Source organism: Elgaria multicarinata, chromosome 1, assembly GCF_023053635.1.
Source record: "Elgaria multicarinata webbii isolate HBS135686 ecotype San Diego chromosome 1, rElgMul1.1.pri, whole genome shotgun sequence".
In the NCBI taxonomy this organism is placed as follows: domain Eukaryota; kingdom Metazoa; phylum Chordata; class Lepidosauria; order Squamata; family Anguidae; genus Elgaria; species Elgaria multicarinata.
In genome coordinates, this window is record NC_086171.1 from 209146563 (window position 1) to 209388657 (window position 242095).

General features: G+C 45.5%; 3 protein-coding genes across 3 annotated transcripts; 1 reads left to right on the plus strand and 2 right to left on the minus strand.

Annotated features, from left to right (window-relative positions):
* Positions 1-36477: 36477 nt before the first annotated feature.
* Positions 36478-55267, minus strand: YTHDF1 (YTH N6-methyladenosine RNA binding protein F1). The gene is made up of 5 exons (XM_063147026.1): positions 55203-55267; positions 51741-51765; positions 49226-49305; positions 41129-42652; positions 36478-38239 (listed from the first exon to the last, which is right to left on the minus strand). Exons 1-5 carry the CDS (start codon positions 55227-55229, stop codon positions 38213-38215), a joined length of 1683 nt encoding a protein of 560 aa, XP_063003096.1. The 5' UTR covers positions 55230-55267; the 3' UTR covers positions 36478-38212.
* A 12900-nt stretch (positions 55268-68167) lies between these two features.
* Positions 68168-81700, plus strand: BIRC7 (baculoviral IAP repeat containing 7). Its single transcript, XM_063142757.1, has 6 exons — positions 68168-68717; positions 71226-71325; positions 74767-74848; positions 74946-74991; positions 78322-78393; positions 81501-81700. The coding sequence occupies exons 1-6, from the start codon at positions 68168-68170 to the stop codon at positions 81698-81700; spliced, it is 1050 nt and encodes a 349-aa protein (XP_062998827.1).
* An 18006-nt stretch (positions 81701-99706) lies between these two features.
* NKAIN4 (sodium/potassium transporting ATPase interacting 4) lies at positions 99707-229695 on the minus strand. Its single transcript, XM_063147036.1, has 7 exons — positions 229467-229695; positions 172140-172277; positions 165839-165919; positions 147534-147731; positions 116837-116897; positions 109758-109842; positions 99707-102393 (listed from the first exon to the last, which is right to left on the minus strand). The coding sequence occupies exons 1-7, from the start codon at positions 229518-229520 to the stop codon at positions 102384-102386; spliced, it is 627 nt and encodes a 208-aa protein (XP_063003106.1). The 5' UTR covers positions 229521-229695; the 3' UTR covers positions 99707-102383.
* Positions 229696-242095: the final 12400 nt, after the last annotated feature.

Here is a 242095-nt window from a genome sequence, read left to right on the forward strand (position 1 = left end):
TCACATATGGTCACCCTAGACAAGGGATAAGTGACAGTGCTCCCCACATGCTTTCACAGCCCCATTCAGACTGTAAAATTAAGGGAGGGATTTCAACTGACTTTTAAGGTGATTGGGCCGGAGGGTGAAACTCATGGCCACTGCCCAGAATTCCTCTGGCTTCTACCTTTTTCCTTCCCCCAAAGTTCTGTGTGCAAGGCTACAAGGCTATCATCTGGCAGAGTGAGGGGATCTTCTTGTGGGGAGGAGAGGCAATGAGCAGGGTGACCCTATGAAAAGGAGGACAGGGCTCCTGTATCTTTAACAGTTGCATAGAAAAGGGAATTTCAGCAGGTGTCATTTGTATATATGGGGAACCTGGTGAAATTCCCTCTTCATCACAACAGTTAAAGGTGCAGGAGCTATACTAGAGTGAACAGATTTAAAAGAGGGCAAGGCACCTGCAGCTTTAACTCTTGTGATGAAGAGGAAATTTCACCAGGTTCTTCATATATACAAATGACACTTGCTTGAATTCCCTTTTCAATACAACTGTTAAAGATACAGGAGCCCTGTCCTTCTTTTCATATGGTCACCCTACAATGAGGTGTAGGAGAACAAGGTTCAGTAGAGCAGTGGTGGACAGAAGGGAGATTTCCAGATATTTTGACCAACTCCCAGCATTTCTGGTCATGCCATGCTGACAGGGGCTTCTGGGAGTTGAAGTCCAAACCATCTGGAGATGTGAGTTCTGCCCATCCCCTGCAGTAAGGAACACTGTAGACACCAGGTGAGGCTTTCTGGGGTGGGAATTCCACAACCAGGGTGCCACCACTGCAAAGGCCATCTACTTGGCCACATACCTCACCTCATTTGGTGGGGGTACCCAGAGAAGGGCCTCTGAAGATGATCTTCAATCACCTAGTCCTGCCTCCCCCAACCTGGTAACCTCCAGATGTTTTGGACTTCAGCTCCCATCCAACCCCAGCCAGCAAGGCCTATGGTCAGGAATGTTGGGAGTTGTCATCCAGAATGGCTGGATGGCACCAGTTTGGGGGAGGCTGATCTACTCCAACCCCTGGCTCGTTGAATAGATGCACCAGCTACTTAAGTGCCTAGTCCTTAAGAGCTTGCAAGCCTACGTTGATGAAACCCAAGAGAAGTCCAGTTGGTAAGTCTGGCTGGTGACTTGTCCATTACATGTTCCATGGCAACTAAGACAAACCCAGAGGAAATTCAATAAAAGATATGCCGCCTCTGCAGATGATCTTCTGCTTGCTTCATAGGTCATTGAATATTTTCTACAGATTTGGTTTTATAAGAAAGAAATACTTCACTCTGGCGACAGATGCAGTGCTGTTGGTAATGAGGTGGATGGGCAGTGGAACACATCTGCAGGACATCCTTCCCCAACCTTGGGTCCTCCAGATGTGTTGGACTGCAACTCCCAGCATCCCCAGCCAACATGACCAATGCTGGCTGGGAGTTGTAGTCCAAGGACACAGTGTGTATCCACGGAAGGCACCGACAAGCTTTCCTCCTTGTACCAGAACCTTATAAAGAACAGTTTCCACCAATTGATTTTCAGCTATTATGTGCATCACCATGAGCACTGGCAACTTGATACCAGATTCAATGTGCACTTCCTTTTGAGCAGAATTGAAGAAGGCAAATACGGGTGGGTATGGCCAATGTGTGCATTAAAAAACACTTCCTTAGCTTCACTTAATTCTGTGCCACTCTCAAAAACTCATACTTTTGAGTCAGATATTTTATATTTGCTTTTGAGCATTGATTTCCCGCAATTTCACTCCAGAATTCTTTCTCATACAATGTGGAGATAGCTGGCATTTACCACAAGATCGTAAAAAGTTTGGGAGCGGCCTAATGAGTCCTCTGTGAAAGGAATACCAGTGAAAGGAATACCAACCATCACCAAATGGAGGCATCCTCCTGGTAAATATCCACAGCATGAAACTGACAGGGAAAATGAACTCATACAGATAGCTGTATTATGGGGAACCATGCCAACCCGATCCAATAAGCAATCTTTTTCCTTTTCTCTCTCCCAGTCTGGTATAAGAACCACTCTTCTCTTTGGATATACAACTCCACACCATGTAATTATTATTGATATTAATATTACCAACACTTATAAAATGGCTATAAAAATTTAAGTGCTGTACGAATATTGAAAGATAACACGGCCCACAGGCTCACATTCTAAAAGAGACATTACAGAAGGTAAAGGGAAGAGGAAAGGAAGAAGAAATCAAGCACTGGAGCGGTTGTGCCTACAATGGTCCATGGGTGAGGAACCTGGCCTCCCCCTTGCCCTGGCATTCATTCGGGGAAGCATGCAAGAGCTGATGAGAACCAGGCAAGGTGATGAGGCTGGCGAAATTATGAGATGGCCTTTGACTCACAATCATTGATGAAACATCAGCCCTTTGGGCCAAGGTCTTCCAGGTCCAAGCGCAACTGTTTGCCCACTACCATTCAACAACTATACACAGTTCATTTCGTAACAGGAATGGCTCAATGAAAGGCTGTGAAATACATCTTGTTCCATGCAAATGAAACAAAATTGTTACGATTTTTCAGCCCAACCAGATTGAATGGACTCAAGTTACTGGGGATATCAATGCACAATTTAGGGTGCAATGCTATGCATGTTTAGACAGAAAAAAGGTCCTATAATTCCCAGCGTGCCCCAGCCATGATAATTGATCAGCACCTTACATGTATATATCTAAAACTTACACACGCCATACATAACTATACAGAAACCCAAAGAGAAGTTTAACATGACTCCAGAGAATCAGGCTGGCAGAATAATACTATTTTACTAAAAATTTTGCTGCAAGCACTAGCAGCTACATAAAACCAGGCCACTTTATTTATAGCCTGAGAATTATGATCTGAAAGAAGAACAGAAAGACAAAATGCATTTGATCTGGCTGGCATTTTTTATTTACTTATTGCAAAAGAGGTGTAATAAAAACATATCGAATTTCTCAATAAAAAGAACAATATATTAAAGCATGCCCAACAGTTTCGAAATTTAGGAAGACTGCAGGGGCAAAAACATCTGGTTAGGGACTGGAGGACACCCTTATCCTAGGCATTCTTCGTGGAGGGGGGGTTCCTCCCCCCACCAGGGGCTTTTGTGGGTGCAGCTGTCAAAGGCAGCCTGAGCTTGTGACAGGATTAATGGCCTTTGATAGGACAAAGGGGGTGGTGAAAAACTGTCTGTAGCATCCACCTATTCGGGGAACTGCACCAAAATAACCCACAGCTTTGGGTTTCAGTTCAGGCGGCAGCCCAGGATCATTAGATTGTACACTTGTCATTTATTTATTTATTTAAAATGCTAAAGACGTGTTAGCCGCCATTGAGGAAAAAATACAATGACTGATGGTGGCAATCTCCCTTTTGATAAAGCGGGCTGTGCTAGGAATATAGGAAAAGATGCTCATGGCCATCGCCCACGTTGTTATAGCAACAGCTCCCCCATGTGGTGGAAAGATGTTCTAAACCAGAAACGATGGACAGGAATTTTCCTCCCTCACCGTTAATCGCAGCCAGCTTGCGTTGAATTTCGTTACCACAGTTCTTACATCTTTTTATACACAACTCCGCGCCCTAGTACTTTTGAAACCGCTCTACGGCTTGCATGGAAGATGTATTTCTGGCGGTTCCCCCCCATGATTTCATTTGTTAGCGGGATCGTAATGGTTGACCGTTTCAAGAGGCAACACATAGAAAGGGTTTTCTCAGAGAGGACTATCCCACATCTTGGGTAGCTGCTTTAGAGTTCTGACTGAAACCCAGAGAGGATTCACCGCCCCAGTGACATCGGAGTCACCCACCTCCACTGCTGTGGACCTCTCCCAGGCCTCCTTGGGCAGCTGTGGGAACATGGGAAGCTGACTTAGACTGAGTCATGGCTATTGGTCCATCTAGTCCAGTACTGTTGACACTGACTGGCAGCAGCTCTTCAGGCAGGATTCTTTCCTAGTCCCAGTTGGAGAAGCTGGCGATTGAACCTGGGACCTTCTGCATGCAAAGCACATGGTCCACCACACTGAGCCACGGTCCTCCCACAGTCCAACAACCACCCTCACAGGATCCACCACCACTCCCGACCCATAACAGCCCCATTGCTGTGAGGAAGGGGAGGCTGTGACGGAAGCAGCAGCAGCACTGGGGAGGCCCGAGTGATAACGGATGGTGGTGGGGCAGGAAACACATAGGGGACCCAGGCAGTATTTGCAGGCCTTGGGAAATGCCCCAGCATGTCTGGTGTTGGAGCTGGGCCTTCAGGAGAGACCTTCTTATGTTCTTAAGCTGAAGATGTTACATCTCTAAGTTGCCTCCTGGCTGAAAGGAAAGAAGCCCACAGCAGTAAATTTAGAGAGCATCAGGTGCTGGCACAAGTCCTCCAAGGTGGGAGGTCGCACCACTGCCCTCTCTTCTTCCACCTCTCCCCAGCTACAACGGTGGTGGCAGCCACCTGCCCCTCCTCCCTTCCTCATGACGATGGTGCTGGCAGCAACGGTCACTACCCACCCTCCTTTTCCTATCTCCCCACCACCACTGCTGCCCTCTCTTCAACTCCCATGATGGAGTTGGTGGCAGCCACCCACCCACCCACCCACCCACCCACAGCCTCCTCCTCCTCACCCCATCCTCTCTCCCCTCACCACTTGTGATGGCAATGGTGACAGCCCGTTCCTCCACCACCACTCCTCCTCCTCCTCCTCCTCCTCCTCCTCCTCCTTCAGTCTCCCTACTCTCCTGGGTAACCTCCTCTTCCTTCTGAAGGTGGTAGCGGTAGCACCAGGCCTTTTTCCTCCCTTGTTCCTCATTGTGAAGGGTCTCCAACCCTATGCTCTCCTCTGAGGAGTCTTCAAACGGATGTGGTGCTCCAGAGAGCTGTGCCAGCCCCTCTTGCTGCAGCAGGAAACCAGCAGACATGGCGTTCTGGAGCTCTGGGTAGGACACACAGAATCTATTGCCCTTTGGGATGTTCCACCTGAGGTGGCGGATTCGCCCCACCTCATGGAAAGGCTGACTAGCCCTAGCCATCCTCCTCCTCTGGGGGCCGTTGATTTGGGCTCACTGGAGGCCTTCATCATTGCATGGATTTATTTCTCGTGACACCTGAACACCATGTAGAAAGGGGTTGTTAAGGGGACTGCTGTGACCCAGCAAACTCTCCGTAACATCAACTGCCCTTCCTTTGCTCAGGAACAAATGTATTTTCCATCTTGCATCCATCTTCTGGCTTCTCATAAGAGTTGGTCCAAGAAGCTCTCATGCTGAGCCAGTTCAGTGACACATAATAGTGTCTGTTGACTAGGGTGACCATATGAAAAGGAGGACAGGGCTCCTGTATCTTTAACTGTAATGTAGAAAAGGGAATTTCAGCAGGTGTCAATTGAAGAGGGTGAAATTCTCTCTTCATCAACACAGTTAAAGCTGCAGAAGCCCTGCCCTCTTTTGTATCTGGCCACTCTACTATAGCTAGAGTAGCTTTAACTGTTGTGATGAAGAGGGAATTTCACCCACTTCAATTGACACCTGCTGCAATTCCCTTTTCTACATTACTGTTAAAGATGCAGGAGCCCTGTCCTCCTTTTCATATGGTCACCCTACTGTTGACACACGGTCTCTGCAGGTTTGGATACAGCATGACAAAAGAGCAGCAGTGACAGCAAAAGATCCCTAAAGACAAGAGTACTTTCCCCTCTCCAGATGTGTTTTTTTTTCAGGTGAGATGTTAAAATCTTAAATGAGAATGTCAATACTTGCAAATAATAATAATAATAATAATAATAATAATAATAATAATAATAATAATAATAATAATAATAATTCTGTAAGATTAGATTGTAAGCCTATGCGGCAGGGTCTTGCTATTTACTGTTTTACTCTGTACAGCACCATGTACATTGATGGTGCTATATAAATAAATAAATAATAATAATAATAATAATAATAATAATAATAATAATAAAAGACAACATGACTTGGCAATGCCCATCACGTCCATCTAAAAACCCCACCATGAGCGAGAAAGTGATGATGATGATGATGATGATGATGATGATGATAATAATAATAATAATAGTAGTAGTAATAATAATAAATCTGTAAAAGACAACATGACTTGGCAATGCCCATCATGTCCATCTAAAAACCCCACCATGAGCGAGAAAGTGATGATGATGATGATGATGATGATGATAATAATAATAATAATAATAATAATAATACACACTGAACTATAAACAGACTCAGTTGCACCAAACTCACAAAACACCGCATGCTCCATCCCAACTCATGCATTCAAAGAATAACAATCAGCAGGAAAGGAGGAGGAAGAAGTCTGCTGGATATCACCACAATCCATGCTACACAGATAAAATCTCTCAGAGAACTCTTCCACACTAAAAACACCCCCATCCATAAAGCCATAGTAAAAGCAGATAAAAACTACACCAACGTAGCACTACAAAACAAAGACCAAACACGACCACTCTCATTCACAGAGAAAAAAGAAAAATGGGCACAAAAAGCACTCCACGGGAAACACTACAACATAATACAGAACCCACAAATAAACAAAGAACAATCATATGAATGGCTCAGGAAAGGTGAACTATTTCCAGAAACAGAAGGATTCCTAATAGCTATACAGGATCAAGCTATAGGAACCAAGAACTACTAAAATTACAACATAACAGATAACAATGTAACAACAGACCTATGCAGGGTGACCATATGAAAAGGAGGACAGGACTCCAGTATCTTTAACAGTTGTATAGAAAAAGGAATTTCATAGAATCATAGAATCATAGAATAGCAGAGTTGGAAGGGGCCTACAAGGCCATCGAGTCCAACCCCCTGCTCATTGCAGGAATCCACCCTACAGCATCCCTGACAGATGGTTTCCAGCTGCCTCTTGAAGGCCTCTAGTGTGGGAGAGCCCACAACCTCACCAGGCAACTGATTCCACCGTTGCACTGCTCTAACAGTCAGGAAGTTTTTCCTGATGTCCAGCTGGAATCTGGCTTCCTTTAACTTGAGCCCGTTATTCTGTGTCCTGCACTCTGGGAGGATCGAGAAGAGATCCTGGCCCTCCTCTGTGTGACAACCTTTCAAGTATTTGAAGAGTGCTATCATGTCTCCCCTCAATCTTCTCTTCTCCAGGCTAAACATGCCCAGTTCTTTCAGTCTCTCTTCATAGGGCTTTGTTTCTAGACCTCTGATCATCCTGGTTGCCCTCTTCTGAACGTGCTCCAGCTTGTCTGCATCCTTCTTGAATTGTGGAGCCCAGAACCAGACACAATACTCTAGATGAGGCCTAACCAGGGCCGAATAGAGAGGAACCAGTACCTCACGTGATTTGGAAGCTATACTTCTATTAATGCAGCCCAAAATAGCATTTGCCTTTCTTTCAGCCATATTGCACTGTTGGCTCATATTCAGCTTGCAATCTACAACAATTCCAAGATCTTTCTCGTTTGTAGTATTGCTGAGCCAAGTGTCCCTCATCTTGTAACTGTGCCTTTGGTTTCTATTTCCTAAATGTAGAACTTGGCATTTATCCCTATTAAATTTCATTCTGTTGTTTTCAGCCCAGCACTCCAGCCTATCAAGATCACTTTGAAGTTTGTTTCTGTCTTCCAGGGTATTAGCTATCCCACCCAATTTGGTGTCATCTGCAAATTTGATCAGCGTTCCCTGCACCTCCTCGTCCAAATCATTAATAAAAATGTTGAAGAGCACTGGGCCCAGGACTGAGCCCTGCGGCACCCCACTCGTTGTCTCTCCCCAGTTTGAGAAGGTTCCATTGATAAGTACTCTTTGAGTCCGATTCTGTAGCCGACTATGAATCCACCTAATAGTTGTTCCATCTAGCCCACTTTTAGCTAGTTTGTTAATCAGAATGTCATGTGGTACTTTGTCAAAAGCTTTGCTGAAGTCAAGATATATGACGTCTACAGCATTCCCACAGTCCACAAGGGAGGTTATCCTATCAAAAAATGAGATCAAATTAGTCTGACAGGATTTGTTCCTGACAAATCCATGTTGGCTTCTAGTAATCACTGCATTGATTTCAAGGTGTTTACAGATTGACTTCTTTATAATCTGCTCCAGAATTTTCCCAGGGATGGATGTCAGACTGACTGGTCTGTAGTTCCCAGGTTCCTCCTTTTTGCCCTTTTTGAAGATAGGGACAACGTTAGCCCTCCTCCAGTCATCCGGCACCTCCCCCGTCTTCCATGATTTTGCAAAGATAATAGACAAAGGTTCTGAGAGTTCTTCCGCTAGCTCTAGGGGTGTGCACGGACCCCCCACTCCGCTTCACTTGCAGATCCGCCATTTTCCGGATCGGGCCGCTCCGCCCCGCCCCCGCTCCGCCCACTTCCGCTCCGCTCCGCTCGGAGCTCCGGATCCGGATCGGAGCTCCGTTTCCCCCCCCCCCATAGGCTTGCATTGAAAGCTAAAATATTATACAACTTTTTTTCTAGGGGTGTGATCCGCTCCGATTAGGAGCGTAGAAGCAGTAGCGGATTGGCCTGCTCCGCCTTACCCAGTGGCGGAGTAGGAGCGGACCGCGGACCCCTAGAAGCAAGGCGAAGAGAAGCGACCATTTTTCGGAGCTCCTAGTTCAGGCGGAGCGCTCCGGTCGCCATCTTGAAAACATTTCGCCATAGGATTGCATTGCGGCAAATAATCGCGGATAACTACGTTCTTTTTGAAGCTATCGTTCTGGAAATTCTTGTGCTCAGAGAGTCGTGGATGGGGGTCATTTTGAGACCACTCTCACCTCTCTGCGTCGTGCGGGTCGCGTGCTATATTTTTTTGAAAATCGGGTCAATGATGGGATTGCTTTGAAACTTGGCGTGCATGTGTATACCCCCATGAGGTGTCATGGTGCCAAACGTGAGGTTTCTAACTTGAACAGAAAAAAAGTTGTATAATTTTTTAGCTTTCAATGCAAGCCTATGGGGGGGGGGGGAACGGAGCTCCGATCCGGATCCGGAGCTCCGAGTGGAGCGGAGCGGAAGTGGGTGGAGCGGGGGCGGGGCGGAGCAGCCCGATCTGGAAAATGGCGGATCTGCAAGTGAAGCGGAGCGGGGGGGTCCGTGCACACCCCTATTTTTTTCTGTTAAAGTTAGAAACCTCACGTTTGGCACCATGACACCTCATGGGGGTATACACATGCACGCCAAGTTTCAAAGCAATCCCATCATCCCCTGATTTTTGGGGAATTTTTGAAAATCGGGCACCCCATTCACACCCCTTTCCATAGTTCCATCAATTTGCACGTTAGAAACCTCAAACACGCCACCATGAAAGCTTATCCAGGGATACATACGCACGCCGAGACTCAAGGCAGTCCCATCATCCCCTGATTTTTGGGGAATTTATGAAAATCCAACACCCCTTTCCATAGCTCCGTCAATTTTGCACGTTAAAAAAAAAACTCAAACTCACCACCATGACAGCTTATCCAGGGATACATACACACGCCAAGACTCAAGGCAGTCCCATCATCCCCTGTTTTTTGGCGGGGCTTAAACCTGCAAAATTTGGAACTTCCAAAACTCCAAGTGAGCGCAGGAAGGACTTCTCCCCTGAGTCAAAGCCACACACACACAACATCCCTGCGAGGTGGGCAGGGGAGGAGGGAGGGAAGGCAGGCAGGCAGGCATGCAGCTGGCATTTCTGGGGGCATAAGGAAGTGAGCCAAGGATAAGCCAGTAATGCATATAAAATGGAATAAATCAATAAATAAACAAAGGAGGGGTGGAATTAAAAGCAGCAGTGTTGCTCAATAAACAGCAAGAAGAATTTTTTTAAAAAGGCTATATCTGTCTTTTACCAGCAATAGGGGGACGTACCCGGGGGAGGGGGAAGCAGCTGCCAGTTCAACTCAAGACAGCCACCAACAGCTCTGAGATTAAGAAGTAAACGCTCACTTCAACTCATAACAGGCATCGTTCCACCACTAAGAAGTAAACGCTCACTTCGACTCATAATAGGCATTGCTCCACCGTTTTACTCTCTTTGGAAGGCTCTAATGGCCTTCCAGTGCAGGAGAGAGTGGGGGCACGTCCACGATGCGATGCCCTAGGGGAGCTCATCCCCTTGCACCACATCTTTTCAGTTGTTCCCCAAAGTTAGGGTGGGTAGCAGTGCTGTGTTTCTATCTCTTATTCTTGGCTTAGTATATGATTTCAGGTTGTGTTTGTGCATTTGGTGGGGCTACTGTTTTAAAAAAAACACTGGGAAAAGTCCGTTCAGATGAAGAAAGAGAAGTTTCCCAGAATCCCAAGTTACCCATTTTGCCTATGCCCTCCTCTAACTTTGGGATCATGTGATCATGACCGGGAGCTGACTCTGCCCCTCAGCCCTTTGAAAAAGGTATTTTTCCCGCCGATTTTTAAAAAACTTCTAGCGCGCGACCCGCACGACGCAGAAAGTTGAGAGTAGTCTCAAAATGACCCCCATCCACGACTCTCTGTGCACAAGAATTTTCAGAACGATAGCTTAAAAACCAACCCAGTTATCCCCGATTCTTTTCCGCAATGCAATCCTATGGGCGAAAAGCCGAAAACGCCGTTTGAGCCGCGGGGTTGACCCGATTTTCAAAAAAATATAGCACGCGACCCGCATGACGCAGAGAGGTGAGAGTGGTCTCAAAATGACCCCCATCCACGACTCTCTGAGCACAAGAATTTCCAGAACGATAGCTTCAAAAAGAACGTAGTTATCCGCGATTATTTGCCGCAATGCAATCCTATGGCGAAATGTTTTCAAGATGGCGACCGGAGCGCTCCGCCTGAACTAGGAGCTCTGAAAAATGGTCGCTTCTCTTCGCCTTGCTTCTAGGGGTCCGCGGTCCGCTCCTACTCCGCCACTGGGTAAGGCGGAGCAGGCCAATCCGCTACTGCTTCTACGCTCCTAATCAGAGCGGATCACACCCCTAGCTAGCTCCTTCATTACTCTAGGATGCAGTTCATCGGGCCCTGGAGATTTAAACTCATTCAAGGAAATTAGGTGTTCTTTGACCATTTGTTTATCAATCTCAAACTGCAATCCTGCCCCCTCAACTTCTGCTTCACTTTTTCCAGGGGGGTCATAGACCCGCTTTTGGGAGAAGACCGAGGCAAAGTAGGAATTGAGCACTTCGGCCTTTTCTTTGTCGTCTGTTATCAATTTGCCATCCTCATTAAGCAGTTGAACCACCATTTCTTTCCTCTGTCTTTTACTACTCACGTATCTGAAGCAAGCCTTTTTATTGCTTTTAGCATCCCTCGCTAATCTCAGCTCATTCACAGCTTTAGCCTTCCTGACGCCATTTCAGCACTTCTGCGCCACTTGTCTGTACTCTTCTTTTGTAGCCTGGCTTTCCTTCCACTTCCTATATGTATCCCTTTTTGTTTTCAGGTCATCTCTAAGCTTTTTGTGGAGCCACATTGGTTTCCTCTGTTGTCTTCTATCTTTTCTCCTTGTTGGAATTGTTTGTAACTGTGCCTTTAAAATTTCCTTTTTTAAATACTCCCACCCATCCTGCACTCCTTTTCTCATTAAGCTCCCTTGCCACGGGACCTTACTTATTATAGTTCTGAGTTTATTAAAATCAGCTTTCCTAAAATCCAGAGTACGTGTATGGCTACGCTCGACTTTTGTCTCCTTCATAATCAAGAATTCAAGTATGACATGGTCACTTTCCCCCAGAGTTCCCGTAACTGCCACTTTATCCACTAAGTCATCCCTATTGGTCAATAACAAGTCAAGGATTGCCGATCCTCTAGTTCCTTCCACCACTTTCTGTAGGAGAAAGTTATACATGTCAGGAATTTCTTGGAAGGGCCGCTTTTGGCAGTAATGGTCTCCCAACAGATATCAGGGTAATTGAAGACCCCCATCACTACTACATCACACTTCCTCAGTTTCCTCAATTTCAGAAGGTGTCATCTGTATGCACGCAGCACCTGCTGAAATTTCCTCTTCATCATAATAGTTTAAAGCTTCAGGAGCTATACTAGAATGACCAGATACAAAAGAGGGCAGGGCACCTGCAGCTTTCACTGTGGTGATGAAGAGGGAATTTCACCAGGTGCTGCATGCATACAAAATGACACCTGCTGAAATTCCCTTTTTTGTGCAACTGTTAAAGATACAGGAGCCCTGTCCTCCTTTCCATGTGGTCACCCTAGTGGTGACGAAGCAAGAAAGCGATCTTGGGGTTGTGGTGGACAGCTCAATGAAACACCAGTGTGGGTGCTGTTAAAAAGGCAGACCCCATGTTAGGCATAATTAGAAAAGAAATTGAGAATAAAACTTCCAGTATCACACTGCCTTTATTCAAACCTATGGTGCGAGAATACTTGGAATGCTGTGTACAGTTCTGGTCATCATATTTTTAAAAATATATTGTAGAGGTGGAAAAGATGCAGAAAAGGGCAAAATGATCAAGGGGCTGGAGCATCTCTCCATGAATGAAGGTCACAATTTATTTATTTATTTATTTATTACATTTTTATACCACCCAATAGCCGAAGCTCTCTGTTCCCAATAACTGAAACTGTATAGCTTGGAAAAAGGAGGCTAAGGAGAGACGTGATAGAGGTGTACAAAAATATCCATGGAGTGTAGAATGTGGATAGGGAGACATTTTTCTCCCTCTTTCAAAATAATAGACCCAATGGGGTCATCCCATGAAGGTGATTGGTGGGAGATTCAGGACAGATGAAAGGAAGGACTTCTTCACACAGCAAATAGGTAAATATGGAATTCACTACCATAAGATGTAGTGATGGCCATCAATTTGGATGGCTTTAAAAGGCGGTAGATAAATTCCTAGAGGAGAAGGCAATTCAGGGCTACTAGTCCTATGTGCTACTTCCAGGATCCAAGAAAGGAGCACTAGAGCAGTCAAGCATAAAAGGTAAGTGTTGTTGTTGTGTGTGTGTGTGTGTGTGTGTGTGTGTGTTTAAAAAACCTCCCGCTCCCTGCACTCCACTCCTGAGGAGCTCTGCGCCCGTGCACGGGTCCCGGCTGCTCGCGGTTACTCGCAAGGAGCCGGGACGAAACCACAACACCAGGCCACACATCCTGTGGTCTTGGGATCATCCCGAGACCACAGGAAAAAGCAGGCTAAAAGGGCCTGCTGATATCCCAGGACAAGGGAGGGATCTTCCCTCCCTGCCCCGAGGATCCCCTGTGCGTCATGTGGATGCACAGGGATGATCCCGGGGCGATCCCTGGGATATCAGCAGGTCTAACCTAGAAGAAAGAAAAAATCAGAGCTGTTGGGGAGCTGACTGAGAGGGCTGGACCAATGATAGTAAGATATTGCTTGGATAAGGAAGCTGAATAAAATAGGAACAGATTTATCCCTGATTGTTTTATTACCCTATTGCTGATATCGCTTGGGGTGTGTGTGTGTGTGTGTGTGTGTGTAGTGTAGTGTAGTGTCTGTGTGTGTATGTATGCATTCAACTTTTTCTTCAGTAAAATGTTTAAATTTGTTATTTTAGATTTTATCGCTTCTTTTTTATTATCCACCTCATGTCTAATAGCCAACCCCAACACCAGCTAAAAGAGATACTTGAGACCCAGAGAGTTTTCAGGCTGGTTTGCTGGACGTAGCCAGAGAAATAAAAATTTCCACCTGGCAGCAGCGCAAAAAGCCACAGAAAGCAAAGAGCAAAAGGGAGTGGAGCAACGTTATTTCGCATTTTCCCTTTCATACGTGGATCAGGGCACTGCTGATCCGTGACAGATACAAAATGGAAGGATTGCAAATCCTTTAGAACAGAGGTGGGCAGAAGATGGATCAGAGTGTTTTAGAAGACCACTGGATGGTTTGCAGTAAATTGAGAAGGCTTTCCCACTTCTAACTGTTCAGGGTGACCCTATGGAAAGGAGGACCGGGCTCCCATATCTTTAACAGTTGTACAGAAAAGGGAATTTCAGCAGGTGTCCATTGTATGCATGCAGCACTTGTTGAAATTCAACAGTGATGAAGATGAGCCCTTCCCTCTTTTGTATCTGGTCAAGAGTGCAAAGCTCCTGAAGTGGTGTGATGAAGAAGGAATACTACAAACGAGAAGGATCTTGGAATTGTTGTAGATTGCAAGCTGAATATGAGCCAACAATGCGATATGGCTGCAAGAAAGGCCAATGCTATTTTGGGCTGCATTAATAGAAGTATAGCTTCCAAATCACATGAGGTACTGGTTCCTCTCTATTCGGCGCTGGTTAGGCCTCATCTGGAGTATTGCGTCCAGTTCTGGGCTCCACAATTCAAGAAGGACGCAGACAAGCTGGAGCGTGTTCAGAGGAGGGCAACAAGGATGATCAGGGGTCTGGAAACAAAGCCCTATGAAGAGAGACTGAAAGAACTGGGCATAGAATCATAGAATAGCAGAGTTGGAAGGGGCCTACGAGGCAATCGAGTCCAACCCCCTGCTCAATGCAGGAATCCACCCTAAAGCATCCCCGACAGATGCTTCTCCAGCTGCCTCTTGAAGGCCTCTAGTGTGGGCTATAGTGAAGGCCTCTAGTTTAGCCCGGAGAAGAGAAGATGGAGGGGAGACATGATAGCACTCTTCAAAAACTTAAAAGGTTGTCACACAGAGGAAGGCCAAGATCTCTTCTCGATCCTCCCAGAGTGCAGGACACGGAATAACGGGCTCAAGTTAAAGGAAGCCAGATTCCAGCTGGACATCAGGAAAAACTTCCTGACTGTTAGAGCAATACAACAATGGAATCAGTTGCCTGGTGAGGTTGTGGGCTCTCCCACACTAGAGGCTTTCAAGAGGCAGCTGGACAACCATCTGTCAGGGATGCTTTAGGGTGGATTCCTGCATTGAGCAGGGGGTTGGACTCGATGACTTAGGAAACTCGATGACCCGTTCCAACTCTGCTATTCTATGATTCTGTGAATTTCACCTGGTGCTGCATGCATACAAATGACACCTGCTGAAATTCCCTTTTCTATACAACTGCTAAAGATACAGGAGCCCTGTCCTCCTTTTCATGTGGTCACCCTATAACTGTTTAGCACTAGCTACAACAACGGCTCCCTGCCCCTGTAAATTAGGCTGTTAGAATCCCTGATCTGTACAAAATCTTACAGGCGTAGATTTGTATCTGAATAAGCAAATCATCCCATTTGGCACAATTTACATACTTAGGTTTAATGAGCAAATTCTGAGAAAAGAGCAATCTTCTCAAAGGTATGATTTGGGCAGGATCTTATCTAGCTCAAAAGCTTTTTCTGTTTGTTTTAATTTTTTAAGGAAGAGTTAGTAACAATGAGATGCTTAAGACTCTGAGCCCTAATTATGCGGGACTGTAGCTCATATTAGCTATGAAATAATCTCTAGGGGTGTGCACGGACCCCCCGATCTGCTTCTCTTCCAGATCTGCAACTTCTGGATCGGGTCTGCTCCGCCTATAGTCCGCTCCGGTTCGCTGCGAAGCTCCGGATCCGGATTCAAGCTCCGCTTTTCCCCCCCCATAGGCTTGCATTGAGATCCAAAAAACCCTACAACTTTTTTTCTGTTAAAGTTAGAAACCTCAAATTGAGCACCATGACACCTCATGCACGTATACACATGCATGCCAAGACTCAAGCCAATCCAAGCCTCCCCTGATTTTGGGGGATTTTTTGAAAATCGGACACCCCATTTTCAGACATGGACTGTTCTCCGACATTTTGACAGATAAAAACTTGGAAGCAGGCACATCCACATTCATGGCAAGTTTCAAGCAGATTCCATCATCCCCTGATTTTTTGGGGGGGTTAACCTCCAACGCAGCACCCCTAACCCCAATTCAAACACCCCTTTCTATATCTCCGTCAATTTTCACGTTAGAAACCTCAAGTTAGACCCCATGACATCTCATGCGCATATACACATGCATGCCAAGACTCAAGCCAATCCAAGCCTCCCCTGATTTTTGGGGAATTTTTGAAAATTGGACACCCCAGTATCTCAGGGATTTAAAGCTGCAGACAGCTCAATGGGGCCATTTCAAAGGAAATTCCAACATGCCATGAATTGGGGAGTAGATAAACCTAAATATGAATCTTCAACCACACTTGAAAAATTTGTTTGGAACTTCAAAATGTCTAAGTGAGCGCAGGAAGGACTTATCCCCTGAGTCAAAGCAAGACACACACAAACCATCCCTGCGAGGCGGACAGGGGAGGAGGGAGGGAAGGCAGGCAGGCAGCAGACATTTCTGGGGGCACAAGGAAGTGCGGCAAGGATGGCTTGTTTCTTTCTAATCCAGCAGTAACACATTGCAAACCAACCCTGCGAGGCGGGCGCAAGGAGTGAGCAAAGGATGGCTTGTTTCTTTCTAAGCCAGCAGTAACACATTGCAAACCAACCCTGTGAGGCGGGCGCAAGGAGTGAGCAAAGGATGGCTTGTTTCTTTCTAAGCCAGCAGTAACGCATTGCAAACCAACCCTGTGAGGCGGGCGCAAGGAGTGAGCAAAGGATGGCTTGTTTCTTTCTAAGCCAGCAGTAACGCATTACAAACCATCTCTGCGAGGCGGTCACAGAGGAGGAGGACAGGCGGGCAGAGAGCCAGGCAGAGATATGCCATAGATCTAGTATGGGGGAGTCAGTCCCAGCAGATGCCCCACCACAGCAGCACCCCGGGGGGAAGGCAGGCAGGCAGCAGACATTTCTGGGGGCACAAGGGAGTGAGCCAAGGATAGTTTCAAAGCCAGTAATGCAAACCATCCCTGTGAGGCGGGAGCAGCACAGAGAGATGCCTTTTCTTTTGCATCCCATAACTAGGAGGCTAGGAGGATAAGAGTAAAGCTTTGTGATCCTTGCTTCAGAGTTGATTGACTGCACTGTGATCACAGCCATTATTAAACAACAACAACAACAACAATAGTAACGTTAATAATAACAGTACTAATTAATATTAATAGCAACAATAATAACAACAACAACAACAACAACAACAATAAGGAGTTGAACCACAATGAAAGCCTGCCTGACTTCACTGAAGAGGAAAAGCCAGGAGAGCTTGGGCTATGGGGTGTAAATATAAAATGGAATAAATAAATAAACAAAGGAGGGGTGGAATTAAAAGCAGCAGTGTTGCTGAATAAACAACAAGAAAATTTTTTTTAAAAAAGGCTATATCTGTCTTTTACCAGTAAGAGGAAAGTGGACGTGCCCATGGGGAGGGGGATATGCCAATTTTTTACTGGCCCTAAGTAAGTACCAGTCTTAAGAAGCTACCTGTCACTTCAACTCATGACAGGCATTAGCTTCAGTCTCTCCATTGGGTTACTCTTTGGAGGGCTCTGATGACCCTTCAGGGTGGGAGAGTGTGTGCTCCGCGAAAAGAGAAGCGCTTCTCCTATGGCCGCTTCTCTTCGCCATGCTTCTAAGGGTCCCTGGTTCGCTTCTACTCCACCTCTGGGCAAGGCGGAGCAGGCCAATTCGCTTCTGATTCTCCGATTCTAAGCGGAGCAGAGCACATCCCTAATAATCTCTACACGAAAACTGTAGAAGTATGCTCTGATTTTGGAAGCGCTGCTCTGCTTAGAAGCATATTCTGATTCTTACCAACTAGAAGCTCAGCACACCTGTGAACCTGACAGCTGAACAGGCTATTTAGAACTGGATAGGAAACACGTTACTTAGGTAAGAGATAGGAAATATATTTTTTTCCTGTTTAGCTCTTCAGATCTTAATACCTTTATTATATATAACATTGTGTGTAGTATATTTTGATGTGATGTTCTACGAAGTATTTTTTTTTTAAATGATCTAAAGGACAGAATACAATGGGACACTTATGCCGCTGCCAATTTTATTACACCCCATCATTTTCATTGTACAAGTAGCACACACTGCTTACGCAGTGTTGAATTGGTGCTTCCAGGGTAATGCAAAATTAGCAGAAACACGTTTCTGGAAAGAGTTCCCATAAGGGAGCTCTACCAGCTTGCCTCCTTCTAGAAATGAGCATTTTTGCTTAGGGCTATGCTCCACTCCATTTTGGATCCTCGAATCCGGAACAACCTGATCCGGACCCACTAAATTCAGATCCGGATCAGGTCTAGGGACTTCCAGATTGAAGCAAAGTGGTTTGCTTCAATATGGATCACTTCACCTCGATCCTGCGATCCAGACGCCATTTTGGACTTTTTTTGTATTGGGTGAAAAAACATCTATAACTTCTTTATTTTTAAAGATAGAGCCCTGAAAATTAATGAGCTAAGAGATTGCTCATTGGGGGTCATTTGTGTAGATTTTTAGAAATATTCGTTCAGCAGTTGGGTTGCAATGAATTTTTATTCAATGGGTAAAAGTGGGAGGGGAAAATAAACTTTTTTTGACGTTGATAGACAGCTTCATCTCCCAATCATGCTGATAAGTGATCACCCCATGTGAAGCATCCTCCAATCCCAATGTTGGAGGGGGAGACTAAGCCAGAGGCATACAGAGAAACTTTTCTTTCTCTGTCTTTGTGGGGTAGGACTTCGGTCAGTGAGGTGTGGATTTTTCTGGAGCTGTGTTTGGAGGAGTTAGTTGGAAATATTTTTTTTAAATTCCCCCAAAACCAGGGCATGATCTGATTTCCTTCAAAATGGCCATGCCTAAGGTCCTATGTGGATGCTATCATGGTGCCCAGTTACATGTGTGTAGCTTACAAAATTACAGAGATAACTGCATTTCTGTAAATGGGGGGGGGGAGAGAAATCTTCCAAGGAGGTAGAATCTAGACTGATCACGCCTTATCCCATGCTATTATCCAGCCCATATTGATGAGTGGTGGCTTAGTAGCTCTCCAAAAAAACTGTCCCATGCTAGGGCTGTACCAAATTCTCTGTTCTGTTTTGATAACAAGGGAGAGGGCCTTTTCAGTAGTGGCCCCCCAATTATGGAACAATCTCCCCGATGAGGCTCGCCTGGTCGGAAACATTGCTATCTTTTTGGCGCCTGGTCAAGCCTTTTCTTCCAGGCATTTAACAGCAGATGTTGAGTTTTCAACTAACATGGAATAGTTGTTTTAAATGAAATCGTATGTAATCTGTTTTCATTTTTTATCGTTTTAAATTTTGTATATCTGTTTTTAATGTTCAGTGTTTTAATCTTTGTAAACTGCCCAGAGAGCTTCAGCTATGGGGCAGTATATAAATGTAATAAATAGTAATAATAATAATAATAATAATAATAATAATTCAGGGATGAAGCAAAATTCTTTGGGGGGCAGAGAAAGAGAACCATGGCAGCCATTTTGTTTTTCCCAGATGTTTTTATATATCTGGAAAATTCAAAATGGCAGCTACCATTAAAAAAAAAAGTCGGCCTCCTTTGCCACTCATTGGGGCCTGCCATTGCAATGGACAGTGGGTGAATATATACTAGGGATGTGCACGAACCCCCCCCCCGATCCTCTTCGCACCTGATCCGCAAATTGCAGATCGGGCCCGCTCCGCCCGCCTCAATCCGCTAGGGTCCGCTCCACTGCGGAGCTCCGGCTCTGAATTGGAACTCCGCAGCGGCGGGGAGTGGCACCAGGTAAGGCCCCCCTCCCTCCTCCCCCTTACCTGTGTCCATCCTGGCCCATCCCAGCTTCACTAGAGCCCGCAGCTCAACCAGGAACTGTAGGCGCCGATTGCGGCCTACACTTCCTGGTTGAGCCGCAGGCTCTAGTGAAGGTGGTGACAGGCCATGACGGATGCAGGTAAGACCTCCCTCCCCCTTACCTGGCTCTGCCACCATTGCCACACGGGCGGCGGCTGCAGGGCTAGGTAAATCCCCCCTCCCTCCTCCCTCTTACCTGCACCTGTCCGCGGACCCGTGGCTGCTTCAACTGAGCCCGAGGACTCAAACAGGAAGACCAGGCCGCAGTTGCGGCAGGGCCAAGTAAACCCCCCTTACCTTTTTTGCGGAGCTCCGGATCGAGGCAAAGGATCCGCCTTCACCTCGATCTGCTCCACAACGCTCCGCTCCTCCCCTGATCCTCTTCGCCTCCGCCTTAAGGGGAGGCGAAGCCCCCTATCCGCTTCTGATTCTCCGGTCCGAGGAGAAGCGGAGCACATCCCTAACAGAAAAACACATACTTTTACAGAGTGGGCAGATGGTTCCACCAGTATCTCATTTTATTCAGGAGGTGCAGTGTTAAATACCCCTCCAAAGAATATGCTGTAGTGGCAAGGTTGTAAAAATATATAAAGCCATCATATAACATTCCATGCAACTTGATTTTTAAACCTGAAGTCCTAGGAAACACTTTTTTTAACATTTGGAATTGTTCTTTAAAAAAGAAAGAAAAGAAAATGCATTGCAAAAGACATTTTGCAGGGTGGAAATCAGAGATGCAGTGTAGTCCTGTGCACAGCTAGCCAGAAATAAACTGTTTATCCTTGCATTACTGGGTGAATTTCTCAAATATTTGGTTGAACCACAGTTTCTTTTCAGCCCTACCTGGCGTAATCTACCTTTCGCTGCCTCAGAATGCTGAGGAAGAATCTGGAGAAACAGTGTCCCCCAATTGTGAATGATCATATTTCAATTACTTACTCTGGATTTGACATTCATCACTCATCGTAATCTTTCCATATCACAGCTAGACTAAATTTCCCTTAGGATCTCATTAGGCACCACTCCTCAAATTTAACGCCATGAAATACTTGCAAGCTGCATTTCAAATCCGCCCGGTATATTCTACTTCTCGTCTTTTATTTTCCCTTCCCACGTGTTTTCTCCACCATTAATTTTGAAGCAGTTTTGCAAGGGATGGTGAGCACAGGAGCGATCCAAAAATAGTCTGAATAAATACATTAAATGAATTAAAATCGGCTAAAACACTTTAAACCCATTTCGGCACAAAGCAAAATCAAACCAGCACCAAGTTGCTTTTCAAGAGAAAGAAACTTGGAATAAATGGTTCTTTTGAACCCACAAACGTGGCTCTTGCGGGCACCCACATTTTTTATTTTATTTTAATTTTTCCTCATTTTTAAAAAAATATACTGTATTTTCTGGGGTATAAGACTACTTTTTAACCCAGGAAAATCTTCTCAAAAGTTGGGGGTCGTCTTATACGCCCAGTCGTCTTATATGCTGGAAAATACGGTACATATATGGATTTAAATTTCTTGATGTCCTAAATGACTGTGCCCTAGAACAGTTGGTCATGGAACTGTTCCATGACCCTAGATTTAATCCTAAATGGCATTGCTCAGGACCTAGTACAAGATGTAAATATTGCTGAACCAGCTGATAACAGTGATCACAGTGTTATCAGATTTAATTTATATTTAAGTGGGAAACTGCCCAGGAAGTCCAACACAATCACATTTGACTTCAAAAGAGGAACTTTCCTTAAAATGAGGGAACTGGTTAAAGGGAAATTGAAAGGGGGGAGTCAAGAGTGGAGGTTATTTAAAACTAGGGGTGTGCACGGACCCCCCGCTCCGCTTCACTTGCAGATCCGCCATTTTCCAGATCGGGCCGCTCCGCCCCACCCCCGCTCCGCCCACTTCCGCTCCGCTCCGCTCGGAGCTCCGGATCCGGATCCGGAGCTCCGTTTTCCCCCCCCATAGGCTTGCATTGAAAGCTAAAAAATTATACAACTTTTTTTGTGTTTAAGTTAGAAACCTCACATTTGGCACTATGACACCTCATGGGGGTATACACACGCACGCCAAGTTTCAAAGCAATCCCATCATCCCCTGATTTTTGGGGAATTTTTGAAAATCGGGCATCCCATTCACACCCCTTTCCATAGCTCCGTCAATTTGCACGTTAGAAACCTCAAACACGCCACCATGAAAGCTTATCCAGGGATACATACGCATGCCAAGACTCAAGGCAGTCCCATCATCCCCTGATTTTTGGGGAATTTATGAAAATCCAACACCCCTTTCCATAGCTCCGTCAATTTTGCATGTTAAAAAAACCCCTCAAACTCACCACCATGACAGCTTATCCAGGGATACATACGCCGCACGCCGAGACTCAAGGCAGTCCCATCATCCTCTGTTTTTTGGCGGGGCTTAAACCTGCAAAATTTGGAACTTCCAAAACTCCAAGTGAGCGCAGGAAGGACTTCTCCCCTGAGTCAAAGCCACACACACACAACATCCCTGCGAGGTGGGCAGGGGAGGAGGGAGGGAAGGCAGGCAGGCAGGCATGCAGCTGGCATTTCTGGGGGCATAAGGAAGTGAGCCAAGGATAAGCCAGTAATGCATATAAAATGGAATAAATCAATAAATAAACAAAGGAGGGGTGGAATTAAAAGCAGCAGTGTTGCTCAATAAACAGCAAGAAGATTTTTTTTAAAAAGGCTATATCTGTCTTTTGCCAGCAATAGGGGGACGTGCCCGGGGGAGGGGGAAGCAGCTGCCAGTTCAACTCAAGACAGCCACCAACAGCTCTGAGATTAAGAAGTAAACGCTCACTTCAACTCATAACAGGCATTGCTCCACCACTAAGAAGTAAACGCTCACTTCGACTCATAATAGGCATTGCTCCACCGTTTTACTCTCTTTGAAAGGCTCTAATGGCCTTCCAGTGCAGGAGAGAGTGGGGGCACGTCCACGATGAGATGCCCTAGGGGAGCTCATCCCCTTGCACCACATCTTTTCAGTTGTTCCCCAAAGTTAGGGTGGGGAGCAGTGCTGTGTTTCTATCTCTTATTCTTGGCTTAGTATATGATTTCAGGTTGTGTTTGTGCATTTGGTGGGGCTACTGTTTTAAAAAACACGGGGAAAAGCCCGTTCAGATGAAGAAAGAGAAGTTTCCCAGAATCCCAAGTTACCCGTTTTGCCTATGCCCTCCTCTAACTTTGGGATCATGTGATCATGACCGGGAGCTGACTCTGCCCCTCAGCCCTTTGAAAAAGGTATTTTTCCCGCTGATTTTTAAAAAACTTCTAGTGCGCGACCCGCACGACGCAGAAAGTTGAGAGTAGTCTCAAAATGACCCCCATCCACGACTCTCTGTGCACAAGAATTTTCAGAATGATAGCTTAAAAACCAACCCAGTTATGCCCGAGTCTTTCCCTCAATGCAATCCTATGGGCGAAAAGCCGAAAACGCCGTTTGAGCCGCGCGGTTGACCCGATTTTCAAAAAAATATAGCACTCGACCCGCACAACGCAGAGAGGTGAGAGTGGTCTCAAAATGACCCCCATCCACGACTCTCTGAGCATAAGAATTTCCAGAACGATAGCTTCAAAAAGAACGTAGTTATCCGCGATTATTTGCCGCAATGCAATCCTATGGTGAAATGTTTTCAAGATGGTGACCGGAGCGCTCCGCCTGAACTAGGAGCTCCGAAAAATGGTCGCTTCTCTTCGCCTTGCTTCTAGGGGTCCGCGGTCCGCTCCTACTCCGCCTCTGGGTAAGGCGGAGCAGGCCAATCCGCTACTGCTTCTACGCTCCTAATCGGAGCGGATCACACCCCTATTTAAAACCACAATTACAGAATCTCAGCTAAAATGTATACCACAGGTTGGGAACGGTAGCACCAAGTCCAAGAAGTCACTAACATGGAAGCTACTGTCAAGGAAGCAGTGTCAAGGCAGCTATTATAGAACAGAGGGCTTCCTTCAGAAAATGGAAGTCTTGCCCAAGTGAGGAAAATAAAAGGGAGCACAGGCTTGCACAAAGGCAATACAAGCAAACAATAAGAGATGCAAAAAAGCAAGAATACAGAATTCTTTAAATATATCCAAAGCAAGAAACCAGCTAGGGAAGCAGTTGGACCACTGGATGACAATGGAGTTAAGGGAGTACTAAAGGAGGACAGAGAGATTGCAGAGAAGCAGAATGAATTCTTTGCATTGGTATTCACTGCAGAGGACACAGGACAGATGCCTGTGCCTGAACTGATGTTTTCAGGAAGGGAGTCTGAGGAACTGAGGCAAATAGTGGCGACAAAAGATGACATTCTCAACCTTACTGACAAACAGAAAATTAATAGGTCACCAGGCCCAAATGGTATCCATCCTAGAATTCTCAAAGAACTCAATTATGAAATTGCTGATCTTTTAACTAAAATATGCAACATGGCCCTAAGCTTAGCCTCTGTACATTTAAAGACCTAAATGCCTTGGGGCCAGGCTAGCTGAAGGAATGCTTCCTCCCATATGTACCTGCCCAGACCCTAAGGTCATCCTCAGGGGTCCTTCTCCGTGAGCCCCTGCCAAAGGAAGTGAGGCAGGTGGATACCAGGATGAGGGCCTTTTCTGCTGTGGCACCCCGGATGTGGAATGAGCTCCCTAAGGAGTTTCACTTGGCACCTACATTATATGCTTTTAGACGCCAGGTGAAGACATTTTTATTCTCCCAGTATTTTAACAGTCTATAATAGGGGTGTGCACGGACCCCCTGATCCGCTTCTCTTCCAGATTCGCAACTTCTGGATTGGGACCGCTCCACCTATAGTCCGCTCCGGTTCGCTGCGAAGCTCCAGATCTGGATCGGAGCTCCGTTTTTCCCCCATAGACTTGCATTGAAATCCAAAGAAGCCTACAACTTTTTTCTGTTAATGTTAGAAACCTCAAACTTGGCACCATGATAGCTTATCCATGTATACACATGCATGCCAAACCTCAAGCAAATCCAAGCATCCCCTGATTTTCGGGGAATTTTTGAAAATCGGACACCCCATTTTCAGACATGGGATTTACTCCAACATTTTGACAGATAAAAACTTGGAAGCAGGCACCCTCACAGATGCCATCTAGATCCACATTCATGGCAAGTTTCAAGCAAATCCCATCATCCCTTGATTTTTGGCAGGGCTTTAACCTGTAAAGCATCACCCCTAACGCCAATTCACACCCCTTTCGATATCTCCGTCAATTTTCATGTTAGAAATGTCAAATTAGGCACCATGACACCTGATGCATGTATACACATGCATGCCAAGCCTCAAGCAAATCCAAGCCTCCCCTGATTTGGGGGGGGGGATTTTTGAAAATCGAACACCCCAGTATCACAGGGAAGCTGCAGACAGCTCAATGGGCTTTATTCATGGCCGTTTCAAAGGAAATCCCAACATGCCATGAATTGGGGAGTAGATAAACCTAAATATGAATCTTCTTCCACACTTGAAAAATTTATTTGGAACTTCAAAAAGTCTAAGTGAGCGCAGGAAGGACTTATCCCCTGAGTCAAAGCAAGACACACACAAACCAACCCTGCGAGGCGGGCACAGAGGAGGACAGGCTGCACTGGGAGCAAGCATGCCAGAGGCTTGTGGGGTTGAACCACAAAGCCCATCATGTAGTACAGCTCCCAGGCACCAGACGGGCAGAGAGGCAGGCAGAGATATGCCATAGATCTATGGGGAAGTCAGTCCCAGCAGATGCCCCACCACAACAGCACCCAGGCGGAGGCAGGAAGGCAGGCATGGAGCAGACATTTCTCGGGGCACAACGAAGTGAGCCAAGGATTGTTTCAAAGCCAGTAATGCAAACCATCCCTGTGAGGCGGGAGCAGCACAGAGAGATGACTTTTCTTTTGCATCCCATAACTAGGAGGCTAGGAGGATAAGAGTAAAGCTTTGTGATCCTTGCTTCAGAGTTGATTGACTGCATTGTGATCACAGCCATTATTAAACAACAACAAAATAATAATAACGTTAATAATAGCAGAACTAATTAATATTAATAGCAATAATAATAACAACAACAACAACAATAAGGAGTTGAACCACAATGAAAGCCTGCCTGACTTCACTGAAGAGGAAAAGCCAGGAGAGCTTGGGCTATGGGGTGTATTAATATAAAATGTAATAAATAAATAAATAAACAAACAAAGGAGGGGTGGAATTAAAAGCAGCAGTTTTGCTGAATAAACAACAACAAGAATTTTTTTTTAAAAAGGCTATGTCTGTCTTTTACCAGTAAGAGGAAAGTGGATGTGCCCAGGGGGAGGGGGAACTATGCCAATTTGACTGGCCCTAAGTAAGTACCAGTCTTTAAGAACTACCTGACACTTCAACTCATGACAGGCATAGCTTCTACACTGTTTAATCTTTGGAGGGTTCGGATGACAGTGTGTGTGCACTGGGCACGTTCATATGCCCTAGGGGACCTCATGCCCTTGCACCACATCTATTCAGTTGTTCACCAAGGTTAGGGTGGGTAGCAGTGCTGTGTTTCCTACCTGTTATTTATTTGCTTAGTGTATGATTTCAGGTTGTGTTTGTGCATTTGGTGGGGCTACTGTTTTAAAAAACACTGGGAAAAGTCCGTTCAGAGACTAAGAAAGAAAAGTTTCCCAGTATCCCAAGTTACTAAGTATCCCGTTTTGCTTACCCCCCTCCAACTTTGGGATTGGAGGATGCTTCATCAGGTGATCATGACTGGGAGTTGAATCTGCCTCTCAGCACTTCAAAAAGGTACCTCTCCCGCTTTTTTTACCCTATTTAAAAAAAAATTATAGCAAGCGAACTGCAGCACGCAAAGTGCTGAAAATAGGCTCAAAATTATCCCCACCCACGACTCTCTAAGCACAGTGAGTTTCAAATAGTTAGCTTGAAAAACAAAAAAAGTTATCCACTAATCTTTTCTGCAATGCAATCCTATGGGCGAAAGAATCCAAAATGGCAGGCGGAGCGCTCCGCGAAAAGAGGAGCGCTCCGCTTGCAGTCGCCTCTCTTCGCCATGCTTCTTCAGCCCCCCCGATCCGCTTCTCCTCCGCCTGTAGAGGAGGCGGATCACCCCGGTTCGCTGTTGCTTCTCCGATTCTAAGCGAAGTGGATCACACCCCTACTTATTTTGTTATATCTCTATAACATATACCATTTTCATAGCAATTGCCCCAAAACCAGAGGGGAGGAAGTGAATCGAACCCTCCCAAACGTTAAAGATTTTCTTTGCACGTACAGACATACACTGTCTGAAATTTGGTATGATTCATGTGCTCAAAAGTGGCCTGGAAATCTTCTCCAATTATGCCAAGAAATTATATAGGCATCTCATTTATAAAAGCTTCAAAAATTAAAAGCTGCTAGCATAGAAACCCCTGCACCTATTTATCTGAAATTTGGCAGGATACTGTATCCGTTTTGAGAAAAAGCAAAAATGTTACACCTGTTTGTTCATTTTCCCATATATGTCAATGGGGAGATATATGAAACAATCAAATTTTCTAAAGTGAGGCTTGTCTTTGGACTCAAGGCAAAGCAGGATGTGCCCAAAGCTAGCTCGTCAAATCAGACTGCTTTCTAAAGCACCAAGGCAAGGTCCAAACCAAGGCTTGTCTTTGATGCACCACCTTAATAGCCTATTCTGAGTTCCACAAAGTGGGACCACCCCTAAAAAGACCCTGTCTCTCATGCCACCAACATAATTGGTCTTATCTCCAGGCCTATGAGCAGGGCTTGCAAAGCTGATTTTAGAGCACATGCAGGTGTGTATAATTATTATCACCACATTACAATATTATTTCATTAGTAAGCAAATATTGAATGTGCTATTTAAACGCTGTTACCATGTTGTGATGTCAATCATTACTGAAGCGTTTTGAAATGCTGGTGTGTTTTGCTAATTGTGTCTCTTTTTCCCATTCTTGTTTGAACATTTCTGTGCTAGGAGTTGTTTGAAATACAATCTTTGGTAGAAAAGCCCCATATGGTGGTGAAGATACATTGATGGCATACGGTTTGGATCGGTTGGAATCTTAGAAGCCAAACGGAATTGCTGAATAAGAATTCCAGCAGTTGGTAGGTTCTGCCCCTCTCTCAGAACCAGAGGGAATGACGCAAAACAGTTGAAACCCAAACCCAAAAAAATCAAGGTGGACCTGCAACAAAATGTTGCAGCGTGGAGTGCTGTTGTCTCAGCCAGCCATGCCCACTTAACAAGGTATTCCATTCCATTCCATTCACTTGGTTTTCAGTTTCTCTTTCTTTCTCTCTCCCCTGCCTCTGGTGGCTCCAATGTCAGCAGGGCGGTGAATCTGCTTCATGTTTAAATCAGAACTAGTCTGAACTCTAAAGGAGCTCTCCAATGCCACCAGCCTCCACTGCAGACAGCATTTCATTGCTATGCTTATCCCAAAATCCCTCATTGGGCTATAACAGGGATTTTCTCCACCCACTTTTAGATTCCCCGCCCCCCAATGCTTTTTTTGTTCTTCCGCAAATCTTAGGATTCCTCTGCGTTCGCTGATGCATCCCTCATGTACGTGGATGGTGCCACATCAGCTACGTAAGCAATTGCACTCTCAGCCTGCCCACTGGAAATAGAGGACGTGAATGATTGCAGACTAAATTATGCAAAATATGGGAAATCATGCAAAACCCATCATTTGCATCAAGATTGCAAAAATCAGCATTTTTGATGCAGAATTCGTACTTTCTTGTGGTATGTGTGTTTTTAAAACATGAAGCACATAATACACGGAGCCGTGCCTCTCTACCCATGATCTGGAGGGAGAAATAGAAAACTTGCCAAATAAATATTCAAACATTTCATCCTCCTCTTTCATTTGTTTGCATCCTTCTTGCAGTTTTGCTGCATGCATCCCCCCCCCCTTCCCTTTAATATCTAAATTGAGCTGCTCCAGTTCTGCCCAGAACATTCATCCCAGGTGCAAAACAAACTAGGACTGTAAGAGGCCTTGGAGAGATGGAGAGGGAGAACAGATCTGGAAAAGCAAATATTTGCACCCCAAAGAAGCTGGCTACTGTATCCTAAGCAGCATGAAACATTATCGACCTGTATTGATTTAGCAGTTGCTGCATGATAATTGGGCATCATTGTGACAAACACTTTTAGCGGCAATCTGTTGTCATGGGAACATGCCAGGTAAAGAGTCCTTCTGACAGGTTGGAAAACAAGTCATCTTAAAACTGCATGCATTTCTCAACCCCATCTGCCACCCCATCCCCTGCTGCCGCCCAAGCCTCGGAGGGAAACAATGGCAAAGCCCCAGTTTAGCCCCACTGACGCACAGCCAGTAGATTGGCGGCGCATGTGTGTACGGCAAGGCCAAGAATGAATGACACAAAATCAAAATGAAATACTTAAAAACAAATGAAAACCGTTCTTCCCCCAGAAGGGTGCATTTGAAACAGGTGAGCTGAAGCTCTTTCATTTTGGAGAAGCTTTTGGGAGGGCTGCATCGAAGGGGAGAGCGGGGCTGAAGACAAGAGGGGCGGAGCCAAAAAGACCAACTTATTTTAGTTTAAAGCTGCTTCTTCACATGAGCAAAATAAAGCTCACTTGTGGCTGGCTGCTCCTGGAAGTTCGTGTGTCCTTTCGATGACGTCGGCATCATCCAGAACGTCTCCTATGGCTTCTCCCTACTCCATTATAAGATAAGCTGGAATAGACCCTAATGGCATGAAATCGGCAGTGTGTAAAGCCGGGGTTGTGTTGCACTATGGATTTGCCGACAAAGGACTTTCCCATGTCTGCGATCAAGGGAGAAGAGGGGAAAATGCCCCCCTTCAGCAAAGGGAGGCAGATCTGATTCCCCCAACCCACCAAGAGCACCCCTTTAAGTTCAGCGGGGCCTACTCCCAAATAAGTGTGCTGTCATATGTCTACTCAGAAGTAAGTCCCATCATTTTCAGTGGGGCTTGCTCCCAAGTAAGTGTGTTAAGGGTCTTACACAGCAGTAAGTCCAATTGTGTTCAATGGGGCTTACTCCCAAGTAAGTGTGCCGAGGGTCTTACATCTACTCAGCAGTAAGTCCAACTGTGTTCAATGGGGCTTACTCCCAAGTGTGCTGAGGGTATTATGTCTACTCAGAAGTAAGTCCTGGCTTCCCTGGGTGATGTGAGGAAACAGTACAGCAGACTTAACCTCCTTTGTCAGGGAGGGACGTGCTCCCTCGATTCCAGCCTCAGGACCTTCCTCCATGTCACCCCCCCCCCTTTTCTGGTGTTATCAGCTCATATCAATCACGCCAAGAACCAGGAAGCACAACAGTCCCAGGTAAACAATGTGATTTCCCTTAGCGTTGAGACGCCCTCACTGCTCATAAGGAAGCCTCAGGAAGCATTTCAATCATTTTACAAGGGGGGCAAGTTGAGGGAGGGGACCTGCACAAAACCCATAAAACCACCAAACGATCCGGTGGGCAGGAAAATGGAGTGTGTCGAACCTCGGAAGGTTGGCTTTCGTTCGCAGACCTGCTGTTTTGCAACTTTCCCCTCCCTTTTTAAATAAAATTTCCCCAGGATGATGTGGAACCAATACATTAAGAGTTCTTCAAGGGCCAACACCTGGTTTTGTGGGACCTGGGTAAATTCTTCCTAGTTGGTGGGCAGGATGCCCGTTTAACCCACATGGGGGTGAAGCTAACCGCATTTCCAGGCAGAGTCACCATTACCATTTTTGTCTGTCTCTTCTGCCAAGACTCTCGTTCACGCACTGGTTATCTCTCGGTTGGACTACTGCAACCTCCTTCTCTCTGGCCTCCCCTCATCTCACATCAGTCCGCTGGTCTCTGTCCACCACTCTGCCGCTAAGATCATCTTCCTGGCCCGCTGCTCTGACCATGTCACTCCGCTTCTGAAATCTCTTCATTGGCTTCCAATTCACTCCAGAATCCAATATAAACTTCTCCTGTTGACCTTCAAAGCTTTTCACGGTCTAGCTCCTGCCTATCTCTCCTCTCTCATCTCACACTATTGCCCCGCTCGTGCTCTTCGCTCCTCTGATGGCATGCTTCTCGCCTGCCCAAGGACCTCCACTTCCCTTACTCGGCTTCGTCCTTTTTCCTCTGCTGCCCCTCATGCCTGGAACGCTCTTCCAGAACACTTGAGAACTACCAACTCAATCACAGCTTTTAAAACTCAGCTAAAAACTTTTCTTTTCCCTATAGCTTTTAAACTTTGAGTTTGTTCTGACTCTATACTGTTAGCTTCACCCTACCCGGTGCCTGTTTACACTTCCCTGTGCCTGTTTGCATTCTCTTTCCCTCCTTATTGTTTACTACAACTTTATTAGATTGTAAGCCTATGCGGCAGGGTCTTGCTATTTACTGTGTGGTCTGTGCAGCACCATGTACATCGATGGTGCTATATAAATAAATAAATAAATAAATAAATAAATAATAATAATAATAATAATAATAATAATAATATCTTAAACGGGCCCCATGTGCATGCATCCGAGGCAAGGGCAGCAACCCACACCCATAGGACTGACATTTGGTTCGATATCACTGCCACGCAATTTGTCTACAGCCACACTGAGTGGAGTTCCACGCTCAAGTGCTTGAACTCATTTGCATCACTGACATAACTTCAGATTAACTCTGCCATCCAGTCTACGCTGTTTGGGACAGTGCCAGAGTTGAGATGCATGGTGCTAGAGTCTTCTCAGAACTAGGGATCTAGGCAAAGATGGTAATTAAAACAGATCTTCATAAATTTGCATTGTTTTTACAGAGTCCCTCCAAACTTACCATTGAATTAAAGCTTACATTGGTATCTCTAGGAAACTGCCTTATACTGAGTCAGACCATTGGACCTTCTAGTATTGTCAACACTGACTGGCAGCAGCTCTCCGGGGTTGCAGGCCGTTCTTTCCAGCCCTACCCAGAAATTGAACCCGTGACTTTCCGTGTGCAAATCATGCACTCTGCTGAGCTACGGCCCCTCCTAATTGCACAGTACAAAATCACAAGACCCAGCATTTTCCATTTGTCACCAGGGCGCATAAGTGCAACGTTGGGGACACCAAGATTATTTCTGTGTAATCTATTTCCTTAAAGTTGTTAGCTGTATAAATGATTTTATAAATGAATAAACGTATTTGTTTTTTTTTAAAAAAAAAAAACACCACACATCTGGGTGATTATACACAAAGTTGTATCTCTTGGAGGCATTTCACCAAAACTCATGCACATGTGAAAGAAATGAGAATAAAGCATTGATAAATTTAAATATGGAGTATCTTTATAGCATTTTGAACAGATAACAGATGTGGAGGTCAAGAGATAAACAGAAAAATAGGAAAAGCAACTCCCCTGCCCTCTGCGGAAGACCCGAAATGGAAAAAAACAAAAACAAAAAACCCCTAGACATTTTGGAAAATGTGGCCGGGGGTGGGGTTACTTCTTAAAAACAAATTGTTTCAGAACGAGTGGCATTCACTTTATAGTAGTGTTTTAAAGCAGCTGTTCCAGCCAGTTCATACTCCTGCAAATCTTACATTCAGAATCCAAAGGTAATCATGCTTTTGTGGACTGCACTGCTCTGGTGTACATCAACACTAGCAACACCCTTACCATGCAATCCTATTCATGTTAAGAAATACATTCTATGGGTTGTAAATTCCAAATACATAATGGGTTGCAGAGTCTTTTTGTGGGGGAGGTCTTATTAAAAGAACATTTCTAGCCCTTATGGCTGCAAATTCAAGTTTGAAAGTGGGGGGAAAAGGTATTTGATGAAATATTCGAAGTTAAGAGAGACTCAGTAGGACTTTCATAGATATGGTTTTGGAGAGCCCCTTTTAAAACGATCAATGCCGAGTCCCTCTGATCTTGCTGTCTGTAGCGACGAAGCAACCCAGGAGAATGAAATTCCAGGGCAGGTGCCCTGTTCATGGGCTGGCACTGAGGGTGGAGGACTGGGTGCAGTGGTCCCCAACACTATTCTAGCCCCGTCTACTAGGGATGTGCTCCGCTTCTCTTCGGTTCAGAGAAGCAGGAGCGAGGCGGCCTAATTCACCTCCGGAAAAGGCGGAGGCGAAGAGAGTCAGGGGCGAGGCGAAGAGGATCGCCTCAATCCGGAGCTTCGCCTGCAGGCAAGTGGGGGGGGGACTAATCTGGCGCTGCCGGTGCTGCCATCCATGCGGCGGCAACGCAAGGTAAGGGAGCAGGGACACTTACCTTAGTCCATCGCGGGCTTCAATTGAGGCCCTGGTTGAAGCTGGAATTGAAGGCCGAGGCCTCTTCCGGCTTCAAGCCTGCGACGGAGGAAGGTAAGGGGGCGGGGGCCTGGCCTACCTGGCGCCGCCATCCATGCGGCACCAGTGCCAGGTAAGGGACCAGGGAGGAGGGACGCTTACCTTCCTCCGTCACGGGCTTCAATTGAGGCCCCGTTTGAAGCCGGAAGTGAAGGCCAAGGCCTCTTCCGGCTTCAAGCGGGACCTCAATTGAAGCCCGCGACGGAGGAAGGTAAGGGGGTGGGGTGGGTGGCTTATCTTGTGCTGCCGCTGCTGTCCATATAGTGACGGCGGCGAAGCCAGATCTCGCTCCATGGAGTGGGAGACGGGCGGAGAGGATCGGGCTCGATCCGGATTTTCTGGATCGGGCCACGAAGCGGATTGGGGGGGGTCCGTGCCATTGGGGGGGTCCCTACCATCTACAGGATGGGAAATCTTCTCTTGTACTGATGCAGCGTGGAAACCCAGAACTGTGCAAAGGGAGGAATCTCAAGGCCTTTTCCGCCAGCATGCCTGATCCACTCACACGGAGATCACCCCTTCTCAAGAGTCCAGCAACCAGGCACAGCACAGAGAGAAGCAAACACCTTCAGTTGGTCTCCTGACACCTACTCATCGAGGCTCACCCCATTTAATTTTTTCTCCATGATCCTGCCCCTTTCTAATGTGGTTGTGGCTGCAAATTGGAAGCATGAGGACAGGGGCTGTATCATTTCCAGAGCTTTTATAGCGGCTAGTAATTTTCATCTGACATGTCTGGTATTAACTGGGGAGGGGGGACCCTTAGGAACCAAGGACCAAGCAGCCCAATACAATCTGGGCCAGACTTACCAGGCTGCAAGCTAGAACCAAAGTACTTCACATTTTGTAATTTTCAGATTTTGTGAGCTAGATTTGGATCTTAGAATTTTACTGCCCAAGTTAAACATTCAGCTGTTTTGATTGGGTAAATGAATGAAGGAAAATTTGTCTTCTACAAGTCATAATCTATACTGCAATATTGCCAAGCACAGACTACAACCACGAAAGTAGCAGATGTCAAATGCTGCTGCTGAACATCAAGTTTTTACAGATCATTTTTGTGTGTTGGAGGATTGATTTTGGTTTACTTTTGACTATGCTAAAAATTGTCAAAGCTGGTGTACATGTAGGACTAGGCTCCTAGCAAAACAACTCAAAAGGCTTTACAAAAGGAAATAAATTTTATACAGAAATGCGAAGGGGGGGTAGGGTGGAGGAGTTTTAGCAACAACAGCATGAAAACAGTGCTATCAGCATGTAGCAATTTCTCCCAAACTATTATAACGATTAGGAACATGCCTCCCCCCCCCAACTCCACATTTAAAGTTTGGATATCAGGACTACAGAATGTGAACCAGAGGTGAGACCAACACAGCTTTATTTATATAGTGTGTCAAAACCTAATTACACAAATCTGTTTCCATGCATTAATTTATGCCTGAAGCAAGTTCTTTTTAATTATTTCACAAGACAGAAATGCTTGACCTTTAGGGATATAGTGCTGCACTCAAGATTCTTGGAAAGGGTGTGGGAAATTAGTCCTGCCTTCTACTGCTATTGTGTGGGTACGGAGATTAACTGCATTTCTTTAGCCTGTGGAATGCTTTTCTGCCAGAACACAGCTTAGAAACAGGTCAGAGTTCAGCCATACCTGAGGCAGTAAACCAGTGTCTAGGCTATACTCCCTTCAGGTTGTGGGTGGAGACTTAGGAATTCATGCTTCTCCACACACACGCACCCAAAAAAAATCACACAGACAGTAACATTGCAGAGAGCCTAGGCCAGAAACTGTCTGACATTACTTCAGGAATACTTGACCAAAAGGAAGGAAAGGAACCTCTCGTGCAAGCACTGAGTCATTACTGACTCTTGGAGGGACGCCAGCTTTCGCTGACGTTTTCTTGGCAGGCCTTATAGCAGGGTGGTTTGCCGTTGCCTTCCCCGGCCGTGATTACCTTTCCCCCAGCTAACTGGGTACTCATTTTACCGACCTCGGGAGGATGGAACGCTGAGTCGACCCAAGCCAGCTGCCTGAAACCAGCTTCCGCTGGGATCGAACTCAGGCCGTGGGGAGAGTTTCAGCTGCAGAAACTGCTGCTTTACCGCTCTGCGCCACACGAGACCAAAGCATGCGAATAAATTTCCAAAAAGCAAAGACGGCACGTAGTGGTAGGCTTTTAACACCTAGGGATAACCAATTTGTTTTGAAATTATATCTTAGAGTTACGGACTGAAAAGTAGAGTTGCAACCCTTGAACAGAATTGAAGGATTAAGTAACTAAAGGTGCAGCCCTATAGCGCCTCAGAGGGCATCTCATTGGCCATATTGCGTGGGTGGAGGAGGCTCGCTGCTGGAGTCTGCTGCACTGAACTGGCAGAAACCTCCTCCACCTCATCACTGATGCCCCAAGGTCAGCAGAGGGAGCAGGGAAGGGCTGTTAGGCCAGCTGAAGGGAAGCCTTAGACCTACACAGCCCTCCCGCTCCCCAGACCTCTCCCCAACTTAAACTGCACCAGTCTTGGAACTGGCATGGTTTGTTTCCTCCCACTGATTTCAATAGAAGTTTTTTAAAAACCCAAACATTGGCTCAAAAACTAGCAAAGACTGCAGCTCAGTGGTAGAGCATCTGCTTTGCATGCAGAAGGCCCCAGGTTAGATTCCCCAGCATCTCCAGGTAGGCAGAAAACTCCTGCCTGAAACCCTGGGGAGCTGCTGCCAGTCAGTGTCAACAATACTGGGCTAGATGGGCCAATGGTTTGACTCAAGTATAAGACAGCTTCCTATGTTCCCAAGCCTCCCACCTGTAGCTGCTATAAGCCAGCAGGGTTTTGAGAGGCGCTCTGCTAGGGATCTCACCTTCCCAGCTAAGCAGGCTACTGGTCAGAATAAAAACATAGTAAACAAAACTAATAGTTCAATTGACAGTGAAACGTACAGCTTTTTAAAGGACTATTTACATCGCAGTGTATGGCTTTAATAAGGAATTAAACACATTAAAGACAGCATTGTGTTCCAATGAAGAATGATGGCTTTTGTTCTGAAAAATCTAAAAAAAGAGAGCTCTAGCCAAATGATGTACCCAGTTTCAAAGCAGGCACAATCCCAGTGTTATTTTCCAATGCGCTCCCTGCCTCCCCAGTCTTTTCACGTTACACATACACCTTGCACGTATATACCCCTATTCAACCAGCGGCAGCACAATGAAACAGAGGGGGTAAGGCTGTTCCTTGCTCCAGCTAGGCAACAACAGCAAAGGAAGTAGGAAGAACCTCCTATTCTCAACGTCACTCACATTCATTGCCGCTTTCTCCTTGGAGCACCAAGGAAAGCGCTCACTAGCCACTACAGTGGGCTTTGATCCACCAATATGGCAAAGCTAGTAGCCGCCAAGCCCTCAAAGCAGCCTGCACATCAAGGCCGCTCCCATCATCATGTTCTTTCCCCAGCGTTTGCTCGATGGAGAAGGGGCGGGAGTGCAAACTGGCCATGGGCCCGAATGCTAAGGGGAAAAAAATGAGATGACATCACACTTGCTAAGTAGGTATTATTTATTAAGGCTTGTATTCTCCTAGAGGAAAAAGTTAATTTGATGCTGTCCCGTTACTCCTTACATCAGAAGCAACAGTCCAGAGACAAAGCTATATGTTCTAAATACAAGTCTAAATGATACAGCTTAAACTTTCATTTAAATTGGAGGTCCTCTTGAGTAAATAGTTTTCAGAAGATATTTGCTTTCTAATATAAGTAAAAGATCCTCTACAATAAACACGTGCAGATTCGGTGTGCTAGAGCAACAGGCATGAGCACCAAGAATTCATGCTAAATTTGGAAACTCCGGTTGGTGGCCAGTTCTTCGACAGCTCCCTCATTCCACAAAAACATGACAGCAAATTCCGTTTCGTAAAACAGTTGTCTTTACTCATCCAACAGAAAAAAATAATAGACACACAGAGTCAATTTTAAACATCTGAAGCATAATCCATCATATGAGTCTGTACTAAGATTCTATATTAAAGCTCACCATTATCAGTATAAATTTTTAAGTGGCATTTTTGAGGGGGGGGGGATGAAGAAAGAAAAAAGGGGACATATTAAAAACAATGTGTTTAATGGCATATTAGACAGCTGGGGAAAAAAATCTGTTAAAAGCCACATTGCCCCAAGCCCCTGCAATGCTGAAAACATTATTTAAACCATTAAAAGCTACAAACAGAACAAAGATGACGGTAGAGAGAAAACGCCTCACCTTTTTGTTGCAAGGTATGATATATTGCAGATCCCCACTAAAAAGCAATGGTTCACCAAATATGAAAGTTATTTTTAGACTGTGTACGTTACAATCCATGAGGAACATTTCTCATGCAAGCTCCACCAAAAATGACTGCAAAACCACAATTGCGTTTATGCAGTTCCCATCTATGCCGCTTGCATGTGAAATTAGCCTTGTGAATTTTGCCCTTTTAATTTTCTACGAGACAGAACCATGTACTTTGCTTTTCAAAAATAATTAAAACAGATAAAAAAATGAATTCTACAAAGTGGTCTGAACTTGGCTGTATTGATGTCAACGCTTTTGATGTAGGTAATTTCTCCAAACAAGCTTAAAATGACAACAACAACAAAAATCAATACATGTTTCTTTTTATGCTTGCCATGAAGAATCAAGACAATTGTGAGGATGTCGAGACAAGAGGATCTGTACTACGTAAATATAAAATTATGGTGACTTTTTCAGGTTAGAAACATAATTTGTGCTGAAGTCTTAAGAAGTCTTTGGGAAATACTAATATTTTCAGAATATTCAGTTAAAGATTAAGGGTGCAATCCCGTGCCTGTTTAGACAGAAAAACGTCCTACAACTTCAAGCATTCCCCAGACAGCAAGCTGCAGGACTTTTTTCTGTCCAAACAGGCATAGGATAGTGCTTTAACTTGTTTAACCAACTTTTTTAAAAAATTAAAAAACAAAAAAACAGAACACACCTTTATTTATGGATTCTACACCATTTTACATAGAAAAGGTACAAATTAACGCATATTCACCTTGGCAAAACCAAAATAATAAAAACACACTACAGTGTACTTAAAAGATGCAAGAATTTAATTTCCCCTGCACAAAAAGATACTGGAGCTGAAAGCTTTACAGTCTCCTGATGCCAGAATATAGCACCAGAGTACTTTTTAAAAAGATTCAATTTTTCATAATCAAATTTAATATCAGTTCTAGTATATATATATTTATAGCAAACCATATATATGTTTATTCTTATTGTTTATTTCGATTCTGACGTTCCTGTAAAGAGAAAAACATGAAATTAGAAATAAAAAATACTTACAAAACTCTTTAGTTGTGCCAGTTTTAAGATGCATGCCATGACAACGTTTAGTGTAACAGGACATGTAATTCTCTCCATATCTCAGGAGTTTTGTTATATAAACACATTATACAGTGGCCTCCCTGTGTGGCAACCAACTTTTCTCAATAAGGGTTACAACCAATGGTGTTATTCCAGTAGCACAAAACTTCCACTCCATGCAGAAGCTGTTTTTATCCTTGCGCGAGTGTCAAATTCAATATTTTTGAGCTTGTGCAACCCATTGTGCTGTTGCACACAACACACTGCAAGATCCACACAACGCGATGCACAAGACTTTGCACTTGGTGTTCTGCATATTGCTGCATAACTCATGACAACTTCATTAGATTAGATATTGTGCTAATTCTCAGTTATATCCCATATTATACTAGCAGAAAAGTTACAAGAGTTGACATTGTTCTGCTAGTGGTTAAGCTTCAACAGTAGCCCCCCCATCCCCGTCCCACCCGAAAGATACTGCATCATGGCAAACTCTTTTTGAAACTCAAGAGAATCTCTAAAGCAGTTGGGAGTTACGGGAACATGGCAAGCCCTAGGCTGGCCAAAAGCAGCTTTGGGGAGCCCAGCCTGTTGATAATTTTATAGAAAAGTGGCTACAGTAGTTTTCTATAAAATTATACAGGCCTGCACTCAAAGGAACTGAATGTGCACTTGTATATTACAAGGGAACAACTCCAAACCATGACCCAAAGTCGTATTTTAACTTGACAGTGGCTTGTTACTTCTGGAGTAGGAGATGCTGCAGAAAAAGATCTTCAAAGTCTGCAAGCATCAGTAATGTCACTCACCTAAATTATTTCTCTGGATTGTGGCCCAAGCATCTTGATTTTGCTACAAGTATGCCTTAATTTAAGCACTAGCCTAAGTCCATATTGCAGGACTTTGTTTGAAAATTTGTCTAATTTATTTAAGTGGACCATAAAACAGATGTACCTTTTAAAGCGCTAGTGATAAACCAAATCCCATATTTCCTTACTATTAAGGTAAATTTTTATGTCCCTATTATAGCACTGGACAAAATTTTGTTTTACACATCAGAGTGAAAACAATTAAAGAAGAGCTGGTGACAATGCAATAAGCTTCCACAAACAAAAGCTTCATTTAGGGAAATAGTACATTATCCGCTACTCCTCAAGGAACTGTAAAATGGAGGCATTTCAGGTAACTGAATTAATCCTAGGGTAAAGGGTAGAAGCTTCCAGTCTTGTTCTTCCTGGGAAGCACCCATCACAATCCCAGATTTATCTGCAACTTAAGGACTAGAAGCTTGAAGAAATGAATAATAAACTTGACACCAGAGTTAACCAGCAGCTGACGCCTCCACCTAGTCAAGTGGGAGAAAGTAGAATCATAGAATAGTAGAGTTGGAAGGTCTTATAAGGCCATCGAGTCCAACCCCCTGCTCAATGCAGGAATCCACCCTAAAGCATCCCTGACAGATGGTTGTCCAGCTGCCTCTTGAAGGCCTCTAGTGTGGGAGAGCCCACAACCTCCCTAGGTAACTGGTTCCACTGTCGTACTGCTCTAACAGTCAGGAAGTTCCTGCAACTTGAGCCCATTATTCCGTGTCCTGCACTCTGGGATGATCAAGAATAGATCCTGGCCCTCCTCTGTGTGACAACCTTTCAAGTATTTGAAGAGTGCTATCATGTCTCCCCTCAATCTCCTCTTCTCCAGGCTAAACAAGTAGAGCAGCTGAAAAGAGGGTATTTGACTTGAAGGATCAACAGGTGATCTTGCTCCCTGGATGTGCTGTTCATGTACAGGTTCATTCTCCAGAGTGAAGCTGAGAGCACCACCTCTAGTGCCCGAATAGCACAAAATTAGCCCATAGCTGATGGACTTAGCAAGACCCTCTTATTCTCTTTGCTTTCACCTCACCCTCCAATTCTCCTACTTCATTCCCGATGCCTGAAAATCCATGCTCACCACTGACATTATATGTCTCTTCTTGCTAATAAATTGCATTTTGAAATATTTTAAAGGCAGTTATTTTAGCAGATGCTACTTTTCTATGTATTGCTGGATTGTGAATGCACTTAAGGGGTGCATCTTACACCAGTAAAGAATTGTTTACTTCAAGGTAAACACCATTTACTGTTCAGTCTCACGCTTCTGGTTGTTGCCTTATAGTATTTTCCTGAAAATTGTGCAGATGTTTGTGCTTTTTTCAAAGTTATTAATGCCTGAATTTCTAGTCTACCTATACTCTGTAGTATTTTGTAACAAATAATCCAGTTCTAATGAATATTAAAATAGTTGGTATAGTTGATCAGTGTGCCAATGAAGAAGTCAACTTTGCTAAATGTAGGTCAAGATCCAAGCAAATGTGAGTGGTTGCTTCACTTGCACATGGAATACTGTTAAGTTCCTGCTTAAAATAGTAGCTCCCTATAGACCTCCAACATCAGAATTTCCCTAGAGTGATGCTGCAAAAGACTGCAACCAGAATGAATTTATGCCCCTTCCCATGTGTAAGCAGAAGCACTTCCTGTTCATACATGGGAAGCAGTGGGTATGAATTTCACCCTTAGTTCTTCCAGGACCTACAACACAAGGCCTATACCTATTACAACATACCTACAAATCTAAGCCAAGCATCAGACCCATCCTAACTTTTTAACCTACAAAACAGTCGCATGTATGTTGAAAGTCTCTGCGTTAAATCTGAAAACCAAAGAACAACTCAAGCGTAAATATGTACTTCTAAAAAATAATCCGGAAACCGTTTTCAAACCCTTAGACTCCCCTCCTCCCTAGTATTTCCTTCCAATGTTTAATAAAATATTCTAAAGCCAGTTTACCTTCCGCACCACCTCTTCCTCCTCCTGACGTTTTTCGTAATGAGAAAAGTCATCGAAGATGGAGGTGGTGTGCTTGTACGTAGCAATAATTTTAAGCACTTGTTTTGCTTTTTCTAAGGGCACCTCCTGAGTGTCACGGGAGTTTGTAACCGGTTTGTTGTCATTGTTCTCCAGCCTGATATGTCGGAGCTGATTGTTGGGCACATCTTTCACGAAGATCCACTTGACGTCGAACTTCCCCTTCCATTTGTCCTGAGACCAGACGCCAGCACTGGTGCCATAGTCCACTGAAGACTTCATTTCTGCCACTCCACAGAAATGTCCACTGCCGTTGACGCTGAAGAGTAAGTAGACTGGGCCCTTACTATTCATAGAGCGGAAAGCACTGTCCAAACGCTTGTTGCCATGTTCTGTGCTACACCAAATGGAATATTTGATGGAACGATGAATATCGTCCTCAGAATAGCTCTTAATTATGAACACACGTCCATTTTTAAGGTTCCATTCAAAATCCTTAGGGTTGTAACTGTGGGCAGCTTTCAGCTTTTCAAGAACAGGATGGGATTCACCGCCTGGGATGGAGTTAGCTGGAGTACTGCCAGGTGAATTGCTCTCATTGCCAGTTCCTGCAGTTTGGCCAAAAGCTGCGTTTCGGTTACGAGGCGCCACCCACCGGTTTTGAGGTGGCAGCGGCTGAGGGTTCTGATATGGCAGCTGGCTCAGCGGAGGTGGCTGGGCAGGAATAGGCTGAATAATCTGTGGTTGTGGGACTGATTGAGGAGAAGGGATCTGCTGGGGAGTAGGAACTTTGGCCACAGGACCTTTATTGTCCCACGTACCGATGTCCATGTTATGTTTAATAGGTGGCGGAGGCAAAGCCCCGCCTATTACAGGCCCACTTTTTGCTTTCATCTTGGGCTGAGGTTTTGCAGGTTTGCTAGCAATAGCAGCCCAAGAGGTTGGCTTAGAAACTGGCAAGTTTATACTTGATCCACCATTGCCAGACAAAGCGCCCGTCATCCCAGCACTGTTCACCACGGAACCCACCGTTTTCACGGCAGATGTTGCGACGTCCCCACCTATCTTCAGTCCAACCATTCCTTGTTCAATGCTATTCATCCCAGGAGCTTTATTTAAAGTATCGTTATGAAATCCGGTCTGCCCATCCACAATAGTACCACCCAGAGAGCTGGGTGGATAGCTGTAGCTGCTTCCATAAGCTGAGTTTTGAGTCTGCTGTCCTTGAGACCCACTCGTTCCCCATGCTGAGAAAGGTGGGTTTTCAGGGAAAAAATTAAACCTGTGTGGGTAAATGTTGTTCCCCAGGCCACCAGGCTGTCCAAAAACAGCATCATGCATGAAATGGTGATCACCATTACTGAGCTGTCCATAGGTAGTGAGGTATGGAATAGGAGGGTCTCCTCCAGTGGACCATGGTGCTTCACTGAGAGAGTAGGGAAAGCTAATAGACGGCGGATAATAACTGGATAAGTAGGGATCTGTCATTGATGGATAGCTGTTGTTCTGTTAAAGACAAGAAAAGTGAGATATTCACGAAGTTATTTAAACTAGAAGAGATGCTTTTTAAAAGTTCAAATCTCCTGCACTACCATAGCTTAAAGAGCTACCAAATGCCTCACATTCTAAAAACGTCTCTTAGCTTCTCAACTGTTTCAGCCACTCAAATTAAAACAGGTCTCTTCGATCACAAACTTTCCCACAAAACTATTCCATGGGTTAATCCTCATGAGAGCCATATTTTGTTTTAAATCTTCTCTAGCTTTTGGTAACTGGAGAATTATGTTTAAACTAGTCTGAAGATGCCAATGTTATGATACCAGAATTGCTTATCCCGCACAGTTTTTAAAATGTTCTCAAACATTACACCAACATTGTGCAGACATTTTGCAAAGTATCAATAACATTAAATGTTTACAGATTCTTAAACTGTGTTGCTTTGAAGCAAGATTACCTCCACTGTGCAAACCATCAAAAATGCTTGAGACACATTTTCATGTTGCCAAGGCACATCACATAAGAGTCCAAGGGTCTCTACTTCCCTTGCTCGGCTTCGTCCATTTTCTTCCGCTGCCCCTTACGCCTGGAACGCTCTTCCAGAACATTTGCGAACTACAAGTTCAATCGCAGTTTTTAAAGCTCAGCTAAAAACTTTTCTTTTTTCTAAAGCTTTTAAAACTTGATTTTGATCTGACTTTTATACTGTTAGTTTTACTCTACCCTGTGCCTGTTTGGTGCATTCTCTTCCCCTTCTTATTGTTTTATTATGATTCTATTAGAATGTAAGCCTATGCAGCAGAGTTTTGCTGTTTTATTGTTTTACTCTGTACAGCACCATGTACACTGATGGTGCTATATAAATAAATAAATAAATAAATATGTTCAACAAGCGACTCTCCGCTCTTTCACCTCAGTTTCAGTTACCAAAACATGTCACTTCCCCCTACATAATCTTGCAAATTCTGACCCTTTTTACTCATTCTCTCTGCTCTTTGGTCCATACATTGGATATACCCATTAGCATTCTTCACCCATATTGATTCAACTTATCTGCCCAGAATTCTGTTCCCATAATTATCCATCCCACCAGTTATTTTGATCAAATTCTACAACTCAGCAGTTCCTCATCTTTGTTCTGATCCAACAAGGCCTTCTGTAAATTCTTACTCCTCAAGGTTTCATGCCTTCTTACCAATCTTCTCCAATTTATTGGCTCATCTTCTTTCAAACTCACTTAACATACTTGTCTCTGCCCCAAACTATGGTAATTTTCCATATCATATCTGTAATATCACCTTTTCTTTATCTCTGTTCTCAAAGCCTAGCTTTTTGTTCAGACTTTCCACAGTTTCTTTCCTCCCAGGACAGCCCCACCCTACTGGGGCTACTTTGTTTATAATATTTTAACACGTTAGCTTTTCTTGAGAAAAAGTGCATGTCATGAGATCCCCATACTCAAAATTAAACAATATTAACTAGTCCTTGCACTAGTTCCAGCAAACACAAAAGGCAAGCATCAATATGTCACAGGAAAATAATAATAATTCCTACCTACTAAGAGGTTTTGCACTATGAAGTCTTATCTCTGGGCTAAATTTACCATGTAGCAAGTTTAGAACCTATGGCATTCCAGTTAGAAGGGATCACAATTAGAAGTGATTTACAGTAGCAGGTAGCATTTCTGATCTAAATATTCCAGAATAATTTATGTCTTGTAACTCCAAAGTGTCCATGTAGAGCCTTAGCAGGATAAAGCAGGTTTACCACTCAGTTTTGGTAAGCTATCTAACTATTTTGCTTGGGTTATATTAGGAAAGAACATAAGAACAGCCATGCTGGATCAGACCAAGGGTCCATCTAGTCCAGCACTCTGTTCACACAGTGGCCAACCAGCCATCGGCCAGGGACCAACAAGGCAGGACAGAGCAAAGAGTATGTGGGAAGAAGCCTTAGTATTAAGCTTCATTTCAGAGGAAACCACAAAATGCAATTTATCCCAACAACCAAAAGAATAAAACACTGGCGAAGTGGGATATGTCACGTAATAAAAATAGAATCTCTGAGCTATATTTACGTACACAAAACACATGAAACCACTTTAGAAATTCACATTTTAAAAAAAAACAACTTTTATCATCACTGGAAAATTCTCTAAATCCCTTATTACTGCATTTTTAACACATTAGCTTTTCTTGAGATACAGTACACCTCACGAGAGTGTATACAGTCCAGAAAATAATCATTTGCAAAAAACACAAATTGGCTTCTGTGTTTTGTATATCTACATTCAGTTTGTTTGTTTTTATAACATTTCATATTCCAACGTGTTAAGCTTCATTTCAACCTATTTCTCCTTCACTTTTACGGAACTCTGTTTTGTTTCTTTAAATCACACTCAACAATACTGAGGTTTTTGGAATCACAATTCTAAACTAGCAATTTACCTTTTTAATCTAGTTATCTGTCCGCTCTGGTAACACGGTTTACCCACATGAATGCAATGCAATATGGACAGGGTTTTCTGCTGAAAATGTGGCCAGATTCTTATCGGCAGCCATTGCCTCATCAACGTCTGGTAGAAATCTAATATACATTACACGGAAAGACTGTGTCACACATTACTGAGTGCAGAGCTATAGAAATGAGTGCCAGCTCTTACTGAACTTCTTCCAAGCCACCGTTCCCCGAAGGAGTGGCTTGGGTCAATTTACAATGAAAAATGGAGGGAGACACAGCACACAAATGATTCAAACCATGGCATTATTGATACATGAAAACCTACACTGAGAAGCACTAAAAGTCACGCTCCAAGATGACTACGGAGTCACATGAATTGGAAAAAAGCAGCCATTTAAATGATGTGCATTTGGGAGATCTACTAAAGTGAGGACATGTCATACGTTCAGCATAATGCCGATACTCTTGAAGGAGAAGAGTTACTAGTTATGTTAGCTATGTATTACTGCCAGTAATGCAGGCATATGCCCCTGAATACCAATTGCTGCAGACCGTGAGTGGCAGGGTGCTGCTGAACTCATGCCCTGCTTGTGAGTTTCCAATGAGCATCTGCTTGGTCAGTGTTCAAACAAAAGGCTGGATTAGACAGGCTTTTGGTCTGCTCTGGCATGGCTCTTATGTGCTCTAATAACCATTTGTAGTTAAATTGAGTTTCTACAGGCCATCAATAGTTTAAACAAGCCTAATCTGGTGCTCTCTCTCCAGATGTTTTAGACGTCAACACTTATAAGCCCCAACTAGCCTGACCAAAGACCAGTGATGATGGGCATTGTAGTCCAAAACATCTGGAGAGCATATGTTGGGGAAGGCTTGTTTAAACCATCTGCTAGTGTTACTATCACTATTGTTACTATAATAACAATTTACTATCACAGCAATGGTCAGAATACTGAAAGTGCAAAGCAGCAGAAGACCTGAAGGTCTTCTACATCCAACTACCCCCAAGAGTTCTCCAGTATCACGTACCTGCTACTCTGACACTAGCAGAGAGCAGGAAGAATCAAACCAGGATATGGCCAAGTTGTCTGAAAGCAGAAGTCTCCATCGTCTCCTCCTCCTATACTTGCCCCAAATCTACTCTTGAGGATCCCTATCCCAATCCTCCAGAGCAGAATTCGGGGATGCAGGGGTGATGGGAAATGCCTTCCACCAGTTCTTACTTCTCCACTGCTAGAAGGACACCATTCAATTCAACCCAAGGAATAATTTCATCTTACAAGCAAGCTGCGTCATGCACGTTAGTTTACTGGGCAAGACACCATTTCCCTAAATCACTATCAGACCTGACTAAGAAGGAAAGACACGCTCAGTTACTAATCCTATAGAAAGGAATAATTTAGATAAAAGGATGCACAACTGCTCAGCATAGTGTCACATAACTAATGTGTCAAAAACCACACCAATTTCCTTATTTTAGGTGTAGGAGCCAGTATGCTATACTGAAAATAGGCAGGTGGCCCTGGAATGTATGGAATTCAGGTTAAAATCTCATCTTGTCTATGAAGCTCACTGGATAGCCTTTGGAGAGGCACTACTCTCACACAGACTTAACTCACAGGGCTGTCATGAGTTTAATTTAGTTAAAAAGCATAAACCGTTTGGTAAGCTGAAAAGTGCGGAAAAGGTAGATAGCATATATCAAGTTCAATGACAACAAGTAAACTTGGCTTCAGCCACTTATTCAGCCTACAGCAGGTTTAATCCCAAGCGTATGAAGGTGCTCACCCCCATAAATGGTGGAGGCCAACTGCAAAATGCAGCAGCTAGACTGCTGGCGGGTACATCTTACAGAGACCACATAACACCGGTCTTAAAGGAATTGCACTGGCTGCCTATATGCTTCCGGTCGGAATTCAAGGTGTTGGTAACGATGTTTAAAGCCCTAAACGGCTTGGGACCTCGATACTTGAGGGAGTGCCTCTCCTTATATATGCCTGCCCGAGACTTGAGATCTGTTGGAGGAGCCCTTCTCTGCATCCCATCAGCACAACACATTCACTATGATGGGACAAGGGAGAGGGCTTTCTCTGCTGTGGCACCCCAGCTGTGGAATGCCCTCCCCTTGGAGGCCCGACTGGCGCCAACGCTGATTTTATTCTGGCGCCAAGTGAAAACATGGCTTTTTAACAAAGCTTTTAATGGTTGAATTCACTAAGTTGGCACATTGTTTTAACTGTTTTAATAGTTTTACTGCTTTTATATATTGTTTTAACTTGGTTTATGGTTTAATTTGTTTTTAGCTGTGTATATTTACTGTTTTATACTGTATGCTTTTATCTGTACACCGCCCTGAGATTTTATTGATATAGGGCGGGATATAAATGTTTTAAATAAATAAATAAATATTTATACTTAGTGTATACAGTTCTTGATCTAGGCGACTGAGGGTCAAATTACACGTCGGAGGATAGCCTTTTATTTTGCAAAAGGTTCGCGGCTGTGGGGATGGCTCAGCCTTTTCCCTCATATGAATCACATTCCTGAAGTTGCTATTAATGCGGGGTGGGAGGGGGGATCACATGCTTAAGCTTTCCTCTCTGCAGCTAATAGTGCTCTGAGGATAATTTAAATTGGTGAGTAGATGCTGGGGAAAAGGGGAAGAAAAGCTAAAAATTTATACTTTTGTCTAATTCCTACTGGTCAATTAAGTGTCATTGACAGTGTGTCAAGCAGTAAGCTTCTCATATAAAAGATAGTTGACCTTATTTCAAAGATCCAATAGGGCATCAAGCAAATGATTTTAGTAGAACAGCAGAACTACTGCCTGGTGTGGGGAAGAAAAAAGAGTTGCTGAGGGACTAAATATTTATTTATAATTTGCCAGCACCTTAGAGAAGCCGCAGAGGAGAAGATCTTGTCCACAGAGGAAAATACTATATGGCAAAAATTATGTGCGGAGTCAGGGGTTTTATACACAAGCACTGCAGCTAACCTAGGCTGAGCGTAAGAAAAGGAGGACAGGGCTCCTGTATCTTTAACAGTTGCATAGAAAAGGGAATTTCAGCAGGTGTCATTTGTATATATGGAGAAGCTGGTGAAATTCCCTCTTCATCACAACAGTTAAAGCTGCAGGAGCTATACCAGAGTGACCATATTTAAGAGAGGGCAGGGCACCTGCAGCTTTAACTGTTGTGATGAAGAGGGAATTTCACCAGGTTCCCCTATATACAAATGACACCTACTGAAATTTCCTTTTCAATACAACTGTTAAAGATACAGGAGCCCTGTCCTCCTTTCCATATGGTCAGCCTAGCTAACCAAAACAGCTGCTTGCTTGGAATTACAGGACACTCTTCAAAACAGCATTACTTGAAATCATGGACACGATACGAATACACATAAAGCAGAATGTAGCCACCTGAAACAGAGCTTGCAGCAGCTACTTTACATAAAATATTTTCATTTATTGCTTTCACATAAGAGTGATCTGTTCGGTGAGGAATGTGCCCAAGAAGCTAATACACAGGCCTTCCCCACTGTGGTGCCCTGCAGAGATGTTTGGACTACAACTGCAGTCAGCACTGACCACTAGTCATGCTGACTAGGGCTAATGGGAGTTGTAGTTCAGAACTTCTGGAAGCCAACTCATTGGTGAAGATACAGGCTTTCCCCCATGTCCTCTTTTCTCCCCCAGGTAACTAAAAAATGAGCATGTCAGATAGATTTTTCTTTCGGCTGATGTGTAACTCAAGAGATTCTACTAAGAATGAAGCTGTTTACTTCTCAGCAATTTCAGACCCATAAGTTTTACAAACATTTTAGGATATTAACATTCTCAGCACTAACTGAAAGGAACAACAGCTTGATCTTTACTTCAGAAGCAGACACAAAGAAACCACAACATTCTGAGGTGACCTGTAAGTGACACTGTCAATTTAAGCCAGTGGTTGTTTGTTTATCTGAAATTAGATGGAATGCTACACCACCATAAGAGGCCTTCGACTCTCTCCATCATACACAAGATTTCTTAAAAATCTTTTTTTAAAAAACACAGACAGCTTTCTGGTGCCTTACACTCCCCAAAAGCCATTTTTAAAAACATTTTCGGCCGTGTTGACTAACCTGATTTGACTGTCCAGAAAGGTAAGGCTCAAAATCGTTGTCATGAACTGTATCCTTTTGATGAAGAGAACCATTTTGTACTGAAACAAAAGAGCTGCAATTATAACAATGTACATTCAGAAGTTTCAATAAAGAACCATTTCCTAAAGCACAGCAACAGTATATGTAAATAAAGCAGTCTTTATTCTATGGCCATGTCAATCTAGACAAGGCAAAGGGATCAGATTTCAGCAAGATGGGAGGGGGGAACCTTCCACAGGCACTCAAGATGTTAGTGTTGCTTATAAAACTAGCTTGAATGACTGTTATCGAGCAGCTTGCAAGCAGGTTTTTCAACAAGCTGCAACGCAGCTTTGACAAGAACAGGAGTAATACTCATACAATACACTAACATACACTCCTCTTGTGAAGAAAAACTGGAGAGGTTAGTGAGCAAGAACAGAAATCTGAGAGGCCTACAAGTCAGCAAGGCATGCCAGGAAGAGGTCAATAAAATGCTAGCTGAGTGGTCTTTAAAGTTCAAGCTTTGGTATCCTCGTATGTAAACTGGAGATTATACACTTCTCTACTAGGCTAGATAACTCCCGTTAAAATATTTCTTTATTTTAGACTGTATATTACTCTCAATTAATACTTAATTTCTTTATTTTAGACTGTATATTACTCTCAATTAATACTTAATATATAGCAACAACATCTGCACCACTCAACTTTTCAGACTGTGTTTTGGATACCCTGGGATTCCTTGAAAGCTTATAACAAGTTCCACAATAAGATTGCCACTAATACAGAGAAGCTTCCTTGAAAGATAGGTTGCCAATCATTACAGATTTTCCTTCATAACATGCAATGCAGGGGAGTGCTGGGTGTGTGCTAAGGTGTGTTCTCAATTCACAGAGACAGACATTGAGGCCTGATAGGCCTGGCCGGCACTCTATGTGAATTGAGTGGGCATCCTAGAACATTCCTTCCTGTCCAGAACCCTAGATTGCAAGCAGGGCTTCCATGGCAGAGCAAATGATATGAAAACGTTCCTTGAAGGTACAAAAGCCACTAGTAATACAGACAAGTTAACAAACCTACCAGAACAGAGTTTTATAAATAAAATATATTAAACGCTTAAGCCATCATAGAAAAATATCAAAACCTGATCTGATATGTATTCAGAATCAGAAAGTCGTATCGCTGAGTTACACCAAATACAAATCATGCTTTTATGAAACTACAAATTCTGAATCAAGTAGGATGCATTAGTCTAGGGCACTTATAGAGCTTTAATAGCTTATTGTAACCATATAACAGGAAAGGTTCCCACTTTTGTGGGGGGTTTCAGACACAAACTGTTAAAGCCATTCAAAGTGCTTTGCTGCAGATCACAGATGAAATTAGCTTTAATAGGAAATGCTAGAAGTACAATAAGATTTAAAGCACAATAAAAGGGCATTTTCCGAACACTACCAATGCCAGCATACCGTAAAGCAAAAAGTCAAGAGTCTCATGCCAAGTTAGGAATGCTGAAGTCCACTTAAGACACACAATGGGCAACATAAAATTGACTGTGTGGTACTGTATGGCTGAGTTAGGGTTATTTCTGGCAATGTTTTATACATTGTCCACTATGCTCTCTTCTTTAAAGTGCTTAAAAAGCCTTTAACTTGCTCCAGAAACAGGGGTTGAGTATCCCTGCAAAATTAAAATTCCTGGCATTATAGTGTGAAGGAGAAATATGCCAGATGACGGTAAGGTATTGTATAATTGCTTGAGGGGATACATGAACGTATACATTTTATTTTACTTTTTCTTGTTGCCTATTCTGACATATCAGGCTTGGGTGGACTATATTACAGATTATTATATGCAACATTATGATCCAGATACACAATATAAATTGTAAGCAAGACTGTTTGCTTTCCAAAACTCAGTTTCTCAGGTGCTATTTTATATATAATCTCTACATCTTGCACTCATAGACGAATTTGAACTTTGGGATACGTGCTACAAGAATAGTTTCAGTGGAAAAAGAGCAGTGATGTATCAACTCCCATGACCTATAATCCCATAACTATCAATAATACTCTGGTGACAGAAAAGGAAGTTGCTAACTGCAATACAGAATTCACATTATCTTGGAATTTTACTATTTTGGGGGCATTCCTTTATAACAACACTGCTTGCATCATTGCTGTTTAACACAAGTGGGAGAGTTTATTGTTTTGTATTTTAAAGTATGCTGTAATACACTTTTCAAGGGTAGAAATCTATTAAGTAAAGAAATACGTAAGACATTTAAGCAAACCCACCCAAAGAGGGCATGGACTGCAGAGCAATACCCACTGATTTCTGAGTAGACACATAGGACTCCAACACCTAAGTTAGTATAAAAGGCTTGCTTCTACATAAAGATAGGACCTTGTTGCATTAAAAAAAGCTGTATTTCATCAGTGAGAGATGTTAGTATGCATTTAGCATACATCTGCTTTCAGAATAATCCATTTTAGGTCAGAATTTTCCTTACCTTTATTATCCTGTGCTTTTGGTCTCTGTCATATTACATGGAAAGATAAAGAAAACAGATAATACTTGTCACTTGCTGAGCCCTCGGAATAAAGCAAACAACCATTCTAATTTATATATTGCAATTCAGAAAAGACAATGCATACACAATATTGTGAATCCATTTCAAAGTTTATAATTACAATTCCCAACCACAACACTTTTTTCTGGTCTCAAAATTCCCTGCATCTGTTACCATTTGATGTCTAATGAATTATCTCAAGATTATTTGTGACTAATTCCAGCAAGAAATGGTCAAGGGCATGGTATGTACAGTATCAGGGACTTTCAAGGAATTAGTACAGAGAGTATCCTCAATAGAGGAATGTAATAAATGTCAGGGATTCAGCCCAAGAGAAAGGGTTGGGGACTGAATGTCAGGAAAGAGACTCAAGAAAAGCACGATGTCTCAGAACAAAGGTTAGAAAGCCAGAGAAGAAAGGAAGGAGAAAAAAAACCTAGTTTCTTTAAAAAAACAAAACTCACAATGTGTAGTAAATGTAAGATTAAAAACAAGGGATGAACTGCCAGACAATGGCAACCAAAAAAAGAGGCACTGACTTTTACAGAGCCCTACAGAACCAAAGAGAAACCCCAAACTGACCCAACATGGGAAATGTTAGCCTTAATACAGATATATGAAGAGAGATACAAACTTTTTAGTTCTCTAAGGGCACAATCCTATGCATGTTTAGACAGAGAAAAAAAGTCCTACGATTCCCATGGCTGGCTGAGGAATGTTGGGAATTGCAGGACCTTTTCTATCTAAACAAGCATAGGATTGTGTCCAAAGTACCCTAAACAGGGAATGGAGAAAGAGAAGAACTGAGTCAACAACAAAACAAGGCAAAGATTCAGTCCAGGAGGAGCCAACAAACACATACAGAAATCAAGAAGTATCATGACAGTGAATAACTTATGCCATTTTATCCTTGTTGTGCTTTTATATTGTATTTTATATTATGGTTTTATACTGTTGTTTTATACTTTGAATGGTTTTAATTTTTGTGAACTGCCCAGAGAGCTTTGGCTATTGGGCAGTATAGAAATGCAATAAATAAATACAGAGAGTAAAGAAGCAAGAGGTGGCTAAGAAAGAAAATTGTCTAATACAATAAAAGACATCCATAGTAAGAATAAATGTCCGACTGATGTAGCTTGGCAACTAAGGCCGTGAGGTCCCTGGTCTAAATTCCATTTCAGCCGTGAATTCACCAGGTAGCCTCAGGAAAGCCACTGGTTTGTTCAGACAACATGCTAACCCATCATGGTTTGCTCAAAATCGTGATCCGCGGTGGGTTAAGCATGTCATGTGGCGGGAGAAACCCATCCCCACAGTAGGTCACCTGCCCATGCCCACTAACCATCTCATGCAAGATGGTTTATGGACACCCATGGTGGTTCCCATGTCATCTGGTGGGAACCGCCCAGAGAGCTTCAGCTATAGGGCGGTACAAAAATGTAATAAATAAAAAAATAAACCCTGTGGGTATTTCAGCCCATTTTGGTGAAAAAACAACAAAACTGCGGTGCCCATATAGTCTGCCGACAGGAGCAACCACCACTTCCAGTGACGCTCTTGCTACCATGGAATTTCTCAGTGGTGGGTTCCAAAAAAATTTCTTTCTTTTTTTCTGTTAGAGTTGCTGCCGGGCACCTGTTTGGGACATGAAGGACACCAGGATGCATGGGTTAACTGCACGGAAGTACAGGATTTATCCAAGGAGGGGGAGGGAGGGGAACCACACGGCGCCAAGTGTTCCCCATTCATGCGGTGAGGGCCCTTGTAGGTTAGTGTCCCTCATCACATGGTTTCCCTACCCACCCTTCCTCCATGCATATCTAAACAGGCCCACCACCTCTTATCTGCAGACACTTGCAATATGAGATAACACTACTTGCTGTAAGGCCATCCAAACACTCCATGTAACACTTGATGTAAGACCATCCAAACACTCCAAAGCACTATATAAATGCCAAGCATTATTATTAATAAAGGAGGAAGGAAGCTCATTTGCATGCACTCAGAGGCAGAGCTTTCTAAAAGTCAAGGCACAAAAAAGAAATACCAAGTTCCTCCAGTGAAAGGGGACTGTGGTGCATGTGTTCCAAAAAAAAAAGAAGTTAACGTTCAAAGAAAGAAAAAGGATATGAGAGAATCAGTGACACACTAGATAAACCTAAAAAGGGAATGAACACCAAGGGCAAAGCAAAAAATGCAAAGTCCTACAGAGAGACTGACACCCAAAGCTGAATGTTGGAGTGCAGTATATCCTGAATTTATAGTTAAGAGCACCTAATTTTGTAGTTAAGAGGGAAAGATGACAGAGTAACTACCAAGTACCTATCCAGGAACAGATGCTCAAGTAGGAAGCAAAGAAGAAACCATGGAGACTATACAAGGTATGGTGGTTAGGAAAGAGGGGTGGTGGTAGAGGAGGGCTGGAAAATAAACATGGACCTAAATACAGGCCCTACAGTATATAGCTTGGGGTATGGAAGTTGTGAAGAAATGAAAAGTATTTGGCACATGAATGAATACAGAACCATAACATCCGATGCTGTGTCCTTCACAAGGGACCTATACAGTGGCTTCAGATGGCTGGTTTACATAGGAAACAAATGCAAACCCAGATTTGCCCCCAAAGGCACACTCAGTGCCACAGCCAATCACAGCTTGCTGATGAGCTTGGAAACAGGAGTATCAGACATACTCATGCGTCTATCATACCCTCACATTAAGCGCATACTTAAAACATCTCAAGTGCACAGCTCTCAGTTCGAGAAGCCTGCATGTATCGCTGTGTGCATGTGTGTGAGAGATAGAAAAAGGTCAAACACATGCACAGCCAAACTTCAAGGGGGCAAAACAAAGACCTGAAAGTGGGTGGGGGGGAGAGGAGGGAGAAAGGCAAGATGAAGCCCTATGCAATAATTTATTTATTTTATTAATTTATTACATTTTTATCCCGCCCAATAGCAGAAGCTCCCTGGGCGGTGCTCAAAAATTGAAGGAGCAGGGAAGGCTCTACTTAGCCTACCCCCCCCCCCCTCACCTTGGCACTGCCCAGATGAGCTGGCTACAACTCCCATCATCATGGGGATGATGGGAGCTGTAGTCCAACACAAATGGAGGGTGGTCTATATTAAAACGGAGCTGGGGGGGGGGAGGCAGAGAGAGGAGAGAGAGAAAGAAGAGAGCTGAGTCCCTGTGGAACAGGCAGCCATAAAGACGCGCGTGTGGCCGAGGTAGGGAGGTTTGTTGAGGTCCAGGAAGAAAGGAAGGGGACGGGAAGAGAGCTGAAGAACCGGGTGGGGGGTTAAACGGCAAGCAGAGGAGGGGGAGGGGGGAGAGGATGAGGAGCAGAGAAAGGGAGGCGCTGCCTGCTCTCCCCCGACCCCCCCACCCTAGTGATCCACTTACCTGGGGGTCAACGCTGGTGGCAGACATCTCTCATGCGCCCTGAAGTGGGGGTGGGGGGTGGGGAGGAGGAGGAGGGGGGCGAGGGGAGGAGGCGAGGCCAGACACGAGAGCGCGGGGGGGGGAGGCGGAGGGGAAGAGCGCGTCTGTGTGGAAGCGGGTGAAGAAGGCGGAGGGGAACGTGGGCGGGCGGGCAGGCGCGCTCCCCCCTCCCGTCGCTCGCTTTTCCCGGGAGGAGGGAGTGTGGCTGGCTGGCGAGGGGGGGAAGGGAGGGAGAGAGAGAGAGGGAAGAGATACCGAGTACGCACGCGCGTACTGGGTGAGCGGGTGGGGGGGGTCTTAGGTCAAGGGAAGGAGGGGGAGGGGAGAGGGCCGCGCGCACGCGCGCTGGATCCTTGGTGCGCGCGCGGGATCCTTCCCTCACATCGCTCGCCTCCACACACAGAGACCCGCCGCCGCCGCCGCGCTCGCCTTTCCCTCCCTTTTTTTTTATCTCTCTCTCCCGCTTCTTTCTTTTCCTCGCTCCCGGCCCGAAGGGTGCCGGATCGACTCCCCCTCCTCTCCTTTCCTTGAAGCGGGGCCCGAGTGGGAAGAAAGACGGGCACTTATTCGCCAGCCGGAGGAGCCTTCTAAGTCCAATGGCGGCGGGGACCGGGCTGCGGTGACGTCAACGCCTCTGCCGCGTGGGGCATGTCGGGAGAAGAGGGGGGGAACATTCATACGCGAAGGAGGAAGAGAAGGAAAAGGGGGGGGGGAAGAGAGAGAGAAAAAGGCATCACCTGCCGCGCACGCGCGATGGGATGTGAGCGACGGCGGCCGTTACGCGGAGCAGACGACGTGTAGCCCCTCCTCCTTTTGGTCTGTCGGTTTCTAAGTTCCCGCCCAAACCGCCTTCGTTCGCATGGGGCGAGGAGGGATGATTGGCAGGCAAGAGGAGGAGGGGTGGGTGGGCATTATTACTGAGTCGGAGCCAATAAGAAGGAGGCAAAAGCTGAGGCAGAAGGATGGCGGAGCTATTTTACCTCATGAAGAGGGCGGCTCGGGTACAAATGGGAGCGGGTCTCGCCCTCCTAAACCACAGTGCGAATTTAATCAATAAATAGCGGGTGTCCTCTGTTTCTTTCACATCCCCGCCCCTCCGACGTGGCTCCTGGGCTTTTTCACAGCGGCGTGGCAGGCAGAAATTCAACAGGTGCAGAACAGCGGATCCAGCTGGGAGACGGATCTTCACCTGTTGAATTTCGACGCATGCCAGTCACTCCAAGAGCCCTGCTGCCTGGGGAGGAAAAGGTGGCAGCCCTTCCCTGCCTTGTTTAAAATGGCAGCGGGCTGCAGGGTCGGATTCGTACATATATTCCTGCTTCAGGTGCAACACTGGCGCCCTTCTGCACACGTCGTGTTAGGTTTCCAGCAGAGAATCGGGATGATGCCGAAATACATTTCATTCGGAGAGTGTAGATCCTGAAAGTAATTTCATAACTGCAATTAGTGCAGGAGTAATAATTTGTAAAAAACAACAACACGAAAGACAACAATATCAAGGGCACAATTCTACCTATGTTTAGACAGGAAAATAAAAGACCTACAACTCCCAGCATGCCCCAGCAAGCATGGTTAGCTTGGAATACTGGGAGCTGTAAGGCTTTTATTTTTCTGTCTAAACATGTTTAGGATTCTGCCTTTAAGAAATTAAAGACCCACGCAGTAGTAATAACCTTACTATGGGTGCAATTATATGCACGTTTAAACAGAAAATAGTCCTACAACTCCCAGCATCCCTTTTTTTTCTGTCAAAACATGCACAGGAAAATATTTATTGCATTGGTTTATGAACCTAAATAAAATGTAGTGTAGTGCAATTCTAAGCAATGTTTCCTCAGATCTACCTCTCCGTAAACATGGATAGGATTGCACTACACCCCCACAGGTCTCTAGGAATCAAGGGGTGTTGCATCAAACCTCCAAAGAATCCATTTTCAACAGTGCATTATAGGTTGGAAAGATTCCCAAAACACACAGAGGAGACCCAGAAATAACTCCTGGTTTCAAAGCAGCCAAACCCCTCAAGAGTCCATGGTCAAATGCTTAAAGCCCTCTTGCCTGTCAGATACGAATCAGGTTTTAATGGCCAGTGGGACCAGTGACAGTAAAATGGGGGAGTGCTTGATATCTGTGACTGAAGAGTGAGTTGCAGTAAGATAGGATGCTAAGCCACGGGGAGATGCACGCTTTGCTTTGGCCAAAGCCACGGGTGGCCTTTCTCTTCGCCCGTCACCAGTCAATTCACAGCAGGCCTTGTTACATTTCTCTGGGTGGGAAGAGGCTTTGCTGCCCCCAGAGATCTCCTTGCATCACAGCCTGGGCTTTCCTGTCAAAGTGCGATGTGCTGCATTTGGCAGCCTCAGAAAGGAACGATGCTTCTTCAACCAAGATTTTACAGAGCTCCTAATATTTATTTTATTATTTATTTACTTATTTATTTAGAATATTTATATACCGCTCCCCATTGAAAAATTTCGGAGCGGTGTACAAGGTAAAATGAAAATAAAAACAGAATGAAAACAGTTAAAACAAAATTTAAAAGAAGCAATAACAGTAATCCAAGGCTGCATGTGAAAGAAAGGCTTCTTGGAATAAAGATGTTTTCAGGAGGCGCTGAAAGGAGTACAAGGTCGGAGCCTGCCTGACCTCCAGAGGCAGGGAGTTCCACAGGAGGGGCGCCACCACGCTGAAGGCTCTTCCCCTGGTGAATTCCATTCGGAGGATGGATGGATGTGGAACCACCAGGAGCAGGCCCTCGGATGACCTCAGTGACCGGGCAGGTTGGTAAGGGAGAAGGCGCTCTCTCTCCTCTAATAGAGGATTGCATCTAAGCATTGCACCCGCCCTGAAGGACCAGGTGTGCAGTTCTGGAGTACACCTGGATTCGGTGCAGGGTCGGTCGGTGACAGATTATTTTGCACCCTAGGCAAGGTGAGCTACTTTCACACACACACACAAAATGCCAACTGGTTTTTAAGAACATGTGTTTCCTGGAAAAAATAAGAAGCACAAAACTTGAAACTGCTAAATTTATTTTAAAGTGCAAGAAATATGTCATGCCAATTATAGCAAACAAATTGGAAATGAACGTCTATGGGTGTAAAATGCATTATTTAATAGGAATATCACCTCCAAATCCTTCCCAACTCACACGCGCGCACGTGCACACACACTCAGCATCACTCACTCCAAACAAACACACGCATGAACACATGCATTCACTCAAAGACCCCATGCACCCCATTCACCCATACATTCTCTCTCTCTTTTCTGGGCACGTTCCGGAAGTCCGAATGTGGAGCCTCCCCACCCCAGCTTTTCTGGCTTCGCTTCAGCTGGGCAGGCGCGGGACGTCATCTCGCCCACCCAGACCCAGCTGAATTCTCGGGCCGGGCCGGCTCACAGCCAACGCGTGTGAGTGCTACGCTGTGCCTGGCGCCTGATTCGGTGCTAACTGAGGAAGCTCGGATGGTGGTGGTCAGGCGTGCTTTTTACCAACTTGTGTCCCAAAGTCTGGTTTAAAACTGCTTGCAGCTTTAACTTGCTGATCAGAAACACAAACTAGTTGATTGCTTGGGTGGAGTTAGGAAGTTAAAGGTGCCCCAAAAAGCCATCTTGTGAACTTGTTTTCCATTTTGTGATTGAGAAATAGAGGCTTTTCTGGTGTTTTAGTTCTGGCTAGGTAAGTAAGGAAGCAATAATGTGATATATTCAGCTATAACCATAGTAATGCAGTTGAGTACTGATGGCTTTGAATAGCGAGTTTTGACTCAAAGGCCTGTGGTTCAGTTTGTTTGCTTGAGTCATTCAAAGCTGTTTATCTTGTAGATGTATTTGGGCTCTGGTTGTAGATTACTGTATCTTTACCATCTTATAGGAGAAAGGAGGCAGCGTAGGGACACGTCTTTAAGAAGCTATTGAGTCTGAAGGTGTTACTCATTCTATGTGGGTTGCTAAACCTCAAATGCTTTCTTTTTATGTTCATGGGGAAATGGTATGTTGAAATATTCTCCTTCTGTTAGTGAGGATAATAAATCAAAATCTTTATTTTATATTTATTTATATATATTTTTATCTTGTCTTTTAGCCAAAAAGGCTTCAAGGCAACTTACAAAGATATTTTGTAAGATTGTCTCTCTCTTCAGCCTTACAGTCTGTACAAAAACATCCGCATAAAAGAAAGGAGGATTGAGAGGGAAAAGGAAAAAAAGCAGATTTGGGCTCTTCAGTTGCAAAATCCAGCAGGTCAAGGAAATAACGGCAAGACTGCTGCTTCCTTTCCCTCTGCTGGGCTCAGTAGCCACAACTCATGGCAGGAGTTGCCCCTTTTGTGTATTTAGTTTCTGTGCTGATACAAGAAAGGCAGTGAGGATCTTTTGCTGGATTAAATATTAGACCTAGGAGATCGGCTCTGGGCTTGTTGAATGGCCTTAAGTTGCTTTGGCCTTTCCCCCTGCTGTTCAGAAAATGGGCTTGATAATAGCAAATGGCTTGCTTTCTGTATTTCTTTGATTATTAGTGTAGTGTTGGACAGTGAGCTGTGAAGCTGTAAGTTTTATAGGAACTACTCCTGCAGGGCTGCTCAAAGTCCTAGTATCCTGTTTCCAACAGAGGCTTGTGAACTTGTTTTCCATTTTGTGATTGAGGAATAGAGGCTCTTCTGGTGCTTTAGTTCTGGCTAGGTAAGTACGGAAGTACGGTAAGTACGGATGCCTTGCACCCTGCCTATAAACTTCCTGGATGTGATAGCTCTCCCCTTAGCATGTGGTACTCATAAATATACTGCCTCTGACCATTTAGCGATTGATGGTAGCTTTTAGTGATTCATGATTTATCCTTCCTAAGACCAAATGTGATTCAGCAACCCCCTCCTCTATTCTAATGGAAACAATTAAAAGTGGTCCCACACAGCATGTAATACAGTGTAACATCTCTCGATTACAGTTACCTAAATGTCTACCCCCCACATGTAAAATCATATGTATGTTTGGGTTTGAAGCCATCAATCTGCGAAGTTGTTTAGTGTAAGATAAAGCAGTTTCTGGTTCTCCTGGCATTATTCAAACTGTCCCTTTAATAAGCAGTTTCCTGTGTCCTCCTGGCCCTTTAATTGTTAATTCCCTCTTTACAATCAGAGTGATACTGCTGTTATGGGGCAGAATCCAACGGGGAGCTTACACCCCTGCCAATTCTGCTGTACAAGTACCCCCTGTTTGCGCAACTTCAATTTAGTGCTTCTGGGGCAACACAAAATAAACAGCATTGCTCATTTCTGGAAGGAGGCATGTCAGGGGAGCTCACCTAAGGGAGTTCTGCTGACTTGCCTCCTTCACGAAAGAGCAATTCCGCTCATTTCAGGGCTTCCTGTAGAAAGTGCTAAATCTCCCTTGTGTAAGTGGTGGGTCCTGCTTGGGCAACGAAATCAGGACTAACCGTTTGCAGAAGGCAATTGGCAGGGAGTGGAAGTGCCCGTTGGATTCTGCCCCAGGCATGTTAATAACACACCCAGATTTTAAAAATGGTGGCTGTTGGTTTGCTTGCAGTTTAATAAAACGGGATTAAAAGAAACTTCAGCAATAAGGTAAAGACTGCATGGTATGTAATGGCAGTACAAGGAAATAGCGGACATGCAGTGCAGACCATCTGCCTTGCAGACCATTCTTCCTGCCAGGTAGGCCAGCCCATACTGGAAAGAGTGGCTCTAAAATTGCATTCACAGGCGTACGAGCCTTTAAAACCCTAGGGCAGTGATAGAATGCAGTGGTTTGGCATGGATATCATTTGTTCGCTCTTGTGATGGCCAAGCCAGATAACAGCTGGTTTCTCTCAAATAGTTATGGAGGCAGCTGTGCTTCCACCCCCAGCTTGAAACCACTAAAATACTGGTTGGCTTTCAGCCCTATCTTCCCGCCTACTGCAAAATCCACACTTTCTGACCAGGTGATCCATCTCCTTGATCTGTGGTGGTGGGTTGTAATTCCTCAGGTGCTGCACCGGCCAACTTCTTACTGTCTCCTGCTCCTGTGTCTTTAAAGAGCAGCTTAATGTGCAGATGATGGCCACTGATTTCTCCGTCATGAAAAGCTTCACCTGCTGATTTTTTTATTTTTTATTTTGCATAGCCTGGAGCAGCTCTTAAAGGCGCTGGGCACTTTTTTCTTTCATGCTGAGGTGCTGATCCTTGCTTTTGTTCAAAGCTCTCTTCGAGATTCAACGATGCTGCTGATAAGTTGGCTTTCCACCCAAGTTTCTTTAAATCTAGAATGGGAAATGTGTTGTAACACATAATCCAGATGTTGTAACTCCCATCTGCTCTCACACTAGGTTATGCTGGCTCATTTGAATGGCCCTATGTTCCCCATCCCTGCGTTGTTGTTATTATTATAATATTATTAGCATAATACCCATTGAAAAATCAATGGCTTTATTTATGGCCATTTAAGGTGTCTCATTGCCATTTGTTGGACGATGATAGAAAAGGCGATCATTTTCGCACCTGGCTATGGGAGCGGTATATAAGTGCAATAAATAAATGTTCTGACTCTGTACCGTATATACAGCGTGAGAGGGCTCTGAACAGACAGTTCCCATCGCCAGTCACAGAGACGATACGATGGAACACAACTCCCCTTTCCATGAGTAGACTCTCCATAGTAAGGGTCGAACCGAATCAAAATCCAGAATTAAATAGAAATGGCCAGTCAGTAACCAAATGAAACCTCTTAATTAAGGGATCAGCAACAGTGAAACAAAGAAGCACTCTCGATGCGTTCGCCTTTCCTTGAATGAAAAGGTTTACATTTTCTTGGAACTTTGTTCTGGTGAGCGCAACATATAGCTGTCCGTGGGGAAATACCAGCTCTCTGAGGGAAACACCCATGTTGTTGAAGGATTGTCCTTGCGCTTTATTGATGGTAATAACAAAAGCCGGGATGATGGGGAACTGTAGTCTTTTGAGTGTGAAAGGTAAGTCAGTGTCAGTAGGATCAACCTTGAGTTGCAGTGGTGTAGTAGGGGCTACCATCCCTCCACACCTCAAATACAAATGGGAAGATATTGGCAGCCGCAATCACCTCACATAGCGTGCCAGAGGTACCCGAAAGACCCATCTCTGCCCTATAGCACTCGGGTAGTTGTCCTCACCGGGAGTGCAACTCAGGATGTGGAATACGTCCCAGCTGGAGCAGCCGTGGTCTACAATGAGCCCCCACACCATCTCATGTTCTGACTGTGTACCACATATACAGAGTGAGAGGGCTCTGAACAGACAGTTCCCATCGCCAGTCACAGGGTGATACGATGGAGCACAACTCCCGTTTCCATGAGTAGACTCTCCATAGTAAGGGTGTAACCAAATCAAAATCCAGAATCAAGATTTAAATAGAAATGCCCAGTCAGTAACCAAATAAAAGCCAAGTGAAAGCTCTTAATTACGGGATCAACAACAGTGAAACAATGAAGCACTCTCGATGCGTTTGCCTTGCGAGAGGACGTCAAATAGAGCTCACTGGCGGGCTGATGAAATCAGGTGCGTTATACAACTTGAGCAGTAGCAAGTATGCGCATTGTCGGTGAGGCGCCATGTGCGTTGAGCCAGCACCCCCCAGCTGAGCCTGGCATTACTTCCTCATACAAAGTATGAACTCTTTACAACAATGGAAAGGACTTCTTTTGCAATTTCAGATTTTTTCGGAAATCCCCCTTTATTGGGACCCCAGTGGGAATTTTCGGACACCAAGTATTCCTGCACCCATGTGTGTCAGGGGCTACCTGCATGCAAACTTGCAGCTTCATAGGCCTTCTGGTCTTTGAGAATTTTTTGTTCATTTTTTTTGGAACACCCCCCCCCCCATTCCGCCCCCCTAGTGAATTCTTGATTCCAAATTGCCCAGGTAGGTTTTCTTAACAGGGAGTCAATGAATACAAAGTATGAACTCTTTACGACCATGGAAAAGACTCCTTTTGCCATTTCAGATTTTTTTGGAACCCGCCCCCTTTTTGGGGACCCCCGTGGGAATTTTCAGTCACCAAGTATTCCTGCACTCTTGCGGGTCAGGGGCTACCTGCATGCAATCTTTCAGCCTTCTAGTCTTTGAGATATTTTTGTCTGGACAGAGGAACTGGCTATTATTAGATAGGATATCATTATTTATTACATTTATATACCGTCCCATAGCCGAAGCTCTCTGGGCGGTTATATGCCTTCTTCTATACACACACGGAAAAGAGTTGTCCCTGTGGATAACGAAAAGTGACTGAGAAAGACGCCCTACTAGCGGGTAACAAATAGCATCAAGGATAGGTCTGGCCGGGCTTCTGCCGAGAGCCATTGATAAGAACCCCCCTGGCATTGCTCCTCTTCACCACTGCAACCTGCTTGTTCATCTGCCTCTTGTTCCCTGGCGCTCTGCCTAACAAGCAGGCGATCACAATGATGGGGAAGAGAATAACAGCTGTTGGCAATGGCGGTGAGAAAGCAGAGGGATGAGGCCCTGGGAGTGTGTCTTGCCCAAGGGGTGTCAGAAATTTTGACTCAGCACTGGTAACTGGCATCAGCTGTGATGTTTAATCAGGCTCTCAATTGATTTGAAAGACTTTAGATGTGCGAAAGGTCCCAGGCACAGATTCTTGCAGACATTTGTTTTTATGTATTGCACAAGTATGTATAAAAACTAGAAAGGCGGCACACAATATATTAGAAGAGGCCTCACTCTGTCTTGAGCCCCGTTCAGACAACACACTAAACCATGCTGCTTAAACCACAAAATGGTTAATGGAATGCATTGCATTCCATTAACCATTTTGTGGTTAAGCAGCATGGTTTAGCGTGTTGTCTGAACGGGGCCTCTCTCTCTCTCTGAGGGCCTGTTCAGAAGACACCTTAAACCACGGCTTTAACCATGGTGGTTAAGCCAGAAAGCCAGGCTGTGTTCAGAAGACACCTTAAACCATGGGTTTAACCATGGTGAATAAGGCTTTCTGGCTTAACCACTGTGGTTAAAGCCATGGTTTAAGGTGTCTTCTGAACACAGCCTGGCTTTCTGGTGTAACCACCATGGTAAAAGCCGTGGTTTAAGGTGTCTTCTGAATGGGGCCAGTAAGCCATGGTTAGTCCGCTAACCCTTTTGCAGCAAATGAGTGTGTTTAAACTGTGGTTATGTAGCCACTATAGTTAGGAATGGTTCACACGACACACTAAGTCAGAGCTTCCCAAACTGTGTGTCGCGACATATTAGTGTGTCAGCTGCAGTGTGTAGGTGTGTCACGCGAATGTAACGAGAAACCTCTGAGTCTGTGTGAAATAAGCGATACCAACTTGCATGCATTTTTACACAGCAAAGGTGCCGATTAGTATGGTGCACTAGTATATTCCCCTTCCGTCGTATCCGTGTATGCTAGGGGTGTGCACGGACCCCCCGATCCGCTTCTCTTCCAGATCCGCGATTTGCGGATCGGCCCGTTTCACTCCGCCCCCGCTCCGCCTGTGTCCGCTCCGCTCCATTGCGGAGCTCCGGATCCGAATCGGACCTCCGTTTCCCCCCCCCATAGGGTTGCATTGAAAGCTAAAAAAGTATACAACTTTTTTTCTGTGAAAGTTAGAAACCTCAAGTTTGGCACCATGACACCTCATGGACGTATACACAGGCACGCCAAGTTTCAAGCCAATCCCATCATCCCCTGATGTTAGGGGAAGTTTTAAAAATCGGACACTACAGTATGTCAGGGATTTAAAGTTGCAATGCAGACAGCTCAATGGGGCCAGTTGAAAGGAAATCCCAACATGCCATGAGATAACCCTAAATCTTCTTCCACACTTGAAAAATGGATTTTTGAACTTGATAAAGTCTAAGTGAGCACAGGAAGGACTTATCCCCTGAGTCAAAGCAAGACACCATCCCTGCGAGGCAGGAAGGGGAGAAGGGAGGGCAGGCGGGCAGGCAGGCAGGCTGCGGGCATTTCTGGGGGCACAAGGAAGTGATGGCTGGTTTCTAAGCCAGCACTGCAGTTAGTCACACATTGCAAACGCAAACCATCCCAGCGAGTTGGTCACCGAGGAGGAGGACAGGTCCAGCGGCAGGCTCGTGGGCTCAAACGATAATGAAGGACTTGGGGATACTCCTCCTCCTCCTCTAATGCCACCTGCCTCTTGTAAAGGGGCACTTTTCCCATTCCCACCCTCAAAAAGAGAACGCCGGGCACAAGTTGCAGAAGAGACTGCCTCTGCCTGCTCCTTTTCCTGCTTCTGTTGTGGAGCAGCCAGCCAAGGAGTTGCCCATTTGATTTTCACAGCAGGAGAGGCAGCCTGCTTACTGGTGCCAGACTGAGCCTGCCCTTGACCACTGCTTTCAGCACGCCCTGCCACAGACATGCGCCTGCTCCCTCTTCTCATGATGATATTATACTAATATTAATAATAATATGTATAAGTATCTACTAATACTACTAATAATATGTATAAGAATATAATATTAATATTAATAATAAGATGTATAAGAATCTACTAATACTACTAATAATATGTATAAGAATATAATATTAATATTAATAATAATATGTATAAGAAGAATATACTATATGTAGGGAAATGGGACAAGAAGTGTGTGTATCCTTTGCCCAAACAGGATTTGAAATGCTCAATCTGTGGCTGTTGCACTTCACAAACAGTGCACAGCACACTCACACAATAACACAGTCACACACACAATAGAGAGAAGAAATAGAGAATAAATTTCTTTTGGTATTTTTTTTTTTTTGGTATTTTTTTGTATATAGAAGGAAGAAGGAAGATGAAACACAGTCAGCCTTTAAGAGAGGGAAAGGGGGGGGGGGACAACCAACCAACCAAACACACACTCCAAAATTTAAAAATAAAGTTTATATTAAATCAAAGTAAGGGAAAAACACAGAGCAAACTAAGCAAAAAGTCAAAAAGAAGCAAAAAAACAACAACACACACGCCAAGCTAAATCCTAAATCTATCTCTCCAAACACAGCAGCAGCACCGAACTAAACTAGCTCCTCTCCCCTCGAACACCAAACCCACAAGACTCAGCTCAAAGCTCTGCCTCTGAGGGTGCCTCTGCCTTAGTCCCCCCCTCGAACGCTGGGATTGGAGGATGCGTGATGAGTGATCAGGATTGGGAGTTGAATGTGCCTGTCATCGCTTCAAAAAAAAAAAAAAGCTGTTTGACCCGCGCTGTCCCTGTTTGTAATGTTTGTTTACCCGATTTTTTAAAAAATATAGCACGCGACCCGCACGACGCAGAGAGGTGAGAGTAGGCTCAAAATGACCCCCATCCAGGACTGTCTAAGCACAAGAATTTTCAGAACGATAGCTTCAAAAACAACCCAGTTATCCGCGATTCTTTTCCGCAATGCAATCCTATGGGCGAAATGTTTCAAGATGGCGATTGGAGCGGTCCGCCTGAAAGAGGAGCTCCGAAAAATGGGCGCTTCTCTTCGCCTTGCTTCTAGGGGTCCGCGGTCCGCTTCTACTCCGCCTCTGGGCAAGGCGGAGCAGGCCAATTCGCTCCTGCTTCTGCGCTTCTAATCGGAGCGGAGCACATGCCTAGTGTATGCACACCACGGTCGAGGGATCAAACAGGTACTGTGCATGCGCAGTATGCATAATCGGGTCAAAACAGCTGATTCCGCGTCACTTCTGGTGACGTGGCCGCACCTAAAGTGACGCATTCGAGAAATTCCATGGGTCCAGTTTTTTGATAGAACACCGTCTCAACCGCCGTTCGATCGCAACTCGACAAAATTGGTTCATTGTGAAAAGTCTTGGAAATGTATGTTATGATCTTGCAAATCATATATTTTAAAAAATATAAATGAAAGTTTTTCATGAGATACGTTGTGTCCCCATACATTTCGTTATTACAATTTATGTATGCGTCCATATCTCTTAAAAGGGGTTAGTTTAACCTCCAGTTTGCTAGTAAAACTGAATTACTGTGTCGCGAAATGATGCATGTCTAAAAAGTGTGTCACCAACATGAAAAGTTTGGAAAGCTCTGCAGTAAGTCATGGTTCACATGACATGCTGAGCCTTAATGTTTCGTTCAAAATGCTTAACCCCTATGGCTTAGTGTGTTGTCTGAACAGGATCTGCATGTTTCTTCCAATGCGGCTGCTGCTGCAGTACACACACCTTTTAGAGTAGCCTTCCCCAACCTGCCCCCCCCGATGTGTCGGACCACAATTCCCATCACTCCCAGCCATGGCAGCTGGGGTGATGGGAGTTGTAGTGCAACACATCAGGAGGGGGCCAGGTTGGAAAAGGCTACTCTGGAAAAATACCTAGCGCTGTTGTTTTAACTTATATGCAGACTTACGCAAACTGAATTGGCTTATTTAAACAAAACCTGTGCAATGTATCAGCTAAGATGTTGTGTGTGTGTGTGTGTGTGTGTGTGTGGCCCCTTACAAAGTGCAGCTGCCTACAAAGTGCGTTGTCTTCCTTGCATCCTAAATGACTGACTCCCCTCCTTTCTGCAAAGCATTAACAGTTTAAAAGGTGTTCCGTTTTAGCTGTTGCTGGATTTCATTCTTCTTTTTTCCCCTTTGCCCCCAACCGCACACACCTCTGCTCATCTGTGCTCCCCTGACTTGGCGTACAAAGTTTACCTTTCCCTTCCTTCCCTGTCCAGGCACAAGAAGAATTGAGCCGTTGTCCAATTACTACAATAACAACATCAGCAGGCTGTCGAAAAGCCAGAACTCTGTTTGTGTCTGCTGTTCAGGAACCTGTTTGGCTTTCTTTCTTTTTTTGTTCAGCGCTTTCCAGAACGCACGGTAGGCAGAGCCAAACAGGGCCAAAAGGGATGCAGGAGAATTCTGATGTGAGGGACCTTTTCATTGCAACAGGAGCCCAGCTTGTTGCAGATGTGTTGAACAATCTCTTCTCCTGGAGGCGGGGAATGGAGGACCGCTTCCCTCCTGAGCAAGCCCTGAACAGGGGGCAGAGGTCCCCTCCGGAGGAAACTAGAAGCAGGAGGTTCTGTCTGCGACGGACCAGCATGAGGTCTGAAGAGAAGCGTCTCGAGACATTCCTGCGCTGGCGGGACACCGCTCCGGTTTCTTCGGCCGCTCTTGCTGCAGCTGGTTTCTTCTTCGTTGGCCCCGAGGACCGAGTGAAGTGTTTCTGCTGTGGTGGGGAGTTGTATGGCTGGTTTGCCGGGGACGACCCCACGGTGGAGCATCTGAAATTCTTCCCATCGTGTCCTTTCATCCAGGGCAAGGAGGTAGGAAACCAACCGATGCCTCGTGCTGAGGACATCCAGGACTGCGTGGATGGACAGTTCCTTGGCATGTTGCAAACTTTAAGTGTGGAAGAGGCCACTGTAGACAGCCAACCGGAATGCCCAGATATGGAGACGGAAGGTGACCGACTGACGACGTTCGAGGACTGGCCGAACTTTGCTCGGGTGTCTCCGGGGCCATTGGCCAGAGCAGGGTTCTTCTACACAGGTATGAAAGAACATGAGAACTCACTTGCTGGGTCAGACTAGAGGTCCATCTAGGTCAGTCTTCCTCAACTTGGTGCCCTTTTGGGCTATACCACTACCAGCATCCCCTGACCTGTATGGTTCTCAGTTATTGTCACATCTGGCCTTAAGAGGTAGTGCCTCTAAATGTGGAGGTTCCATTTTAGCCACTGCACTGACCACTGTTGATCTATCCTCTCTAAATTTATTTTTATTATTTATTTATTTATTTATTTATTTATTACATTTTTATACCACCCAATAGCTGAAGCTCTCTGGGCGGTTCACAAAAATTAAAACCATGAAGAGCATAAAAAACAACCAACAATCTAAAAACACAAATGCAAAATACAAAATAAAAAGCACAACCAGGAGAAAACCACACATCAAAAATTGATGTAGGTTAAAATACGGAATTAAAATGAAGTTTAAATTTCAGTTAAATTAGGTGTTAATTTTTTATGTATTTTATTTTAAAAATATATAATTTTTTTATTTATTTTATTTTTAAAATATATACCGCTCCCCATCTAAAAATTTCAGAGCAGAGAGAAACAAATAGAATAAAAGAATAAATACACAGTGTTAAAAATATATATTTTTAAAAGAAAGAAGTTCTGATAAAACTGTGGCCGGTCATTCAGGGAAAGCTTCCTGAAACAAGGTTTCCAGGAGGCCCAGGAAGCAACACAACTTTGGCGCTTGCCTGACCTGCAAAGGCAGGGAATTCCATTGGAAGGGGGCCATCACACTGACGGCTCTTCTCCTGGTGGACTCCAATCGGACCATAAGTCCATGTGGAACCACCAGGAACATGCCCTCAGATGACTTCAGTGACCGGGCAGGTTGGTAAGAGAAGAGGTGCTCTCTCAGTCTAACCTTTCTTTACACTTAAGTTATAGCCAGGAAACTCTTAAGGCAGGAACGGGCAACTTTTGGCCCTTCAAGTGTTTTGGCCTACGACTCCCATCATCCCTCACCATTGACTATGCTGGCTTGGGATGATAGGAGTTGTAGGCCAAACCATCTGTAGAGCCACAGATTGCCCAGCCCTACTCTAGGGGCTGCTGTGGATGGTCAAATTTCTCCTTATACTTGTACATGACCCCAAAGAAGTCAGGAGGTCATGGCTCTATTCAGCTGCACTTAATGTTCAAGGCCCCAGCCCCAAAGATGGCCATCACATTTTCTGCTACTTCCACTACCTCACCCCATATACCTTAAACTTGCTTTACTATTATTATTTTCCACTGGGGGCAAATTGTTCCTTCTGGGAGCATTATATCCTCATCACATATTCATGATATTGTGCCCATCTCTGCTAACTGCCCTACAAAAAGTGAGAAGTTTAGTCTAATGTCTTGCCTGACCACTCAAAATGCATGGGTATTTCTATAGGGGTGCAGAAAAACCAATGTGATACTGGGTGCAGAGTTCAATTCCCAGAGTATCCGTACTCCCGTGCTTTTTCCCTCCTTAATCTCCACGGATTTCCAGCCATTATCTATGCAACAGTGCTCTCTCTGTGTGTGTGTTTTTAAAGCCTACTGAGATCTCAAAAACCGAAGTGGTGGCCGAATTAGACTGTGATCATTGAGGGAAGGGAGGTTTAGTTCTATCCTTCCTTTCCCCTCATGATGAACAAAACCAGAGTTAACTTGTGCAGATAAGCCAAGTTGCATCTTAAAACTTTGTGTAACTTTATACAGGTCACAGAGTGTAGTGAACCCAGCTGTATGCAGAGAAGATTGAGGGGAGACATGATAGCACTCTTCAAATACTTAAAAGGTTGTCACACAGAGGAGGGCCAGGATCTCTTCCCGGTCCTCCCAGAGTGCAGGACACAGAATGACGGGCTCAAGTTAAAGGAAGCCAGATTCCAGCTGGACATCAGGAAAAACTTCCTGACTGTTAGAGCAGTACTACAATGGAATCAGTTACCTAGGGAGGTTGTGGGCTCTCCCACACTAGAGGCCTTCAAGAGGCAGCTGGACAACCATCTGTCAGGGATGCTTTAGGGTGGATTCCTGCATTGAGCAGGGGGTTGGACTCGATGGCCTTGTAGGCCCCTTCCAACTCTGCTATTCTATGATTCTATGATCAGTGTGACATTTATTACTGTAAGGTGGCGTTGGCTTGAATCTTTGACTTGTGCATTGGCTTTAGAACTTGGTTCTCTTTGCTTTTGTCTTTATGCCAAGTGATAGTGGTCTTAACTGCTGCAGCCATCAACGCTATCTTATCTGACCTATCTAAAATTATTTTTAGATCATCTTTAAGGGTGGAACAACTACTCTCACCTCTTGACAAAAGCTGCAGCAATGATATTCTCTCTTGATCGTGGGCCATAACCTTTTTAATCCTGAGAGATGTTGTTCACAGTGTCGTGAACTGACATGCATCTACAGACGGACCATATCCTCTGTAGCAACAACGCATGGTTTCAGTTGCTATCGCCTAACATGAGACCTTTTGTTACGGATGTTTTCAGGCGAGGGAGATTATGTGCGGTGTTTCTACTGTGATGGCGCTCTGAGGAACTGGGAACGTGGTGATGATCCGTGGGTGGAGCATGCCAAGTGGTTTCCAAGGTAACACATCCCTCCATACGTATGCCGCCCCCTCCCTTGCAAAAACAAGGAACAATTGACCCTTTTGATGCAGAGGTTCGAAATACCTCTTGGACTAGGGTGATCATATGGAAAGGAGGACAAGGCTCCTGTATCTTTAACGGTTGTATGGAAAAAGGAATTTCAGCAGGTGTCCTTTGTATTTATGCAGAACATGGTTAAATGCTTTCTTCATCTCAACAGTGAAAGCTGCAGGAGTGATCAGATACAAAAGAGGGCAGGGCTCCTACAGCTTTAACTTTTGTGATGGAGGGGGAATTTCACCAGGTGCTGCATGCATACGAAGGACAACTGTTAAGAGAGACAAGAACCCTGTCCTCCTTTTCATATGGTCACCCTATCTTCAATTTATTATGTATTTATTTATTTAATAATAATTTCATTTATATACAGCCCAGTAGCTGAAGCTCACTGGTCTATTTACAACAATTCATAAGATAATAAAATACAGCATAAAAATATAGCACGTGGGTACTGTTTTGCTTTTATTTATTTTTTATTTATTTATTACATTTTTATACCGCCCAATAGCCGAAGCTCTCTGGGCGGTTCACAAAAATTAAAATCATCATAAAACAACCAACAAGTTAAAAATACAAATACAAAATACAATATAAAAAGCACAACCAGGATAAAACCACGCAGCAAAATTGATATAAGGTTAAAATACAGAGTTAAAACAGTATAATTTAAATTTAAGTTAAAATTAAGTGTTAAAATACTGAGTGAATAAAAAGGTCTTCAGCTGGCGACGAAAGGAGTACAGTGTAGGCGCCAGGCGGACCTCTCTGGGGAGCTCATTCCACAACCGGGGTGCCACAGCGGAGAAAGCCCTCCTCCTAGTAGCCACCTGCCTCACTTCCTTTGGCAGGGGCTCACGGAGAAGGGCCCCTGTAGATGATCTTAAGGTCCGGGTAGGTACATATGGGAGGAGGCGTTCCTTCAAATAACCTGGCCCCAAACCGTTTAGGGCTTTAAATGTCAATACCAGCACTTTGAATCGGGCCCGGACCTGGACTGGCAGCCAATGAAGTTGTAAAAGGACTGGCGTAATGTGATCTCGCCAGCCAGTCCCTGTTAGTAAGCGGGCTGCCCTGTTTTGTACCAGCTGAAGCTTCCGGACCGTTTTCAAAGGCAGCCCCACGTATAACGCATTGCAGTAATCCAAACGAGAGGTTATCAGAGCATGGATAACTGTAGCTAGGCTATCACTGTCCAGATAAGGGCGCAGTTGGTATATCAGCCTAAGCTGATAAAAGGTGCTCTTTGCCACTGAGTTCACCTGTGCCTCAAGTGACAGTTCTGGATCGAAGAGCACCCCCAAACTACGGACCCAATCCTTTAGGGAGAGTGCAACCCCGTCCAGGACAGGGCAAACATCACCTCGCCGGACAAATGAACCACCCGCTAACAGTACCTCCGTCTTGTCTGGATTGAGTCTCAGTTTGTTAGCCCTCATCCAGTCCATTACCGTGCCCAGGCAATTTGCTGCTCCACCCTCAAATAGCTTGGGCCGTCGAGTTACAATTCCTTCCAAGGACGCTTACAAATAACACAAAGAGTCAGTAATAAAATGTAATAAACAGTGTTAACATATACAAATTCATACGTTGGGGTCAGGGAGGGGCAGTCCAGCCGGAACAGGCACTGACTGCATTGCTGAACAGCGGCAGTGAATGTTCAGGACACCTGAACACAGAAGTGGATCTGCAGTTTTCAGGCGGGTAGGGTTTTCCAGTTGTTTGCCTTATTCCACTGAATACTCAACCGGCCTGCTTTTGTGCTGCCTTCCGCATGATGTGCGCGCTGGCTTAGCCATGCAGGAAATCATTGCTGGCGTGGTTTCTTAATTGCTGATCTGTAACAACGAGTTTCTCTGAATGGTTACTCTGTTTCACGTTTTCTCTGCAGCTGCAAATATGTGCATTTTTGCTTCTGGAAATGACAACGAGGAATACTTGTAGTATTTCCTACTAGCTGCAGCTTGAACACTGACCGGACCGAGGTCCACAGGAGTGCACTGGAGGCTTTCTCATTTAAGCCCTTTCAGTGGCAAACCATTTTGAGGCTCCCAATTTGTTCTTCAGCCAAGGCTGCTACTATTGCAAGAGAGCTATTCAGGATGGGTGGCTTGCTTGTACAAGGATCTTTTGAACAAGTTGCCTGCCCTGCAGTCCCATTGGATGTCTGTTTACGTTATATGAGCCTCATCAGGGTTGCTCGTGGGTTAGTAGAGTTGGATGGGAGTTAGGAGGTCATCTGATCCGTGTTTCTGCTTAATGCAGGCTCTGCAACGAGGGAATGAATGAAAACAAGGAAGGAAACAGGTAGAAAAATGCAATTTTATATACTAAAATATAATGTTGAAAATAACAGACACAGAGCATTCCAAACAGCTGGAATACCTTCCATGGGCTTCCTTTGAATATTTGGACTCATACTGTATATTGTGGGGAGTGACATCTGATTTCATTTAATCTTTGGAACTTTTAAGTCAGCCCTGGGAGAAAATAGCCCACGGTACTAATCAGCTTGGCAAACTGGCCATTGAGGAAGACCAAGGGTTGAAACGCGTCTGGGCAAATGGATCAAGTTTACTGAGCTTTTTCTGACTAGCATTCTGATTGTCTTGTATTATCGTACTTGTGAAATGCTCTGTGTATGTTAATTTTTAACATATTTTAGTATATAAAATCGCATTTTTTTTAACCTGTTTCCTTAACTTCCTTGTTTTCATTTACACTGTATTAGGTTAAGGTTATCACCTCTTTGTTGCAGGTCTGCAACGAGGGATGCAGCTGCCGCATCCCTGACAGGTGACCATCTAGCCTCTGCTTCAATGCCTCCAGTAAAGAAGAACTTCTCAGCTTTCCGAGGAAGTCTGTGCCACCTGGTGAAAGCCGGTGGCTCTGATGGCGGCAGAGCAGTGAGAACCAGTCAGCATTCTAAAGATCTATCCAAGGTGCACTTTGGACAGCCCTTTTAGACTTCTGACTGAATCCTAGAGCGGATTCACTGCCCCACTGACATCAGAGACACCAGCCTCCACTGGTTCTAGACTAAACAGCCCTCACTGTTGTGAAATTTGTTTTCCAAATGTTTTTCCATCATCTACATTACAGCAACTTCCAACCATTGGTTCCAGGCCTACCCTCATTGCTAGGCCTGGTCCCAATGGAGGAGATAAATCTGTGTCTAGGCTGAAATTCCCCCATCCTATCCTATCCCCCATTGGATCTGATCCAGAAGGTCCCCAGATAGCTTTGGATCTTGATCTTTGATGTTTCAATGACATTTGGGTTTTCAAGCAAACTGGTTGGCCCTCAACAGTTCTTGTGACTAGCTTGATTTCTGTCCTCCTCCTCACCCCCTCCTCACCCCACCTCCCTCTGCCTTCTCTAGGTGTAAATTCCTGCTGCAGTCCAGAGGGAGAGACTTCATAAACACTATTCAGGAATCGTACTTCAGTTCTCCTGCATCTCCGGTGAGTGTGTACGCGTGTGTACGCATGTGTAAGATGGAAGGCTTAAAATAAAACTGGACGTTTCTAGTTGATGACACATACTTCATGTCGATTTCAGGAAGCCAGCTTGTATCGCTCAGAACAACATCCTACGAGCCCTCGAGGTAGGTATTTCTATAGCTTTGAGCTCTTACCCTATCTCCTGCTGCTGTTAATGCTGCTCTTATTCTGGCATCTTTGGTCTTCTTCATCACAACAGTTAAAGCTGCAGGGCCTATGCTAGAGTAACCAGATACAAAAGAAGGCTCCTGCAGCTTTAACTGTTGTGACAAAGAGGGAATTTCACCAGGTGCTGCATGCATACAATTGACACCTGCTGAAATTCCCTTTTCTATGCAACTGTTAAAGATACAGGAGCCCTGTCCTCCTTTCCATAGGGTCACCCTAATGTCCAGGTAAGTGTATATAGGGTGTGTATATACAGTTTTCAAACCTTTTTCAAAGTGTCATATCCTGCTTGGTGTAGATGTGGCCTTAGTCATGTAGAAGAGACACTGGCTGAAGAGCCTGTGACCTGGTACAAGAAGAATATAAGGTGTAGGTGAAAAATTAGGGGTTGAAAGTGAACAGCTGATAACAGAGTAACAGCACCAAGATGAATGAGAATAAGATAGGTGTACCAAGGGATGAGTTCTCTAAGAACCTGGGGTGCGATCTAGTGGTGTACTAATGCTAATGAGCGCCTTCTCCCTTACCAACCTGCCCGGTCACTGAGGTCATCCGAGGGCCTGCTCCTGGTGGTTCCACCTAGATCCATCCTCCAATTGGAATCCACCAGGGGAAGAGCCTTCAGCGTGGTGGCACCCCTCCTGTGGAATTCCCTGCCTCTGGAGGTCAGACAGGCTCCAACCTTGTACTCCTTTCGGCGCCTCCTGAAAACATCTTTATTCCAAGAAGCCTTTCTTTAACATGCAGCCTTGGATTTCTGTGTTGTTGTTGTTTTGCTTCTTTTTAAATTTTGTTTTAACTGTTTTATTCTGTTTTTATTTTCATTTTACCTTGTACACCGCTCCGAAATTTTTTCAATGATGAGTGGTATATAAATATTCTAAATAAATAATAAATAAATAAATGACATTGTACTAGTTAGGGCTGTGCATGGAGCCCTGATTCGCTTCGGAGGCCGATTTGGGGGTTCCAAATCGGCCCTGATTCGACTTGGGGTGCTTCGGGCCCGGGCCCGACCCACTTCAGATCAGGATCCAAAGTGAGATCTGGACGCCCAAATTGAGTTGGCTGTTGTGGGTTCCCAGGCCCCAAAGTTGGATACAATTTTCTTGTTAACTCCTATTGTCTGAATGTGTTTATGGAATAATTAAATTAAGGCCTATCTGACAATGATGTAGGTGTTCTGGATAGGCATTGGAGGATTTATTTATTTGTTTTTTGTAATGCCCAGAATAGGTTGGGATTTGATTTTAATTTCATTTCATTTATTACCTTCCAGTATCGACCATTAACCAAAGCTCCGTGGGCGGTTTGCAAAGATTAAAAACCTTTAAAAATACATTATACTTAATGTAAATCTATTTACATACAAACATATAAACAGACGTACATATATCTAAACAAATTTAAACAAGCAGCAGTAAGAAAAAAACCCAGGACTTGATTATAACGTGATTTGTCATATTTGCTTGATTTGTATGTAGTAAACAAAATTACTCCAGCAAAGGAGATCGTTACCTTGTCGTGGTGCTGGAGCTTGAGCACCTCAAGGATGCCATGAGCTAAACCGTGAAGGGACACCCAAGACGGGAAGCTCATGGTAGAGAGGTCAGACTAAATACGATCCCTGGGGAAGGTAACGGCAACCCACCCCAGTATTCTTGCCGTGATGAAGTCACGAAGAGTCGGAAGGGACTGAACGAATAAACAACAAAAACAAAATTAACATACACCATGATAATTCTTTATATGGTCCTGTCCCCCCCCCTTTTGAATTGAAATATTTGATTTAGAGGCAGAAAAATTCAATAAAGCACACTTAATATGGTTTAAATGTTATGTTCAAATAAGTTCAACGCTTTACTTGGAAAGTATTTTTGTTGAAATATTGGTAGGGCTGAAAACGTTAATAACTCCAGGGCACACACTTTTCTTAAGTAGTTTTGAATTTAAAGATTTTTTTTTTAGGATCTGGGAACTCTTAGCATGCTAATTGAGTATACCCAAATTGCAGTGCTTATTAAGGAGTGTGTGCATCTATTTTATAAGGCGAGTCATCTGAAAGTTAATTACACCTTTGAGCAGTTTCAGTATGTCCAGAACGGTATCCATTTTATGAAACAATGAATTTTTAGAAATTTTCTAAAGAAAAATTCAGCAGATGAGAATTTATTTATTTATTTATTTATTTATTACATTTTTATACCGCCCAATAGCCGAAGCTCTCACAAAAATTAAAACCACAGTAAAACACCCAACAGGTTAAAACACAATTACGAAACACAGTATAAAAAGCGCAACCAGGATAAAACCACACAGCAAAGTTGATATAAGATTAAAATACAGAGTTAAAACAGTAAAATTTAAATTTAAGTTAAAATTAAGTGTTAAAATACTGAGTGAATAAAAAGGTCTTCAGCTGGCGACGAAAGCAGTACAGTGTAGGCACCAGGCGGCTATAATTTTTATTATATTTCCCATAATTTTTCCATTACGGGAAATATTACACTTGTGTGTAACAACTCCCTGCCAGTGCTTCTTTTAAAATTGAAATGCAGTGGTTTGAAGCAAGACCCAAATGTTCTCTGGTGTTTGCTGCAAAATGAGTCCTTCACATATGCACATCGCCACTTGGTGGTTGTGATGAACACACATGTCTGAACAGCCCCACATATTTTGCGTGGTAAAGGAAATGGGTGCAGCTACCACTGGTCAGGGCATTTGCACTTGTGAAGAGCAATCCTATGTACATTCACTGAGAAATGTAATAAATAAATAAATAAATAAATAAATAAATAAATAAATAAATAAAATAAAATCACATTGAGTTCAGTGGGGGTTCATAGGGTGACGCTATGAAAAGCAGGATAGGGGTCCTGTATTTTTAACAGTTGCATAGAAAAGGGAATTTCAGCAGGTGTCATTAGTATGCATGCAGCACCTGGTGGTATTTCTTCTTCATAACAACAGTGAAAGCTGCAGGGCCTATACTAGAGTAACCAGATATAAAAGCGGGCAGCTTAAACTGTTGTAACAAAGAGGGAATTTCACCAGGTTCTGCATGCATACAAATGACACCTGCTGAATTGTCCTTTTCTATACAACTGTTAAAGGAAAGGAGCCCTTTCCATATGGTCACCCTAATGTCCAGGTAAGTGTATATAGGGTTGCAGCCTGAAATGACTTTGGGGCCAAGGGAACTCCAAATAGAACTTCTTAATTGATGTTTGTTCTCTCTGTGTGTGTGTGTGTACACGTGTGTGCAGAACCTGCTCAAAGAGAACAGGATCCCTGGAGTATAAGAAGAGAAACAGAAACAGAACGTCCAAATGAGCCAGGTAAGGTCTGTGGAAGAGATCCACAGAGGAGAACACCTGGGTAGGGACTCCAATCATTGGCTTATCAAAACAGAAAATACAAATTATTGTGTGGGACTTAAACTTACTTGGAGTAGACCTATTGAAATTAGTGGGACTCGTTAGTCATGACTAAGGCCACATCTACACCAAGCAGGATATGACACTTTGAGAAATGATGCAACAGCAGCCTCCCACCCATGTTCCCCAGCAACTGGTGCACACAGGCTTACTGCCTCAGATCCTGGAGGTAGCACATAGCCATCAGGGCTAGTAGCCATTGATAGCCTTCTCCTCCAGGAATTTATTCACCCTTCTTTGAAAGCTATCCAAATTGGTGGCCATCGCTACATCTTGTGGCAGTGAATTCCAATGCTTCAAGGTGGATTCCTGCATTGAGCACAGGGTTGGACTCGATGACCTTATAGGCCCCTTCCAAGTCTACTATTCCATGATGCTATGATTATATAGTTTCGAGTGTATTCTGAATCTTCTCAGAAATGCGCTTGGCTGTACAGCATGGGAGTTCTCTTTAGGGCTGTGCACGCCCTGCCCCCCCGATCCGCCTCGGAGGCTGGCTCGGAGCTCCCGAAGCAGCCCCAATTCAGCTCAGGGTGCTTCAGGGATTGCTCAACCTGCCTCGGCGCTGAAGCCGAGATGAAATTCGGGCCCTCCGAGGCAACTTGGACTTTTCTGTGTAGCCGGCACCCAGAAAAATCTCCCGTTCCCCACTTAACTGCCGCCGCCGCCCTTGTGTCTGGCAGCTTCTGCTGCCGCTGTGCGGCCTACTTCCAGTCATATGCGTCAGCAGCAGTGGAAGCCGCCAGACACAAGGACGGCGGAGGCAACAGGTAAGGGACCGCTGAAGCCCGCTCCGAAGTGCCAAGCTGCCCTGAAGCTTTGGAGCCAATTTGCTTCAGCTTCGGGGTGCTTCAGGCTTTGCCCGAACCAACTCGGAACTTAGGCAGGGCAAGCCAAATCAGCCCGCTTCGCCTCAGATTCGGGGCCTTGGCCTGAGGCGCTGCACAGCCCTAGTTCTCATACTCCTTGAGGTAGCCTCTGCTGATGTAAATAAGAGATTCCGTAGAGTTTGGGTAACAATGGCTGTAAACGTGATGCAACTTGACTTACATCCGTCTGAGCCTAGGGTAGTTCGGCACCAATAGCCCCATCATTGTTAGCATAGGATCAGTATAACCCTTCCCTTCTTAGCTGCCCCCCCCCCAGTGAAATCCCCCTCTTTGTTCCAATTTGGTTTGCAATTTTCATTGGTGCTGCAATGTAACAGACCTTTACACTAGGCCCGTCGCATAAGCCCTTCTCGGGCCAAGCACCACCACTTGAAAACCGGAGGAAGGGTTAAATAAAACCTTACCCCTAGCTATGTGGGAAATAGGTTTAATACAGGATCTGCTCTAAATATACTGTGGGTATAATCTGCTGTGGGTGTTTAATAACTGTAAAGCAGGTAAATAATGCCAAGTTGACACGTGGTATTTGGTAGCTAACAAAATAAAAATAAGTTTAAATAAAAATATAATACTGTATTTCTTCAATTCTGAGACACACTTTTCCCCCCATATAAACATCTCTAAAAACGGGGTGCGGCTTAGAATCGCAGGTGCGATTATTATTCTTAGAATCAAGGCTTTTTTTTTTCTGTTGGTGGTACTGAAATTAGTGTGCATCTTACAATTGATGGCGTCTTACAATCGAAGAAATTGTACTTTCAATCCTGCCTAATCTAAACTCTCCACACACCAACCACTCTCTTTACACCAATCCTAAATCCCTAGAATCTAAACTCTTCTTACTTTACAAAAAAACCCACAAGACCCCAAAACTAAAAACTAAACTAAAACTCCCAACACACCCTTTATATACTCCTTCCCCCTCCCAACCCTATTACATCATAAACCACAGGGTCTTGCTATTTACTGTGTAATCTGTACAGCACCATGTACATTGATGGTGCTATATAAATAAATAAATAAATAATAATAATAATAATAATAATAATAATTCCCTACTTACCAGACATACTAATCCAGACATTTACAATATAATCAATTGTGGGGTAATGCCACATAGACATTGTAAACTTTCCCACCCCCCAAGTCTAAATGCTAGAAGGGGTGATGGGGGACACTGCAGGCCAGAGGGGGAGGCCCTTATGGGCCGCATCCTGCCCATGCAATGGAGTTTCCCCACCCTGGTTTAATCATTTACATAGAATCATAGAATAGCAGAGTTGGAAGGGGCCTACAAGGCCATCGAGTCCAACCCCCTACTCAATGCAGGGATCCACCCTAAAGCATCCCGCCTCTTCCAACCCAGTCAGGCACTTGGAGTAGACTTGATACAAACACGGAAACTTTTAACACAAGAAAATACCCCTCTCTCTACTTATACAGCAGTGTGACTCAAAAACTATACAGCATGCAAAGAAAAGAAAAATTCTCTATAAATCTAAGGCTCAGCTGGGATTTTAACCAGACTTTCCAGGTTCTAGTCCAGGGCTTCATTTTATTTATTTATTTATTGGTAACATTTCTATACCGTTGATTATAATAGAACCTCTCAGTGGCTCACAAAACAAGAGTACAATATTAAAACCCAACTTTAAAACATAGCATAAAAAACACAGTATTAAAACATTTCGAACAGCAATAAAAGAGCAGTCAAATGGGACAGCAGTATGGAATGGCATAGTTAATTTATTCAAGAACCAGGGAAGGCCTTGGTGAACAAATGTGACTTTGGCAGGTGTTTGAATGAAGCCACGTTTTGTATTATTTAGTGCATTTGTATACCGCCCCATAGCCGAAGCTCTCTGGGTGGTTCACATAAGATAAAATCACTTCAAAACTACCCCAGGGAGGGTTTTCCAAATGGTGGGTGCCGCTACAGAGAAGGCCCCGCCGTCTGCGTACTTCATGACGACGTTCCGTCCATTTTGGAACGACAAGCCAGACCTCCTCTGCTGATCTTAAAGGTCGCCTGGGTATGTATAAGGTCACCAGATGTGTAGAAAGCTGGGCTGCTGGGGCTTCTTAAGGCCTGGCTCCTGGACTTTTTTCTCTTCCTAGAATCTTCCTTGAGCATGGAGGCGAAGTTGCGCCGGCTTCAGGAGGAGCGCATGTGCAAAGTGTGTATGGACAAAGACGTATCTATTGTGCTGGTCCCTTGTGGCCACTTAGTGGTGTGTGCCGAATGCGCCCCGAATCTAAGGCGCTGCCCTATCTGCAGAGGGGTCATTCGGGACACTATGAAGGCGTTCCTATCCTGAACTGGAAGGTGAGTAAGTAGAGCGACAAAGGAAACGTAACTGAAGGGTGATGGTAGTGTCAGGACAGCCAGTGGGGTGTAGGAGCCAGTGGGGTGTAGTAGCTAGAGTGTTGGACTGGGATGTGGGAGATCCGGGTTCTAGTCCCCACTCAGCCATGAACCTCACGGGATGACTGTGGGCCAGGCACAGACTCTCAGCCCAGCCTACCTCACAGGGTTGTTGTTAGGATAAAATTGAGAGGAGGATTATGTATGCCGCCTTGGGTTCCTTGGAGGAAAAAAGGTGGGATATAAATGCAATAAACCTGCCTCACTGGATTGTTGTGAGGATAAAATGGAGAGGAGGAGGATTAACGGGCTGAAGTTACAGGAAGTCAGATTCCGGCTGGACATCAGGAAAAACTTCCTGATTGTTAGAGCAGTACGACAATGGAACTAGTTACCTGGGGAGGTTGTGGGCTCTCCCACACTAGAGGCCTTCAAGAGGCAGCTGGACAGCCATCTGTCAGGGATGCTTTAGGGTGGATTCCTGCATTGAGCAGGGGGTTGGACTCGATGGCCTTGTAGGACCCTTCCAACTCTACTATTCTATGATAATGATTAAAACTGGGTAGAGTTCTGCAGCTACAAGTTGATGTGATTGCTCTATGGCTTAGTGTCATCTAGGGTGACCATATGGAAAGGAGGACAGGGCTCCTGTATCTTTAACAGTTGTACGTAAAAGGACATTTCAGCAGGTGTCATTTTTATATATGGGGAGTCTGGGGAAATTTCCTCTTCATCACAGCAATTAAAGCTGCAGGTGCCCTGACCTCTTTCAAATCTGTGATATGGCTGCAAGAAAGGCAAATGCTATTTTGGGCTGCATTAATAGAAGTATAGCTTCCAAATCACGTGAGGTACTGGTTCCTCTCTATTCGGCCCTGGTTAGGCCTCATCTAGAGTATTGTGTCCAGTTCTGGGCTCCACAATTCAAGAAGGATGCAGACAAGCTGGAGCGTGTTCAGAGGAGGGCAACCAGGATGATCAGGGGTCTGGAAACAAAGCCCTATGAAAAGAGACTGAAAGAATTGGGCATGTTTAGCCTGGAGAAGAGAAGATTGAGGGGAGGCATGATAGCACTCTTCAAATACTTAAAAGGTTGTCCCACAGAAGAGGGCCAGGATCTCTTCTCGATCATCCCAGAGTGCAGGACACAGAATAACGAGCTCAAGTTAAAGGAAGCCAGATTCCGGCTGGACATCAGGAAAAACTTCCTGATTGTTAGAGCAGTACGACAATGGAACCAGTTACCTAGGGAGGTTGTGGGCTCTCCCACACTAGAGGCCTTCAAGAGGCAGCTGGACAACTATCTGTCAGGGATGTGTTAAGGTGGATTCCTGCACTGAGCAGGGGGTTGGACTCTATGGCCTTGTAGGCCCTTTCCAACTCTACTATTCTATAGTTCTATGATTATGTAAGCTCCCCTGGGTTCCGTGCAAGAGGGAAAAAGACAAGTAACAAAAGTAATAATAAGGGTGGTGCAAAGGTGGAGGGGAGAACAGCAGCAAATGTACATAGCTCCATAACAAGTGGGGCAGCTTTGAACTTGAACGAGGGGTTGGATAGCTCCTTTTGAGTTCGGACTGGTTCGGACTGCCACGATAGCAGCTGCATGCTTGGACAGTTAAAGTGTTTTGGTTGGAATGCTGCCATTCCACCATGCTGGGTGCAAGACGGAAGTGGCAATCCAAGCGGAAAGCGTTTGTGCAGCCTTCCTCAACCTGGGGCGCTCCAGATGTGTTAGACCGCATCTCCCAGAATGCCCCAGCCGCTGGCTGGGGCATTCTGGGAGTTGTAGTCCAACACATCTGGAGCGCCCCAGGTTGAGGAAGGCTGCGTTTGTGGTACAACGAAGGATGCATCTTGTTCTTCCAGTGTCTTCGGAGGCAGAGCCTTCTTCCTCTTCGTGAACATAAAGATCCTGCCTGAGAATGGGACCTCCACTGAAGAAGTTTTTGAATGGGTGTTAGCAATCTGGGGGACACCCTCCCCCCACCCCACTCGACCCCCCAAATCACCTTACAGGACGTCTCCACGCACGTTCTTTGCATCCGTTTTGCAGCGGTCGAAATAATTCTGATAGTCTTCCTGCTTTGTTGACTGACAGGCAGCTTTTTCTGGAGGATTATTCAAATTCAAGGTGTAGTTCGAAAAGCCTGTGTGGTTCCTTACTTGTGTGTAAGGTCTTGGAGCAGATTTTTTTTTTCCTAATATATTTAGTGGTGTGGTGTATTTGTTTTTTGTTTTTGTTTTTAAGAAGAAGAAAAACCTATTTTTTGACTTGAACGCTTATGTCTTCTCTTTTGGAATAAAAATATCTATTTTACCTTTTTGGACTAACATGTAATAAATTCTTGAAAATCTTTCTTGTCTTGCTCTTTTCCACATCTGCATCAGGCGGTGGACAGACTCTTTTGGCTGCTTCACTCGCTACTTTCCTGATACAGGAAGTAAACGCATAATGCGGAGTTGACCAAGGGCACGTCTACACAAAGCGTTTGCCCCGGGGTGGCTTCGCAGTAGCGGCACATCATCTACATGACGCAGCCGCCATTGTGAAGCCATCCGGGGGCAAACCCTGGAAACTCCACTCCAAAAAGTGGGGTACTTACCCCAACTTTTTGGACAGCAGAGCCCATGGCGCCCCCTGATTGATCGCTGTGGGCTGGACAAGGAAGGGGGCGGCCCCATGTCTATGTAAAAGTAAAAAAAAATTAAAATGGGAGAGGAGAGGAACAGTGCCGTTCCTCCCCCCTTTTAAATTTTTTTAAATGATCTCTATATGTGGAGCTCCGCAGAAACTAATAATAAAAATAAATGTGGGTGGGTGGAGAGGAACGGACAGCCTGAGGAAGGAGACGCTGCTCGGTTCCTCTCGCATCCTCCTCTGCTACCTCTTTCCTCCCCCCCCCATTTTTTCTCTTATATGAATCTGCATGGTCTTGGAGCAGATTTTTTTTTTCCTAATATATTTAGTGGTGTGGTGTATTTGTTTTTTGTTTTTGTTTTTAAGAAGAAGAAAAACCTATTTTTTGACTTGAACGCTTATGTCTTCTCTTTTGGAATAAAAATATCTATTTTACCTTTTTGGACTAACATGTAATAAATTCTTGAAAATCTTTCTTGTCTTGCTCTTTTCCACATCTGCATCAGGCGGTGGACAGACTCTTTTGGCTGCTTCACTCGCTACTTTCCTGATACAGGAAGTAAACGCATAATGCGGAGTTGACCAAGGGCACGTCTACACAAAGCGTTTGCCCCGGGGTGGCTTCGCAGTAGCGGCACATCATCTACATGACGCAGCCGCCATTGTGAAGCCATCCGGGGGCAAACCCTGGAAACTCCACTCCAAAAAGTGGGGTACTTACCCCAACTTTTTGGACAGCAGAGCCCATGGCGCCCCCTGATTGATCGCTGTGGGCTGGACAAGGAAGGGGGCGGCCCCATGTCTATGTAAAAGTAAAAAAAAATTAAAATGGGAGAGGAGAGGAACAGTGCCGTTCCTCCCCCCTTTTAAATTTTTTTAAATGATCTCTATATGTGGAGCTCCGCAGAAACTAATAATAAAAATAAATGTGGGTGGGTGGAGAGGAACGGACAGCCTGAGGAAGGAGACGCTGCTCGGTTCCTCTCGCATCCTCCTCTGCTACCTCTTTCCTCCCCCCCCCATTTTTTCTCTTATATGAATCTGTGGAGCTCCGCAGATAGAGCTTATAAAATTAAAGCTAAGGGGGGGGATCGGGCAGCCAGAGGGAGGAGACGTGTTCAGTAGCTCTCACGTCCTTCTCTGCTGCCTCGTTCCTCCCCCCTTTTGTCTCTTATATGAATCTGCGGAGCTCCGCAGATGGAGCTTATAAAATTAAAGCTAAGGGGGGGGATCGGGCAGCCAGAGTGAGGAGACGTGTTCAGTAGCTCTCACGTCCTTCTCTGCTGCCTCGTTCCTCCCCCCTTTTGTCTCTTATATGAATCTGCGGAGCTCCGCAGATGGAGCTTATAAAATTAAAGCTAAGGGGGGGGGGATCGGGCAGCCAGAGGGAGGAGACGTGTTCAGTAGCTCTCACGTCCTTCTCTGCTGCCTCGTTCCTCCCCCCTTTTGTCTCTTATATGAATCTGCGGAGCTCCGCAGATGGAGCTTATAAAATTAAAGCTAAGGGGGGGGGGATCGGGCAGCCAGAGGGAGGAGACGTGTTCAGTAGCTCTCACGTCCTTCTCTGCTGCCTCGTTCCTCCCCCCTTTTGTCTCTTATATGAATCTGCGGAGCTCCGCAGATAGAGCTTATAAAATTAAAGCTAAGGGGGGGGGATCGGGCAGCCAGACGGAGGAGACGTGTTCAGTAGCTCTCACGTCCTTCTCTGCTGCCTCGTTCCTCCCCCCTTTTGTCTCTTATATGAATCTGCAGAGCTCCGCAGATAGAGCTTATAAAATTAAAGCTAAGGGGGGGGGATCGGGCAGCCAGAGGGAGGAGACGTGTTCAGTAGCTCTCACGTCCTTCTCTGCTGCCTCGTTCCTCCCCCCTTTTGTCTCTTATATGAATCTGCAGAGCTCCGCAGATAGAGCTTATAAAATTAAAGCTAAGGGGGGGGGGATCGGGCAGCCAGAGGGAGGAGACGTGTTCAGTAGCTCTCACGTCCTTCTCTGCTGCCTCGTTCCTCCCCCTTTTGTCTCTTATATGAATCTGCGGAGCTCCGCAGATAGAGCTTATAAAATTAAAGCTAAGGTGGGGGGGATCGGGCAGCCAGAGGGAGGAGACGTGTTCAGTAGCTCTCACGTCCTTCTCTGCTGCCTCGTTCCTCCCCCCTTTTGTCTCTTATATGAATCTGCAGAGCTCCGCAGATAGAGCTTATAAAATTAAAGCTAAGGGGGGGGGGATCGGGCAGCCAGAGGGAGGAGACGTGTTCAGTAGCTCTCACGTCCTTCTCTGCTGCCTCGTTCCTCCCCCCTTTTGTCTCTTATATGAATCTGCAGAGCTCCGCAGATAGAGCTTATAAAATTAAAGCTAAGGGGGGGGGATCGGGCAGCCAGAGGGAGGAGACGTGTTCAGTAGCTCTCACGTCCTTCTCTGCTGCCTCGTTCCTCCCCCCTTTTGTCTCTTATATGAATCTGCGGAGCTCCGCAGATGGAGCTTATAAAATTAAAGCTAAGGGGGGGGGATCGGGCAGCCAGAGGGAGGAGACGTGTTCAGTAGCTCTCACGTCCTTCTCTGCTGCCTCGTTCCTCCCCCCTTTTGTCTCTTATATGAATCTGCGGAGCTCCGCAGATGGAGCTTATAAAATTAAAGCTAAGGGGGGGGGGATCGGGCAGCCAGAGGGAGGAGACGTGTTCAGTAGCTCTCACGTCCTTCTCTGCTGCCTCGTTCCTCCCCCCTTTTGTCTCTTATATGAATCTGCGGAGCTCCGCAGATAGAGCTTATAAAATTAAAGCTAAGGGGGGGGGGATCAGGCAGCCAGACGGAGGAGACGTGTTCAGTAGCTCTCACGTCCTTCTCTGCTGCCTCGTTCCTCCCCCCTTTTGTCTCTTATATGAATCTGCAGAGCTCCGCAGATAGAGCTTATAAAATTAAAGCTAAGGGGGGGGGATCGGGCAGCCAGAGGGAGGAGACGTGTTCAGTAGCTCTCACATCCTTCTCGGCTGCCTCGTTCCTCCCCCCTTTTGTCTCTTATATGAATCTGCAGAGCTCCGCAGATAGAGCTTATAAAATTAAAGCTAAGGGGGGGGGGATCAGGCAGCCAGACGGAGGAGACGTGTTCAGTAGCTCTCACGTCCTTCTCTGCTGCCTCGTTCCTCCCCCCTTTTGTCTCTTATATGAATCTGCGGAGCTCCGCAGATAGAGCTTATAAAATTAAAGCTAAGGGGGGGGGATCGGGCAGCCAGAGGGAGGAGACGTGTTCAGTAGCTCTCACATCCTTCTCTGCTGCCTCGTTCCTCCCCCCTTTTGTCTCTTATATGAATCTGCAGAGCTCCGCAGATAGAGCTTATAAAATTAAAGCTAAGGGGGGGGGATCGGGCAGCCAGAGGGAGGAGACGTGTTCAGTAGCTCTCACATCCTTCTCGGCTGCCTCGTTCCTCCCCCCTTTTGTCTCTTATATGAATCTGCAGAGCTCCGCAGATAGAGCTTATAAAATTAAAGCTAAGGGGGGGGGATCTGGCAGCCAGACGGAGGAGACGTGTTCAGTAGCTCTCACGTCCTTCTCTGCTGCCTCGTTCCTCCCCCCTTTTGTCTCTTATATGAATCTGCGGAGCTCCGCAGATAGAGCTTATAAAATTAAAGCTAAGGGGGGGGGATCGGGCAGCCAGACGGAGGAGATGTGTTCAGTAGCTCTCACATCCTTCTCTGCTGCCTCGTTCCTCCCCCCTTTTGTCTCTTATATGAATCTGCAGAGCTCCGCAGATAGAGCTTATAAAATTAAAGCTAAGGGGGGGGATCGGGCAGCTAGAGGGAGGAGACGTGTTCAGTAGCTCTCACATCCTTCTCTGCTGCCTCGTTCTTCCCCCCTTTTGTCTCTTATATGAATCTGCAGAGCTCCGCAGATAGAGCTTATAAAATTAAAGCTAAGGGGGGGGGATCGGGCAGCCAGAGGGAGGAGACGTGTTCAGTAGCTCTCACGTCCTTCTCTGCTGCCTCGTTCCTCCCCCCTTTTGTCTCTTATATGAATCTGCGGAGCTCCGCAGATAGAGCTTATAAAATTAAAGCTAAGGGGGGGGGGATCGGGCAGCCAGAGGGAGGAGACGTGTTCAGTAGCTCTCACGTCCTTCTCTGCTGCCTCGTTCCTCCCCCCTTTTGTCTCTTATATGAATCTGCGGAGCTCCGCAGATAGAGCTTATAAAATTAAAGCTAAGGGGGGGGGATCAGGCAGCCAGACGGAGGAGACGTGTTCAGTAGCTCTCACGTCCTTCTCTGCTGCCTCGTTCCTCCCCCCTTTTGTCTCTTATATGAATCTGCAGAGCTCCGCAGATAGAGCTTATAAAATTAAAGCTAAGGGGGGGGGATCGGGCAGCCAGAGGGAGGAGACCTGTTCAGTAGCTCTCACGTCCTTCTCGGCTGCCTCGTTCCTCCCCCCTTTTGTCTCTTATATGAATCTGCAGAGCTCCGCAGATAGAGCTTATAAAATTAAAGCTAAGGGGGGGGGATCGGGCAGCCAGAGGGAGGAGACGTGTTCAGTAGCTCTCACGTCCTTCTCTGCTGCCTCGTTCCTCCCCCCTTTTGTCTCTTATATGAATCTGCAGAGCTCCGCAGATAGAGCTTATAAAATTAAAGCTAAGGGGGGGGGATCGGGCAGCCAGAGGGAGGAGACGTGTTCAGTAGCTCTCACATCCTTCTCGGCTGCCTCGTTCCTCCCCCCTTTTGTCTCTTATATGAATCTGCAGAGCTCCGCAGATAGAGCTTATAAAATTAAAGCTAAGGGGGGGGGGATCGGGCAGCCAGAGGGAGGAGACGTGTTCAGTAGCTCTCACATCCTTCTCTGCTGCCTCGTTCCTCCCCCCTTTTGTCTCTTATATGAATCTGCAGAGCTCCGCAGATAGAGCTTATAAAATTAAAGCTAAGGGGGGGGATCGGGCAGCCAGAGGGAGGAGACGTGTTCAGTAGCTCTCACATCCTTCTCTGCTGCCTCGTTCCTCCCCCCTTTTGTCTCTTATATGAATCTGCAGAGCTCCGCAGATAGAGCTTATAAAATTAAAGCTAAGGGGGGGGATCGGGCAGCCAGAGGGAGGAGACGTGTTCAGTAGCTCTAACGTCCTTCTCTGCTGCCTCGTTCCTCCCCCCTTTTGTCTCTTATATGAATCTGCGGAGCTCCGCAGATAGAGCTTATAAAATTAAAGCTAAGGGGGGGGGGATCGGGCAGCCAGAGGGAGGAGATGTGTTCAGTAGCTCTCACATCCTTCTCTGCTGCCTCGTTCCTCCCCCCTTTTGTCTCTTATATGAATCTGCAGAGCTCCGCAGATAGAGCTTATAAAATTAAAGCTAAGGGGGGGGGGATCGGGCAGCCAGAGGGAGGAGACCTGTTCAGTAGCTCTCACATCCTTCTCGGCTGCCTCGTTCCTCCCCCCTTTTGTCTCTTATATGAATCTGCAGAGCTCCGCAGATAGAGCTTATAAAATTAAAGCTAAGGGGGGGGGATCGGGCAGCCAGAGGGAGGAGACGTGTTCAGTAGCTCTCACGTCCTTCTCTGCTGCCTCGTTCCTCCCCCCTTTTGTCTCTTATATGAATCTGCAGAGCTCCGCAGATAGAGCTTATAAAATTAAAGCTAAGGGGGGGGGATCGGGCAGCCAGAGGGAGGAGACGTGTTCAGTAGCTCTCACATCCTTCTCGGCTGCCTCGTTCCTCCCCCCTTTTGTCTCTTATATGAATCTGCAGAGCTCCGCAGATAGAGCTTATAAAATTAAAGCTAAGCGGGGGGGGATCGGGCAGCCAGAGGGAGGAGACGTGTTCAGTAGCTCTCACATCCTTCTCTGCTGCCTCGTTCCTCCCCCCTTTTGTCTCTTATATGAATCTGCAGAGCTCCGCAGATAGAGCTTATAAAATTAAAGCTAAGGGGGGGGATCGGGCAGCCAGAGGGAGGAGACGTGTTCAGTAGCTCTCACATCCTTCTCTGCTGCCTCGTTCCTCCCCCCTTTTGTCTCTTATATGAATCTGCAGAGCTCCGCAGATAGAGCTTATAAAATTAAAGCTAAGGGGGGGGATCGGGCAGCCAGAGGGAGGAGACGTGTTCAGTAGCTCTAACGTCCTTCTCTGCTGCCTCGTTCCTCCCCCCTTTTGTCTCTTATATGAATCTGCGGAGCTCCGCAGATAGAGCTTATAAAATTAAAGCTAAGGGGGGGGGGATCGGGCAGCCAGAGGGAGGAGATGTGTTCAGTAGCTCTCACATCCTTCTCTGCTGCCTCGTTCCTCCCCCCTTTTGTCTCTTATATGAATCTGCAGAGCTCCGCAGATAGAGCTTATAAAATTAAAGCTAAGGGGGGGGATCGGGCAGCTAGAGGGAGGAGACGTGTTCAGTAGCTCTCACATCCTTCTCTGCTGCCTCGTTCCTCCCCCCTTTTGTCTCTTATATGAATCTGCAGAGCTCCGCAGATAGAGCTTATAAAATTAAAGCTAAGGGGGGGGATCGGGCAGCCAGACGGAGGAGACGTGTTCAGTAGCTCTCACGTCCTTCTCTGCTGCCTCGTTCCTCCCCCCTTTTGTCTCTTATATGAATCTGCCGAGCTCCGCAGATAGAGCTTATAAAATTAAAGCTAAGGGGGGGGATCGGGCGGCCAGAGGGAGGAGACGTGTTCAGTAGCTCTCACGTCCTTCTCTGCTGCCTCGTTCCTCCCCCCTTTTGTCTCTTATATGAATCTGCAGAGCTCCGCAGATAGAGCTTATAAAATTAAAGCTAAGGGGGGGGGATCGGGCAGCCAGAGGGAGGAGACGTGTTCAGTAGCTCTCACGTCCTTCTCTGCTGCCTCGTTCCTCCCCCCTTTTGTCTCTTATATGAATCTGCGGAGCTCTGCAGATAGGGCTCATTAAATAATAAAAAAGCTGTATGATGGAGAGATGATTGTGCAGTGAAAAACAGGACACTTCTGCATGCTTCCTGGGCTCTTCCTAAGTAAGCTAAGTACAAGAAACCATTCTTCTTTGGGTGCCTTCTTCTATCGGAAGAGAGCCAGTGTGGCGTAGTGGCTAAAGTGTTGGGCTGGGAGTCAGGAGATCCAGGTTCTAGTCCCCACTTGGCCATGCTAACCCTCTGGGTGACTTTGGGCCAGTCACAAACTCTCAGCACAACTTACCTCGCAGGGTTGTTGTTGTGAATATAACATGGAGAGGGGGAGGATTATGTACGTTGCCTTGGGCTCCTTAGAGGAAAAATGGTGGGATATAAATGTGATAATACATACATATGTCATTACAACTCATTTTGTTTTTGACGCTGCTGCTCTAAATAACTGTATAGAAGTACAGCTATACCGTTCCCTCATGTTCTGTATTCATGATGTTCATCTTCTTCCAACTTTCCCCCCCCCCTTCAATTTCCTCTTGTATAATAAGTTGTAGTAGGGTGTATTTTTCTCCTCGAATAATATGAGAAGAAACCCAACCCATGAGAATTTCTTTGACACTTTTTTCACCATTGATTCCACACATCCTCCAAAAAAGCAATTTCTTTCCCATGAAATTCAATGCGAATCGTTGGAAAAACATGCGCAATAAATTCGCAGCACAGCACTAGACTAGAGTAATATTGGATCGCTTTGTATCGCGCATGGGGGAGAGGGATGGTAGATGGGTTGGTAGATCTACTTCCTCTGAATTTGTTCCCTTCGATAGGACCCAGACCAGGGGCCTGTCTTTAGGGTGGCAGGTTGCTGGAGCGATGATCCAAACCCCTGTGTTTTCGCTGCTGCGGAGGGTGTGTGTGTGTGGCTAATCTTTACACCGCAGGGAAAGCGTGGTGCCAGTCATGTCCCCTGTCCTCGGCCCAGGCAAATAGTGACCAATCGGGTCAGCATCTGCCCGGCCACGCCTCCGCTGCAACACCAGAGCGAGGCTTAATGGTTGTCTTGATGTAGTCTTGCATATCCTCGCCTTGCTTGGGAGAAAAAAGTCAGGATAAGTCCCCGACTTCTTTTCTCAGCAGCTTTGGCAGAAAGCCCTGGGGTGGGCGGGTGATTGCTGCTGTGTTGTATAATCAGTGCTGCGTCGTATAATCAGTGCTACGCCCCCATGCACCCACCTTGGGGCTTTTCAAGTGTTAAGACAGCCACCAGGAACCAGCTTTTCAAAGGAACCGTATGGAAAGCAGGACAGTGTGGCGTTACACCCCACAAGTCAATTCCAAATATATGTCTGCAGTTTGTAAGTCTGTGGTTTTTAGAATGTTGGCCTGAGTGGGCGGAGTTAGAATGTCTTGGGAGGGGGAGGAGTGATATATAAGGGAAGGACTGAGGGGATTGAGAAAACTTTTCGGGGAGACTTGTTAGGGACTCTTAGAGTCTTTAGTGCTCTCTGTATTTATGGTACTTAAGTTCTGGGAAATTTGAGAGTCAGTGTAGTGAGTGGTGTCTTTAGGGTGTGGTGTGCACGTAGAGGAAGTATATTAATCAATACTGATAATAAAGAAAGTTCAAGAGTGATTGTGTGAGAAAAAGGAAAGCGTGTATGTGAATGAGTGACAGGATTGTATGAAAGGTTTCAAAAAGGTTTTTAAATGTTGTTATTTGAAACAAAGCTTATGAACTTTTAAAAATAAATTTTGATTGTTTTGTTTTTAAACTACCCCAAAAAGCCCACGTGTCTGTTTGGCATTTATCATCTTAAGTTTACACATATAACACCCACTCTGACAATCATTCACCTAAGCAGATATAACTCACAGCACATTATTATATATATTAAAATCCATTCTCCATTTTAAACCCCTTTCTCCACATAGTTTGGAGGAAGGTGGTTTTTATCCCTTGCCTCAGGCGTATCAAGCGGTGGTGCTTGGCTTGAGCAGGGAGTAGTCTCGGCCGGGTCTGGTGTTCAGAGCCTGTGTCGCCCCATAAGAAGTGGTGGCAGCCGTGAGGTCTGGTGTTCAGAGCCTGTGTCGTGGCAGACAGGGCTCCTGTATCTTTAACAGTTGTACGGAAAAGGAAATTTCAGCAGGTGTCATTTTTATATATGGGGAGTCTGGGGAAATTTCCTCTTCATCACAGCAGTTAAAGCTGCAGGTGCCCTGCCCTCTTTCAAATCTGGCCACTCTAGTATAGCTCCTGCAGCTTCAACTGTTGTGATGAAGAGGGAATTTCACCAGGTTCTCCATATATACAAATGACACCTGCTGAAATTCCCTTTTCTATGCAACTGTTAAAGACACAGGAGCCCTGTCCTCCTTTCCATATGGTCACCCTAGTGTCACCTGGAGTGAGTTTTAGCATCCACCTCCATAGCCCCACAACCTTCTTTTACCTCCCTCCACCCCCAATATAAGTGAAGTCTGAGCTGCCAGTCACTCATACAGGTGAAGCAAAACTTAAGGAAACCACTTTGGACCACACTGAGAGGGATCCTGCAAAGGACTGTACGCTGTGTGTTGGTGCATGCAGGCTGCATAAAGTAGGGTGACCCTATGAAAAGGAGGACAGTGCTCCTGCATCTTTAACAGTTGTATTAAAAAGGGAATTTCAGCAGGTGTCATTTGTATATATGAAGAACCTGGTGAAATTTCCGCTTCATCACAAGAGTAAAGCTGCAGGTGACCTGCCCTCTTTTAAATCTGGTCACAGTATAGCTGCAGTATAACTCCTGCAGCTTTAACTGTTGTGATGAAGAGGGAATTTCACCAGGCGCTGCATGCATACAAATGACGCCTGCTGAAATTCCCTTTTCTATGCAACTGTTAAAGATACAGGAGCCCTGTCCTCCTTTTCATGTGGTCACCCTACATAAAGGTACCCTCTAGCTTTCCCACCCACTGCCCTCTTTGCAGCATAGGGCTCCTACCTCTACATCCATCCAGCCTGCTGTAATGACAGGTATTATGTTGTATGTGTTGGTGGTGCAAAAAATAGAGACTCGTGTGGCAGTCCTCTTTTTGCAGTAGAGGGCAGCAACAGCCTACTAATAGCATCAGCCTACTAATAGGGGTGTTTGTAAAAAGGAAAGGGGGGGGCGGGAGTCCTCCCAACGTTGTTATCTTTTCATAGCCAGGTCAAGACTTTTCTCTTCTCCCAGGCATTTAACAGCATATGCTGAGTTTTTAAACTGAAATTCCCAGAATGCTTGTTTTTAAATGGATATTGTCTGTTTCTGTTTGTATTTTATGCTTTTTATGGTTTTAGATTTTATATATTTCTTTTTAATGTTCACTGTTTTTAACTTTTGTGAACTGCCCAGAGCGCTTCGGCTATGGGGCGGTATATAAATGTAATAAATAAATAAATAAATTAAAAAATGGAATTACTATGGATTTCCACCAGCATTTTGTGATGGTTTGGTGAAATACAGTCTTTTCGAAGCTGTAAACTGCCTCCAACGCTACATAGAGAAGGCCTTGCATCCCAAGAAGCCTGAGGAGATACAAGTCTGTAGGTGAGGGTATATATATGTATTTTTGTTTTGCCATGTGCCTCTCTTTGGAGTTCTATGAAAGGGATTCTCTCTGCACCAACAGGTGAGCTATTGGGATGGTTGTGCCAGTGTTTTGCCCTTGGTGTTTCATGTAGCTGGTTGCAGGTTGTGCTAAATCCCAAATCAAACATTGCATTCCCGAATCCAAAAGACTTTTTCTTTCTTTCCTCCATCACGGAAGTGAATAGCCGAGGTTAACCGTGGAGATAAGATGAACAAGGTATATGATAGCTGTTGATGCGTTAACAAAACTTGTATTATATAGGACGATAGCTAAGTTTAGGGTTGCACCTGAGCTGTTTTTGGAACATATGGAACATGAAAAGCTGCCTTACGCTAGGTCAGACCACTAGTCCATCTGGCCTGGTATTGTCTTCTCTGAATGGCAGCAGAGGCCACTGTTAACTATGCCCTGATAACAGCCAAGTTAGACTACTACAAAGCATTACAGATGGGGCTACCCTTGAAGACGATTCAAGCAACAAATCGTGCAAAATGCAGCAGCAGGATTATGAAAGAAGTGGGCAGTTGAAAGACCACTTTCCTGTTTTAAAAGAGAGCTTTACTGGCTTCCTCTTTGTTTCCAGGCACAATTCAAAATGCTGCTTTTAACCCATGTATGGCTTGGGATGAAGGACCACCACCTCCCGAATGACTGCCCGTGTATTCTTGGAAAACTTTTCTGCAACTGCCCCCATATCAAAGGTTAGGCAGGTAAAGGGCCTTTTCAGCAGTGGGGTTCTGATTCTTGCACACTCTCCTAGGGTTGCTCACCTGATGCCTAGTCTGATAGGTTTCAGGTGCTCCAGGCCAAACTGCATGCTGCATTAATCACATTCCCACCAGGCCACACACACACGCGAAATAAATGGGCGTTTAATCCTGCCACCAGTGGAGGCTGGTGTCTCCAACGTCGGAGGGGCAGTGATCCGCTCTGGGTTTCAGTCAGAATCACTCAGAACTGGAAAGGAGCTATCCTAGGTGTGAATCACCTTGGGTAGTTCCTTTAGAGTTCTGATGACTGAAACTCAGAGCAGATTTACTTCCCCACTGACATCAGAGTCACCAGCTTCCACTGGTTGCCACTTCTATTTTGAAGAAAGAACAGGGGCAAGCCCTCAGTCCTGCACTGTTCTCAGAATCTGCATTAGGGACCCTGTATCAAATCCAACTGTCCCAGCCCATTATTTTTTCTGGAAGTATCTCTGAACAAAGAAGACGGCCAGGCACCTGTGCTCACCATATTTACACATTCCAGGTTGATCTTCCTGCTCTTCTCATGACTCAGCTGTATGTTAAATATGGACTGTAGAAATCACATGGAGGATGCATGACCCCATCCTCCCAGACTATTGATTGGTCAATTTGAATTTCCCTCCTGGGGAGCTTCGCAGCCAGCCACCCCCCCCAAATACCTATGGTTGTGAAAACTTTGTCTTTGGGTGTCTGGCAAACCCTGTGCTGGACCTTGAAAGCTGTTTTTGTGAGTTCCACTTAGGTTCCTGGTAAGTTTTAGTTCACCAAGCATATGTTCACTTTATTTTTAAAAGCAGCTGAATATTTCTGAACTCTTCTCTGCTTGATTCTTTAATAAATGTATTGAGCTGGATCTGATGTTGATTTACTTCTTTACGTGATCTGCAAGGTGGCCTTATTCACCTGCTGGATTGCTTGGTAAATAAATAGGCTGACCAGATTTTAAGGTATTCCAGAGGAAGCTCTGGAAAAAGAGCCTGTTGTTCTGCATATATAAAGAAGCCCAAAGCCTGGATTTCCATGTGTTCAAGTTCTCAGTTATTAAATATTAAATAATAGTTTTTATTAATACATGGGTGATGGCAGCCTGCTTTGGAGGGATGTAAGTAAAGGGTGTTTTGCAGCCTGTCCTACCTCACAGGGTTGGAGTTGCAGGCATACCAGTTTGTCCCAACCCCACATCAGTGTCCTGCCAAAAATCTCTCTTTCTACACTCTCTAGTTTGAAAGTCCCAAAGCTGTCTCCCTTTCCACAAGTGATGCTCCTCTCGTGCCGTGTAATTCCCTGGTTCAGAATACGAATTTGCCTAGCTCTCGCCACTTAATTCAAGCATTAAGTGGAGATAGCTAGGTGTCACTTCCCCCAAGAAGTTCTTCTCTGGCTCAGAATATCAAGTGGGATGCTATACAGGCATAGTCAGCCAGCGCTGGGACTAACTAGTCCTTTTTGTGGGTGCATGGAGGATTGATGAAACTTCTGTGAAATGGCATGACCAGACCACCTAAGAACACAAGAAGAGCCCTGCTGGATCAGACCAAGGGTCCATCTAGTCCAACATTCAGTTGATACAATGGCCAACCAGTTGCCCAAGAGAAATCCACAAGCAGGACATGGATGCAACAGTACCCTCCCGCCCATGTTCCCCAGCAACTGGTGTACGTAGACATACTGCCTTTGATACTTGAGGTAGCACATAGCCATCAGGGCTAGGAGATGCTGATAGCCTTATCGTCCATGAATTCGTTTAATCCCTTTAAAAGTCGTCCAAACTGATGGCCATCTCTACATCTTCTGGTCGTGAATTCCATAGCTTAATGATGTACTGTGTGAACAAGTACTTCCTTTTCGGTCCTGAATCTCCCACCAGCTTCAAGAATTATACAAGAAGGACAAAAACGTCTCCCCATCCTTCGGCACTGGCTATGATGGGAATTGTAGTCCTCCAAATGTCTTACCTACAAGTTGCCCACTCCTGCATCATGCAGAGAACAGGATATCAGTCTGTTGTAACAGACCAGGGCTTCCACGAGAAGATAGCATTTAGCATGTTGTCCCAAAACATTTGATGTAATGATGGTCCAAATAACAATTAGTGTATTTAAAGCATTAATTTATTAGAACAGTAACAAAGAACAGAATCATGCTAATTACAAAAACAAAAACTGTCTTCTAGAGGATTCTGGTGTGGCGTCCTTCTGTAGAAGCTTAATAGGACACCTTAGCAGATTATATAGAAGCCTGCTCTTCCCCACAACCCATGCAATGGGCTTAAGGATAGTCCTTATTCTGGGCCACTTGGCACCTGTGTTGCTATGACGATTGGCATGTGTACGTCTCTATTGGGCTTCTTCCTTGGACCCCACACTCCTGTTGAGAGAACTATTGACCACCGCCATAGCAGGTGGTCAATAGCAGATGCCTTTAGGTCATGTGGCTCTATGGGGAGAGGGGAGGGGGAAGACAGAACCTCTCTGGAGAGGATGGGGGGCTGCCTGTTTGTGAATGAAGGGTGGGTGCTGGGGGTGAACCCCTTGACATCTGGTCTGGGCAGGGTATGCTGGGGAGAAACCTGGGCCACTTGGAGCCTCACAGATTTCCCTGGAGCCCTACTGAGTCCACTGGAATTTGCAGAGCGGCTCTCTGGCTTCCTAAAAGATGCAATCTGCTAATGGCTGCCATGGGAAGATTACAGCCGTAATTGGCGTATTTCACACCATTTATGGCTGTCAAGCCAAGTAAGTGCTTTATGGCCGCACATGGTGTGAAATACATCATTTCTGGCTGTACTTTTCTCTTGATAGGCCATTGGCCTGTCGTGTCTTTTCAAAAGCTGGAGAACCACCCTGCGGGAACTCTTGTGAACGTGGAGGTGAGTGCAGCTGGTCTGCCGTGAACTCCAGAGGTCAGATTATTTGAGGCCTCAGTGGATTTCTCCAGCAACCCTAGCACGGGGGTGGAAGAGCACAGGGCCTTTACAACTGTCATTGCTCTCAGATGAGACACGATACAACTTACTCAAGAGCATTGTTGACTAGTCACTTGCCCAGTGTCCCAACCCCAGAGCAGAATACTAAGAAGAAAAGTTTTTCTTTTTCTTTTTACCATCTGGAAAGTCTCTGATATGACCATTGGATGTGTACTGTAAGAAAAGGCACATATGGGCTGCCTGTGACAGACAGAGAACCTTAGCATGATGGCTGATAGATGCTTGCTGGAGACATATCTGTGAGCTGAAAAGTCTCACCATCTTTGCTACGAGTCGGGAATGGGCGATAGCAGTATTCTCAAAGGCCACCAAATTCTACAGACTGTGGTCCAGGGGTTCAAAATGCATATTGCTGGTGCACAAGCTGATTCCCCTCCTCAGTGGTCAAGTTATATAATCGAGACCCATGTACCACAAATAGCTTTGGGTGTATGAAAAAACAACACAAGAGCACTAATGTTCACTTAAGATAGGGGTGTTGAACTTCTTCCAGCCCAGTGCCCAAATTCCGTCTTGGAGAAGCACTCAGGGGCTGCATTCCAGTGGTGGGTGTGGCCAAAGGCAGAGGAGGTGGAGTCAGATGAAAGGGGTGGGGCCATATACCAGCCTGTTTTAGCTTAGTGCCCTGACTGTCAGCAACTAAGCCTTAGAGGAGGTATTTCAACTTCTTAGAAAGTGGTCGGGGTAAGGCAAAGGTGGCCATTTGGGAATCCTGGTGGGCCAGATTTACCCCCCAGCTTGTGATTCAACAACCCTGACATAGGAAAACGTGTTTGCGGGTTTTAACCAAAACCTTTTCAGCTCAATCGTAACACTGATGGGATCCAATTGGGAAATATAATCCAAAAAGGAAGCCCAGGAGGTGGTTGTGGCTGCTGGAGGAGATTAGAGGGCAACTGCACAAATAGGGTGACCCTATGGAAAAGAGGACAGGGCTCCTGTATCTTTAACAGTTGTATTGAAAGGGGAATTTCAGCAGGTGTCATTTGTATATATGGGGAACTTGGTGAAATCCCCTCTTCATCACAACAGTGAAAGCTGCAGGAGCCCTGCCCTCTTGACCAGATACAAAAGAGGGCAGGGCTCCTGCAACTTTCACTGTTGTGATGAAGAGGGAATTTCACCAGGTGCTGCATGCATACAAATGACACCTGCTGAAATTCCCTTTTCAATACAACCGTTAAAAGATACAGGAGCCCTGTCCTCCTTTCCATAGGGTCACCCTATGCACCAGGAAATTACAGGCTGGGATAAGGCCAGAGGGCAGCAGCCAGGAATGAGCTAGAACATCCTGGACGTGAGTTTGGGGAAGGAGATGGAAGTGTGGCGGAGGGTGTATGCCTGCCGGAAACAAGAAAAGAGAGCGTCAGCTCTAGGGTGGTATAGAACTATAATAAACGAATCAATGAACGAAAGTGTGCAAGCAACATGCACGCGCTTGACTACTTTCAGTAATCAATGTGTGCTGGGATAAGTACATCGACTCACATGGGATTTGTTTTGAAGCAAACCCGGACTTGCGGGAAACCCACGAAATCATGCTATAGTTGCCAAAGGGGGACAAATCACTGAGCGACGTAGGGCCAGCCAATGTACTGGGCATGATTTGACAGGCTTAAGAACAGAAGAAGAGCTCTGCTGAATCAGACCAAGCAATGGCAAGCCAGATACTCCCGGACATCCACCATCAGGGCACGAAAGCCATCACGTTCGCCCAGTGTTGCTCCCCAGAAACAGGAATTCTATGACAGAGCAAAGAGCACCACCAGCGTGACTATACGTCACCGGTTTACCTAACCTCCAGGGCTTCGTCTAATCCCTTTATAAGGAGAAAATCACACAAAGAACCACCCTGGATACTATCTAGCAACCAAGGCTTTTGAGATCTGCCCTGGCAAACAAAACCCAAAAGGTATCTAATATTTGTGGAGAACTAAGAAGTGTGGAACATCTCATTTCATCACACCCGGATACCTCCCCCTTTAAGGGTGATACCATAGGGTTGCTTTCCTTTCTGCAATTAGGATGTGTTAGCCCCACTGAGAGCCAGGTAACATCGCTTTGGGGGGGCCGAGTCCAGCACAGGGGCTGCCAGATGACCATCCATCCATGCTTCTAGTCCTTAGCGGAAGAGGATACGGAGAGCTGACTTAGCAACGCAGACAAAGACCCAAGACTCCAGCACAAATGGTCACTGCTCTCACCCAACTCATGTGAGAGGTAGAGATGTTAAGAGCATGTGGGTATCATCATCCCCTCTATTTCCAACGTTCAGGGTGTGAGTGCCATTGGTTATGTCACTAAGACAGCACCACCAATGTGCAAGAAGGATGAATCAGTGGGCTTAGTGGAACTCCAACATTTACAATCTTGCTAATCCCACAACCCACCCTATAGGGGGAACTTATAGGGGGCAGGACCCTAAGCAGCTTGATAAGAACTAAGCATGCTCAATGGCCACAGAATGTAGTGACTTGGGGGAGTCGGAATGGAAAACCAGGGGTGGGAATGTAATGGAGTGGCTGGAATCCTAAACAAGAGCATTCCAAACTACAACTTGTGCGTCAGGCCCCACTTGGCAGTTGCCAGTGTACATGGTCAGTACATGTAAGCACGTGCGCTGCACTACCAAATGCTGTGAGCCACTACTCTGGTTCCTCCCCGTCATCTCCATCCTTAGAGGCTTGTTGCAACGCATAATGAGCGACTCCACACTTTTGTAATAACATGCTGATGTGTGCGATTGGTCTGGGACGCAACTCAGTAACAGAACATGAAGAAGGCCCTGGGTTCAGATCATGCATCTCCGCCTGAAAGTTCCCAGATGACAGAGCTGGAGCGTGGCCGTCACTCCGCATTGACGCAGCTGTGCCTTTGGTTTGTTTCGGTACAAGGCGGCTGTTCATTAGCATGGCTGCTGGTCATTTCCCCCGTGTGTTACCTTAATTTCTCCCATGTGTGACCACAACGAAGCACTTTGGTTTTGACGGGCTGAACGAAAGCAACTTCTCTTTCGTTTTGACTTACAAGCCTAGGACTTTTCCTCGCGGGATCAGAGATGAATCTAGCATCCAGCACAGGGCTGACGCACCACTGTCTTGGGGGCCTCTGAAATCCAGGGATGTTTCCAACCAGTATTAATTTTCCTGCAATGGGGAGATTGACTGGTGGGCCTGAAGGTGGAAAGGGAGTGGGTAGACGGGGCCTTGAGAATTGGGTTCTTCTAAATAAGTATGCAATGACACCTAGAAAAATACCAAGGAACTTGTAAGTTCAAGGAGCACCTTGTCTATTACAGGCAACTGTAAGGTGAGATTCTTCGGGGTGGGTTTGGAGTTTGGGATGGGGGAAAAGGGTTGGCCCTTTTACAATAACAAAGTATATGCCATGAAATTTCCAAAGCCAGAGGATTCAAGGATGGGTTCCGCAAAAGAGAATGTAACAGAATCAAGCGGATATTTCCCAGCTGCTCTCTTCTGGATTCTCAAAGGAGCAGGTGGAGAAGGAAGGAGGAAGTCATATTTCCGTTCGTTCGTTCATAGCAAAACCTACAAGTCCACTAATGAGCCGGCATATTGATGAGGCACTGGCATAAGTGCCTGGCCAGGAAAATGGTCGTTTGGCTTGAATGCCTACTTGTCAAGGTACAGTCATTATATGCGTGTGTGTCTCTGTGTGTGTGTGTGTGTGTGTGTCCTTTTAAGTGGAATGTGTTTTCCGCCTCTTTGCTGCCGCCGCCGCAAAGCTGGGACATTTGGCATTCAAATTCTGGATGCATAACTTCAGCCTGTCCGGTCTCTGGGTCCTCGTCACTTACGCAGGCCTGTGAAAAGCAGAGGGCAGAGAGGCATCAGAGAGGATGGAGATAGCACATGTTCAAAGGCAAATAACGGTGTGGATGCCTTTTCTCGAATACCAACCTCCAGTAAGAGATTCTTAATTGTGAAGGGTTTGAATGCCGCTTTGTATACTGTGCACTACAAAAGTATAATCATTCCTTGCCAATAAACACACACACACACACACACACCATTTCCGTGTAGTTAACAGAATGCATAAATTAAGCAAATCAGCACACGGGCATACCCATTCTTGCGCTTTTGGCTCTGCCTCTGCCATCATCGGGTGGGCTGAGGTCAAGGAGTAATTTGATGCCTTTTCACAAGCAACACAAGTCTAGATTACCACGATGCTGAAGTCTGTGCTGTGCAAAATCGTTTTTGTATGATTATGGATTCAGTCCCGCGTACTTCTGAGTAGACCTACTGAGGCCTGGCCTGCTTATTTGTGAGTAGACGTGCTTGGTGGTCATGCTTACTTCTGAATAGACATGCATCCTGCTGCACTTTGGTAACAATGGGCTGCACTCCTATGCACAACTTCCTGGGAGATGCAGTACTGTACACAAGGGAGCATCTTTCTGCATAGACACACAGGCTTGTGCTGTAAATTTATGCTACCTTTTCTTTTCAAAATCACAAGAACGTTTCTCCCCCCTCTGGCTTAGTAAATGAAGTTGCTGCTCAGGGTCCTTCAGAGGGCCTGCATATCCCCTCTCCACTACGCAGGAAATCAATATGCAATCTCCTGCCCCATCCATCTTAATTGGGGAGGAATTCAATTCTTGACCTAAAAATGCAACTCCCTCTTTCTCCTAAGTGCATAAACATTGACCTCACAGAGCTTTGGCAAAGTGTCGGCGCTCTCTACAAAATGAGATCCGGGACCAAGCGAAGGAAGTTCTTCTGCACCCAGCACGTGCTTAGAACTATGGAATTTGCTGCTACGTGACATGACGGTGGCCAAAATCTCTGGCGGCTTTAAAAGGGAATCTGACAAATTTGTGACGGGGGGAGGCTCTCAATGGCTGTGTTCTTCCTCCAGGATCAGAGGCAGCATGGCTTTGAATAGCAGTTACGGGGCAAGAAAAGGCAGAGAGGGCACCATTGTCCTCCTGTCCTGTTCATGGGCTTCTCAGAGGCATCCGGTGGGCCGCTGTGGGGAATCAAGGACCTTTGAGCTGATCCAGCAGGGCTCTTCTCACCTTCTTATGTAAGAGTGTGAAATGCCGCTAGAAAGAAGCATTCCCCATTTCGTAGGATTACAAATCTTTCAGATGGCAGCGGAGTCGTTGCAGCACGGAGGCTGGCTAGCCCTCTCCAGCCCATAGGCCAGACTTCCCCGCCGGATGCCCTCCAGAAAGTTGCGGAAAACAATTTCCACCAGCCCCAACTCACATGTTCAATGGTCACGAAAGCTGGGAGTTGTAGCTGGGAGAGCCAGTGTGGTGTAGTGGCTAAAGTGTTGGACTGGGAGTCGGGAGATCCGGGTTCTAGTCCCCGCTCGGCCACAGAAGCTCACTGGGGGCCTTGCTAGACCTACCTAAAAATCGGTGCTTCAGGCACGGCAAGGCTGCGCTACAATTAGAATGGGCCGTCGCGCCTATCTACATGTCAGACGCGACGAAGCCCTGTCGCGTCTGCAATTTTGTTGTTGTTGTTGTTAAAGGGGCCAGTCTGCGCAAGAGCACACCACCAGAAAGGTAAGAGGGTTTTTTGGTGTTTTTTTAAAAAAAATAGGATTCCCCCCCGTCCCCATCCCCCGATTTCCCCCCCACGACCTCCCCTAGCCTGCGATCCCCCCCCTGTCCCCACCTCCTGTGTCCTGCCACCGCCACGCTGCCGATGTCCCCAGCCGGCGTTTCCTGTTGTCGCCATGTCCGGCCTATGATGCCTGCTGTCGCCATGTCCTGCAGGCCGGACATGGCGACAACAGGAAACGCCGGCTGGGGACAGTGGCGGCGGCAGAACACAGGAGTTGGGGATGGGGGGCGGTGAGACATGGACGTGGGGACAGCGGGGGATCGGAGGCCAGGGGAGGTTGTGGGAGGGGGGAATCGGGGGAAGGAGGCGTGAGCGCTGTGGCCCGTCCGCCGCTTTTCCCAGGTACTCGCACGTAGGTGCGGTAGCCAGGGAAAGCGGCAGAACGGGCCACATGCCCGCGGTCCCGGCCTCAGCCCGACCTGAGGCCAGGACTGCGGGAAAAACCGGGCTAAATGGGGTTTCATTTACCCCACGCCCAGGGAGGTTTCCCCCCTGCCTGACCCCGGGATCCTCTGTGCGTCATCTGGACACACAGGGGTGAGCCCAGGGCGAGCACCAGGCTAAACCTCTGTCTAGCAAGGCCCTGGGTGGCTTTGGGCCAGTCACAGACTCTCAGCCCAACCTACCTCACAGGGTTGTTGTTGTGAAGGTAAAACGTAGAGGAGGAGGATTATGTATGCCACCTTGGGTTCCTTGGAGGAAAAAAGGCGGGATATAAATGCAATAAATAAATAAACAAATAGTCCAAAACTTCAAGAGGGTACCAGATTGGGGAAGGCTGGGTTAAACTGAGACATTTGTCACTGTGGGTGGCGGGGCTGGCCTGGTGAATGAGAAAACCCGTCCTGGAGATTTTCCCTTCCGCTTTTCCTACTGGCAAGCCTGGTTCAACTCTCTCATCCGCACTCAATTCCAGGCTCCTGCTTTTCACTTCTTTCAGCCCCTCTGCCTTTGAGACATGCAAGCAGCCGGCGGACCAATCATCAACCCTTCCGCGGAGTCCTTTTCCGGTAGGGCTCCACAGTGAAAGTGAGCTTCCTTCAGTGTCTAGCGCCACTTAACGCAAATCATTCTGGCCTTTGGTTCCAGGAGCTAATTAAACGGCAGCTCTCCAGTGGCGGCCCAAAAAGGCCTCCTCTTTGCTGAACAAGGAAAGGCAGTTTAAAAGGAGGGGAGAAATGTGTGTGTGTGTGAAGCATCTCTTTCCATTTTTCTCAACCCTCTCTGCATTCGTTAAATCCCACACTGATCACGAACGCCAAATTAACTCGCTCCGCCTACGCCCTTTCCGCATCAGCCATGGGATCTCCAGGATACAGCAGGAATGCAATTAAGAATTAAAAGGGGGGAAGGGCTGTAGCTCAGGGGTAGAGCGCATGGACTACATGCCGAAGGTCTCAAGTTCAATCCCTGGCATCTCTAGGTAGGTTTCGGTAAGACTCCTATCTGAAACCCCGGAGAGATGCTGCCAGTCAGTGCTGACAATACTGGGCTAGGTGGATCAAGGGTCTAACTCAGCTTCCTATGTTCAAAGATGCCAGGAAGGGGAGAAGGTGACGGTTCCATCCAGCTTGTCGGGAATGCAGTTGCTTGTGTATTGACAGGAGCCAGGCAACCCACTGAAATTCTCCCCCCCCCCCCACACCCCTACACACAAACATTTTGCCCCTCCATGTTTGCAGGCTGTAAAGGCAATTTTCAGGGGAGTGCCAGAGACAAACGACCATTTGTTCAGCTTGATAACTCATTGCGTATGTTTCTGACCAGGTAGCATTTTTAGGATGCAGTTTTTCCTTGAGCATGACTTTGGTCATCTATGCGGATGTGGAGGGAGTAGGACATGCAGGTTTCCTTTCCCCATTTAAGAACATTTAAGCCCACCCTGGACCCGATGGTATTAGGCAACTACCGCCCAGTTGCTAGCACCCCTTTTTTAGGGAAGGTACTTGAGAGGGTTGTGGCGGAGCAATTGCAGGCACTCTTGGAGGATACTGATTATCTCGATCCATTCCAGTCTGGGTTCCGATCTGGTTACGGGACTGAATCAGCCTTGGTCACCCTGATGTATGACCTTTATCGAGAGAGGGACAGGGGGAATGCAACCCTGTTAATCCTGCTCGATCTCTCAGCGGCTTTTGATACCATCGACCATGGTATCCTCCTGGATCGACTCCGTGGGATGGGCATTGGAGGCACTGTGTTACAGTGGTTCCGGTCCTACCTACGGGGTCATTTTCAGAGGGTAGCATTGGGTGACCAGTCCTCGGCCTCTTGGCAATTGAGCTATGGAGTGCCGCAGGGCACCACCTTGTCCCCAATGTTATTTAACATCTATATGAAGCCATTGGGAGCGGTCATTAGGGGATTTGGAGCTAAATGCCATCAATACGCTGATGACATGCAGCTCTATCTCCCTGTGACAACTGAATCAGGTGAGGCTGTGCAGGTCCTGGACCAGTGCCTAGACTCAGTAATGGGCTGGATAAGGGCCAATAAACTGAGACTGAATCCTGGCAAGACAGAAGCCCTGTGGGTGAGTGGTTCCCGAGTCCAGGAGACAGGCTCATTACCTGTTCTAGATGGGGTTGCTCTGCCTCTGAAAGAACAGGTTCGTAGTTTGGGGGTACTCTTAGACCCATTTCTGTTGTTGGAGGCTCAAGTAGCCGCCACGGCTCGGAGTGCCTTTTACCATCTTCGGTTGGTTTGTCAACTACGGCCTCTCCTGGACAGGGATAGCTTGACCACAGTGGTACAGGCATTGGTAACCTCAAGGTTGGATTACTGCAATGCGCTCTATGTGGGGCTGCCCTTGAAGCTGCTCCGGAAGCTGGAGCTAGTGCAGAATGCTGCAGCTCGGCTGTTGTCTGGAGCTGCCCCTTTCCAGCATGTAACTCCTCTGCAGAGGGAACTGCACTGGCTGCCTATTCGCTACCGGGCCAGGTTGAAGGTTCTTGTACTTGTGTACAAAGCCCTAAACAACTTGGGACCAGGATACCTGAGAGAGCTCTGCCTTCTCCCTTACCAACCTGCCCGGTCACTGAGGTCATCCGAGGGCCTGCTCCTGGTGGTTCCACCTAGATCCATCCTCCGATTGGAATCCACCAGGGGAAGAGCCTTCAGCGTGGTGGCCCCCCTCCTGTGGAATTCCCTGCCTCTGGAGGTCAGGCAGGCTCCGACCTTGTACTCCTTTCGGCGCCTCCTGAAAACATCTTTATTCCAAGAAGCCTTTCTTTAACACGCAGCCTTGGATTTCTGTTTTTGCTTCTTTTACATTTTGTTTTAACTGTTTTATTCTGTTTTTATTTTCATTTTACCTTGTACACCGCTCCGAAATTTTTCAGTGGGGAGCGGTATATAAATATTCTAAATAAATAATAAATAACATATGAAGAGCCCTGTTGGATCAGACCATGGGTCCATCTAGTCCAGCACTCTGTTCACACAGTGGCCAACCAGCTGACGGCCACAGAACAAGCAGGATGCAACAGCATCCTCCCCCCCATGTTCCCCAGCAACTGGTGTATATAGGCTTACTTATTAAGCCTATGTAAGCCTATGTGGCAGGGTTTTGCTATTTTATTGTTTTACTCTGTACAGCACCATGTACACTGATGGTGCTATATAAATAAATAAATAAATAAATAAATAAATAAATAAATAAAAATACTGCCTCAAATACTGAAGATAGCACACAACCATCAGAGCTAGTGGCCATTGATAGCCATTGATAGCCTTTGCCTCCAGGAATTTATCCAAGCCCCTTTTAAAGCCATCTAAATTGGTGGCCATCACTACATCTTGTGGTAGTGAGTTCCATAGTTTTACTATGCACTGTGTATGGAAGTACTTCCTCTTATTTGTCCTGGATCTCCCACCAATCAGCTTCATGGGATGACCCCAGGTTCTAATATTTTGGAAGAGGGCCTATATAGCTTTCAAAATAATATCACCCGTTTTTTCCCCCCAGTAGGGAGATGCACACAAGTTGTCCACACACTGGGAGCTTTCGTCTCTCCGACAGCAGGGGTGGGGAACCTCAGCCACGGGGGCCAAATGTGCCCCTCCAGAGTTCCCCAGTTAGCCACACACCCTTCCACGACCACTATCTTTGGTGGTTTCCTGACTTTTGTGCAATGTTTTCCCCATTCTGAAAGGCTGAAATGCTTCTCCGAAGTCTTCGTTAGTGGCAGCAAGAGCTTGAAGTTAAAACTTTGCTGTTTTGTTTTGTATTTCTGGCCACACCCCCTTTGCCTTCAGCACCACTCGCCACTGGAATATGGCACAGAAGAACGTCAGAGCTGGATCACACCAAGGGTCCATCTAGTCCAGCATTCTGTCCATGCAGTGGCCAGCCAGCTGTTGACCACAGACCCACAAGCAGGACATGTTGCAACAGCACCCACCTGCCCATGTTCCCCTGCAACAGCCTCTCATAGTGGTACCCAAGAACGTCTCTGAAATTGAATTCGGCTTTCTAGCTGAAAAAGGCTGCCTACTTCTGTTCTACAAAGAATTACAAAAGAACATGCGGGGGCCATGGCTCAGGTTTCAGGTTCGATCCCCGGCTTCTGCAGGTAGGGCAAGGAAAGGATCCTTCCTGAAACCCTGGAGAGCCCTTGCTGCCAGTCAGTGTCAACAACATAAGGTTAGATGGACCCATGGTCTGACTCAGCATAAGGCAGCTTACTATGCTCCTATGTACTTTAGATCAAGGATCCCAAACCCCCGGGCCACGGACCGGTACCAGTCTGTGGCCTGTTAGGAACCAGGCTGTGCAGGTGAGCTGCTTTCACCCCCACCCCAGCATACCTGGATGAGGGACGCCATCTTGCCTGCCCAGCCGAAGCGAAACCAGGATGCTGGAGTGGGGTGGGGCAGCTTCGGAACAGCGCACCTGGCTGGAAGCCGCTCTGGGAGAGCAACTTCCGGGCGTGCCGTTCCGAAGCCGCCCGCCCCAGTGTCCTGGCTTCACTTCGGCTGTGCGCCCACCCAGCCGAAGCGAAGCCAGGATGCTGGAGTGGGGTGGGGCAGCTTCAGAACGGCGCACCTGGCTGGAAGCCACTCTGGGAGAGCAACTTCCGGGCGTGCCGTTTCAAAGCCGCCCGCCCCAGTGTCCTGGCTTCGCTTCGGCTGGGTGCCCACCCAGCCGAAGCGAAGCCAGGACGCTGGAGTGGGGGAGGGCAGGGGGGGGGCTTCCCAAAACCATTCCCTTAACCTCCCCCCCCGTGGAAAAATTGTCTTCCACGAAACCGGTCCCTGGTGCCAAAAAGGATGGGGACCACTGCTTTAGATAATACAGATATGTGGGAGAACAGGAAGGATGAGGCACTGGTGCCTCCTTATCAGCACCATGTATAAAGCCGCTCCGTGTCCAAAATGGCCCATGTAAAATGGCCCACGTAAGCCAACTATCATTGAAATTTCCTGTAAAGCTAAATTCCAAGTGATTTGGGGGGTTCTGTCGGTTGAATCTCAAAGTAAGCCAAAAGAGTTTGGTGAGACCAGTAAAATTCCTTGGAGGACCAGGACCCAGACTGAGATAATGAGGTTCCTTGATTGGGTTCTAGGGCTAAGGCATACTTACAGGTATGTCTGCTTGAACAAAAGGTTGGAGGGCTTTTCATTGACATGGTAGAGAGGGAATGGATCAAATCCACCAATGAAATCAACTGAAAGAAAGAAAATCCAAAACTCAAGCAATAACAATGGAGTAATTAAAAGGAAACAAAAGCATGGTGAGGAGGGTAAAGAATAAATCAAAGCAGGAGACAATGCAAAAGGGAGTGAAAAGGACCAACGAATAAAAGTAAAAGGTGTTCTCCATCGGAAATTGAGGGCAGAATCTTGCCAAGTCTAAGCGCACTGAAGTCTTTTCGATTCCAGGGGAGACTTAAGCACATGCTTAACTTTTCTTCCACTGAAATAATTTGGTGTCACCCATCCACCCACCCGCTTCAAGTTACTTCCAAACACTAAACATTTGCTACCTTAAAATGAAACTCTGGCAATACGGATGTCTCGGATGGCAGAAGAGTCTACAATTTCTCTTGGTCTGGCACCATTGAAATGAATGGGAGAGATGGCCCCTTCTGTCTCCCATTATCCATCATCCCAGATTGCAGGACACGGAACAATGGGCTCAAGCCAGATTCTGTCTGGACATCAGGAAAAACATCCTGACTGTTAGAGCAGTACGACAATGGAACCAATTCCCTAGGGAGGTTGTGGGCTCTCCCACACTAGAGACCTTCAAGAGGCAGCTGGACAACCATCTGTCAGGGATGCTTTAAGGTGGATTCCTGCATTGAGCAGGGGGTTGGACTCAATGGTCTTATTCTATGATCCGAAGTGATAGAGCAGCTCAAGAACTGGGATCCCAAGCCAGCTCCTGGAAGGTCTGTGGTTTGGAGTCCACTGGTAGCTGATGCATCTGAAGTCCTCACCGTTGTGCCCCTCCATATGCCTGGCCAAAGAACTATGAACTACTCATTAGACTGAGAGTCCTTTGGGGAGCGAGGCCCCATCTTTCTGTTAATTGACAAGCAGCCTTACCTGACCTGAAACGTTTGGCCACAAAGGACTGCACACTTCTCCGAATTTTGTGATGCAGTTCTTGGCTAATGCACATTTTAGGGGAAACAAGTTCAAGTCACGTGCACATTTTTGTGCATCTTCAAAAACAAAAATTGCAGACTAATGCAGAAATAGGATAGAATGGACTTATAACTGCACATATGTAAAACTGTCATGGGCCAAGCCAGACTATTTCCAGAAGTAGCCTCCATAGCTTCCTTGATGTTGCCCTTTTGTGGACAGGATTAATATTTTCACTACATCGTCATACAGTATATGTTAAGACCAAATTCAATTCTCTGAGTGACGTAACCTAGAGGGAGATATCAACCTATCCCAGGTTTGCAGAATACAACAAAACCTTAAGCCGAAAAAAAAAACCACGGATAAAATCATCATCATCATTATCATCATCATCAAATACTCTTCAAATACTTAAAAGGTTGTCACACAGAGGAGGGCCAGGATCTCTTCTCGATCCTTCCAGAGTGCAGGACACGGAATAACGGGCTCAAGTTAAAGGAAGCCAGATTCCGGCTGGACATCAGGAAAAACTTCCTGACTGTTAGAGCAGTACGACAATGGAACCAGTTACCTAGGGAGGTTGTGGCCTCTCCCACACTAGAGGCCTTCAAGAGGCAGCTGGACAAGCATCTGTCAGGGATGCTTTAGGGTGGATTCCTGCATTGAGCAGGGGGTTGGACTCGATGGCCTTGTAGGCCCCTTCCAACTCTGCTATTCTATGATTCTATGATTCATCATCATCAAAAACAGCCCAAAGGAGACTGAGGATGCTCTGTGGCCATGAAAAACTGATTGACTATTGAGGAGGGAGAAAAGCAGGGCGAATTGGAGGAGAATGGAATGGAGTATCCTGGGGAAAGGCCTTGAACAGGAGCACTTTGACTGGCAACATTTTTTTTTACAGGTCTCACTTGTGTACGCTAATGGGGAACTCAAGTGTTGCGTTACGACGGCCATGTAGCCAAAACAGGGCTACTGAGAAACCGGGGATGTGGGGAGGAGGTTTTTAGCTGTGTATATTTACTGTTTTATACTGTATGCTTTTATCTGTACACCATCCTGAGATCTTATTGATATAGGGCGGGATATAAATGTTTTAAATAAATAAATATCAGTATACCAGGGGAAAGCCCAAGGTGTGCACAAGTACAAGCAATCTTCACGGAGGGGGGGAAACCCACCCCTAAAACAGTCCAATGAGGACTGAGCATGCTCAGTGAATACAGAATGCTGACTGGTGGGGAGGGAGGGGCATAAAATCTGGAGGGAGGGGGAATGAAATGGAGTATTACATTAAAGGGCACAACTGACTGGCTGGCTGGCTGGCCAGCCACCTGAACAGAAACACTTCGGACCATAAAATTTTGCCACAGGAACCACTTGTTGAAACCATATTTCTCTCCCCCAAAATTCTGCCCTCACCCTGGCATGGAAATCACGTTATCGCCTGGCAACACTCCTCTGTGCTCGCGATTTTCTACTCCATATCAAAGGAACATTTTCAAAGAAAGCAACAAATGGGAGAGAAAATTAAAAGGCAGCTCAAATTGGTTCAGGTCACTGGGAGGCACTCGTTGCTGAGAGCGTGAAATATTGATGGTTTGTCAGTGTTAATTATTGAGGCTGGCATTTCAGGCTTGGAATCCCGGAAGAGCGGTGGGTGGTGGGTGGGAGGGGAGAAATTTGGAGGGGGTGGGGGAAAGAGGCCTGGAATTAGCTGCTGTGGATTTCTAGATAAATCACTCCCACTCCAGGGACAACATACCTTTCTGTCTAGTTTTATTGGCTTTTCTCTTGAGGTGCACAAACATTACCATCACTGCCACTGCTGCCCTTACACATATCTTCCTGTCTTACCCAACCTGATCCCTGTACCCATGTCAAAGTTTGCTCTTCCATTGCAAAAAACTTATGGAACAAACAAATAAACACTTAACCCAACCAGGTGCCCTCCAGTTGAGTTGGACTGCAACTCCCAGCATGCTCCAGCCAAAATTCGGCTGTTGAATCATAGAATCATAGAATTGTTGAGTTGGAAGGGATCACAAGGACGATCTAGTCCAACCCTCTGCAATGGGCAGGAAAGCCAATTAAACCATCCATGAGAGGTGGCTGTCCAAGTCTAAATGCTTCTCTTTAGGTAGGGATGTCACGGGCATCTGGCTGAGTATGGGAATTTGGTGGGCAGCCCCCCACTCCCCATCCGGATCCCCAGACCCAGCTCACTGAACCATGGGCTGCTGATGCTCATCAAAAGCCACATGGCCTGTGAGCACCCACAGTCACCCACTTGTCCCTGCAAGCTGGCATTTTCCATAAAAAACTCCCCCCCCCAAAGTGCGCAGATCAGTTCTTGCGCACAATGGCGGCTGTAAATGGCCATTTCCCTTGGATTAGAGGTGTAAAAGGGGTGAGGCCATGAGCGCCTGCTGCTCCGGACCCAGGTGAGCCCGTCCATTCCTATCCTCAGGCTTAGTAAGCGGCCGTGAGAGATTGAAACTAAAATATGCTGGCATTTTTGGCCCAGCCTCTTTCTCCCCTCAGTGCCACCCGGAAATGCTGGGAGTTGTAGGACTTTTTTTCTAGTCTAAACATGCACAGGGCATGTTTAGCCTGGAGAAGAGAAGATTGAGGGGAGACATGAGAGCACTCTTCAAATACTTAAAAGGTTGTCACACAGAGGAGGGCCAGGATCTCTTCTCGATCCTCCCAGAGTGCAGGACACGGAATAACGGGCTCAAGTTAAAGGAAGCCAGATTCCAGCTGGACATCAGGAAAAACTTCCTGACTGTTAGAGCAGTACGACAATGGAATCAGTTACCTAGGGAGGTTGTGGGCTCTCCCACACTAGAGGCCTTCAAGAGGCAGCTGGACAACCATCTGTCAGGGATGCTTTAGGGTGGATTCCTGCATTGAGCAGGGGGTTGGACTCGATGGCCTTATAAGCCCCTTCTAACTCTACTATTCTACGATTCTAGGATTAAGTACGCTTTTCTTAGCTTGGGTGGGGAAAAGACAATGGAAAGGGTGCAAGTTGTTCATTACAAGCATTTTAGGGTGCTGTAAATCTAAAAGTCAGCTCCAACACAACTTGGATCAATAAAACCTATGTGTAGAACTCAGCGTTTAGACAGTTCCAAAGAGTGATTGCTGGAATACGAGCAACTCCCAGTTTAGTAGAGTACTTGCTCTAATCCTCTCGAAATAAATACGGCCACTTATAGCACTTTAACTTAATGTATTGTTCAACAGGAGATTAGCGATCTGATCCGAGCCGACCAATAAACAGTTAGGTCATGATTCAGCTAGAGCTAAAGCACTTCTCACAGCACAACCGTAAAGCATGTTTGCTAAGAAATACATTCCGTTCCATTCCATGAAACTTACACTTAGTAAACAGGCTGGTTGTATAGGCTCTCTTTCTGCAGGAGCGCAGCAAACTTGCACAATATGGAATCCATCGTCTTGATGAATGCAGAATTTCAAATTTATTGATTTATTTACTTATTCATTTTACATGCACAGCCCTCCTATTACATTTTGGTTGTAGCTAGGGGAATCTGACACTTTTTTTGGGGGGTGGGGGGGTCATTTTCTCGTATTCCTGATGGTAAGTTCATTTTGTCCCATTTCTACATCCCTTTGTGAATTTGGCAAAAAATAAAAATAGAAGTGTGCATGAAAATTCATATACATTTTTATGCAGGTTTCTCCAAATATATGCATTTATGTATATACTTTTTCTAGTATGCAAACTATTTCTGAATACAATGCATTTTTCTATGTACTTTCCCCCAATATATGCATTTTTGAGTTGCGTTTTTTTTTTTGAACTGTGAACTGCAGCACAACATTCTGAAAAGTGTGGGTTTCTGCGTACGAGTGCATTCCAGTTCACTTAAAGGTTAGGGAGGTACAAATTCGATAAACCCATATAAAACCAAAGTTCTCCTCAATCCCTAGTTGCAATACTCGGGTTCTGCTCAGAGAGGCCCACTTGGTCTTGAGTCTCATGTCTTTTTGGTGACAAGTGAACACCTTTTTTATTTATTTTTTGTTAATTTCTCAGTTCTTTTCATCCAGATGTTGCCTGCTACGCTGGTAAATTGCATTGTCATCATTTATTGTTTCAATACTTTTTTTGTTGTTTATGGTTTTATTTTTATTTTATTTCATTTATTTATTTATTATTTTTGCAACATGCTGAGTATCCAGTTGAAGGTCAGAGTATCAGAAACTTGGGAGAAAATAAACTTTTTGGGTGCCAGGTGAAGACCATTATTATTATTATTATTATTATTATTATTATTATTATTAGTTAATTTCTCAGTTCTTTTCATCCAGATATTGCCTGCTATGCATAGAATTTTACAGTTGCAGCATAAAACCAATGTGGCGTAGTGGCTAGAGTGTTGTACTGGGAGTCTGGAGATCCAGGTTCCTGTCCCTACTTGGCCACGGAGGCTCACTGGGTGACTGTTACAGACTCTCAGCCCAACCTACCTCACAGGGTTGTTGTGAGGATAAAAATGGAGAGATTATGTACACAATACATAATTGGGTTCCTTGGAGGAAAAAAGGTGGGACACACATGTAATAACCCCCCCCACACACACACACCTCTTATGGATTTGAATACCAAGTCAAGTACACGGGAGCCCCCTCACACTTTTTTTCTGCTTGCCACGGTCATCTGAGATGAGGTAGGTGGAGACAGAGCATTCTCTGTGGTGATTCCCTCACTGTGGAACTCCCTGCTTCAGGATGCTCATCTGAGCAGCTCATGGAGGTGGGGGGCTTTAGGAAAACAGTTCAAGCCTGTTAACTGAGAAAGGCCATTGGTCTGACAGGTGTGATCTTGTGGAGCTGTTGCTGAGGATCAACTGGCAGATGGAGCCGATGTGTATTTCTGCTCATTGATATGCCATAGACTTTAAGAGATGTCATTGCTGCTTGGGGCATGCACTACGGCTATGGGAGATCCCCTTGGGCAATGCTTGAATTCAACTGACGAAGCCACCTTCGTGACCAAATGATGTATATCACCACATTGGAACATTAGCTGTTAAAACTGTCTACCAACTGAAGTCCAGTCAGCTGATTAATCGGGTGCCTTTTAATCAATTATATTAAAACATTTTTTGCATCTAAGCAAAACCTCAGCGTCAATGACCTTTGATTTGCAGTACTGGAAGACGTGGAAGATAACACATTGGGTGCAACCCAGGTGGTGCTGCACCACCACGGATGCCTTCCGCACCCACCAAATCTACTCCAGAGAGATTGGGAGCAGGTCTTTGGGGGGGGGGGGATGCAGTGGGATGCAGGGGGCAGGGGTGAGGATGGAACCCGTAGTTTTATCAGCAAAACTACCTCTCATTGTTGGAGGAAAACGACACCTTTTAAAATATTTTCTTATTTTTCATTTCCTTTCACAGGAATGCACCAACATGACACCAACGTAAGCATATGGGACCACACGGGGCACCATTTAGGAGCATCTTCCCTCATAAGCACCCCATACTTTGGACCCCATGAAATTATTCTTCAGGAGTATAATCCTGTGCAGTTCTGAACTAGGTATAATTTTTTAGATGCTTTGTTTAAAGAAGAAAGAAAGAAAGAAAGAAAGAAAGAAAGAAAGAAAGGGAGGAAGGAATGGTTGTAACAGGCTAAGTATCAGGCAGGTCAAGTCCAACATGGCTGCTAATCCTTATCCTTGAGAGCCAGTGAGGTGTAGGGCAGTGCGGAGTAGTGGTTAGCGTATCAGACCTAGGTTCAAATCTGTGCTCAGCCATAACATTGGACCATTCTCTCTCTCGCTCTCACCCTAATGTACCTTACAGGCTTGTTATGAGGATAAAGAGGGAAGGGAGAAGGTGGTTAAGGAATGCATTTAGAAATATGTTATAACCTTCAGAACAGAGCTTGAAGATGAGTGTTTGCATGCTGTTCTCTGAAAAAGAAGGGGTTTCAGACCAGAACTAGACATTACGAGAGACGCTCTTAAAGGACAGACTTTCGATGGAGCCTCACTGCCCAGTATTTGCATTGGTGAATACTTACAGCTGTCTTCTTCTTCTGTAAAAACACTGACGACGTAACAGGCATAGACGAAGCCCACCAGCTGGGAAAAGAAAAGAGCAAAGAAATTGGTTAATATAATGAATATTTCTCCAAAGACCACAATTTACGCACAGTCCATGTAAGACTTGTTTATATCGTTCTTGTGGTTGTTGATGGACCAATGTATTTTTATTGCACTTTGATGGTGACTTTATTTTATTTTACTACTCTGTTCATCATTTCGAGGGCTCTTTGAGCTGAGAAATGGTATAAACAATGATATTTCAAGTAGTAATTTTAGTATTTGTGTCATTATTTAATACATTTATAGCCCACTTTTCTTCCAACATGGCATTTCCCCATTCAGGCACTGCCCAGACCCAGATCTGCTCAGCTCAACAAAGCAACTGCCTCATGTACCCTTAGACTAGGGTTGGGGAAGTTCTAGCCTGTGGCCCAGATACAACTTTCAGGGGTTCCCCATGAGGCCTGACAGCTTCTTTGTCAAGACTCACCCCCTCTTCCTCCAGGAAAAGTTCTTTTTTGTATCAGCTGCTGATCAGAGATAAGAGTTTTTCCCCACAGGGGAAAGGGGAGGAAACTGCTGGGTGATTCCGTCCTCCTTACTTCTGAGACTTGTCCTGCTTACTTGTGAGTATAGTCCAGCAGTTTGTTTTGAGTACCAAAACTGAATGGATCTCACAGTCCCGTCACACCAAAATCCATTCCTGATTACCCCAAGCTTTCTGCATCCCAGCAGTATGCTTTAGGGTAGGAGGAAGATTCTTTTAGCTGCTGTCATTGCTAAACAATTATAAATCAGAAATCCTTGCCAATCTACTACAAATCACTCAGACATCTACCAGGAGAGTCTGATCTCCCTTCCGCCCACCCCTACCCTACACAGACTCTAGAATTTTTTACAGAAGTTACACAAACACACAAAACCAAGTCCTTGTGGGAAAGGTTCCCTGAAGGTGTGTGTTTATTTGTTCAGTCGCTTCCGACTCTTCGTGACTTCATGGAGGTAGGATGTTTTATTATTATTATTATTATTATTATTATTATTATTATTATTATTTATTTATTTATTTATTTATTTATATAGCACCATCAATGTACATGGTGCTGTACAGAGTAAAACAGTAAATAGCAAGACTCTGCCGCATAGGCTTACAATCTAATAAAATCATAGTAAAACAATAAGGAGGGGAAGAGAATGCAAACAGGCACAGGGTAGGGTAAGCAGGCACTGGGTAGGGTAAAACTAACAGTATAAAGTCAGAACAAAATCAAGTTTTAAAAGCTTTAGGAAAAAGAAAAGTTTTTAGTTGAGCTTTAAAAGCTGCGATTGAACTTGTAGTTCTCAAATGTTCTGGAAGAGCGTTCCAGGCGTAAGGGGCAGCAGAAGAAAATGGATGGAGCCGAGCAAGGGAAGTAGAGGCCCTTGGGCAGGCGAGAAACATGGCATCAGAGGAGCGGAGAGCACGAGCGGGGCAATAGTGTGAGATGAGAGAGGAGAGAAAGGTAGGAGCTAGACCGTGAAAAGCTTTGAAGGTTAACAGGAGAAGTTTATATTGGATTCTGAAGTGAATTGGAAGCCAATGAAGAGATTTCAGAAGCGGAGTAACATGGTCAGAGCAGCGAGCCAAGAAGATGATCTTTGCGGTAGAGTGGTGAACAGAAACCAACGGACTGATGTGAGAAGAAGGAAGGCCAGAGAGAAGAAGGTTGCAGTAGTCCAACCGTGAAATAACCAGTGCATGAACAAGCGTCTTGGCGGAAGAGACAGACAAAAATGATCGAATCCTGGCGATATTATACAGGAAAAATCGACAAGATTTAGCTACTGCCTCAATATGAGGAATAAAGGAGAGCGAGGAGTCGAAGATAAAACCAAGGCTACGAGCTTCCTTGACCGGAGTAAGCGTAACATCATTGACAGTAAGAGAGAATGAGAGATGAAGAGAAGGTTTAGGAGGAAAAACGAGCAATTCAGTCTTTGCCATGTTAAGTTTCAAGCGACGATGAAGCAGCCAAGCTGAGATATCTGAAAGACATGCCGAGATACGATCGTGAACATCAGGAGAAAGTTCCGGAGATGACAGATATAGTTGTGTATCATTGGCGTACAGATGATATTGGAGGCCATGAGATTGAATAAGCTTGCCCAAGGGCAACATGTATAAGGAAAACAACAACGGGCAAAACCACTGACCTAATCCACAGTGCACACTCTGTTCTTTAAAAAGAAAAGCTGCCTGTGTCAAAGCAATCACAATTCTGAATTCTGCAACCCAAATTATTAAGCTCATCTGCAGACGTACACTTATTTTGCATCACTTCTTCTGCATTTGATAGGCTGCCCCAGGATGGCAGCTTCCTCTTTATCCAACCAACTCAGAATTGTTGACTTTGGCTGGCAGGATTATTTATTTATTTATTTATTTATTTATTTATTTATTTATTTATTGCACTTATATACCGTTCCCATAGCCAGGGCTCTCTGGGCGGTTTACAGAAATTCTAAAATTAAGATAAGAACGAGTATACACAGAAGATACACACATAAAGCATTAAAAACTGTTAAAAAAAACTAAACATGTGGGTGATTAAGATGTGCCGCCATATGCCTGGGCAAAGAGGAAAGTCTTAACCTGGTGCCGGAAAGATAGCAGCATTGGTGCCAGGCGAGCCTCGTCAGGGAGATTGTTCCATAGTCTGGGGGCCACCACTGAAAAGGCCCTGCCCCTCGTTGCCACACTCCGAGCCTCTCTCAGAGTAGGCACCCGGAGGAGGACCTTAGATGTTGAACGTAGTGACCGGGTATATTCACGTCGGGAGAGGCGTTCCGTCAGGTATTGTGGTCCCAAGCCGTGTAAGGCTTTATAGGTCAAAACCAGCACCTTGAATTGGGCTCGGAAACATACAGGCAGCCAGTGCAAGTGGACCAGAGCAGGTGTTATAAGGTTGAACCTTCTGGTTCCCGAAATCAATCTGGCCGCTGCATTTTGCACGAGCTGCAGCTTCCGAACTGTCTTCAAAGGCAGCCCTACGTAGAGTGCATTGCAGTAATCTTACTTGGAGGTTACCAGAGCATGGACAACTGAAGCCAGGTTATCCCTGTCTAGATAGGGGCGTAGCTGGGCCACCAACCAGAGTTTGTAGAAGGCACTCCGTGCCACTGAGGTCACCTGAGTCTCAAGTGACAATGATGGATCTAAAAGAACCCCCAAGCTATGAACCTGCTCCTTCAGGGTGAGTGCAATCCCATCCAGAACCGGTAGAATACCCCCCATCCTATCAGCGGAATCACCTACTAACAGCATCATGGTGCTATATAAATTATTATTATTATTATTATAATAATAATAATAATAATAATAATAATAATAATAATAATAATAATCTCAGTCTTGTCTGGATTGAGTTTCAGTTTATTAGCCCTCATCCAGTCCTAGTGCCTGGGCCAAATCCTGCCCCCTATTTTGAGGAACTTTCTCTCACCCTGCGAGAGAGGCATTGTTTTTTCTGCCTTTCACGGTGGGTGGGTGGGGAATTCAGAGAATTTTCTCCTTGGGGAGAGGGACAGGGTTTCCACATACCTTTTTTAAGTGTAGCTGGTTGCTGAGGGGGCTTCTTCCTATTTTTTTAGCTTTTCAAAAAAACACTCCCCTTCCTTCGGCATTTGGAGAAGCCCAGCAGTTCTTAGTGAATGCCTATTGGAGACCATGTGACTTCACCCTCCCCAGTAAGCCTTCAGGAAGAACTCTTGGGCTTCTGAAAATGCTGGAGGTGTTTTGAAAAAAGAAAAAGAAAGAAAACCCCTGAATAACTGGCTACATTTAAAAAGGAAACCCTGTCCTCTCCCCGTAGGAGAAAATTCTTTGAAATTCTCACCTCTCCCAGGCTCTTTCGCCTGAGTTTACGTCCCCCCCCCCCCCATGAAATGCTGAAAATGGAATGGTCCAAAGATTCAGCTCAACATTAGTCAAGACTTTCCAGGGCTTCAGGCAGGGAAGGTTCCCCCTCCCCGAGCACCGGCTACTTGAAATCCTTTGACTTTGAGATGCTGGAAGTGTTGTTACTGTTGTTGTTATTGGTGGTGGCGGTGCGGACTTTTTGCATACAAAGCATGTGCTCTACCACTGAGCTGTGGTGCCTTCCAAATTTGTTCTGGTTTGCTAGTCCTCATGAAGGGCAATGAACAATGCAAGCCTGCTCCAGTATCCAGCTTCCAGCAAAGTGTGGCCCATTCATACTTCCCAGGCTACTTTAGAACAGGGGAGATGCATCTCTTTCAGCCGAGGTCCAAACCCCATTCTGGAAGAGCTCTCAGGGGTCGCATTCCAGTGATGGGCGGGGCTGAAGACAAAAGGGGCGTGGCCAATGGCAAAAAGCACAGGACCACAAAATGCAAAAAATACCAGCTTCAGGGCATAGCTAGACCAGCCAATATCCCAGGGCTCACACAGGGCATCCCGAGAGCAGGGAGGGATGATTCCTCCCTTGCCCAGGGATATCGGCAGGCCCTTTTCCCCTGCTTTTTCCATGGTCTCGGGATGATCCCAAGACCGCAGAATGTGTGGCTGGGCGTCACAGGTTGTCCCAGCTCCTCATGAGTAAACACAAGGAGCCGGCACCCAGGCACCTCTGTGCCCATCAGGGGTGGGATGGGGGGAGGGTGCTGTTTGTTTTTTTAAAAAAACATACTGTGCGTTCGAGTGCTTCTGTGCTAATTTTCCTTTAAAAAACAACCCAAAATGGCGGCAGCGATGTCGCGCGCTGCGTGTAGACCAGGGTGACGATCTCGCAATCGTCTAGCCATGGCCTAAAGCTCTTACTGCCAGTGGGGGGGGGGGAAACCTGCTCCAATGCTGGGAAAACCATCAAAAGGCTATGGAGATTGAGCTGGGGGTTGGACTTGATGGCCTTATAGGAGCCTTCCAACATCTACTATTCTATGATCCTATGATATCTGGGGAACCCCAGAGGGGGATAGTTTTGTCCTCTGGGCCTGAGGTTCTGCATTTCTGCTTTGGGCTCTTCAGGGCTAGAAACTCGCTTTAAAAGCGTGGGGGGAGGGAGAGTTGAAACTCGATTTAAAAAGAGTGAGGTGGGAAGACTTTGCCAAGTTCTTCATGAACACAGCAACGGCCTGCTATTAATCAATATAATTCCTATCGTTCTCTCGGAGCCAAAAGCAAACCCCACTTTTTCACCACTTCACTGTTGGCTCCTGCTTGTTGGTGCTCACCAGACCCAAGAGACTGCCGTGAGTGCTCTGTCAGACCAGATGTTTGTAACTCTTAATAAGAAGCTCAGCAGCATCTCATTTGGTGGAGCAGCTTTTCTACGCTCCCTCCCCCCTCCCTGTTTTGCAAAACAATGAAAAACATTACTCAAGTTCTTCTTTCAGCAGAGAACTCTCAAACCCAAATGCATTCCGTAATCCACCCCCACCACCCCCTCCACCCGCCCCACGGAAACCTCATTATCCTGCTTTTTGTTCGGCGGTGTGATGTATGTTTCTCTGGTATTAAAAATGAATGACTCCCTTTCCAGAGCCGCCTCATGCATCATTCTGTCTTCCTGCAGTGTGAGCAATTGTTAGAATCTAATTCGTTGTTAAAGTGGATTGAGTTCACAGCAGAAAACAAATAATTAGGGCCAACAGTAACCTTAAAAATACAGGTCCAAGCTGATCTGTGGGAGCCGGGAATACTAGCCTGAGATTCCCGCCTGCACCAGCATGGTGCAGCATTCCACAGACTCCCATAAAGGCTTTGAAAAGCCTTCACGTTGATGGTCTGCCTTGTCTCTCATGACAATGTTGCTAGTAATTTTGAAGCAAGGATTCCAGAGGGCGGTGGAGATGTTTCTCATTGCCTGAAGGCCCATAGAGAGATGGAGCTATTGGCAGATGGAGATACTGGCTGGAATTTGTCTTACTTTCTTTAAAGCCCCCTTAAGCTAGCCATGACCACATCTTTTGGCAACAAATGCCCTGAATCAGCAGCGTGCAACATGAGGTCTTCCAGTTGTTGTTCGACTACAAGTCCCTAGGGATGATGGCCGTTGCAGTCCAACAGGGCCACAAGTTGCCTAAATGAATGTTGCATTATTGGCGCCAAAATCCATCGGGGAAAGCCCAATCATCTTGCACAAATCAGGACACCAACTGATCAAGCCAACGGCAAGGCTTATAGGCACAAGCAAACCCCCAGGCACTGTCAGAAAAGTATTTCTGAAAACCAATTGCAAGCTCTCTTGACAGTCCGTTTAGGGACTAGAACAAGGGCTGTACCAAATACGTAGCTGTTTTGGTTTTCAGAGTAAAGCTAGTGCTTTCAAGGCCGCTGAAATATTTCCTGGAAAGTCCTACCACTGAGAATATTTGCCCTTTAAAAAAGGAAAGAAAAAAAGTCTGTTCACTTCCATGGTTTTCCCTGAAACAGGCATGTTATTTTTCTCTTGCTTAGAACTTCTTTCTCCTATACTGTGTTATCCCAGCTAGTCAGGGATCACATAATGAGCATCATCATGCTACACAGCCAATCAGCTTTGGCTACATGGGACATAGGAAACTAACTTCGAATCTCAAAATAGTAGAGTTGGGAGGGGCCTATAAGGCCATCACGTCCAACCCCCTACTCAGTGCAGGAATCCACCTTAAAGCATCCCTGACAGATGGTTGTCCAGCTGCCTCTTGAAGGCCTTTAGGGTGGGAAAGCCAAACCTCCCTAGGTAATTGGTTCCATATAATGAGTTAGGCCATTGTTCCATCTTGCTCAGTATAATCTATACCACTGACAGGGAATCTTTTCAGGTAAGCAGGCATATTTGCAATTTTTACAGGTCCAGGGGACCATATATAACTTTTTTTGGGGTGTGTGTGTTTTGCTCTGTCTACAACCAGGTGAGAACTTATAAAGAATCCTGCTGGTTCAGACCAAAGGTCCATCTAGGCCAGAATCCTGCTTCCTACAGCGGCCATCTTGGTCTACCCATGCAGCTGTATGAGGTGGTAGAATCCTGTGCCTGTTTACCCTATCCAGTGCCTGTTTGCATTCTCTTCCCCTCCTTATTGCTTTACTATGATTTTATTAGAATGTAAGCCTATGCGGCAGGGCCTTGCTATTTACTGTTTTACTCTGTACAGCACCATGTACATTGATGGTGCTATATAAATAAATAAATAAATAAATAAATAAATAAATAATAATAATAATAATAATAATAATAATAATAATAAACTGAACTGAACCACTTCAGACTGCAGGTGATGGGGGTACCATTTTTACTGCCATCCCCAATACTAACCTTCTTGCATGTCAAACATAACTAAGGAGAAGGCTTCCATTCCAGCCCATAACCTGTAGTGTTAGATGTTTGAATGCTAAGTGCTTGTTGCATAGAGGGATCATTCAAAAATCTAATCCCTGCTCCACCCACAGTCTGAAATGGTACTGTCCATTCTACCATCTCATTCCATTGCATGGGGAGATCAAGACCAGATGACTTCAGGAAGCCCACAAGGAGGTCATTCATACCACAGCCCATAATCCTCTTGGCCTGGGACATTAAGTAACATGGCAGGACCAAAGCAAAACCTTTCCTTTAACCCCAAGGGTCACTTTAGCAGCCTAAGGAACATGTAAATATCCTGGAGCACAGGAGCATGAGGAGAAATGGATAGCAAAAAGCAAAAATAAAATACAAACTCAAACTGTTTCTAATGTTTGATCATTGCCCCTCGCTCACCTCCCACCGCAGCCAATGCATGCACGCCCTTTGAGTTGATGCACATGGAAGTTGAGTTGATGCACTTGCAGAGAGGTATGTGCTCCTGGAACTGGCCATGGTGCTGAAATGAGCAACCTGCAGCAGCCTTTTTTGTGCCATTGGTCTCCTATTCTACACTTTTCGGGCTCAGGAAAGGTAACACTCATAAAGCCCCCAAACACTTTGATTAAATCACCTTCATCTCACATCTCTCTATCTCCTTGGACACCAAAAGCCAACTTGAAGCAAAAATATCTTGCACGGCTTTTGAAAGGCACAGAGGGTGCTTCCAGATGGCGGGCTCATAGGACTACCAGTTATTCCAACTTTTTCTCCTTAACAGATTTTCTGCGGTTAAAAAAGAAAAAAAAAAAGACTGAAGCAGCAACGGGAAAACACAGGAGGTTTACAAATCAAAGATGACAGCGTCTCCCCCACCCCACCCCCGCACAAATTCCATGAATGAGGCAAGGTGATGGCAGCATAAAAGCCTTGTTTGGAAGCACCCCCGGGATTCAGGTTTTGTGAGTTTCCAGAGAAAAGAGTTTCTACATAATTCTCCCTCTCCCGTTTCTTGTCAGATGCCGTACAATGCTTAGATCCCTACTTCCTCCAGCTGTTCGTGACCTGACCTCTAAAAGAAAACTTGAGATGAAAATCAGATACAAAACCCAGGAACCTTCGCAGCTCCAAAAAGTCAAAGCGGAAGCTCTATTTGTCTTCCTGTTATTGGTGAGATTAACAAAATATCCCGCCGTGGAGTTGTTTGCTCATTGCATGACACTTAGGAAAGCTGAGTACCAAAATACATTAAGCGATGGACATATGATTAAAAATTCATCAGTGCCCCAGAAATATGAACCCTGGCTGCTGACAGTTATAACTTCCTATGCCCTTGAAAAGGTAACAAGCAAGTGGAGCCTTCCATTTATTAATTCACTCAAATGATTTATAGCCCTACTGTATCCCATGGGCTCAGGCTGGGGTAACTAAAATCCTACCCAACCGCTTCTAAATAAGTGCTGATGAAGGATCTAATAACTAGAACATACAATATGCATGTGAGGGTCTCAGCAATGGAGCACAAGCAGAGTGGATGGGTCCTCACTGAATCCTCACTTGTCTTAAGTGACATTGTAGGAGCTTGCTAAGTAGGACACTTTAAAAGAGCAACCCTATGGTTCCTGGACAGCATCAGGATAGTTTGGATTCCTGGATCTGAGGTCAGGGACACCGCTCTCATCTCAGACCCAGGAGTCCAAGATCCCCACCCCCTTCCCCCTCACAGATTTTTTTTTTAAAGAATTCCGTTGTACACTTGCGCAAATGCCCCTGAAGGTGAAAACCCAGTCTGCAAGTCCACAGAATCTACATGATTTGGAAAAAGTCAATCCCCTGTGGAATCCACAGGTTGGATTCATAGAATCATAGAATCATAGAATAGTAGAGTTGGAAGGGGGCTACAAGGCCATCGAGTCCAACCCCCTGCTCAATGCAGGAATCCACCCTAAAGCATCCCTGACAGATGGTTGTCCAGCTGCCTCTTGAAGGCCTCTAGTGTGGGAGAGCCCACAACCTCACCAGGCAACTGATTCCATTGTCGTACTGCTCTAACAGTCAGGACGTTTTTCCTGATGTCCAGCTGGAATCTGGCTTCCTTTAACTTGAGCCCGTTATTCCATGTCCTGCACTCTGGGAGGATCAAGAAGAGATCCTGGCCCTCCTCCGTGTGACAACCTTTTAAGTTTTTGAAGAGTGCTATCATGTCTTCCCTCAATCTTCTCTTCTCCAGGCTAAACATGCCCAGTTCTTTCAGTCTCTCTTCATAGGGCTTTGTTTCCAGACCCCTGATCATCCTGGTTGCCCTCCTCTGAACACGCTCCAGCTTGTCTGCATCCTTCTTGAACTGTGGAGCCCAGAACTGGACGCAATACTCTAGATAAGGCCTAACCAGGGCCGAATAGAGAGGAACCAGTACCTCACATGATTTGGAAGCTATACTTCTATTAATGCAGCCCATTAATGCAGCCCTGGATGCACATAGACACTGTGAATGAACACGACTGTTGTGAGATCAGGCGTCCCATAAAGGGTACAATACCTATGTAAATCCTGCTGAACATGAGTATTTATTTATTTATTACGTTTTTATACCGCCCAATAGCCGAAGCTCTCTGGGCAGTTCACAAAAATTAAAACCATGACGAGCATAAAAACAACCAACAATTTTAAAAACACAAATACAAAATACAATATAAAAAGCACGATCAGGATAAAACCACACGGCAAAAATTGATGTAGATTAAAATATGGAATCCCCTTTGCAGATGTCCACACTTGGCATGTGGATGTTTGGGGCCAGGGTCAATGACGGGCGACCCTTTGGGGGCCTGAAGGCACCATCTTGCTTCCCACCACACATTAACCATATCTATATATGTGTGTGAAGGGGGGGGCATACTCTTTAAATAGGTATGCAGATAGCTTCTATATCGCTGTCCATCAGTACATTTTGTGGCAGCGAATTCTGTAAGTTCATATTAAGTGAATTATGTAGAATCATAGAATAGTAGAGTTGGAAGGGGCCTATAAGGTCATTGAGTTCAACCTGCTGCTCAATGCAGGAATCCACCTTAAAGCATCCCTGACAGATGGCTATCCAGCTGCCTCTTGAAAGCCTCTAGTGTGAGAGAGCCCACGACCTCTCTAGGTCATTGGTTCCATTACCACACTGCTCTAACAGTCAGGAAGTTTTTCCTGATGTCCAGCCGTAATCTGGCTTCCTGTAACTTGAGCCCATTAGTCCGTGTCCTGAACTCTGGGATGATCGAGAAGAGATCCTGGCCCTCCTCTGCGTGACAACCTTTCAAGTATTTGAAGAGTGCTCTCATGTCTCCCCTTAATCTTCTCTTCTCCAGGCTAAACATGCCCAGTTCTTTCAGTCTCTCTTCATAGGGCTTTGTTTCCAGACCCCTGATCATCCTGGTTGCCCTCCTCTGAACACGCTCCAGCTTGTCTGCATCCTTCTTGAACTGTGGAGCCCAGAACTGGACGCAATACTCTAGATAAGGCCTAACCAGGGCCGAATAGAGAGGAACCAGTACCTCACATGATTTGGAAGCTATACTTCTATTAATGCAGCCCATTAATGCAGCCCTGGATGCACATAGACACTGTGAATGAACACGACTGTTGTGAGATCAGGCGTCCCATAAAGGGTACAATACCTATGTAAATCCTGCTGAACATGAGTATTTATTTATTTATTACGTTTTTATACCGCCCAATAGCCGAAGCTCTCTGGGCAGTTCACAAAAATTAAAACCATGACGAGCATAAAAACAACCAACAATTTTAAAAACACAAATACAAAATACAATATAAAAAGCACGATCAGGATAAAACCACACGGCAAAAATTGATGTAGATTAAAATATGGAATCCCCTTTGCAGATGTCCACACTTGGCATGTGGATGTTTGGGGCCAGGGTCAATGGCGGGTGACCCTTTGGGGGCCTGAAGGCACCATCTTGCTTCCCACCACACATTAACCATATCTATATATGTGTGTGAAGGGGGGGCATACTCTTTAAATAGGTATGCAGATAGCTTCTATATCGCTGTCCATCAGTACATTTTGTGGCAGCGAATTCTGTAAGTTTGTGGCAGCGAATTCTGTAAGTTCATATTAAGTGAATTATGTAGAATCATAGAATAGTAGAGTTGGAAGGGGCCTATAAGGTCATTGAGTTCAACCCGCTGCTCAATGCAGGAATCCACCTTAAAGCATCCCTGACAGATGGTTGACAGGGTACTTCCTATTTTGGTTCATTTTGGGGAGTGGGGGCCCACTCCTTAAGCTGCAGCCTACACTGGCCATGTTTAATAAGAATTCTTGGTGGAGTGTGTCATTCCTGACAGAACAGAATCCCCTCATAGCGGGCTCACTGTCTTTTTAAAAAGGAGGCGGGGGGAAACAGACATAAGAGGCTGCCTTGGGATACGTTGGCTGGGGGTGCTTCCAGATGGAGAGCTCTTATCGCAAACTACTAAATCCCATCTTTGCTTCCTTGACCGGCTTTTTGTTTTTGCATTTTTCTAGTAAGTAAAGAGAGGAAAGAAGTGGTGGGAAAATACAGGAGGGCTGCAAATGGAAGACAATGTCATCTGGACAGACGCACACTCCAAAATCCCACGAACCAGGCAGGGCGATGGCAGAATAAAAGACTCATCTGGAAACACCCTTGGCAGGATTTTTTAAATACTATCAGTTTAACGCCATATTGCTAAGCAGGGAACATGGGAAATGCAGGCAAAGAATCCCTGCTAAGAAATGTAGGCCCCTTCCAACTCTGCTATTTTATGATTGTATGGGTGGATTCCTGCATTGAGCAGGGGGTTGGGCTCGATGGCCTTGTAGGCCCCTCCCAACTCTGCCATTCTATGATTCTATGAAAAGACCCTTCTCCTACTTAAAAATGGGAAGTTCAATCAAGCAGGTCATGGGGCTGCCTGACCCCCCTCGTGTTGTGGGGTGCCTCCTGCATTCCTCTTACGCCTCCCTAGATTTGTGCAATAGTTTCAGAAGCACCTCAAAATCCCCATCTGAACCCTTTCAGCACCTCCTCCGGGATGCTCCTTTAGACAGCGGTGTTCTGATCCACCTAGATGCTGGTGCGGGCCTTGTGGTTCAGGGCCCCTCCCCAGCCCCCGGCCCGTCAGTTGACTTTGTCTCGACACACCCTGCTTAGCGCTTAAAACCTTTGTTCTGCTCTGACCTTATCCCCACTCCGACTTTCTAACATGGGCTTTCATCAATAATGAATTACTGTTTATTCAATTGTTTCAGTTCTCCCACTTTACCCAAAGCGGTTACATCAGCCTCCAAGCTCATCTGGAATGGAGAGCTTTCGAGAGCAGAGGGATTTGGGGAAGAGCGCATCCTCTGAGCAGCACAAACTGCCCTTTCCATGTGGTCTGAGCTAAGCTATAATTAAATCCAACACCTCGGGGAGAGCACAAACCCCTGGAAGCCGCGTTACAGCTTGCCTCCGGCATGAAATATGAATGATATAAAGCCAATAGCCATGACATCAAGCTCTGGTCGGGATGTTCTCGTCAGTAAAAGGGCATGAGAAGAGAGGAAGCATCGTGATGTGTGTCACAGAAAGCAAAGGGAGCCATGTTTCGACCATAAGGAAAATGCCAAAGATTTGTATAAGGGCAATCGCTTTATAAGGCCAACCCAAATGTCACCAAATCAAGCTTTGGAGTTCTCCAGAACTTTTAATCAGGCTGGAGGGTAAATGAAACAAGGAGGGGAAAAGCTGGCTGGTGTTGAAGCCATGGAACCTGCATAATCTTGCAGATCCAAAGCCTCCCCTAAGCTGTCCAATATCCAAGACACACACCCTACCACCATGGTGGAAGAAGTTTATTGGAGTTTGTTGGACAGGATGCCCAGGGGGGAGGGATATCGCCCTCCCTCTCCACACCCTTGGGAACTCAGTCTCAGTCAGAGGGGGAGGGAACATCAGAGTGGACACATCCCAGAGTACGCCGCAGGGTCAAGAGAGGTGGTCCGCAAGGTTGGCCACTTGGTAGAGGCTTCACCTTCAAGACCTGCCCTGAGAGAGGAATTCAGTAAAAGTCTACTGAGCACTGTGGAGGAAACCATCCATTGAGTTGATAGGCAACTGCCTTGCTTTGTTAGACTAATTAAACTTAGAGGATAGCTCCTAGATTCACACTCTCCTCAGGTCTAATTACTGAATAAAGGTTTGTGGGTTGCATGACAGACCTCCAAGTTCGATTGAGTCTGCGAAACCCAGTCCTTCACCCTAGGAAGAACGGGCCTGATTCTGACAGTGCCACAGATTTTATGACATTTCATTTATTTATTTATTTTTCAATATATTTATATGCTGTCCTTCATTAACAAACTCCAGGGCGGTGTACGAAATTTGTTGTAACAATGATTATATTGAAATAGAAATCCATAATCAAAACAAAACATCTCAGTAAGGTGTCATGACCCCCAGCCCTTGAGTTGTTCAGTGTGCAGAAAAGGATTCTGATGAGGATGAGGCACAGACTATTACTTCGGGGGTAGAACAGTCAGTGCCTTATTTAGGGCCCTGGTGACTAGAGGACACAGCCCTGCCAACATCCTTTGGCTCAGTCCCCACAAGGACCTCCATTTCCCCAGGCTCACAGAGGTTTCAAGCTACAAAATTATGTGAGGCCCTTTAACAATCATAGAATCATAGACTAGTAGAGTTTGAAGGGGCCTACAAGGCCATCGAGTCCAACCCCCTGCTCAATGCATGAATCCACCCTAAAGCATCCCTGACAGATGGTTGTCCAGCTGCCTCTTGAAGCCCTCTAGTGTGGGAGAGCCCACAACCTCCCTAAGTAACTGGTCCCATTGTCCAGTCAGCAACTTCAGGAAGGACAGAGCTGACCACACAGAAAGTCTGGTCAGCCTATATAAGAATTCAGTTGGCTTTTGCTCCCTGCTGAGACAACATATTCTGACCGTTCCAGAGAGTTCCAGTCAGCAGAATGCTCTTGGAGCTATCCAAGGCCCTACTTTTTTCCAGCCTTGATCTGACTGCAATCAGATGCAAACAAAGTGCCCTGTGAGTCTCAAGGAACCACACAATGGTACAAAAGCTAGGCATTAAGATCAGCAAATAAACCCTATTTGTTTAACAGGTGCCAAAATGCCTTCAGGGTGGCACTGATCATAGAATCATAGAATAGCAGAGTTGGAAGGGGCCTATAAGGCCATCGAGTCCAGCCCCCTGCTCAAGGCAGGAATCCACCCTAAAGCATCACTGACAGATGGTTGTCCAGCTGCCTCTTGAAGGCCTCTAGTGTGGGGGAGCCCTCAACCTCCCTAGGCAACTGATTCCATTGTCGTACTGCTCTAACAGTATCATAGAATCATAGAATAGCAGAGTTGGAAGGGGCCTACAAGGCCACCGAGTCCAACCCCCTGCTCAAGGCAGGAATCCACCCTAAAGCATCCCTGACAGATGGTTGTCCAGCTGCCTCTTGAAGGCCTCTAGGGTGGGAGAGCCCACCACCTCCCTAGGTAACTGATTCCATTTTCTCACTGCTCTAACAGTCAGGAAGTTAAAGGAATCTGGAATCTGGCTTCCTTTAACTTGAGCCCATTATTCCATGTCCTGCACTCTGGGAGGATCGAGAAGAGATCCTGCTCTCATGTCTCCCCTCCATCTTCTCTTCTCCAGGCTAAACCTCCCCAGTTCTTTCAGTCTCTCTTCATAGGGCTTTGTTTCCAGATCATCCTGGTTGCCCTCCTCTGAACACGCTCCAGCTTGTCTGCGTCCTTCTGCAGTGTGAGGGTGGCAGAGAGAATTGCAAAGAGATGATCCAGCACACCTGTAAGGGCTCTTCCCCCAGTTGCTATCGAACGTAAGCAACGGAATAACCAGCAGGTCCCGCGATCTGTAGGTCTCAGTGAACGGGCAGGTTTGCTGTTTGCAGGAACAAACTAAGGACGCTTATGCAGACAGGAAGGTGCCTTATACTGAACCAGACTGTTGATCCAATTGCTCAGACGGAGGTCATTTTCAGCCTTGATACCCTGGGCCAAATAATGGCATGCTGAGGCCCTAAGCCATGCTAAGACTCAGAGGGGCCATACTATAAGAACGTCAGACAAGCCATGATGGATCAGACCAAGGGTCCATCTCTCTCTTCACACAGTGGCCAACCAGCTTTCGACTGGGAACCCGCAAGCAGGACACGGGTGCAACAGCACCCTACTGCCCATGTTTCCCATCAACTGGTGTTTATAGGCTACACCAGTTGCCTGGGAATAAAGAGAAAAAAATGTGTATCAAATTATAATAGAAAGGGTAATGAAAGGGTACCAAATAAATATGAGGCAACTCTGCTGTAAGCCACACCAGACTTTCCAACACATATAAGCCAAAGCCATTTTAATTATAATGCATCTTATTTATCTCTAAAATATTTAGAGGCTCCTCATAATATTAGGCCCTAAGCCATGACTTACTCTGCTCAGTCCTAAATCCGGCACTGTTGAGACCTGAGAGCCATTCATTACATAGCTGATGGTTTTAACTGCAGATGACAGGGATCAAACTATGCACGCCACACCTGAGCCCTCCCTTAATTTTACACAAAATCACTCCCACCCAACCCAAAAAACCAAACTTATTGTGCAGATTTACTCTCTCTCTCTCTCTCTCTCTCTCTCTCTCTCTCTCTCTCTCTCTCTGTGTTTGTATGGGGGCTACAGAAAAGAAAGTCATTCAATTAGCTCAAAATGCCCAGAACAGTTTTTGTTTTTTAAAGAAGAACATCTGGGAAAAACAAGAATGGATCTGATGAGGGTGGGGGATTATTATCACTTTATTTTTGTCTCAGCATGGAATGTGAAGAGTTTTTGATCTATTGGTTCCATGTATTACAGCACCATCCATCAAGGCATTTGCCCACAGGAGAAGATGCCTCAAGGTCAGCCTAGACAGGAAATTATCAAGAAGAGAATTAGAACAATGGAAAGGATGGAAGCACCCCAAAAAAACCACCCACCATCAAGAGACGAGAGTCTACAGTGATCCAAAAGGTGCTGAACAAGCCGGATTTGTAATAGATTGATAACACACTTTTCGTGATAGATGTATTCCATTAAAATTCTATTACAATCCAATAAATGGCTATAAACAAATAGGTGCTTATAACTTTTGACCCTCCAAGTGGAATGCAGCCCACCAGCCATGCACCTTAGCCAACTGCAAGCTGAAGCACCCCCTCTCTTTTCTATCTTTCTTTCTTTTTCCTGCGTTCTTGTAAAGTGACAAAACGTGTGCGAAGAAGGCACCGCCAGGCACCTACAAGGACACGGCCTGGTTTCTCAGGTCACAAGCTATAGAGGCCTGAAAATTACTACTATTTAAGCCAACTCTGGTTTCCTACAGTGCTGCTGGTCTTTCTCTATTTATTTATTTATTTGTTTATTTGTTTGTTTGTTTGTTACATTTCTATACCGCCCAATAGCCGGAGCTCTCTGGGCAGTTCACAAAAAATAAAAACAAAGTATAAAACAACAGTATAAAACCATAATATAAAATACAATATAAAAGCTCAACCAGATCAAAACAGCAGCAGTGCAAGATTACACATTTAAAACACCGAGTTCAAATTTATTTATAGACTGTTAAAATGCTGGGAGAATAAAAAGGTCTTCACCCAGCATCTAAAAGCATATAATGTAGGTGCCAAGTGAACCTACTTAGGGAGCTCATTCCACAGCCGGGGTGCCACAGCAGAGAAGGCCCTCCTCCTGGTAGCCATCTGCCTCACTTCCTTCTCGTGGAGAAGGACCCCTGAAGATGACTTTAGGGTCCGGGCAGGTACATACAGGAGGAGGCGTTCCTTCAGATAGCCTGGCCCCAAGCCGTTTAAGGGCTTTAAATGTTAATACCAGCACTTTGAATCGGGCCCGGGCCCGGACACTTTGAATCGGGCCCGGGCCTTCTCTAGGCCAGGGGTGGGCAACTTGTGGCCCTCCAGATGGTTTTGCCTACAACTACCAACATCGGTTGTGACGGCTAGAGGAGATGGGAGTCATAAGTCAAACATCTTGAGGAACACAAGTAGCCTGCCCCCGTTTCAGACTGTCAGGATGAGGGTTGTTCTACCTGGTGTGGATTCCGAATAGGGTTCAGAGGCTGAAGACCAGCTGAAACAGGAACCAGGGGAGCAAATTCTCCAAGTTTCTCCAGGAGTCAAGGAGGAATCTTCTCCAGAACTTATCGAATAGAAGGCCCAGGCTCAGAGATCAATTTCCTCTGTCTCCCCACCCCTGGGAACCCAAGACTTTGTCGGAATTGACAAATCCCAGAGTCTGCCGCAGGGTCAAGTGGGCAGAGTTGAGAGTTCGGAGGCGGTCTACCAGACTAGCTACATGGCAGAGGTTACAGCTTGAAGGCCCTCCCTGAAGGAGGGGTCAAGTAAAAGCTCGTCGGGCCTGGCAGGAAACCATCCATTTAAATGATCAGCAACTGCCTTGTTTTCTTAGGCTAATTAAGCTTAGAGGATAGCTGCTACCATCCACACACCCTTCAGGTGTGAAGAGGCATCTATTTATTGAATAAAGCTTTTGTGGACTGCACAGCAGACCTCTTTATTGTCTCGGATCTCGATGGAACCACGGACAGCAGCAACGTGTAGGGTTTTTGTCTCAGTCTAGACAGACTGTGAGCCTAGGGGGGCACCAGAAGAAGAGCAAACTTCAGCCTGGGTCATCCAGCAGCAAAAGGAGACGGCAAGTGTGAGATGCAGATGATCCCAGAAGAGCCACAGCTCAACTATTTAAGAAGAGTTTGATGCACAGCTGAAATTGCAGGTACTCTGGGTTAGTGCCGTTCGCTGTGGTGCTATTGAATGGGCTTAGATTGCACCTCATGTCTTCTCCTCTAAAACAGGCTATTGGGTCAGCAGGGGGCCCATATCCAAGCAGGGACCCACTGTTAAACCTGCAGGAGCCCTGCCCTCTTTTGTATCTAGTCATGCTAGGCAGGGCTCCTGCAGCTTTAACTGTGGTGATGAAGAGGGAATTTCAGTGAACTGGAAAGAAAGGGGTGTGAAAGCTTCTAATCATTCTGCTATCAATAATCTGGTACAAGTGAGTGAAATGCTTAAAAAGTCTTTAATAAACTATGTACCAAAACCGATCTGTATACCTCAAATAAATCCTAACTGTGTAATACCATATATACCCTCAAATAAAAACTTTAAAACCAAAACAAAACAAACGCGTTTCGACCCAATTTGGGTCTTTCTCAGTGGTATAATGGAATTTACATACATACCGTATTTCTTCGATTGTAAGACGCACACTAATTTCAGTACCGACAGAAAAAAAGCTTTGATTCTAAAAATAATAATCGCACCCGCAATTCTAAGACGCACCCCATTTTTAGAGATGTTTATATGGGGAAAAAGCGTGTCTTCGAATCGAAGAAATATGGTATACAATACAGAAAGATATTTTGGATTCATCTTAGCCATTACTCTGTTGCTTCTTCTTTAAAAAGGCTAAACAGGAGCCTACTACATTCAAGTTCTTTTGACAAATCGGTAGCTTTTATATACATGCCCTCATGTTTCATTTAATGAGGTGTTTTTGAAATGGCATGGAGCTACTTTATGCAACAGGTCTGTCTCTACTGTGATTAATCTGTTGTTACACAGGCTGCTAGGGGAGAGGGAATTTCAACAGGTGCTGCATGCATACAAAGGACACCTGCTAAAATTCCCTTTTCTATGCAACTGGTAAAGATACAGGAGCCCTGTCCTCCTTTCCATATGGTCACCCTAAGGGGAATGTCTCTCCCACCAGGCGATCACCTCTGTGAGCAGAAAGCTGTAATGGGTAATGCATACCCTATTTCTTTGATTCTAAGACACACTTTTTTCTCCATATAAACATCTCTAAAAATGGGGTGTGACTTAGAATTGCGGGTGTGCCTTAGGATTTTCTTTTTCTGTTGGTGGTACTGAAATTAGTGTGCGTCTTACAATCGATGGCATCTTACAGTCGAAGAAATACGGTATCTTGTTTCTTCCTCCTGATCTGAACTTCGTCACAAGGTACAATGGTGCCTTCTTCTTCACTTTTGACTTCATGCCTTTAAATAAACAGTGTGTGTTTTACTTATAGGGTGTCTGAGCTATTCAGTTGGAGAAAGTGGGCAGAAATCCAAGAAGCAGGGCTTCTTCTTTGGGGCGAGCTTTGTAGGGACTGATCTAGAGTGGGGCCTGGGTACAGTGTCATAGAATCTTAGAATCATAGAATAGTAGAGTTGGAAGGAGCCTATAAGGCCATCAAGTCCAACCCCCCTGCTCAATGCAAGAATCCACCCTAAAGCATCCCTGACAGATGGTTGTCCTTGGCTGCAAAATAAAACCACAGCTAAAATGAACTCCTACATTAGCTACAGACTACTTTCGCTTTGGTCCCTCTCAGAATTTGCTTTGCCTGTATCTCCAAAACCAAATGAATCCCTTTGTCCAAAGAAGCCAGAAATTGTCAAGCTCTCCCCCCCCACCGCCGTCCGCTGCCAAAAACTCCCATCAAATCCTTTGAGGAACACATTCAGAATTTGCTTAAAGCAGGAGAGCCAGCCTTTAATGAAACCAACCAGTCTCTGCGGCCTGAGGATGTTCCCTAAACTTCATCTGCAGAACTGTCTGGAAATGTAAATTTACCATTCGAAAGGCAGAGGATCCAGCTTGTAATTTCACATCCTGAATTATACATGACTCCAACTGGCACAGATCATCCTCGGCCTCATGAAACCAGACCCCTTTCTTTCAAAAAGAAAGAAAGTAATATAGGGTCTTCTTTTCAAATTAAAGTTACTTTGAAAGCAAAATTGTGTGATGAATAATAAGCCACCGGTGCCGGTATCTCTGTCGTTCATCTAGTCAAGCCTCCACCCACCCGAGGTTTAAAAAGTAATGCTTTCCAAACGGGTGAGGGTCAAGTTCTGACCTACATTAAAGTTCCTTTTGATAGCTCGCTTTTAAATATTTTAATCAGAAACTGGAAGGAGTGGAAAAGAGAGAAAAATGGTAAGGAGGTGGAGGAGGTGGGGTGGAATTAGGAGAGAAGATTAAAGGGCTGAACAGGAGAAGCCTGGTCGAGCTGTTACTGAAAAAACCTCATCATTATTCATCTTTGAGATGGATGTTCAAGAGAAATGTGGTGGTGGTGGGCATTTATGATAGAGATAAACCGTGCTCAGAGCTCTTTTACATGGGTCTTATATCGTGTGATCAAGGCTGGCTGCTCACAGAAGTTTGCGGGTCCTTTACATGACACTGTCAACCTTCAGGGCCCCTTCCGCAGTTTATGACCTTTATCCCGCTTTCAAAAAGATCGGAGATAATGTGATACAGGGCATTATTCCGATTGATCTGTTGTGTGAAATGCCGGCACTTCAGCCACTAGATGGTGCTGTGTAATGGATTTGCAGTGCATGTTTGCTTTTCGTTTTTCATTCCAAACAATTTGTTTTTATTCAATGCCACCCCTGCCTTTCTTTAAATGCCAATTATCTCCCTATAGCACAGCTGGGACGACTTGGTTGATTTTATTAAGTGAAAGTAAAGCTGTTGCAAAGATCTGACTTCAGCCTATTTTTTCCTCCTGACTTTTCTCTCCTCCCTACAGTATACCATTGTACCTTTAATAACAATGAAGGTAGGGAGAAAGTATTGAACTGAGAAAGTAGAAGGCATGTTTTAATAATTATCAAGGTGTCTGCCATAAAAGCAATATGTCACTATGACCCACTGCAGATGTCTTTGAGTTATAAAAGGTTATCCTCAGGGGTCCTTCTCTGCGAGCCCCTGCCAAAGGAAGTGAGGCAGGTGGCTACCAGGAGGAGGGCCTTCTCTGCTGTGGCACCCCGGCTGTGGAATGAGCTCCCTAAGGAGGTTCGCTTGGCACTTACATTATATGCCTTTAGACGCCAGGTGAAGACCTTTTTATTCTCCTAACATTTTAACAGTCTATAAATAAATTTTAACTTGGTGTTTTAAATTTGTAATTTTGCATTGCTGCTGTTTTTATCTGGTTGAGCTTTTATATTGTATTTTATATTATGGTTTTATACTGTTGTTTTATACTTCGAATGGTTTTAATTTTTGTGAACTGCCGAGAGAGCTCCGGCTATTGGGTGGTATAGAAATGTAATAAATAAAATAAAATAAAATAAAATAAAATAAAATAAATAAAAATCATGTGTCTGATGTGTAATGGAGCCACTGCAATCCCGGAAAAAACCTGGAAGCAGAAAACCCCGGTAAGGATGGGTGACTTAAGCGTTGTATGTTGAACCCCTCAACCTGGATGCTGCAGTTCTCCTCAACAGCAGGGATGAGTTTTCAGAGGGCTTTTGCTCAGTTTCTGCTAGTGAATCCCCAGCCTTCGCATAATCAGCAGCAGAATTAAGGGACAATAACGCTGAGTGCACTAACCCGAAGAAGAAAAGTCCAGAGCTAGCTAAGGCTTTATAGGTTAAAACCAGCACCTTGAATTGGGCTCAGAAGCATACAGGTAGCTAATGCAAGCAGGCCAGAATTGGCCTTATATGCCAAAATTGGCCTTATGAGTTGTAGTCCAACTCATCTGGAAGGCACCAGGTTGGTGAACGCAGGACTGGATGTTCCTCTTATGTCCTTATGCTGTTGCAGCATTCTTTATTTTCTCCCGAGTCTTATTGTTACTAGGACTGCATGTTGAGTTCTGTTCCTTTTACCCTAAAGCCAAAACTTCCAAACTGAGCCAATTTTTTCACTGAGAATATGAGGGAGGGATGAACAACACCCAAGATCTCTCAGAATTGCTGGGAAGTTCTCACCAGCAGCTGGTGAAGAGAAAATCGTGGCAGCCAGTGATGGACAGATGGCATTCCGGTAACCTTTGCTTTCCTGATGCTCCTGCATTTGCTGGGGGCAATTATTATGGGAGAAAATGTAATATATGCGGATGGCTCTCGTTCTAGTTTTCACTGTAACATCTGCTGTCAAAGTCGACATTGGCCATCTTTCTGTGAGCATTCCAAGCTGTCATTTGGAATGGAAAAGGCTGACAGGCACGGCAGGCATTCCCCCAACAGTAAGCTATTTCCAGCCTCCGTTTCACAACAAGGCCTGTCTTTTCTCATTCTGGCCGTCCCCGTATAAGCCCTTCTCACATGTTAAAATTCTACAACTCAATCACCGCTCTGCGTTTGTGCATTGCCACAGCAGAGGTGGGACGAGCGCACGGTACTACTCATGGAGCCATCATGTATCGCGGGCAAATGCGGTTGTGACATCCCCTCCACCAAGGCCCTTTCGCAATGGAGGTGCGCGTGCGAGTTTTGCTGCTTCCACCTTCGGCACTCCCGGGGCACACCCGAGCAGTTTCCCGCAATGACAGGAGTGCCATTGTGAGAGCATAGTATAAGTGGGCGGGGCTAGGCAGATGGCTACGGGAACAGGATATTTTTTTAATTACTCATGAGGGATGCACACCAGCGCACATATGCAGCAACACATGGGTGGATAGGAACTCTGTCGAATATACGCTTCTGCGCAGAGATATGTTTGCTTGTTTTAATAAAACCTCAATGGTACCCATGCACACACCCTTCACAGCTAATTGGCTAATTTGTTTATAACCCGGTGTCTCTCAAACTGCCCCTGCTTTCAATGAAAAGCAAATGATGAAGCTTGCTAAGTAATCCACAAAGCTTTTATTAAACAACAAATGTCTCTTCTACCTGAATAAAGGCTACCTCTTAGAAACGACCCCTAAGGCAACACTATGCAAACTAAGCAAGACAATCGTCCGTTCAAGAAGAGAAAAAAAGTTACTTCTCAAATGCCCGTAACTTCAAACCGCCTAGTCCGGAGGTCGGTTCTAGACTAATCTCTCCGACTTTCTCACGGCTTCTTTTCGCGCTGTGCGTTTCAGCTTCCGGTGAATTCTAGCATCAGTTAGTGTTACAGAACGCTTGCCGCCGGAAGCTCCCTTGTTTCCCCCTGAGGGTGTAGGATTTGGCCTTGAGGAGATAAGCTCTGGAGAGGGCTGCCTCCCAGCTGGTGAATCGCCCGTGAGAGCTTCCTCCCCCACTGGTACAGTCTGGCTGGTGTCTGGCGCTGCCTCCTCTATTTCCGAATTGGATTCTGATTGATTACCTGAAACACCTTCTTCCAAAGCAGGAACAGTAAGGTTAGACATGACACCCGGTGGGGGTCTCGCTGCCAAACTGTGGATAGCCATTGGCCTTGCTGGTGCTCCTCATGGCTGTCGCTCCATGTACTTGAATGGGCAGTGAGTGAGAAGAAGGAGGAGTAGCCTATGCTTGCCTTTCCCTCTGAGCCGCCATGAAGACTGGACCCAGAGAAAGAGAGCAATTGTATGGATAGCAGTGAGGAGGTGGATCGAGGCGGGGAACAACACCAAACACAATATAATACATAAAATTAGTTAAAAGAGCATATAAAACCAATGCAATATCAAAATAACAATCACAGCATCTTAAAATTCGTAGGTTTTAAAATTCGTCTGGGTAGGCCTGCCGGAAGAGTCTAGTCTTTACGGCTGTCTTAAACTCAGAGAGAGCTTTAAGCTGTTGAATCTCCTCCAGCAGGCCCTTCCACAGTCTAGGGGTGGCAGAAGAAAAGGTCCTCTGGGTAACAGTTGTCAGCCTTGTTTTTGTTGGCTGGAGTAAACCCTTCCCAGAGGACCTGAGTGTGCGAGACGGATTGTTCAGGAGAAGGCGATCCCGCAGGTAACCTAGACCCAAACCATGTAGGGCTTTAAAGGTAATAACCAACACTTTATACTTTGCCTGGAAACTAATTGGCAGCCAGTGGAGTGATGTACCAGTGACCAGCCTGGCTGCCATATTTTGAACTAACTGAAGTTTCTGGACTAGGTACAAAGGTAGCCCTATGTAGAGCACATTGCAGAAGTCGAACCTTGAAGTTACCAGCACGCCTTTAGGTCTACCAATTCTAGGAAGGGGTGCAGCTGGTGTATCAGCCAAAGCTGATAGTAGGCACTCCTGGCTGTTGCATCTATCTGGGCTGTCATTTGGAGCGACAGATCCAGAAGCACCCCCTAAAAGGGCTTGATATGTGTACACACACACACACACACACACAGAGAGAGAGAGAGAGAGAGAGAGAGAGAGAGTCTCTTAATTAGCTGTGAGCTTCCCCCACTCACAGAGAAATGGCAGATGAGGACCCAAGCAGGTCACCTCCCTCCTGTCTCCTTCTGTCTCTCACTACCTAAGGAGGCAGGATCAATACTATACCACCCAAAATAAGGTGGCTTTTTCCTAGCACAGACGGCCGGCGAGGCACAGCCGAAGGAAGCACGCTGTCCTAACATTTGCGTTTAAATGAGATTAAGGAAACAGCCGAGGCTACCTTTAACCCTCCGAGACAATGGCGGTGAGGCCTGACTGGACCATTACAAGCAGAATCTGATTAAAATCAAGCAAATCCTCCCCCACCCTCCTTCCTCTCGCAGCGGTGGAGAAGTGCCGCTTTCCCACTCAGCTGGCAACTCTGTAAGGATCTTTTGCCTCTCTAAGAGTCCCACTTTCCTTCTTTTACCTTCCCAATAATTTAGGGTTTAGGATGTAGATGTGGGGTGAGTGACACTCCAGACACTTGTGGCTTAACACAGCAGCTTACTAGTAAATAATAATAATTATTTTTTTTTACAAATAGAGGTATTTAGTCAATAGAGCTGAGTGATTACAAAGGCATTAAAAGAAAATAGAAGTGGGGGGAAAACCAGCTTCTTTTACCCTAGCTGCATTTATGCTTCTACAGCTGCTGCTTCCTCATGCTCTCGTCCTTTCCTGCTCTGACTGGCCGGCTGGCTCTCTCCTCTCTTTTTATATCCTCTTCCCCCAAAACAGAAAGTACCGTTTCAACCTTGAAGAAATAAAACTTAACTAGAGAAACGAATCTTAACTAGTGAAATAAATCTTAACTGTAGAAATGAAAATACTCCACTCAGGGATACCCCCTCCAACAGAAAAACTCCAGGCCTCTAGGCCTGAGTTTATTACTTGCCTTTATAGGTCTCGGACCTTCACAGACCTATATTTTTTTCAGCACACCAACCATCTCAACCATCATTGCACAAGGACAATCCAAATATTTGACCCACACAATCACAGATCTGGTGGTGAATTTATTGAGGTGGTTAAAAAAAAATGGTGTCCATGATCACAAGTTACCTCCTAGTTATAGCTATGATCACCTGTCCAGAGAATCATAGAATAGTTGAGCTGGAAGGGGCCTATAAGGCCATCGAGTCCAACCCCCCGCTCAATGCAGGAATTCTTGAATGTTTCTAGCATTGGAGAGCCTAGATAATTAGTTCCATTGTCGTACTGCTCTAACAGTCAGGACATTTTTCCTGATGTCCAGCTGGAACCTGGCTTCCATGCCCTGCACTCTGTGATGACCGAGAAGAGATCCTGGCCCTCCTCTGTGTGACAGGTGTGTACCTGGGGAGATACCTGGGCAAGTGTGTACCTGGGGAGACTCAGGTCTGCTCACATTGTTTTTTTTTGTTTGTTGTTTGTTTGTTTGTTTAAGTGTTAGATGAACATCCCGCGAAACAAAGCAAAGCAAATTTAAAAGATTCCTGCTCCCAGCACAGGGAGGCTATGAAATGCATGTGGCATTTATGAAGACAATAGACTATTTGTTTCAGCTAATTCCACAGCAAATGAGAAACAATCAATTACCAGGCAGCGCCAATTACTGCAGCATGTTAATGAAAAAAATAAATAATTGAGGGCATGGATAAACACAGAAGCGATGGCATTTGATGGCAACTTTTGTGCAAACTGCTAGTGTCTGCAGGAACAGAAGCAGGGGGTGCATCACAAGGGCTTTTGTTTTCCGATGGGGTGTATCTTTATATCCCTGGGGGAAACACACACAGCCTTTGCCTAATTGGATTCTCTCCCCTCCTCCAACGTTATCTCCCCAACACTCATGTATAAATATTTAAATCACAGTCACGTTCATGGTTCAATGTTTTTGTTTGTTTGTTCTGTTTTTAATGTACCTAACTTCAGGAAATGCTTCTGATAGCATAGGCTCAGCCTTTGCTCGGTTTTTTTGGAGGGCGGTTCAGTTTAAATTAATGATCTTTCTCAACATCACAGGCACATCTTCGTGTGTCTCCCAGGACAGGGCAAGAACTATTTGTAGGAGTTGAAATTTGTGTTGTTTTTTATAGAAATAATTTATAGGGATGGGCCAGGAACCAAAGAACCATGTGTGTGTTAAAGGATTTCTGGCTAAAGCAGCCTCTCTTAACACCCAATTGCTGCATAGCAAAGCACTTTTGAAACCTAGGGGGATTTTGAAAGACGTCTGTGATATGTCTTGAAGGTCTGCTGTACAGAGCAAGTAAGAAACAACAACACTCAAACCCATGGGCGTGCCTAAAAACTGTGGATCACAGTCCTCGTCTTAAAGCACTGAATTTAGCAAGTTGATGCTAAATTGTCAAAAATTAATTATTATTTTTGCCTTCATCAGTAAGAGTGAAGATTCAAGTTTGCACACAAAGACATGAATCTTAACTCTTGATGAAAGGGGGGAAAAAGGTAAGCATTAACTTGCTAAATTTTCAGAATATTTGTTATAAAAAGAAAAGAAAAGAGAAGAGAAGAAGAAGAAGAAGAAGAAGAAGAAGAAGAAGAAGAAGAAGAAGAAGAAGAAGAAGAAGAAGAAGAAGAAGAAGATTGTCTTTATAGAAATAAAACCCTTTCCAGTCTGGTATCATTACAAATCCTGTTCCAAGACTTAACAAATGGATCCCATTTACCTGCTGTAGAAACAACCTGTACATCTTCTTTCCTCTTATGAATTTCTTACTTGCTAAATTCAATGTATACGCTGATCTTGTATACATATACACAAACATACATGTATATGAACATGAGTATATGTCTAAAATTAAAAAATCTTTATGTTTGCATTCTGAAATGTGTTGCTAAATTTTGCAAAATGTTGTTTCAGGGCTGTAGGATTTTTTTGGGGGGCGGGGAAACAGTGATTCCTGCACTCCTTCCAATTTCATATTGCCCCTCCTTTCTGCATGCAAAGCAGAGAACTTGCTTTGCATGCAGAAGGCCCCCGATTCGATCTCAGCGTCTCCAGGTAGGGCTGGGGAAAATCCTGTCTGAAACCCTGGAAAGCCATTGCTGCCAGTCAGTGTTGACAATACTGGGCTAGATGGACCAGTGGCCTGACTCATGCTAGATCTACACCTTGTGTCATTACAAATATGGTATAAAAAGCAGGAAATAACACTATGAAAGTGGGACATGGAATGTGGATTATGCCTTGACAGTTTTCAGTGCACTTCCATACCGCTACAAAATGGTAGTGTAGATCTAGCCTCAGTACAAGGCAGCTTCCTATGTTGCCATACCATTATCCTGATTTATCTGGGAGCTGCCTATTCCTAGGGTGACCATATGGAAAGGAGGACAGGGCTCCTATATCTTTAACAGTTGTATTGAAAAGGAAATTTCAGCAGATGTCATTGGTAAATATGGGGAACCTGGGGAAATTTCCTCTTCATCACAACAGTTAAAGTTGCAGGAGCCCTGCCCTCTTTTAAATCTGGTCACTCTAGTATAGCTCCTGCAGCTTTAACTGTTGTGATGAAGAGGGAATTTCACCAGGTTCCCCATATATACTAAATACACCTGCTGAAATTCCCTTTTCTATGCAACTGTTAAAGATACAAGAGCCCTGTCCTCCTTTGCATAGGGTCACCCTACCTATTCCACCCTTTTGGGTATTCCGTATGCATTTCCCCCCTGCCTTATCTAGGAGCCTGGGTTCATAGAATCATAGAAAAGCAGAGTTGGAAGGGCCCTACAAGGCCATCGAGTCTAACCCCCTGCTCAATGCAGGAATCCACCCTAAAGCATCCCTGGCAGATGGTTGTCCAGCTGCCTCTTGAATGTCTCTAGTGTGGGAGAGCCCACAACCTCCCTAGGTAACTGATTCCATTGTCATACTGCTTTAACAGTCAGGAAGTTTTTCCTGATGTCCAGCTGGAATCTGGCTTCCTTTAACTTGAGTCTGTTATTCCGTGTCCTGCACTCTGGGAGGATCGAGAAGAGATCCTGGCCCTCCTCTGTGTGACAACCTTTTAAGTATTTGAAGAGTGCTATCATGTCTCCCCTCAATCTTCTCTTCTCCAGGCTAAACATGCCCAGTTTTTTCAGTCTCTCTTCATAGGGCTTTGTGTCCAGACCCCTGATCATCCTGGTTGCCCTCCTCTGAACACACTCCAGCTTGTCTGCGTCCTTCTTGAATTGTGGAGCCCAGAACTGGACGCAATACTCTAGATGAGGCCTAACCAGGGCCGAATAGAGAGGAACCAGTACCTCCCGTGATTTGGAAGCTATACTTATATTAATGTAGCCCAAAATAGCATTTGTGCAGGAAGAGCCTTTAAAAAAGATGGACATGAGCAGAACCAGGAGAGGGAAATGGGATATAGTCCCTTTTACTTCCCCTTCCATGAAAAGCAGCTGATCAGCAGGCATATGGCTTGTTTGAATGGCTCAGCCTCTGCTGCAGCACGCAGATACTATTGGACCGAGGCAAATAACATTAATGTCATGTGAACATAAACTCCATCAAGCACAGGAACACTAAGCAAAACATGACAGTGGAAGATGGGGAACTGGAAGCAGCAGGACCAGCCCATGAGATGTTGGGGTGAAACGGAACTCTTGCACGCACAAAATAAGTATGTTAGGGTGACCATATGGAAAGGAGGACCGGGCTCCTGTATCTTTAACAGTTGCATAGTACTGTATCAGCAGGTGTCATTTGCATGCATGTCACACCTGGTGAAATTTCCTCTTCATCACAACAGTTAAAGCTGCAGGAGCTATCCTGCGACCAGATTTAAAAGAGGGCAGGGCACCTGCAGCTTTAACTATTGTGATAAAGAGGAAATTTCACCAGGTTCTCCATATATACAAATGACACCTGCTGATACAACTGTTAAAGATACAGGAGCCCTGTCCTCCTTTTCATATGGTCACCCTAAAGTGTATCCATGCAACTGACATGCTTTCTCCTGCGCTGCTCCCAAACTCTGAAATACACTCACCCTTTGGAGTTGCGACTGGTCCCACTCTCTCTGCGTTTAACTTGGCGTTTAAAATTGTTGTTATAGTTTTCATGTAAGGTCGCTCCTAATGGGTTACCATGCTTTCTTTGCTTACGGTTTGAAATTCTGGTGAGCTGCCTTGGTTGGTTTCAGAAAGACAGTCTAGATATACAATAAACAACCAGACAGACAGGCACAATCCACTAGGGATATGAATTCAAAATGTCTTTCAGGGTGTAATCATATGCATGTTTAGACAGACAAAAGTCCTACAACTCCCAGCATAGCTTGCTGGGGAATGCTGGGAGTCAAAGGTCTTTTCTCTATGCCTGTTTAGACCGTGCATAGGATTGCACCCTTAGTAAGGTTATTACTACTGCGTGGTTCTTTAATTCCTTCCTATGCATGTTTGGACAGAAAGAAAGGCCTACAACTCCCAGCATTCCCTAGTCAGCCATGCATGTTGGGACATGCTTGGAGTCAAAGGACTTTTTTCTATCTAAACATGCCTGGGATTTGCAGCTTTAGACATTCTAGAATCTTAATGTGACCGTTCTGAATGGCTGAAACTGGCCCAGTTTCAGAGTAGGTGTATATTTTGTTCAATTTATACGGAACGTCTCATCATTGACCTCTGGATGTCAGGTAGGTGCCAACTTTGTATTCCTTCCAGCACTTCCTGAAAATGCCGTTGTTTCACGAAGACTTCCCTTGATGACCAGCCGTGATGTTATTTTCACTTTGTTTCTTTTAAAAAATGTACTTTTAATTCTGTTTTAATTCTGGTTTTATTCTTTTATTCAATTTGTCCGCCACTCCAAAATTCTTCAATGGGAAGTGGTATATAAATATTTAAATAAATAAATAAATAAATAAATAAATAAATAAATAAATAAAATAAAATAAATTTAGATTTGAAGGTGAGGGCAGAGCCAGTGTGGTATAGTGGCTATAGTGTTGGACTGGGAGTCGGGAGATCCAGGTTCTAGTCCCCACTCAGCCATGGAAACCCACTGGGTGACTTTGGGCCAGTCACGGACTCTCAGCCCAACCTACCTCGCAGGGTTGTTGTTGTGAGGATAAAATGGAGAGGAGGAGGATTATGTACGTTGCCTTGGGCTCCTTGGAGGAAAACAGGAGGGATATAAATGTGATAATACTCACCGCCACCAGAATCTGCACTGCGCTGTGCATGACCTCGATGTAGCGGTACTCCAACGCACAGCCGATCACGGAGACGTAGGAATGGCTGTCCAAACCTTTGATGCCAACCATGGGAGTCTCCTTCCGTACACATCCAGGACCGTTTTCACTCCACCATGACTGGTGTCTGGAGATGTTGAAAGTCAAGAGCTCGCTGTCCTGGATAGGAAGGGGAGCAGAAACACAACACAATAATACATTTAAACAACAACAACAACAACAAGATTAAGGGCACAGTCCTATGGGGATGGCCGTAACCCTCCAAACGTGAAGGCTTACGACTATCCGATGCAGAATGGTAGGAGCAGCAGAGATGAGGCCAGATCAGCTGAGATGTGGGGGAGGAAAGGAAGGCATTGGGGAGGGCAGAGGATTCCTCAAAAGCCTGCCTCCCCATTCCCCCCCTCTCCCCGTCCAATGGAAACCGTTGGTTTCTGTTCACCACTCTGCTGCAAAGATCATCTTCTTGGCTCGCCGCTCTGACCATGTTACTCCGCTTCTGAAATCTCTTCATTGGCTTCCAATTCACTCCAGAATCCAATATAAACTTCTCCTGTTAACCTTCAAAGCTTTTCATGGTCTAGCTCCTTCCTATCTTTCCTCTCTCATCTCACACTATTGCCCCGCTCGTGCTCTTCGCTCCTCTGATGTCATGTTTCTCGCCTGCCCAAGGGCCTCTACTTCCCTTGCTCGGCTTCGTCCATTTTCGTCTGCTGCCCCTTACGCCTGGAACGCTCTTCCAGAACATTTGAGAACTACAAGTTCAATCGCAGCTTTTAAAGCTCAACTAAAAACTTTTCTTTTTCCTAAAGCTTTTAAAACTTGATGTTGTGCGGACTTTATACTGTTAGTTTTACCCTACCCTGTGCCGGCTTACCCTACCCTGTGCCTGTTTGCTTTCTCTTCCCCTCCTTATTGTTTTACTATGATTTTATTAGATTGTAAGCCTATGCGGCAGGGCCTTGCTATTTACTGTTTTACTCTGTACAGCACCATGTACACTGATGGTGCTATATAAATAAATTAATAATAATAATAATAATAATAATAATAATAATAATAATAATAATGGAATGACCCCTTTGCCTTCCCTCCGAGGGTGGCCTGCGCTATTCTCTCTGCACCAAGTGTGATTGGGAGGTGGAGGTATCACGGAGCTCGGACTCCTGGGTCTGAGGTTGGAGCGCTGACTCCAACCTTGGATCCAGGAATCTGAACTATCCTAACTCCCATCTCCTGTTTCCAACAGACACCTCCACCCACCCACCCCCCGTCCTATGCATTGAGCCCCTGGAGGTTCTTGTTGTCAGTCTGCTTGTGGCTGCTCTCCTTGGGTTTTCTGGCTCCTCCCTCCCTCTTCTGGGCAAGAGAGACTTTTCCTCCCCCAGCGGGTCTCGAACTTTTGGCCCAGGAAGGCTTTGCAGGAGCTCTATGGGCCTCCTGACCTCTAGAGCTATGTGGCCAATGTGTCACCTAGGCTCGCTGTCATGTTTCTCTGAAAACCCCTGCTTTCGATGGGAGGCAAATGACGAGGCCTGCTAAGTAATCCACAAAGCTTTTATTAAGCAGCAAACATCTCCTCCACCCGAAGAGAGTCTAATCTTTTGGAAACTTCCCCCTACGCAAAACTATGCAAACTAAGCAAGACAATTGTTGGAGCAAGGAGAACAGGAAGCCTTTCCCCAAATGCCCGTAGCTTCAGAGAGCCTGGTGCAGCGGCAGGTTCTGGCACAATTCTAGCCAGACCGACTTTCTCACTTCCGGCGCATCCTAGCATCAGCTAGCTTGTTGGGGCGCTCTCCTCTGGAAGAAAGCTCACTTCCCACTGAGTGTGTAGGATTTGGCCTTGAGGAGATAAGCTCTGGAGAGGGCTGACTCCTAGCTGGGGAATCGCCCATGAGAGCTTCCTCCCCCACTGGTACAAGCTGGCTGTCGTCTGGCGCCTCCTCCTCTAGGTCCGAATCTGAGTCTGATTGATTACTTGAAACACCTTCTCCCAAAATGGGCAGTAGGCTTAGCCATGACACCTCCTTTGCCCCCTTTATGTGTTGTGTTCCCAAACAACAGAACACAAGGGGATTCGAACCCCTGCCTGGAGGAACCCCATGGGATTTGCAGTACTGGGTCCTTGCTTCCTGAGTCACTGGGCTGATGGACTGGGGGCACTGTGCCTTTGGTCTGCGTGCTCTGTGTGTGTGTGTGGTGATACAGGGGAATGCTTGGGAGGTTCCAGTCTGTTGGCTCCCATCCATGTGTGGGCAGCCTACAGATGTCACCACTAGCATAGTCCGTGATTGGTGATGTTTTCAGGGACATTGGGGCATGGCTGCTTTTTTTTTTAATGCAGTTTTCAGATTGTCATGGTTGTGCCTTTCCTCCACCCCTCTCAGGCTGAGTCAGGCCTGCCCAGAGGGAGGGGGGAAAGGGGCAATTTACTCAGTCCCCCACACAGCAGGTGTGTGGGTGTGACACACACAACTCAGAGTGCAGAACACCGAATCATTGGTTCAAGTTACAGGAAGCCAGGTTCCAACGACATCAGGAAAAACTTCCTGACTGTTAGAGCAGTATGACAATGGAACCAATGACCTAGGGAGGTTGTGGGCTCTCCCACACTAGAGGCATTGAAGAGGCAGCTGGACAGCCATCTGTCAGGGATGCTTTAAGGTGGATTCCTGCACTAAGCAGGGGGTTGGACTCACTCGATGGCCTTGAAGGCCCTTTCCAACTCTACTATTCTATGATTCTATGATTCTATATATGTATAGAGTACATTTCAATCCCTCCCTTTTTCTTTGGCCAAAGAACTTAAGGTGGCTCACATGGTCTTCCTTCTCCTCTTCCTGTTATGCTCACAACAATCCCGTGAGGTAAGTGAGGCTGAGAATCAGTGATTAACTCAAAGTTACCCAGTGACCTACGTGTCCAAGTGGGGACTAGAACCAGGATCTCCCAATCCAACACTCTAACCAGACTGTTCTAGGATAGGCTGGCCATTTGCCAGCATAGCAGTGGTCTCTCTCCCCCTACCCACTCCTGGTATAACTGAGGTATAGGTAAAATAATAATAATAATAATAATAATAATAATAATAATAATAATAATAATAACGGAAGTAGAGGCAGTGTAACCCCGCCCCCACAGACACTACATCTGTAGTTATGAAGGCCGAAAGAACCAGAAGTGGAGTTTAAGAAATATTTTCCTAACCGTCCAGTTTAATTTCTTCTGTGCCATGAGCGCTAAATATCCCCCATAAATTCTCCCCTCTATTCCCTTTGGTATTCTGATGCATTGCGTGCCTCGGTTTTCTATTGACCTCCGTCACAATTAACCTCTTGGGTCAAATTACTCCTAGAAACTGACCTCTGGCGTGATCAATAGCTGGTTAATGTACATCTCCCCCCAGAATTCCAAATCATCTCTCCCTGCAGCCTCGACGAGGCTTTGATTCTCTTGCAGCCCTCTCCTCTGCGCTCCCCTCCTGAGTTCTGCATTTCCTTCCTTCAGCCTTGTCGTTTCAAGGAGAAGCTAAATTGTGCCGTTTGTGGGGGGGCATGGTGCTTTGGGGACACAGAACGGACAGTTCAGGAGTTTGCACAGCGCAGGAAGGACACACCATTCCTAATAATAATGCATTTCTGTCTACTAAAGAAAGAGAATACCTGTAAGCCAGCTCCAGTTTCCAGGTCACCCTGGAAGTTCCCTTCTCGGTGAAAAGGGTAGTCATCCTGAATTTGCCATTTTCCAGAGTAAGGAGACTCCCTAACAATGGGGATGAAGATGAGGGCTAAAAGATGGTGTGCATGTTTCTTAAGCATCCCAGGAAAATTTGTGTGTACTCAAGGATCAGAGACAGGGAGGAGGAGGAGGCGTTGTTTTTGTACCTATAGAGTGCCATTTGTGTGTATGGTGCTTTACAGCCTAACACCAAGCCCCCACCTATACGACAACGGGATGGCTCCTCATTGCCAGGACTGTCTGAAACTCCTTGTTGAGTGTACAGTCCATGTTAAACCCAGATTTTCTACTGGCTATGTTCGCACATAACACTAAGGGCCTTGCTAGACCTACCTGATAACCTGGTGGGGAGTCGGGGCGAGGCCGCGCTACAGCTAGCGCGGGCCATCACCCTTTTCTACACGTAACACGCGACGAGGAAAGGGAAAGCCCCGTCGCGTCCTCCATTTTTTTTTAATTAAAGGGCCATGTGCGCAGGAGCGCACCAAAGGAAAGGTAAGGTTGTTTTTTTTTAAAAAAATAAAGGGTTCCCCACTCCCCCTGCCCCTGATTTCCCCCCAATGTCTGATGCCCCCCCGTCCGCTCGCCATGTCCGCCCCCGCTCGCTCACCCATCCCCACTTGCCATGTCCGCCCCCCGCTCACTCGCCCATCCCTGCTCGCCATGTCCGCCCCCCGCTCGCTAGCCCGTCCCCGATCTCCTTGCCCTGGCCCCGTTCTTCTTCCCCCCTTCCGCCATGTCTGATGCCCCCCCTGCCCGCTCGCCAGCCCACTCACCATGCCCACCCAACCACCCGCCTGCCATGTCCGATGCCCCCTCATCCGTGATCTCCCCACCCTGGCTCCGCTCTTCCCCCACATCTCTCCTGCCAGGTCCGCTCTTTCCCCCGGCCCCCATCTCCCCCACCCATGATTTCCCTCCCCCCGGCCAGATGGGCACAGCGCTCCTATGGAGTGCTGTGCCCAGTGCACGGCTTCTCCTGGCTACTCATGAGTAAGCGAGCAGCCGGGAAAAGCCATGGAAGTAGCTAGCCGTTCCGCAGCCCCGGGCTCAGCCCAAGGCTGCGGAAAAGCCAGGCTATAAGCGGTTCCGGTTATCCCGAGTCAAGGGAGGATTTAGCCCGGCCTGACCCCGGAATCCCCTGTGCGTCATATGCACGCACAGCAGGGAGCCTGGGCCTCACACTGGGCTAAGTCCTCGTCTAGCAACGGCCTAAGTCATAATTTGGTTAACATGGTTTATTGCTTTAGTCAAGAATTGTCTTGCAGCAGACCGCTTATTGTTTTTCCTCTTTCGGGTTTGTTTCTCCCCTGCCCATTTCGCCAACCATCAGAGTGGTTTTGTTTTCAGTTTGCCGTTGCTGAGAGTCTCTGTTTCAGGACACACAGCAGCACAAACAAGCCAGGGATAAGCCACAGTTCTGGGTTCAGACATTACGGCAAGCCATGGTTTAAACAAGCTAGACTTCATAAGCCAACAATAAACCATGAGTTCTGTTTGTGTTTTATACCATGGTTTGTTTGCGGGGATGGATTTTGGACACAATGACAAGCTAGATTTCAACAGACAAACCACACCATGGCTTAGCCTAGGGCTGGGCAACTTCAAGCGGTCGATAGACTACACTCTTGCTGTGCTGGTGGCAAGAAAGAAAGGAAAGGAAGGAAGGAAGGAAGGAAGGAAGGAAGGAAGGAAGGAAGGAAGGAAGGAAGAGGTGGTATGCTGAATTTTGGGGGGCAGAGGAATCCATTGTGGAGGTGACAGGGCTGTCCATGGGCTGTGTTGTACATCCCTGGTTTAGCAATACATGTGATCCAGGACACTACGCGATGTGTGAAAGGGCCCTCTGTCTTGAATGACACCTACAAAGACTTTCTGGACTTTTTTCAGGCACTTGCCACCATTTCTAAGCAGGGAGTTGTGTGGAAAAGAGGAAGTTATAAAGCTTAACGTAGTTTCCCAGCTTACGAAAGGATATGGAGCTTAACCAGAGTAACGATTATTAACAACTCGTAACTCTCTACCATTAAAAGAAACCAAACCTTTTCACTCCAGGCCACGGATAAATCTTACATCTCCGCAGGCACCTGGGCTACATTATGTCTATATTGCAGATAAAGCTACACTCCTTTAATTGTCTCTCCACTCCTCTTCTTCATGCCACTCGCGGATGTCCCTCTGCAACTGGCAGAGACAGCTGTATCAATCACGCCGAGCCTGGGATGCAATACTCATCATAATCCAAGCAGCTTAATCGGTTTAGAGGTTGATGTCTCCAGAAGTGTTTGCAAGCAAAAACATAAATTTTACGTGAGCCTTGCAACAGGGGCCAAAAGCAAAGGATGCTCTTGTTCTATATCTGGGGGACCCAACGTGGTGACCATGGGTACCACAGTGCCACAGATACATCGCTGCACCTACCAGGTTTGCTCCCCCCAACCAAATTTTATTTTATTTTAGTCTTTTTCTAATTAATTTTTTTAAAATCCCAAAACCTGGAATGCCAACATACTGCAAAGTGAAATGCTGGCCTCCAGCTCCAGCTCTATTTTCAAGAAGGCCTCTGGCTCTGGGCACCACATGGTGCTCTTGGCCAAGTTACTTGGCTCAGTGCCTCATCGGCTTGCACAGGAAACCGGGTTCGAAAGAGCGTTTTTGTGTTTTGGAGCTCACACCCCTCATTTGTCTTTTCCTTTTTGGGGGCAAGTTATTTTTCTTTTAGTTTTACCTAGGGTGACCATATGATCAGGGGGTCTGGAAACAAAGCCCTATGAAGAGAGACTGAAAGAACTGGGCAGGTTTAGCCTGGAGAAGAGAAGATTGAGGGGAGACATGATAGCACTCTTCAAATACTTAAAAGGTTGTCACACAGAGGAGGGCCAGGATCTCTTCTCGATCCTCCCAGAGTGCAGGACACGGAATAACAGGTGCAAGTTAAAGGAAGCCAGATTCCAGCTGGACATCAGGAAAAACTTCCTGACTGTTAGAGCAGTATGACAATGGAATCAGTTACCTAGGGAGGTTGTGGGCTCTCCCACACTAGAGGTCTTCAAGAAGCAGCTGAACAACCATCTGTCTGGGATGCTTTAGGGCGGATTTCTGCATTGAGCAGGGGGTTGGACTCGATGGCCTTGTAGGCCCCTTCCAACTCTGCTATTCTATGATTCTATGAAAAGTAGGACAGGACTCCTGTATCTTTAATAGTTGCATAGAAAAGGGAATTTCAGCAGGTGTCATTTGTATGCATGTCGCACCTGGTGAAATTTCCTCTTCATCACAACAGTTAAAGCTGCAGGAGCTATACTGCAGCTATACTGTGACCAGATTTAAAAGAGGGCAGGGCACCTACAGCTTTAACTGTTGTGATGAAGAGGAAATTTCACCAGGTGCGACATGCATACAAATGACACCTGCTGAAATTCCCTTTTCAATACAACTGTTAAAGATACAGGAGCCCTGTCCTCCTTTTCATATGGTCACTCTACCAGTTTGGCTTCTAGGAAATGGTGCTTTGTGACTGGCCATACTTACCATGGCAGCCATTTTGTGAATGGCCAACCTTCCCTCCTCCCATGACAGCCATTTTAGGAGAATGCCCACAACGATCTCTCAAAATTCCAAAGGTACCCACTGAGCCAACATAACTATTTTAAGTTATGCTTCAGCAACACCACCATAAGCAAGCTATGCACATTTAACAATACAGAATTGCATACAGATGCCTGGATCCAGAATTCAGCACCCTGAACCTAGCGCTGGCTCAAGGTTTGAGCGTGTCCCTTTGCAGTGTGTCCCGGATTGCCTCCTACGCTAGCTGAGTGAACTGCCATTTTAATTTCCTTACTTCATTTCATTCCAGGGCATTGTGGGAAATTAAAATGGTGGCTCAGACCCAGCCACCACACACATCTAGAGGGCATCAGGATAGCAAAAGGCAGAAATGTTTTAAACATGATGTCTGGTTTGTTTCCATTCATGTTAATTTGTTCTGCCACCTTTGAAACTTCTCCATTTCTGGAACCCTATCACATTTTATGAAATATAACATGCAGGTCGCTACTGTGAGCCTGTACCTTGCTCAATATCCTGAGTTTAATATTCTTTATTTTCCTTTTAGTTTTGGATTGGCATCTTTGGCTGCAACTCTCCCGAGGACACCTGCACTGATAAAGGGTAATAGGAGAACGCACTCAAAGCAAATAGTTTATTGACCTCTGTCAATAAACAGAGCATTAGCTAGGAGACCATAGGACCCATCCTTAGTCTCCCACTGTAATCTTCCCACTTTTACTTTCTTTCTTTCTTTTCTTACTTGGGCCATAGCTAGACCTAAGGTTTATCCCAGGATCATCCCGGGTTCATCCCTGCCTGAGCGCTGGATACCCTGTGTGGCACTTAGATGAACAGGTTTGACCCCAGGACAATCCTGGGATAAACCTTAGGTCTAGCTACGGCCTTAGACACAAAATCCTCGATCCAGAGATCCACCTGAGCTTTGATCAGCACAGGAATCTCTCATGCAAACAGGTGCAAACAGTAAAGTGTGCACTTCTAAAAATGTGCATTTGTGCAAATGGCAGGTGTGTTCTGGCGGGTGTGGGGGGAATATGGCACTATCATCCCTGCTAATCTAAAAGGGATGGTGCTGCATCTGTGTGAGCCTTTGCTCCACTACATCGCTCTGTGCATTTGGTGTGTGTGTGTGTGTGTGTGTGTGTGTGTGTGTGTGTGTGTGAGAGAGAGAGAGAGAGAGAGAGAGAGAGAGAGAGAGAGAATGTATGTACATACATACACACACACACACACACACACACACACACACACAATCACCGGACTGTGAATATATACCTTTAAGATTGCTATGACACTATTCGGGTTGGATGCTTTGTGTTTCTACCTGACGTGCACACTTTTAGTAAATATATAAGGCAATACATCCCCTCCCCCCTCCCTGGCTGCTCTCAACAACTATGCAAATTTTTCTTTTTTGGGTGGGTCAGCGCCCCCGAGGCAGCTGGGCTTCTGCGTTCACTTGCCGCTTTCTTCCCTTCCATTAGTTATCAGAGAAAAGCCGTGGTAATAGACCTCCAAACGAATTAAGTCCAGCGAACCAAGCCCCAGGATTGCTGGATGGTGGAATAATTTTGCATGTTTTAAGGCGAGAAAATTTATTATCAGCCTAAAAATGGAGACCGTCATTTTTTATCTCCTGGCGGCATGCGCTGAGCGGCTGTGTCTCGCTGAGCCGGCAAGGGAATTGCTGTTATTGTTGCTTAAAAGTTCTCTGTATTGTGTGCACCGGCAGGGCTGAGAACACTTAAAGGCAGCCGCATGTGTTTCTGTTGCTGGATTAGAGGAGGTAGGGCTTGCTTGTGAGGGGCGGGGTGGTGGTGGTGGATGTTGCTATGGGATAATAAGGGGGGGCTGGATTAATGTACATGACAGGGCCCTGCTCAGCTCTTCGAAGGAACCTGGTGCTTGAACAGGATGTGTCCATTTTCTACACCAAGAAACATGCATGTCATTAAACCATGGCAAAGGCTCTGGCTTGGACACAAATGCTGTGACAGCAGCAAAGCCTTATCTGGTAAAGTGAGTCTACCCCATTATGGGGGGAATCAACGGTTTGCATCTGGACACCAGACTGAACAGGTAGGCACACAGATCACAGCCTTGAGATGTACTGTATTTGTTGTTGTTTGTTGTTGTTGTTGTTATTACTATTAATAATAATCTAAATTTGCATTTCTCTATATATCTAGATTAGCATTTACAAATTTTATGCAAATCAAGTTCCATCTTTTATCCACCTTTTTTGGCAATTCAGAAGTGGTCATTCAAACTTCCTCTCTTTCTTGGACTTTTGGGAGAGCACACTCAAAGGACAGAAAGATCAGGTGACCAAACACACACACACACACACACACACACACACACACATACACAACCCAAACACTGAAAAAATGTGTTGGGTGGCCTTGGGACAACATCACAGCCACTTCCACCCATGGACATGGTTGGAGTATTTTGGAAGGGTCTACTGTGGCCACTAGTGAACTGTAAAAGAAGAAGAAGACATGCATCACCCAAAAAAAGGTCAAGGCCAATTTGCATAAAATGTGTGAGTGTGATATATATGTATACATGCAAATTTACAGATTATTATCCTTTCAATAGAAATACAGTCCATCTCGCCATAGACTGTGACCAGGTGACAGGTGTGCCTTGCTCCGTCTGCTGTCCAGGTGCTGTTGATGGGCACTGTGGCATTACCCCACAGTTCTGTTCCCTTAGGTATGTCTGAATTTGTATGTCTAGTGAGTGCAGAATGTTGGACCGAGTGGGTGTGGCTGATGATGCTGTGAAAGCGGGGAGGAGTATAAATGGGGGAGTCTAGAACTTGGGCAGCCTTCCTCAACCTGGGGCGCTCCAGATGTGTTGGACTACAACTCCCAGAATGCCCCAGCTGGGAGATGCAGTCCAACACATCTGGAGCGCCCCAGGTTGAGGAAGGCTGGCTTGGGGGTTCGTTGGTTGGGAGTGGGGAGTGTCAGTTAGGATTGTCAGTGGTGTGGAGAGTGAAAGGAGATAAGATTTTAAGAGACTTAAGATTACTGTCTTTATTAAAACTAGTAGATTAAGCAGGTAAACTCGAATTTGAAGTAACTAAGATCTGTTAAACAAAAATAAACATTTTACTTTGTTTTGTTACCTCAAACCATGTGTCTGCTTGGCTTTATCACCTGCTCTACAGTTACTATCGTAAACACCTTATATATAACCTTCAGCTTATTACATACACAGTCAAACCTTTTCAGATTCTAGCCTTTACCCTCTCATGTGAGGGAAAGGTTGTGTTTTACCCTACCCTCAGGTTGTTCAAGTGGTGGTGCTTGGCTTGAGGAGGGTTTGTGTGCGACAAGGCCTGGTGTGTGAGGCCCGTGTCGCGACAGGCCCCTTCAAGACCTCTGAGTCCTTCTTTCAGTCCACACTTGGACTGAACAGCCCTTCAGATAGACGATGCCTTCAAAATAGAGGACTCTCCTCTGACAGCCTTTCAAATAGTAAACTGCCCTCTGTAAAAGAGAGCACATGGCTACCATGAAAGATTGAGTCCAACAGAAGCAAGGTATAAAAATATCCTCAGGCCTAGAGGCCTGGAGTTTTCTGTTGGGAAGGGGGTACTCCTGAGAGGAACCTTAACTGGTTCATTCCCTGGTTAAGTTTCATGTCCTCAAGGTGGGAACTTTAGTTCCTGTTTTAAGAAAGTACAAATGAGTGAGAGACCAAAGCTAGGGGACAGACAAAAGCCAGACCAGAGCCAGAAAAAGGCAAGACCTTAAGGAAGGAGTAGAAAGAAGCAGATTAGGGTAAAAGAACTTGCATTTCTGCCATTTTTATTTTGTTTTAATGCCTTTGTATCATTCAGCTCTATTGACTATATACCTTTAGTTGTCATTTATGTGTTTTACTTTACTAGTCTACTGTTGTGTAAACCCACAAGTGTCTGGAGTGTCATTGATTCCACATCTACAGCCTAAACCCTGCATTACTGGGAAGGAGGAAGGTAAAAAGAAGGAAGGTGGGACTCTCAAGGAGGCAAAAGATCCTTAAAGAGTTGCTCAGGGAGTACAGATCATAGAAGGAATCTTGACAGATACCGTCTATTGATGTATGTGATTCACCCTCACAACACACATTCTTTCAGTGCATGTGTGTGTTTGAATGTCCCTCCTACAAAAACTCCTCATTCAGGAGGAAGGAATCATAGAATCATAGAATAGCAAAGTTGGAAGGGGCCTACAAGGCCATTGAGTCCAACCCCCTGCTCAATGCAGGAATCCGCCCTAAAGCATCCCTGACAGATGGTTGTCCAGCTGCCTCTTGAATGACTCTAGTGTGGGAGGTAACCTCCCTAGGTAACTGATTCCTAGGTAACTGATTCCATTGTCGTACTGCTCTAACAGTCAGGAAGTTTTTCCTGTTGACCAGCTAGAATCTGGCTTCCTTTAACTTGAGCCCGTTATCCCGTGTCCTGCACTCTGGGAGGATCGAGAAGAGATCCTTGCCCTCCTCTGTGTGACAACCTTTTAAGTATTTGAAGAGTGCTATCATGTCTCCCCTCAGTCTTCTCTTCTCCAGGCTAAACATTTATTTATTCGCTCCTCAGCCAAAAAAGGCTCTCAGAGCAGCTTACACTTAGCAAAAAAGACATGCCCAGTTCTTTCAGGCTCTCTTCATAGGGCTTTGTTTCCAGACCACTGATCATCCTGGTTGCCCTCCTCTGAACACGCTCCAGCTTGTCTGCATCCTTCTTGAATTGTGGAGCCCAGAACTGGATAAAATACTCTAGATGAGGCCTAACCAGGGCTGAATAGAGAGGAACCAGTACCTCACGTGATTTGGAAGCTATACTTCCAAGTTACCCTTCTCTCTGACAACGTGTTGCCATACTTGAAACCCATTAATTGTCATGATAAAGCCCTGCGTGTGCTTGCAAATAAATCACATTTTCCTATGGGGTTCACCTTCTGGCTTTTGTTTTTCTTAATTGTGCCTGCAGACCCCACAACAGTCATTTGGCTGAGCCTTTGAACAAGACCTATGCATACACCCTGGCATACCCTGAGCCCAACTTCTGTGTGTTCCAGCCCAATCTCTGCCCTTTATTAGGCCCAAGACATTTTGAGTGAAGACTCCTTGTCGGGAGCAGTCAGTGTATTCTGTATTTCCTGATATAATGTTATTTCTTTGCCAAAGAACATAAAGCCACAGATAGAGAGCCTTATCCAAATACTGGGCCTAATACAGTACTTTGGCAGGTTATTACCCTGTTTCCCCGAAAATAAGACAGTGTCTTATATTAATTTTTGCTCCAAAAGATGCGCTAGGTCTTATTTTCAGGGGAGTCTTATTTTTCCATGAAGAAGAATATGGTACACATTTATTGTTGAACAAAAAAAAAGGTCTTATTTTCGGGGGGATGCCTTATATTACAGCGAGAGGCAAAACTGGAAGTAGGTCTTATTTTCGGGGGATGTCTTACTTTCGGGGAAACAGGGTAGCACCTTCTCCCTGCCCTAAACCCCTGAAAAGAGCTGATGTGATGTCAGGTGCCAAGGGTCAGGCTTCAACTGGGGCCTCCAATGGCCACCTTTTGGTACCTCACCTGCAACATCAATGCAGGCCAGGCTGGATAAGACAAGGTCACCATCTTGGCTGCAGTGTGAACCTGAGTGCTGTCTGATGATCCCCACAACCTAAAGATGGTTGTGACCTGATCTCTTGAACTAATAGAGGGGCACCAAGCTCTATAAAGCCCTTCCCTTCTAGGCCAGACTGGCAGTTGGAACAACTGGTCTCGTTGAGTAACAATGTGGCCTCCTACCTCTGGCTCAGCCTGCTGCCCTGTCAGGATGAGGCCTGGTCTCCCTAGTGATTCCAAATCAAACGTGGAGGCTGAAGACGGCATAGACCAGCCAAGACATGAAGTGAGGGAGGAGATTTTCCAAGACAAGGATGCATCTTCCCTTATCTGGACAGAGATAGCTTAGCTACAGTTATCCATGCTCTGATAACCTCTCGTTTGGATTACTGCAATGCGTTATTATTATTATTATTATTATTATTATTATTATTATTATTATTATTTATTTATATAGCACCATCAATGTACATGGTGCTGTACAGAGTAAAACAGTAAATAGCAAGACCCTGCCGCATAGGCTTACAATCTAATAAAATCATAGTAAAACAATAAGGAGGGGAAGAGAATGCAAACAGGTACAGGGTAGGGTAAGCAGGCACTGGGTAGGGAAAAACTAACAGTAGAAAGTAACAGTAGAAGTCTGCACAACAGTAACAAAGTAACAGTAGAAGTCTGTTATACGTGGGGCTGCCTTTGAAAACGGTCCGGAAACTTCAACTGGTACAAAGCAGGGCAGCCCGTTTACTAACAGGGACTGGCCGATGAGACCACATTACGCCAGTCCTTTTCCAGCTTCATTGGCTGCCAGTCCAGGCCCGGGCCTGATTCAAAGTGCTGGTATTAACATTTTAAGCCCTAAACGGCTTGGGGCCAGGTTATCTGAAGGAACGCCTCCTCCCATATGTACCTGCCCGGACCCTAAGGTCATCTTCAGGGGTCCTTCTCCGTGAGCCCCTGCCAAAGGAAGTGAGGCAAGTGGCTACCAGGAGGAGGGCCTTCTCTGCTGTGGCACCCCGGCTGTGGAATGAGCTCCCTAAGGAGGTTCGCTTGGCACCTACATTATATGCTTTTAGACGCCAGGTGAAGACCTTTTTATTCTCCCAACATTTTAACAATCTATAAATTTTAAATAACATGGTTTTAAATTTGTAATTTTGCATTGCTGCTGTTTTTATCTGGTTGAGCTTTTATATTGTATTTTATATTATGGTTTTATACTGTTGTTTTATACTTTGAATGGTTTTAATTTTTGTGAACCGCCCAGAGAGCTCCGGCTATTGGGCGGTATAGAAATGTAATAAATAAATAAATAAATAAATAAATATCAAACAGGAGGCTCAGGCTCAGAGATTGTCTTCCACCTCCAGGCCCCTGGAACTCAAGTCTTTGTCAGACAGGAGGGAGCATCAGAATTGACAAACCCCAGAGTCTGCCGCATGGTCAAGTGGGCAGAGTTGATAGGAGGCGGGAGGCGATATGCCAGCCTAGCAAAACAGCAGAAGTTGCAGCTTGAAGACCCTCCCTGAAGGAGGGGTTCGGTAAAAGCCTGTCGGGCATGGCAGGAAACCATCTATTTAGTGACAGGCAACTGCCTTGCTTTGTTAGGCTAAAGAAGCTTAGAGGACAGCTCCTAGCATTCACACTCCCTTCAGGTGTGACGAGGCGACTATTTAATAAATGAAGGTTTTGTGCATTGGCTCACACAGCTTGGAATCATGACATGCCCGTGCACAATTATGCTTCCTTGGCTATTTGACCACTTCCTTACTTATATGCCTTAGTCGTAAACAGACTCTGTAGCAGCCTGTTACAAGCAAGTCCTACCACTGACCTCTGTGCAGCCGGCTAGACCTCTGCCCATGAGAATGTCTGCACTGCAGAGGTCAGGGGCGTGATCCCGCTGCCTGAACCCAGAACTTCATTAATCCGTGACCCATGAGGGGGGAAAGAACAACAATAGTTCAAATCTCTGTCCCCATAGCCATAAAGAAAATTTGAGGATGATTCTCCCAATAAAGCAGTTATGGAGGTTTTCTCCTCCCACCCTGAGGATGCATTCATGAAACCAGTTAAAACTAACTGGAATCCACCCCAACCCCACCTTTCTCTCCACCTGAATTATCACCTGCCTGAACTGAAAAGGGCAACCATTAACACCAGCTGCCATGTTAACTAACTGGATTCTTTCTACCTCAGCGCACTTCCTTGCATTTTGTCACTATAAATTAGCCGGCTGCTGACATGGACAGATCAGCCAAGCTATTTTGTCAGAAATTAAATGTGGGGGTTGCATGGGGGTAGGGAGAACAGTTCTACGTATGTTTCCCTTAAACATCTAGGTCCTAGGGCATCAGAGCAGAAGAGAAAAACTTAGGATAATTTGTCCTATAGAAACTCACCGCAGAAGTGCAGCAGGGGCAGGGGTGTGTGTGTGTTCGTGAGCTGCCTATTCAGCCCAAACCCACTAAAGGCCCAGCAAAGGGGAAGGTTTTCTAGATTCCTTTTGGATTCAAGAAATGTCTTCCCCAAAATTCTGGCCCCAAATCCCCAGCTGAAATCTGGCTATTTCTGAAACAGCTTCCTATTTGTAAACCAATGCTTGGGGGTAACTGCAATTCTACCACCCACCAATATCCACTAGGAAAACTATGGCCACAGTTAGACCTAAGGTTTATCTTGGGATCATCCTGGGTTTGCCCCTGCCTGAGCACTGGATCCCCTGTGTGTCACCTAGATGAACAGGTCTGACCCCTGGACGATCCAGGGATAAAGCTTAGAATCATAGAATAGCAGAGTTGGAAGGGGCCTACAAGGCCATCGAGTCCAACCCCCTCCTCAATGCAGGAAACCACCCTAAAGCATCCCTGACAGATGCTTATCCAGCTGCCTCTTGAAGGCCTCTAGTGTGGGAGAGCCCACAACCTCCCTAGGTAACTGATTCCATTGTCATACTGCTCTAATAGTCAGGAAGTTTTTCCTGATGTCCAGCTGGAATCTGGCTTCTTTTAACTTGAGCCCATTATTCCGTGTCCTGCAGGACACGGAATAAAGGGCTCAAGTTAAAGGAAGCCAGATTCCAGCTGGACATCAGGAAAAACTTCTAGCTAAGGACTATATTTGTCCATGTGTGTGTGTGTTGGGCATCACATAATCGTAGAATAGTAGAGTTTGAAGGGGCCTACAAGGCCATCGAGTCCAACCCCCTGCTCAGTGCAGGAATCCACCTTAAAGCATCAATTGGCCAGTACCTGTGATGTCCATTTGACAACAGGTAAGCGATCTGGCACTCTTCAAATATTTTTGTCTACAGCACTCATAAGCTCCAGCAAGCATGGGCAATTGTCAGGTTTTGTGGGAATTGTACTCCAAAACATTTGGAGTGTGCCAGGTTGCCTACCTCTGCTTTGGTTTTGACAGGTATTTATTTATTATTACACATATTCAGCCTTTTTCCCTCTTGCAAAGAACCCAAAGTGGTTTACAATATGGTCCTTCTCCTCCACTCCATTTTATCCTCATAACAACCTTGTGAGGCAGGCTAGGCTGAGAGTCAGCGACTAGACTAAAGTTACCTAGTGAGCTTCGTGGCTCGGGATGGGGAAGAGACTAAAACCTGAATCTCCCAAGTCCCAGTCCAACACTCTAACCACTATACCACATTGTCTCATTCCAACTCCTCACCCAAACCTACCATTTCTTACATAGTTTTATTTCTGGTACTATTTTTATCAAATGCTGAGCAAAACAGTTCTCAAGTGTGAAATGTTCAGGCATTATTTTACAAAGCCCCAAAGAATGAGATCCCCATCAAAGCATCTTAGCACTGTTGGCTTAACCTTCTTTAGCAGGTATTCCTTCCTCCCAGGAAACTCTGGCAACTGTAGTTCATGTTTCACTGTCTAGCTCCTTTCTATCTTTCCTCTCTCATCTCACACTATTGCCCCGCTCGTGCTCTTCGCTCCTCTGATGTCATGTTTCTCACCTGCCCAAGGGTCTCCACTTCCCTTGCTCGGCTTCGTCCATTTTCTTCGGCTGCCCCTTACGCCTGGAACGCTCTTCCAGAACATTTGAGAACTACAAGTTCAATCGCAGCTTTTAAAGCTCAGCTAAAAACTTTTCTTTTTCCTAAAGCTTTTAAAACTTGAATTGTTCTGACTTTTATACTGCCTGTTTGGTGCATTCTCTTACCCTCCTTATTGCTTTATTATGATTTTATTAGAATGTAAGCCTATGCAGCAGGGTCTTGCTATTTATTGTTTTACTCTGTACAGCACCATGTACATTAACGGTGCTATATAAATAAATAATAATAATAATAATGTTGCAAAGCATTGGCGAGGTAACCTTTATTGCAGAATTCCCAGTACCCTCAATAAACTACAATCCCCAAGATTCTTTGGGAAATCCATGACAATGACAGTGGCATGAAACAGATTTGTTTTTCATGCAGGCCTACCTCTGTGTGTAAGATCAATACTGTGGAGATTGATTTGCAGCTATTTGAGTTCAATTCATCAAAGAACTTCCCAAATACTCACTTTACACTTTGAAAGCCATTGCAAGCAATGTTCCTTGGTTCCAATAGAGTTCTTAAAGCTATAAGTGTGTGCAGTTCTATCCCACAAAATGTTTAAATGTTCCAGGACATGTATTCAATGGATCCATACCAGGTTTATTCCAAACAGATATATTTCAGCACTGAAAACAAATGCACCTCTAACTAACATTTGACACACATCAAGTAACAAAATGGAAACTTTGGAATCGTAGATGAAAATGCGCAAACTATCTGCAGGCCAAATTTGCCTTAAATGCAAGCCCTTTGGAGGGGCAGGATGTGTGTGTGTGTGTCCTACAATGCATTCTGAATGCAAACAGGGTTTCCCCTTCCAAGTCTGGAGAGCTTAAAAAGGGGAGGCAGAGACCATATTAGGGGCAAGAAGAACCAAACTAACGCCAACACATTTACCATCAAAGGGTCTAAGAAATTAATTTTCCACCCAAATCATACTAGGAGCCTGCCATCATGGATAGCTTTTTTTTTTTTTTGGAGAGGCATTAAAGCACTGAATTGGATTCAGTTTATGGAAGAGTAATTTAATCCCTTGGGGGGGGGGGGCCTTTCTTTCTATCCTTAATCTCAAAGTGTGCAGGCAGCATTTTGTCCTACAATGTCCTCCCGGGCCCCACTTTGATGTGTGTAGTTGGGCTTGCTCTGTGCCTTCCCCCGACGGCACTGTGCACATGCTCTCAACCTGCGCTGCTCGGGCTTTTCCCTTTGATTCTCGCTGGCTGTTCAGACTTCAGCCTCACTCACCTTCGAAAGGCCGCCGACCTCCAGATAGAAGCAGATAATGAAGATGTTCCAGGTGACCCAGATGGCTGTCCAGATGGCATACTGGGGAAGGGCAGAAAGACAGAGGGAGAGCGGTGAAGTTGCAGCACTACAAAGGGAGCAGATGTGAGCTCTCTGATTGGGCCAGCTGCAGCCGAGGCTGGTGGCTCTGACATCACTGGAGCAGTGGATTTGTTCTGGGTTTCAGTCAGAACCAGTCAGAACTCTAAAAGTGCTTTGCAACATGCTTCACAACATAAGCTAGTGCTTCGCACCTTAGATAGGGTGACCATATGAAAAGGAGGACCGGGCTCCTGTATCTTTAATAATTGCATAGAAAAGGGAATTTCAGCAGGTGTCATTTGTATATATGGAGAACCTGGTGAGAGTCCCTCATCATCATAACAGTTAAAGGTGCAGGAGCTATACTAGAGTGACCAGATTTAAAAGAGGGCAGCTTTAACTGTTGTGATGAAGAGGACATTTCACCAGGTTCTCCATATATACAAATGACACCTGCTGAAATTCCCTTTTCAATACAACTGTTAGATACAGGAGCCCTGTAGTTTAGGGTGTTTTTATTTGTGTTGTACCCCGCCTCGATCCAGAGGGAGAGGTGGGTAACAAATACATTTATTATTATTATTATTATTATTATTATTATTATTATTATTGTTGTTGTTATTATTATTATTTGGTCACCCTACCTTAGATAGCACCTTTAGAGCTACGACAGAAAGCTGGAGCGGATTCACCACCCCACTGACATCGGAGCCACCAGCCTCCACTGGCCAGCTGTAGCATTAAGTCAGGGGTGTTGAACCTCCAGCCCACAGGGCCTCAATCTGGCCCTACAGGCAGGTTCTCCAGAAGTAGGGTGACCATATGGAAAGCAGGGCAGGCCTCCTGTATCTTGAACAGTTGTTTTGAAAAGGTGTGTCCTTTATCTTTAACAGCTGTAGAGAAAAGGGAATTTCGGCAGGTGTCCTTTGTATGCATGCAACACCTGGTGAATTTCCCTCTTCATCATAGCAGTTAAAGCTGCAGGAGCCCTGCCTGGCAGGGACTGAAACAAAAGAGGGCAGGGCTCCTGCAGCTTTAACTGTTGTGATGAAGAGGGAATTTCACCAGGTGCTGCATGCATACAAAGGACACCTGCTGAAATTCCCTTTTCTCTACAGCTGTTAAAGATAAAGGAGCTTGGTCCTCCTTTCCATATGGTCACCCTACCAGAAGTCAACCCCCTTCCGATGGCCCCACCCCTTCCCTCCAAACACTGAGTGTTAGATAGTTTCCCAACTTTTGAACAGTCCCCCACCCACCCATTCACATCCTAAAAAGAAATGCCTCCCCTAAGCTTTAATTTCCACTAGTAAGAGTTTTAAGCTAAAATATATTGATTGTTGGGGGGAGGGGGGATATTTCTGGCAGTTTGGGCCCTGCCCCCTTTTCCTTTGGATCCCGTTCACCACTGAAAAATGGATCCTAAAAGCTTCTCTGAAATTGAATTTGGCCCTCAGGGTGAACGAGGTTCAAAATCCATTTTTGACATTGATTGACAGCACCTCCTTGGTGTTTCATTCTTTCCCGGTCCTACTTGGAGAAATTCTGGGATCCGAACAACATCGGAGGGTATGTCTACGCCAGCCCTTTATCCCGGGATCATCCTGGGATCATTCCTGTGCATCGAAATGCCACACAGGGGATCCCAGCAGCAGGCAGGGGCGATCCCTCCATTTTCCTGGGATAACCCTTAGGTGTAGAAAGGGCCTCAGTCAGTTTTCCATGCTTACGGTAGCTAGATTTCAGTAGTGACCAGAATTACACTCTCGGCAGAATTGTGCACGACACCCCTGGGTGCTGCTGCTCTAATACAAGGCAGCTGGGGCAAGGTGTAGCAGGGAGCAAACCCTCTCCTGCCTTCCGTTCAGTCCTAGTCCGGAACGCCCTATCATATTTTAACCTGTAGTGCGTAAAGGGAACTTAAGGTGTCAAGCCTGCCTCCTTCCCTTGCCTGTGTCATCATGTTAACCAATCAGGTTTCACCGCCATTGGCCAATGATTGGGCACGTGCCCACGCAAGCATGAAGAAGGCCCAGGGGATCCTGTGCCTGGAGAGAGGATCCAGGGTAGAGAAAAGACGCTGGCCTGAAGACACCTCTTGGTTTCTCATGGATTTCAGTGGGTGTCGTGTAGCAGTTAATGGTGGGGATGATCACGGCCAGCCCTCCCATTAGGCAGAATGAGGCAGTTGCCTCAGGCAGCAGATGCTGGGAGTTGTGTAGCAAACGGGCAGCCTTGTGCTCCCTAATCTAGTCTGGTGCCTTCAGATGAACACTGCAATGAACTTCAGCAATGAAGAACACTGTCACACCACCAGTGCTGAAGAAAAATTCAACTGCTAGCCCAGTTGGCTTTGTTACATAGAATAGGAGGGTGCCACATATTATTCCCTGCTCCAAGCAGCAAAATAACTTGGGCTGGTCCTGGGGTTTATGAACATGGGAGGACTCAGTTCAAATTACATGGGTGACCATGTAGAAAGGAGGACAGGGCTCCTGTATCTTTAACAGTTGTGTAGAAAAGGGAATTTCGGCAAGCGTCATTTGTATGCATGCAGCGCCTGATGAAACTCCTTCTTCATCACAACAGTTAAAGCTGCAGGAGCCCAGCCCTCTTGATCAGATACAAAAAAGGGCAGGACTCCTGCAGTTTTAACTGTTGCGATGAAGAGGGAATTTCACCAGGTGCTGCAGGCATACAAATGAAATTCCCTTTTCTATTCAATACAGGAGCCCTGTCCTCCTTTTCATATGGTCACTCTAGTTCAAATCCCACCTCCATCATAAATTTTACAGTGTGGCCTTAAAGAAGCCACTGTGTGTGTGTTGGGGGGGGTTCAACTTTGTGCCCCACTCTGCATTATGGGAATACTAACTTATTTGATAGTGTTGTTGTAGAGATGACAAAGATCATGCATGTGAAGTGCCTCAAACACCCAAAATGCTCAAGGTTCTTTGCAGCTTAGGTCCAAAACATGCATTACTGTCCATTTTTACTCTAGATCAGCTGCAAGGGCCCCAAACCAGATCTTGAAAGCCCCAGTATGCTCCTTGCTACTGGGTGGGATTTGAACTTCACGTAATCTAGAGTAAAAATGAAAAAGGAGATGATGTAGCTGCTAGATGCAGATTTAAAGACTGGGTTCACACAGCACACTAACCCACCATAGGTTGTCCTGTTGTCTGAATGCAGTGTGTTTTCCGCAGGGTGGAATAATGTGTTGTCAGAATGCAGCGTGTTTTCTGCAGGGTGGCTGCTTAACCATGCAGCGTGGTTTATTTTTCTTGAACGAGCCACCTGCCTCTTGGTGTCCTGTTCAGGGTTGTTCACAAGCCACACTGCATGGTTAACAAGCATCCCTGTGGGAAAAAAAAACCCCTGCATTCAGACAACACTCCAATCCACAGTTCAGCAACAACCCACACTGTGCATTTGTCCATTTCTACTCTAGAATAGGTGCAGATCTTGAAAACCTCAATATGCTCCCCGCTAGAGTCTTGACCTTCACGAGACGCCTGCACATAATCTAGAGTAAAAACGAAAAGAAAGTCGATGTTGCTGCTACCGTATTTCTTCGATTGTAAGACGCCATTGAATCTAAGGCGCACACTAATTTTAGTGCCACCAACAGGGGGGAAAAGCTTTGATTCGAAGAAAAAATACATTTCTCCAATCAGCCAGCAAAGCAATTTTACGGTACATACACGCAGCGGAGTGGGAGTGGAACAGGGAGCGAGCGAGACACAGACACACACGTGCGCACCCACACGCACACGCATAGAGGCGGGTTACATGAATGGGAAGCAGGAACCAATCGTCCCCTGCCTGGGAACGGACAGCCACACATGCATTCAAAAGCTGGTCTACACCATTCACACGGACGGGAGGGGGTGGGCGGGCAAGCCCAACCAGCGCTGCTCAGGTGATTCTTCCGCTTCCCATCTCCTTAACAGAGGCGAGGCCGAGCTCTTTGGAAGCTCACTGGCCTGCCGGAGCTGGGGTCCCTCCCAGCCAGTTTGAGATGCTCTGAGACGTTGCCCCTCTCCCCCCCCCGCTTCTCTCTCCACTCCCTTCTCTCTCTCTCGCTCTTCACCCCCTACCCTCTTTCCCCGCCTGTCCCGCTGCAGACTCGACAAATGTAATTACCGTATTTCTTCGATTCTAAGGCGCCATCGAATCTAAGGCGCACCCAATTTTTAGAGCTGTTGCTTTAGGGAAAAAAGTGCGTCTTAGAATCGAAGAAATACGGTAAATAAAGTAATGTCTTATTTGGTCCTGAGTGTGTGGATTCACCTGTGGAATCAGAGATGCAATTTTGCAGCGAGTGCCAGGATTCCTCCAGACTTTAAAACAAGCCAAATGCCTCCTGACAGTTCATAATTAACTCCTGGGGGGTGGGGGATGTACATCCATTCTTGCCTCCCCAGCACACACCAATTGATGGATAGCTGTCACAGCCTGTCCTTCCACGTCAGGCCCGGAGGGTGATGTAGCGGAACTGTTTTGTTGGCTCTGGATTTATGCTCCGTGCTTGTCAGGAGCCTGACAGGTAAGCAGGGACTGGAGATCCTCATTTACCAACACCATTTACAGCTGGCTGGAGTTTATTACTTAAGCCACAGCACCGGCCAATGGGGAGTCTCCCTCTTCAATAACTGGTGGCCATGAAGCCAGGCTTGGGTGGGGGACGACGGAGGAGCAGGGAAATGTATATTAATAATAACTCTGTGATTTCCAGTACTCACTGAATGTAGGAGCGTCTGTGGCCTTAAAGACAGTCAATGCCGGGAACACGACTGAGCGAGCAGGGTGTTTTGCAGCACCACCAAAATGAATTTATTTATTTATTACATTTATATCCCGCCTTTTTTCCTCCAATGAACCCAAGGCGGTGTACATAACCTTCCTCCTCTCCATGTTATCCTCACAACAACAGCCCTGTGAGGTAGGTTGGGTGAGAGTCTGAGGCTGGCCCAAAGTCACCCAGTGGGTTTCCATGGCCGAGTGGGGACTAGAACCCGGATCTCCAGACTCCTAGTCCAACACCTTAGCCACTACACCACATTGGCTCTCCAGTGTGCAAGCAGCCTCCACAGATCGGGGAAAACTCCCATTCATTGCGATGCCATGGTACAATCCAATGGACTCTGGCCTACCTGATCGACTAAGTCAGGAACATTTCTCCTCACAGCTATTTGGAACGCAGCGCTGCCACCAAGACGCTTGTTGTTCCATTACACCAGAGGACGCAAAGGCCAATGAGGGTAAAACATGACTGGTTAACTTAATGCAAGGCATTTACATAGGGCATGGCGCTTTAGGCTGACAATTAGAGTAGCGTCCGCCTGTACTATTAGCAACATGGTAATTTAATTTACATCCCAAAGGCTGTGTAATAAAGTGAAACAGTCTGATTAAAATAAATTACGTACACTGTGTCGGAAGTCAGAGATGAAATGGAATATTTGTTCATAATTTGAGATTGTCCTGCTCTCGGCTAAGCTTTTATTACACACACACACACACACACACACACACACACACACACCCCTGTGTGTACACAGATAGAGGCCAGGTTCCATACAGAGACACTATTAGATGCAGTAGGTGTGTGTTTGTGTTTTCAGCAGCAATGCCTACTGCTGAAGAAACAAGTCACTGCTTTGATTAAAAGTGGCTTGCCTCTTTGGCAGTGGGAGACATTGCAGAGAAAATGGCATGCAAGACATTTTCGTTACATGCATTAGAACCACCCGACTATTATTCAGAACAAGTCAGCGACCTTAACTGCCAGATTTGTGGATGCCATAAAAAGACTGGAAATTGCTGTTTATTTTATGATTATATTTTTTTACCGTTGGGAGGGAAAGAGGCCACAGCATTTGGTTTTTGCACAGGCAGCACCAAAAATATATTGGGCTGCCTTGACATGCATAGTTCTGACATGTGTTGTTTTCAGAACTATGCTGTTGTGAATATCAATGACACTTTCTTATTTAATTCATTTTTCCCAAACAACCATCACCTGGCAAAGAAGGTCCCAATTACTCTGCATTTACATTTATAAGAAGTTATAATTCACTTGTCTTTATGAGTAAGGATATCCTTCTGAGTGGATATTTCTAAGGCCTATTGAGTAAGCCCAATGAATTCAGTGTGGCTTACTCCCACATAAGCAGGCACAACTTTAGAAACGTTAACAAACTTCCTTGCTACTCACCACCACAATGTAGCGTGGCCTGTATTGGATTGTCCCAAACAGGCCAAGAATAACAATGATGATGTGGAGGAAATTGGCAAGAATTGGAGCCCATTGGTATCCCAAGAAATCAAAAACTTGTCTCTCTAAGGCAGCAAGCTGGAAAAGAAGGAGAAGATAAATAAGAACAGCAAAATCATTATGAAAATCGTCATTTGTAAAGACTGGAGCCATTGCCTTAATGTCAGCCATCTCTGTCTAGCTAATAATAATAATAATAATAATAATAATAATAATAATAATAATAATAATATATTTCTTACCTGCCTCTCCGATTGGATTGAGGCAGGGAACAACAGCAAGCATAAAATACATAAAATACTGATTAAAAACATAGCATACACTGTTAAAAACATCCTAAAAGCATCCTAAAAGTATTCTAAAATTCTACTGGATAGGCCTGCCGGAAGAAATCAGTCTTGACAGCTTTCTTGAATGCTAGAAGATTGTCAAGCTGACGAGTCTCCTCCGGCAGGCTATTCCACAGTCTGGGAGCAGCAGAAGATAAGGTCCTCTGGGTAATGGTTGTCAGCCTAGTCTCTGCTGACTGAAGCAGATTCTTCCCAGAGGACCTGAGTGTGTGGGGCGGATTGTACAGGAGAAGGTGATCCCACAGGTAGCCTGGACCCAAACCATGTAAGGCTTTAAAGGTAATAAGCAACACTTTATACTTCGCCCAGAAACTAATTGGCAGCCAGTGAAGAGATTTTAAGACTTGTGTGATGTGGTCACCCCTAGATGTACCGGTGACCAACCTGGCTGCCATTTTTTGAACTAGTTGAAGTTTCCGGACTAGGCACAAAGGTAGCCCTATGTAGAGCGCATTGCAGAAGTCGAGCCTCGAAGTTACCAGCGCGTGCACTACCATCTTTAGGTCTTTCCGTATCCTTTTGGGCAGCCTTAGAATACGGGTGCAGGAGAATTTCATTCTGATTCACTGTTAAATTCAATTTGCCCTGAATGCGAATGGGTGCCCAGTTTCCTGAGAAAGCGGGCACTTTCCTCAGCTTGTGTTTGCATTCGCTAAATGCCTACTTTAGGGTGGGGGGAAGGACTTTAAAAGCATGCATTTGCATTTCCATGCTTTAGTCTATGGGGGGAAAGTGCGTTCGGGATGTGCACTTTCCAAAAATGCAGAAAACAGAAAACAAAGAAAAACAGATCCCAGTTGAAAACAGGAGCGAGGCAATTCTTCAAGGTTGACTTCAGAGAAACTTGGTGAGTTTGAACTTCACTGATTCTCTTGAAGATTCATACTCTCTGCAATATGATGTTCTTCATACTCCAGGACAAAGTTTGCACCAAAGGAATGAAGAAAACAACAGAACATGCTCACAAGAAATTAAACAGTTCCAATTTCCTTAGTTGCTGCATATTGCAATACACTCGTTCATTCTGCATCATGTTGGTTGTATATGTGTACACGTGTTGTTTTCTTGATTTTACAGAATTCAGATTGTTTTCTCACAAAGGGGTAATATGGTGGCCAAACAAAAGGTATGGATAAGTGAGGAACAGCAGTGATACTTTAGGGTGACCCCATGAAAAGGAATTTCAGCAGGTGTCATTTTGTATGCATGCAGCACCTGGTGAAATTCCCTCTTCGTCACAACAGTGAAAGCTGCAGGAGCTATACTAGAGCAACCAGATACAAAAGAGGACAGGGCTCCTGCAGCTTTCACTGTTGTGATGAAAAGGGAATTTCACCGGGTGCTGCATGCATACAAATGACACCTGCTGAAATTCCCTTTTCTATGCCACTGTTAAAGATACAAGAGCCCTGTCCTGATTTCCAAAGAGTCACCCTAACTTTGAGTGAAAGAATGTGAGCGATTGGAAGTCATGAGATCTGGCACAACCGGGGCGGGGGGGGTGGGCTGGCAAGCATTAAGACCCTGGAGAAATTCTGCCCCCACAAAAGTGTAAAGGGCAGCATCTGGAGAAGATCATTGCAATGGGCAAGGCTATAGAGAAGGAGGTTATTTACAGCAACCTTCCCCAAGTTGGTGCCCTCCAGATGTGTTGGAGTGCAACTCCCATCATCCCCAGCCAGGTGGGGATCATGGGAGTTGCACTCCAACACATCTGGATGGCCACAGATTGGGGAAGGCTGACCCATGGGAAGAAACAAGTCAAATCAAAGCAGAACTAACAGGTCAAGTGATTGGCGTGGTGAGTGTCATATGGGTGGTAATGAGCCCGGTAGACTTATTGTCAGAGCTGAACCATCCTGTGGAAGCCAAGGAAGTCCATCTTCCCCCAGGCAAAGTTTAGGGTGGCTCTGCGAACTACTTCCCTCTATTTTGAAGACATCCTCTAATTGAAGGCCTGTCCTTTCCCATTCCAATTTAAAGATAAAGAACCCAAGGGAGACCACGCGGCACCCATCAACAGTGAGCACCTGGACAGCAGACTGCACAGGTACACAGCTCACCTGCTCACAGTCTCCCTCACTAGGTTGGGACGCACTGCCTTCCTGTTTAAATGATGCTGATTATTTCCAAATTTTCATCTATACATAATAAATGTGTGCATGCAAATTTAAATCACATCATCATCATCATCTATTCTTTTCTTTTCGGTGATGCATCTGCTGTCTTTTGGTGATGCCTAGGTAGCCACCTTATCAAAACTCCATCCTAAACAGGAAAGATTTTTTGCCTTTCCTATTGGTGTGAACCAATGGTCACTCCAGTTGGGTGAAGCCACTTTGCCACCTGGAAACCCTTTACTGCCCAGGTAAATGCTCTAACCCAGTGGTTCCCAAACTTTTTCAGGAACCGCCCCCTTGGTTCCACAAACTGATGCCCAGTGCCCCCTACCCTACCCTATAAAAATCATTATTCAGAATAGCGGTTTTCAACGACCCACTAAGGAAGATAATAATAATAAAATTCAAAACAGTAACAATTTATTGAATATTTATTCAAAATCCAATTACATCTTTTCCCTCCCTCAGCAAGCCTGGGGCGGGTGCTTCCCATTTAAAGGGGCCGCACTCCTTTGGATCCTGCTGGTCTGGGCTCCCAGGCTGAGCAGCGGCGGTGGCAGCTGGGTGCAGGAGCTGAGCTGAGGAGCTGAGAATGAAAAAGGGGCTGCAATGCGCACGGCACCTTTAAATGGGAGGCACCCACCGCAGGCTTGCCAAGGGAGGGAAAAGAGAGCGAACGCCTCTGTTTTGCAGCCAGCGTGGCAGGGCACTCCAAGCGGGGTATGTCTCTTCATTAGTGTTTTGGTGCTTTTGAAACATTTCAATTCACCGTTAAAAGGACTCTTCTTAAATGGTATTAATACATGTGTGGATTCTTCCCCTATATGGCTTGGAACCAAACTATCTTCTCCCATAAAAATGTCCCTGGGTTTTAAGACCTTCTGGAGAGGTGCTTCTCGGAAAAGACCACCTCAAGCGCCCCCTTTGCCTCTTAGCGCCCCCCTGCCGCTCTCTTGCCTCTTAACGCCCCCTATGCAATCCCACCACCCCAAGGGGGCAGTACTGCCCACTTTGGGAACCACTGCTCTAACCTAAAGCCCTGGTGACTATCCACATGAGACAGCAAAGCACAGAGCTGTAGGTTCTTGGTTCTAATCCCAGCAGTTCTTGACACCTGTTTCACTACAGGTCCCATACGCCTTGGGCACCTTTTTTGTTGCCGGGAGATGAAAGTGGCCATGCAGTTGCTGGAGGCAACACGATAGACCTTGGATGAGATATGGTGATAAAAATAGTTTGGGTCAGCATCACATAAGGCATAAATCCACAATCACACAGTTGTGCTTTTGTGTGGCTCCCATTCATTTTAATGGGCTTGTGCAGGACACCTTCCCAGTGGATCATGGCCATTGCCTTTCCTCTTGTCTTTCTTGTTGGATTTGGTTAATTATCATTCTCCCTCTCTCTTCTTTTTGACACCTTTGAAAGCTATATCCTTCAACTCCGAGGGATCCAATTTAATTAACCGGCAGACAGGTACCATCAGCAATCTCCTATGAAGTGCACAAGCTACTGAATGAACAAATCCCATACCTGGGAAAGCAGAGCTGGAAGGCTATTATTCATTTCAAAATCAATTTTTTCTGCATCATCAGAGCTGACGGCAATGTGTGAAGCCCTTAATCTTTCATTAGGAAGATCAAAGCACATGCCGTATAGTAGCATCTAGAAATCCTGGATTCTGGTTGGCTGGCTAGAGAAACACATGACCACCATCAGTTTATCCAATCAGCCATTTAATTAGCTTTGTTTGTTATGTTAAACTGAGAAATGTAGATAAAGCACCAGCACCTCCGTTTATTAGTTTACCTATTAAGCAAACAAACCCTGCAGCCGTCTATGGTACAGAGAGATAACCCCATGACTTCAGGGGATTGGGAGAAGAAGTTCGCCTTCGCTTCATGTCTACAATCACTGGAAGAAAGGGACAGCCATGTTGGGCATGACCCAAAGTAGCAAGTATTACATAGTAATACTTGGGGTATTACTATGGGGATAAGGGTGCAATCCTATGGATGCTTAGATGTGGGGTGGGGACTCCTAAAACTCCCAGCATTCCCTTGAGAGAGAAAAGTTGGCTGGGGAATGCTGGAAGTTGTAGGACTTTTTTTCTGTCTAAACATACATAGGCTTGCACCCTTAGATGATTAGAAACAGTTAAACCTCTAATGAAAAAGCACCTATCACATTCTGAGCTAGTCTGTGATTGAAATTGACAATTTAAATTTTGCTAGGGTGACCATATGAAAAGGAGGACAGGGCTCCTGTATCTTTAACAGTTGCACCTGTTAAAGATACAGGAGCTCTGTCCTCCATTTCATAAGGTCACCCCAAATTTTGCAGACCTACCTCCAAAACATTTGCAAGTGCAAAGGTATATGTTAACAAGGGAAGCCACTTGTCTGTAAGGAGTCTCCATGTCCAGAGGCAGTATACCGCTGAATGAGGGTTGCTAGCTGCCAGTCTCTCTCTGTCCATGTGCTCCATCCTTAGTTCGTTCTGCCATCACTCACCATGCCCTATTCTTCATCAACTACTGCTCTCATTTTTATCCTTCACCTAGGGTGACCATACAGAAAGGAGGACAGGGCTCCTGTATCTTTAACACTTGTATAAGCCTGTGTGCACCAGTTGCTGGGGAACATGGGTGGGAGGGTGCTCTTGCACCACGTCTTGCCTTATTGGTCCCTGGCCGATAGCTGGTTGGCTACTATGTGAACAGAGTGCTGGACTAGATGGACCCTTGGTCTGATCCAGCAGGGCTCTTCTTATGTTCTTATAGAAAAGGGAATTTCAGCAGGTGTCTGAATTGCTTGTTTTTCCGCCTAAACCTTCTCCTCATCTCTCATTCTCTCTTACTGTCAATGATGTAACGCTTACTCCGGTCAATGAAGCTCGTAGCCTTGGCTTTATATTTGACTCCTCGCTCTCCTTTATTCCTCATATTGAGGCAGTAGCTAAATCCTGTCGTTTTTTCCTGTATAATATTGCCAGGATTCGATCATTTTTGTCTGTCTCTTCTGCCAAGACGCTTGTTCATGCACTGGTTATTTCTCGGTTGGACTACTGCAACCTTCTTCTCTCTGGCCTTCCTTCTTCTCACATCAGTCCGTTGGTCTCTGTCCACCACTCTGCCGCTAAGATCATATTCTTGGCTCGCCGCTCTGACCATGTCACTCCACTTCTGAAATCTCTTCATTGGCTTCCAATCCACTTCAGAATCCAATATAAACTTCTCCTGTTGACCTTCAAAGCTTTTCACGGTCTAGCTCCTTCCTATCTCTCCTCTCTCATCTCACACTATTGCCCCGCTCGTGCTCTTCGCTCTTCTGATGCCATGTTTCTCGCCTGCCCAAGGGTCTCTACTTCCCTTGCTCGGCTTCGTCCATTTTCTTCTGCTGCCCCTTACGCCTGGAACGCTCTTCCAGAACATTTGAGATCTACAAGCTCAATCACAACTTTTAAAGCTCAGCTAAAAACTTTTCTTTTTCCTAAAGCTTTTAAAACTTGATGTTGCTCGGACTTTATACTGTTAGTTTTACCCTACCCTGTGCCTGTTTACCCTACCCAGTGCCTGTTTGCATTCCCTTCCCCTCCTTATTGCTTTACTATGATTTTAGCAGAATGTAAGCCTATGCGGTAGGATCTTGCTATTTACTGTTTTACGCTGTACAGCACCATGTACATTGATGGTGCTATATAAATAAATAAATAAATAATAATAAGTGTCCTTTGTATGCATGCAGCACCTGGTGAAACTCCCTCTTCATCCGTTAAAGCTGCAGAAACCCTGCCCTCTTTTCTATCTGGTCACTCTAGTATAGCTACAGTGCTGAAGTCTAACTACAGCTGCTGAAGTCTAACCTGAGTTGCTGACAATGTATCATAGTGGTGCAGATCAGGGTATGGGAGGCTGACTGAGCAGAGCAGAGCAGGCAGCAGTGTGTATGTGTGCATGTGGGTGGAGAATTATAAAAGAATGAACATTTTAAATATGGTCTAGAGTGGGTGAGTCTCTGTGTGATTTGCAGGTGAGGTCGGGCCGTTGAATGCAAGCCCGAAGGATGTGCAATTGTCTGCCAAGACATTTGCTGTTCTGTGGAAGGCCTGTGGATGGTTATTTAGGGCTTAGAATTTGTAGACAAGATTTCAGGGGAGGAGGCTGGCAGGCAGCTGACTGCTGCTGTCATCACAGCCCCAAATGGTGAATGGAAAGAGCCTTTCCCTGACTGCTGTTCCAAGATGAACGGTCTGGGACATTAGGGAATGGGGTTTTTCTTTCCCAAGCAAAAGATCAGCTTCCCCTCTCTCTCGGTTCTCTAACAGTATTTCTCCTGCCAGTGCTGGCAAAACAATTTGGGAGGTGGGGAGGAAAAGAGAGTCAGATGTGTATCCTCAGAGACATCTGGAACATTATTGGAGAAATATCTATAGGCAGACCTGGCACAGGACCCCAGATTCCCTGCCAGATTCCATCTTTGCACAGCTACGTCACTGATGCGCAGAATACACTTTGCCCCGGTCACGTTTTCTGGTGATCCTTGAGGCCTTCTATGGGTGATAGTGCAAAAGCTGTTAAAGCTTTGAGTCATAAAAACTGCAATTCCATTAAGTAACAGAGGAGATAGCTCAGAGTGGTGGGAAAGAGTAGTCTCTATTTTTTTAAAATCCATCCAAGGTCCATATGATAAGAGCCAGACTATTTGCTAAGGTGGCATGACAGTGATCAGGTTACAGTTCCACAGAATGACTTCAAAAAGTTTAGTGTTCAAACCAGCTCAATGGAATCATAAGAACATAAGAAGAGCCCTGATGCTGGATCAGACCGAGGGTCCATCTAGTCCAGCACTCTGTTCAAACAGTGGCCAACCAGCTGTAGACCAGGGACCAACAAAGCCTAGACATGGTGCAACAGCACCCTCCTACCCATGTTCCCCAGCAACTGGTGCACACAGGCTTACTGCCTCAGATCCTGGAGGTAGCACATAACCACCAGGGCTAGTAGCCACTGATAGCCTTTTCCAGGAATTTATCCAACCCACCAAATTGGTGGCCATCACCATATTTTGTGGTAGTGAATTCCTGGAGGTTCTCCATAAATCCTGGAGGTCTCTGCTACCTTTGCCACCCCCCACCACTGGGACCAGAGGAAAACATAGCCCTGTCTGCTTGTCACATGGGCCATAAGAGGGAATCTCCACTCAGTGTGCCTAGCCAAATGCATGGGGCCATACACTTTAGTGGGGCAGCTTTTTGGACCTATGGGACAGCTGCATATCACAGGGAGACAATGTGGCAGTTGGGATGTAGACGCTAAATTCATAGGGTCTTTGGTAGACTATCATGACCCCCAGCCCCTGGGCTTTCCAGTGTGCAGCACAAGGTTCTGATAAGGACAAGGCACAGGATGCTTCCTCTGGAGTAAAATAGTCAGTGACTTATTTAGGGCCCAACCATCCCAGGGGACACAACCATCCCATTGTCCTCTGGCTCAGAGGATGTGATCCTCCATCTCCCCCAGCTTTGTAGATGTAGCAATTTACAAAATCAGGTGAGGACCCTTTAACAGTTCAGTCACCTCCTCCAGAGGGGGCAAAGCTGACCACACTACAGATCTGGTCAGCCTACATAAGGCTTCAGTTGGGCTTTCGCTCCCTGCTGAGACAACAGTGTCCTATTATTGTTAAGGAGAGTGTTCCAGCCAGCAGGACACAGTCGGAGCTATCCATGGTCCTATTTTCTTCCGGCTTCATTTTGACTGTGATCAGAGCTCACGTGTGCACTGTGGTGCAAAACCAGCCACCAAATCCATGCAATGTCTTAGTGCACATGCATGCACCATAACAGTTCACACATGCTTTTTAACAGCAGAATTTCTCTCCCTGTCTCCCACCACTCTCTCAGTTCAAAAACCTCAGTTCCCCAGTCAACCAGCTGAGTTCTCATTCTCTCTCTCTCTCTCTCTCTCTCTGCAGCATTTTGGGGAAATGATTACGTAATTACCACTGGGATTATATGGAGCTTGGTGGCCAATGTAAGCAAGATGGACTCTAAACTTTGGGACACTCCAAGCTGTGCTGAATCCCTCAGACCCCATACCCTCTCTACCTGCCCCCTGTACCCCACCCCACCCCAGCCCTTCTTCTTGTGTTTCTTCTAAGACTTCATTCCCCAAATGAGCACTGCATTCCTGGCCCCTCAGCTAGCAAAGATCCATCTCTGGGAGATACGAGGGCATTTATTAGTCATCATAAAAGTGAGAAGATTTCTCAAAAGATGCTGAGGAAATTGGTCCCCAGTTGCAGGCTTGCTGGGTACTAATGGCTCTGAGGCTTCAGGTGCCAAGATTTAACAGCAGCTCGACGAATTATTTGGAAAGCCAAGTTGCATTAAAATAAATATATAATTGGACTGACTTTCACCAAAGTCTTCTAGCCGCATTCCGGGATGAAATGTTTGAAATGGCGTCTCGACTGAGATATGCATAATGCCTTCTCTTCAGCATAAGGCGTCACTCTGAATCACTTAGCTCAGGAGAGTCATTATCAGCCTTTTTGTGCATTTGGTACTGGGGTGGGGGTGGGCTGAGTTGCTGGGCTGGGCACTGGGAGAGAGTGGAGGAGGGTTATTGCCTGCCAGTCACTTTGGGGGGTTCAAAACTGGAGTTTGGACTAGATCAGCCTTCCCTAACCTGCTGCCCCCCAGATGGATTGCAACTGGGGATGATAGGAGCTGACGTCCAGTTGGTAGTCTCCACTTGGACCTGCAACTCCAACTGGGAATGATGGGACTTGCAGTTAAGTAGGTGTCCTCCAGGTGGACTGCAACCCCAACTGGGAATGATGTGAGTTGGAGTCCAGTGGGTGCCCTCCAAATGGGAATGATGGGACTTAAAGTCCAGTGGGTGTCTTCCAGGTGGACTGCAACTGGGGATAATGGGCATTGCAGTCCGGTAGGTGCCCTCCAGGTGTAGTACAACGCCAATGGGGAATGATGAGAGTTCCAGTCCAATTGGTGCTCTCCAGATGGACTGCAGCTCCAACTGGGAATAATGAGAGTCACAGTGCAATACATCTGGAGGGCACCCAGTTGGAAAACGCTGAACTGAATGGATCTTTGCTCTAATCCATCAGGACTCTAATCCAGCACCCCACAAAACCCAATCAGGATCTGCCCTATGGCCAGTCAAAATCCACTGCTGGATCTGCTCAGTGGCCAGATGTTTTCAAAATCCCAAACTGGCTACCTGAACGGAGCAGGGTCTCAAAGCTATTGATCTGAGGAGGCCAGTGAAGTGATGTGAATATCTCTGAAGCCTTACAGAAAAGTTAATTTGCTATTACTACCACTGTGGGGTCTAGAGACAGCCAGTGTGGTGTATTTAGGGATGTTGGAGGAATCCATACCGGGGGCGGGGTTAGAGTTTGACCCCACTTTCAACAGTTCAACCCCCAGACTTTGGCTCGCTTCTCCGTGAGCTGACCTGACTCAATTTACAACATGTTGGGCCGGTTCATGAATTTTCCTTGCCTGTCCCCCATCAATAGAAAATTGAACAAATGGCAATGTTTGTAATTTGCACAAATTACTGATGGAATTTGCCTAATTTGTGCAAATTCCACCTGGAATTTGCACAAATAACATGTGTGATTTGTGTGACTTTCTACAGAGGATGGAAAAAAATCCCCAAAGTTCCCAGATTTTGGGGAAATCCCATGGCTTGGGTCGTGAACGCAGGTGGGCAGCAGGGAACTGTTGCCCCCACCCCCCAAGGGCTGGGTTTTCAAAGGATGGACAGCCCTAGGTGGAATGCTTAAAGCAGGAAAGTTGAGCCTCTTTCAACCCAGAAGCTGAATTCCATTTTGGAAAAATCTCAAAGGGGGGGGGATTCCAGGGGTGGGTGGAGCCAAAGGCAAAGAGGCGTGGCCAAAATCCCAGCCTAATTTAGCTTCAAGCTCTTATGGCCACTAAGTCTCAGGAGAGACATCCGAGCTTTTTGAATTGGGGTGGGGGGGACTCCACAAAATCCGGGAAGCTATCCAACAATCAGCAGTCGGGGCTTGGCTGCGTGGTTTTAGTCTGGTTGTGCTTTTTATATTGTATTTTGTATTTGTGTTTTAAATTTGTTGGTTGTTTTTATGCTCTTCATGGTTTAAATTTTTGTGAACTGCCCAGGGAGCTTCGGCTACTGGGCGGTATAAAAATGTAATAAATAAATAAATAAATTGGCTAGAAGGTGGGGCATGGCCCTCTAGGATACCGGGCAACCTGGATTTAGCCCCAGGCCCGGAGATTCTGCATCCCTAGGTTGGAGTATCTGATGGGGACCAGAGAGAGGTTCAAATCCCCACTTGGGCATGAAGATTTTGGGGCAGTCACTGTCCCTCGGTGTCAGCGATCTCAAGAGCATTGTAATGAGGATAAAATGGTGTTAGGCCGGTGATCATGGAAGCTGCCCTGAATGCTTTGGAGGATGGATGGGGTAAAAAATATAAATACTCCTCCACTTAGAATACTATGTCCAGTTAGAATACTGTGTCCAGTTTTGGTCACCACACTTAAAAAAGGATATTGTAGAGCTGGAGAAAGTGCAGAAAAGGGCAACTAAAATGATTCAGGGGCTGGAGCACGGGAAGGTTACAACAGCTGGGATTGCTGAACTTGGAAAAAAGGAAGCTGAGGGGAGACATGATAAAGGTGTACAAAATTATGCCTGGTGTGGAGAATATAGAAAGGGAATATAGAAAATTTGTTCAATTTTCTTCACACAGCACATAGTTAAACTATGGAACTCACTACCACAAGTTATAGTGATGGCCACCAATGTGGAGGGTTGGACAAATTCCTGGAGGAGCAGGCTATCAAGGGCTACTAGTTCTGACGGCTAAGTGCAACCTCCAGTATCCGAGGCAGTAAGCCTGCATACACTAGTTGCTGGGGAACATGGGTGGGAGGGTGCTGTTGCACCATGTCCTACTTGTGGGTCCCTGGTTGACAGCGGGAGTGCTGGACTAGACAGACCGTTGGTCTAATCCAGCATGGCTCTTCTTATGTTCTTAGGGTATCCATATGAAGTGCCAAATGAGAAATTTTCCTGAGCAGATGTCGTATGTATCAGAGGAAGAGGGAATTATGCAAGAGAAATAAAGCACCGTTGTGCTTCTGGTATGTGTGAGGCCCACTAGCTAGTTTAAACTTGGCAAAGTCCAAAGATTTCCCCACTCTTTTACCTCCATAAGAAGCCTAGCCTCACAACCTGCCCAGGGCCTAAGGTTATCACTTCATTGCTCAATACTTGGTTGTGTTTATGAAATCTCTTTTTGTTTTTCTTCTTCTTCTTCAGTGTGGGTTGTCAAGGAAACATACCTTGGGGCTCCGTAGGTCCACTCCCAGCCTGCCTCACTAGCCCTGAGAGGTCAAGAGAGTAATTGAGCAGGAGGGGGTTATTTGCCACTTTGTCTCCGTGATCTGTTTGGTCAGCACTGCCGTGTAATAAAATAAACACTGTTCTGTATTAGGTTTTGGTCTGTCTCCTTCCCTGGGAATTGGTGCTTACGCACCTTGGGGCTGTTGGCTTTCAAAATTGCAAGCAGAAATAAATTGATGGGTGCCCAGTTGAAAGAATGGTTCCTTTTCTCATTTTTATTGATGGACAGAAGCCAAAACAAGGGCAAATGTTAAAAGGCTGTCTATGACAACTGATCCATCTCACAAATTCTCTCTCTCTCCTTCCTCTACTTGGAAATCTTTCCCAGAATGCCTCTCTGTGGCCACCTCCCATACTTTCTGTGGCAACGGCAGTGGAGCCACGTAAGGGGGCAGGGCTCCCCATTTTGTCCCTCCTTCCCCACTTACCTGCCTCCGCCACCCGCCGTGGAAGCAAGTAAGTGAGGAAAGGGGGGCAAGATCTCAATCCACCCCTCCGGACCTTGCTCCGTGGAGCGGAGCAGGGGAGGGTCGGATTGACCAGAAGTGGTTCGGGCCCGATTCGAAAGTTCTGGATCAGGCCACGAAGCAGCTCGGTGGGTCCAAGCACAGCCCTAATAATCACATGTACCTCACCCCCGCGCCTCCATTTCACCCTCTTCCTCTGCTCCTTTTAAATTGTAAGCCTCACACGGCAGGGACCTGGCAAAACTGTTCTTTGTAAAAGACCATGTACACTTGATTTTGTTCTGACTTTATACTGTTAGTTTTACCCTACCCAGTGCCTGTTTACCCTACCCTGTGCCTGTTTGCTTTCTCTTAACCTCCTTATTGTTTTATTATGGTTTTATTAGAATGTAAGCCTATGCGGCAGGGTCTTGCTATTTACTGTTTTACTCTGTACAGCACCATGTACATTGATGGTGCTATATAAATAAATAAATAAATAAATAAATAAATAATAATAATACACTGAAAGCATATGATGTATACACAGAGAGAGAGAGAGAGAGTTGAGTTGGAATCTGGTGTGTTAGTTTTAAACAATACTGATATAATGCATGGTTTTAAAAAAGAAAGAACGTTCTAGTCAAGCAAGTGTGAAGCAGTATGGGTGGTTCCCCCCAACAAATCTAGCAGAAAAATATCACGAGGTCAATGTGGCACCGTAAAAGAAGTCCTTACCTAGCGTCTGCCCTTAACAAATATGGTGCTGCATATAAAGGAACAGTGTGAACTAGAGATCTTTGCGCTGTACTTTGTCAGACGACCATACAGAAAAAAAGAGCTAGATTATCTCAGCAAGATTGGCTACTCTGGCTGCTATTAGGGTTATATGGATTTTGTTAAAGCCATTCTCTGTTTTGTGGAGTGTCAAGAACCGTTTGTTGCGTCATCTGCCCAGTGACAGAATCCGACTTCTTTAAAGGTGGCTACTAGGTGGAGGGCTTTGTCTCCTGTGGCACCCCGGCTGTGGAATGAGCTCCCCAGAGAGGTTCGCCTGGTGCCTACACTGTATTCCTTCCGTCGCCTGCTGAAGACCTTTTTATTTTTTCAGTATTTTAACACCTAATTTAACTTAAATTTAAACTTCACTGTTTTAATTTCCGTATTTTAATCTATATCAACTTCTGCTGTGTGGTTTGATCCTGATTGTGCTTTTTATATTGTATATTGTATTTGGGTTTTTAGAATTTTGGTTGTTTTACTATGCTCTTCATGGTTTTAATTTTTGTGAACCGCCCAGAGAGCTTCGGCTATTGGGCGGTATAAAAATGTAATAAATAAATAAATAGGAGTTCACCGTTCCGAACATTCGTGCGTATCATGTAGCTAGCCCCTTAGAGAAGCAGAGAGCAGTGTTGTTAGGCTGCGTAACTACTAATATTTATGCAGCACTGCTTACGTACTGCTCATTCGATGAAGAGCCTCATTTATCTCCCCTGTCATCCCAGGCACTTAGTTTAGGTTTCCCCCGTTCCCTCAGCAGTGCGCTCGATGGCCAACTCCATTGTTCTGTGTGCTTTTCTGGCCTCCAACCAACCAATGCTCCAATTACGTTTCTGCTTGCAGCGGTCCCTTGCGTTGGGACCGCTGCAAGCATTATGCTTGCAAGCATTATGCTTTTTATGGTTTTAATTTTTGTGACCCGCCCAGAGAGTTTCGTCTGTTGGGCGGTATGAAAATGTAATAAATAAATAAATAAATAAAGGATGTATGAGAATTTAGTTCCACGTGCGCTAATGTGCACTTGCGTTAGTAGCGTATGTGCGGATTTGCGCAAATCTCCCCCAAAAGTAAAAACAAACAGACAACAGTCTGCAAGTCCATGGAGTCCACCGACTTGGAAAAAGCCGGTCTGCTGCACAATCTGACTTCCTTTGCTGCTGCATAAATTGCTCTGCTGCATAAATTGCTTCTTCCCAAACCACGTTCCACGTGAACGTAATGTAGACTCTCAGGGTACCGTGCAGGTCAGACAGGATGGCAAACTATCATGGAATTTCTGAGGCGGATTCCTGAGGTGGCAAGCGCGAGACTCAGGATGCCATCCACATGGAAATACACATTGCAATCGAGTTAAAGGGAGGCTTTAGGGTGGATTCCTGCATTGAGCAGGGGGTTGGACTCGATGGCCTTGTAGGCCCCTTCCAACTCTATTCTATGATTCTATGTAAACTAACATGTGAAAATTCAAACCGCCATGAGCTGACTTAATCTGAGAGCGTATTTATATTTATTATTTTATTTATTTATTTATTTATTTGTTTGTTACATTTATATACCACCCCATAGCCGAAGCTCTCTGGGCGGTTTACAAAAGTTAAAAACAGTAAATGTTTAAAAAGTATACAAAATTTAAAAACAACAGTATAAAAACAACAGATATCCATTTAAAAACAACAGTTCTGGGGTCCGTTAAAAAGCAAACTTAGCGTTGTTAAATGGTGTTAAATGCCTGGGAGAAGAGGAAAGTCTTGACCTGGCGCCTAAAAGATAACAGTGTTGGTGCCAGGCAAGCCTCATGGTATATTTGGAATAACCCACCCCACTCCAGAAATAAAGCATGCTCTGACCCTATTACAGAAATATTTTTAAATGAATATGTAAGTACAATAAATAACGTATAATAGGGTGACCAACTGTCAGGATTTCCCCTGATTTGTCCTGGTTTTTGTTCTTTCCATGGTGTCAGGGGGGATTTTCTATCATTTTCAATAATGTCCTGGAATGACACACCTTCCTCTTTAAGGCTGCCATGAGCATGGCAGGAGGGAATGACATGCTTTCTTGAGGCACATCATTCCCCCACCCCGAGCTCCAATTGAGGTCTTAAAGGGGAAAGTGGGTCATTCATGGACATTATAGAAAAGGCCCCAATTGGAGTGGATGGTGGTGGTGCAGAATGAAATCCTTTCCCCTCCTCCACTCCAATCAGGTTCTTTAAGGTGGCGGGGGAATAACATACTTTCTGCAGGACTCAGAAAGCTGCTTCCCCCCCACACACACTAGGTGTCCTCTTTTTTGGTTTCCCAAATATGGTCACCCTAATGTATAATGCATTTACAACGTGGTGTCTGATTTTCCAGTGGTTGTATTATAATTATTATCATCCTTGCCTTTACTATCCATGCAGGCCTGTTGAGTCCACTGTAGGGCCGCTTGCAAATAAAGAGAGGCAATACCAACGCAGGATTATTGAGTTAAAACATATGAACGATTTGCTGTTAACGTGACCAAAATTTCCACAGATAGATGTGGCCTCATCAATGAGGCCACGTCTGGATGCTGCATGCAGGACTCTAAGGCAGACGGGTGAGATCTAAAAAAGATGAATGTCACAGGGTTTGGGAGTTTTTAACTACATAAAAGAAAGACGGGCACCAACATTTGATGATGACATCAACGCTACAGCTGTGTACGTGTTCCTTGTGCGGGTTTCCTGATCTAAATTGCAAGAAGGCACCATCACAGACGCTGTTATTAGCTCATGGGGTGGGGGGGAATGTAGGTGTGATTTTTCTCCAGAGAGTCTATTTAAGAGCTTCTGGGGGACAGTATAGATCAGGAAAAGTGGCATAGAGGGTAAGGGTTATGCACCCCTCCCCCAGGACTGCTGCACCTTCCCCTCACCCCCACAGCTGATTTAACGTCAAGGAAAAAAACTATCAGGAAATCTGATCATGGGTCTGCCCCGTCACGTCTGTTTCAGCCTGGAGACTTTATCAACAGCTGTATCTCCTTGCACTAAAAGCAACCCCCAGAGCTAAACATATGCAGCAAGAGAAAGCTGATCTTTCTTCTTCCTGACATCAGAGGAGGCAACTTGGTGTCCTTCAGATGGTTTGGACTCTAAAAAGCCCTGGAGAAGATGGCCCATGATCATAGATTGTGGGAACTGTGCCTCAGAACATCTGGAGGGCATCCAGTTGCCCACCTGTGGATAGTTTCTTACTACTCTACAATCAAAGGATAAAGACTTTCTCTGCATGGGATATTCTCATTGAAGAAGGCATAAGAAACTGTTGCTCCCGTGGTCTAGTGATACATTACTTCTACTTGTAGATGGGTTCATTCCCAGCCCCCACCATGTACAGTGGTGGCCAAAATTGTGGACGCTTTTTGAAATTTTCATGGTTTGCAACTTTGCATGCTTACAGAAAATGTTCTGTTTCACAAAATTCAAATGTTTACATATCAATTGAAAGAGAATCTAATGCTGAATTCAATACAACAAACAGAATGCAAATATCTGCAGTCCAAAAAAAAGCTATGCTTACTTTAGCCTAAAAACAAATAGGCGTGATTGAGTGAAGAAGCGGATTGGAATTGCAAACCCTACTGGCCAATCACTGGTCCTTGTTCTGGGGACCAATCACAATGCAGTAGCTGCGATACATCATCAAGCTGGGGAAAGTCAGTTTTGCTGTTTGTTCTGTAACTGAAGCGCAATTGGAGATTGTGTGAATATTTGAAGTATTTCTCAAATTAAAAGTGTACGTACATACATCGTAAACAGAGCAATGGTACCAAAGAAAAGAGTTGATTGGACACCCAGAAAAAGAAGCAGGATTGTTGCATTACGTGAATCAGGTCTTTCAATTGACATATAAACATTTGAATTTCGTGAAACATAACATTTTCTATAAGCATGCAAAGTTGCAAAACGTGAAAATTTCAAAAAGTGTCCACAATTTTGGCCACCACTGTATGTCTTCCCACCAAACAGTGGCTTCATGTTTTATTTATTTATTTATTTACTTATTTATTTATTATATTTCTATACCACCCAATAGCCGAAGCTCTCTGGGCAGTTCACAAAAATTTAAACCATGAAGAGCATAAAAACAACCAACAAATTTAAAACACAAATACAAAATACAATATAAAAAGCACAACCAGACTAAAACCACACAGCCAAGCCCCCATTGTTGGATAGCTTCCCGGATTTTGTGGAGTCCCCCACCACCAATTCAAAAAGGTCGGATGTCTCTCCTGAGACTTAGTGGCCATAAGAGCTTGAAGCTAAATTAGGCTTGATTTAAATTAAATCAAAAACATTCAAAGTATAAAACAACAATATAAAACCATAATATAAAATACAATATAAAAGCTCAACCAGATAAAAACAGCAGCAATGCAAAATTACAAATTTAAAACACCAAGTTAAAATTTAAATAATAATAATAATAATTAAAATAATAATAAATAAAATAATAATAAAATAATAAAATAAAATAATAAAATAAAATAAAATAATAAAATAATAAATAATAATAAAAATTTAAATTGAAATAAAAGTTAAGACACCAGACTACACAGAAGTTTCCCAGCGGACGCCGGTGGCTCTGATTTCACTGGGACTGAGAATCCATTCTTGGGTTCAGTCAGAACTAGCCAGAACATTAAAGGAACCATCCAAGGTCCTGAACCTATATGGGGGATAGGGTTCAGCACCTTGGATGGCTCCTTTAGAGTTCTGGCTGGTTCTGAATGAAACCCAGGATGGACTCAGAGTCTCACCAGCCTCCACTGATTTTTGCAGTGAACCTGAAAAGCGAGAACCTAAATGTAGAATGTAGGAAACTGCCTTATTTGCCCCTCAGACTATTTGCCTATGTATCTGGAGCGGTACTGTTGACTCTGGCTGGCTGTGACTCCCTGGCATACATTCCTAAACATTTGGGGACTTCCTATGGATAACACCAGTAGAGCCATGATTTCCCTCCCTTTAAACATCACATGTAAAATGAGGGAAACAATGGCTTTCCATGAAGGCTCTCTACAATAGGGTAGGGCCTAGGCAGGTCTGGCGTCAAGGGTAGGCCTACTAAGCGCACATGCCCCAGTAGGACCTCCCTGGAGTTGCTCCTCCTTGCTACTGCAACTTGTTTCAGCCCTCGCTCTGGCACAGACAACGGTAATTATGGCGAGAAGGAGGAGCAGGAAATGGCACTTCCTACTTGCTCATTGGCTCTCTGCCTGTCCAGGGCAGGTGCTACCATAGAGGCCACTCAGGCAGCCGCCTAGAGTGCCAAGCTAAGAGGGGCGCCGGGCACAGCGCAGCACTCACGCGGGTTTGGCTGTGAGCCGGCCCAGCCCGAGAATTCAGCTGGGCCTAGGCGGGCAAGATGGCGCCCCGCGCCCGCCCAGCCAAAACGAAGCCAGGAATGCTGGGGTGGGGGTGGGGCGGCTCCACGTCCGGACTTCCAGAACGCGCCCAGAAGACAGAGAGAGAGAGAGAATGTATGGGTGAATGGGGTGCATGGGGTCTTTGAGTGAATGCATGTGTTCATGCGTGTGTTTGTTTGGAGTGAGTGAAGTTGAGTGTGTGTGTGCGCACGCGTGTGAGTTGGGGGGATGATTTGGAGGTGATATTCCTATTAAATAATGCATTTTAGACCCATAGACGTTCCTTTCTAATTTGTTTGCTATAATTGGCATGACATATTTCTTGCACTTTAAAATAAATTTAGCAGTTTCAAGTTTTGTGCTTCTTATTTTTTCCAGGAAACATATGTTCTTAAAAATCAAAGTTGGCATTTGGGCAGGGTGTGTGAAAGTAGCTCACCTTGCCTAGAGCGCAAAATAGTCTGGCACCGGCCCTGTGCCTGTCAAGCAAGCGACTGGTGCCAATGACGAGAAGAGGAGGCAGAGCAAGAACAGCTGCTAATAATGGTGGCGAGGAGGTAGACTTTTTGAGGGAGGGGTATATTGAGACAACACAACCCTGCCCAACGGCTCTCAAAAGCCTGGAGTCGACACCAGGCCTAGGCATCGCATCACAGAGGCAGAACGGTCACGTGAATCAACCCCAATGAAGTAGAGAGAAGAGTTGCAAACAAGAAAGCAGAAATGTACCGCTGAAGAAGATGGAATTAAATGGAATGTTGTGTAGCCAATAAAACATCAGATGAAGCAAAGGCAAAAGAAGACACATGTCAATGGCGCTTCTGTAGTGCATACCCAGTAGAGATGGTAACACAATCTGTCTCAAGTGGATTTTGCCACAGATTTTCAGTTACATACTTCTGGAATGGTTTCCAGAATGGAATTTAGCAGGGTAGAATCCAGCTGGAATCCAGAGGGGTATTTGTGGAATTTTCCTGTGGGAAGGGGGGGAACTGAACTGCCAAATGTTTTGAAAGAGCTTGAGGGTGTGTGTGCAAAATTGTGCAATTGCACGATGATGAAATGGTGCACCGTTGCACAATCGGGCAAATTACAAAAACAGATCCCTCCCCCCAGCCTCAAATATATATTTTTGTTTTATTATTGCATTTAGATCCCGCCTTTTGTCCTCCAAGGAACCCAAGGCAGCGTACATAATCCTCCTCCTCTCCATTTTTATACTCACAACAACAACCCTGTGAGGTAGGCTGGGCTGAGAGTCTGTGACCCAAAGTCACCCAGTGAGCTTCCATGGCCAAGCGGGGGACTAGAACCCAGATCTCCCGACTCCCAGTCCAACACTTTAGCCACTACACCACATTGGCCATGAAAATCCAATGACTCCAACAAAGGAAGCCTTTTCCCCCATCCCAACTCCGAAAGTGACAAAAGCTCAAACGACTGATATTTTGTACAATTTCACCACTGTGCAATTGTGGGAGTTGGGACAGATATTCCACCAGCTACATTTCAGAATATGAACGTGGAATCATGGGGTGGAAGTAAACTGGTTTCAGAATCCTGGAGCAATTTCTGAACTGAACTGCTCTATTTCTCTCATCCATAGTATCCAACTAGTAACATACTATAGATACTGGAAAACTTGATTGAAGTGTGTGTGAGACTCGTGAGTTATCACTTTGCTCATTACAACCCCACCACCACCACCCAGGTATTCAAAGGTGCAAGTGACACCAGCTTCTGCAAAGCCTGGTAAAAACGAACCATCAATCCACCCCGAGTCATTCTAGGAAGTCACCCTTCTGAATGGTGATGGAATATGCAACTTACCTGGCTCAGACACCAATTTCACACAGCTTGCATATCCTTGCGAAACAAGAAATGACAAGACAATAATCCCTTTATAACACTACTTAATCAGACACTCCAGGATGTAGGCTAGTGCAAGTGTTACAAATTCGTGGATAAGCGCTTGATGATGTTGCACAGAAAATTGCACAGATTTGACTTTGATATCCCAATTCAATGCATTTGGTTTGTTCAGGAAGGAAAACTTCCTGACTGTTAGAGCAGTACGACAATGGAATCAGTTCCCTAGGGAGGTTGTGGGCTCTCCCACACTAGAGGCGTTCAAGAGGCAGCTGGACAAGCATCTGTCAGGGATGCTTTAGGGCGGATTCCTGCATTGAGCAGGGGTTGGACTTGATGACCTCGTAGGCCCCTTCCAACTCTGCTATTCTATGATTCTATGAATTATTGGAACGTGTGTATGTGTGTGTGAATTCATTAAATGTCCAGAGCAGGTATGCACTGTTTCTTCATTCACTGCAGTTTTCTGCATGAAAACGTTCTTGTATTGACAAAAAGCACAGTAAGACACAATTCAAATTGTAATGGCAATTTGGGGGAGTTTTTGACCCAGTCCACAGTGTCTCGGGCTTACACATGTGCTTTCATGCCCATGTGGCCACTAGATTACTAATTGTAAGTGGGTGTTGAGGATATTACACGTCTTTTGTCAGCTGTATTGGCTTCCAGTTCACTTCTGGGCCCAATTTTAAATGCTGGCTTTAACCTTTGAAGCCTTTTAAACAGCTTGGGACCAGCTTAAAGGGTGCCTTTTCTCAATGTACCTCCCCAAACCTTAACAATATTCTTTGGAGGCCCTGCTGCAAATGCCCTGCTGAAGTACGTGAAAGGGGTGACTTCCAGGGAGAGGCTTTTTGGTGGTGGCACCCCAGTTTAAAGGTTTGCCTGGTGCATCTCTCAGGCCTCTTCAGCACCCCCCCTTTTTACCCCCATCTAGGCCTTTTAAATAATTTGTGTAGTCTTGGCCTCTCCGTTTTAAAACGTGACTTAGTTTCAACTCTAGGGGCTGATACGAGTTGGGTTTCGCTGTCGTATTTTATGTTGCTTTTGGGTTTTATAGTTTTATGTCGTATTTAGTTTTTAAATTATTTTTACGTTTATTTGTTGTAAGCCACCCAGAGAATGTTATGCTTTATAAATGGCACAACCAACCAACCAACCAAATACATTTGAAACAATGGACATTTTCTCTTACAAATCAGGGAAGGCTTTGTGTGAAGCAATAGGGAATCTGCATTTCTACAATTGCTTACGTACTACTTTTCTTCTTCTTCTTCTTCTACTACTACTACTATGCATGTATATATGAGCGCAGTAGAGGGAATCATTCAGGAAGTGCATAAAGTATGTCGTTCCTTTTTACCAGATGTCAAAAGAAGCCATATCTAGAGTCTTGAATGCACTGTGCAATTTAAGGAAACTTGTCTATAACCATTAATTATGTATAATTTATTCTGCAAACCTTTGCGGGCGCATAGTATAGAGGCACACAAAAGCCACAATTCTGTACCACCACCACCACTGCAACATCCTGCTCAGCGCCTGTCATGAGCGCAGCTTGGCTACCCAGTGGCACAAAGCCCTGATGGAAAAGTTAACGCATCTCCTCAGCTTCTCAAAACCCGAAAGAAACTCGTCTGATATTGAATTTTTGTTCAATACATCGACAACTGCATCTCTCAAATGCACCTGCTGCACATCCATCAGAGAGATTCCTCACACCAGTTGAATCCCATATTCATGCCGTGCGACATCCTGTGATTCTATTCCTGTTTAAGGAAACCGGACTTTAACTGTACCTTGATAGAATATTGCCATTGTGACTTGGTGTGTGTATGTTTCTGGTTTGGGGGTATTTTGTATTCATATTTTCATATATATATATATATATATATATATATATATATATATATATATATATATATATGTCTGTCCGTCCGTCCGTCTGTCTGTCTGTCTGTCTATCTGAGATTCGTCAGGGGCTCAATGCGGTGCCTATTAACACATAAGAACATAAGAAGAGCCCTGCTGGATCAGACCAAGGGTCCATCTAGTCCAGCACTCTGTTCACACAGTGGCCAACCAGCCATCGGCCAGGGATGAACAAGCAGGACATGGTGCAACAGCACCCTCTCACCCATGTTCCCCAGCAACTGGTGCACACAGGCTTACTGCCTCGAATAGTGGAGATAGCACACAACCTTCAAGGATAGCCTTCACCTCCAGGAATTTATCCAACCCCGTTTTAAAACCATCCAGATTGGTGGCCAGCACTATATCTTGTGGTAGTGAGTTCCATAATTTAACTATGCGATGTGTGAAGAAGTCCTTCCTTTTATTTGTCCTGGAACTCCCACCAATCAGCTTCATGGGATGACCCCGGGTTCTAGTTTTTGAGAGAGGGACAAAAATGTCCCCCTATCCACATTCTCCACACCATGCCTAATTTTGTACACCTCTATCATGTCTCCCCTCAGCCTCCTCTTCTCCAAGCTAAACAATCCCAGCGGATCCCATATTTTAAGAAGGGCAGAGTACATGCTTTCAGCACATGGTTCTGATCTCTTCAATCCTCCCAGAGTGCAGGACACAGAATAACGGGCTCAAGTTAAAGAAAGCCAGAAAACTTCCTGACTGTTAGAGCAGTACGACAATGGACTCAGTGACCTAGGGAGGTTGTGGGCTCTCCCACACTAGAGGCCTTCAAGAGGCAGCTGGACAACCATCTGTCAGGGATGCTTTAGGGTGGATTCCTGCATTGAGCAGGGGGTTGGACTCGATGGCCTTGTAGGCCCCTTCCAACTCTGCTATTCTATGATCAGGGTTAAAAGTCTGTGTGAACCAACTGCTTCCAGAACAAAACCTCAGACTACCACCATCAGAAGCTACCCATCTTCTCAACTCAGTATTAAAGCACATCACAGATCTCGACTACACACACTGTGAGGGGCCAAGCAACACCTCTGGTCCAATTTACACATTTTCTGTCTCTCTCCATCACATTTGTGTCCCACCCACATTCCAGGGAACTTCAGGGCAGGATGTGGCAATCTCACCCTTCACTCCCCATCTATCCTTGTAACAGTCCTATGAGGTAGACAGGCTGAGAAACAGTGACTAGCCAAAGGCTAAATAGTGAGCTTCACTGCTGAGTGGGCACTGAGCCCACATTTCCCTAGTCCAGCGCTCTAACCACTATACACATAGGTCCTCAAACTACCTACTGAATCAATCTATCAACCACATTTGTGTCCCACTCTTGCTCTGAGGATCTCAGGATGGTGTCCCAGTTTATCTTCACAACCACCCTGTGAGGTAGGCTAAATTGAGACATTGTGTGACTGGCCCAAGGTCAGCCGGTGTGAAGTTAAAGATCCCTTGAACAAACTATGAGCTAGAAGGAATAACCATCCTGAAATGAAGGAGGCATGGCCAGGGTAGAGGGAAGGAGTTGGGAAAGCTGGATTCCTATATTATAATAGCAAATATTCTCCAAGCCCTGCTCCTTCTCTTCCTCACTGCAACCTTGTCTAGGGTGATCATACGGAAAGAAGGACTGGGCTCCTGTATCTTTAACAGTTGAATAAAAAAAGGGAATTTCAGCAGGTGTCATTGTTGTGCATGCAGCACCTCATGAAATGCCCTCTTCATCACAATAGGTAAAGCTGCAGGAGCCCTGCCCTCTTTTGTATCTGGTCACTCTAATTACTAGTATAGCTCCTTCAGCTTATAAGGGGTGGGGCAAAACAGGCATTTATGTGTGTGGGGGGGTTCCCATTTCTCTCCCCATCCTAGGGTTCCCCCCTTTCTCTCCCCATCCTATGAAAAGGAGGACTGGGCTCCTGTATCTTTAACAGTTGAATAAAAAAGGGAATTTCAGCAGGTGTCATTGTTGTGCATGCAGCACCTCATGAAATGCCCTCTTCATCACAATAGGTAAAGCTGCAGGAGCCCTGCCCTCTTTTGTATCTGGTCACACTAATTACTAGTATAGCTCCTTCAGCTTATAAGGTGTGGGGCAAAACAGGCATTTATGTGTGTGGGGGGGTTCCCATTTCTCTCCCCATCCTAGGGTTCCCCCCTTTCTCTCCCCATCCTATGAAAAGGAGGACTGGGCTCCTGTATCTTTAACAGTTGAATAAAAAAGGGAATTTCAGCAGGTGTCATTGTTGTGCATGCAGCACCTCATGAAATGCCCTCTTCATCACAATAGGTAAAGCTGCAGGAGCCCTGCCCTCTTTTGTATCTGGTCACACTAATTACTAGTATAGCTCCTTCAGCTTATAAGGTGTGGGGCAAAACAGGCATTTATGTGTGTGGGGGGGTTCCCATTTCTCTCCCCATCCTAGGGTTCCCCCCTTTCTCTCCCCATCCTATGAAAAGGAGGACTGGGCTCCTGTATCTTTAACAGTTGAATAAAAAAGGGAATTTCAGCAGGTGTCATTGTTGTGCATGCAGCACCTCATGAAATGCCCTCTTCATCACAATAGGTAAAGCTGCAGGAGCCCTGCCCTCTTTTGTATCTGGTCACACTAATTACTAGTATAGCTCCTTCAGCTTATAAGGTGTGGGGCAAAACAGGCATTTATGTGTGTGGGGGGGTTCCCATTTCTCTCCCCATCCTAGGGTTCCCCCCTTTCTCTCCCCATCCTATGAAAAGGAGGACTGGGCTCCTGTATCTTTAACAGTTGAATAAAAAAGGGAATTTCAGCAGGTGTCATTGTTGTGCATGCAGCACCTCATGAAATGCCCTCTTCATCACAATAGGTAAAGCTGCAGGAGCCCTGCCCTCTTTTGTATCTGGTCACTCTAATTACTAATATAGCTCCTTCAGCTTTTAATGGGTGGAGCAAAACAGGCATTTGTGTGGGGGGGGTTTCCCATTTCTCTCCCCATCCTAGGGTTTCCCCCTTTCTCTCCCCATCCTATGAAAAGGAGGACAGGGCTTCTGTATTTTAATAGTTGTATCAAGGAGGGAATTTCAGCAGATGTCATTTGTATGTATGCATGCAGCACCTGGTGAAATGCCCTCTTCATCACAACAGGTAAAGCTGCAGGAGCCCTGCCCTCTTTTGTATCTGGTCACTCTAATTACTAGTATAGCTCCTTCAGCTTATAAGGGATGGGGCAAAACAGGCATTTGTGTGTGGGGGGTTTCCCATTTCTCTCCCCATCCTAGGGTTTCCCCCTTTCTCTCCCCATCCTATGAAAAGGAGGACAGGGCTTCTGTATTTTTAACAGTTGTATCAAGGAGGGAATTTCAGCAGATGTCATTTGTATGTATGCATGCAGCACCTGGTGAAATGCCCTCTTCATCACAACAGGTAAACCTGCAGAAGCCCTGCCCTCTTTTGTATCAGGTCACTCTATTAAAGCTCCTGCAGCTTTAACAGTTGTGATGAAGAGGGGATTCCACCAGATGCTGCATGCATAACAATGACACCTGCTGAAATTCCCTTTTCTGTACAACTGTTAAAAAATACAGGAGCCCTGTCCTCCTTTTCACATGGTCACCCTATTCTTGCGTAACAGAAAGGGATATTGGGAGGTGGGGGGGCGGAATCAAGGGTAGGCATAGTTGGGCATCTGATGAGGGCCTACACCTTAGCGGTGGGGGGGGGGAGCTGCTAACAAAAGTCCCCCAGACCTGCTCCTCCTCTTCCCCATTGCAGCCTGCTTGTTCAGCTGCCCCTCCCTCTGACCATGGCAATGGTGGTGTAGGGTGACCATATGAAAAGGAGGACAGGGCTCCTGTATCTTTAACAGTAATGTAAAAAAGGGAATTGCAGCAGGTGTCAATTAAAGAGGGTGTAATTCCCTCTTCATCACAACAGTTAAAGCTACGCTAGCTATAGTAGAGTGGCCAGATACAAGAGAGGGCAGGGCTTCTGCAGCTTTAACTGTTGTGATGATGAGGGAATTTCACCCTCTTCAATTGAGACCTGCTGAAATTCCCTTTTCTACATTACTGTTAAACGTACAGGAGCCCTGTCCTCCTTTTCATATGGTCACCCTATGGTGGTGGTGTGAAGAAGGAGCAGCAGACGCCACTGACTGCTTGCTGTTTGGTTCTCTGCCTGCAAGCAAGCAGGTGACATCACTGGGACCCATTGCTGGTGTCTTCCCAGCCTCCAAAATCTGGACACCAAGATTTACAGGAGTACCAAAAAGAAAACCTCTGAAGGGGCATGGGGTGGGTGGGTGATCCCGCCCCCAAACAGCACAATGATACTGAGTCTCTGTTGTCAGAAGGGAGGAAAGGAGAAACTGTGGATATGGGGAAATGGAGCATTTTGGAAAAGGGCCCCTTTAAACTGGAATCTCCTTCTGCAGCTTAAAATAAGTAGCTTCTCCCCAACAGGTGACAGCCTCCTGCCTTCTTAAGATTAGGAGGATACACAAAGCTGGGGGAGGGATTTGAACCCAGATCCGTGTCACGAGCCACGGGTGGCAGCTGATCTCAACAAAAAGAAAACTACTACTACAGGGCTCAGCTTGAACCAGCCTCCACACCGCTGAGAGTAACACACAAAGTGATCCAGGGGATTCCCACACACACACACACTCCGCACCTCCAAATTTCCATGGTTTTTTTGCCAATCCTTCAATCGTGAAAGGGAAGGGCCCGATCCTGTTCCCACCCTGCATACTTGATGGCAGCCCTGCCAATTTCTTTACAGGAGCAGTGGAGCGGCTCTCCCAGGTTTTAGGCAGAGCTGGAATGCCTTAATCCCCCTAATTAGGTCAAGAATGGATTGCTAGATTTAAAAATAAAGGAAGGAAAAAAGAAAAACCCAGGCCCTTTCTGAGAGACCTCTCTGCACCATTAGGGCACAGGGACCGTCGTATGTGTGCGAGAGAAGGATCAGTCAATGTGAACTAATTTTTCTCCCCCTAAACTTTGCCCACAAGGCAGGGAGGTGGTGGAGAGAGATGGATTCCGGTTTGCTTTCTTGCAAGCAGCTGGGCCTTGTTGACCCTTTATGTCCTCTGCAGCTAAGCAGAGATGCGCCGCTTTAATTTCCTCTCGCTACCACTGCAGCCCCAGAACTGCTCGGATGTTCGAAACAGACGGAGTTTTAATGAAAACTGTAATTAGAACCCTGCAGAGCTCCCGTCTCTATGCTGGGCCTGGTAATTTACATTACAAATCAAGCCCATGTCAGGCAAACGAAGGAAATTCATTAGAGACTGGCTGAGCAAAGTGGGGGTGGGGAGAGAATGCAATAAGAGATTGCTACCCTTGATAAAATAATAATAATAATAATAATAATAATAATAATAATAATAATAATAATAACCCTCCTTATTGCTTTATTATGGTTTTATTAGAATGTAAGCCTATGCAGCAAGGTCTTGCTATTTGTTGTTTTACTCTGTACAGCACCATGTACATTAATGGTGCTATATAAATAAATAAATAAATAAATAAATAAATAAATAATAATAATTTTCTGCCCTTCCCTGATATGATTTAATTTACTTGGAAGTAAGTCCTGCTACGTGTATTTCAGCTTACTACCAGTTAAGTGTGCATACAATTACAAACTACCGTATTTCTTCGATTGTAAGACGCACACTAATTTCAGTACCACCAACAGGAAAAAAAAAAACCTAAGACACACCAGCGATTCTAAGACGCACCCCATTTTTAGAGATGTTTATATGGGGGGAAAAGTGCATCTTAGAATTGAAGAAATAGGGTAATGGCCAAAATACAGTCCCTTTCGGACATTTCCCTCCACACATTCAAACAATGCATGGGGACAGTGGTGGGGGCAGGATGGCATGTCCTAGGCTGGCCCAGCCCCATAGTTTTTTCTGACATGCAGTTCAGTCAAAAAGGGTATTTTGTGCACTCAGGCCGGAAGGTACATAGCATCATCTGAATCTGTCTTATAACTGAGTCAGACCCTTGACCCATCTAGCTCAATAATGTTGACGTTGACTGGCAGCAGCTCACTAGGATTTCAGACAGGAGTCTTTCCTTGTTCTAGCTGAAGATTAGGTGGATCCACAGTTGGCTACAGACTCAGACTCAAAGAGTGTGTATCAATGGTTCGTCCTCAAACTGGGGGGAGGTAACGAGTGGGGTACCACAGGGTTCAGTCCTGGGCCCAGTGCTCTTCACCATCTTTATTAATACTTTGGACAAGGAGATGCAGGGAACGCTTATCAAATTTGCAGATGACACAAAATTGGGTGGGATAGTTAATACCCTGGAAGACAGAAACAAACTTCAAAGTGGTCTTGATAGGCTGGAGTGCTGGGCTGAAAACAACAGAATGAAATTTAATAGAGATAAATGACAAGTTCTGCACCTAGGAAAAAGGAACCAAATGAACAGTTACAGATGAGGGATCCTTGGCTCAGCAATACTACAAGTGAGAAGGATCTTGGAATTGTTGTAGATCACAAGCTGAATATGAGCCAAGTGTGATGTGGCTGCAAAAAAGCAAATGTTATTTTGGGCTGCATTAACAGAAGTATAGTTTCCAAATTGCGTGATGGTTCCCCTTTCTTCAGCATTGCTTACACCTCATCTCAAGTACTGTGTCCAGTTCTGGACACCACACTCCAAGAAGGATGCAGCCAAGCTGTAAGGGGTTCAGAGGAGGGCAACGAGGATGATCAGGGGTCTGGAAACAAAGCCCTATGAGGAGAAACTGAAAGAACTGGGCTCATTTAGCCTGGAGAAGACTGAGGGGAGACATGCTAGCACTGTTCAAGGACTTGAAAGGTTGTCACACTGAGGAGGGCCAGGATCTCTTCTCGGTCATCCCAGAGTGTGGGACACAGAACAATGAGAAGTTACAGGAAGCCAGATTCTGGCTGGACATCAGGAAAAACATCCTGATTGTTAGAGCAGCATGAAAATGGAACCAAATTCTTAGGGAGATAGTGGGTTCTCCCACACTAGAGGAATTCAATATGCAGCTTGACAGTCATCTGTCAAGTATACTTTAAGGTGGATTCCTGCATTGAGCAGTGGGTTGGACTCAATGGCCTTTCAGGCCCCTTTCAACTCTACGATTCTATGATTCTATGATGCTTGGACTGAACCTGCAATCTTTTTTGCAATCTGAACCTGCTTTTCTGCAATCTGAACCTGCTAGAATGAAAATTTAACTATATAACAGTTAGGGTGACCAAAGGAAAAGCAGGACAGGGCTCCTGTATCTTTAACAGTTGCATAGAAAAGAGAATTTCAGGAGGTGTCATTTGTATATATGGAGAACCTGGTGAAATTCCCTTTTCTATGCATCTGTTAAAGATACAGGAGCCCTGTCCTGCTCTTCAATCCTGCATCAGCAACACTCAGGCATGCAGACAAACCTAGAGAGAGACTCATACGTGTTTTATGGACAGCGCTACGTGTTACAACAACACTTAAATTCCAAGCTCCACTCTATGGAGGGATTCTCCCCCCCCCCCAAGGAATCCCCACTGTTATCTCCAATCTCAGATCTGGAATAAGAGAGGTGATGCAGGTGGCAGAGGACTCAGATGCCACCTAAGAGTAAAGATACAATTAAAGCAAATTCAGTAGCAAACAATTTTGCTGTTCTGTCATGACACCCAAAATCAGCTTCCCTGAGGCAGCCAAAATCAGCCTAATGGTAGGATCAGCCCTGCCTGTAACAGAAACTAGAGATAACACAAATTAAGCCCTGTCTGTCCCCACTAGACCTCCTGACCATGATCCCCACAGCCCCTGACCACCCTCCAGAGCAATTTTTCTGAGGGTCAAATTGGATGTGGTGGTGGTGGCAGCAAGAGACATGCTTCTTTTCGCAGGGCATGCACAAAGGAAGATCATATTTGAACAGTAAATGGAGCCCAGGAATTTGTGATCAGTATCAGAACCAAGTTCTTAAGACCTCTCACACAAAACCCCACTCCTGGTTTCGCCCCAAGCGTACTTTTTCAGCAAACAATGCTTTGGCAAGGGACAGGGAAAAGTAACCTTTGACAATCTACTACAAATCACCACTAGAACCTGATCAACCTTCTGCCCTTCCTTGCCCTATTGGATATAGGATCATCTGGGTTTTTGAAAATCCAAACCTCACGTTGCAGCCCCAGGCATACTTTGCTGGGAGTAAGTTATATCATAGAATCATAGAATAGTGGAGTTGGAAGGGGCTTATAAGGCCATCGAGCCCAACCCCCTGCTCAGTGCAGGAATCCACATGAGAAGAACCATGCTGGATCAGACCAAGGGTCCATCTAGTCCAGCACTCCGTTCAAAGAGTGGCCAACCAGCTGTTGACCAGGGACCCACAGGCAGGTGGGACTTACTTCTGGGTAAACATATACAGGATTGTGCTGCATAACAACCAGATATTTAAAAACAAAGAAACATGAATTGCTAGCCCTCATGATCACAGAAGTCAGCTGGAAGACCTTACAGCAGGAATTCCCCTGATTGCCAAAGGAACGTTCCATCCATGGGCCCCACCCCAAGAAGATGAACAAAGATTCATTCCAGACATGATTTGAGATATATGGGGCAGTCTGCCTCTAGTTACTGCCAGACCAATTCTGCTCTTCCAAGGAACAACAGTGGGAACTAATTTGGCGTGCGAGGAGCACAGAGGGACAAATAAAATGTGCGGTTCTGTCAATTTTGTAACAAATGCTAGTCAGCATCTTTTTGCGTGGGAATGGAAGAAGTAAAGGCTCTGTCATTTCTAAGAATAAATGTATGTCATATGTACTTCACGCAGGCCCCGATTCTGTTTTTGCTGGCAAATGGAGCAAGCAACACCTCAGTGACCTGTGAAGCGATGTTTATTTTCTCAAGGGATGCGAAAGGGAGTGTGACTTTGGATGGGGGGCCATAACAAACCAGCTTTCCTTTCCTTTAGGAAGTCACACGGGTGACCGTGAAGAAAGAGTTCACCGTATCTGACTCCTTCATCTCCAGCCTCTCGGCAAAACACCAGGAGTTCACGCTCTGGTCATATCCCTCCCTCTCAGTGTCAGTGATTGCCACAGGCTTCTCTTCGGCCTTGTCGTATTATGTCAGCCGACTCTCCTCTAACACCAGAAACATTTGCCTGCCTCATCATTGTGTGACAGTGATGTTCTTTCTCAAAGCCTGCTTAGGCTTTGGGAAGGCCAGGACAATAGACTGGGTGTGGGGTGGGCAAAGAGGAAAATGTCCGCTTCCAGGTTTTGGTGGGCCCTGAGGCAAAATCTCCTCCTTCCCTGCCTCCGGACCATCGTTGCTGCTGGCTGTTTGCTTGCCAAGGTGGTGGTGGTAGTTGCAATTGCTGCTCCTCCTCCTCTTCCTCACAGCCATCTTTGTCCAATTGCTCCTCTCTCCCAGGCCAGAGGGATGGATGAATAAAGAAGAAAAAGCAGAATAGGAGGATGGCACAAGCCCTCCTTAGCCAACGCAACGGCAAGTCTCCTAATTGCTCGGCCCAGTGAAGAAGCCGGACCTGGAAGGAAGCATCAAGTCAGGGTTGAGGGCCCTCACCCCAGCAAGGGTGTGACAAGAGCCCCACCACCACCACTGGACTTGCACTTCCTCTTGCCTATGACAGTCAGCTTGTTCACCTGCCTCTGCCCCAGACAGTGGAGGTGTTGAAAAGAAGGAGCCAGTCCAGCAAGCAAGTGGGAGCAATAGGAGAGAGGATGAAGAACAACAGCAGGTGGTGACCATGGTGGGGAGAAGTTAGAGAGAATGGGCATGTTGAGGGTTTCTTGCCCAAGTGCCCTCAAAAACCTGGAGCCGGCCCTGCATCAAGTGATCTGCTTTGGCCTTCCTGTGGAAGGAAGGAGACTTCCTTGGCTGGTTAGCTGGGGGTGAGTCCCTGCAGTTCACGCTTTCAGGGCAGGATGGGGTGGTGACAGCATAGAGCCCAATCCCCTCCCAGCATCCCTTGGGAAGAACGGCAGTGGTGGGCTCCAGTCCTGACACCACCCAAGTCAGTCTCTCTCTCTCTCTCTCTCTCTCTCTCTCTCTCTCTCTCTCTCTCTCTCTCTCTCTCTCTCACACACACACACACACACACACACACACACACACACACACCATAGCAGATCCAGAAAGATCCTGTGAGCATTCTGGAGAGAACTGAGGTGGAACCAGGGAAATCCTGAGAGACTGCAGCCATCGAGGGAGGCAGGAGGCACCGGGCGGAAATCCACAAACAGGAGTTTTTAAATGGCTCTTTACTTGGAAACGGTGTCACTTGTTACACCCTAAAGCAGCCTTTCAGCACTTGGTGTTGGACTACAGCTCCCATTGTCCCCAGCCAACAGGGGAATCGCAAGGTGCAGGAGGCTGGCCCGATGCTCCAACTCATCTTCCTGCATTCCCTTTTTCTGGGCTTTATATTCTGCCTTCCTGGGAAGAAAGAAGACTCTAGGAGTCTGGCTTGGGGCCAGGTTATTTGAAGGAACGCCTCCTCCCATATGTACCTGCCTGGACCTTAAGATCATCCACAGGGGCCCTTCTCCGTGAGCCCCTGCCAAAGGAAGTGAGGCAGGTGGCTACTAGGAAGAGGGCTTTCTCCGCTGTGGCACCCCGGTTGTGGAATGAGCTCCCCAGAGAGGTCCGCCTGGCGCCTACACTGTACTCCTTCCGTCGCCTGCTGAAATCCTTTTTATTTTCTCAGTATTTTACCATCTAATTTAACTTAAATTTAAACTTTGCTGTTTTAATTCCGTATTTTAACCTATATCAATTTCTGCTGGGTGGTTTTACCCTGGTTGTGCTTTTTATATTGTATATTGTATTTGGGTTTTTAGAATTTTGGTTGTTTTACTATGCTCTTCATGGTTTTAATTTTTGTGAACCGCCCAGAGAGCTTCAGCTATTGGGCGGTGTAAAAATGTAATAAATAAATAAATAAATAGGAGTTCACCGTTCCGAACATTCGTGCGTATCATGTAGCTAGCCCCTTAGAGAAGCGGAGAGCAGTGTGGTTAGGCTGCGTAACTACTAATATTTATGCAGCACTGCTTACGTACTGCTCATTCGATGAAGAACCTCATTTATCTCCCCTGTCATCCTAGGCACTTAGTTTAGGTTCCCCCCGTTCCCTCAGCAGTGCGCTCGATGGCCGACTCTATTGTTCTGTGTGCGTTTCTGGCCTCCAACCAACCAATGCTCCAATTACGTTTCTGCTTGCAGCGGTCCCTTGCGTCACGCATGGGGTGTGTGTGTGTGTCCCATTCTGTGCACCTCTGTTGTCCTCGCAAACTGCCCCCTTCCCAATCAGCCGCTTTATGTTTTATTCAAAAGAGAACCAACCACTTTAGAAGAGAGTAGGGAGCCAACCTCGTATCATAGGGACCTTGTAAAAAAGAAGAAGATAATAAGGGCTTAATTTTAAGCCAGGTTCTCCCTCCCATAAGCTGTTCTGAATTACCGTCCTCAGCTCTGCAATATTTGAAATTATAATAATTATTAAAAATGATTATAATTAAGCAATAAAATGTCTCTGGGCACATGCAAAATTCCTCCTTCCATAATTGTAGGACTATAACCAGGGTCTACTAATGTCAGCTTTCTCCAACCTGATGCTCTCCAGATGTGCTGGACTGCAACTCCCATCATTCCCACTGGCCGTGCTGGCTGGACATGAAGGTAGTTGTAGTCCAACACATCTGGAGGGCACCAGGTTGGGGAAGAGTGACCTATGCAATATTTCAGGGATAGGCAGACGTCAGGCTTGCAGGATTTATTTTGGGGTTGTTGCTATTGTTGTTGTGTAGGCCTGGCGCCTACACTGTACTCCTTTCGTCGCCAGCTGAAGACCTTTTCTATTGTCTCAGTATTTTAACCCTTAATTTTAACTTAAATTTAAATTTTACTGTTCTAACTCTGTATTTTAATCTTACATCCATTTTTGCTGCATGGTTTTATCCTGGTGGTGCTTTTTATACTGTATTTTGTATTTGTGTTTTTAACCTGTTGGTTGTTTTGTTATGGTTTTAATTTTTGTGAACCGCCCAGAGAGCTTCGGCTATTGGGCGGTATAAAAATGTAATAAATATATAAATAAATAAATTGTTTTTCATTAGAATCCTTAGATCCACCCACTAGAGCCAGATCCAACATGGTGCACCTATTTTTATATATATATTTTATTATTTCCCCACAAATAACTAATTTTAATTATACCTTTTTAGTTTTACAAAGGGATGCATTTCAAAGATCAGAAGTTTGTGGGGATGGACAAGGCAGGCATACATTTAAAACCGGGGTCCCAATCAGTCCCTCTACAGTTCCCTTGCATGCATCCTCTTTCTCCCAACCACCAACTGTTAGGTGGATTCCTGGCCTTTGTGCATCTCCTCCTGTGACATTACTCCAAAACTGAATGTCCTGTATGCATCTGATTTAGTATGTCTGGTGAGTATGGAATGTTAGAACTGGGTGGGTGTGGTTTGTGATGTAACAGGTAGGGTGGGGGAAGGAGTATATAAAGAGTGACTTTGGGGAGGAGAGAGTATGTTGGGTTGCTGAGTTTGGTTGGGAGTGGAGATTGGAATTGTCTGTGGCGTGAGAGGAGATTGATTGCTAGGGATTTAGGATTGGTGTGAGGAGAGAGAAGTAGTTGGCGAGTGGGAAGTTTGGAACAAGCAGGATTGGAAGCGTTATATTTTCATTTAAAGCTTTTAACGTAACAATAAATGTTTATTATTTTGTTACTACCAAATACCACGTGTCAGCTTGGCATTATTTATCTGCCTCACAGGCCACAGCTAGACCTAAGGTTTATCCTGGGCTCATCCAGGGTTCGCCCCTGCCTGAGCACTGGATCCCCTGTGTGTCACCTAGATGAACAGGTTTGACCCCTGGACGATCCAGGCATAAACCTTAGGTCTAGCTATGGCCTCAGTTGTCAAACACCCTCACCAGAATATACCCACAGTACATTTAAAAACAGATCCTATATCAAACCTGTTTCCCTCATAGATAGGGGGAAGGTTTGGTTTAACTCTCCCTCAGGTTTTCAAGGGGTGGTGCTTGGCCTGAGAAGGGTTTATGTGGCGGGCCTAGTATTGGTGTAACGTCGCACCTCCCCTCACTCCGTTCCAAAATGTTGAAATGCCTCTCTTCAGGCTTAGCTACCGGCATATTTTAGCTCCGCCTCTTTTGCCTTAGCCCCACCCACCCCTGGAATGCAGCCCCTGAGAGTTCTCTAAAACGGAATTCAACTCTCAGGATGAAGTTCTGCACCCCTGATTACAAATTAAGAACCAGGTTTCCTCTAAACACATGCTCAGCCCAGGAATCTGTTTTCAGTACCAAAAACTGAGCTCACCATCTTTTCACACTTACACACACACTCACTCCTAGTCTCCCACAAGCTTTCTTCATTTTAACAGCCCAATTTTGTGGGGGGTGGGGGATGTTTCTATTAAACAATTAGTCAGACAACCTAGCTGATCTACTGCAAAGCATCCACGTCTACTAGAAGGCCTTTTGCCTGCCCCTGTGTTATTCATTAGCAAAAAGGGCTTCTTTTGCAGGCTGGCATAAGACTTCCAGGCAGTCATAATGTCCAGCATCTCTCATTGGGCACATTTAGTTCAGCACTGATAGTGCCAGATAAGAGCAGCCCATCCAATAAGAGGCCTGTGACAAATTATGTTCAGCATCTTGAACTGAGGGTTGGTTCAGAAGACACATTGGTGGCCCGCTTTTGCAAAAAGGAACCAAAACAGCCATGCTAATAGAAACAGCCTACTTATGCAAGCAGGATAAGAGCAGAGTGACACACTTAGGGCTCATCTACACCAAGCAGGATATTCCACTATGAAAGCGGTATATAAAAGGCAGGAGCCACACCAAGCAGCATATAGCAGTATGAAAGTGGTATATGGAATGTCTCAATGGGCCCCAAGAGTTGTCAGGGCACTTCAATACCACTATAAAGCAGTCGTGTGGCTCTTGCCTTTTATGTACCGCTTTTATAGTGGAATATCCTGCTTGGTGTAGATGAGCCCTCTCACAAGATTCCATGGATTGGAAAACCATTGCAAACCGAAAAAACCTGTTTCTCCCACACTTGAGGCCTTCAAGAGGCAGCTGGACAGCCATCTGTCAGGTATGCTTTAAGGTTGATTCCTGCATTGAGCAGGGGGTTGGACTAGATGGCCTTGTAGGCCCCTTCCAACTCTACTATTCTATGATTCTATGAATTGAAGTCCTGAAAGTCAATTCCCTGAGTCAGTTTCTGCTGGGGTTTCCATCTCCCTTCTGTAACTAATGATGGACAGGGATAAATATATCATCTTGTTACACAAGTACGCCCCTCTTCCAAGCCCCATCAGAGCAGCACTTTGAATTGAGCCCAGAAACAGACTGGGAGCCACTAACAAAGTTCTGGCATAATATGAACAAAGCATGCACTGTGCTACTAAGCTGGGGCCTCATCGTGCGAGTTTGTGGACCGCTTGTGTGAGCAGCTATTTATGAGCCAAGTGGAGGCTGGTGGCACTGAGGTCAATGGGGCCATGAATTCTGCTCCGGGTTTCAGTCAGATCGCTAAAGGAGCTATCCAAGGTACTGAATGAAACCTGGAGCAGATTTGTAGCCCCACAGAAATCTGAGACACCAGCCTCCACTGGAAGAGGCCCTGGTGAATCACCATCTCCACAGATGTTGCAGAACATCTGGTCAACATACCCCTTACACTGGCCTTCCCCAACCTAGTGCCCTCCAGGTGTATTGGACTGCAACTCCCATCTGGTTCTTCTATGCCTTTGGTTAATTTTTTTCTTCTTTTCCTCCTCCTCCCCATTGCAAATACTTCAACCTATTTCAGGGGCCGAGTGCGCTTCCTTCCAAGTAAACCCTGCTACTAAATCCAGAGCCTTCTGTTGAGTTATTGCTACTGTTTAAAGTTTCAGGCACTAGGGCTTCGAAATAGAAGGTGCCAATTTTGACTCTTCTTTCTTAAGCCCCAGAGGGTCCTGTAAGCCAGAGTCCCCTGACTTGGGCTGAGGTGGATGTAAGGGGTGGGAGCAGCCTACCTTGGCAACTGATTGTCCCTGCCTACACTGCTGGGAGCTTGAGCAACCCCCATTCTCCCTTCACACGGTTAGGAATGATGAGAGAGAACCAAGTTGAAGAAGGCTGCGTTACACACACACACACCTCACAGAAGTGCCAGCATGTGATCAGCAGGCTAATCACGCGAATCATCTCTAACACGGAGATTTATTGGCCTGTCATCTTTCCCCACACCCCCACTCGAATCATCCATTCAAGAATTTGCTCCATCCCAGTTCACAGACTTGCAAATGTCTATTTGGCAGGGGAACAGGACTTGCTACTTCTAGCGTCACTGTCCTCTAGGAAAATGAAACAAAAGGGGCATTATAGATCCCCTGCGGAACACACAATCGCTGGCTTGTTGCAGACACTTGCCAGAGGCCATATTCTATAACCACGCCTTTTTTCTTCTTCTTTTGGCCGCTTGTCACACAAGTCACAGCCAAATGCTATTTTTGTGGAGCCCTGAACTCCCCGATTCATGTTCCTAAAATGGCCTAGATCCAAACCTGCGTATGCCAGGCAGTGGGTAGCTTGAGCGATCCATATGGGCTTAGCTGATTTATTATGGATTGGAACCGGGGTGAGGGTGGTAAACTCAGTACCCACCACCTCCAGTTAAACAATGTCAGGCAAGAACGCTGAGAACAATCCATGCCTAAAATCCTTGAGAGGCATCCCTGGTCGAAGTAGACAGGATGGGGATGCAGGGGGTTTGGCTCTCTGCTCCTTGCCAGAAAGAACATTCTGCTCCAACTTCCCTGGGACTGCAGAGTGCAATGGAGACACACACGCTAACCTCTGCCACTAAGTTCCCGTCGGCCCCTGTCAACATGAACATTGGTCAGGAGCGCTGGCTGTTGTAGTCCAAAACGCTTCGAGTGCACCAGACCAGGGGAAGGCTGCTAAACGGGAACGCAGGAAGCTTCTTTAAACAGACTCAGACCGTTTGTCCATCCAGCCCAGTATTGCCAACACTAACTGGCAGCAGCTTTGCAGAGTAACAGGGATGATTCTTTCCTTGCCCTACCTGGAGAAGCCGGGGATTGAACCTGGAAACTTCTGCACACAAAGCGAGTGCTCTATCATACTGAGCTATGGCCTCACCAATCTCGATTCATCCACACTGCATCTAGGAGATGTGGAGCGGTAAAGGACAGGGGTGTATCAAGGCTGCCCTCCTGACCCCATCTTGCATTTGGCCCTTACGGCCTAAGGGAACTACTTGAGGCAATGGATTTGGGCCTAGTCAATCTATCACTCAAGAGGGAAACCGTTGTTACAAAGCAGCGTAAGCAGGGCCTGCGTAGAAAGAGGACACTTGGAAAGGGTGTGGGAGCTCTTTAATGGGAGGCACCATATGTTGCTTTGCTCCAGCTGAGGCCTTTGGGGCTGCTGATCACCATAATCATTATTTATTTAGGTTCATAAAAGTGGTCTTACGGCACCTCAGAGATTAACAGGCTCATTGCACCAAGAGCCTCATAAGCCAGAGCAAGCGCGTCAGCTGCGTGCGCTCCAGCAGGCCTTTATTGATCCAGTTTTCTGGGATTCCTTTCTTATGCTCCCTACATTTTTCCCTTTTAACCATTTTGTTAGCACAGAGTTACCGGAGCTGCCGTTCTTTATGTTTTGGCTTCTTGTGCATTTGGCCTAGACTAGAGCAGAGGAAAATCTCATCTTGCCTCTTGTGCATACGCATGTAAACAAATGCACATGAACACTAAGGCATCATGTAGTATACAGGGCCAGATTGACACCAAACAACCTACAAAGCCTTACACGGCTTGGGACCACAATACCTGACAGAACGCCTCTCCCGACGTGAATATACCCGGTCACTACGTTCAACATCTAAGGTCCTCCTCCGGGTGCCTACTCTGAGAGAGGCTCGGAGTATGGCAATGAGGGACAGGGCCTTTTCGGTGGTGGCCCCCAGACTATGGAACGATCTCCCTGACGAGGCTCACCTGGTACCAACGCTGCTATCTTTCCGGCGCCAGGTTAAGACTTTCCTCTTTGCCCAGGCATATGGCGGCACATCTTAATCACCCACATGTTTAGTTTTTAACAGCTTTTAATGCTTTATGTGTGTATGTTCTGTGTTTTAAAATTTTAAATTTTGTATACTTGTTTTTATCTTAATTTTAGAATTTCCGTAAACCGCCCAGAGAGCCCTGGCTATGGGGATGGTATATAAGTGCAATAAAATAAATAAATAAATAAATAAATAAATAAATAACACTTTGAAAGTGATTTGAAAACAGTGTACGTAATGTGTCATGGGCCCCAACCGTTGTCAAAATCGTTATAAGCCATTATAAAAAAGTAGTGTAGATCCTGCCCAGGAGACATTTTGGACAGCTAAGCGTGAAGTTGTAGGACGCTTATGGTATCGTTGTTTAATGGTATGCCTTTCTTTAACCTATAGAATGAACACCCCCTCTTGCATTTCAGATCCTTGAAGGAGAGGCTATTGCAGAGTAAACTGGAAACCCAAAAGAAGCGTCTGCAGCAGTGTGTTAGTGGGGTGGAAAGACCTGGGGCGTGAGAATAGTGGTTTTAAAAGTGCACAACCGAGGGCTCCTGTTTTCTTTTGTGAAATGGTGGACGGTAAGCAGATCTATATAGCCAGCTGAGAAGAGGATAGATAATGCCAACGTGTCTAAAAGGTTGCCTTCTCTTGTATTTCCTGCAATGGGGTAGTGGAGCCAGAGTGCAGAGCGACACAGCACTGCATTGTCGTATTTGCAGGCGTCTTGACGTTATCTGCCACCCACACTCAGAATTCCTATTTCCCTCTGAGCTTAGCTGTGATCCTCAGAGAAGCAGCGGTGGAAGGGGTGGTGGAGGATTTCCCCAGTAATAATTTAGAGTTGTGAGCTATTCCTGTTATAATACGAAATATTTTGGGGTGTCTTGGTCTTGAACGGGCAGTTAAGACCCCTTAGCTTTGCAAAAGACCTGCTTATGTGATGGAAATGAAAACTGCTTAGTTGGTATGGATCCACACATCTGCTTGAATTTTGGGGCTCTCCTTTGGGGACTGTGATGACGAGTGCCTGCACTTTACTGATGCATCCTGAATTTCCTGCTTGGAGCCAGAAAAACAAGAGATATTGTAGGTGCCGTTGTGGTGGCTACCCTCTTGTGTCCAAGACACAGGCTCATCTGGTAGTAGCGGAAGGCAGCTATGAGGCACCACTTAAAATTTCCCAGAATGCCATGGATTATTGGGTGCTCCAGGGCATTGTAGGGAAATTTAAATGGCATTGGTGCCAGTAGGCCCTACTAGCCAAGGCTGCACGGTGTGGATCTTTGCACTGAGTAATCCTGGATTAGCCTTTAAGGAAACCCAAGGGATCCTAGGAATACGGTTTCAGAACCAATGCACTACGCTATTGACTGTACGTTCGTTTCCTAGCAGTCCCAATTCAAGGTGCTGGTTTTAACCTATAAAGCCTTAAACGGCTTGGGACCACAATACCTGATGGAACGCCTCTCCTGACATGAACCTACCCGTACACTGCGCTCAACATCTAAGGTTCTCCTCTGGGTGCCTACTCCGAGGAAAGCTCAGAGGATGAAAAAAAGGGAGAGGGCCTTCTCAATGGTGCCCCCCCCCCAATTATGGAATGATCTCCCCGACAAGGCTCACCTGGTGCCAACATTGCTATCTTTTTGGCGCCAGGTCAAGACTTTTCTCTTCTTCCAGGCATTTAACAGCATATGTTGAGTTTTTAACTGACCTAGAATAGATGGATATTGTATGTAATCTGTTTTTATGCTTTTATTGTTTTACATTTTGTTTTTAACGTTCCATGTTTTAATCTTTGTAAACCGCCCAGAGAGCTTCGGCTATGGGGTGGTATATAAATGTAATAAATCATCATCATCATCTTAGGCCTCAATAGATCCGTTGAAACAGTCCATAACGTGACTTTCTTCAGCTCAGTACACACACACACACACACACATGCCAGATGGGTGGCCACTTGAATGTAAAGCCATTTATGTCAACAGAACCCCACAAGGTTTAGGTGATGGACACCATGCCAGCACAAATAATCTTCTTCTTCTTCTTCTTCTTCTTCTTCTTCTTCTTCTTCTTCTTCTTCTTCTTCTTCTTCTTCTCCTTCTCCTTCTCCTTCTCCTCCTCCTCCTCCTCCTCCTCCTCCTCCTCCTCCATTGTTTGTTGAAATGTGTTCTTTACCATGAAGGAAGTGACTCATGCAAATAAGTCCACGCAGTTGTGCTTCAAGAGGCCACCTGTATGTGAGCTGAGCCAGTCCTCAGCAGGCCACAACCTGCACTTTTTATCTTCAGTCACTTGCATCCTCCATTTACTCCAAGGAGTTCAGTTTTGGTAGAACTCATCATGATGGCTATACCTACAGTATCAGATGCAGTATACCTCTCTATACCAGTTACTAGGAGCAGGAGAGCGTTTTTGCAATCGTGTTCCGTTACGGGCTTCCCATGTTGATCTGGTCGGCCATTGTGGAACGAGAATGCTAGGTCTATTGGTTTTTGGTGTGATCCAATATGGCCCTTCTTACGTTCTTAAAAGACCGCTGGCATGGCTCTCCCATGTTATTCATCTAATGGATTTATTTTAAGATTTATAAATGCACTTTTCCTTCCCAGAGGAAATGCAAAAGAGTTCATATTTCAAAGGCAAAAGAACATCAGTAAAAGAATGGGAACCGTACTGACACGGATCAAATTTAAAGACAGCAACAACCAGGAAACTGCATAAAAGCAGGTAACACCAAAACCTGACCACATTCCAGTAAAAGCCAAAACCATAAATGTTTGTCTGAGAAAAATGGAGAACTTTTCTTTGTTACTGCTAAATGATTGTAAGGGGCAAGTGCCCCACAATGTTATTTTCAATATAACTGCACTTTATCACCGCATAGCCATCATTTCTGAGAAGGCTTTTTACCAGTATTAACACGAACTTCACACCCGCATAGTTCATCACTGGGTGACGATCGCACTTAAGAGGTAACCTGCATGTGTGAATAATAAACCATGGCAGGCCAAACATCACCAATATCAAAGGCTCATCATTTTGTGCTTCATTCATGGAATCAGTGCTCACATTTTGCTGTGAATCATCAAAAGTCCAGACTTCAGTGGGGGATGGGTGCTCCATGTCAGTGGGTGGTGAATCCACTCCGGGTTTTACTCAGAGCCAGCCAGAACTCCTGCTCTGCACCTTTAGAGTTTTGACCGCTTCTGACTGAAACCCAGAGTGGATTCACCATCCCCACTGACATTGGCGCTACCAGCCTCCCATTGGGTCCGGTAAGCAGGGGATGAGAAGTCAAGTGATGTACACGCATGTGTGAATCATCCTTTATTCTTTTACTATGTACAGCACCATGTACACTGATGGTGCTATAAATAATAATAATAATAATAATAATAATAATAATAATAATAATTTGGAGACGCACCACTCATCAGGAGATTCTCTGGCACAAACTTCATTGAAATGAACGTTTTGCAAGAAAAGAAATAACCTGGCCTATGCCAAGATTTTTTCAAAATCTTCTCACTGGGCATCACCCCCAACTCCCCATTCTTTTTCTCCAAGCAGCCTTCCTCCACCTGCCCTCCATCATTTTTATTTATTTATTTATTTATTTGTGAAACTTCTATACCACTTAATATAATAAAAACCTCAGGCGGATTTTATGTGCTGGATTACAACTCCCATCAACCCCTAGCCCCCTCCCCCTGCCAAGACAGCACAGCCCCAGTAGGGTTGTGACTCTGCATTCAGGCAGGAGGTCAAGACACATCTTTTTAATTTGCCTTTTAAAATGGTTGGTACTGTGTTTTTTGTTTTTTTTAATGTTGTTTTAAATACTTTATTTTTCTGATTTTTTTCTAAAACCTTCTTAGTTAGCTTCAGAAAGGCCCTCTTCCAAGTGCCGTCTGCGATGGAGGTTCGAAGGATGGCAATAAAGGAGGGGACCTTCTCGGTGTTAGCCCCCCAGTGATGGAACACTCTCGCCAGTAAGACCTGCCTGGTACCAGGTTAAGACTTCCCTCTACTCCTTGGCATATGACAGCATATTACAAGATTTTTAATGTGTCCTGGAATGTTTATTGTTAATTGTGCAAAATTGTTTCTTTTCTTCTTCTTTTTTGGTATGCAAATGTTTTTACATTACATTTTACGTTATAGTTTTAGGGTTTTAATCTATGTAAACTCCCCAGAGAGTTTTTGCCATTGGGCTGTATATAAATGTAATAAATGTGGAAGGGGAGAATGAAATCAGAAATACAATCAATCAATCAATCAATCAATCAAATAAGACTTCCAAAGTTGCAGGCAATGGAAACACAGGGCTGATGTCACCACCTCGTATCCATGGGCAGCAGCCAGTGATCCACTGCCTTGCCAGACCCCACTACTGGCACCAGTCCCACCTTTGCTTAGGGTGACCATATGGAAAGGAGGACCGGGCTCCTATATCTTTAACAGTTTTATAGAAAAACAAATTTCAGCAGGTGTCATTTGTATATATGGAGAACCTGGTGAAATTCCCTCTTCTTCACAACAGTTAAAGCTGCAGGAGCCCTGCCTTCTTTTGTATCTGGTCAATCTATCTGTACTCAGCTTTAACTGTGGTGAAGAGGGCATTTCACCAGGTGCTGCATGCATACAAAGGACACCTGCTGAAATCCCCTTTTTCTATACAACTGTTAAAGATGCAGGAGCCCTGCCCTCCTTTCCATATGGTCACCCTACTTTACATTCTGTGGCCTCAAGGCATTGTGGGAAATTAGAATCACGGTGACTCAGGAATGGCCTGGAGCCATGATTGCCACCGAAGATGGAAGAAATGCATTTCCGAAATATGTTGGCCTTTAGTAAACTCAGGAACCTTGGAGGACCTCTCTTTCCCTGACTTCTCTCTGTGTATTATTCATGTCTGCAGAATTGCTATGGGCTTGTTAGTTAAAGTGGCATAGCTGAGAAAAGCCTGAGCTTTAAAACAAGTGGTCAGCAGTTTAAAAATTTGAAATGAACCTTTTTAAAAGAGAAAAAAAATACCCCCAACCCCACCCTTATTCTAAGGAACTCAAGGCCGTGTACGTGGTCCCCCATTTTATCTTCACAATATCCCTCGTAGGTAGATTAGGCAGGGAATCAGAGAAAGAGCGACAGGCCCAAGGTCACCCAGCGAGATAAATGCCTCAGTCTAACCACTCCACAAACTCCACAAGACAGCTGAATTGTCTGTGAAATTTCAGAAATGTCATATTATTTTCCCTGGCAGGGAAAGGAAACTCCACACCTCAAACCTGTTAGGAAAGTAAGTTAAGAACATAAGAAGAGCCCTGCTGGATCAGACCAAGGGTCCATCTAGTCCAGCACTCTGTTCACACAGTGGCCAACCAGCCATCGGCCAGGGACCAACACACAGGACATGCTGCAACAGCAACCTCCCACCCATATTCCCCAGCAACTGGTGCACACAGGCTTACTGCCTCGAATACTGAAGATAGCACACAACCATCAGGGCTAGTAGCCATGGATAGCCTTCGCCTCCAGGAATTTATCCAACCCTCTTTTAAAGCCATCCAGATTGGTGGCCAGCACTACATCTTGTGGTGGTGAGTTCCATAATTTAACTATGCGCTGTGTGAAGAAGTCCTTCCTTTTATTTGTCCTGGATCTCCCACCAATCCGCTTCATGGGATGACCCCATTGAGTTCTAGAGACGGAGAAGAATGTTTCCCTATCTGCAGTCTCGTACCATCCATAATTTTGTACACCTCTGTCTCCCCTAAGCCTCCTTTTTTTCTAAGCTAAAGTTAGGGAGCTTGCATGCCGCTATTCTCTCAGCACATGATGCAGGCGCATATTCAGAACTGCATACGGTTCCCGGGAAGCATTGGGGAATGCCATTTGTTCATGACACCGACAACAAAACACACAATTTGCCTGCCAATGATAGAACACCTGTTTATTTCCAAGTTAGTTATATTTTATATACGTGTAATAAAACCTATCTGCGTGTGTGTGTGTCTATGTTTACTCTCACCAAAATGACAAAAACTGTTGGTTGTTTAAATAATGTGTGCATATGTGTGTGCAGATAATTAGTTAGAGACCTTTTGCAATATCCCCCCCACCAAACATCCCACCTGGTGCTGTTGTATTCATAGGCACCTGATCACCAAGCAGATGGGAGCCTGCGGTGAAGGTGGCAGATGGAACAATCTCCAGGAAAGGGGGTCATGCGATCAGTGCAGTCGGAAGGCTCTGTCTGGATTATGCACCATCCGGAGGGCTGTCCTTTTTTCTCCTCCCCCCCCCTTTTTTTTTTTGGCACAAAGGAGACCATTAGCAGACTTCAATTAGGAAGCAAATGCATCTAGGCCTTGTGTCTGATGGAAAGATGTCCAGGCTGGGGGTGGAGCTGAGCAAGAGGTTATGGCCCAGGGGAAAGGTGATAGGTTTGAACTAAGACTAGGGTGACCCTATGAAAAGGAGGACAGGGCTCCTGTATCTTTAACGGTTGTATTGAAAAGGAAATTTCAGCACGTCTCATTTGTATATATGGGGAACCTGGTGAAATTCCCTCTTCATCACAGCAGTTAAAGCTGCAGGTGCCCTGCCCTCTTTTAAATCTGGTCACTCTAGTATAGCTCCTGCAGCTTTAACTGTTGTGATGAAGAGGGAAATTCACCAGGTTCTCCATATATACAAATGACACCTGCTGAAATTCCCTTTTCTATGCAACCGTTAAAGATACAGGAGCCCTGTCCTCCTTTTCATAGGGTCACCCTGACTAAGACTCAATGTGGGTTTTTGTTGTTGTTTTAAATGCACGGTTTCTGACATGGTAAAGCCTTCTTGTAGACTTGTACCGCCTCCTAATCCATGTGGGGAGGTGGGGTCACTTCTCTGAAAACACTCCCATGGCAACACTCCCTGACACCTAGTTTTCTATGTGGAGGGAGGGAATGTAATGCCCTGCTATATGGTGGTCATATGAGCCTCCTCTTGCAGTCTGAAACAGCACAGCCTAGAGACTCAAGTTTACCGCCATAAGGGAGCGAGGCCTTTGTCTCTAGCAAAAGTTGGAAAACACTGGGGTTTGGAGAGATGTCTTGGTCCAGGACCCAATGTCTAGCTTGTGGAAGTCCCCAGAGGAATCTGGTTGGCCACTGCATCTGGTCAAGAAGGCAGGTCTCCTGCAGCTTTAACTGTTGTGATGAAGAAGGAATTTCACCAGGTGCTGCATGCGTACAAATGACACCTGCTGAAATTCCTTTTTCTCTGCAACTGTTAAAAATACAGGAGCCCTGTCCTCCTTTCCGTATGGTCACCCTAGTAGCAGCACCCTGCTAAGTAAAGTTTGTTCCTTACAAGTCAGTCTCTGTGTTTCATTTTAAAATCTTGCAAGTACTACAAGCACCGGGGAGGTGGGTGGCTCTCACATTGAATTTATTTTGCCAAAGCGGCTCCCATCTGAAAAATAGTAAAGGCCACTATTTATTTTCTTAAGGAGTTTTTTTATGGTAGAGAAGCGTCTAAAAATGTGATTTCCATCTGAAGTGGTGTGGGATGGAATAGTTTCTGGGAAATTATCCCGTGCTTTATTTTGCAATGGAAAAAAAATCCCTTTCGTAAGTTCATTAGTACCAATGAATGGATGACAATTGCAAATGCAATATTATGCAAGTGGGCCTGTTTCAAAGTCGTAGATGAATAGTTGTCAGCATATCATGCACAGTTCTTTGGGTTGCTAAAATGTATTAGTTTGTCAATAGTTTTCAGTCACTTTGGGGGGGGTTCCCATTTAAATTTAAACAATGTAAGGAAATTACATGATATGGTCATGATATTATTCAAATTTCTATTTGTCCATGAATTTCACTGGGTACCCTAGGCTCAGTCATTCTCTTTCAGCCTTGTTGGATTGTAGGAACAACTCCAGACACCAGGGGGCGATAGAGAAGGCCCTGTAGGTTGATCAGTTCCTAATTCTTGCTCCTTCCCCTTCCTCTTCTTTTTCCCTTTTCTTCCTCTGTTTCTGCAAGAAGAACTATGCAGCTCTCTACCTGAAGGAGCAAGTAACCATATCTCATGCCGTTGCTCATTTATACTCAGCCACCCAGCTTTAAGGGGTGCTTGTAGTTAAACCATATAAGATAGACTTCTCTGATGATGTATATAAAATAACTAATAGAAGTACATTGATTTGGACTTCTTTTAAACAGGCTCTCGCCTGCGTTTATTGCTTCCAACATGAAATGCTGTGTTGCCACGCCTCCTCTATCTAAAGCAACTCTGCTGTAAGTCACACCAGATTTTCCAACAAGCCTAACCTACCTTGCAGGCCTGTTGTGAGGATAACATGGTGGGGAGAGCCATGTATGCTGCCTTGAGCTCCATGGAGAAAAGGTGGGAGCTAAGTGTAATAAATAAGACAGAGGAACAGCAGACTGAATCGCAAAAATGCTATGTTGGAATCCAAAAGTGATGTAGATTTCTCCTAAAGGTCCCATGAGCATTGCGGCTTCATAGCATCCACATTTAGTCATCCTCACATATTCTTTCGTGAAGAGAAAACATGGTGTCAGAATTGGTGCTCAGCCCAAGGTTTTCAGACGTTGTCATCATCACAGGCCTCATTTGCCCAAACAGCATCGACCTTGGTTTAACGCAGCCTGAACGCCCTTTCACACCTGCACTGTTCTGGGACCCATTTCTTCAGTTTATCAGTCGACCTTTCCACCCATGAGTTGACTTGGCTTTGCGATCTCCACGTTTTCCCATGACCTACCTCCCAAGACAGGCATTTAATATCCCCCGTACAATGTATAATTGGCTCAGACATGATCATTGCGTAAAAAGAAAAGAAAAAGAGGACCTTATGGTTTCCAGAACTTGCAAAGGGAGAAAAAATAAGTATGTGAAACAGAAATGCTGCCTTGATGGGTCTTTCTGGTTCATTTCAGCAAGGGGGGGGGGGACGGGGACTGCACCTCGAGATCCTATTCTCCATGCTAATGAGAGCAAATGGGAGTGGGCTGCAGCCTGGCTGGGCCTCTTAAGAGCATCTGCAAAATTAAGTCCAGACTTTCACTTGGCATCCAAAACCTTCACAGTATCAACAAATCTTATGAAGTCTAATTGTCCAGATTCTTAGGGAAGATGGGAGGTTTACATTAGGGGGCAGGGAGGTGAGGCTGAAGTATTTTCCCATGGCACCCTTCTTAAGAAGACACGAAACCCAAGGGAACGTGTTAGGCTAACCTTAAACAGGCAGAATGGATTAGAGGGGGGCTCACGATTTTTTTCCTTGACCGACGTCTGTTGGGGTTGAAAATAGTGTGTCTGCTTAACCTTCCAAGTGGCACGAACCGTGTGGAGGCAGGATGGATGAGTGGAGCTCATGGCCGAAACCCATCAAGGTCGGCATGGTTGGGCACCTGATGGCCCACGTTCCAGCAGGAGCCCACTGAGAAGGACCTGCTGGGCTTGCTCCTCCTCTTCACCATGGCAACCTGGTTGTTCACCTGCCTCTCTCTCTGGTCCAGACAACAGTGGTGATGGTGAGGAGGAGGGGCAGGAGATCCCACTGTCTACTTGCTCCCGGGTTCTCTGCGTGTCAAGCAAAGAAGCGGTAGTAATAATGAGAAGGAGGAGGAGAAGCAATAGCAGCGGGTGACGATCGTGGTGAGAAGGTCGATTCACTGAGGGAGTGAACCTATTGAGGGAGTCTTTCCCAAAGGACCTCCAGAACCTGGATCTGGGGCTGCAGGAACTTGACAAACTTGCCATCAAAATCTAAAAAACCCAATAAGGATGGATCAGCCCTGTAATTCTGCCCAGCTGGATTCAACAAGTTATCTGAAGGAACGCCTCCTCCCATATGTACCTGCCCGGACCCTAAGGTCATCCTCAGGGGTCCTTCTCCGTGAGCCCCTGCCACAGGAAGTGAGGCAGGTGGCTATCAGGAGGAGGGCCTTCTCTGCTGTGGCACCCCGGCTGTGGAATGAGCTCCCTAAGGAGGTTCGCTTGGCACCTACATTATACGCTTTTAGACGCCAGGTGAAGACCTTTTTATTCTCCCAACATTTTAACAATCTATAAATTTTAAATAACATGGTTTTAAATTTGTAATTTTGCATTGCTGCTGTTTTTATCTGGTTGAGCTTTTATATTGTATTTTATATTATGGTTTTATACTGTTGTTTTATACTTTGAATGTTTTTAATTTTTGTGAACCGCCCAGAGAGCTCCGGCTATTGGGCGGTATAGAAATGCAATAAATAAATAAATAAATAAATAGCTGTACGCCAAGTGAGCAGGGTCCCCAGGCCCCAGGAGGTGCAGCCCCCAAGATTCAAGGGGATCATGGAGCTTTGAGGGAGCTCAAGGGGCGGTGCCTGGTGGCAGGAGTGGTGGAAAGTGGTGGAGACAGAGGTGGACATGAAGGGCAGAGTGAATAGCAAAATAGCTACCCAGACATCTCAGAGACGAATCCAAAGAGGCAGGCTATTTTCAGGCTGGATGAGGAGTTTTCACTATTTGCTCTATCCGTAATTTCTTCACCCTGAGCAGGGCCAACACGTGCCTTTGCTGCAACTCCTACTGCTTCTCCCACCCACCCTGTGCCAGATCTCTCCTGCCCTCTGCTTCATTCTGCACCCCCGCCCCCAGCCCCACATGCCATCTCCCCCGCCCCCTGGCTACAATGCCTGGCTCTAAGAAAGGACCCTTCAGAGCCAGGCGTTTGGGCCTGGCTGAGCCACACCAACCACTTTCTACAGCCGGTGGAGCTCTTCAGAGAGACCACCTGCCCTCCCACCCTCTGAATCACCCTGGGAGGATACTCGGAGTGGGCCGGAGGGCAGGTGGCCATTCTGGACAGCCTCGATGGTTGCTGTACCCTTGCGGCATTGGTCGTATGGGGAGAACAGGGCCACCGGGGCTCTCTGGAGCATCCATTTTTGGGCAGCAGCTGCAGTGCCCCATTGGCTTCACTCTCCCATTGTGGGAGAGTAGCCGGTGGGGCTCTGAGAGCATCCGCCCAGCAGCATCTGCCCAGCATTGGGCGGAGAGAGCTTCTGGTGGAGGAGGAGGAGGAGCATGTAATTCACTGCTCATCCTACTCCACCACCTGAGGCAGGCGCTTCACCCTACTTATTATTATTATTATTATTATTATTTATTTATTTATTTATTTATATAGCACCATCTATGTACATGGTGCTGTACAGAGTAAAACAGTAAATCGCAAGACCCTGCCGCATAGGCTTACATTCTATTAAAATCATAGTAAAGCGATAAGGAGGGGAAGAGAATGCAAACAGGCACTGGGTAGGGAGGGCTAGCTCTGGGTAGGGAGGGCTAGCTTCATGGGAGGGCTAGCTCTGACCATGAACCACCAAGCACAGACAGATTCTCCCCTGTCCCCCAAGTGCCATTACCCCCCCCCCCCGCCAGTTTCCATCCAACCAGCCAAGCTCCACCCTTGACCCAATGAGGCACCTCCTCGTAGCTCCCAGGCTCCACCCCATTGAATCTCCACCTGGCCTGGCAACTCTGCTCAATTGGCATAATGCAGTTGGAGCAACTTGGGTGGAGTTATGCCCAGGGATGATAGGACGCACCTTGCCTGCAGGTTTATCATGCAGCAGTCACACTCACAGGATCAAGGCAAGCAGGGCTGTGCTCACCTTGGCTCTACCTACAAGTATTCAGAGGAGAGAGCAGCGCCCCTGTTTAAATGCTTATTCTACCATGTCTCATATTACCGCATGTATAAACCAGGCCTTCATCTCTCAGCCACTACACCAGACATTAATGGACTGCAGCTGCCATCATGCCTCACCATTGGCTGTGCTGGCAGGGGCTGATGGGAGTTGTAGTCCAACTGGAGGGACACATCTTCCTCACTACTGCACTACACTATACCGTCTTCTCCAACGTGAACAAAAAAGTTTTTAAAAAATGAGACCCGAGCGTGGAATGGGAACCGTCAACAGAAAGAGAGAAAGACACTTGTAGGGTCTCCTGCCAGGAAAAAGGCAAGGATAAAGAAAAGACTTGGCTCTTTGCAAGCCAAGGAGCATGCCTGAAGCATTAGACAAGGCGACTTGGCACTCATGGGTAGGGTGCTTTTGAAAAATCCTTCCTCCTCCCTATCCCAGGCGGTTTCACATTGTTGTCAGGGAAAACCTGAACAATGAACACAGAGAGTTCAAAGCCCCTGGTGAAACAGACAGGGAGAAGGACAAAGAGGGGTCGCCTCATTGTCATTAATGAATGGGCATCTCCCTGCTCCTTCTTTTTAATAATAATAATAATAATAATAATAATAATAATACAAGATTCATTGGATCATGATGTTGCCCATGCAGTGGTGTTGTCAGCCTGATGCATGATGTCACACACTGTAACCAGAGTGGTTGGAACCACGCTAAGCAAAATTTCACGGCTTCACCCAGTAACTTACTGGGAGCTTTGCCAATAATTTATGATCTCACTCTTCAGAGAGAAAACCAAGGAGGAGCGGAGAGAGGCTTGGGCAGGGAGCTGGATGGAGTTCTTTAGAAATCCCCAAACTTTACATTTTTGACCTCGCTGGTTTTACTAAGGCAAATGCCGTGGGAAGTCTCTAAGGTGATGGCATCTAAAACTGGCTTGAGAAAATGAGCGAGCCCATAAGGAGGGTCTCTCTTTCGCCCGCTTTCTGTCTCTTTTTAAAAAACATGCCTGAGGTTCTTTGTCTGAGTATCTTGGATACCAGAGAACTCCCACGCTTGTCAAAAGTGAAGACCAGCTACAGCAGTTACTGGGGGATGGGAAAGGAGTTGAGAGAAGAGCCAAATGATGCAATTATGCACATTATGGGCCAATGGGCAATTATAATATTTAAATGACAAGACGGTCCAAGATCAACATACTCTCAATCTCTCTTTCTCTCTCTAATTGTGTAGGCCTCATTTAATATAGAGTGCGCATAAACGGAACATTAGTGTTTATCTTGATGCGTAAAACATGGAACAGCCTGTTTCTCTCTCTTACATTTCAGTAATGTAATGCTGAGTGCAACCGGATACCTGCAACACCTACCACTGGTTAATTCATTCAGACTGCAAATCTCCATTTTGAGACTTAGTGGCCACAACACCTGGTCAAATTTGGGGGCTTTACTGTTTCTTCTGCTATCCCCTGCTTTTTTTGTACCACCTAGGCTGATGAAGAGTTCTGGAGAACCTGAAAGCTTGTTCCTTTTTCGGGTGAAATTTTGGATGGTGCTAATCAAGGTATTGCTCAACTGTGGATTTTGGGATTATTTTCTCGTGGACCAGTACAGCTATCCTTGTTGTTTTACATTTAAGTTCTTTCCTCCTTCCACATTTTATATTGATGCTTTCAGTTTTAAAAAGAACACTTTCAGACTGAGTTTACTGATGACACACAACAAACAACAGCCGCAGTGGATAAAATGTATTTATTTATTTCATTTCTATACCAGCCAAAAGATATTTATCCCCAGCCAAAACTTCATGTAGGGTGACCATATGAAAAGGAGGACAGGGCTCCTGTATCTTTAACAGTTGCATAGAAAAGGGAATTTCAGCAGGTGTCATTTGTATATATAGGGAACCTGGGGAAATTTCCTCTTCTTCACAGCAGTTGAAGCTGCAGGAACTATATTAGAGTGACCAGATTTAAAAGAGGGCAGGGCACCTGCAGCTTTAAATGTTGCGATGAAGAGGAAATTTCACCAGGTTCCCCATATATTCAAATGACACCTGCTGAAATTCCCTTTTCAATACAACTGTTAAAGACACAGGAGCCCTGTCCTCCTTTTCATAGGGTCACCCTACTTCATGTATACTTTTAAACTCCATAGCACCTTATTCTGACATTAACTTACAATCTGTTTATTTAAAGTCATGCCTCCCCTAAGGTAGGGTGACCATATGAAAAGGAGGACAGGGCTCCTGTATCTTTAACAGTTGCATAGAAAAGGGAATTTCAGCAGGTGTCATTTATTTATTTATTTATTTTATTTATTTATTACATTTTTATACCGCCCAATAGCCAAAGCTCTCTGGGCGGTTCACAAAAATTAAAACCACAGTAAAACACCCAACAGGTTAAAACACAATTACGAAATACAGTATAAAAAGCGCAACCAGGATAAAACCACACAGCAAAGTTGATATAAGATTAAAATACAGAGTTAAAACAGTAAAATTTAAATTTAAGTTAAAATTAAGTGTTAAAATACTGAATGAATAAAAAGGTCTTCAGCTGGCGACGAAAGGAGTACAGTGTAGGCGCCAGGCGGACCTCTCTGGGGAGCTCGTTCCACAACCGGGGTGCCACAGCAGAGAAGGCCCTCCTCCTGGCAGCCACCTGCCTCACTTCCTTTGGCAGGGGCTCACGGAGAAGGGCCCCTGTAGATGATCTTAAGGTCCGGGTAGGTACATATGGGAGGAGGCGTTCCTTCAGATAACCTGGCCCCAAACCGTTTAGGGCTTTAAATGTCAATACCAGCACTGTGAATTGGGCCCGGACCTGGACTGGCAGCCAATGAAGTTGCAAAAGGACTGGCGTAATGTGATCTCTTGTATATATGGAGAACCTGGTGAAATTTCCTGTTCAGCACAACAGTTAAAACTGCAGGTGCCCTGCCCTCTTTTAAATCTGGTCACTCTAGTATAGCTCCTGCAGCTTTAACTGTGGTGATGAAGAGGGAATTTCACCAGGTTCTCCATATATACAAATGACCCCTGCTGAAATTCCCTTTTCTATGCAACTGTTAAACATACAGGAGCCCTGTCCTCCTTTTCATAGGGTCACCCTATCTAAGGAAGAGCGAATGATTCCAGTTTGAAAACAAAGCGGATTTGGAGAACTACATCTCAACTTCATAATAAAACCAGGAGAGCACACAAGCCATTGCCCTTTTAAGGAGAGGGAGACCCTGGCACCCATTAGAAATTGACATGTAGGGGAACCTCCAGCTGAAAGCTCAATGTACAGACAATCATAAAACAGCCAGACCTTTGTTTATCACTGACCACCACCAGCAAGTATGTAGAATGCCTAAAGGGGTGCGGTGCAAGGGGTGCCCCCCCCCACACAATTTCTACAGGAAGCTGCCATCCATGTCACACAGTTCAGGCCAGAATTAACTCCCCCCCTCCCCTCCCCTCCCCTCCCCTCCCCAAACCATCTACTGTACTTTTCCCAATCTGTAAAGCTTGAGAATGTTTTAAGCTGTTTGTTTCAAACTGGCACGGATCCCAGCCCCGCTGGCCAAGCACATGCTGTGCAGCCTAACAGGGAAAAAGAATTAACACACTCAATAGAGCCTTATATACTACTCAATATAAATGATGACCTTTGGCAGCTTTTCCCATCATGACTATTCCAGTGAATATGCCTGGAACTTCCAACCCTTCCCTTTGCAGAGAGAAAGAGAGAGGGAGGGAGGATGGACATTCAATTCCAGTTTCAACTCAAACTGAATTACTACACCACGCCTGTTCTTAAAGAAATAAAACAACAGCCGATCCCAATTCCCACCACTTTCTGTCAGTTAGAATAAAGAAAGAAATCATTTAAAAAAACACTTAGAGGAAACTAAGAAAAAAATATGTAAACAACAACAACACCAACCTACGAAAAGTAAAAGGTGGCCAGTTCTGAGGTTGCCCTTCCCCACCGTCCCCCAAAACACAAGGATTCTTGAAGGAATTTGGCAGCCCAAATTTTGTTTGGAAACCGTCTTTCTACCTTTCCTTTGGGGCTGGATATGAATCTGCCGCACTAAATCGAGTTGATTTATGTAGCAAGTGACAGAAAGCTCTCTCTGACACACACAAAAGGACCAGACAATTCTTTTTGAAGTTTGCATGCAGCTGTCCCCCAAAATTATATATATATATATATATATATATATATATATATATATATATATATGAGAAACAATTCAAAGGTGAGATGGACATTTTGTCACTTTGGAGAAAAAGAAGTTGTACTCCATCTAAAAGCCATCCGTTCTACAAGGCCATTTGGGGGGGTCAGAAACCAATTTAAGTATGCCCGTACGTTATGGATCCCACCTTGCTGATTTTAAAACAAATGAATAAAACTGTCTTACTATTTTACCAAGAGGTGTTTTGTTGTTGTTGTTGTTGTTTTCTAATGTCCCATTAATTCTGGGCAATTTCCCCCCTGTTAGGAAGGTAGGTGAAGGGAAAATTCAATGCAGGAAGGGGTTATAGGGCTGGCTTTAAGTGGTCTATACTGGAATGATTTACCAGAGATCTGCCAGCCTTCAGCACATTTTAAACAGTGTACACACAGGCAGATACCTGAAAGTGTTGTTAGAAGGCTGGATATGTCTGACTGTCTATATATTGCCTATGCCACATGCAGAAGATGGTAGGATATCGTGGGCTGGATATATCTGACTGTTTATATATTGCCTATGCCACATGCACAAGATTGTAGTGTATGATCCTATGCCACATGCACAAGATAGTAGGATATCATAGGCTGGCTATGTCTGATTGCCTACGAAGCACAAAATCGTAGGCTTCATTTATCTGGAACAAATCTGACACTCTCCAAGCATACAAATAACTTAACCGGGTAGGGGTGGGTGATGGGGTGGGTGATGGGGTGGGGCTGTCTAAAAATCTGCTTTTACTTCTACTGCTCTTTAATCACTGTGACCAGAATGTTAAAAGGTGGTTTTAAAGCATGTTAAGGGGAAACTAATCCACTTGAAGCAATTGTGACCGTGCAAATGCAACCCCCCCTCCACTACTCTATCCCCACCCACCCCAAGTGAGAAAGGAGAATTCTCACCCTTGCTACAAATTAGCAGTACTCCAGCCGGTGGGGGGTTTGTTATTCTGGATTAATTTGGAGTGGCTTTTTAAGTGGAGGGGGTGGCCCTGTTATAGGGGAGGGACGGAAAGGTACGGATGCAATTTGAATTTAACTGGGTCACTCCGGGCAGATCTACACCCTGTGTCAAATCATTACTGTCCCATCCTGGTAACGCTATATCCCTCTCGCGGATTTATACCTGGTAGGACACACAATGACATCTGTTGCAATATTTTCGATAACATAAATAGCAGGAATAACTCCATGGAAGCGGTGTATGGACTGTGTAACTGTGCCCAACAGTTATCAGTGTGCTTCAATAATGCTATAAAGCAGTAGTGTAGATCTAGCCTCCAAAGACATTTGGACATTGGCGGTGTGCAAGGCTCTGTCCAGGATCCACAAAGCTACACTTTAGATGGGCAAAGCAGGCTTAGAGGAAAGGAGTCCAGGACTGTAGGAGTCCAGAGCTCTATTCCTTCTAAACACTTTCCTTTAGAAGAGGAAGAGGAGGAGGAGGAGGAGGAGGAGGAGAAGGAGAAGGAGAAAGGAGGAGAAGAGTATCCCAGCCTATGGTTCAGAAACGAGGCAGGATCAGCATTCAAATTCGTTCTAGACTACCTCATGGGGTTGTTGTGTTACGATAAAACGGACCAGAGTTCCTTGCGAAGGGGTGGGGTGGGAAAACAGGATAGGAATGTAATAATAAATAAATAAAATAAAATAAAATAAATAAATAAATGACTTGATCCAGATGTAAGTGGGGATGATGGGGCCCGGGGGCAGAATGCCACAACCGGCCAAAAAGAAGACAAAACTCCAGGGATACCACACCGGGAGACCGTGGGCCGTTTCCCGGAGTCCCCAGAGGACTTTTCCCGGGGATGGGTCCCAAGCATTTTCCCCAGGAAGGAGCCCCGGATCGCCGCCACTTACCAGCTGTAAAGTGCAGAGGAAAATCAAAGTGCAGCGCCCGGTGCAACATCCCATCCTTCCCGAGGCTCGTGGGGGGACCTCCCCGTCGGGCAAGCGGCACCTCGGGCGAGCTTCAGCCGGACCTGCCGTCCCCCATCTCCGCTCCCCACGGCCTCGCCGGAGTGAGTGTTGCCCTTCGTTAGGAAGCAGCAGCAGCAGCCCGGACTGAGCGCCGCGAACAGCTGCTGCTCGGCGGCCGGGGAGGTGCGCCGGGCGCTTTGTGCCAGAGCCCCCGCGAGAAAAGCCTCTACCTTGGATGGACCGACGAGTGAGTGGGTGGGAGATGGAGTGCGGGGAGGGAGGGAGGGAGAGAAAATAAGTCTTAAAAGGGCGATGCCAGCTCCGGTGGGGGGCGGCTTCCTCATTTCACGTCGAAGGTAGGCTTTCGAGCAGTAGAGGCTGGTGGCTCCGATGTCAGCGGGGCTGGGAACCCGCCCTGGGTTTCAGTCGGAGCCGGCCAGAACTCTAACGGAGCTATCTGTGGTGCCGAGCCTTAGCCCCCAAAAAGGATTCAGCACTTTGGATCGCTCTTTCTGGCCTTTTCCGACTGAAATCCAGGAGGGATTCACAGCCCCGCTGACGTCGGAGCCACCAGCCGCCACTGTCAGCACTTGGGGTCAGTGGCTGTTGCTTTCCTTTTCTTTCGAAAGCGAGGTTTCTCGTTCTCTTGCAGTGGGTTGCAAAATGCGCTCGACATCAGCCCAGCCCACATTTGCCCTTTCGTAGATTTTCAGGACACTTTATTTATTTATTGCCCAGCGTCAGTCAGTGATCCCCTTTTAAGAAAACTGGGGTGCATCCAGACAGGGCGTCCTAGGGGGCCTGTAGCCAGGAGGAGGGATTAGGGGGCCTGCCCCCCCCCCAAATTTTCTCTGCCCTCCTGATTTTTTTTTTTAAAAAACTAATAAACAGTTTGCAATTTTGTCTTTAAAAAGTAAACCAAATGATCTCCCCCATCTCTCCCACCCCCAAACTTTTAAGTTAGTTACAGGCCTGGGTTCTAACATTCTTCTAACTTAAGTCCCATTCATTTCAATGGGTCTCCTCTAAATAGGACTAACATTATGCGGTGTCTCAGTGGTGCACCATGTGCTTTGTACGCAGAAAGTTCCAAGTTCGATCTCTGGCTTCTCCAGGCAGGGCTAGGAAAGAACCCTGCCTTAAACCGTGGAGTTCCACTGTTGCCAGTCAGTGTTTACAATACTGGACTAGATGGACCAATGTCCCCCTTGGTTTGAGGCAGACACTAATGATGAGGTGATGTTTGCCCTGTCCTGGACGGGGTTGCACTCTCTCTAAAGGATCGGGTCCGTAGTTTGGGGGTGCTCTTCGATCCAGAACTGTCACTTGAGGCACAGGTGAACTCAGTGGCAAAGAGCACCTTTTATCAGCTTAGGCTGATATACCAACTGCGCCCTTATCTGGACAGTGATAGCCTAGCTACAGTTATCCATGCTCTGATAACCTCTCGTTTGGATTACTGCAATGCGTTATACGTGGGGCTGCCTTTGAAAACGGTCCGGAAGCTTCAGCTGGTACAAAACAGGGCAGCCTGTTTACTAACAGGGACTGGCTGGCGAGATCACATTACGCCAGTCCTTCTCCAGCTTCATTGGCTGCCAGTCCAGGTCCGGGCCCGATTCAAAGTGCTGGTATTGACATTTAAAGCCCTAAACGGTTTGGGGCCAGGTTATTTGAAGGAACGCCTCCTCCCATATGTACCTACCCGGACCTTAAGATCATCTACAGGGGCCCTTCTCCGTGAGCCCCTGCCAAAGGAAGTGAGGCAGGTGGCTACTAGGAGGAGGGCTTTCTCCGCTGTGGCACCCCGGTTGTGGAATGAGCTCCCCAGAGAGGTCCGCCTGGCGCCTACACTGTACTCCTTTCGTCGCCAGCTGAAGACCTTTTTATTCACTCAGTATTTTAACACTTAATTTTAACTTAAATTTAAATTATACTGTTTTAACTCTGTATTTTAACCTTATATCAATTTTGCTGCGTGGTTTTATCCTGGTTGTGCTTTTTATATTGTATTTTGTATTTGTATTTTTAACTTGTTGGTTGTTTTATGATGATTTTAATTTTTGTGAACCGCCCAGAGAGCTTCGGCTATTGGGCGGTATAAAAATGTAATAAATAAATAAATAAATAAATAATGACGCTGTGCTACCTGACCTCCAGTATCAGAGGCAGTAAGCCTATATACACCAGTTGCTGGGGAACATGGTCGTCAGGGTGCTGTTGCATTCTTGTCCTGCTTGTGGTTTCCCGTGGGCAGCTGGTTGGCCCCTGTGTGAACAGAAGGCTGGATAAGATGGAACCTTGGTGTGATCCTGCAGGGCTCTTATGTTCTTATAGGTACAACCCAGAGGGCTCCTAAACAACTTGGGACCAGGATACCTGAGAGAGCACCTTCTCCCTTACCAACCTGCCCGGTCACTGAGGTCATCCGAGGGCCTGCTCCTGATGGTTCTGTCAGGGATTGCAAACAAGTTGAGCTTGGAAAAAACTGTTAGAAGTTACTGACTTCTCCTCTTTGGCTCACACAGCTCAGTTGAAAGCAAAGCCTGGAGATAGCAGATATTTAGCGGATGTTTCCAGCATACTGAGTTAAACTTTATAGCAGGAATAATAATAATGCTCCACAGGATTAGGAATAAAACACTGCAGTAATTTTAGCAAACACGAATATAACTTTACTTTGAGGTAGATATTTACAGGATCAAGACATACAGGAAATACTCACGAAACGTAACACGTTCAGAAATACATCACACAGGAGAGAAAAACATACTGTACAGACACTCTTTAAATACAGATTCAGCAGATCACATGAATCAATCACACCATATCCCAGCTGTCAATTAACCCTTGACACTGGCTGATGCAATGACTAGTCTGATGCAACCTTCTCCAGAATTGCTTCAGCACTGGTTGCCTCAAAAATCTGGACAATGAAAATCCAACCCTGACGGGTTCCACATAGATCCATCCTCCGATTGGAATCCACCAGGGGAAGAGCCTTCAGCGTGGTGGCTCCCCTCCTGTGGAACTCCCTGCCTCTGGAGGTCAGGCAGGCTCCGACCTTGTACTCCTTTCGGCGCCTCCTGAAAACATCTTTATTCCAGGAAGCCTTTCCTTAATATGCACCCTTGAATCTCTGTTTTTTGCTTCTTTTAAATTTTGTTTTAAGTGTTTTGTTCTGTTTTTATTTTCATTTTATCTTGTACACTGCTCCAAAATTGTTCAATGGGGAGCGGTATATAAATATTCTAAATAAATAATAAATAAATAAATAGATAAATAAATTCAGAAGGTATGGTGCATTCCTTCCATCTTTTTCTTCTGAACAGATTTTCTGCAATAAGAAAAAGGTTGAGATGAGTCGTGGGGAAACGCAGGCGGGTTATGAGTGGAAGAAGTCATCTGGAAAACACACACACACACACCCAGTAAAATCTCATGAATGAGGAAAGGCAATGGTGAGGTAAAACCCCTTTCTTGGAAGCCCCCTGATGCTGTAATCCTATGCACAGTTACTTTGGAATAAACAAAAGCATTTAGCAATATGTAATTAGCCTGGGTTTGTTTTTGTATGTTTTTGTGGTTTTAAATCATGTTTTTGTGATTTAAAATTGGACGGTATAAAAATGTAATAAATAAATAAATAAATTGTTTAAGTGTTTTCATCCTATGTAAATCACCCAGAGAGCCTCAGCTATGGGGCGGTATACAAATGTAAATAATAATAACAACAACAATAACAATAATAATAATAATAATACCAGGATGATCAGGAGTTTGGAAACAAAGCCCTATGAAGAGAGACTGAAAGAACTGGGCATGTTTAGCCTGGAGAAGAGAAGATTGAGGGGAGACATGATAGCACTCTTCAAATACTTAAAAGGTTGTCACACAGAGGAGGGCCAGGATCTCTTCTTGATCATCCCAGAGTGCAGGACACGGAATAACAGGCTCAAGTTAAAGGAAGACAGATTCCAGCTGGACATCAGGAAAAACGTCCTGACTGTTAGAGCAGTACAACAATGGAATCAGTTGCCTGGTGAGGTTGTGGGCTCTCCCACACTAGAGGCCTTCAAGAGGCAGCTGGACAAGGATCTGTCAGGGATGCTTTAGGGTGGATTCCTGCATTGAGCAAGGGGTTGGACTCAATGGCCTTGTAGGCCCCTTCCAACTCTGCTATTCTATGATTCTATGATTCTATGAACTCTGTTGGACTTTTCCCCCTTGAGTTAACATGATGTGTCGGATTGCACTGCACATCCCAATATCCCTTTCTGCTTCCTTGTACAGCATTTCACAGGTGTATATGGGAAAACCGAGAGTTTTCATGGTTCTGGTAAATGACGCTGCTTGTCAAAAATTGTATATGGAGGCTGTTAAAACACGGGGGAGGTTAGGAGTTTTAAGGTGCAATCCTAGGTATGTTTAATTTGGTCCTCAGCCTTTACTGTTGCGACAAGTTGCTCACATACTGAATAGACAAAGCGTATTCTGCACATTTATAGGGCAAGGAGAACTCCCCGCTGAGCCTTTGCATCGCCTGATCAAGTGCTAAGTCACCCTGGGTGCATCAGAGAGCAGGCTGCAGTACCTCTTTCTACCAGCTGCATCGGTGGTGCTCAAGAGCCGTAGTTTAACAGCCTTTGGCTATTCATGGCTCCCTCTTCCGGCTGCTAGACAGTGCACAAAATAAGACAGCCAGTGTCTGAATCCTTGGTTTGAACACGCTAGGGTCTTCCATTGCCTGACTCAATGCAATTCAGAGCTTAGGTTGCATTGCATAGCAGCTTCCAGGACTGAAGAGTAAAAATTAGTTATGGTCATAACTGATGAAACAGTCTCTCCTTTTATAAAAATTTATGGAGAATATGAGCACAACATCTCTGCAGTAAATCCTTTTACATTTCCTGAGTAGATTGCTTTCTCTCTCTCTCTCTGTCTCTCTCTCTCTTCTGAGATAAGCAATACAAAATGAAGAGGGAGGTGATACCTTTTTATTTGACTATTAAAACATCAAACTGAAATGAGCGCACTTGCTGAGATCGTTCACCCAGCGGGCCATGAAAAATGAAGATTTAAGAAGAGATTCATACAAGTGCAAGGAGATGACCATATATCAAAGGAGACGAGGATAAAAGAAAGCAAAAAAATCAGATGCCTTTGCCCACTGGAATAATAAAAGGCTCTGTTGATCAAGGAATAAAATAAAAAAGAATAAATGCAAAACCAATATGAAACATGCAACTGGAGATTTATAATACCACTTTATATTGTGGGGTGTATGGGAGATTCCACCCCACACCAGTCTCAGAAGATGGATGCAAGCCAGAGAAATGTAGGGTGCCGGTGGTTCACTCCTGCATTTTTGTTTCATTTATTTCAAAGACTTCTATGTCACCTTTCAGCAAAAGCTCCCAAGGTGATTAACAATAACAGTTTAAAATTCAACCATTAGTGTTAAATTAAAACAATACAATATTAAAAATCACAAAACAATAGGAAAACGAAACGCAGGAATACAAACAAAGAAGTGGCAAGAATACTCAATTATTTATATTAATACTTTTTTTTATTATTCTTCTCAGCCAAACAAGGGTCCTGGAGCAGCTTACAGTCCATCAGCAAAAAAGACACAACATACAAGGAAAAGTGGATGGTACGGGAAGAGGAAAACTCATCCACTAGAAGCTCAGGAGAATAAAATTGTTTTCACCAGGCACTGGAGTGATATTCATCACTGGACAGCTATCACGGCAAGCACTGATTTGCATGTGTGAACGTGGTAATCATAGATAAAACTGGATAGACAGAGCTACTGTTGAATTCACTGCTTCATATCTAATGGACCAACTAGCCTTTCTGCTGTGACACTCCAACAGTAATGACCTCCATACAGTGGTTCATATGGCGCCCAGCATTTTAGCATTCTCGTCTATTAGCTCTGCTGTTTTCAATCTGTATTCTTAAACTCTGCATTGATGCTAGATTTTATTTGGGTTGTACTTTTATATTGTAGCTTTAAGCATTTATATTCCATATACTGTTTTACACTGTATGTTGAGGTTTTAATTTTTATGAACTGCCAGAGAGCTTTGGCTATGGGGCACTATAGAAATGTAATAAATAAAACAAAATAAAATAAGATGGCCACTAAATTGGATGGCTTTAAAAGGGGGTTGGATAAATTCCCGGAGGAGAAGGCGATCAGTGGCTACTAGTTCTGATGTCTATGTGCTATCTCCAGTATCAGAGGCAGTAAGCCAATGTATATCCTTTTTTCCAAGCTAAACAATCCCAGTTGATGTAACTTTCCCTCATAGGGGAGATGCTCCAGCCCCTTAATAATTTTAGTTGCCCTTTTCTGCACTTTTTCCAGCTCTATAATATCCTTTTTTAGGTGTGGTGACCAGAACTGTAAACAGTATTCTAAATGTGGTCGCACCATAGATGTGTATAAAGGCTGTATGATACTGGCAGTTTTATTCTCAATTCCTTTTCTTATAATGCCTAACATGGAGTTTGCCTTCTTTACAGCGGCCGCACTATTCAATCAGTGGTTGAATATGCACATGTGAACCAATGCTTTGACTCTTCCACCTCTTCAGACTTGCCATCACTAGCTGAGCAGCCTTATGACGAAGGTGAAAGAAGAAAGTGCAAAAGCTGGGTTGCAGTTAAACCTCAAAAAAACCAAGATTATGGCAACCAGCTTGATTGATAACTGGCAAATAGAGGGAGAAAACGTGGAGGCAGTGACAGACTTTGTATTTCTGGGCGCAAAGATTACTGCAGACGCTGACTGCAGCCAGGAAATCAGAAGACGTTTACTTCTTGGGAGGAGAGCAATGACAAATTTCGATAAAATAGTTAAGAGCAAAGACACCACACTGACAACAAAGGTCCGCATAGTTAAAGCAATGGTATTCCCCGTAGTAACCTATGGCTGCGAGAGCTGGACCATAAGGAAGGCTGAGCGAAGGAAGATAGATGCTTTTGAACTGTGGTGTTGGAGGAAAATTCTGAGAGTGCCTTGGTCTGCAAGAAGATCAAACCAGTCCATACTCCAGGAAATAAAGCCAGACTGCTCACTTGAGGGAATGATATTAAAGGCAAAACTGAAGTACTTTGGCCACATAATGAGAAGACAGGATACCCTGGAGAAGAGGCTGATGCTAGGGAAAGTGGAAGGCAGAAGGAAGAGCGGCCGACCAAGGGCAAGATGGAGGGATGATATTCTGGAGGTGACGGACTCGACCTTGGGGGAGCTAGGGGTGACGACGGCCGACAGAAAGCTCCGGCGTGGGCTGGTCCATGAAGTCACGAAGAGTCGGAAGCCACTGAACGAATAAACAACAACCAAATTTTAAAGCCACGCTCCTGTTCCTAGAACTAGAGATAGCAAAAGCGTAATGGATCATTGCATCGTCTTAATGAGTTTCTTTTCCAAATCTTTCCTGGAAATGTTCTTTTGGGCTAGTGATTCCTCTCCCCACATCTTATTCTGGGCAGAAGAAGCTAAAAAAATCCACCTAGCTCTGGTGACTTCCATCTGCCAACTTCAGCTCACGCAATAGGAGAAGCCGACAGCATTAACACAATCCTCTTGCTAGCAGCAAACACATTGCAGAGTGTGACCAACTGGTAATTCAACACAGATGACAAATTTCATAGAGCACTAACACAAAATGATTGTTCAATAGCTCAGTGGAACACTGGCTGTTTCCCAAGCACTGTATTGCATTCCAACAGCTAGAAGTGTTGGAAGGATATGGGGAGAATTGTTTTATTTTATTTTTAACAAGGTATCAATTCTGGAAGACGGAGCAGATTCTAATAAAATAGTGTTTTGTTCGGTCTCATATCATTCTGACATTGTGAGAATCGAGACCAGCGAGTGGAATGCACCGAAGCTATGCCCTCTATGAAATGTGTGATTTTCTGACTCAGACCAATTCAAGAAGGCTAATAAAAATGGGTACTGTTTCCTGATGATTCCTGTAATGAAATTCTCAGACTTTCCCAACCGAATCCTCTCAAAATGTGAAGCCGTGAGGCATGACAAGCCAGGCCTGTTGAGGGAAATTAAGAAGGCTCTTGTGGCGTTGTGAGCCACCAGGTAGAAACAGCAGTGGTTCTCCGTCCCCCGTCACGTTAATAAGCAGTAGGCATTCAACTTCAGGTCTGCCAGGCAGTAGAAACAACCTAGGATTCTTTAAGGCAGCCTAATGCCCGCCATACGTTTGGGACTACAACTCCCATCAGCCCCATCAGCATGACCAATGGCCAGGGATGATGGCAGTTGCGGTCCAAAACATCTGGAGGGTCACCAGGTCAGCGGCTTTAAGGGCAGTTTCCCTTGATAGACTCAGGTGCATTCTATCTAAAAAAAGCAGGATATTGCACTATGAAAGCAGTATGGAAGTGGTATATAAAAGGCAGGAGCCACACTGCTGCTTTATAGTGGTATAGAAATGCACTGCAGGATTAGCTTGGAGAAGAGAAGATTGAGGGGAGACATGACAGCACTCTTCAAATACTTAAAAGGTTGTCACACAGAGGAGGGCCAGGATCTCTTCTTGATCCTCCCAGAGTTCAGGACACGGAATAACGGGCTCAAGTTAAAGGAAGCCAGATTCTGGCTGGACATCAGGAAAAACGTCCTGACTGTTAGAGCAGTATGACAATGGAACCAGTTACCTAGGGAGGTTGTGGGCTCTCCCACACTAGAGGCCTTCAAGAGGCAGCTGGACAACCATCTGTCAGGGATGCTTTAGGGTGGATTCCTGCATTGAGCAGGGGGTTGGACTCGATGGCCTTGTAGGCCCCTTCCAACTCTACTATTCTATGATTCTATCTACACTACTGCTTTATAGTGGTACTGAAGTGCACTGACAACTGTTGGGGCCCATGACACATCTACACCAAGCAGGATATAGCACAATGAAAGCGGTATGAAAGCAGTATATGGTATGTGTCCTGGGCCCCAACAGTTGTCAGTGCACTTCAATAGCACTATAAAGCAGTAGTGTGGCTCCTGCCTTTGATATACCGCTTTCATGCCACTTTCATAGTGGAATATCCTGCTTGGTGTAGATGAGCCCATGGTGTGATCATTGAGCAGAGAAGCAGCAGGCCTCGTACAAGGCACGAGTGGATTGAAGTTTGGAACTTTGGCAGGAAGGCCAGAAAGTACCACCTGTCCCAACAAATCTTGCCACTTGAAGCAAGGTGGGAGTGCAGCTGGTGTCACCCCCTACCTGCTCAGTCTCTCAACCTGGCCGGCTGCTCCCTCACTCACTTGGGCTGCTAGCCTGCCTGGCCACTCACTCCTGCCCCGCCACAGGTTGGCTGAACTCCCATGAGAGGTCAGCTGACCTCTTGTAAGGAGAAGGTCGGTGGGTGACACACCTTGCTCTAGAGAGCCCTGCTGGCTGCTCTCTTGCTGTGCCGCTGGAGGTGGCAGGGAGTCAGTGGGCGCGGGGGGTGCGGGGAAGGGTGCCATTTGCTGCTCTTCCCACTCTGCTGTCTGATATGAGCACATCGGCCTGTGTTAGGGTAGGGCCAGCCTGATGTTGGCAGCTGGCTGGTGGCAGGAAACACTATCCATTTCTGCAGCCTCAGTACAGCAGATGGCCAGAGAGCAATACTGCAACTAGAAGGTGGTTTATCTGATCCAGTCTCCTGTCACAGGATCAGATGGTGTATGGAGCCAGTAGGGTGAGTGATGGTGTATGGAGCCCGAGTGAGTGAGGGGAGCAGCCAGCCAGTCTCAGAAAGCTGCAGGTTCTTGTCCAGTTCACCATCAGTTGGCTTCAAAGGGCTCTTGTGTTAGCAGAAGTGGATGAAACAAGCAGACAATGCCGGAAATGAAAGTCTTGGTAAACATTACTGAGTCCTGCACAGATAGTCCCTTTGCTAAGCAGATACAGATTATAAAATTAAAAAATGACATAGTATTCCAATGGCACAATGGGAAAATATGTGGACAAGAGGGCTAAAATTTACGTTAAGTACCAATCTTAAAGAAATTTTTTACAAAATGATGTATAGGTGGCATATGCCACCAGCAAAATTGGCCAAAATGTATAAAGGGGCATCAGGATTGTGCTGGAAATGCGAAGAGCAAGAAGGGACATACTACCATGCATGGTGGACCTGCAAAAAAGCAAAGACTTTCTGGATACAAATCCATTCTGTAATCCAAAAAATCCTAAAAATTAATATCCAGCTGAAACCAGAATACTTTCTTTTGGGATTTATGGATGAGCAGATGAAAAAGAATCATGGGACTATATTCTTATATATGACGACAGCTGCAAGACTGATATACGCACAAAGATGGAAGGGCAAAATAGTGCCCACAACAGAGGAATGGCTACTGAAGATGTTTGAGCTAGCAGAGATGGCGAAACTCACGGCAATAATGAGGGAAAAAATCGACTGTAAGATTTATAACTGAATGGGAACCTTTTGTAAACTTTATGAAGGGACGAGAAAAAAAAAGACTTGTATATCTGTGGATTCAACCAATAGTGTAGAAAATGTGGAGAGCGAAATTAGAGATTTGGATTTGACAGTGATAAAGAGAAACAATAATAATGACAACATTATTATATATTTTTGCTGAGGAGAATATTGGAAGAACATTTTATTTGGTGTTTGGTTTGGTTGTTTGGTTTGGTTTTGTCTTATTTTTGTGGACGTGTTTGTTTTGTTAGTTTTTTTTTATTTACTGATGTTTGGAAATAATAATAATAATAAAAAAGATTACGCCAAAAGATTATAAAATTAAAAAATGGGGGGACGACACGGCCCGGTCCTCTCCTCCCCTCCATTTTTTTTTTCTTATCCAGAGCCGCGCACCCGGAAAATTTGCACTTTTATTTATTTATTTATTTATTTATTACATTTTTATTCCACCCAATAGCCGAAGCTCTCTGGGCGGTTCACAAAAATTAAAACCATCATAAAACAACCAACACGTTAAAAACACAAATACAAAATACAATATAAAAAGCACAACCAGGATAAAACCACGCAGCACAATTGATATAAGGTTAAAATACAGAGTTAAAACAGTAAAATTTAAATTTAAGTTAAAATTAAGGGTTAAAATACTGAAAGAATAAAAAGGTCTTCAGCTGGCGACGAAAGGAGTACAGTGTAGGCGCCAGGTGGACCTCTCTGGGGAGCTCATTCCACAACCAGGGTGCCACTTGCCTTCCTTCCCGTGAGATGCAAGGAAAGAACACAAGTGCAGGTGCAAGGTGCCCCATGGCGCCAAAGCACCACTGTAAAGACAGGGACAAGAACGAACAAGCCCTTAGCCTGCACTTTTATTTGGTATGATCCCCTGCCATTGCAATCCCATCATGTTGGGGGTCATCTAGTCCAAATCTCTGCTCAAGGAAGCATCTCTCCAGCTTAAATACCTCCAGTAAAAGATAGCCCACCATTTCCCGGTCTGGCTGTTCCACTGTCAATCAGCTCTTACCACTAGGATGTTCCCCCTCGTGGTTAGCAGAAATCTGCTTCCCTACGATTTCCACCCACTAGTTCTAAGTTCTGCCCTCCGGAGCAACAGAGAACAGATCTGTTCCACCTTCTGTACGACAACCTTGAAGATCACTATTGTCAGTCCAAGATGATCCAAGCAGATTCCCCCCGAACAAGGCTAGACCTCCTGCCAGACCTATCAGTCCTAAAACAGACCTGAGTTCAAATTCTGCCTTGAACTCAGTGGAACATCTCTTAGGCTTAAGAATCGCTCCAGAGCTGATTTAGTAATCATGTCTCCTGAGGATATATAAAATGAGAATGATAGATATCCATCCTGAAACACCTGTGCACAAGTGTCAGGGAGCAACCCATCAGAGCTCCCAGGCAGATGTACAAAGTAATCAAGTTTAAGGATGCCTATTTTAATAGATAGATTGCTGGAAACAACCAACAGGTTTGCTAGATAACGTACGGAACAGCAAGCCAACTGGACTTAATTTGCTTTATTGAAAAATGCCATATTAGTTTAAATGGGTTGTTGGAAGTAGCCCTATATTGTACTCACAGCCTGTCCCACCCATTTACTTTCTAACAGGCATATTTTAGTGCTGGCTTGATGCAGTTCCCCCATGTCTATGTTGTCAAAGAGATAGGATTGCATTGGCTGGGTGGGTGGGAATAGACTACCAAGCACTAACTAGGAGCATCATGAGACAAGCATTTTATTGCATGCTCGCTACTGCCCACTTACAGATGTTTGCGCATCCGTTAGATGATGTCGCCCACCTCCCACTTCTTTTTGCCATCACAAAATGGACCCCTTTTAATCTGACTTTTTTAAAAAAACATGGAATGTGCCGCCATTTCCTGCTGTGTGCAGGAAAAGTGGCACGATAGAACAGCCTCTGAACGGGCCACGTGGTCTTTGTTTACTTCCTCTTTCCCCTCCAGGAAGAAAGAGGAAGTAATGTAGGACAGAAGCGGGGGTGGAGATGCGACGGTAAGGAAACACGATTTCCCCCCATCTGATGACGCTCTGGGTCTTGTAGGTGTGCATGCACACACAC

Excerpts from the sequence above, each read along its gene's own strand:
- BIRC7 (XM_063142757.1), top strand. The coding sequence starts at position 68,168 with ATGGAGGACCGCTTCCCTCCTGAGCAAGCCCTGAACAGGGGGCAGAGG. Across the intron at positions 68,718-71,225 it reads AGCAGGGTTCTTCTACACAG|GCGAGGGAGATTATGTGCGG; the intron begins GTATGAAAGAAC and ends GGATGTTTTCAG. Across the intron at positions 71,326-74,766 it reads CATGCCAAGTGGTTTCCAAG|GTGTAAATTCCTGCTGCAGT; the intron begins GTAACACATCCC and ends TGCCTTCTCTAG.
- YTHDF1 (XM_063147026.1), bottom strand. The coding sequence starts at position 55,229 with ATGTCTGCCACCAGCGTTGACCCCCAG. Across the intron at positions 49,306-51,740 it reads AAAAGCACAGGATAATAAAG|TACAAAATGGTTCTCTTCAT; the intron begins GTAAGGAAAATT and ends CTTTTGTTTCAG. Across the intron at positions 42,653-49,225 it reads TTTCTGGACAGTCAAATCAG|AACAACAGCTATCCATCAAT; the intron begins GTTAGTCAACAC and ends TGTCTTTAACAG.
- NKAIN4 (XM_063147036.1), bottom strand. The coding sequence starts at position 229,520 with ATGGGATGTTGCACCGGGCGCTGCACTTTGATTTTCCTCTGCACTTTA. Across the intron at positions 172,278-229,466 it reads TCCTCTGCACTTTACAGCTG|CTTGCTGCCTTAGAGAGACA; the intron begins GTAAGTGGCGGC and ends CTTCTTTTCCAG. Across the intron at positions 109,843-116,836 it reads TACAGAAGAAGAAGACAGCT|TTGATTTCATTGGTGGATTT; the intron begins GTAAGTATTCAC and ends TCTTTCTTTCAG.